At 45.7% G+C, this 282209-nt stretch overlaps 9 protein-coding genes across 12 annotated transcripts; 4 read left to right on the top strand and 5 right to left on the bottom strand.

The window, feature by feature from the left end:
• Positions 1-5580: 5580 nt before the first annotated feature.
• PPP1R3F (protein phosphatase 1 regulatory subunit 3F) lies at positions 5581-44937 on the bottom strand. The gene is made up of 4 exons (XM_033173582.1): positions 43886-44937; positions 23816-23871; positions 19796-19872; positions 5581-7066 (listed from the first exon to the last, which is right to left on the bottom strand). Exons 1-4 carry the CDS (start codon positions 44935-44937, stop codon positions 5963-5965), a joined length of 2289 nt encoding a protein of 762 aa, XP_033029473.1. The 3' UTR covers positions 5581-5962.
• A 33681-nt stretch (positions 44938-78618) lies between these two features.
• On the top strand, positions 78619-89448 carry FOXP3 (forkhead box P3). The gene is made up of 8 exons (XM_033173890.1): positions 78619-78843; positions 82859-82967; positions 83052-83178; positions 83948-84014; positions 84785-84978; positions 85740-85905; positions 86335-86433; positions 89127-89448. The coding sequence occupies exons 1-8, from the start codon at positions 78691-78693 to the stop codon at positions 89388-89390; spliced, it is 1179 nt and encodes a 392-aa protein (XP_033029781.1). The 5' UTR covers positions 78619-78690; the 3' UTR covers positions 89391-89448.
• Positions 89449-89679: 231 nt separating this feature from the next.
• On the bottom strand, positions 89680-113671 carry CCDC22 (coiled-coil domain containing 22). Of its 4 annotated transcripts, none has more exons than XM_033172788.1 (18): positions 113586-113671; positions 110566-110646; positions 108836-109013; positions 105667-105799; positions 105475-105581; positions 104834-104918; positions 100579-100748; positions 98520-98726; positions 98228-98284; positions 96545-96664; positions 96073-96192; positions 95458-95574; positions 95264-95365; positions 94502-94609; positions 91501-91596; positions 91325-91384; positions 91153-91227; positions 89680-90137 (listed from the first exon to the last, which is right to left on the bottom strand). In XM_033172788.1, exons 2-18 carry the CDS (start codon positions 110613-110615, stop codon positions 90024-90026), a joined length of 1899 nt encoding a protein of 632 aa, XP_033028679.1. In that variant the 5' UTR covers positions 110616-110646; positions 113586-113671; the 3' UTR covers positions 89680-90023. The 4 variants fall into 4 exon arrangements, with proteins under 4 accessions (XP_033028679.1, XP_033028678.1, XP_033028680.1 ...); XM_033172787.1 differs by lacking the exon at positions 113586-113671 and adding an exon at positions 113103-113159; XM_033172789.1 differs by lacking the exon at positions 113586-113671 and adding an exon at positions 112613-112691.
• Positions 113672-119222: 5551 nt separating this feature from the next.
• Positions 119223-182017, top strand: CACNA1F (calcium voltage-gated channel subunit alpha1 F). Its single transcript, XM_033173889.1, has 48 exons — positions 119223-119818; positions 120516-120774; positions 120893-120998; positions 122684-122823; positions 126106-126248; positions 127677-127829; positions 129460-129656; positions 129764-129867; positions 132995-133161; positions 135015-135092; positions 136372-136462; positions 139728-139754; positions 141453-141613; positions 143104-143329; positions 143769-143976; positions 147403-147523; positions 148155-148248; positions 148576-148633; positions 151065-151119; positions 152841-152985; positions 154149-154278; positions 154460-154519; positions 155694-155800; positions 156212-156299; positions 156686-156793; positions 157724-157776; positions 158638-158784; positions 160142-160343; positions 160982-161140; positions 162728-162838; positions 164351-164434; positions 164941-164961; positions 167248-167376; positions 167631-167696; positions 168228-168319; positions 168963-169122; positions 170366-170493; positions 171244-171340; positions 171551-171653; positions 172753-172854; positions 173808-173938; positions 174050-174169; positions 176286-176509; positions 176625-176765; positions 177393-177556; positions 179442-179554; positions 179692-179997; positions 181312-182017. The coding sequence occupies exons 1-48, from the start codon at positions 119797-119799 to the stop codon at positions 181624-181626; spliced, it is 6216 nt and encodes a 2071-aa protein (XP_033029780.1). The 5' UTR covers positions 119223-119796; the 3' UTR covers positions 181627-182017.
• A 5541-nt stretch (positions 182018-187558) lies between these two features.
• Positions 187559-215968, top strand: SYP (synaptophysin). The gene is made up of 7 exons (XM_033173940.1): positions 187559-187629; positions 192214-192279; positions 204363-204487; positions 205185-205380; positions 206394-206585; positions 210492-210786; positions 213692-215968. The coding sequence occupies exons 1-6, from the start codon at positions 187612-187614 to the stop codon at positions 210780-210782; spliced, it is 888 nt and encodes a 295-aa protein (XP_033029831.1). The 5' UTR covers positions 187559-187611; the 3' UTR covers positions 210783-210786; positions 213692-215968.
• Positions 215969-220650: 4682 nt separating this feature from the next.
• Positions 220651-227081, bottom strand: TREX2 (three prime repair exonuclease 2). The gene is made up of 2 exons (XM_033173941.1): positions 226997-227081; positions 220651-222145 (listed from the first exon to the last, which is right to left on the bottom strand). Exon 2 carries the CDS (start codon positions 222137-222139, stop codon positions 221462-221464), a length of 678 nt encoding a protein of 225 aa, XP_033029832.1. The 5' UTR covers positions 222140-222145; positions 226997-227081; the 3' UTR covers positions 220651-221461.
• Positions 227082-231087: 4006 nt separating this feature from the next.
• Positions 231088-241103, top strand: EMD (emerin). Its single transcript, XM_033173888.1, has 10 exons — positions 231088-231122; positions 231826-232001; positions 234373-234462; positions 235554-235646; positions 235737-235817; positions 236122-236205; positions 236841-236921; positions 238674-238777; positions 238905-238957; positions 240455-241103. Exons 1-10 carry the CDS (start codon positions 231088-231090, stop codon positions 240708-240710), a joined length of 1053 nt encoding a protein of 350 aa, XP_033029779.1. The 3' UTR covers positions 240711-241103.
• Positions 241104-241324: 221 nt separating this feature from the next.
• Positions 241325-247042, bottom strand: LOC117061198. The gene is made up of 4 exons (XM_033173887.1): positions 246661-247042; positions 245789-245921; positions 241912-242050; positions 241325-241757 (listed from the first exon to the last, which is right to left on the bottom strand). The coding sequence occupies exons 1-4, from the start codon at positions 247040-247042 to the stop codon at positions 241476-241478; spliced, it is 936 nt and encodes a 311-aa protein (XP_033029778.1). The 3' UTR covers positions 241325-241475.
• Positions 247043-250723: 3681 nt separating this feature from the next.
• LOC117060605 (5'-nucleotidase domain-containing protein 2-like) lies at positions 250724-274486 on the bottom strand. Its single transcript, XM_033172991.1, has 14 exons — positions 274450-274486; positions 272173-272357; positions 269515-269589; positions 268118-268173; positions 267560-267653; positions 265698-265826; positions 262529-262589; positions 261749-261851; positions 260723-260824; positions 259639-259720; positions 258662-258748; positions 258382-258522; positions 257760-257824; positions 250724-251772 (listed from the first exon to the last, which is right to left on the bottom strand). Exons 1-14 carry the CDS (start codon positions 274472-274474, stop codon positions 251511-251513), a joined length of 1467 nt encoding a protein of 488 aa, XP_033028882.1. The 5' UTR covers positions 274475-274486; the 3' UTR covers positions 250724-251510.
• Between the last annotated feature and the right edge of the window lie 7723 nt (positions 274487-282209).

Here is a 282209-nt window from a genome sequence, read left to right as displayed (position 1 = left end):
GCAAGCTAACAAAATGAATTTCATTAGGGACAAATGTAAGGTTCTGCACTCAGGCAGGAAGAACCAGATGCACAAATGTAGGATGGGCTTACTAGCAGTGCATGCGAAAATGATCTAGAGGCAGGAGCGTAGCAAGGGGGGCGTAGGGGGTGGACCACCCCATGTTCCATAATGGAGGGGGTGACAAATTATCAAGGAACAATTACTACCCTACTAGGGCGGTTCATAAAAAAACTTTTTTTTTAAAAAAAATGCCTGCTCCAAAGGTTTTATCTTACTATACTAGGGATTATATAGCTATATATGGAATTTCATGTATATCGGCTAGTATCTTGACCCTCCTCCACCAAAATAGCTGTTTACTTGGCTGTTTTCCTATGTCATCAAGGCTGAAATTTCAGTTCAGTGGAGCACTTACTGTTCCCAACCCTAACCCTGTGGAAAGCCATCTAATTATTAATTTGAATTTGAGATTTTTTGAGGAGGTAATTTACTTATTGTTTGATTTTATACCAATGTTATGTATCTGATGTTAGCCACCCTGAGCCCGACTTCAGCCGGAGAGGGCGGGAAATAAATGAAAGTTTATTATTATTATTACTTGTTATTATTCCTTTGTGAGAAAATATGAAATAACATAAAACTATTTTTGCGAGGGGGGGAATCAACGGGGGGCGACAAGAAATTTTCCGCACCGGGTACCACCTGAGCTTTCTACGCCTCTGTCTAGAGGTCTTACTGCACCACAAGCTTAACATGAGACAACAGTGTGATGCAGCAGCAAAAAAAGCTAATGCTATTCTAGGCTGTATCAACAGAAGTATAGTGTCCAAATCAAGGGAAGTAATAGTACCACTCTATTCTGCCTTGGTCAGACCATACCTGGAATACTGTGTCCAATTCTGGGCACTACTATTTAAGAAGGATGTTGACAAACTGGAACGTGTGCAGAGGAGGGCAACAAAGATGATTAAGGGTCTGGAAACAAAGCCTTATGAGGAATGCTTGAGGGAGTTGGGTATGTTTAGCCTGGACAAGAGGAAACTGAGAGGAGATATGATAGCCATTTTCCAATATCTTAAGGGCTGTCACATGGAAGAGAGAGCAAACTTGTCTTCTCCTACTCTGGATAGGACTCAAATCAATGGCTTAAAGTTACAAGAAAGGAGATTGTGACTAAACATTTGGAAAAACTTTATGACAGAGCTGTTTGGCAGTGGAACAGACTCCCACAACCTCTGCTTAAAATCCTCCTTCCTTGGAGGGTTTTAAGCAGAGGTTGGATGGCCACCTGTCATGGATGCTTTAGCTGAGATTCCTGCATTGCAGGGGGTTGGACTAGATGACCCTTGGGTCTTCCAACTCTTAAGATTGTATGATTGTCAGATTTCCACTTGGGAAGCCCAAATTAACCCCTACTCACTGGATGGCCTTGGGCAAGTACTGACGTCTACCTTCAGAGGGTTGTTGTGAGGATGAAATGGGACATGTATGATCACTTGAACACACACAGAAGGAACTGCACCCCTCAATAATTTGAGGCTTGCTTTTCTGTGCTTGTTGTTTCTAACCTGTACATTTCAGGATCCAGAAGAGGTCAATGCCAGTTACAGCTTGTTCACACATTACAGACAAGGCACAAGGGTGCCTATTAATAACAAGTTAACCTGTTTTAATATACACACTTTCCAGGACATTATTGGATATGCATGGTAAAGGTTATCTGAAACTTTATACAGTTCCTGCTGGGTTGATTATTATTAATGCCGTTCAGAGAGCAGAAACTACTGACTCTTGTAAAGTGACAATTTAGTTGGTGAGGGGTTATAGACAGCACATGGGAACTGGCAGAAGCTAAGTGAGGCAGCAGTTCCATGTATGAATGCTGATTCCACACTTTTTTTGATGTTGTTAACACACTCAGACCCAGGTTCCTACTGAGGTAGCAAACCAGCACCTAAGCTGCACATACACCAGACTGCAGGTAAGAACTTTTATAACCAAGCATTTTTTCAAACAAAAATTTAAAAAATCTCTGTACAAGGAAACTGGCATATAAGGAAAAATGTTATTATGTGCTAGTTTTCTATGTGCCTGTTTTAGACAGAGGGGCACTCAAACAGGTAAGCCCTACATCTAACTGAAGTCTAAAATGGAACAACCCAGATGCAGTTCGGAGTAAGAACCTGGCCTAAAAATTGTTTTTAAAAAATGAGGCAGCGTAGCATGCCTTGCACTGTAACATGAGAACTAGCCTTAGATTTCACCTAGACAGTTGCAAGATGTTTTGGTGCCTAATGCAGAAAAATTCAAAGGTACTTCCTCCCTCACTATAAATTAACATGGGACACATTCCACAGGGAAGTTCTCCTGAAGTGATACGCTTCTGTGGAGATCTCCCTGCTGGATTATACACTCTAAGCTCAAATCTGTCTGCCTCCCACTGTACAATCCTCAACTCTGCCCAAAAATCTGCCACCTGAAGCAGCCACCTCACCTTGCCTCATTGCAAGAATGCCTCTGGCTTTACCTAATGCTTCTGCAGATGTGTGGAATGGAAGTGACACATGCATTACAGCCAGGTGGATGGCTCAAAAGACTTCAAATACTGTTGTGAGGTGGAACTGGTGTCTTCAGATATATTTGCATAAGCAATAGGTCTCCAGTAGGGGAAGCAGACATGTTGGCTAAGGCAGAAGAGAAACCAGTGTTGGAAGGACCAGTGGTGGAGCATATGCCTGCGCTGCCCAGGGTGGATGCCCACCCTGAGGGGGGCGTGGCATGGAGCCGCTTTGGTGTCCAGAGCAGTTGGTGTCCTGCAGCCGGGGCGGAGCAAACCGTTCACAGGGGCGGAGCAAGCTGCCCATGCTGGACATTTGGTGCACCACCCGCCTGCAACTCCCAAGCCTCCCCCAAGCTGTCAAAACAAAGGGGGGAGGGGGGAATGCTGCCGGCAAAGTGGCGCAGCTCCCTGCCTCACCCCAATGGCTCAGGGTAGGCTTGGGACTTGCGGGCGGGCGGGCAGCGCGCTAAATGTCACCCCCCTCAGTGAGGGCACTTGGGGTGGACCGTACCCCACCGCCTCCCCTTCCTACACCCCTGGGAAGGACAAAGACCATAACCATGGTACAACTCAACAAAGATATGCACACACACACACACACACACACAGTGCTGTAGCTGTTAGTTACATTCTGAACTTAGCTTCTGTTTGGTGAATACAGATTTTTCCACTGATGACTGTAAAATCAGGACTGGACTCCAATCTCCATTCATGAAGCACAAGCAACATTCCACCTTCCAAAAATACCTACATTCCCTAGATGAGAGTATTTGCCATTGGATGAGAAAGCACGGCCAAGTGTGGATCAGCCGAGGGAAGTGGCCTCAGAACCCACACAAACACCCCCCTCTTCCTCCACAAGGCCTCACAAACTATATCACAGCAGCTGTTGAGAGTACAACATTCAAGAGGAAGTAATGAAGCATGTTTAGCAGCATGAAAGTGGGTTGTCTTTTCATGGCAGGTTCAATGCCAGTGTAGCCTATTGCACATGAAGACAAGTGTTTTCAATCTACTGTTTTGCTGCAGACACATACACGGATATAGAATAATAAATTATTTTCATCTTCAACCCCAAGCACTCTGGACTTGCACTGCTAGTGGTTAATAAATAAACTCTCTATCTTAGGGTCAGTTCTATGGTAGAAAAGGTCAGGATTTCCCACCAGGTACAAAAATAAATAGGGGGCCATTTGTTTAGGGCAGCTTTCCTGTAGTCCTCTAGACTGGACCCTGCTGGTGGCAGAGAAGCACGGGTAGATCCATGAGCAGAAAGGAGTCCTTGAAGCAGAGGCTAAATCAGCAGTCGGGAGGATCTCATTAAGAAACGGGTGTGGCTCAGGCTTGTGGCATGAAGGAAGTGTGGTGGCACCACCTTTTAGACAGGCCATCTGGAATGGCAGCGGCTGAATTCTGCAGGGGTTTGGTGGACAGACCACCGAAAAGGTTACCATCTTCTTTGGAATGGAAAGCATCTTGATGTTTGACTTTTAGACAAAAAGGAACGCCAATTTATGGGAACTGAGGGCTCAATCCAGGTTCACCTGCAGAAACTTCAGTGAAATGAAAAAAAAAAGAATACAAAAGCTTTTCTTAATTTCACTGGCATTTGCACAGGAGAATGTCCTGCTGGACTGTAAGTTAAGCTATTTGGAAAAATAATATTTACAATTTTCCTCCCTCCCAAGAATACAAATATTCCAGGGTTTTTTTGAGCGTAAGGTTGGACATTTTCTTGTGATTTTTAAATGGAAGTAATAAAATTGGTATACTCGGTGCCACAATCTGTCAAGAGTCCAAGCATATATACTTTCTGGAAGAGCCATAAAAACATCCTCTATGGTTCAGTATTAAGGGGGAGTGGGGTAACTTCAACTCAAATATTTTCTTCATATTACTGTATGTTTGTTTTATTTTTAGCCCTTGAAAAAAGCTGTCTAGAAACTGAGGCAGCTAGCTTATTTCTGCTCCATTCACCATTTTCTTTTGTCCCATATGGGTGGCCAATGGCAAGGCTTAAAGGGACATTATTATTATTATTATTATTATTATTATTATTATTATTAATCTTTTCTACTAAAAAGACTCAGAATGGTACTTAACCAATGATTCCTCCAAGATCTAGCCTGCCCAGAAATCTAGTTGCCATACTCTGCAGTATTATGCTCAGAGTAAGTATACACTGGGACGCAGGTGGTGCTGTTGTTTAACCACAGAGCCTAGGGCTTGCCGATCAGAAGGTCGGCGGTTCGAATCCCTGCGACGGGGTGAGCTAGCAGTTTGAAAGCACAAAGTGCAAGTAGATAAATAGGTACCACTCCGGTGGGAAGGTAAACGACGTTTCCGTGCACTGCTCTGGTTGACCAGAAGCAGCTTGGTCATGCTGGCCACATGACCCGGAAGCTGTATGTCAGCTCCCTCGGCCAATAAAGTGAGATGCGCACCGCAACCCCCGAGTCGTCCATGACTGGACCTAATGGTCAGGGGTCCCTTTACCTTTAAGCATACACTGAATTCATTTTTAAAATGATTTAAATAAGAAAAAAAAAACTTACATGGGTAAGTTTAAATTAGACTTTAAAAACGTGAATGCTTGTTCCTTTTTCCAAAAAGCCTAGTTTTATATCTTTTCAGTAAGTCCCCCCCCCACAAAACAAGGAACAAGTTGAAACCTGTTCATAGTGCATCTCTTAAGTTTAAAGGTGCAATTATATACTTTCTCCTGTTAATTAACGGGACTTACTCCTGCAAGGTAAGTATGCTTAGTATTTCAGTCTTTGAAGGCCAAAAATTAAAGTCTGCCAACCCCAACAAGGAAATTTATTTCCAGGGAAGAAAAATGCAATGCTTTCCTCCTGCAAATAGATGCCTCCTGCAAATTCATATCTGACAAAAATGAGAAACATTACCACACAGTAATGGCTCTAGCATTTGACAGACCTTTGGGGAAGGCAGTCTTAGTTGGTCCCTTAATCTTTCAAGTGGCAGGGGTGGGCAACCCAAGAATTTTCTCGTGTTACTTTTGCCCTTCTTGGGAGTTTCATGAAAAGGGAAAACAATATGTTGTGGATATGATAGGCTCTTTGCTACTCATGGGGTGTCCAACCATGTCATCTTTTAGAGCTAGCCCTGGGAATTTTCTCAGGGGTGGTTGTAAATAATGCATTTAAAAATCATCCTCAAATGATTTCACAAAACAAAAAGAAAGAAAAGTGCACTAGACTTTGGAAAATTATAAGCAGCCACAACTAAGACATGCCATGATTTCTCAGGAGGACTTGACTTGCCCTCTCTTTCTCTCAATCAAACCATGGTTGTTCAGAAGAAAACAGGAATGGAGCCAAGTTGCAGACAGTCTTCTTGTGGGCCTTCCAACACCTCATAGAGAGAGATGCCAAACTATGACAACCAGTCCAGGAGGAGGTAAAGCATAATGGCTACGAGGGGCATGCAGCTGCTGAAGACCACAGGCAGGAAGACAAAGAGGCTGAGAAACCGCAGGGAGCGTGTCAATATCTTTTCAAGTTCACTATGAGAACCAGGATTGGCTTCAGGAGGCTTGTGGACATTAAGCCCCTCGCCCAACCAAAGGCTGCCTTGCCCTATCAAGAAGCCCTGACTCTTTTTCTGTCCATGGGCACCAAGAGGGCTGGACAGCAGATCTGTGGGCCGCTGTGGAAGGGGCACTAGTGTCCGGGCTGGGACTACCAGAGGCATCACCATGGCCTCCTGAGTGGCAGGTCGTGAGGTGTTGGGTGACACCATTCTCAAGCTTACAGGAGAGTCAGAATCCTTAGATAAGCCACGTTGGACACTTCCCTCTTCCAGGTGGTTTAGAAAGCAGCCTTCTAGTAGGACAGGTGGACTATCGCGACCTGGTCCTACCAACTCGGATGGTGCCATTGTTGCATACCCTGGCGTGCATCCTTCCTCTTCACTGTCCCTGGAGTCATCACCACGCTGCTTGGCATAGTGCAGCATGATCTCCTCTGCCAGGGAGCTGTTCAGTGCTCTCTCAGGGCCTGTCCAGTTGACTATCAGGTCACGGTCAGTTAGGACACTCTGCCGCAAGGCAATGAGAGATGGTGCAGGGCTGCTACGATTGCCTGAACCTTCCTCAGCCCACTTCTCTCTTCCTCCAAGCTCCTCTGCTCGAAGCCGGCTCAAGTGGGACAGATAAAGCTGCTCCAGCTCCCGGTCTATGGCATCTTCCTCCAAGCGGTAGGGCAACTCTTGGTACCTTCTCAATTGCTCCTCCATGCATTCCTCCATGAAAGAGCCCTCCGTAGTGAGGTCACACTTGCTGAACTCAGGCACATCCCACTGCCCTAAGGGAAGGGTTTCGGTTCCCAGTACCAAGCCCCAGGGCACTTTCAGCTCCTCATGAGATGAGGGATGGACCTTGAAAGCAAGTGCCTGTGGGGAATCGGTGAAATCCACAAGATTGCCTTTAGAAGGTTCCTTCTTTTCTGGGGAGTTGGTGGTGATTGTGAGTTCTGGAATCTAGGCAAAGTGAGGAAGAAGAAAAGATACATAGAGAAAATAGCAGAATGTGAGTTTATATTCAAAGCGATAAACACAACCATTTGTGGAGCTACTGGGAAAAATGGCTAACATCAAGGTTCATCATTATGATTGCAAGGGACTTCTCTTTTTTGCTCATACTAAATGTTAAGAAATGCCACCAGTGTATTACACTTTGCAGCGTAGAACACTTTATGCAAGCAGATGCAGACCAGAAAATGAAAAAGAGCCACCCTGTCTACCCTCCATTTTCAACTCCAGACCAATTGTTCCAACATATATTAATCAAATCTCAAACAGTTCCAGGGCTAGGGACTCCACAAGTACATTTGCTTGGCAAAATGTTTCATGAACATAGGCATAAGATTGGTGAAAATCTTCAAGGTATTTTAGTCTAATGATACAGTTTACACCTAAAAGAGAGTAAAGGCAAAATGTCTGCCAGGAGCCCTGTGGGTCAGGCACTACTTCTGCCACCACAGCTACTCTAAACTATCGGAGCATAGACAACAGTAATTAGGCTGTCTCTGTCCAGAAAGGGGCACAGCAGGGCCACCATTTGAAGCGGATGGAAAGCACTCCGTTCCACTGAGGCCACCTGGGCCTCAAGCAACAGCAATGGATCCAGAAGTATTTTATTTATTTATTAGATTTATATACAGCCCTTCATCAAACGATCTCAGGGCAGTTCACAAAATAAAAATACAAGTTAAAAACAAATAAATAGTTAAAACAAAAACAACAAAACAATAGCTCCCCCCTCAAAAAAAAAAACATTTAAAAGACTGCAGAATATTAATCAGTCAAAGGCTTGGTTGAAGAGGAACATTTTCGCCTGGTGCCTAAAGATATACAATGTTCAGAGGCAGCCCTACGTATACAGAGGGACCCCGGGTTACGTATGCGATCCATTCCGGGTCACGGTACGTAACGCGGGCGTGCATATTGTGAACGCACAAAAAAAACCGGAAGCGTTTGCAACTCAAACGTCCGCAACCCAGGGGGTGCGTAGCCCGGGGTACCACTGTAATGCATTGCAGTAAGATAACCTAGAGGTTAACAAAGCAGGCAATAGAAGTTAAGTCATCCCTGTCCAGATTGGGGCGTAGCTAGGCCACCAGCTGAAGCTGATGGAAGGCACTCTGCACCACTGAGACTACCTGAGCCTCAAGTGATAGCAAAGGATCCAAGAGAACCCCCAAGCTATGTACCTGCTCCTTCAGAGGGAGTGTAACTCCGTCCAGAGCAGGGGATCTCCCATCCATCCAGTCTAGAGAACCTCTTACTAACAGTGCCTTTGTCTTATCTGGATTGAGTTTCAATTTATTGGCTCTCAGTTAAATATACTTGAAGCGTGTAGTGGATGGAGCATATACATTGAACTAGACAAGTTGTCCCCTTCATGGATCACTGCCTTGTCGTGGCGAAGGGGCTTGAATTACTCAGGGAAGCTATGAGCTATGCCGTGCAGGGCCACCCAAGATGGACAGGTCATAGTGGAGAGTTTGGACCAAACGTGATCCACCTGGAGGAGGAACTGGCAACCCACTCCAGTATCCCTGCCAAGAAAACTCCATGGACAAAGACAACAGGCATATAAAAGATATGACGCTGGAAGATGAGCCCCTCAGGTCGGAAGGCGTCCAACATGCTACTGGGGAAGAGCGGAGGACAAGTACAAGTAGATCCAAAGCTGATGAAGCGGCTGGGCCAAAGCCGAAAGCACACTCAGTTGCGGATATGCCTGGAAGCGAAAGGAAAGTCCAATGCTGTAAAGAAAAGTATTGCATAGGAACCTGGAATGTAAGAACCATGAACCTTGGTAAGCTGGATGTGGTCAAAAATGAGATGGCAAGAATAAACATTGACATCCTAGGCATCAGTGAACTAAAATGGACGGGAATGGGCGAATTCAGTTCAGATGACTATCATATCTACTACTGCGGGCAGGAATCCCGTAAAAGAAATGGAGTGGCCCTCATAGTCAACAAAAGAGTGGCGAAAGCTGTACTGGGATGCAATTTCAAAAATGATAGATTGATCTCGATACGAATCCAAGGCAGTCCTTTTAACATCACAGTAATCCAAGTTTATGCACCAACTTCCAGTGCTGAAGAAACTGAAATTGACCAATTCTATGAAGACTTACAACACCTTATAGAAATGACACCAAAGAAGGATGTTCTTCTCATTATAGGGGATTGGAATGCTAAAGTAGGGAGTCAAGAGATAAAAGGAACAACTGGCAAGTTTGGCCTTGGAGTTCAAAATGAAGCAGGGCAAAGGCTAATAGAGTTCTGTCAGGAGAACAAGCTGGTCATCACAAACACTCTTTTCCAACAACACAAGAGACGACTCTACACATGGACATCACCAGATGGGCGACATCGAAATCAGATTGATTATATTCTCTGCAGCCAAAGATGGAGAAGCTCTATACACTCAGCAAAAACAAGACCTGGAGCTGACTGTGGCTCTGATCATCAGCTTCTTATAGCAAAATTCCAGCTTAAACTGAAGAAAGTAGGAAAAACCACTGGGCCAGTAAGATACAATCTAAATCAAATTCCTTATGAATACACAGTTGAAGTGAAAAACAGGTTTAAGGACTTAGATTTGGTGGATAGAGTGCCTGAAGAACTGTGGATGGAGGCTCGTAACATTATACAGGAGGCAGCAACGAAAACCATCCCAATGAAAAAGAAATGCAAGAAAGCAAAGTGGCTGTCCAATGAGGCCTTAAAAATAGCGGGGGAGAGAAGGCAAGCAAAATGTGAGGGAGATAGTGAAAGATACAGGAAATTGAATGCAGATTTCCAAAGAATAGCAAGGAGAGACAAGAGGGCCTTTCTAAACGAGCAATGCAAAGAAATAGAGGAAAATAACAGAATGGGAAAAACCAGAGATCTGTTCAAGAAAATTGGAGATATGAAAGGAACATTTTGTACAAAGATTACCACAATTAAGGACAAAAGTGGAAAGGACCTAACAGAAGCAGAAGACATCAAGAAGAGGTGGCAAGAATACACAGAGGAACTATACCAGAAAGATATAGAGGTCTCATACACCCCAGGTAGTGTGGTTGCTGACCTTGAGCCAGACATCCTGGAGAGTGAAGTCAAATGGGCCTTAGAAAGCCTTGCTAACAACAAGGCCAGTGGAAGTGATGATATTCCAGCTGAACTATTTAAAATCCTAAAAGATGATGCTGTTAAGGTGCTACACTCAATATGCCAACAAGTTTGGAAAACTCAGCAGTGGCCAGAGGATTGGAGAAGATCAGTTTACATCCCAATCCCAAAGAAGGGCAGTGCCAAAGAATGCTCTAACTACCGCACAATTGCACTCATTTCACACGCTAGCAAGGTTATGCTTAAAATTCTACAAGGCAGGCTTAAGCAGTACGTGGACCGAGAACTCCCAGAAGTGCAAGCTGGATTTCGAAGGGGCAGAGGAACCAGAGACCAAATTGCAAACATGCGCTGGATTATGGAGAAAGCTAGAGAGTTCCAGAAAAACATCTACTTCTGCTTCATTGACTACGCAAAAGCATTCGACTGTGTCGACCACAGCAAACTATGGAAAGTTCTTAAAGAAATGGGAGTGCCGGATCACCTCATCTGTCTCCTGAGAAATCTCTATTTGGGACAAGAAGCTACAGTTAGAACTGGATATGGAATAACTGATTGGTTCAAAATTGGGAAAGGAGTACGACAAGGCTGTATATTGTCTCCCTGCTTATTTAACTTATATGCAGAATTCATCATGCGAAAGGCTGGGCTGGATGAATCCCAAACCGGAATTAAGATTGCCGGAAAAAATATCAACAACCTCAGATATGCTGATGATACAACCTTGATGGCAGAAAGTGAGGAGGAATTGAAGAACCTTTTAATGAGGGTGAAAGAGGAAAGCGCAAAATATGGTCTGAAGCTCAACATCAAAAAAACTAAGATCATGGCCACTGGTCCCATCACCTCCTGGCAAATAGAAGGGGAAGAAATGGAGGCAGTGAGAGATTTCACTTTCTTGGGTTCCATGATCACTGCAGATGGTGACAGCAGTCACGAAATTAGAAGACGCCTGCCTCTTGGGAGAAAAGCAATGACAAACCTAGACAGCATCTTAAAAAGCAAAGACATCACCTTGCCAACAAAGGTCCGTATAGTTAAAGCTATGGTTTTCCCAGTAGTAATGTACGGAAGTGAGAGCTGGACCATCAAGAAGGCTGATCGCCGAAGAATTGATGCTTTTGAATTATGGTGCTGGAGGAGACTCTTGAGAGTCCCATGGACTGCAAGAAGATCAAACCTATCCATTCTCAAGGAAATCGGCCCTGAGTGCTCACTAGAAGGACAGATCCTGAAGTTGAGGCTCCAGTACTTTGGCCACCTCATGAGAAGAGAAGACTCCCTGGAAAAGACCCTGATGTTGGGAAAGATGGAGGGCACAAGGAGAAGGGGACGACAAAGGATGAGATGGTTGGACAGTATTCTCGAAGCTACTAACATGAGTTTGGCCAAACTGCGGGAGGCAGTGAATGATAGGCGTGCCTGGCGTGCTCTGGTCCATGGGGTCACGAAGAGTCGGACACGACTGAACGACTGAACAACAACAACAACAAAGACAAGTTGTGGGCCTCCAGATGTTGCTGAACTAGAACTCCAATGATCCCCAGCCAGCATGGGCCAGGGATGGTTTCCCACACCTGGAGCCAGCCACTCAAGTGAAGGACTGTTCGGAGGTATAGAGTGAGACAAGTCCAGGTACATACCACCCTGAGCACTTTGAGTGATAGTACAAGTGTTATTAAACAATATTTGCCACACAAAAAAGAAAAGTGGAGGAGAATGTGGGGAAGGCAAGAGCAGAAATCCTAGGAGACTGAGAAGTCATTGGCCCTACCAACTGGACTATTCCAGAAAAAGTGTGGGACAGGCTGGGTTTCCCATTCCAAGCAGGAAGAGTGTTGCCTTGCAGAGCAGATTTGTGATTTGCTGCAGTTAAGTCCCTCGCTTCCCCTAGTCCATTGTGTTTGATTTACCAAATCACTATTTCTAAAATTTAGGAAGAATATTATTTTTCTTGTTGAGGAATTTTGGTTCTAAAATTGTCAGAAAAAGTTCTAAAGAGTGAGGTATAAATTGTTTGAATGAATGAATTGTACATGGTGGTATGTTAAAAACCATAGTACTTTAATACTAAATATGACATTTAAGTTTTTCTCCTTTTATGAGTATCTCCAAATGCAGAATTTATTGAATTCTCAAAAAAGAAGAAACAACATTTATAGAAACTTCATTCCTTGAAAAAAAATTCAAGGCTGAGGCAAAAATGTGTTTAAAAATCATCCTGCATGGCACTGAGAGGGTGATGGGAGAAATAGTTCATGTATAGAAATGAGCAACACATATGCAATTTAAAATTGAAAGAGGAAGTTTGGAAATTTTTTATTAATACAGGGATCCCAATTGGTGGATGGTTTGAATTAAGAGAGTGCTACAAAAATGGATATTCAGAGCTATTTAACATACTGGACAGTTTTAAATCTCTGTAAAGCAGGTGTAAGAAAATCTTCTGGTTGCTACAAGAACAAGAATTTTGGAAATGCATAAATAAAATTTTGAAAAAGAGAGAAAATGGCTATGAAATTTATGACAGTGGCTTGTTTCAACAAATCATAGGTATTGTCAACCACAGTTTAGTGTTTGGATGTACTGTAATGCTAAACTGTATTGGAAGCAAAAGCTTCCAAACACCCCCTTGTGGCTGCAATGATGGAAGAGAGGGAGGCATGTGGGAGAACAAGGTGCACCAAGGTTTATTCCCAGAATGTTCAACAACGGCTTAGCATAAACAAAATAAAAAATAAAAAAATTCCTTCCAGTAGCACCTTGGAGACCAACGAAGTTTGTTCTTGGTATGAGCTTTCGTGTATCTGAAGAAGTGTGCATGCACATGAAAGCTCATACCTAGAACAAACTTAGTTGGTCTCACATCAGGCCCCCATACTTGGGTTATCCACCCCTGCTGTAAATTATTGTTTTGAGTATCCCTGTGATCTTTTTCATTTATGTTTCAGGTGTGTGTGTGTTCATACAGGTATGTGCCTTCTGTATTTGATAAAAATGATTACACCTATTAAAAATAGTGATCTCGATAATGAGAACCCTTTCTCTTTAAAAAGAACAATTCTATTATATAAAGGGGAACACAGAAGTCACATTAAAGTAAGATTGCCACCCGTCCCTTATAATTACAGGAGTCCCATTTTAGGGGCACAGAGTCCCCTGTCCTCTTTGGCCCCCAATTTGTCCCGTTTTTGAAGTGATAAATATAAAAATTGGGATTTTGGCGCTCACCCAAACCTGCTTGTCTTGCGTTCAACCTAACTTGCTTGCCGCTTAGGAAGTAGAGCCCACTCTCCCCTCCCAAGCTGGTTGACTGACGCTCCAGGCTAGCCAATAGTGGAGCAGCAGCCGTGAGAAAGAGCTTGTTCGTTGCAGGGCAGGCAGGGAGGCAGCGCAGCGCGTTGGTGAAGTTCAGTACTGCAGGGCGTCTGTTTGGCTTAGTTTTGTTTTGCATGCAAGATGAAGCACGTGGCCAAGCATTTGGGGAAGGGGGCTTTCTTTGTTTTGATCCGCTACCTTTTTATTATTAGCGTTTTGTACCAGAAGCAGCAGCTCTGGTTCATGTGAATATGAGTGATCACTTATCAGGTGTCCTCTATTAATCCTGCCAATTAATTGATTTTGGAAGATGCCCCCCCTCACTAAATGCATATTTTATTATGACAACGTCACCTACAATTGTTAGAATTGACTGGGGTTTAAAAAAGAAAACCAGCATTTTTTCCAGCACTTCTTATACCGTGTATTGCAGACCAACCTTGTTACCCCTTATATTACAAATACAGAGGGAGGAAGCAGAAATTGGCACAATCGCTAAAACTTAGTAACTTTCCTCTCTAGGCAAATGCTAAAACTCCAAATGGTGACCTGCTCAGGGAAGCCATTCCTGCCTGTTTAAATAGGCAGCAGGAATGGTTGGCCCAAGACATTTTGCTACCTGAAAAAGAACAGTGGTAGGATTATATCTCTGGGAGAGGAGTAGGGGGTCTCCAGACAAACTAGGATTATTTGGGGGACTCCATGACTGTTAAAGTGGTACTATATAAGAGTGCTTTAAATGATGCTTTAGTTAAAATTCCTGCACTGCAGAGGGTGGACTAAATGACCCTCAGGGTCCCTTCTAACTCTACAATCTATGAATGCCTATAGATAACAGATGAATTCTTTTTAAAATGCCTCAAATATGTGACAAGAAAGGATGTAACTAGTTGTTGGATGAACTTATCTGACTAAGATGCATATGTGTGTGTGTGAATGAATTGGCATTAGCAGCTATATGGAAAGGGATGCTGGAGGCAAAGCTGTTTTAGGAAGAGAAACAGAATTTGTTGCTATCCCACCTCTTCTTTCTTTGGCAGGGTGTATACATTTACCATTCTTTTGACAGGCAGAAATTCATCAGGTAGGGAGGATGTGAGTCATTGATATTAATGTGCATTGCTAATTTAGATCCATAAATTTCATTGGGTCTACTCTGTGAGTATGACCAGCACTGGAAACAACCCATTGTAACGGATGGCTTTGAAGTCATTTCATTCTGCACCAGGTAAAGTAATTTTTAGTCCCTCAATTCCCCCCTCCCATATATTTTGCCCAACCTGTCCCTTATTTTGCCTGACCAAAGGTAGTAACCCTACATTAAAGTGTAGTTCATAGATTTAAAAAAAAAAAAAAAAAAATATTGGATTCACTACCAGAAGCCTATGATGTCAATATCATGCCTTTGTTACAATCCTTGGAGCAATTCTACAATTTTTTAAAGAATAGCCACAATTTTTATGTGCAAGACTAAGGGTGACTATAAATCAATATACAGTGGTACCTCTGGTTGCGGACAGGATCCATTCTGGAGGTCCGGTCAGATCCCAAGGTTTCTGCAACCTGAGGACCACTTCTGCACATGTGCGCGGGGCGAAACCCGGTAAAATACTTCTGGGTTTGCTGCGCATGCATCCCAAAATTTACGTAAAGAGAGGTTCGACTGTATGCTGTTCAGACAAAGGCTTACCCATTGTAAGGGTACTGTTGCTGGAAATTGGTATACTCACCCTAAATAAATTAATTATCTATCTATCTATCTATTTTAGAAGACATCTGAAGGCAGCCCTGTTTAGGGAAGCTTTTAATGTTTAATAGACTATTGCATTTTAATATTTTGTTGGAAGCCACCCAGAGTGGCTGGGGAAACGCAGCCAGATGGGCGGGGTATAAATAAATTATTATTATTATTATTATTATTATTATTATTATTATTATTATTATTATCCATCCATACCCCACCCATCTGGCTGGGTTTCCCCAGCCACTCTGGCCGGCTTCCAACAAAATATTAAAAATACATTAAAACATCAGTCATAAAAAACTTCCCTAAAGAGGGCTGCTTTCAGATGTCTTCTAAAAGTCAGGTAGTTGTTTATTTCCTTGACATCTGATGGAAGGGCATGTAAAAACTACCTAGCCCTCCCTAATTCCTCCACTCCATATAATTGTTCTACAGTACTACCCTTATCTGTTTTCCTGCTCCTGCACTGCTGCTTAATTCCAAATTGTTCAATAATGTTTTGTTTTAAAACAAAATATGAAAGCTGAGCATATATATGCAATATATAAAGATACTATTGATTTGGACAAGTCAGATCAGAATCGGCTGACAGAATTTGGACTTATTTTGCATAGAACAAATTGGTATATGCAGAAGTCATAGGGAACCACAGTGCAACCTTGTTTCCTCTCAGTGAGGAAAGTTCAACATCAGGTTTTCATGGAATTGGATCTTTAATGCAAATGAGGTTGTTGGTAAAAACAATCAAGAGTCTTGTGACATCTTAAAAACAGTGAAATGATTATGTCATACACATTTTCATAGACTAGAGTCTTCATCAGTATAATCCTAAAGCAGCAAACACTTGGTTGGCCGGGGGTGGGGGAGTGGGCAGTATGGCAGGAAGAGAGGGAAGAAAAAACAGAGTGGTCAGAAGGAACAAAATGCATAAAGAATAAATGATAATTGCGTAACAGCAAGGTAGTTCCAGCCACAGATGAAAAGGTAGTGGCAGTGATAATATAATTCTGGCATTCCAGAGCTTGTTTCGTCTGTGGGTGTGTGTATTGTGCAAGAGTTCATTCAAGGATGCTCCTGACTCTAATTTGAGCAGGGATAAGCAGCTGGAAGCCTAGGGGTTCCATCCAGCCCTCACACACTCTCCATGAGGACTATCCTGCCACCCCCACCCCATTTCCATTATTCACTTCAGTTGCTTTTATTTATTTACATTTATTTAAGACATAGGTTTTCAACCTTTTTGAGTCCACGGCTCCCTTGACCAACCACATTCTTTCTGCGGCTCCCCTGTGGAAGCCACTAACACCAAGGTTCGGTTACAGGATACAAGAAAGTGATTTCCCCGTTCCACCCAGCCCCTTTGCGGCACCATTTTTGGTGCGCATGTAAGTGGGAGCATATGTGTTTGCGGGAACCCCAGAAACGCCACGGCTCTGCAAGGCCGAGTTGATGCACTGCACATGGCAGCCCCAGCCTGCCTGCTCTTAAATTAGTGTGCACAAAGGGTGGAGAGGGCAAAACAAGATTAAGATCAGAAGCAGAAATGTTTTGTTATTGCAGGAAAGGAAAGCGAGAAACACACAGTACAGGGCACATATACAGACATGGTCCCTGTCCCCAAAAGCTGGGTGACTGTTAAGGCAGAGGGGGGTTGCCTGAAGGGAGAAGTAGAGAAGAAGGGGGGGAGGGATGTTGGGGGTAGAAGGAGAGAGAAACACAGAAAACACTCCGCACTTTCAGGGTTATTTTTAAATCCCTCCTTATAGAGCACACACACCATCAAGCTACTTTGCTATTTTCTTGCATTTCTCAAGCCTTCCGTGTAAAACTAAGGAACTGTTAGTTACTGAAGCTGGAAGGACTTTTGGTTTTGGATGGGGGAAGACATTTTAAGAAGATAAAAAATCTGTATGTTTTATTTTATGCTGGTTTGTGACCAAAATAAAGTTTGATACTTTGATACTAAGAAGATAGACAGTCATGCAAAAGTGTTTCCCCACTTTTTTGCTACTGTTTTATTTTGGGAAGATAATGGGCTGGAAGTTAAAGCTGCCAGCTCCCCTGAATGTTCCTCAGAAAGAAAGAGAGGAAGACAATGGAGGAAGATATGGGCTGCAAGTTAATGAAAGGATGGCCCCCTGGAGATCCCCTGAATGTTCCTCAAGTCACCCCAGGGTGCCATGGCTCACTGCTTGAAAACCAATAATTTAAAAGCATTTTTTCTCTCACCTTTCTCTGCAAAATACCAAGGCACCTACGGTTCTCTATAATACTAAAACACAAGAGAGCAGTGTAACCACCTAAAACAGAAGCAGCAAGCACATAACAAATACCAGTGGCAACAGACACCAGGCAGTTTAACCTGCCATATTATTAAAGGGCTTCTGAAATACAGGGATCCTTACCAAATGCAAGGTCAAGAGGGAGGAATGCAGGTGGATCTCTCAGGCAAGAGAATCCAAGCCTGTTGGCAGCCACTGAAAAGGTCCTCTCCCCTCAGAGGCCCTGACGACAACCTGACAGGTCATGAGGCAGTCCTTCAAGCACACACTACCAATTTTTTAAAAATAAAACTTACAATGCAGTCTTACACATGTTTACTCAGACATAAGTCCTGATGAATTAAGTGGTATTTATTCTTAGGTAAGTGTGTGCAGAATTGTAACCTTAGACTTGTTTTATTGAACAGAATAGAGCTAAACCTGAAGAAACTGTCCAGCAACAAGTTTAATATTTCAAATACTAAATATATTTTATATATGGCAAAATACTGAAAAATTGATTATTCTAGATATATGTATTTATGTAATTAATACAAATGTAATTTTAAAGAAATCCTAAGTGCCCACACCCCATTTCTTGTAGCATAGAAATATGCCAATTTGCAGGAAATGTTGGCCTGGAACTCCAGAAACAAGGCTAAGGCCACTATGGGCTCCATCAGCAGCCACAGATAAAAAAGGCTGCTAGGTAATTTTTGTATAATTTTAATGTGTTATAAGCTGTTTTGTAGGTCATTTGATTGAAAGGTAGGATATGAAACTTTCAAACAAATAAAATATAAGATAAGATAAAATGTGAGGTAAAAATAGGTATATAAATAAAATATTACATTATGCAAAAGGAAGGTGTGGATTTCAATGAGGACATCAAAAATTCTTAACTGGAGATGTTAGCACTGTCAAAATACAAAGATAACATCAACATGGCATGAGTGGAACAGTAACGGTTACAAGGCAGGGGATAGTGCTCTTTAAGAACTAAGCACCGTACAGTGGACGCTCGGGTCGCGAATGTGATCCGTGCAGGAAGCGCGTAGCTACGCAACCCACAGCGGCCACAACCTGCAGTGCTGTGTCTGCACATGCACGGGTTGCGATTCGGCGCTTCTGTGCATGCGCAAAGCACAATTTAGCGTTTCTGTGCGTGTGCGAGCGCCAAAACCCTAAGGTAACCCGTTCCGGTACTTCTGGATTCAGCTCGGTGTGCAACCCGAAAACGCACAACCTGAATTGTCTGTTACCCGAGGTATGACTATCTGAAGAAGCAGGTTCTTAGGAACATTATAAGAGCTAGCCAAACTGCTCTTCTGCTACAAACCTGCATTTTGTGTTTTTTTTAGGAAGAATTCAACATGTAATTTTTTAACATTGCTATTCTTTGGTTATTGTTTTATTTTATTCAATGTTCTTTTTTTCTTTTGTATTGATGTAATAAAGTAAATAAAAAAATAAAATAAAATAAGGGGGGGGAACCTGCTACAAACTAGCCCATTTCCACCAGGACAGGACCACACTGAGGACTCTTCCAAATTGGACTTCCATCTGCCTTCAGCCTCAACTGCAGATCTCCACATTGGTTATAAAAAAGCATATATTGAATTTAGCATTTACCTCAGTTTTCGAATGTCTCCATTGACAAACATTTCGGAACTCGAATGCCATAGACCTGGAAGTAAATGCTTCGGTTTTCGAACGCACCTCAGAAGTTGAACCAGAAATGTGGCTTTCTTACTGAGTTTTCCGTAATGAGATTTCAATTTTGAGGCTTCTGTTTTGAGTTTTTGGTTTTCGAGCATTTCAGAACTCGAACAGTCTTCTGGAACGGATTACATTCGAAAACCAAGGTACCACTGTATTACTGTGTTTACTGGTTTCAACTCACAACACTGTTGCAGTTATGAATAAGTCATGGAGCTTGTTTCTTACGTTGGCAGATAAGTTTGGACAGAGCAAACTGTAAATGAATCTGAATAACTGGACACAATCTTTAATCAAGAGGAGCGAGTGAAATGGGGCACTCTTCCCCAGGAAGCTCCTCAAAGGCTCAGCACAATGCTAGAACAGGGAGGGGGAACCTGCAACCATCAACATGTAGCCTGACCACAAATTCCACAATCTCTGTCCTTTAGCCATGCTGGCTGAGACTAATGGGAACTGAAGTCCAGCAACAACATCTGGAGGGCCACAGGTTCCACACCCCTGCACTTGAGCAAAGTGATTTGTGACTCCTTACCTGTGTCATTGAGAGTGGGGGCTGCAGAACAGGAAGGTTTAGGGATTCACTGGCCAAGCCTCTATCAGTTTTCTTTTCTGCAGAAAGGAAAGGAAAGGAAAGGGGAGAGGAGAGGAGAGGAAAGGAAAGGGGAGAGGAGAGGAGAGGCAACATTTTTCAGTAATGTGTGCAACTCACAGCCTCAGAACTGCTGGGCACAATCTGGGTATTTCTACACTTCTGGGAGCATAGATTTTGCTCCTGGGCACAGAGTTCAGTTTCTTGACAATCTCATCTTTTATATTTATATATTTTAAAACCCACAAGTTTAAGTATGCAAAGACATACTTAAAAGTATAACAATTTACAGAGGGGTAGCTATGTTAGGGCTCATCCACACAGGAGTTTAATATGGATTTGAAGCTACCTGTGTGTGTGTGTCATCCACGTGATATCTTCCTCATCCAACTGACACCCCCCACTTTTTCCTCATTAAATTTAGATTTTTCCCAATATCGGGCTAATCAGATAAGGGAAGTAAATCCGAAATAAAACTGCATGTTACCCAGCTAAAGCGCACTGTGCAACCAGGTGGTGGCTTTCTGTGTGTATGTAGTGATGTTTCGCAGGGTGCCATATACTGCCACACCTCTTACTCTGATTTTGTTTCCATCAGCCAAAATGAAAAAGGAAGGGTGGGTTTTTAACTGCTCTTTTTCTTAGAACTGCTCTAGGGCAGAACAGCTCCGTTAAAATGAAACTGAAAACAAGCAAGAGCAGCAGCAGCTTGGAGGGCAGGGGATGAGCCACCCCCCTGGCAATGATTATACAGCTTACAATGTTATGACCTATTTTCAATTATTCTGTCTACAAGCTCCTGAGAGAGTGCAGCGCGAGCTGCCCAGCAGCGCCGCGCCGTCCAGCTGCGCGCGGAGCGCGAGCCGGCCGCCCTCGCCTCCCATCCCGGAAGCGCTGGAAGGGCGCACAGAGCCCCGCGCCGCTCCAGCGCCACGCCCCTCACCCCCCGCTCGCCCACCCCCCTCCCAAGGGGCGGCAAGCGCGGGAGGGAGGCGGCGGAGAGGCGGCATGGCGGGTGCGCCGGAGGGATAGCCGCGCCAGGGCGGCAGATCCCCTTAAGACGGCTCTGCTGCATAGGTCATCAAGTGAGGCCCTCTTGTGGGTGCAACACAACCCAAAATTTGTTTAACAAGTACCTGAGGCAGATCTTTTGCTGTGGTAGCCACCAAACTTTGGACTAAGCTCCCCCTGGAAACGAGGGCAGTGCCAGCCACTTGTTCTTTTAAGTACCTCCTTAAGTCATTTTTATTCAACCTGGCTTTTTTAGGGCAGCATTGTTAGAAATTACTCGTGCTGGTTTGAATGTATCCTTATTGTCTGAACTTTGTATTTAATGATTTATTGTACACTGCCATGATATTTTAAAATAGTGAGCAGTTTATAAATTCTTCAAAGATAAATTGGTTCAATGGGCCTTGCACACATGCAATTAATGGGCTAGGCAATAATCTGATTAACATACTGCACTAGAATCTCATTTCTATTTATTTCATGGTGTAGATTTTGGAAATCTGTACCATACCAGAAGGTCTTTGAACACAAATGCAGATAAAAAATGAAATAAAACATTTAAGTAAAACATTTAAATCGGGGACTGCTGTCCTTTTTGGACCAATGGGCACATTCTGAATGTTGAGAAAATGCAATGGGCACTGCTCACAAAATGGCTGCCACAGGGGTCTGGCATAACACAACATGGCTGCCATGAAGAGCATGGCATAACGCAAAATCAGAGGAAGTAGAGTCATTGCTTCTCTCCACATGCGAGCCTAGAAATAGGAAACCTGACATGTTTCCCAGGGGTTCTTCACTCAGATACTATATCATAGCTACTAGCCTCCAGACACTCACTTTGGAGTAGTCCCATCCATGTCCACAGGGCTAGTCTAGTAATAAGATGTTTGAGGGCCACAGCCAACAGTGAATGAAGGATTAAAAATTGCTCTTTAATGAGACAGAATACACAAACCAGAAATTTAAAGGATCGCATGGAGTTCAGAGAAAAAGCTGCTAATGTCATATATTGGATATACAATAAATATCTCTTGTGTATATTAAGCATTTGATTCCTTGGGAATTAGCATAGAGTAGTGGCTACCACAAAGATCCCAAATTCAGCTCTGAGCTTTTTAAGTAGGCTCAAACTGCTATCTTAGTCTGAGCACAGGAGACTCTAGACATCTCCAGCAGTACCTCTGCATGAATTTCCCTACATGAAGTAAGAGTTGTTTAGCAGTGGAACAGACTCCCTCAGGAGGTTGTGGACTCTCCTTCCTTGGAGGTTTTAAAGCAGAGATTGGATGGCCATCTGTTATAGATGTTTTAGTTGAGATTCCTGCATCACAGAGGGTTGGATGTGATGACCCTCAGGGTCCCTTCAAACTCCACAATTCTACGATATTATGAATTCTTGTGATAACATCATGTGTTTTCCCACCTCTACTAGGGCAGCCAATGAATTGAAATGATGATGTCAAGACACTACACAATGATCCTATGCTTCATGGAGACCATTGACACAGGGTTGCCAATTTTGGCAGCAGCCCCATGTCAAGTATAAAATACAGTTCAGCTCTATGGAACCATAATACTGGCACACCTTGTGGGATTTTTGCTCCAAGACAGCATATGTGAAGTGTTCTATTTTATTTTAATTTATTTATATATCCAATATCAGCAACTCTGACAATGCAAAATGCTTTAAATATCCAGAAAGTGGATTGATAAATGCATAACCCCCAGAGAAGTCAGGTTGGAGTGAGTAAAGGAGGGTGGGGAACCACATGTTAATATTAAAGTAACTGAGGAAAACTGAAAGTGTTTGCAAGTGTTTGACAGGTAATTAAGTAATTAACTTGCAGGACTGACCACTTCAGAATATTTATACGATCTGAAGAGTAACCAGAGTAATATTGGGTGGTATTAAACTCAGAGTAGAACCACTGAAATTAATGAGCATGAGTAAGTTAGATCCATTAATTTCTATCAGTCTACTCAGAGTCAAACTTCGTTGAATTATACTGATTATCCACAGCATTTAAAATAATTACAAGCAGGACAGGCTCACTGTTGGCTACAAGTAATGATAGCCAAAAGAGTAACCTCCATCAAGCCCTGCTTGGGAATGCCCCTGTGGTATCTGGACGGCCAGTGTCTAAAAACAATGAATAGATAATGAATGAGAGGGATACCTGGGTCTGACCTAGGCTTCTTCTGTTCATGGCCTGCGTACCACCTGTGGCTTCAAGAGATGAGGATACAATATGAACTGGAGAAGCAACAAGATAACGGTGCTTCGCCTGATCACATCCATCTCCTCCTCTTATGGGCAGGGGCCTTAGCTCAGAGTAAGAACACATGCCATCACTGCAGAAGATCCCAGGTCTGGCATCTCCAGTTAAAAATATATTAGATAGAAGAAAGGGAAAGGACCTGTTTCCAATCAGAGTAGACAGCACTGGGTTAGATGAACCAATAGTGTGACTCAGTACAAGGCAATTTTATATATCCTGTGGTCTAAACCACTGAGCCTCTTGGGCTTGCTGATCAGCAGTTTGAATCCACATGACGGGGTGCGCTCCTGTTGCTCTGTCCCAGCTCCTGCCAACCTAGCAGTTCGAAAGCACACCAGTGGAAGTAGATAAATAGGTACAGCTGTGGTGGGAAGATAAATGGGGTTTCTGTGCGCTCTGGTTTCTGTCACAGTGTCCTGTTGCACCAGAAGCGGTTTAGTCATGCTGGCCACATGACCTGGGAAGTTGTCTGTGGACAAACGCCAGCTCCCTTGGCCTTAAGCGAGATGAGCGCTGCACCCCATAGTCACCTTTGATTGGAATTAACCATCCAGAGATCCTTTACTTTTTACCTTTACCTTTTATCCTATGGAGTTGCACACCCCATTCTCAGCACCATTTTCTGACCAGCTTTAGATTGCCAGACCAGAAACACCCAGGGAAGACCTACCTTCAGTGCAGACTGTCTGAGCTATGTCCTCTATTCGCAGCTCGTTTTCACTTGACCTGTAACAGAGAAAGAAGACAGACAAGTGAGTGCAGTTCTAAGTTACATCCATTGCTAAGTTAGCCCCAAGAACCAGTGGGAACCAACATGATACAAATAATTGCTTTTACTAGAGCAACATTGGTGCTGCAACCTGAGTTCAGTGTAGCTTTAAAAGTTTTCTTGTGAACATAATTTATTGTGAACATACTGGTGGGTAACTTCTGGAACTACCTGTTCAGTAGGGCCAGTTCTGGGGTGAATTCTGTTTAGTTATTTTGCATATCTCTTGTAGGACTGATGCCTAGAAGGGTTGGATTTGGGGGCATTCCCACAACATGTGGAGATAAGTGCCTGTGGAGGTGCAGCTTCTTCAACATTTTGGTGAAGTTCCTGGGCACATTAGTGCCAGTTTCTGCGGTGTTAGGTACCATCTGTAGGTAAGTTTCAGAGTTCTCTTCTTTGGGCTGAGATGAATTTAAAGGGAGGCTTAGACCACATTTCAGTCCATTGAGTGGGGTTAATTTCATAGCCTATGTCATGCTCCCATTGTTCTTTGATTGTGTCAAGGAGGTTTGTGGGGTTTTGGAGCAGTATTTTGTATATTGTGAATACCATTCCTTTGCCGTGTCCTTCTGCTGTCAGGAGGTTTTTGAAGATAGCCAAGGGCCTTGTTGTTGTTCAGTCGTTCAGTCGTGTCTGACTCTTCGTGACCCCATGGACCAGAGCACGCCAGGCACGCCTGTCCTTCACTGCCTCTCGCAGTTTGGCCAAACTCATGTTAGTAGCTTCGAGAACACTGTCCAACCATCTCATCCTCTGTCGTCCCCTTCTCCTTGTGCCCTCCATCTTTCCCAACATCAGGGTCTTTTCTAGGGAGTCTTCTCTTCTCATGAGGTGGCCAAAGTACTGGAGCCTCAACTTCAGGATCTGTCCTTCTAGTGAGCACTCAGGGCTGATTTCTTTGAGAATGGATAGGTTTGATCTTCTTGCTGTCCATGGGACTCTCAAGAGTCTCCTCCAGCACCATAATTCAAAAGCATCAATTCTTCGGCGATCAGCCTTCTTTATGGTCCAGCTCTCACTTCCGTACATTACTACTGGGAAAACCATAGCTTTAACTATACGGACCTTTGTCGGCAAGGTGATGTCTTTGCTTTTTAAGATGCTGTCTAGGTTTGTCATTGCTTTTCTCCCAAGAAGCAGGCGTCTTCTAATTTCGTGACTGCTGTCACCATCTGCAGTGATCATGGAACCCAAGAAAGTGAAATCTCTCACTGCCTCCATTTCTTCCCCTTCTATTTGCCAGGAGGTGATGGGACCAGTGGCCATGATCTTAGTTTTTTTGATGTTGAGCTTCAGACCATATTTTGCGCTCTCCACTTTCACCCTCATTAAAAGGTTCTTTAATTCCTCCTCACTTTCTGCCATCAAGGTAGTATCATCAGCATATGTGAGGTTGTTGATATTTTTTCCGACAATCTTAATTCCGGTTTGGGATTCATCCAGTCCAGCCTTTCGCATGATGAATTCTGCATATAAGTTAAATAAGCAGGGAGACAATATACAGCCTTGTCGTACTCCTTTCCCAATTATGAACCAATCAGTTGTTCCATATCCAGTTCTAACTGTAGCTTCTTGTCCCACATAGAGATTTCTCAGGAGACAAATGAGGTGATCCGGCACTCCCATATCTTTAAGAACTTGCCATAGTTTGCTGTGGTCGACACAGTCAAATGCTTTTGCGTAGTGAATGAAGCAGAAGTAGATGTTTTTCTGGAACTCTCTAGCTTTCTCCATAATCCAGCGCATGTTTGCAATTTGGTCTCTGGTTCCTCTGCCCCTTCGAAATCCAGCTTGCATTTCTGGGAGTTCTCGGTCCACATACTGCTTAAGCCTGCCTTGTAGAATTTTAAGCATAACCTTGCTAGCGTGTGAAATGAGTGCAATTGTGCGGTAGTTGGAGCATTCTTTGGCACTGCCCTTCTTTGGGATTGGGATGTAGACTGATCTTCTCCAATCCTCTGGCCACTGCTGAGTTTTCCAAACTTGCTGGCATATTGAGTGTAGCACCTTAACAGCATCATCTTTTAAAATTTTAAATAGTTCAGCTGGAATATCATAGCCTGTTGTCTTTGTCCATGGAGTTTTCTTGGCAGGGATATTGGAGTGGCTTGCCAGTTCCTCCTCCAGGTGGATCACGTTTGGTCCAAACTCTCCACTATGACCTGTCCATCTTGACCTGTCCATAGCTTCCCTGAGTAATTCAAGCCCCTTCGCCACAACAAGGCAGTGATCCATGAAGGGGAGCCAAGGGCCTAGTGGCTGCTGATTTCACTGCTGGATTGTTTAAGAAGGCGTGTAGTTGGTGGTGTGTTAGCCAGGGTATTTGGGTGTCCCCTAGTTTATCTTGCTTTTCTTGGGTTGGTATGGGTTTGTTGTTTTTGTAGAAGTCTTTTCGACAGTGTAGGCCTTTGGTTTGCCAGGTTTTTATCTGGAGGTTTTGTGCTGTGTGTTGGAATAATGGGTGATGAGCCAGGGGGGTTAGTGGGGCTGGGGAGAGTTTGCTGTGTGAACCTGTTTAATGTTTTTGGGATTTTATTTAGTTAGTTTTGGAGAAATGGGTATGCTGTTGTGGGGGTGTTTTTGACGGTGTCTCTCTCCAAGTAGATCCATTGTTTAGTCTCATCTTCTAGAATATATTGGATTATGTGGCATACTTGGTTGACAATGTATTGTAATATACTGGGGATTCCCCATCCTCCTTCTGAGGAGGGAAGGCGCAGGTATTTGGGGTTTATTCTTGGCTTTTTGTTTGAGAAAATAAACTAGTGTAGTTTCTTCTGCACTTCCAGAGTTGGCTTGGGGGAATCCAGATTGGGATGGTTTGGATTAAGTAGGTTAATTTTGGGAGGGTGATCATTTTGATCATGGCTATTTTTTTCTGAGAGGGTGAAGTTGATGTTGTTCCATTTCCTCAAGTTTTTGTTGATTTGTCACCACAGGATCTTGTAATTGTGGAGATTTAGTTTGTTGAGGTTTCTGGTTATTTGTTCCCCAGGTACCTGAATTTGGTGTGGCAGTTTTATCTTTGTGATGTTAGTGAATTTCTTTTGGATGTGTGGAGGGAGGAGGTGTTGAGGTATTCCCAATTTCCATTTTCTACCTCATATTCCTCTGGCTCACTTTCTTCATCATCCTCTGGTTCATTTTCTTCACCTTGATCAAACATTGATCTGATCATTTTTAACTGTTCAGCCATCAACTGTTTAACAATACCAACAGTCACTGGTTGATCCAAAAGTACCTTTGTCATACAGGATGCTTTTAATGTTCTATTAGCCACTCAATCCACTTTAATGTTTCCCCCTTAAAATCACAGCTGCAGATGCATTATCTCAAAACAGATTCCTTTTTCACGGCTAATGATGGCTGCCTAACTTTCAGTTTCACCAATTGGTGGTAGAGAAGAGTAAATAATTCCTATTGTCCCTTTAAATCTTCCTTATCCACTATAAATCAAGCCTTCCACTTTGCTTTAGTCACATTAACAATTTGATTCCTTTCTATTTTCTCAACAACAGAATAGTACTCACAGATTTTCAAATTGTAGATTTTCCTCAGTAGATTGGGTGTGGGTGGGTGTCTCTCATTACAGTTTCTTTGTCCCAAAGATGTTTTAAAGAGAGAGCCTATGATTCTTTTACCTTACATATAAGGGGATTATGTGACATTTGGGCATGATGGTATTACTCCATCAGGAAGTTTTCAATGTTTGATAGTTTTATTACGTTTTTATGTGTTAGAAGCCACCCAGAGTGGCCAGGGCAATCCAGCCAGATGTGCGTGGTATTAACTACTCCTACTCCTACTACCACTACTACTACTACTCAGCTTGCCATTTTGTTCTAACTCTTGCCCAAGACCCCTTATCTCCAGAGTGGTTTAATAGCCAGACTATGTGTCTGACTATTATCAATCACCATGTAATTATCTTCTGTCTACTGCAGCTAACAGAGAGACAATTGAATCACCATTTTTCTCTCCCAAAAGTCCCATGGGTAAACCATTTCCTACAATATGTAGATTTCCATAAGGCAGCATCATCTGAACCATGTTGAATTGTAATTGCCAATCCCAATTCTGAGCAAAGAGGACACTAGGAACACATGATGACCTAATTAATCATGCAGCAGCTCTAAATGTAAAACCAGTACATGGAGACACATACACACTCATAATCTACATCGAACTGGGCCCTTCCTTTCAGATAGGCCCTTCCTCTCTATCCTTGGGACCAAACTCTAGAAAAACATAATAGCATCAGAACAAAAGCATGCAAATCAACTGTCTGGATGAGGCCTTGTTCAAAGGCCAATAGAAAAGGGAACCTGTCCTCAGCCCTGTGGATATGACCTACATGCAGCACTTAGAACAGCATGGCATAAAATGTCCACATTGGCAATATATTTACCGGTAAAGTGGGTAGACAAGTTCTTCTCTCACTCCCTGCTCTTTCTTTCACTACATTTTTATAAACTGTTTTAACTGTCATTATCAACTGCAAATGAAACTGAAAACCCAGCTGCAGGAACCAAACGAAGTTCTTAGAAAAGTGAAAGCAGAGCCTTAATTCCAACTGGCAGATTTTAATGTCTTCTCCCATATGGTACTCTCTAGTTTCATGCAGGGGCTTGTGGTACAACATGGGGGGAGTGATATGAGCAAACAATCGGATGAAAAGTTGTGTCTTTAGAAGCCAGTTAAGACCTTCAGTGTTTGTCTACCTGCAAGGTGTGGGAGGGGAAGGATTTAAGGGCTCAATTAAACAGCTGTGGCAGTTTCTGCTCATTAAGATCATAAGAGTGGAAATGTGTAAGCAGTCTATGGTTTCATCTGTCTGGGGAAGCAGCAGAACAGGGCCCCAGTTCCTAGAATGTCTCCATAGACAAAGGCAGAAAATTGGAGCATCTCAGGGAACAACTGCAGGTGGAACATCCTTTCCTAGGGGCACACAGGTATAAGACCCAATTCAGTACAGCAGCAGCCTTAGGCGAAGGAGGAGGGGGGGAAATATGATTTATAACCCACCTATCCCCCAAGGAGCTCAAGGTGGCAGTACATAGTTCTCCTCTTCCCCATTTTATCCTTTCAACAACCATGTGAGGTAAGCCAGGTTGAGAGGCAGTGACTGGCCGAAGGTAATTTAGTGAACTTCATGGCAAAGTGGGGATTTGAACCGTGGACTTCCAAAACTTAGTCCAGCACTCTAATGGCTACACCACACTGACTTTCTGTCACCAAATCCCTAGAATATTTAATATCCCTGTAAAGTTTTCCAAACCCATTTTTGTAAAAACTGTTCTTCACCCTCACCTTGCGCGAGCACCAAAACCCGGAAGTAACCTGTTCTGTTACTTCTGGGTTCGGCAGGGTGCGCAACCCGAAATTGCGCAGCTGACGTGTGCTGGCAGCTTCAACGAACCACAGGTGAGTGCAGGGTGAGGACAAAAGTGGACAAACTTCCCCAGGAGCACCACATGTCCCCCACCAGAAGTACTACCCCTTCCCTAACACCCCATACACAGTAAATCCATGGAAATCCTACTTCATTCGGGGTGGGGTGGGGTGGGGAGTGGAATTGAATTCATACTCGCTGGACTGGCTGGCCTGCTTTCAGAAAAATAGGTCTGGTTGAGTTTTGGTGTGCCAGAACCAGTAGATACCTATAATACCTGCTGCACCCGCAAATTCTTACAAAACACTGATTTTCTGGGGTTTGCTAGGGGGTTTTTGCATCATAGGATTCCGTGCACATTCCAATATGCCTTCCTTTGAGATCCTTCAGAGGAACAACAGTCTCTCTCTCTCTCCTGTGCTTATTTTACAGCTGTACCTTGGTTTTCAAACAGCTTAGTTCTCGAACGTTTTGGCTCCCAAACACTGCAAACCCAGAAGTGACTGTTCTGGTTTGTGAACTATTTTGGAAACCAAACGTCTGATGGGGCTTCCACATCTTCCAATTGGCTGCAGGAGTTTCCTGCAGCCAATCAGAAGCCGCGCTTTGGTTTCTGAACGTTTTGGAAGTCAAATGAAGTCAAATGGACTTCTGGAATGGATTCCATTCAACTTTCAAGGTACGACTGTATTTACTTGCCCTGTTTTTATACAGCTTTCGCTGCAAGTTCAAAGTGGTATAAAAATGCTTTGTTTTCATAGAATCATAGAATTGGAAGTTGGAAGAGACCACAAGGGCCATCCAGTCCAACCCCCTGCCAAGCAGGAAACACCATGAAAGCATTCCTGACAGATGGCTGTCAAGCCTCCGCTTAAAGACCTCCAAAGAAGGAGACTCCACCACACTCCTTGGTAGCAAATTCCACTGTCGAACAGCTCTTACTGTCAGGAAGTTCTTCCTAATGTTTAGGTGGAATCTTCTTTCTTGTAGTTTGAATCCATTGCTCCGTGTCCGCTTCTCTGGAGCAGCAGAAAACAACCTTTCTCCCTCCTCTATATGACATCCTTTTATATATTTGAACATGGCTATCATATCACCCCTTAACCTTCTCTTCTCCAGGCTAAACATACCCAGCTCCCTAAGCCGTTCCTCATAAGGCAATGTTTCCAGGCCTTTGACCATTTTCCTGCAGTAAGGTCAGGAGCTGCCTACCAGTCCAGTTTCAGAAGGGATCCAAATAGAACAGCTTGAGAAAAAGAAAAGAAACATGCCATAGTTTGAAGGCAATTATGTGGTACAAGCTCTTCCCACTTGCCAGTTCATTTTTATTTGTTAATAACAGAGCTTGATAAATGCCTTAAGAACTCATGGACTTTGGCTATTGCAGAAAAAAATCACACATAAACTGAATGTTTCCAGGGAGATGGAGGACCCATAATGCTTTTATGTCATCTGGTGGGATTTTATTTTATGTTTCAGACTTAGATGCTGAGCATTCACCATCCACAGCAGCTTGGGAAATATGGATGCCTTGTTTGGACTGGGTTGTCACCATTTCTTTCTCTTATTATTTATTGTTGGTTTGCTTTGTATATAGTATGATGTAATACCCTGCTACTGCACTTTTGAGTTGTTAGTAATGTTAATAAATGTACACAAGCACAAATGCATTGGGAGTCAGAATCATCACATGGTGAGGTGGGTGGGAGAGTACTGTGAAATGAGATAAGCTGGGGCACATTTTGTTTGTTTGTTTACCGTTGAGCTAGGCCTAGTCTAGGGAAGCCCTGCCCTTGTGAGATGTCACCAGGACAAGAAACAACAATTCATCTTGTGAGTTTTAATCAATGAAATCTGCACATAGACAAAACAGTTCTGATAAAATGGGGAAACGTGCACGTATCATAGCAAGCACCATCCCATGTGTGAGAGAGAAGTGATGCTGCAGGTGTCTCTTCTCAGATGGTTTCTGCCACGCGAGGTTTTTTAAATTATTTGCATTAAAAACAATTAACATTATTCCAGAAGTCAGATGCAGTTAATCAGGGGCATGTTGTAATGCAGGGGCATGTAGGGCGGTTGAATTACCTAGGGAGGCACTAAGAGGCAAGGGGTCAGCAAGGGGGGTGACAGAGGTGTAAATGACTATCAGACTTTGAAAAGTTGGTATCAATGGAGTTCATTAAGTTCATCAATTTTGTTGAATTAAGGTAAGATTAATATATAAGATATAACATTTCTTTATTGTCTTGTACAAATACAATGAAATTGGATGCTTTCCCATAAAAAAACACAAAAACAGTACTTGTGCAGCAATTGATAAAGCATAGATGTTGAAAATATCTCTTGAAACAGTCCTTCAGCTGGTGAGTAGCACATTCATGCCAGATTTTAACAGTCCTTGTTATAGCGAGAGCCCGTTTAACTGGATTTTGAATAAGTGTGCAATTAATTGTCATTATCTTTCTATTCTGAATAATGTTTTTATAGGGTAGGGATCACTGGGGATGAGTTTATGGAACCAAAGGAGCAGCGGCCTGAAAACGTTTTAACCGATGGAAAAGTCTTTGGTCAATTAATCGCATCAGCTGATTAAAACAGTTGAAGTTCTTGTTATTATTTTATAATTTACTACATTTATACCTCATTCTTCAACCCTTCAATGCCTTTAGGGCAGCTCAAAAATAATCTAAAACAAAAAAAAACAAAAATAGTAATTGCGACGGACAGCAGAGCCAGGCCAGAGTCTGGTGATGCAGTCCCCTTGAAATTCCACCAGAGGGCTGGAGCCTCTCTCTGATTGGCTACAAAGTCAGCTCGCCACGGGGGGGGGGGAAGCACTTTGGGAGGGAAATAAAAGGGGCAGTTAGATAGGGCTGCATTTGAGATGAGAGTTAGGCAGTGAGATAGGGAGTAGGATAGGTTTTGACTGAGGGAGAACTGGCTCAGATTTGGGCTAACATTCACACTGAGGACAGAGCCTCAGAGCTGAGATAGGGAGACCATGCTGAGGGTCTAGGAAAGGTCCTGGGAGGGCTGAGTCTGAGCCGGGAGAGGTAGAACCTGTGCGAATTCAGGCTCCCTGGGTCTCAGTCTAGCCAGGAGGGGAGAGTTCTCCTCCTAGGTACAGGAGACTCCAAGCCAGTAACAAGGGGGGAGGTAACCCCCTGGGTCTGTTATACCATTTTGGAATACCTCAGGAGTGGGACTGTTAAGTGAGTGGGTACCTGAGGAAAAGTGCCTCTTGCTCATGAAGCAGGGTGTTAATCTGTGAAGGAAGCTGTGTTGTAATAAAAATATTTCATGAAGCCACCCATCATAGCTAAGTAACAGAAAATGATATAAGCATCTTACCACATATTTTAGAAACCTGAACATCTACCTGATTTTTAGCAACTGAAGTTTCAGAAGAGCTGTGCCTATAGTATTGACATCTTTTTACCTCATTTTAGTAATAAGTTAACTTCTACTTGAAGGAATGCATTTCCTGACCCATTTTGTTTCACAAACTTCTCTTTGTTTAATAAAACTTTTCCTGTTTGTTTGATCAACTCCTGCCTGAGACTCTAAATCATTAAGTTTCCCCTCACACAAGTCCCTCATATGATAGCCTGTGGCAAATTGAAAAACTTCGTGTAATTGGCGTACAGTGAGGTGGGTGCACTCTCTTTAAATTGGGGGCAGTAAGCAGGATCTGCTACAATAATAATTAAAACGATTGATAGAAAAAAATTGAAACTCAGAAATATAAGATCGCTTTAGCAACAGGCATAAAGCAGTATTACCTGGCAGCCCAAATTTCTTCTGAAGAGGAATGTCTTTACTATCCCCCTAAGTGCAGAAAACACTGAGTCAAGCAACCCTCTCTAGGAAGTGAAGACTATGTAATGGGCAGCTAAGGCTCTTCTTCTTGCAGATAACAGTCCAACCTTGGATAGAGAAAAGACTTTGTACAGGGTCTTAGGGTAGGAGGAGTTTCATACGAACAAACAAAAAGCCTCACTCACACCAGTGTAGACAAATAACTGTGGCAAATCACTACTTGGGGAATCAAAACCTTTCTGGAGATGACAGAGGAGAAAGGTTGAGGTCAGGAACACAGACAAGGTAAAGAACAAATGTGTCACCTGCCTGTCTGCGAGGATTTCTAGACAGTGAGAGCAGACATGTGTGAGTGGCAGTGATAGGTTAGTAACTTGCGTCTTATCACCCAATGGAAAAAAATAAGTTTGACACAGATTAAATGTTTACATCCCCTTCTCTTCTCAGTCTTCCTCAAATTGGGGGACAAGATTCACAGATTTTGCAAAATACTTACATTTCAACAAACAGATCAAGCACAATCCACCAACCAAGTATGGCAGATTTCCAGGGGTTCATTAGAATTCCTGGTTTTGCAGATCACTTCGAACAGCTTGGGGGGGGGGGGGCAGACCCAGCATCAGGCAAGTTACCACCAATGGCTGATAAACTTGGTAGGTCACAACTTGTGTAGAACTCTCCAGCTGTATCACAGCTCTCGTGTTTTGGAACAGAACTCAGGAATTTAGATGCCCAAACAGTGCTTGCTTTAAGTTACAGGTAGGTAGCCATGTTGGTCTGCCATAGTCAAAACAAAATATAAAATCAAAAAATCCTTCCAGTAGCACCTTAGAGACCAACTAAGTTTGTTCTTGGTATGAGCTTTCGTGTGCATGCACACTTCTGAAGTGTGCATGCACACAAAAGCTCATACCAAGAACAAACTTAGTTGGTCTCTAAGGTGCTAATGGAAGGATTTTTTGATTTTATATTTTGCTTGCTTTAACTTAAAGACCATACTTTCCTCTAGGGGCTGTTATAAAGCCTGAGATAATTCTGTGTGTTGGCCTGTACAGATATTATTTCAGGATGCTTTTTTCCATTCAAGAAAGAAGTATCTTCAACATAAACAATGTAATATGTATATCTGCAACTTTTAGATATTTGCTGCAGCAATTTAGGCCATCTTGAAGGTACATCAGATTTGGAGTTCATGGAAATTGTCAAAGCAGATCCATGGATTTATGACTTGCACATTACCTTTGTTGTAAGAATTTTAAGGTATTTTATTTATATATAATAATTGTTATTAACGTACCAAAACAAATAAGGCCACATGTCTGAAAAATAGCACAGGAAGACAGGCCTCACTCCATTCTGACTCCCAACTGACCAAGTATTTCTTTGTCTCAGGAACAAAAGGGGGGGGGTTGCCCCTCCAGCTACTCAGCAGCCCTCTGCCTGAGTGATAATCTCTGGCATCCTGATACCTGAGTGCCAGCCAAGAGGGTGTGATTAACTTGGCTGGGAAATAGGGAAATGTAAATATCTTTTGTTTCACTTGATGGGTTTTTGGTGGAGGGCAAGAGGAGACATGGGGCAGGGTCCAAGATGCTCAGATCACTGCTACCAGACCCTCCCAATTTGTGATGTAATTCTGATGTATGGAGGGGTGGTCTTGAGCTGGAGGGGGGGCAATTTCAAAAGTCTATATAGGAGCTTGCGCGCCTTTGTTCGAGGTCTTTTGCTTGCAAAACACCCTGCTGCAGCAGTTTCTAATAAAGGGCTATCGCCTTGCTTTGGGAGATTCTGTATCGTCTCTATTTATTCATAAGTGCTCCTGAGAGGAGGGGAGCTCTACTAAGGCTCTCCCCCGGGTTCGTGGACTCCCTTCTGGGGTTGAACCTAATTTTTATAACACATGCCTTCCTATCTTGGACAGCCTCTGCAATCCATGAACTCTCCTACCGGTCAAATGCCAATTTCATTAGCTCTTCTGAGGAAAAGGGGGGGGATGATGATTATTCTTTCTGTTTTCACCATTAACATTTAATTGAGGGGTTCATCATAGGGTGGTGAGGTTGCACCCCATGATGAGAATGACTAAAATGATTTAATTTTTTTAGGGGTACTCATGGAAACACCTTGCATTCAACTGAATCACAGACAGATAACGTCATTGTGAATATATTTTGAAATGGTATTTAAAGAAGATTTTGTCAATTTCCCTTATCCACTCCAGACACAGTCTTCTGAGTCAAGGCTCCTTTGCCATCCAGACACCCTGCAATAAAACTAGAGGACCCTAATCCATGCCCAGAAAACATTTAGGAGGGTTCTTAATTTGAGCTAGATCCCACTACAGTTCTATCCCAGAATGTGCTTTCAACACCAGAACTCAGGTTCAGAGCAGGTAAAGAAAGAATAAAAGTAGCTGGAGTGCATCTGAACATGTGCACAGTGTTTGAAATTCCCCAGGCACCAGGCACGTGTCGCTACTGGCACTGGTCAAATTGCGACCATGTAGAGATCTCTGAATGAAAGGTTGGTGACTAACATCTGACTGGCCTCTCCAGCATTCTTAAGCAGGTAAGTAGAAGAACTTAGTTATTCCATTTATATACCACCTTTTTTCTCCAAGGAGTACATGGTTCACCCAACTCTTAAATTAACCCCTATGACGACCTTGTGAGGTAAGTTAAGAGGCTGTGACTGGCCCAAGGTCACCCAGTGAGCTTCATGACTGAGTAGGGATTTGAACCCTGATCTCCCAAGTCCTAGTCTGTCACTCTAACCACAACACACACTGGCTTCCTAGAGTACTTCTGCTATGGGGCAGTTATATAAATTAAGTAGGTAAATATATATATATATAAGGAAAGCAAAAGGTCACTTAGAGAAGGATCTGAAAAATTTCCTTGAAGCTTGAATTTGTTTTACTCTGCATTGTTTTATTCAGTATTTTAATGTGTTGTAAAAGGCATTGAGAGTTTTTCTTTAAATTATAAAGTGGTACAGAAATGAAAGATAATAACAACAACAGCAGCAGCAACAACAACAACAACAAACAGCATTACAAAAAAAAATGGCACCTAGACATTCCATTGTGGCAACTGTAACCTAGGTTTAAGGCAGAGATTTTCAACCTTTTTGAGTCTATGGCTCCCTTAAGCAACTACATTCTTCCTGCGACAACGCTGAGGGGCTCAGGAGCCCAGTTATGTCACCCATTGCCTGTAGAGCTAGCAGGCTCTCACCCTTTTGGAGTGTTCCCTCAGCCTCCTCTCCTTGAGAGTCCTCTGGGCAGCTACTGCTGCCATCCCTGGTCTCTGAGCTAACCTTCCCCACACCCCAAACAGAGGTGCCGTCTAGAGGCAACAAAGCCAGGGCTGCTGCAATAAACAGCTGTGCAAGTCTTTGGGAGGCAGAGACGCGAGAGGGCATCAGAGGAGGGAGGGGAAGAGGGACAGAGGTCAATGTTGCCTGCAGCACCCTGACCAGTAAGGCACCCCAGGGTGCCATGGCACACTGGTTGAAAACCACTGGTTTAAGGTGTCATTTGGTGATTAGATATCTGACTTTCTAACACTGCATGTGTAGCATATATTTCAGTCACAACTCTAAATGTCTAGGAAGGGGATGGGTAGATGAGGGTGAGTAGGGTTTACTGATCAGTAAAACAGTGTTTTTCAACCACTGTTCCGTGGCACACTAGTGTGCCGCGAGATGTTGCCTGGTGTGCCGTGGGAAAAATTGAAAAATTCAAGAGAATTACTTTATATATAGTCAATATAGGCACAGAGTTAAATTTTTTAACATTTTCTAATGGTGGTGTGCCTCGTGATTTTTTTCATGAAACAAGTGTGCCTTTGCCCAAAAAAGGTTGAAAAACACTGCAGTAAAATATGGCTTCCAGGCATGCTTGAGCCTCAGTAACAATCTCTTAGAAACTAACTGCCACACTCAGGTTAATGTGGGTCTTTGAAACCCTGAATGCTTTACTGGAGAAACCACCACATGTCTCTTGTCATTTAAAGTCTTTACCTTTCTGAAGCATTAAGACCAATTTAGTTAGTAGTTTCACGCATCCCCAAGGGAAAGCAATATTTAAGGGGTTACTGAACTACTTCTGCCTTCCTCAACAGGTGCAGCTGTCTAGAGTGCATCATCAAACACAACTTCCATATGCCCTATAGCCATGTCTGAACTATGTATATAGCACAGAAAGGCAGGAAAAGCTCAGAATTCAGCATCTTCCAAACCTCTGCTTTATTTTTTTAAATCAAGTTTCTAACCCTTACAGCTGCAAATAGAAACCTGAAGCTGTGCTGCCAATGTCTGATGAAGGCTCAAAAGGCATAGGGAGAAATAATATTTACTTGTCAGGGGAAATGACAGTATCCTGCCAAATTATTTTTCTTTCCATGTAGCAGAAGCAGAATAATTTTTGCCAAATAAGCAAATATATGGGAATTCTGTAGAATTTATATGTGTTTCGGAATTCAACTTTGTTTGCTATAGAACGGGGGGTTACCCTGCTGCAGAGTTTTGCTCTTTACATTTTAGTGCAAAGCCCATACAATCATAATGATAAATTCCCAAGCTCTGGGTTTGGGTGCTATGTAACTCAATTGAACATACAGTAATTCCAAGAAAAGGCCCAGAACACCCAACAAAGCAAGTGGGGACTGATAAACTGATCCTTATCTCATCAACAAAATGGGAGGATGTTGAAGAGATTCAGATGCTTACAGAGTTTGGCAGAATTCATGGATGTGTGTGCATTTCTCTCTCTGCCTGCCTTTCTGCACTGCTGTTGTTTGGTCCCTGCCCTTTGCTTGCAATTTTAAGGCATAATCCAACAGAAGCTTTTTCTATCAAAGCCCCACTGAAATGAATGGGAGCTGATCAAAAGCAGTCCCTGCTCATTTCAATGAGGCATGCAAAGGAGCATTTATCATTGGTTTGTCCCCTTCAAAGATAACTGGTACAGTAGTACCTCGTTTCTCGAACATAATCTGTTCTGGAAGACCATTTGAGTCCAAAATGTTTGAAAACCAATGCGCAAAAGGATGCCTGCAAATTCAACTGAGAAAATTGAAAAATACACAGCAGAAGCCGTTCGACTTCTGAGGCGCATTCAAAAACAGAAGCCTCAAAACACACGTATATTTTTCTGTCCTGAGACAAACTCTTAAAAATGAACAAACTTAGTTGGTCTCTGTCAGGAAACCCCCCTCCCCGCTGCTGGAGGGGTCGAGGGAGCGTCTGAGATACAGAGAACCCCCCAAGTTGTTGTCCAGCTCCGAGAGCACGGGAAGCGAGCATTCCGAGCATTCCTCTAGTGGGGAGGGGGGAGCAGAAACAGGAAGGCGGTGTAGAGGCACGGAGAAGATGACACAGCCTCAACACCATGGGAAGAGCTGGGAGCAAGGTCAGGTTCCCACGCTCAGAGGTAGGAGGGAGGAAGGTTGCAGAGGGGGGAGGCAAGGGCTTCGGATTCCGCGCCTCTTTTGCTGGGCGAAAAGCAGGAAGTCGTCATTCCAGGGATCTGCAGAGGACTGAGATGGACGTTTGTTTTTTTCAGTTTCCACTGTACATAGCTGAGCACAATACAGAACTTAGTTTAGAAGTTCTGCGTTTTGGCTTTACTCATGAGCAGCCACTGAACGTCCTAACAGTCTCTAAGGTGCTACTGGAAGGAATTCTTTATTTTGTTTTGTTTTGACTATGGCAGACCAACACGGCTACCTACCTGTGTCTTAAAAATGGTTCTGCTGGTTTTCATTATGCTTTAGTTTTCAACAGGGGGGAAATTATTAGCAAGTGTCCATGACCTCACCAATAAAAGTCTTCTCCATCTACAGAGCAAATCTGAAACGTTGTTACGATTATTTGGGAAACAGGGAGAGGAATAGAATCACAGAATTTTAGAGTTGGAAAGGACCCCAAAGGTCATCTAATCCAATCCCCTGCAATGCAGGAATCTCAGCTAAAGCATCCATGGCAGATGCCCCCCCCCCAACTACTGCTTAAAAACCTCCAAGAAAGGAGAGTCCATGTGAAAGACGAACATAAAAACATGAAAAGTAGATAGCTGTTTGAAGCATGAGGGGAAGGGAAAAGAATCCAGCATTCAACTTAATGGTATATGTGCACTTAAGGTAAGTTACACCCCACTAGCGAAGAGGTTGCTGTGATCATTGTTAAAATGTTATCTGTCTTCACCAAGATTCAGTCTACAATATGAGACACAGAACAGAGCATGGTTCTGTGATCCTTTCCACCCTAGTTGTGAAATATCACCTGAGAAAGCAAGTTACAAATATAATATAACCCTGCAGGTGAAGGGTGGGTGGGGATTTCCGCTGATACCATCTGCTCACTTTATATACTATCACCAGTAGAATCAAGAGACCACAAAGAATACATGCTTCCATCTGAGGCTGCAAATAAAACAAGTTTCCAGCCTTTTGTCTTTACTTCCTCTGCACATGCATCTTTTAATATTCAATTTATATATTTTGATTTTAAAAATTTAGAATTTTGTTTTTTACTTTATTAGAAGAAAAATACTTTTGTAATAATAAAAAGAAAACATCATGAACCCATGCCCTTCATCCATCCGTTGTTGTTTAGTCGTTTAGTCGTGTCCGACTCTTCGTGACCCCATGGACCTGAGCAAGCCAGGCACTCCTGTCTTCCACTGCCTCCCACAGTTTGGTCAGACTCATGTTGGTAGCTTTGAGAACACTGTCCAACCATCTCGTCCTCTGTCATCCCCTTCTCCTTGTGCCCTCCATCTTTCCCAACATCAGGGTCTTTTCCAAGGAGTCTTCTCTTCTCATGAGGTGGCCAAAGTATTGGAGCCTCAGCTTCAGGATCTGTCCTTCCAGTGAGCATTCGGGGCTGATTTCCTTCAGAATGGATAGGTTTGATCTCCTCCAGCACCATCCCACTCCATCCTACTCCTAATAATCTCAACACTCTTTCCCTCCAAGCCAACTACATAAATACCAATGGGATATGCAAAACATCAATCAAGTTGCCAAAGCTTTAAAACGCTTAATAATAGAAGTTAGTCTTTCACTTGGTGCTTTTAAAGTAGTCAAAGTGCTTTGCTACAAATTCTTGCAACAACAAAACTCTCCCTTCCTGTCCTATATGCTTGGACCTGCATCCCAGAACACCTGTATGATGCCTTTTATGTCTCCTACATTCATTCTCAAAATCTATCCTTTCCATGAAGCATTTGGCACAACTCCTTAGTTCGCATGCCCTCTTTAACTCAGTCTGTAACTAAGTCAAAGCATCAATGCTTCCACTTCCCTCCCCTTGTTGTTTCCCCTATGCTGAATTTTAGGTTGAAAACTCCTCAGTGCAGGGGCCCTTATGCTTTGTGAAGTGTCACATAGAATGATAGCACTGAATAAAATGCAGAAATCAATCATTTTCTTCTTCTTCTTAAGCTCCCATGCTTTATGTGGTAACCAAGATCCTGTATTTCTAAATACCACTGTCCTTGGACAAATAATCACTTTTTCTATCCTAAGGCTCAAGATGGATACCACATGTTCATCCTTCTCCATATTTTTAGAAGTAAGTATTATTTAATTATTACCATCACTTTTTAGAAGACATAGCTCAAGGGAACACAAACATTGTGAACCTATTCCCAGGCAAGAAAAAGAATTGCTTGTGCTTTCCCAGGGAACATACAACATATCAAAATGGTTAGACCTCACACATCACAATAACCCTGAACATTTCTGTACTGTTCCCAACGTGCTAATAGGACAATGCGAGGGAGCAAGGAGATGGTTGAAGCCTCTTTGGCCTGAGCCAGCAGCAAAGGGTTTCCACCTCTCTCTAGTTGCAGAATTTCTTCCTCGGTCTCCCCTTCTTCACCATGGGCGTAGCCAGGGGGGAAGCTGCCTCCCCAAATCAATAAAAATAAACAAAAATACTTAACTGAGGTTCTGCCCCCCTAACAAAAGCCTGCCCTGCAACAAAAAATCTGGCTACTCCCATGTGCTTCTCCCCAGCCAGTCACACCCAGTCCCTGCTACCTTGACTTGCTTGTGAGCAGACCTTTAGTCATGAGCAGATAAGTTACTCACAAGGGAATTGTTTTTGGCCCCTGTAGTGGGAGCGTTTTGCTCCCTCTCTTGGCCCACAACTGAGGGAACTGGCTGTCACTTCAATTCTAGAGTTGTTGCTTCCCCAACCCCTTGTGGTTTCCCTATCTGTTTAACCAGCCATCTTCCTCCTCCTCCTGTTATAGCAGGGCCAAATGAAAAAAAATAGGATAGGACTTCTACACTTTCACACTCCTGTGATTTCAGCGGGTATAGCTTGTCATTCAAGGAACATCTGTTGAAATCTCCTCTTCTGTACTACTATTAAAGGTACAAGAGCACTATCTTCTTTCAGCTTGCTACTCTATCCTGCGTCTGAAGGCTTTGGCAAAGTGGAAGTGCCTTCTGAAACACCACAGACCAAATCAATGTTACATAGTAGTAGGAAGTTGTTGTTGTTGTTTTCTTTTGGAGAAACAGAGTGGGTGAGGGGTTGCTTCCAGATTGGAGCCCTTTGGTCCAATTAAATTTTTGATTATTAGCTTAAAAAAGGAATTATGACAAAGGCTACACATCACATTTAATGCAGTGTTATAATATCCTGAAATGGCATTTCCCATGGACAATATTCTTGCACCACATTTGCTCACAAATCTGTTCCAGTCAGCAAAGGTTCTGTCTAACATTAATAAAGTGTCCCATTTGCAAGTCCTGCTTTATTGCTTTCTGTTGATCAACAGGAAGTAATAAAATACAGGAAATGTGTAATTAAATGGACAGTAGTCCTGAAATGCCTCAGTGGTTTTTGCCTGTCTACCACAAACAAAAACCTGAAGTTTTCTGGGTTCTTCATGAAAACTAAGTCAACAAAGGATGGAAATGGAGGGGGAACACAGAACTGTTTATCATTCTGTTTATATACTCAGCAGTGGTGGTGATCACAATGTCTGTCACAGTCTACTTTGTTACAGTACTTAACAAAGTGGGGTAGTGCTGCCTCTGGGTTCTTCTTCAGGTAAGCTGGTTTTCACACAAGCCACTAAAGGCTAAACTTGAAGTTACAGGCATCTCCCCACTTACGCACATTCTACTCATGTGCAACTGTGTATACACATGGTGCCAGGAAATATAAAATAAAATAAATAAATAAAATAAAATAAAAAGAATCACACTAGGAAATGGTAGGAGAGAGCTGGAAAGTCCTTGTGGCTTGCAAGGAGACTCTCCTCGGAGCCCAAAGAGGATGTCAGGGAGGGCGGAGGAAGCCCCAAAGAGACTGGAGCAGCAGCAGGGCTTTGTTTACGCTGCCCAGCCTCCTCACCTAACAGCTGATGTGAGGGGTAGCGCAACAGCAACAGCCACTTTCTTACACATCCTCCAGCCCCTAAATATTTTGGTCTGGATGGGAGAGAGAGCTGGAGAGGAGGAAATCGGCATTTAGAAGCTGCTTCCCACTTTACATGATTTTACTTATGTGTGGGGGGACCTGGAATGTAACCCCCACGTAAGTGGGGTGACACCTGTGCATACACACACCATCATTTCCTACAGTAAAATCCAAGCAATGCCCTCCTGGTATAGTGGTAAAAATATAACTGAAAAGTCACTATCCCTTAATGATACCACATAATCTGTTATGTGAAGCAATTGGCTTCAGCATACCAAATGGCTGATCACCTTAGGTAGCAGATTTTGGGTTATCAGCAAACAATGACATGTGTACAGGGAAGAACAGCTGGGTGGTGATGGTTCATATGAGCCTCCATCTTCAGTCTGAAGTGGTATAACTCAAACATCTAAGCTAGAACAAGGCCTAAAAAACATGGACCAACCAAGATTAATGTGTACAGATTAAGCATCTGTACAGATGACTTTAAACATCTGTATGTTATCTACAAGTGACAAACACCAGTGTGTGCAGCAATCATGCCTGCCACATCTAAGTGCTGAACCGTCTTGAAAAGACTTCGCTTTTCTGTAATCAGTATGCAAAACCAACAGTAACTAGAATACATGTTTGCCTTAAAATAGTTCTCTTCCACATTCTACACATTAACATTAAAATATGAACTCAATTGTGTTTTTAGGGCCATGTGTGAAAATACCCTAAGGCATTATCTGGGAGGGGACAAAACCAAGCTCACACCTTCTCTGACAACTATTTGCACCTCCCCTAGGGATGCCCATATTACACTATAAGAATCATTGATACAAGTGAGAGACACAGAGGAAAAAAGGACCCATTAAAAGCAGTTCAGAGATAGGAGAGCATTTGAGACAAGCCTTAGTGCTTAAACTAATACACCATATGTTTTATGTTTCCTTTTAGCAAAAAAAAACAAACAAAAAAAAAACAACTATAGCTAGTCCCTCTCTTCAATAGGAAATTTGTGACCTAAAAAAGCATCTCCAATTCGCAAATGCTAGAGGTTACTGCACATAGGGTCCAAGCAAACTGGGAAACAATACTGCTGGGCAAGATGTTCTATCCTGAAAGGGGCTGAGCGATTTCTCACAGGGCTAAGGAAGCGAGGAACTTTGGTTCCAACCCCCTCTTTTGAGCAGAGTAGAATCTAGTGGATTCATTAGGGATGTGAGAGCAGAAACCCCCAGGCCATGGATTGGGCACAGGTGTCAACAGCTTTTGGAAATGTGTCATGAAAAGGAAGGGCCACACAAAACACTGAGGGGCATTACCTGATTTTGATTGGCCTCATACAGCTCTTGAGTCTTCGTGATTCGCCCTCTTTGCCAGACCTCTTTGGCACACCCTGGGAAGGTGCAGCCCCCTTCAGTACCACACTGTAGTTCCTGCCGTCATTGTTGGCCCAGTAGACGCCCTCCTCGGTCTGGTACCGCACCACAAAGTCAAGCCGGGCCCCTCCTTCCTCTTCCTCTTCGTCATCCTCATCACCAAATTCCAGGCGGAAAGCAAAGCGGTCAGTCAGGCCCCCATCTGGTGAACCCCCTGGAATATAGAGGGCAGGGTAGTCCCAGTGACTCTGCCACCGGTCTCGGCTGGCCCGCACATGCACAGCCTTGTGATAAGAAACGTTGAGCACACGCACGGTGCCACGCAACACCCGAGGCTCCCCTGGCTCTGGGGGCAGCAACTCCTCCAGCTCCACCTTGGCCTGGCGCAGACGCCCAAGTTTCTCCTCCTCACCTTGCCCCGCCGGTTGCAACACAAAAGATGGCAGAAAGTAGGGGGTAGGAGAGGAGGGTGGCTGAGAAGAGGCCAAGGGTGGCACCACCTCAGGGGGAGATTCAGGTGATGGTGGTGGCCAAGGCTGATAGCGCCGCCAGCGTGCCAGGGGCAGGCCCAGGGCATCAGCGAACAGCACATGTCGGCCTGCAGCATTCTGGGAGGGCTCCTCCATGGTAGCGGTGGTGGTGGCATGCTGTGGGGGCAGCTGCCCTTGGGCATTCTGGGAGAGTGGACCAGCAAGGCCCGGAGGCTTTGGGCAGAGAGGGCCTGGCAAGCAAGGGGGCTGGCGGTGCTCTTGCTGCTGCTGCTGCTGCTCCTCGTCCTCGTCGCCTGAGGAGGAGCTGCTCCCCCCGCCGGCGGTGGGGTGCTGGGGCCTGGGCACCGGGGAGGAGCGGGGCACCAGGGTCCGGGATGGGGGGTCTTCCTCCTCGTCCTCCTCCTCCTCCGCCTCCGCCTCTGCCGCCGCCGCCTCCCGAGCTAGGGGCAAGGCGGGCAGCGGGGGCGGCGGCGCGGGGGAGGAGGCGGCCCCCGCGCGGGCCATGGCGAGCGGCTGAGGGAGGCCGGCGGCGCAGACAGAAGCGGCTGCTATTGCCGAGGCGGCGGCGGCGGCGGCGGCACAGAGGCGGGGGCGGGGCGGCCAGGCGGGCTGCTGTCAGGCGGGCAGAGCGGCGCCGGCGCCAATGGAACGGCGAGGAAGGCCTTGCTCTCCTTCCCTCCCTCAGAAGCTAAGAAGCCGGGGCGCCGGGCGGGCGCAGCAACGAGGCGGAGGTTCCTCTCGCCGAGCGATAACGACAACAACAATAAGCAAGCAAATCAGTAGGAGCGAGGATATCGGGGCGCTGCTGAGGGGGCGCCTGAAGAGAGGAAGCAGGCGGCGCGCCTCTCCTTCGTGCCGCGGCTCCACTCCAGAGCGCGCTAAAGCGGGGAGAAAGGGCGCCTTCTTCCTCCGGCGGACGCTGCTCAGCCTCGCGCCCGCCGGCCCAGAGGAAGGGAAGCCCGAGTGCGCGCGGCGCGGCGGCAGGTGCGCGGAGTCCGCCCGCAGGTCACCCTTGCTGCCCGCCGGCCGAGCTGCCGGTCCCCGCCGCCGGCCGGCCGGCCGGCCGCGAGCTCCTGGGCGCCGCTTTCCCTTCGCTCCGCCACTTTCGCCTTGACGCTGCTAGCGAGCAAATGGCCGCGAAAAGAAGCGACGACCCCCAGTAAACGGGGATGGAGAGCAAGGGGCCGGCAGGGCAGGGCGCGGGTTTCCCGGGCCTCCTTCAGCCCCGGCTCGTAGCGATTTAGAAAGTAAGCAATGGAGATGGTGCCTGGACCGACCCGAAAATGTCCTCAAACATTAAGCTCCGAAACATAGGTTCAGCTGCATCCAGTGTGGCACCTGGCAAGCAGTTTCGTCAGCGCAAGAACTTATCCCCCATAACCGAACGTAGAATCCTAGAGTTGGAAGAGACCACAAGGGCCATCCAGTCCAACCCCCTGCCAAGCAGGAAACACCATCAAAGCATTCCTGACAGGTGGCTGTCAAGCCTCCGCTTAAAGACCTCCAAAGAAGGAGACTCCACCACACTCCTTGGCAGCAAATTCCACTGTCGAACAGCTCTTACTGTCAGGAAGTTCTTCCTAATGTTTAGGTGGAATCTTCTTTCTTGTAGTTTGAATCCATTGCCCCGTGTCCGCTTCTCTGGAGCAGCAGAAAACAACCTTTCTCCCTCCTCCATATGACATCCTTTTATATATTTGAACATGGCTATCATATCACCCCCTAACCTTCGCTTCTCCAAGCTAAACATACCCAGCTCCCTAAGCCGTTCCTCATGGGTTCGGTCAGTCAGTCAGTTACAAATCCACTGAATGGTAGCATTGTCTAGCCCACATTTTACCAGCTTCTTTACAAGAATATCATGGGGCACCTTGTCAAAGGCCTTGCTGAAATCAAGATAGGCTACATCCACAGCGTTCCCTTCGTCTACCAGGCTTGTAATTCTGTAAAAAAATGAGATCAGATTAGTCTGACATGACTTATTTTTCAGAAACCCATGCTGACTTTTAGTGATCACAGCATTCCTTTCTAGGTGCTCACAAACAGTTTGCTTAATGATCTGCTCTAGAATCTTTCCTGGTATTGATGTCAGGCTGACAGGGCGGTAATTGTTTGGGTCCTCTCTTTCCCCCTTTTTGAAAATAGGGACATTTGCCCTCCTCCAGTCTGCTGGGACTTCACCTGAATTCTCAAAGATTACTGCCAGTGGTTCTGAAATCACCTCTGCCAGTTCTTTTAATACTCTTGGATGTAGTTTATCCTGCCCTGGAGACTTGAATACATCTAAACTAGCCTAGAATTCTTGTACTACCTCCTTACTTATTCTGGGCTGTGTTTCACCTGCTGAATCATCTGCTCCATATTCTTCAGGTCGGGCATTGTTTTCTTTTTTGGAGAAGACTGAGGCATAGAAGGCATTGAGGAGTTCTGCCCTTTCTCTGTCCCCTGTTCGCATTTCACCATCTTCTCCTCTAAGTGACCCCACTGTTTCCTTGTTCTTCCTTTTGCTACGGACATACCCATAAAAGCCCCTTTTATTGCTTTTAACCTCTCTAGCAAGCCTGAGTTCATTCTGTGCTTTAGCTTTTCTGACTTTGTCTCTACACATGCTGGCTATTTGTTTGAATTCCTCTCTGGTGGTTTCCCCCTTTTTCCATTTTTTTGTACATATCCCTTTTAAATCTTAACTCAGTTAAAAGTTCTTTAGATAGCAACCCTGGCTTCCTTAGGCACCTTCCATGTTTCTGTCTCATTGGTATTGCCTGAAGTTGTGCTTTTAATATCTCCCTTTTAACAAACTCCCAAACATCATGAGCTCCCTTCCCTTTTAGTATTACTGTCCATGGGATCTCACCCAGCGTTTCCCTAAGTTTTCTGAAGTCGGCTTTCTTAAAGTCTAGAATTTGATTCTTAGTATGCTTGGTTGCTCCTTCCCACTGTATAACAAACTCCAGAAGAGCATGGTCACTCCCACCTAATGATCCTGCCACTTCTACCCCACTAACCAGGTCATCACTATTGGTTAGGACCAGATCTAAAATGGCTGATCCTCTTGTTGCTTCTCCCACTTTCTGGACAATGAAATTGTCTGCAAGACCTGTGAGGAATCTGTTTGACCTTATGCTCTTGGCTGAGTTTGACATCCAACAAATATCAGGATAGTTGAAATCCCCCATTACTATTATCTCACTTCCTTTGAATGCTTGGTCATCTGTTCCAGGAAGGCATCATCTGTGTCCTCAGTTTGGCTTGGGGATCTATAGTAAACTCCCACAATGAGATCACTGTTATTTTTCTCTCCCTTAATTTTGACCCAGATACTCCCAGTTTGGCTTTGAAGTTTTAAATCCTGGATCTCTTCACAGGTATACACATCCCTGACATATAACACCACTCCTCCTCCTTTCCTGTTTGGTCTATTTCTCTGAAATAGATTGTATCCCTCTATTACTACATTCCAATCATGAGACTCATCCCACCAGGTTTCAGTGATGCCTATTATGTCGTATTTACCGGTAGTTTGCTGTGCCAAAAGCTCAAGTTCATCTTGTTTATTTCCCATGCTCTGTGCATTAGTATACAGACATTGAAGACCATTGATCGTTCCCCCTAGTCTCTTATTTAAGGATTTTTTCCTCCCGCCACTAGGTCTGCGTGCTGTTTGCTCCATTTGGTCCTTGACATTTGGATGATCATCTTCAGCACTTGATAGACTCTTACCTTCAGGACCACTGTCTCCCTCCCCCACATAAGTCAGTTTAAAGCCCTCCTGATGAGGTTTTTGAGATTGTTGGCAAAAACATTCCTCCCAACCCTTGTGAGGTGCAGCCCATCACTTGCCAGAAGTCCATCTTCAAGAAACTGCAGACCATGATCTAAAAATCCAAACCGTTGCTGCTTGCACCATTTGCAAAGCCAGTTGTTTACTTCCCCTATTTTTCCCTCTCTCCCTGGGCCACGTCGTTCAACTAGGTCTAGGAGGACAGATGAGATGACAATTTGTGCATTTAATTGCTTCAACTTCCTGCCCAGAGCCTCATAATCACTTTTGATCTTCTGGAGGCTATGGCTTGCAGTGTCTCTTCTCCCCCTGCTCCCCGCAAATCGGTTCCAGGTGTGCCCCAACCCTCTGAAGCAGAATTGGAGGGGCGTGCATGGAGGGGGAGGAAAGGGGGTTAGTTGAATACAACCCATTGTCCACGAATTATCACATTTTTAAACTCAATATGCCCTCCATACATGCATATATTTCTATTGTCGCACAATAGAACAGCCAAAATACTGAATTTTCAGAATTTTGAAAATCTGTACATGGTAGCTAAGGTGTCAGATCCAGTTCCATCCCAACTGTTCATGTGGCAGGTACATTCTAGGATTAGGCACACATTTCTAAAATGACAGCAACCTTGCTTATAGGAATTAAGTAGAATCATAGAATCATAGAGTTGGAAGAGACCACAAGGGCCATCCCGTCCAACCCCCTGCCAAGCAGGAAACAGTACTATGCAATAAATAGGTACTGCTCCGGTGGGAAGGTAAACAGCGTTTCCGTGCACTGCTCTGGTTTCGCCAGAAAGGGCTTAGTGATGCTGGCCACATGACCCAGAAAAACTCTGCAGACAAACATCGGCTCCCTCGGCCAGTAAAGTGAGATGAGCGCCGCAACCCCAGAATCGTTCGCGACTGGACTTAACTGTCAGGGGTCCCTTTACCTTTACTATGCAACAAAAGTATTTTCAAGATGAACAATTAAAAATACATTTGCAGTTATTTACAACAAAAACAACAACTTATTTATACACCTCCCATCTGGCTGGGTTTCCACAGCCACTCTGGGCAGCTCCCAACAGAATATTAAAAACATGATAAAACACCAAACATTAAAAACTTCCCTAAACAGGGCTACCTTCAGATGTCTTCTAAAAGTCAGATAGTTGTTTATTTCCTTGACATCTGATGGGTGGGCATTCCAAGGACGGGAGCCACTACCAAGAAGGCCCTCTGCCTGGTTCCCTGTAAGCTCACTTCTTGCAGGGAGGGAACTGCCAGAAGGCCCTCAGAGCAGGACCTCAGTGTCTGGGCTGAATAATGGGGGTAGAGACGCTCCTTCAGGTATACTGGGCCGAGGCCATTTACGGCCGTTTATTTGGATTCAGAAGGAGAAAAGTAACTCAATTTCAATTCAGCTTTATAATCTTTGTTACTGAAGAGGAAGTAAAAACCCAATAGCCAAAATATTTCATTTATAGGGATTAGCATATTAAATCTTTGGAAATCTTTCTCCTAGCAATAACTAATTCGAGACCAATTCAAAAGTTTGTTTGTTGAAGTATCTTGCAGCCCATATTTTCAACATTATTCTGGGATGGATCTATCTTCTGGGACTAGTACGTCCTCAAAGTATGTAATACTTACAAAAATAACTGTGGGTGGGGAGAGCAAAATCCTTGGAACAACAGAGGTGGAACATTTTAGGGATGTGGCTTCCAGCGCTGGGGCAAGATTCAATGGTGAAGAAAGACCCCAAAATACCAGGACATACACATACCTAGAGATATTTGGGAGCCACTGAATGTTGATAGCTTGATTTCAGAGAGTATTTAAAATAGTTACAAGCACAGACAGAAAATAAATTAAAGCATTGAGGAAGTAGAGGGCATGGAAAGAGGACTAGTAACAATTGATCCAACCACCCAAATCACCAAAACAAAAACCTGTGATCCTTAATGGAGCAGTTTTATTTGCAGGGAGATTAGACAAAATTGATTATTCAAAGAGCATTCATGCATTCTATAAATAATTACAAAGGGCATATGAAACTCCCACCTGGAAACCTATGTCCCCACTGTGGAAGGATGTGTGGATCCAGAATTGGCCTCCACACAGTTACTTACGGACTAACTATTAAAACCGTGTTTATGGAAGACAATCTTACTTGGCTACGAGGGATTGTCAAAGAAGAAGAAGGGAAGATAAAACCAAACAGAACATTTTTGGCAATACCTAGGCACTCTCTTCTTTCTGAGATACAGCCATGTTCTTGTGTGTTCTCCCTCCACCCTTCAAACACCAGACCATGCTAGTGTGTTATTACAGTGGAAAACAGTTTAAAATAACAAGGCCAGAATAGCCAAGCAGAATTGTTTTATCAGAATATATTTAACAGAAAGCAGGTTGCTGCAGACATCTAGTATGTTTAGTGATCATAAGCAAAAAATACACGAGCGAGCTAGCTGTTGGTTGCTATACCCAGCACAGGAAGCTTGTTTAGGTGTGTTATAAACAGCAGCATATATACAAAATCAGAAAGTGAAGTTTATTAATCAAAAACCCAAGATGAGAACATTCCCTAAACACTGTACAGTGGAACCTTGGTTTTCGAATGTCTCGGCTGCCGAACGTTTCGGAAGCCGAACACCGAAAACCCAAAAGTGAATGCTTCCGTTTTCAAACATACTTCAGAAGTTGAACAGCTTCTGCAGCACATTTTTCCATTCTCACCATTCACTTTGCTGACAACACTTTGATTTTCATTTTTCTTACGTTTTGGAAGTCAAATGGACTTCCAGATAAGATCACGTTCGAAAACCAAGGTTCCACTGTATTTTTACAACAACATGTAGAATTTAGGGGCAACTATCAACCTTACAGTCCATACAGCTCCCTTCGCCCATCACAGCAATGGTTTTCAGCGTCAGGGATATTTGAATACTAACTACATTGAAAGCTAATAATTAGATTTCAGATAAGCACCTTTTTCTAACTTAATTTTCTTGATTGAAATGCATATCAAAAGGGAGTGAGCAAGACTTGAAAGGCAATAAAAATAAAAGTGGGGTAACTTCCTCATAAATTATCCAACCTAACATAGACTTTTGACAGTCTGGGTGCTTCATAAGGTTTGCAATCCAATACATCCTTCCTCCCAGATTGATGGAGCCAGTACTCACCATGAAGTTGTTACAGTAAGTGCCACACTTTTAACATTGAGGGGGAAGGAAAGGTGGCGGTACTACACTCCCTTGAGTACCACCAGAAAAAAGCCCTGGATGGAACACATTCAAAAGCACTCTGTGTGGGTCACACCCTGATGCAATGTGTGTTGACTTGGGAATAGGTCCCACTGACTTCAGTGGAATTTGCTCCCAGAAAACTGCATAGGATTGCTGCTGGGGTTGCCAAAGTCCTAACACCTTTTAGATATTCTGTTGTACTCACAATCAGAGTGATTATAGAGTCCTTAAATTCTTCCCCATCACTACCCTTTCAATGCATGCTTATGGATGAAGAGGTGATTCTGTTCTATGTTAATTATGTGGAATCCATGGGTAATAGATAACACAGTTTACAGTTAATAGTTATGTAATCATAGAATCATGGTAGGGACCTCAAGGATCATCTAGTCCAACCCCCTGCAATGCAGGAATCTCAACTAAAGTATCCATGACAGGTGACCATCCACCAGCTCTTGTAGAAGTCTCTTCCAATGTCAAACAGCTCTTACTGTCATAAAGCTTTTCCTGATGTTTAGTCGGAATCTCCTTTCTTGTAACTTGAATCCATTAGTTCAAATCCTACCCTTCAGAGCAGGAGAAAACAAGCTTGCTCCATCCTCCATGTGACAGCCCTGTAAGTAATGAAAGATGCCATTTGTATCTCCTCTCCTCTTTTCCAGGCGAAACATACCCAGCTCCCTCAATCTCAAGCCAGATGTTCCCCCATCTTACATTTGTGCAGTTGGTTCTTCTTGTCTAAGTGCAGAACCTTAAATTTGTCCTTATTTGAATTCATTTTGTTAGTTTTGGCCTAGTTCTCCAATCTGTTAAGATCATCTTGAATCCCAAGTCTTCAGTGGCATTAGCTACCCCTCTGTCAGGAGCTGAAGTTAGGGGCAGCAATAAAACACCTGGTGTCAGTGAAGTTAAAACACTTTATTAAAAGAAACCAAAACAGTGCAGGCCTAGTAATCACAGGAACTCTTCCCAGTAGGTCTAGCCCCAAAGAGGCAGTTGTGAGGACTGAAGGTCCCCGCCTCCCCACCACTCTCTAAGGCTCCTGTCCCAGTTCCTTCCCCAGCAGCCTAAGGCTCTGATGTCTTGTCTCTATTTGCTCCACCCCCTTCATGCCGCTATGGGTTCTGGGAGACCGGGGGGAGGGGAGCTGGTTGCAGCAGTAGGGGGAGACCCCATGGCTTCTTCAGCAGCCTGCCTCATCTCTGTCTCCTGGTCCCACTCCTCTCCTGCCTCTGATTCTGGACTGCTCTCTGCCATAGCCTCTTCCTGCTTATTAAGTGCTCTTCAGCTTCCGAACCTCCTCCCAGTCTGCTCCCTCTTCTCTCTCTGACCACTCATTGTCGTCCCACCACTAATCCCGCAGCTCTGGGCCTTCTTCCCTTGGGGATTCCTCTACTGGCGCCTCCCACCATTCCTCTGGATCCAGCCACTCAGTTTGGTGTAACCTGCAAATTTGATGTGCATCCTCTCAATTCTTTAATCAAAGTAATTTATAAAATGTTGGACAGCAATGGGCCCAGGGTAGAACCCACTTGTTACTTTTTACCAGGACAACAAGGAACCATTAGTTAGCACTCTTTGAGTTTGGTCAACCAGTTACAAATCCACCTAGCAGTTACTTTGTCCAGTCTACATGTTACCAGCTTCTCCACAAGAATATTATGGGGGACTTTGTCAAAAGCCTTACTGAAATCAAGATACACCACCATTCCCCTGTTCCATCAAGCTGATAACTATAAAAAAAGAGAGAGAGAGAGATTTGTCTGGCCTTGCATGACTTGTTTTTGAGAAACCCATGCTGGCTCTTAGTAATCACAGCATCCTTTTCTAAATGCTCATAGACCAACCATTTAATGATCTGTTCTAGGACCTTGGTTGGTATCTATGTCAAGCTGTTGTGTACATTGCCTTGGATGTTGTAAAAATTATGAGAGCTCTGCCTCAAGGGAAGTTTTATTCTCCAATGCTTAATTATGTTTACTGTTTATTGGGATCTGAGTATTGGTACATCTTTATGGTTTATTGTGTGTCTGTGCACCACCTCTTAGTGAACACAGTGGTTAGTAGAGGTTAGAATATTATTTTAGGCAGGGCATTTTTTTCAGCTGGAACTCAGTTTTAGCACCTCAGATGGGCGCCATTGCCATTCTAAGAGAACAAGGTTTTTTGTTTAAAAAGTGGAGAGGTCCCAGTTTCTTGATGTAATGGTAAATTCCAGAGGCTATGCTCACTGGGACAATATGGTTTGAGAATATTACACCAATCCTGGACTGACTACACTGGCTGCCAATTAGCTTCCAGGCCCAATTCAAAGTGCTGGTTTTGACTTATAAAGACTTTCCTTACTAGTTTCCTTACTAAAATGCTGAAAAGATTAGTTTCCTTACTAAAATGCTGAAAAGATTAGTTTCCTTACTAAAATGCTGAAAAGATTAGTTTCCTTACTAAAATGCTGAAAAGATTAACAGGGCCTGCCAACCCAGCTGCCACACCAGTTTCTCATATACTCTCTTGCAGTGCAAGTAGCAGGACGATGTCACTTTCTCAGGCGGGACTGTTAGCAGGAGAGAAAAAAAGAAAACAAGCCCTGGTGAAAGTATGTCAGAGCAAGGGCTGCTTACCTCAGGTGTTTATATTTGTGTGTCTTCAGTGTCAAGAGAGTATATGAGAAATTGACCCATAAAGAAAGAAAAGCTGAAGAATCAAAGCTTTTCCCTCCCCCCACAAAAAAGGATCCCCACCTTTTTCTTAGAGGGGCTGCACCATACAGCTAGGGAGGGACTTGAAGAATGACGTAAGAGGCCACACCAATAAAACGAGGTGGGCTCAGGTGTGGTAGCTCAGAATGCTTCTTCTGTCTGCAAATACCTCCCAAGTAAGCACACTACCTTCAGGACGTGTCAAGAGGATGAGACCACCAAAGTACCCTAAGGTGAGGCGTTGAAAAGTCTGGAGTGTCTCACACTCAACCATTAATTTGGTGTTGAGGAATGGTGGCAGAGGGGAAGCTATTATTTGCTTATTTCTTGGCTGTCCCAGGTGTGATTATGTTGCAAAGGTTGCTCATCCTAGGACTGGACCTAAAAAGCAACACACACACACATTTTGTTGAGACATGATCGTATACGCTTGTGAATAGCTAAGTTTTTTTTTTTAATTTACATTTATTAGTTGCCTAATAATCCAGTCATCTAGGCAACAATCAGCGCTCTTGAGCATGTTCTCTGTATTTACATAATGGACCTGTAGCTATGTAGAATAAGTCTGTAGCCCCTGGGTGTTTCAGATCAGAGGTTGATGGTGTTATCTCTCACATCCGCACACATAGTTTGTTAATGCATTGCACACATCCAGATGTGCATTGTTGTGTAAATTTAATAACTCCTGGAGAAAGCCACATAGGTAATTGCAGGCAGTGCCACAATAAATTTGTATGACTTATATACCAGGCACATACTTAATCCTAGTAGACAAATATCTGCATTTATAATTTGTTCCTGTTTTCACTGTCCTCACACAGACCTAGATCAGTTAAAAAAAAGTTAATTGCAAAAAGAAAAAGGGGAGAAGTAGTGAATACTGTATTTTTAAAATTGTCTCCCCTGTACTTTACCACATAACTTCAGTCACAGATTATTAAAAAAAATATTGCCCTGTACAGTATTTCAAATGTAGGTCAGGGAGTCAAGGGTGGTGCCATAGATGTAGAATCGTTAGCAGTGTTGTCTGTGTGAAAACAACACAAAGATTTGTGGTACCTTAAATACTAGGTTGTTGGCTCCAGATGGGTGTTTACTGTGGGATTGAGGCTCCTCATGCATGCAACTTTTTTGGAATGTCCATAAGACATTATCAAAATGCCAGCCTGTATTTCTTCACATTTTAATCTAGATTTACGCTTTCTGAGGGAAATTTGATAAGTTCCTTTTAAATAAAACCTGCTGCCAATAACTATTTTGCAATATCTCAGTAACCACTTTACAGTATTAAACCCCTGAGTGGAAACACCCTTACAAAATATTACCGGTCATTGTGGTATAACCTCTAGCGGACCAGTCTATTACATCAGATGCATGAAGGACAATCCAGAACTGACAAGCAAATATCCATGGGGTGGGGGTGGCAGGACTCAGGAGGAATCTAGTTTCCAGTGCCGTCAAGACAACAGCTCGCTCACAAACGTTAGTGGAAAGAAAACTTATGAACTGAGTAACCACTTTAGAAAATGGATAATTGAGTCCCTAGTTAAGGCAGAAGTGAAATGGGTTATTAAACTGGCACCCATTCAAACTAGTACTGTATGGGATTCCATGTCTTCCAGAATCTGCAATAGATACGGGGCAACTTTTACTCCAACAGTTACCTAGTTTGTTTGTTTTAATGAAAATCAACATTAGGAAGCTTCTGTTTTGAGCAGAGGAATACAATAAATGGAGAGGGTAATTAACCATGTCCTACTGTGGATTTTAATGCTTAAAGCATTTACATCCCCTCTGCTTCCCTTGCTGCAGCGCTCCAGATGTATAACTACTCTTTTACAAACTCATTTGGAACTCCATTGTGAGGGGGAGGACAGCTGTGTTGATCAGGGAAAAAACAGCCAGACAAGAAAGAGTTAGGCACGGTTCTCTGTCTGCTACTATTACTTTGTTGAAAAATGCAGCCTTCCAGGGCTGATTTTCTTTTTTTTTTTAATTGGTTGGGGTTGCTTGTAATGCAAAGCTTTCAAAGAGTGAACTGGAATTGTAATGACTCCAGAAAATGGTCTGGTTCTCAATGTGTGAATGTGGTTCGTGATGAGGAGGGATAGGGAACTATTGCAAAAATGTATAGTCAAAACGCATGTAAAACTGTGTTTATTAGGAGAAATCCACACTAAAATGCTAATGAATTTTAATGAGGATCTTAAAAAAAAGTAAATTGAGAAGTGAATTTAACATGGGGGGGGATATAAATGGTGGGAACCAAAGCTGTCAGATTATTTCATTTGATCCCTAATGTAAAAGTTAAAACACAAGTCCCAGTTCAGGCAACACACCAAGCCAAATCTTGGCTTAATTTAGTGCAACACTGTTGTGCAAAAAGGACCAGGGAGGTGCAAAGTGGCAGTGAGCTCCTGTCCAGGTGCCTGCATTATCACTTTGGCTTAGCAAAATGTGCCACTTTGGTGTTTAAATGCAAGCTTGCATATGGATGCTAGATTCCTGTGTTTACATGGAGTAAAAACACACAAACTTTTATGGTTATATAGATTTATGCAGTGCTTTTTTTCTTAAAAAATGTTTAGGGGTACTCTCATTTTCCTACTCATGTTGAAATACTGCCCCTCAATGAGGCTAAACATAGATTCACAAAATGATTAGGGGTATGCGTACCCCTGCATGTACCCCCCCCCTGAAAAAAGCACTGGATTTATATATATGATGGTATGGAACTGAACAGTTCTGCTAGTGCAAGGAGTTTCAGTCGCACCGTGGAAATCCCCCTCCCTCTACTTGCTTTGCACACCCCATGCAGGGGGAAGAAGGTGGGGAAGTTCCATTGCGCAGCTAAAACTCCTTTCGCTAGCAGAACTGTTTAGTTGGATAATGCCCAGTATGTTTTTCTATCTGCAATACAGTTTTTGTAATACAGTTATTATATGGCTTTGTTTCATTTCTGCTGTCATAGGACTGTAGTCTGCACTGAGTTCAGCTTTCTCCCTTCTAGTTATATATTTTGTGTGGTCAACATCAGACCCTCCAGGTGTCCCAATTTTCCAGGGACATTCCTGGAATTACAGGAACCGTCCCAGTTTCTGATTTGATCCTGGAATGTCCTGGTTTCCCTTCACTGGAGAAATATTGGAGGGGATTGAATAGGACATCCCTATTTTCATTAGATAAATATTGGAGGGGATGGAATAGGGTGTCCCTATAAAACTAAGATCATGGCCACTGGTCCCATCACCTCCTGGCAAATAGAAGGGGAAGAAATGGAGGCAGTGAGAGATTTTACTTTCTTGGGTTCCATGATCAATGCAGATGGTGACAGCAGTCACGAAATTAAAAGACGCCTGCTTCTTGGGAGAAAAGCAATGACAAACCTAGACAGCATCTTAAAAAGCAGAGACATCACCTTGCCGCCAAAGGTCCGTATAGTTAAAACTATGGTTTTCCCAGTAGTGATGTATGGAAGTGAGAGCTGGACCATAAAGAAGACTGATTGCCGAAGAATTTATGCTTTTGAATTATGGAGACTCTTGAGAGTCCCATGGACTGCAAGAAGATCAAACCTATCCATTCTGAAGGAAATCAGCCCTGAGTGCTCACTGGAAGGACAGATCCTGAAGCTGAGGCTCCAATACTTTGGCCACCTCATGAGAAGAGAAGACTCCCTGGAAAAGACCCTGATGTTGGGAAAGATGGAGGGCACAAGGAGAAGGGGACGACAGAGGATGAGATGGTTGGACAGTGTTCTCAAAGCTACCAACATGAGTCTGACCAAACTGCGGGAGGCAGTGGAAGACAGGAGTGCCTGGTGTGCTCTGGTCCATGGGATCACGAAGAGTCGGACACGACTAAATGACTAAACAACAACGAACAATTTTCATCGGAGTAATGTTGGAGGGGATGGAATAGTGCATGTGACTGTACACTAATAATGTTTTGAAAAGGCATTCCCAACATCTGCCTAAAAAGCAGCCAGAGGAAGCTACTAGGGAACAGGGGTCATTCCAAAGAAACAAGGATAAATAGAACATATGCACTAATGCCAAAGCATGGCCATTTCACATTACATGTACTAGTGGATCTAGTTTCTGCACCATATAAACTATCTGTCCAGATAGAAAAAGAAAGGGCTGTTCACGTTGGAATAATGACGCAAAATATTGGGTAGCAGCTGCATCATACATTTATAGCACGCTCAGTGGTGTAGCATCAGTTGCCAGTGCCCAGGGCAAGGTGCAAAAGGGGTGGGGTGCTGCAGCTCACCTGTAGCACGTCCCCAGGAAGCTCCGCTGGTCAGGCCCAGTAGCTGGCATGCCGCTCACCAAGGCTCACACAGTTGCCTCTGCATCTGTGCCAGGTGCTCCAGTGGCACCCCATGGTGTCTGCAGCTCCCTGCTCCCATACGTGGGCCTTGGCTGATGGCTCTGCAGTAGCCCTGGGGAAGGAGGGGGCCGAGGGGGCTGCTCGGTGCAGCAGTAACCCAGTGTGCATGGTGGCGGCAGCCATGGTGTGAGAAGCGTGTGGCACACCATCCCGAGGCACCGAAGGGGGTGGCCAATAGGGGGTCCTGACTGGCTGCCCACTCTCCACTCACAGCCCATCTGGCCACCCAGGAGAAGTGTGCACTGGACACACCCTGCATTACCAGGCCAGAAAAAGGGAGCCACCTCCCTCCTAGTCTCGTAGCACCTTTGGACCCACTGTGGCCCAGTTGCACCCTTCTGAATGTGTGCTCAGGGGCAGGGCGATGTCTGCTGCTCCCCCCCCCCCGCCCGTAAATGACTTCCCGCAAAGAACATTGAAAGGTGTAGTTTGTTAAGTGTCTCCTAACAACTCTTAGTTCCCCTATACTACATTTCCTGGGATTATTTGAGGGAAGTTGTGACTGTTAAAATGGTATAAGAGTGCTTTAGATATACAGTACGGTGTGAATGTGGCCTCACCCACATGAAAGCAGCACATCTAAACTTAGTGCACAAACCCCACATCCTTTCTGAAAGCTATTCCGTAACACAGATCATCCTCTACAGTAAGAACTAAGAGATGGCAGACAAATACAGTACACATTGCTTCTGTTGAGTTACCCCATGGCCTACTTTATGTATAGGGTTGTCACCTGAGGGGAGGGGGCAGGAAAGAACAGTGTGGCCTGTTCTTGGGGTGCTAACAGCAGCACCTTAAATATAGGTGAACTGCTTCATAGACGTTCTGCTAAAATCTGAATACCAAACTGGTTTTAAAAGCCTAAAATCAGAGGCCACTTCAAAATCTGGCAATTCTGTTAGTGCACTTTAGCTAGCAACTACTAATTAGGGGAGGTTATAGCTCTTTCTTCTTTAAAATGAAGGGTCAAACTGCATGCGGCACTAAATGTATACAGTACTTACAAACCACATATGTTTTTGTTTTGAATAACAGGCATGGGACCCAGATTTTCATTAGGAGCTCAGTGCACCCTTTCCTCTCCTGTTATGGTCTCCAGAATAACCCCCCATGGCTATTAACTTGGGGGGACGACCCCAACTGTAAATGTTGTTCCCTAGTAGGGCACTTGGGGTGGATTTTCATTAGGAACACTGAGGGGAGGAAAAACCTAATCTCCTTATATACCCTCCCTGTGTGTGTGTGCGATCTATCTATATGTAAAATCCTTCAAGCTGCATGTTTGTTTGTTTTTGCCTTTCTCCGTAACCGCTTGACCGATTGGCTTCAAATTTGGACACAACATTCCTTGGACATATGGGAAGGATCTTAGGTACCTAGATTGTAAAAATATAACACCTTTCCCAGGTAAATGTGTGAATTTGTGCAAAAAAGCACCCTCCAGTGGACGTTAAATAGCACAGCACATAACACCCGTTGCCGATCCCTCCTCCCCCCCCCCCACATCACTGCCACCATCCAATCCACAGGCACGCCGCCCGCAAAAGGCAGCCCGCATGCAAAGACGGAGTTTGGCCTTCGTGGCTTTTAGATGCCAGCTGTAGCAGCTATAGAGAGAAGCCGCGCCATAGCCACGCCACCCGGAAACGTCCCGTCCGCCTTTTGGGAGGGCGGACGGATTGGTAGGAAAGCTAAGCCGCCCGCTAACACCGAGATAGCCTGCTGATAGAAGTGGCAGGTACACAGCGAAGCAACGGCACAGTCAGGCCGTCCACCATTTGTGGGTTCGGGCGGCCTAACCTGATACTGTACAAACAAATATACTGCCCTCCAATACACATCAACAACATCAAACCATTACGTACAAACAATTCAAAAAAAGGAATCAGAAAATACAACAATACTGAGTTATATACACAAAAACAATAACGAGCAAGAAAAGAAAACCAAAACAACCTCAACTTCAACGCAAAGACCTTTCTCTTTTATACTGCATCTTCCTTTCCCATTACACTAAATCAGCCACAGCAACGTGTGGCCGGGTCAGCTAGTGCATTTTAAAAACACACACATTCAGACATAGACTGCACACACACTATACAGTACATACATTTAAAGCACATTCGAAGTACATTATTTCCCTCAAAGAATCCTGGGTACTGTAGTTCAACGCTCAGTTACAATTCCCAGCAACCCTTAGCAAACTACCCTGCCCAGAATTCTTGGAGGGAGGAAATGTGCTTCAAATGTGCTCTGGAGGTATATTCTGTATACAAGAGTTTGTAATGAAGCATTGTGTATCACATCTAGTTTGGCCTTTGATATAGGAAGCAACTCAGGAAGGGAACTTTTGAGCAGCAGCCATTATTTCTCAGGACATTTTGAGTACCAGGTGTGTTTCAGATAAGTTTTCTGTCTTCCAGCAACGGCCAAAAACCAGCTTCTTTTGAAGAATCAAATACTGTTTGTGTTTGGACATGTCTCTAACTACAGTAACTTGCCCCTCAGCAATCTTCACTCCACTAGGAGGCAAATGGCTCTGCCTCCACATACTGTATTGAGTCAACTCACCCAAAGTAACAGTTGGGCATACAGTATTCATTACCACACCTGGTGAAGAATGCAAACTAGCACTACTAACTTTCAGAATAAAAATATTTCTCTATGGAGAAGACCATGGGAAGGCAAACTAAGGCCCGGGGGCAGGATGCGGCCTGATCGCCTTCTCAATCTGGCCTGCGGACGGTCCGGGAATCAGCGTGCTTTTACATGAGTAGAATGTGTGCTTTTATTTAAAATGCATCTCTGGGTTGTTTGTGGGGCATAGGAATTCCTTCATCCCCCCCCAAGTATAGTGCAGCCCCCCACAAGGTCTGAGGGACCTTGCTGACCCCTGCTCTAGACCCGAATGAGTCCAGAGGCAAAGCCAGCAGTTTTTGATTGTTCCAGCTGTAGAGCCCAGTAGTTTGGGGGCCCATCTGAGCATAAAATATGTCTGTTCACCTGAGCTTTTTTTTTTAGGACATTGCTGAAAGCAAAACATGGCAGTTAAACCACACAATTAATATATGTAATTTAATCTATATATCGGTAATTACGTACACATTACCATATTTGATATATTTAATGTAACACACAAACAGGTGTACTGCATGCGCTTTACAGAGGCAGGCGCCTCTTTTAGGCCAGACTGGAGCCGCGAGGCGAGCTATCCACGGACAGGGCCACTGGGGCTGGGGCGGCGGCGGCGCCTCCTTCTCCTCGGAGCCGGTGACGGGACGCCCTGCGCCCGCCCTGGGCTGCCCAAGAGGGAAGCAGTGGGGAGCGCGCTGTCGCGGCCGCCCGTGCCTTGAACCCAGCGCTCCTTTCTGCCTCCTCTCCCCCTCCCCCCCCATGCAAATCGCCTTCCCGTTAGCTGGATTCTCGAGGGGGGGTGAAGAGGCTCCCGCAATGCCTGCTATGGGGTGTAGTTTCAGGGGGAAGGAGAACCAGGGAACCCTGTATTATTATTTTTTTCTTTTACGAGAGTGGGCCTTTAAAGCAGGCCAGCTTAATTCCCACTCGTTCCTTGAAGAAACCGACTCTTCTGCTTTGCTGTGGTTTTGGCATCCATGGTTACACCAGGGCCGCTCTACATGCCTTGGAGGACACTACTCTATGACAACCAAAGCGCGGGAAACTGAAGGTGGCTGCAGGACGGTCGAGGCTCTTCGCCACTCGGCCTCAGGCGGACTTTTAGACATGCTCGGCTATTCCCTTCCTCGGCAGGACGTCAGTGCCGTTAGCGGCCGGGTGGCAGGGCGAAATTAGAGGTGCGCGCAACCTTTCCCACTACGGAGGTGCAATGGGGGCAACTCTTCATCTGTGGTATTTCTGCCTGCCATGAGGCGGTTGGCGGTGTTTTAGGGGGGGAAGGGGCAGGTGTGGCGGCTCCGCACGGCCCCCTGCTGAGGGAGAGGCTGAGCTTCTGGCCCCCCGGAGACAGGGAGGGAAGCTTCGCCTTCCTTTGGGATTCTCCCCGCGCTCGGTCCTCCCGGCTGCGCCCCCTCGGAAGCCTCGCTCGAGGGCCGCGGAGTTTTCACTCTCTGGAAATAAAGATGCGCAGCAGGACTGCAGTCTCTTTATTTTAAAACAAACGGGGCTGCAATCTCTTCCCTGTTTACTTGGGAGTAAGCCCCACTGAACTCGATGTATAGGATGATGCCGAAAACGAACTGAGGTTTTTTTTTGGGTGGGGGGGGGAGTCATGATTGTAGCTAAACCTGATTTGAAGGGCTGAGGGCTATTTATTTTTGTGCTATATTTTGTTGTGCAAGTTTTTAAAGATTTTAAACCCCCTCCCCCCAAAAAAAACAACACCACACAACAACACACAAATTATCCCAGATCTTTCATCAGGAGCTGAAAGCTACTTCCTCCTCATTGGGATTCTTACAGGAAATTTAAGGAAACAAACAAACAAACAGTAACACATGCTTTGTATACAAGATATAGCATTTCAGAAACCACAACCTTCCTTCCTGCAGTGTATATGTATGTTCCTATGTTAATTGGGAGTTCCTAGTAACTTTATTATTATTATTATTATTATTATTATTATAATTAATTACATTTTTATGCCACGTTTTCTCCAAAGAAGTTCAAGATGGTGCACCTGGTTCTCCTCCCCATTTTATCTTCACAACAAGCCTGTGAAGTAGGTTAGGCTGAAAGATGGTGAGTGGTCCAAGGTCACCCAGTGAGCTTCATGGCCAAGGGGGGGGGGAGTGTCCAACACTCTAGTCCAGGGGCCAGCAAACTTTTTCAGCAGGGGGCTCGTACACTGTCCCTCATACCTTGTGGGGTGGGGCAGACTAATGAATGAATTCCTATGCCCCACAAATAACCCAGATGCATTTTAAATAAAAGGGCACATTCTACTCATGTAAAAACACACTGATTCCTGGACCGTATGCGAGAGGATTTAGAAGGTGATTGGGCCGGATTCAGCCCTCGGGCCTTAGGTTGCCTACCCATGCTCTAGCCACTATACCACGCTGGCTCTCAATATACAGTCATACCTCAGGTTGCAAACGCTGTGGGTCACGTTTTTTCGGGTTGCGGTCACGCCAAACCTGGAACTACTGGAACGGGTTACTTCCGGGTTTTGGCGCATGCGCAGAAGTGCCAAATCGCGACCCGTGCAAGTGCAGAAGCAGTGTTGTGGGTTGCGAACGTGCTTCCCACACGGATCACATTTGCAACCCGATCATCCACTGTAGTGAAATAAAATTGCCAGCTCATTTGTAAAGTTAAGCAGGGTCTGGTATGGTTTCAAATTGTATAGGGAACTGTGTGTTGAGAATTCCTGCATAGCAGGGAGTGGACTAGATGACCCTAGGGGGTCCCTTCCAACTCAACAATTCTATGATTGTAAGTTTTGTGGGGTCTTTAAAAGACTGGCCAGTGCATAAAATACATTGGGCTAGTGTTGTGAATAAGTGTGTTAAGCTTTTTAATTAACCCCTTTTGAGGCTGCAAATGATTTTTTTGTGTTAGGCAACTGCTCCGTTCAACTCCACACGAGCTGCCCTGTCCACCGTGTGTGTGTGTGTGTGTGTGTGTGTGTGTACAACACTTGCCCTCCCCTGGGCACCAGCAACCCAAGCTATGCCACTGTCAACACAGACATTGAGTCCCTGTCAGGATAAAAAGAGAGAATACTACTACTACTACTACTGATAATAATAATAATTTAGAAGGCTTCTAGCTTCAGCCTAACAAGGTTGTGGGGAATTAAACAAGGATGTTGGGAGTAGTAATAATAATAATTTTTTATTTGTACCCCTCCCTCCCTGGCCGGAGCCGGGCTCAGGGCGGCTAACATTGTAAAACTTAACACAGTATACAAAGTACATAAGAACATAAAAACCTTGGAGGAAAAGGTGGGGTATAAATGCAATGAATAAATAACAAATAAAACAAATAATGAAAAAATCGAGAGAGTACACATAAAAGTCTGAAATGGCAGCAGTGCATTCCTCCTCCAAGGACCAATCCTAAAATATTCCAAAGGCAGCTTAACACCTTAACTTAGCTACAAGGCACACTGGGAATTGTAGTTCTCTCTCCCTGATGAGATTCCTGCAGGGCTGAAGGCAAATGTCCTTTATTCCCTCCCCCCATCATACTGTGGCTGTCAACAGGTGGCAGTTTCATGCTGCACGCCAAACATATGCAGGACTCAGCTGTATCACTGCAAGCATTGCCATGGCGCCTGACACTGGTGAGAGGGGAAAAACAATGAAAAGTGCCAAAGCTTCCCTCACAAGTGTGAATTCGAGTCTTTGCACTCTTGCTGGGAGTTTGCTCCTGGGCCTCAGACTGGCCAATGCTTTCCTTAGCCAATCACAGCTTTCCTTTGCCCATATGGGGGCTGTTGGTTGCCACCCTGGCACAAACCAATTGAGAGACAGGGTTTCCTCCATGGCACCACTGCCACATAGCCTTTCACTTAGATTTGGAGTAGGAACATAGAGATAAAATGGAAGAGAATGGCAGTTGCTGCTAGCGACACTTCATTGGTACTTAGTAAGGGCCACCTAAAAAGGCCTTGAGGGCTACATGTGGTCTGCAAGAGGAGGGGAGGTGTTGGACCATCCCGTTTTAGACTGTTGTTGCCAAATCTGTCAACTTGGGCTGGCTCAAGACATTTTGCTGCCTGAGGCAGAGCAGCATATGGTGCCTCTCTCCCCAAAGTCAAGGTGCATATTTGTACCCACAACTGGTCAAATTATTTCGCACCCAAAGCAGAACATCCCACAACAACCTCTCCTTGGGAGTAAATATAAAAGAATAATACATTACAAAACAAACATCTGCTGACCTTTCTTGACCCACCCAGAATTATATGCCAGAGGCAGCCACCTCACTTTGCCTAATAGTAGAGCTGGCTCTGCAAACAACAATGCCTGAGATATTTTGTGATTGGATTTGATGTTCAGGACAATCTAGCATAAGGGGAGAAAGGAGTAGGGTGGCCATGTGTCTTCCTCAAAAGACAACATTCCTCTGTTTGAAGAGGTCCTCTATCAAAAGAGCTGTCTGGTCAAAGGGCAATTTTAAGATAAATAACTACCCTGTTTCTCCTAAAATAAGACATGGCCATAAAATAAGCCATAGCAGGATTTCTATGCATTTGCGAAATATAAGCCGTTCCCCAAAAATAAGCCATACCCCGAAAATAAGCCATAGTGACGTGGTACCTCCCATTAAAACAGCCTGGAGAGGCGTGGCTATGCAGCGTACCGATGCGACACGGTTAAAATAAGACATCCCCTGAAAATAAGCCATACTGTGTTTTGTTGAGCGAAAAAAAATATAAGACGGTGTCTTATTTTAGGAGAAACACGGTATGGAAAGGGAAGTTGGGGGCCTATCAGCAATTAGCACCTGGACAGCTACAGTGGGGTATATTATATTTCTGCTTAAAAATTAAATTATATCAATTATTTCTAAATTGGAATCTTTGTCCTTTTGATGGGGATACCTTCCCTCTTCTTTGGTTAAGTATATATGGCCACCTTGCAGACAAACTACTGTATTTAAATAAGTACATTAGTAATTGGATTTTATTTCCCCCTGCCTTGGTGGTTTGATGCTGTTGTCAGTGGTGCTGTCAGAACAGGAGTTGCAGTGCCCTGCCCCCGCCCCCCAGGAGCATGAGGTTCAGGATGGCTTTCAAACCTAAGGTGCTGGCTAAGCACAAGTTGAAATACCAGTTAGAATCCTCACTCATAAAACCATTAAGTCCTGAATCTAAAATTGCTTAACTGCACCACTCATGGAACTTTGTCAGAGACAGATGCTTCCTGAAAATAAAGTAAATCACTATTCCTGTTTTGCCTATCAGTGAATACTTTTTAAGCGCTCATGTACACATATGCACATTAAAGTATCAAGCAGTTCACAGTTTGGCAGGTCAAGAGACAGGCAGCTGAGAGGTGGAATTTTGAACCGTTGATACCACATTATAAGTAATACATAATAAAAAATTCTACCATATACTGAACTGAAAGAGCAAAGTTATGTGGGTCAGTGTTATTAGAAATGTTACACAATCAATTGTCCTTTTTATAGTTATATTTCCTCATAATGGTCTAGTGTGATTGCTCCCGTGTATTTGTATAATTTTGTGTGACACGCAATCTCGTGTAACCCATATACCTACATTTCTGTGTCTGTGTTAAGCTAAAGTCAGAGACAGCCTGATGTTCTGTTGCATTTGATTTCTCAAAAGAGGAAAGAAAAAAATGTTCTTGTGCAAAAGGGCAGGTTGACAGACAAAAAGATCGAATTTTTCATAATTTCCATATAGTCAGAGAAGAAAAAGTACCTTAACCCTTGGTGATAAGGAGAGTACATAGAGAAATTGGGCTGTGACAAGGCCTGCCTGTGGCTTCCTCGTGATATAAATACTCGTTTGTTTTTGAGGATTCTTCACTATTTATCCAACTGCTGACCTCATCTGATCGGAAAAGCCCCAGGCGGTAAGTTGATTTGCTTTTCAGAATATTTGAGTTTGAAGGATTTGATAAAACCATTCTTTGCATTAGGAAGGGGGAGATAACCATAAAATGGGATGAATAAAATCGTTGATTATAGTTCAATTTGGGTCAGTCTAGAATTATTAGTCTGTAAGCCGGTGAGATAGAGTCTGATCTCTGATTTGCAGCAGTCACTCTCTGGCTTGAAAATGAGCAAGGCCAGATTCTGTTATTTGTCCTTCTAGCAATGGAGTGGCTGAACGGACTATATTCTGTTCACCTGTCACAGAACTTGAAGTGATGACAGTGTTTTCTACTGAGGTGCATCACTTGGCTCAAGTTACTTTTAATATAAATCACTGGACTCGAGAATAGTAACTTTGCTTCTCCAGGGTACAGAATTTACACACCTTATATTTTTTCAGTGGCACCCCATCCAAATGAACCCGTTTATGTTCTCATTTATCTTTTGTACCTGCTAACACTGGTGCATAGGCTTACAATGTACCTATTGGGGTGGGAGAAATTTAATCACCTGCTGTGCTATTATCCCTAACAGCTTTGTTAGTTTTGAAATACTAACGAATATGGTATTTTAGAGCTAGGAGTTAGTGGTGAATAGCTGGAGAAACAGAATAGATGAAAGGAAGTACTTCTTCACATCACACATAGTTAAGTCAGAGAATTTCCTACTACAATATGTGGTGATGGTCCCCAACTTGAATTACTTTAAAGGGGGATTAGACAAATTCATGGAGGATAAGGTGATCAGTGGCTACTAGCCATGTTGATGATGACTCTATCATCCAGCGCGTATCAGATGCTGGGGACAAACAAAAGAAAAAGCTTTGTAGAGGCATTCAGTTGGTCAGTGCTGAAAACAATAATGATAAATGAAATCAGCTAGCAAGACTGTTACTGTGTATTTTTGAACAAGCTTCTCCACAGATGGCAGTAATGGGCATTTCCATATGTATAAAAGGAGGTGTGCATAGAACGTCCCTCTCTACTGAAGCCACTCGGAAATATTTTGCATGGTGAAAAGCTCAAACATAGAGCTTACTAAAGCCAATTCACATTTGCTTGATTGGGGCAGTTTACTTTGGATTAATCATTTCTTGAGTTGTACAACTTTTTTAGGAGTCTATACCTTTAGGTATTTCTAAATGTATTTATTCCTCCACTAAATGGGAGTTAAAACGCTTGACAAAATGTTGTGACACACAACATCCCATATGGAACTCAATATTAATTATGGTTTCCTAAAATGGTATTATTAAATTGATATTAGTCTGTCTGTCACCTTTTTCAATCTGTTGAGACTTTTAATTGTCTTGCCTATTGCAACTTGAAAGGCTGATCAAAGGCAGTGTGATACACGCATTTTTAATTTACTATTGGTTTTAGATATGAAGGAAGAGAAGTCAAGAAAAAACGGGGGTGGGGTGGGGATTCACTTTCTGATATTGCAGCTCTGGGCGATTTAATATAAATTAGCTACAATTTGAGATGTGATGTAACAGTTCCTGTTGAAAATCTTGGAATATCTCAGTAATTTCTCTTAGTCCTTTGCTGTAACATATTGCACTCAGTATTTTAATTGATCCACGTAGTGTATACATCACATTTATTATATATCACAAATTGCCCTAGAGTAACACTCCCCAACCTGACACCCTTCAGATATTTTGGATTATAGCTTCTATTAGTCTCAACCACGAAGGCTGTTGGACCAGTTCAAGGTCTATTTAGACATGTATTTGTACATGTCCTTGTAGTTGTCCCTACCTCCAGCTGGAAAGTCAATAATGGGGTAGCTAGAGCATTCAAGCAGAGGGGGCATGGATCCTGAATGCCTCAGTTTTACTCTCATACCAAGAGGAGTGAGGGTAGAACTACACTATACGTTACATGCAACAATGTCCAATAAAAATGAATGGCCACTTCTATTAGAGCAAACTGTTGGAGTGGAGAAGATTGTGTTTAATTCTTGCCCAATCCTCTACTTTTTGCTGAAATTCATTTCCACCAAACGCTTACCTGAAAAGAGTTGCAGGTGCTTCCTTGCTTGTGTATGTGGATGGGTGGGTGGTGAGTTCCAGCAGAAAAGTGACAGGTGTGGGGGCGGAGGGTGAAGCACTCTTTTCCCGTTGCTGCTTTTCTTCTACAAATCTCCTCCTGCTGAAATGACTTTGCCGAAAAGATAGGCTTTCAGTGAAGTTTTGTTATACAGTGTATAATGTACACAGTTTTATATACAGTATAACATTGGTTAAGTTCTGACCTTAAGAAGGAAAATAATATGTATGAGGCAGCAATGGGCAATTAATAGATCATGGCCCATCTCTTCCAGACGAGCATTCCCAGCAAAAGTTGCAAAGTCAATAGAACAATTGGATGGTTTTAATTGTAGACTAGAGGGGTTATTGGGGAGGGGGGATATGGTTTCCATCACATATAGAGAGAGATCTTACATCTCTCCCATTATATCTTCTGTCTCTGAATTGAGGGTGACTGCATAGCATCTCAAAGCAAACTCTTTAGGAGTCTTCTAGATCAACCACCCCATATGATATAATAATAGTAAATTCAGGTTTGGCCTTCATTAAATGTAGTTTTTTGCCACTAATATAGAAGTTCAGAATGGCTGATAATTTAGATAAATTTGGTTTGCAGTTTAGATAACTGAATTAACCACCACACATTAGAAGCCAACTGGTTTACTGTGCTTATCTCCTTGCTGATATCCCACATAAACAAAAATGCATCCATAACGAGACACAAGGAGGCAAGTTTGAGACTCAGAAACAACTTATGTTTGAGTAAAATCTCAATGGACATGGAATAACTGGCACTCTTTGATTATAGACTTATAGCCATTAATGTGTGCCTGTTTCCCTCACATACCTATGATTCCCTGAGAAGAGGGCTTGATTGCTATTCTGGGAATTGTAGTTCTGCGAGGGCACTAGGGGTCTCCTAACAATGTTTAGCACCCTTAACAAGCTCATTCCCAGGATTTTTTGGGGAAGTCATGACTGCTTAAAGTGGCATAATATGGCAGATGGGACCTATGTTTTTGGAAAGTGAGGGAGACCTACCCTTTTACTATTCTGTAGCTTAAGAGTTCTTAAAAGAGATGGTTAAAGAAGGTTCAAATGCTTTAGTTCTATGTTAGTTGGCCTTGAGTGCACATTGTATGCTCGAGCTGGAGATTTTTTTTTAGTGGGCCATTGTATTTCTAACTCTCAGTCCACTAACGCTACCATGTGAAGGGAATTTTTAACCTCGCGGAAGCGGTTTGATGCGCGGTTTGACGTATAGGAAAGAACTCAGCATTCGGCACCAATACCATATGACGCACATACTCGGAACAGGTATCAGCAATTTGAAACCCATTGCGGGGTGGCATTTTCCCCCACTTTCTAGGAAATGAACATAGGCAAAGCTTACTGATAACAAGTAAGATGACATCAAAACAGGTTGAGGGAAGGGTGTGGCATCTAGCAGTTAGAGGAAGACTGGAGTGGGGGGGATCTTGGATGGGGGGGCAATTTTTGCACAGGCATGTTTCCCTTTATAACCTGTGTGTGGTATACCAGCCAGAGGACTCTGCTGATGAGCACTATAAATGTTGTAGTAAAAAATAATAATAATAATAATAATAATAATAATAATAATAATAATAATAATAATATTCCACTGATAACTCATGGACATACTAGTGTTGTGCGCGCCACAATCTCTGAGTGCAGTGAGAGACTTTAGGGTTCCAGTGCTTACCTGAGGTTTGGTTTCCTTTAAATTAAGCTCAACAGAAACTACACATACTGTATCTACAACCTGAGCACAGGATGGAAGGGCTCAACGCATTGACACTCCAACAGATCTTGTTTTCCTATTAGGTTTCCATTTCCAGAGGTCCTACAGCTTCAGCCAAACTCTCCCATACATTGGCTCTGGCTATTGTTCTCCTTCCTACAAGATGATGTTGTGGCTGGTCAGGTGACAGGGTGAGGAAAATGCCTACTCCCTTCCTGGAGAACATCATCAACCTACCGGTAGTTGTCTCTATGGTAGCATGGCAACCTTTTTAGTTGAGCAGTGAGGGGTGCTTACCTGAGTCAGCTGGGACGTGGGTGACGCTGTGGGTTAAACCACAGAGCCTAGGGCAGGGGTCAGCAACCTTCGGCTCTCCAGATGTTTCGGACTACAATTCCCATCATCCCTGACCACTGGTCCTGTTAGCTAGGGATCATGGGAGTTGTAGGCCAAAACATCTGGAGAGCCGAAGGTTGCCTATGCCTGGCCTAGGGCTTGCTGATCAGAAGGTCAGCAGTTCTAATCCCCATGATGGGGTGAGCTCCCGTTGCTCAGTCCCCGCTCCTGCCAACCTAGCAGTTTGAAAGCACAAAGTGCAAATAGATAAATAGGTACTGCTCTGGCGGGAAGGTAAACAGTGTTTTCGTGTGCTGCTCTGGTTTGCCAGAAGCGGCTTAGTCATGCTGGCCACATGACCTGGAAGCTGTATCCCGGCTCCCTCAGCCAATAAAGTGAGATGAGCACCGCAACCCCAGAGTCGTCCGCAACTGGACCTAATGGTCAGGGGTACCTTTACCTGAGTCAGCTAGACCATTAACCTAACAAAGAAACTGGGTAGACCAATTCAGTTATTTCTTGAACAGGCCTTCATTTTGTAGCTACAAAACCACTGGCTTGGTTGGGGGCCATGGGCATCATCCAAACCAATCCACCAGTCCTATAGTTTTTTATTGTGTAGTCCTTAGGAAGCATGATATGTAAATGCCGCCTGTCAATAACACTTCCAGATTGGAGCTGGACAAACCAATGCCTCATGCAAATGCCTCATCCAGTTTATCTCTACAGTGCATAAATGTAGTAGGCTGGTTTTGTACACTTCTGTCTGTCATGCCTGCGACCCAAGCAACTGCAGTAGCCCTATGAAGGGATACAGAGATCTCAGACTATGACTTCACAGCACTTCCACAGATTTGTAGCTCCTAGGATTCTTGGAGAGGCAAGCCATGTCTGCTAAACCAGTCTCAAACTTTAAATGCCCTTAGTAAGTGTTCTGCCTAAATAAGGTTAAATGAGTATTTATGGTACAATCAAATCTTGTCCATAGCTGTTGCTGAAAAATCAACTCCAAAATTAAGGTACAGTAGACAACAATAAAAAAAATTGTTTTCAGCTACATGGCAAACAATTCTGTCGTATAAACAGTGGCAACAATGTTCAAATGCCTCCAGTGAAATGGATTTCTTAGTAGCTCTTCAGCTTCAAGTGAGAATATCATTAAGACCCCAAGGACAACACCCTGATACTTACAAATAAAACAAATATTTTAAAAGAGCATGATACTACCCTCCAATATCAATAATTGTTATTTTTCCAAGGGATTGTGATGCAGTTACCCAGATTTGTATATTTGTGTGTGTGTGCATGTTTAATTAAATTGCATTCCTCCTTTATTCCTTATTCCTTATATGTTATTGAATTACATGCTTTTGATTAAATAAATAAAAATATATACTAAAGCATATAAAGTAAAATATATAGCTAAAATAATTAGCTGTGCTGGCAAAAATTTATAGTGCTGCTGGGAGGCATTTAATTTCATATTCTGTGTTGGAAAATTTTAACTGCCAATGATTTTTTTATTTTTTAAATTGTGCTCTATAGTATTGTTGTGTTTTGATGTTTTATATGCTTTGTTTTCTTAAAAAATGGAGCCCCATGTTATGGCCAAGAAAGGCATTAAACAAACATTTCCCATAGTCATCTCTTCAGAGAAGACCCACTGAGCTAAATGGACCAACATTAGTTATGTCTATTGATTTCAATGGGTCTCCCCTCAGTAAGACCAGCATGGGACACAACACCTTTTCAAAAGGATGCACTTTTCCTCAGTGTCTTCAGAAACCTATTCTATTATATTTAGGTGTATGTTTACCTGTACTTGTTTACTTGACAGGTGCTCCTTTCCCCCCAAATCATTTCATTTTACATAAAAAATCAATTCATAGCAACCTCTGCCAGTGCTTGGGGTGGACCAAAGTTGTTGAGCTTTTGTTAGGACAGCCAATTTCAGGCAGTGCCCAAAATGCCCGGCTACCGTCATGCCATCAAGCTCCCCTGCTGCATGGAATTCAACCCCCAGATGCACAGCAGCCACCATGCCGCCCTACAGACCCCCGTGCCACTCTAAGCCCACCCACCTACTCCTGGCTAACTGCTACTGCTTGACGTCGCCCAGGCTTCTGTTGCATTTTGAGGTGTGCTGGTCCTTTTGCAAGCAAACTATGGCCCAGTGGGAAGCTGTTATGTCATCTAGTGATACAGAACAGTTTCTTATGCCCACTACTTTCTTTAGAAAGCACTGCTTGTTGCCAGTGCATCAAATGTGGAAGGTATAGAAGCAAAATATGCATACATACGTATAGACATTTAAGCAAGTGTGTGTGTGAATCTGGGAAACCTAGTGTGCTGCCCCCTAGTGGCCACCCAGTCATAGTAACCACCAAGCAGCAGGTTCTTTGGATGTCAGCAAATGGAGGGCAACATACTCTTAGGCAGCAGAAGCAACCTTTAATAACAATTATAATAATAACCATAGAAACAGAAACGGGTGCTAATATATAAAATATAATTAAAGGATATAAGCAGAGAGACAGATTAACAATACAGAATAAAGTAATAACTCACAAAAACTATAAAGCCAATAATAACTAATATAACATATAATGCTATTAGTATAGGCAATAAGCAAAGATTTTTGGCAAGAGAAATAATAACAGATACAGCCACAGAATAGTTTCAGCTTCACATCTTCCTCAGCCGTTGGAGATCTCTGGTGCTTCAGGCAGGCAGACGGTTCTTACTTACGCTCAAGAGCCTAATCTTCACCCTCTGGAATGGTTCATAGAATCATAGAGTTGGAAGAGACCACAAGGGCCATCCAGTCCAACCCCCTGCCAAGCAGGAAACACCATCAAAGCATTCCTGACAGATGGCTGTCAAGATCTCGTTGAATTGATGGAGTTGGGGCCTTATATAGCATCCTGGAGCAGCTTCCCACAGTTTCTGCAGCAGGTGTTCATGTTGGAATCCCTTTCGCATCCTTTGAAGTCTAAGTATGAGCTGGCTCAGAGGAAAGCCACTCCTTTCTTTTCCATGCCTGCAGCTGCTTTCCTGATCTCGGGGACTATATATGGAAATAGAAGCTAAATTGAAAAACAGGAGCACCATCTACTGGCTGTTTCCCTGGCAATACACCTAGCTGAAGAAGTGTTCCCAGGTATAGGGGTGTTTAAAAGCATGTGCATATGCCTATTTTACTTACTATGTGTTTGCTGAGTAAGGCAAGTTTCCTGCACCACTGATCATTTCTCTGCCATGCTCACTGTCCGTTAGTTATTTGGGAGTTAGATGGCATGGGCATAAAATAGATTGAGATCTACAGGTAAATTTCTGGGTGACTTTGTGTAGTTCCAGTTACAGGTAGGTAGCCGTGTTGGTCTGCCATAGTCAAAACAAAATAAAATAAAAAATTCCTTCCAGTAGCACCTTAGAGACCAACTAAGTTTGTTCTTGGTATGAGCTTTCGTGTGCATGCACACTTGTATCTGAAGAAGTTTGCATGCACACGAAAGCTCATACCAAGACCAAACTTAGTTGGTCTCTAAGGTGCTACTGGAAGGAATTTTTTATTTTATTTTGTTTTGTGTAGTTTGACACACACATCTGACTCCCAGTGGAGTAATCAGGAATGGATTACCATGTGGAAGCTAAGAGCCCTGATGAATCAGGCCAATGGCTCATCTAGTGCTGCATCTAGGTCTTAGAGTGACCAACCAGAGGCCTATGGGAAACTGGCAAGCAGAACAGTTCAACAACACACTCCCCTCTTGCAGTTTACAGCAACCAGTATTGAGGATGATGATGATGATGCCTCCAACAGTAGAGGTGGAGCAAAACTATCATAGCTAGTAGCCACTGATAGCCTTACCCTGCCTGAATTTGTCTAATCTTTTAAATTCATCTAGTTGGTGGCCATCACAGTCTCCTGTGATGGGACGCAGGTGGTGCTGTGGTCTAAACCAAAGAGCCTAGGGCTTGCCGATCAGGTTGGCGGTTCAAATCCCCGTGACAGGGTGAGCTCCCGTTGCTCATTCCCAGCTCCTGCCAACAAGCAGTTTGAAAGCATGTCAAAGTGCAAGTAGATAAATAGGTGGGAAGGTAAATGGCGTTTCCGTGCTCTGCTCTGGTTCACCAGAAGTGGCTTAGTCATGCTGGCCACATGACCCGGAAGCTGTCTGCGGACAAACGCCTGCTCCCTCGGCCAGTAAAGCGAGATGAGCGCCACAAACCCAGAGTCGTTCGCGACTGGACTTAACAGTCAGGGGTACCTTTACCTTTACCTTTTTAAAGTCATCTAGTTGGTGGCCATCACTGTCGCCTGTGGGAATGAGTTCCAAACTATGGAAGATGGACTTCTTTCATCTGTCCTGAATCCCCCAACATTCAACTTCTTTGGATGAATTCCAGTGTTATGAGAGAGGGAGAAAAAGTTTTCTCCATCCATTCTCTCCATGCCATGCATAATTTTATACACAGAAAAGAATCTCCTTGGCACAGAATTCTTTAAATGTATGCTTTTTGCATTAGCTGTTTGGTACTCTCATAAAAAAGCCTGCCTGAAGTCTGTAATCCCTTGCTCTAAGAGACGACTGATGTCTCCTTTATTGTGGCACAGCAGACTCTGGACACTGGCTGCTGGCTGCTGTATGAACCAGGGACTAAGTCATATAACATATGGGCAAAAGTTGTCCTCTTGTGCCACAGACACTATATATGGATCATTTAAACCTCTTGATGAAGCAGGAGAGAAGACAGCTGCAATTCCTCATGGCCATTCCCTTTGCAGTACTGTTGTCCACCCCCTCCCCTCACCTGCAAAAATCCAGGTGTGCCACACTGCAGATATAATGGAGATAGATGTCAGGACTAGGGTTCTGCATTGGCTCTTGCTTTAACAGGGATTTAAAGGCTCATTTCTTCCATCAGTCCTAGCTAAAAGGCAACTATAAGACATAATATCACTTATTGCACCAGGCTGGGTAGAAACCTATACCCCTGCACCTGTGAAAAGCATATGTGGGCAATCTTATCTGTCCTGAGAACAAAATCAAGCTATTCTAAATATACTTATCTGAGAAGTAAGTCCCATTGAACTCAGAAGAGACTCAACTCTTAGCAAACATGTTTACCTGCCAAACTGCTTCAACAAATGACATTTAAATATGCTGGAACATTTCCTTTGGTTTTGCTGCAATTTGAATTTAAAATTTGCCTTGCCCAGAATACTAAACACAGCTGCAATCCTGGGAGTAAACCCCATTGAACTCAGGGAGACTTCTGAGATGACATGGTTTTCCCATTAGTAATGTATGGAAGTGAGAGCTGGACCATAAAGAAGACTGCTCTGGTCCATGGGGTCACGAAGAGTCGGACACGACTGAACGACTGAACAACAACAAGAGCTGTAATTCTGTCTCCCATTTTCTATCCTTATTCACACAAGTGTTGCCTTCCATATTAGAATGTATTCTTCTTAAGTCAATTATGTAATAAACACAACCATATTTATGTCCTTGGTGAAGATATAAAATCTCACCCAATCTCTCCTCAAAAAACCCTTTCCTCATCCCTGGTTGAGAAACTTAGCCTATTACTTTCCCTTGCATTTATCCTATGTGCATCCCAACAGTCTAAACCACTCCTCTCCAGTTGTTACCCTTGCTTCTCCATTCACAGTGCTGTAGTGTAGATTAGAAATTTCTCAGAGAAGGGACCTGTATTTTTCATCTCTCTCTCTCTCTCTCTCTCTCTCTCTCTCTCTCTCTCTCTCACACACACACACACACACACACAGAGAGAGAGAGAGAGAGAGAGAGAGAGAGAGAGAGAGAGAGAGAGTTTTAAATCACTGACCTGAAGTACCTTTTATCAAAAGAAAAATTAAAAAGTGGCAAACCAGGTTTTATTCTGTATATTTCTCTTGAATGGGGGAGGCACCACCGAGATTATAGGCAGAAATTTCTGTTTATGCATTGTTAGTTACAACAATACTCTTTTTTTCAGTAGTCCCTTTGCATTTAGCAGAATTTGGAATCTTTATTATAATTTTAGCAAATTAGGGAAGAAGGGATGGAATAGTGAGGTCCAGCTCCGAGGGCCTTCTGGTGGTTCCCTCACTATGAGAAGCCAAGTTACAGGGAACCAGGCAGAGGGCCTTCTTGGTAGTGGCACCCACCCTGTGGAATGCCTCCCACCAGATGTCAAAGAGAAAAACAACTACCAGACTTTTAGAAGACATCTGAAGGCAGCCCTGTTAAGGGAGGCTTTTAATGTTTAATAGATTATTGCATTTTAATCTTCTGTTGGAAGCTGCCGAGTGGCTGGGGAAACCCAGCCAGATGGGCGGGGTAATAATAATAATAATAATAATAATATCTTGAAACACAACGGGAGCTGGGGAGCTGGTTGTCATACAGAGCACTTTGTGTTCTCTGTGAATAAACTTTACCCACTGAGTACTACACTATTCTGTTTATAAGCTCTCTGTAATCAGTCTCGTTTGGAGGTTTTATAATTTATTTCATTCATATTTATATGCTAGCGTATAATAAAAAATATATCACAGTGGTTTACAACAATATAAAACCATACAGCAATGTTAAAAGAATTTTAAGGTCTTGTTATAAGAAAATACTGCTCCTTTTCCCTTATGGGGTATCCAAGAGCCCGTATAGAGTCCTTAAGTAGGTCCCCTATTGGAAGGTGAAAATAACAGGCCAACCGGAAAATATTGAGAAAAAAGGCAGCTAGTATGCCTGATCTTTATTAACTGTTGCAACAGGGTGCTCACTATCACACGTAGGAGGCAGGAGGGACCCAGAACAATGGTGTGCAAGCCCTTATGGTGTGCAAGACCTTTGACATTGCCCACCCTGAATACGATGCAGTGGTTCAAAACGTTACACTCCAAGAAGATCCTGTTTCTCCCATTGCTGCAGCCTTGGATGCAAAAAGAAATCAAGAATGCTCAGCTTGTTGTGTTTGAGACTGCACTTATATTTTCTCCTGCCCACATCATCCCCAGCTGCAATCCTTAAAACAACTGCTCTCCTTCCAACTCTAAAACTCTACTTGAAAGGCTTTTGTCTTTCTAACTAATTATGAAAAAATAAAAAATTCCTTCCAGTAGCACCTTAGAGACCAACTAAGTTTGTTCTTGGTATACCAAGAACAAACTTTGTTGTTTTTATTTTTTATTTTGTTTTGACTATGGCAGACCAACACGGCTACCTACCTGTAACTGTAACTAATTATGAGTTGAGGGAGAGGCCCCTCCCATTTGCCCTCTGGCACAGAGACACTCACTTTGTCCCACTAGCAACTCATATTTAGTGGGCTATTACCAGGCTGGCTCCTGGCTTGTATTTTAACGTGCTAAATCCAGTGTCTGACACCCAGGAATTAGAAAGGAGTCCAGGAACTCCACAAACTCATAACAATTCCTTTAATGAGAAAATAAATTTCATGAAATGTTATTGCAGGCGTTCCTCATTCCTGATGCCTGGCTCCAAGCCATCCTCCAGTCCACCTCCCCATACTCTACCACAGCCCACTCCAAGAAGAGGTGCCCAGATCCGGCCAACAGTGTTGACTTGTGCTGCACCACGCAAGCAAGAAGTAAGTTGGTGGGGAGTCAACCCCACTCATAGCAAGTGTCAGAGGTTGCCCTGATCAGACAGTTGCCAAGATGTACCTGTTGGGATTTTGGTAAATACACTGTTATAGGCCATTTCAGTCTCTGCCAAGCAGCAGCAAGAGTTTCCAAGGGTTTGGCACTTAACCAGGGTTTGTACTTCATTGGGAAAGATGAGGCACAGCGGAAACTAGTGTCTTTAAGAAATCTGGTATATCCACACACAGCGCTTTTTTTCTAACAAAATGTTTACTCTCTTTTCCTACTCATATTGAAATACTGCTCCTCAATGAGGCCAAACTTAGATTCACAAAATGTTTAGGGGTATGCATACCCCTGCGTCCCCCCAGAAAAAAGCACTGTTCACACATATTTACATGTGAGTTTATGGAGAGAGGGAGTTCAGAGCATTTGCACCCCAAGAGGGGATTGTTCTTCCCAGCAGCGCAGCACTGGACTCGGAGGCATCCTAAGTGCCACCCCCCAACACTCTGACAAATTTGCCACCCTCTCCTCAGCTGGGCGGTGCTGCATGCAAGGTAGCTTTCTCCTGCTGACCGCAGCTCCACCCCCGGAGGGTGCAGAGAGTGGAGAGTTGGCAAATTCTCCCCCAACCCCCAAATCATTTTTATTAGATTTTCCAGTCATAAAAATCACATAATATATTTATAAATATCAATCCATATTAGTCCAAATAAATTGCCGAATTGTTAAAAAAAATGTTATGACTTCCCTTGCTTCAGACAATTAGGATTTTGATCAGCTTCTTAATTCCATCACCTTCCGTAGTCTCGATGTCATCCACCTCCTTTCTGATGTTATCCGTTGTTCTTTCTATTTTCTTTCATGCCACTGAGTGCCCCCCCCCTTTGTTCCGATCCCACATATCAATAGAATGTTGCAGTCCTCTTTTTCTTGTCCTTATCTTCTCGGTGGCTGGATTATTAAGCAAAGTGTCTCTTCTCCTTCTTGTCTGAAGCAAGTCCAAAACATTACCAAATTATTCATTTAAGTTGTGGAACTCAGGAGCAGGAAGAGTAGCATCAGGGAGAGCCAGAATTTCTCTCGGGGGCTATGCGTCCAAGCCCCCCTTTTCCTCCCTCCTCAGAGGTCAGCAGGGTTAATGGCATCGCGGACGAAGCAGCTCTTCCCACAGATCCTGGGAAGATTTCGGGAGGCTGATTTACTCCCATCTCAGCTCCTAATTGCCCCGTGAGATTCGGAAAAGGTGTTATTATCCGCCATCTTCCTTCACTGCCCCTCACCTTGGCTGGGCACGGCCACAAGAGGATACTGCCGAGGCAGCTTTGTTGCGCCCAGCCACAGCTCCACTCCCGGTTCAGGTGTGACCCAGGGGCACAGAGTAGGCCCTCCGCGCCCTGGGCGGCAGTAGCATATGTTCTGCCGCTGCACTCCCTATTCATAGCAATACTGAAACCGTGTGCAGAAAAAAATAATCTATTAAGACTGTTGATTGAAAGGATAAAAACATGGCAAGCAAAGCCGTTATAAGTATAGTTTTATGAACTTTGCCAAAATGGATGCATGAGCACAGACTAGCTCATACCATATCTGGCTTGGACTAACTCAATGTAGAGAAGAAACAGGAAGTAAAAGGAGCGCCTCCATCCCCCTTATTCAGCCCAGACACTGAGGTCCAGCTCCGAGGGTCTTCTGGAAGGAAGCAGGCAGAGGGCCTTCTTGGCCGTGGTGCCCTCGCTGTGGAACGCCCTCCCTTCAGATGTCAAGGAGATAAAGAACTACACAAATTTTAGAAGACATCTGAAGGCAGCCCTGTATCAGGAAGTTTTTGATGTTAGATGTTTTATTATGTTTTTGATGGGTTGGAAGCTGCCCAGAGTGGCTGGGGACACCCAGGCAGATGGGCGGGGTATAAATAAAGATGATGATGATAATCCTCTGCACCAAAAAACAATTTACTTAAAGAAAAAGAATAAGTGAGGAGGAAGAATAGGCTGTCTCTTTGTCTAGCACACCCTACCGGCTTCAGGTACTAATTGCAAGCCTTGTTGCTTAACTCCCAACACTACTACCACCATCTGCTGCCATCTTTATTCTCTCTTGATACTGAGCACAGCCAGCTTAGAGCTGCCCTTTCCTCACAACAGAAGGAAGTATGCTGCAAAGTCCTTCTAGGCAAAGTTGCTCAAGGGCTTCCAAAATGATGGAACCAGCCCTGGCCCCAGTGTTCCAAAATAATTATAAAGTTGCCTGCCCCTTTACAGGTACACGAGCTGTTGATGCCAAGCCAACAGAGAGCCATAACCTCCTGGGACAAACAGAACCACGAACTGACAAACCACGAGGTATCGTCAGGGCCCTGAAATCCTTAGTGTCAAGAAACCAGCATATGATCTGAGGGGCGATTCCGTGTTAGAATTCTAGGCACAATGGCAGGCATGGGGAGCTTGGGGCCCTCCAGATCTTGCTTGACTACAATTCCCTATCATCGCTAGATGTTGGCCAGGCTGGCTGGAGCTGATGAGAATTGCCTTCCAATACCACCCAGAGAGTCACAAGTTCACCTCTGGCCTATGGGATGGTAATATGCGTGTGGTATTTTAAACCTTTCCACTCCACCATCCTTGATAAAATTGACCTTCTACTAATTAAAATAATATACTTAAAGCACAATATTTAATACTCTGAACATGAAAATGTGCGATGCAGGGTTCTCAGGTCATTATTATCCAGGATTAAAAAGTATAAGGACTTTCCAGATTGACCCTGATCTAAAGTCTCAAAACTATATCACTGTGGGCCTGCTGATCTAATTTCTGCAAAACATTTGAAGACGATCTACGATTTTCACTCTTATCCTACATTCCAGAACCAATGTGATACAGGTCTACATCATGATATGAATCTGCAAGTCTTGAAATAAAGAAATAATAAAAATCATATGGAAGCAGGGCCTGGGGGCAAAGCACTTTGAATCCAGAGGTGGAGGCCAGTAGTGTTTGGGGAAGTCTGGGGGCCAACCCAGAGCAACTTTTACCACATCAGCAGACACATCCCAATAACTTTTGTGAGCAAAGCCTAGTACAAAACCCATTCACATACAGGGTACTTAAAAAAAAAAGTAATAATAATAGTGCGACTCATTGAAGGAAACAAACAAATGGCTTTGCCCCTTGCTTTTCTGTCCAGTTGACCCAAATACCGGTAATCTCTTTCTCTCCCTCTCTCTCTAACACAGACAGGTTGCACGTTAGCAACCCAAGCTTTGAAGAGAATGGCTGCCTCTGCGGCTGCCCCGGTTTAACAAATCAGTTTGAGTAGTAACACTTCGCCCTGCTACTTTCCCCCCGCAGAAACCCACAATTTACCTTTAAATTGGACCAAAGAGCAATCAGTTTTTTTCAGAGATTGCCGTTGGGTTTTGATTCTAATAATAATAATAACTTTTATTTATACCCCGTCCTCCCTGGCCGAGACCCGGCTCAAAGTGGCTAACACCAAATACATTAAAAACACAAAATCAAGCGATTAGATTTAAAACACAATTTGAAATCACATTTAAAATCAAAATAAAATTAAGTGGGAACCCACAAATCATAACCGTAGGAGTAAGAATTAAATGTTCACCAGGCCCAGTCACCCGTGCTGGTCCCATATGGGCCGATAGAAAAACCCAAAGAGGCCATTTACATACAGGGTCCCATAGAAAGAAAGAAGGGGGTCAGACTGGGCCAGGACCAAAGGCCCGGCGGAACAGCTCTGTCTTGCAGTCCCTGCGGAAAGATTCTGTGGTAAAGAGCCTGTTTTCTAGAGGAAAGCTGCAGGACAAAAGCAAAACTGCTTGGATCTGTGCCTAGAAAGCACAGGGCAAGTGGAAAAACCACTCTAACCCAGGACAAGCAGAAGTGTGGATGAGCACTAAGATTCATGGAAGTCTTGGGTTATCCCTATATTAAATACTCCAGGAGGATTCACAACTGAGATTTCTGGATTTCATTTGACTCTTATTCTCCTCAGGTCACTCACACGGATGGCAGTGAACTGCCCCTTGTCTTCCTGCCCCTTTCTGGGTCATTACTACCCCAGGGAGCCCATTCAGCAAGTTCAGGCCCTGCCCCACCCCACAGTAAGTAGAGTCAGGGGGAAATATGGCATTTGTGAGTGTGAATATAGCAGCTTCTCTACCTACTCTTGTCTGCCTTTGTTTCAGGGAACAACACTGAGAAACGGGACTGGGCTCAGTTCCCAGCCCCCCCTTCACCCCATCCCAGAGAGAGGTCCCCTGGGAAAAGAACACCTATCGACAACACCCCTTACTTTCACAGCCATGAGGAAAGGTGAGCTGTCCGAATGCCCTGAATACCTCTTTCGAAATCACAAGTTTCTGGTACCAAAAGCATCCCTAGTAGATACCTTAATTTTTTTAAGATGGTAAACAGGTCCTCCCATTGCAGTTTGCTTTATTAAATATATTTATTGATATTTATTCAAATATATACAAAAAAATCATACCCATACCCATTACAAAATATCTCTTTATAATACACTGAAATAAAACAGGATAGCTCAGTTGGTAGAGCATGAGACTCCTAATCTCAGGGCTGTGGGCAAAAGTGGATGCTCCTGCCACACCTCCTGTGGAGTTAATGGAGCCACTAAGTGATGGAAGTAAGAGAACCCCCTCTGCCCACAGCAGCTGCCAAATCAGAGTCCCATCAGCGAAACACAGAACCACACTGTAAACAGGCACCTCTAGGTTGGTTAAAATATTTTGTTTGCCAAGGGGAGAGGGGTATTGGGTATGCCAAGGGGCGTTATGCTTCGATGTAGTACTTTTTGGACCTGTTGAACTCCTGTAGTTTGCATTCTGCAAAGCTCCAGTTATCGGTAGTTTCATTTTCCATTCTTGTTACATAGCAATAAAGGACAGTTATGTTTGAGAGGCCTGCTTCCTTCTGATATGCTTTCCTGTTACCCCAAAACACAAAACCAGGATTTTTGTAGGATGGGCCTGAGACTTTGAGCCAGTCCTTGGAATTGTCCCTGGGAGAAAGCAAGACAGTTGAACCTAGTGGCTGAATGTCTCGGACTTGTTTTCTCTTGCAGTGTCATGTGCAGAATAAGCAGAGAGTGGCTTGTGCAAGAAGAATTGGTGAACAAATTAGCTTTGCAGGTATGGACCAAGTTGGCAGGTGGTGGGATGAGGGAGGGGGATGGACGCTGACACAGTCACTGTGAAGGAAGCCTGCAGAACAGAGAGCTTGCTAGGCATATGGTCTGCCAAGTAGAGCGTCTTATGCAGCCAAAATGGCAACATCCACACACAAGGGAGCAAGATTAGGGATGTACATAAACCTTAACGTCTTAGGGGGAAACCTCTCAAATGACCCAGTTTGGGCTGAGCACATGCTCAGTAGGCATGGTGGGGTGAAGAGGGAGGGGAATGGAATGGAATGGCTGGGAACATGGTCAGGAGCATCCCACCATTTTGTTGTGGGCCCCACTAGTTAGCATTATTTCCCCAAAGCCATGAGTTTTTCCAGAGCTGGTGTGTGTGGAGGTTGCATTTAGGTGAAAAAAGAGCAAGAGGAAAGCAAGATTCTTCTTTAAATGAAGAAAAGGCAAGTGAATAGTAGACAACCGCAGGTTGGGGAGAGAACAATGAAGTCTTCTGAGGAGGCAAAAGCTCTATTTGCTGAATCAGAGAGCTTTCAGCAGGTATGGCCACTGCTGCTTTCTGAAACAACAACAAAGGCAAAACTCACTCTTTAAAAAACAATGAAAAGATTTTCAAGACCCTTTGCACTCTTCCCTTGTTCAGAGGAACTTGCATCTGATTGATAACCTAGGTTAAGTTAAGGGATATGACTAAGTGGGAGGAGGCATGCGTGGTGCATCTAGAAACTGATTGTGCTGTCTTCTCCACCTTCCCCCATGATCTAGCTGGCACAAGAGAAGCAGAAACTGTTAGTCATGCGGGCAAAGTTGGCACCTGCCTTCCCTTCACAGCATCCAGATGCACCAGCGCCAATCACTTCATGCCAGTCTGAAAGGCCAAGGAATGAGTTTGAGGGTTTGGAATGCCACGGAGCCCAGCTCTGTGCAGGTGAGAAGTGTTGGTGGAGAATAGAGGCCAGGTTCCATCCCCTTCACTAAGCTCTAGAAATGGATGGCACATTCCAGCCATTAGATTTCAGGAGTGGGCATGAAATATAAAATTCTGTTGTCTGTTTAGGGTGTGGGGAGGGTTGTCGGAGCCACAACAGGGTTGCAGTGATTGAAAACAATGCCAGTTTCTGAGAAAGGAAATGGGAACAGTCCAGGAGTAATTCTAGCCACACACAGTGGAAACATCAGAGTCCATGCACTGAATTTCACACCATGTTTTACTCTTAGCCATTCGGGCGAGTTAGTTAGCATACCATCTCACCTCTGCTTGGGGAGCGCTCTGTGGGCTAGTAATGTGTATTCCTATTAAAGGGCATGCCCATATTATCAGTCCCTGGTAACATCATATAGAGACCTTGACAATGCTAAGCTTGATTCATGGATGTCCTGGACAGTCAGAATGGAATCATCTGTGCTCTATGGTCCTCCTTGAACAAGAGGACAAGAGCAACATAGGGGTAATATGGCACCAGTTCTATTTTGAAGCTGATTTGAGGCTGGCTTGTTGTCATGCTGCCTCAGTTTGACAGTTAGAAGTGAGTAAGCATCCTAAAACCTGAGCCTCCTGCCATTTAGATGCTGCACCTGAAAGCTTGCTACAAAGAAATGTCCCTGAGCATGAGCAGAGTGCCCTTTCCCACAAGTCACTGCAGTCAGTCTTGACTGCTATAGAGTTAAGGGAACTCACACAGGTTTGAAGTCTGCCATTTAGGAAAGAGTGTCTTGGCTGATTGGCCTCTCAAGCAGATGATTTGGAACCAGAAATCTCCAACAAAGAATTGCTCCTACTAACGCCCCCAGCCTCATTTCTGTCTACAGAGAGAAGCCCCAGCATAGAATATTACTGCCACACTCTCAACCGCCCACCTTTCACGTACGCTGCCCTTATTCGTTGGGTAAGTTATTTAGCAAAAGGTAAATACGAAATCCCATACATATAGGATACAACTATATTTTAAATGCTATGCAGCTTTTTACCAGCTCGCTCAAAACCCCAAAATACTAATCTTGTTTTCCAGATACAGGTACAGTATGATTGAATGTCCTTGCAATAGGCACCATTCTTGCTGCCCCTATATGCTATTGCCTCCCTTCTCTACTTCCTGGCTTCAGCAGCACTATCCTTTGCCCACAAACCTCTTCCTGCTCTGTACCTCTTCCTTCTCTGCACACTGAACCTCCCTCCCTCCCATCACCTTCTACATGCATCCAATTTAGCACAACAATAATGGGAACACAGAAGGCCCTTTTGGTGCTTTTCAAGAAGCAGCTGAGATGCCTTTGCCTCAAAACCAGGCTGTTAACCATAACCATATTACTTGCAGGCCATCTTACAATCTCCTAAGAAGCAGCTCAACCTGAGTGAGATTTATCGCTGGTTTAACAACTTTGGCTACTTCAGGCACAACGTAACTACCTGGAAGGTGAGGGGATCCCATTCTTAAGCTGAGGGCTGAGAGTCAAGTAGCAGCTTCATCCGAAAGAGCAGAAGAGGCAGATTACAGGCGGGAGGATATGGACAGAGCAGGCATGAAATGTCCCTCTTTCTAGATTGAAATATCAACGTCTGAGCGAGTGAGATCAGAACCCCCAAGTTTAAAAATTAATTTTTAAAAATCAAAAGGACTGTGATGTGTACACTTTGCAGAATTGGAAACACAATTTCTTCAGACTAGGGAAGCAGGACAGAAATAAATGGTGACAAATGTGGGACAGCACTTTCTAAGTGCTATTATAATAATGAACAGACTGAAAGAGGTGAGTTTTAAAAGCTTGCCTCAGAAACACACCCCACCCTGTAACACTCAAGATATAATAAAGGTATTTGATTCTGTACTGCCCAAGAAACCATGGGGAAGCTGATGGCTTAGTCCCAAGTACCCTCAGTAGAAAATCTTCAAGTAGACTGATCTTAGTTAGCTGGAACTATGACCCAGTAGCCTGGTTTGCACATAATGCTCAGCCAAGCTATGGCTTTTGTTACAGGTGGGTAGCCGTGCTGGTCTGCCATAGTCGAAACAAAATAGAAAATTCTTTCCAGTAGCACCTTAGAGACCAACTGAGTTTGTTCTTGGTATGAGCTTTCGTGTGCATGCACACTTCTTCAGATACACTTCTTCTTCAGGTATCTGAAGAAGTGTGCATGCACACGAAAGCTCATACCAAGAACAAACTCAGTTGGTCTCTAAGGTGCTACTGGAAAGAATTTTCTATATGGCTTTTGTGTTAATGAGCAAGCTTGCCGGTGCACAGTAATAAAATGGCAGTCTCTTCACTCCTCTTGCTCCGGCCACACTACTTGGAGCAAAGCCTTAGTTTAACTTAGTATTACAGTGGTATCTCGGGTTACAGGCACTTCAGGTTACAGACTCCGCTAACCTAGAAAGAGTACCTCGTGTTAAGAACTTTGCTTCAGGATGAGAACAGAAATTGTGTAGTGGCGGCACGGCGGCAGCAGCAGGAGGCCCAATTAGCTAAAGTGGTACCTCAGGTTAAGAACAGTTTCAGGTTAAGAACAGACCTCCAGAATGAATTAAGTTCTTAACCTGAGGTACCACTGTATGTATACTCAAACCCAGGCTCATTGTTTGTCTCTCTTCAAGCAAACCATGTGCTTATAAACAAGGTTTGTTCTTGGCTTACTGCTCATGGTTGGTTTGGCACAAGACAAGCCACAAGACTGAACTCACCCAGATTGTTATGTCAAACTAAGGCTTGGCAGTGCAGGAGGACAAAAGTGGCTACAGTCTTCTTAATGTGCATCAGCACACTTCCATGTTCACACTAAGCCAGGGGTTCCCAAAGTGTGGCCCATGGACTGAGTTTCATTCAAGTAGCCCACAACATGTCTGTTAAAGACAGGAAATGGCTCGTGTATCCATCAAATAGTCATACTGATTTTTAATTGTATTTCATTGCTTCTCTTATTTTTTATGCTGTTTCAATTTGAATTCCATAGAATTTAAATTGCAATACATAGAATCATACAATCATAGAATTTTAGAGTTGGAAGGGACCCCAAGGGCCATATACTCCACCCTGCTGCAATCTTAACTTGTGGTCCCCCATGCAATTATAAACAATACCGGACCTTGCTTAGCTTTGCAAATGTGCTAGCAGTTTTTATTGCTGCACCACTACAAATAATAATAATAATAATAATAATAATAATAATAATAATAATAATAATTTATTTGTACCCTGCCCATCTGGCTGGGTCTCCCTGGCCACTCTGGGCGGCTTCCAACAAATATTAAAATACATTAGAATATCAGATTAAAAACTTCCCTAAACAGGGCTGCCTTCAGGTATTTTCTAAATGTCAGATAGTTGTTTATCTCTCTGACCCCTGATGGGAAGGAGTTCCACAGGGCAGGCGCCACTACCAAGAAGGCCCTCTGCCTGGTTCCCTGTAGCTTTGCTTCTCACAGTGAGGGAACCGCCAGAAGGCCCTTGGCGCTGGATCTCAGTGCCCGGGCTGAACTGCTCGGAAAAGTACTGGGAGCCAATGTAGATCTCTCAGGACCGGTGTTATGTGGTCCCGGGGGCCACTCCCAGTCACCAGTCTAGCTGCTGCATTCTGGATTACTGTAATTGCAGTTTCCGGGTCACCTTCAAAGGTAGCCCCACGTAGAGTGCATTGCAGTAGTCCAAGTGGGACATATAAAAAATGTTCTTAATAAAAGAAGCAATAAAAACCACAATGTCTTACCATTGTTAAAACAGAAAAGAAATCATTAAGACCCTAAGCAACGCTCAAGCCCTCTATGGGAGGAAAAAGTTTGGGAAGCACCCACTAAGCCACGGCATACATAGCTTAGCATTTGGGGCAAAATGAGGCAGTATAAGATAGCCTGTTTATTTTACTGCATATTCCTGGAATCACAGTGTTTATTGCAGATGAATACATTCCTATTCGTTTGTATAGCAAGTACTTTATAAATTATTAGTTCTAGAATGCCATAGAGCAGGGTTAAGGGGTTGAAGATCCTGCTAAGAGGTTTGAAGGGCACCTGAGGGAGGGAGACTTTGGCAAAGGGACAAGAGTTAAGTTGGGGTAAAGGAGAAGGCGGGTCTAATGGCCAGGGCACCCTACCCATCTTTTCTCAACCAACAGAATGCCATTCGACACAACCTGAGCTTGCACAAGTGCTTTGTGCGTGTGGAGAATGTGAAAGGAGCAGTGTGGACGGTGGACGAGTTTGAGTACCAGAAGAAAAGGAACCAGCGTTACTCCACTTATTCACACCCATATCTGGACAGCCAAGGAGCAGCAGGGTCTTCCGCAACCCAGGAGAGATTGGGCCAGCCAAGAACAGAAAGGCGCATCCACCACAGGCTGGAGTTCTCTCCGCACTTTTTGTTTCCTCAGGGACCATGAGCTGAAGGATCGCAGTTCACACTTTCCCCTGCAGAAGGCCTGGCAGCGAGAGAGTGTGTGTGTGAGCACGCATGCGCATGTCCCCCCCCCCTCAAGCTGGCTTCTTATACCCACCAGCTTTCCTCAGCATGCACACACAACCCACAACTGAGCCTGCTTCCAGACAAGAAGAAAGCAATATTGCAAAAAGATCAAATCCAGAGAGAGGAAGGCAAAAATGGCAACCTATGCAAGCCTCCCCTATAACCCCTCCACCCCCCAATGTTACTGCACACGCAGCCAGCACAAGTACGCTGCAAAAAGAAGAGAGAGATTTTATTGGTTTTTGAGAAGAGACGATAGGTGGTTTGCTTGGAAATAATAAATGGAGGAAACAATTACTCCCCACATCTACTCCAATTTACAATCTATGTCAGAAAAATGGCACTAGGGACCAATCCCACCCTCGGCCTCAAAATGTGCTGCACTTTGGCTTGGTTTTAGGCAACTTACAATGCAGACAGAGCCTGGAAGGAGGAGCCCTGCTCATACTCCCCGTGCCCCGTTCCTTGATAGAGGCACAGCAAAGTCTTGATTTAAAAAGAGGTCAGGTACCACACCAGCCCCCTATAGCTGTGCACTGGTAAGTGGGCTTCACGTCTCTTGGGTACGGCTAAGCAGTGCTGCGTTTTCCTGCTTCATGGCCCGGTAGTCACTGAGAATCCTCTCCAAATTGCTCAGGGTTTTCTTGCTGGTTTCACTCTCAATCTGGGAAAAGAGAGAAATTTTATTTTATGAATGGGTAGCAATGTTCAGAAGGGAGAACTATTGTTTAATGATGGTATCCCAGTTGTACTATGTAAGCAGCCACGTAAGAGTTGCATTCAGAATGGGAGCCTATAAATATTTTAAAATAAATAAAGCAAGTGTTAAGGGCATCTTTAAAAAACCCAACACCACTTATTTCTGCTTGAGTGTTGAACCAAGTTTGCCTGCTAAATCTAGTAATGCTTAAAACAACCCCCCACCCCCCATGCATATCATGTGAATAAGACTGCAGCATTAATCTAGGAAGGAACATCGTGCATGTGGCAGGTGTGATTGACAAGATGCAGGAGGGCTCAGGTTCAACTACCAGGATCATAATTCTATTCCTGCTCATCATGGGAAAGGGGGGGGGGAAGACACAGATTTGGAGGCCACTGAGGTCCCACATCCTGTCCACAGGATATGTTCAGGCACCCACACTTCCTGCTTGCAACCTCAACAACAAGAGTCATGCTTTTTTTGTTAATCTGGAAGTAAAAAAAAAAAATATCTGAGGTGCATGGTGAGTCTACAGAATCACAACAGACAGAGTCCATAATGAGGGCTGAGAATCAAGGGGCAGCCTCATCCGAAAGAGCAGAAGAGGCAGATAATAGGCGGGAGAATATGGACAGAGCAGGCATGAAATGTCCCTCTTTCTAGATTGAAATCTCAATTTCTGAGCAAGTGAGATCAGAACCCCCAAGTTTAAAGATTAATTTTTAAAAATCAAAAGGACTTTGATGTGTACACATGGCAGAATCTGCAAGCTTTCAGCACAGGAGGGGGGGGGGGGCGGCAAGGAAGCAGGAGAGAAAGCATGACTGGAAGCTAGAACAGAGGGACAGAGGGAGTTGTTAAAAGATATTTCCTTGTATCCTAATTTCTGAAACAATTTCCTCCACACAGAAGTTCAGATTACTGCAAGAGAGTAGCAAATGTTTAGTGTTTCCACCCACTTTCTGGCAGGCCTCACCTGCTCCTCTAAGTCCCGGATCTCCCGCAGGATGGTGCCTGTGTCCTCAATAGTCTGAATCAGTTGACTGCAGTTCTAGAGGAGAGGAAGAGTCAGAGTCAGCTGGAAAGGGATGTAGCACTAACTGCCGCTCTATATATATATGAATTAATATATTACTGCTGAAGCTTACTTCGTGCAGTGCTGCCAAATATTTATATGCCTTCCTCACAGCCTCGTCGCGTTTGGCATCCTGCAGAAAGAAAGAATGCAGAAGGGAGGGATGGGAAAGTTAGCAACTGGAAGATCAGCCAAAGCGCTGCTCTCCACCCCACCCCCACCCCCCGAAATCGGGTCCCTTGCCTTCACCTTAAAAACCAACTCATCGGTGACAGCAAAGGTCCGGTCTACCTTCCCAGTGAGGCCATTGATCTCCTTCTGGAGCTCCTTGGTATCTGACAAGATCTTGAGAAGCACAAATAGCAGGCATTAGAAAATGGAGACTATTAATAGGTTGAAAACTCGACTCAGGAACAAATATAACAACAGCGGTAACAACAACAGGCTGTAAACTAACAGCTGGTTCTGTCCTTGGGGTGAGGGATAGTACTTGTGGTCAGCATAGCTGGGCTCCTGCTGGTTGCCTGCATGACAGGATCATCACTGACACAGGGAAATGCTGCTGAGGGCATGATCAGACACAGGCATATCGGCTATGAGAGTTGGCAGGCCCCATGGGATTGCAAGGGTCCCTTGTCCTAGTACCAATTAAAGGCAGTAGTGGCATCCTTTTTAAATCTATAAGGCAGCTTCCATTTATTCAGCAATCTCAGGGGGACTCTGCTTACGGTAGTTTCTCAAGCCCCCATATCTGGCAACCAGCCTGCCCGCTCACCCACTTTTATTTTATTTTAATTACTTTTAATTCATTTCATTTTGTGTACTGCCCTTCATCAAAGGATCACAGGGCAGTTTACAGTTGGGTTTAAATCGGCCTGAGAATGAAGAATAGTAGTGTGAAAGAGGGAATGTGCCCAGCCTGGTTCTTTGCAAATGTGCATTTCTTATATCTATTATCTGCATGAGAGAGAATGTTTGGGTGTAGCTTTTTGTATGTCTGTAAGTTCCTTTCGTACTTACAAAAGAGAATGAAGTGTGTGTATCCATCCATCCAACTTATATACCACCCCTTATACAAAAAAACCAGAGTGCTTTACAAATATCTTTAATACGAAAACACCCACTCAACAGATAAAATTAAAACTTACAGTATATCCAATATAGGACTCTCATTCAAAAGTTCTGGGCAGAAATGAAAAATGTTAACAGATGGATGGAGGCGGAACAGACAGACTTTCTCACATCTGCAGTGCCAGGGGCCTGGTTTTCTTGGGTCTGTCTATGGTAGGTAGGTGGTATATTGCAGAGAGGGGTTATGTGCATGTTAAAGTTGCAGATCCATGCATCTGAAACTTGGAACTGCTGCAAGTATGTAGCAAACCAGGAGCGGGTAGCCCAGTTTTAGCAGCCAAAGGCAGTCATGTGGGGACTGCAGAAACACTCAGCCCATTCTGCTCAGCGCTTCCTATAGCTCTGCTCTTCAAGTGCCGCCCCCTCAGCCATTTTTGACATTGGAGCCTAGCTGAGAAAAGAAGTGCCAGGATAGGAAGGAGCTGAGAGGAGACTACCCAAGGGGGGGGTGGGAGGATTCACCCCCTCACCTTTTTGCTGTTCAAACTCCACCCCCACCCCCTGCATGCCTGGTAAATTGTGGCAGTCCTTCATTTCAACAGATGAATCATCATCATGTAGTTTAACACCAGGGGTGACCAACAGTACACCCTATGTATTTTTTAAAGTCAATTCAAAGAAAAAACAGGTTGAAGATTTATAAAACCTATTAAATTTATCACCATTGGTTTAATGCACTTTCCAACTACATCCAATAGGCATTATTACTGAAGGAGAAAGTGGCGGGGGAAGAGATTATAAAGCAGCTTCCTAATATTCTGATCAGTTAGGCACATGAGCAGTCAAACGTGCAGGAAGTGGGTGCAAAAAACGCTTTACTACTGTGCCAAGAATCCTGCTGTGCAGACCGACTCATTGTGCAATAGCCTCTCCATCAAGGGCAAAGAGAGCAGAGGATGCTACAGTTGTTGCCATACAGAATGCTGTCAGGTACACCACACTTCCAAAGAAATTCTCCCTGAGAAGGCACAACCCCCTGCTTGGAAAGCTACACACTCTTCCCTGGCTGCTCCCCTCTCAGTGTATGTTCTGCATCTTGGTCAAACACTGTCTACTCCACACCCTTCACACCATTTATATAGTGCCAGTGGGAGTTTGTGAGAACCAAAGTGATAGAAAAGGTCTAGAGTGATACATAGTCCAGATTTGTAGAGGGAGACATCCCATGTATTTATCTATGGATTCAGAACAGCAGATGCTCTGCCCTTTGATACTTCTATGGTGAAAGTGCTCTAGGCTTTGCATTGGAAGTTATAAACACAAAATTGGTTCAAAATCAGAAGTGCTAATAAGGGCTACAACAGTGTGTAACTCTAGAGAACCTCATCCCACCTCTGAGGTAGGAACTGGGCAGGAGGAAATGTTTTGTCATTTCCTGTAGCTCACAGTTACAACTAGAAAAGAGCATTTTTCCTCCTAGTGGCAAAAACATAGAAGCTTTATTTTGGAGGCTCTTTTTTTTTTAATGGCTATATTTTATATGCATCACATAGAATCAGAGAATTGTAGAGTTGAGGGTCATCTAGTCCAACCCCCTGCAATGCAGGAATCTTTTGCCCAATGTGGGGCTTGAACCCACGACCCTGAAATTAAGAGTCTCAAGCTCTACTGCAGAGCTTTCCAAATTGTGTTGCGACACATTAGTGTGTCAGCTGCAGTGCGTAGGTGTGTTGTGCAAACAATCTTATGAGGGGTTAGTTTAACCTCCAGTTTGCTACTAAAACTGATACCGTGTTGCAAAATGATGCATGTATAAAAAGTGTATCATCAACATGAAAAAGTTTGGAAGGCTCTGCTCTACCAACAGCTATCTCAGCTTGATGACTCTGAGCTTAAAAGTGTGAAGATCCATCATGGAAAAGTACTGCATTTGAGACAAAACGTGAAAGCTCACTACTCATCACTATTTGCACATTCAAACTAGGTTAGGACAACTTTTTCCTTGACATTAAATGTTATGTACGTGCAAATAATGTCATCACCATTTTTAATATGGAAGGACCCCTGAAATGTTCCCCACCAGCTGTCTGCCATGGGCTCATCACACAGGGCTATCACCTGTGTTTAGTGACGTAAGGCAAGGCTTGAGAAAGAACTTCACAGGTGCCCGTTGTTTTACCTTTGTGATCTCCTCCTTCTGCTTACAAATATTGCCAACAATTTCTAGGATGCGCTGGGTATAGGCAGAGCGAGAGACATCCTTGGGAAGGGATTCTAGCTCCATAAGCTGGAGACAAAAGAGTGGAAAGCAGGAATGGCACTGGGTTACAACAAGCAGACGAATGTGCAAATGGAACAGGGGCTCTTGGAAGAGGCTAAGGAGTTTCTATCCCTGAGCCCCATCCCACTTTGCAGAGGCTCAGTACTCTATTGAGGTGGCAAACTTGTGTCTGGACCAAATGCTCCTCCATTCACACAACAAATCCCTGCACAAAGAAAACTAACATGCAGGGGGGGGGGTGCTAGGCTAGTTCCCTCAAGCATGCTAGTCTTCAATGGGCAGGATTTTGTTTTGTTTTTTTTAACGAGGGAGCGTTCCATAATGTGATGTAGCCTGGACACAGGTCCACCTGCTCAATGAGGCCAGGTTGAATTGTAACTAGTATAGGTTAACAAACTGACTTATGAAACAGACGAGTCCTCTCAGCAGTACTGGTGGTTGTAATAATTTTTATGAGATACTGTCACCCATTCAAAGTTAGCAAATATATCCCAATGACAGAGAAACAGTAAAATGTGGAGTGGGGAAAGGATTCTCATTATTCATTCTCTGTGGAATAATCACTGCACAAGAAGCAATGCACCATAAATCACCTTGTGCATACTGAGCTTTGCCAGGAGCCCTGCACTCCAACCCATCACCCTAAGACACGTCACTAACCAGCTGCTTGTAGAGATCATCCTTGCGCTTCGCTTCATCCGCGACTGATCGGATCCGCTCATGCAGCTCCCTGATCTCTGACAGGCGCTGTGATGATTCCAGCTGCAAAGAGGAGCAGACAAGAGAGTGTCACGGCTGCCCAGGCTGCCTCCCAACCCTTGGAAGGACTCCTCACACCCTTTCGCTTGCATCACCTCCTTGGAGTCATGAAGGGCCTTGAGTTCCCGGAACTCCTGGATCAGAGGCACCCGGTGCTTCTCCCACTGGGCGGCCAGCTGGATGACCCGCTGTGCACTGCTCTCCACCACCACCTGCAGGAGACCAAAAGTGAACCTGAGATTCTAAGCCTCCTGGGCTCTCTCATCTGCTATGTGATGTTGCATGCCATTTTTGGAGATAGCACGTAAGACCACCTACACCCACATGCACCAAACCCCTTCTTCCTTCCCCCACTGCTCCAGTCCTGCCTGGCTTACACTGAGGACATCTGACAAGACGGGTGCACAAGTGGGTGGTGGACAACGGTGCTTAATAAAAAGCTCCCTCCCAGGGTGGATTCAGGATGTTCCTCTGCCCTGCTTCCACTTACAACTACAGCCCCCTCCACCCATGTCCACACCCATCTGTTGCCTCTCCTTTACCAAGCATCCTGCCACTGAACCACCTGTAGGTTTCTAAAACCTTTCTCAATGGTCCCCATGGAAACTCCAGCAAGCACCCCCACCCTCGGCAGCCTCTTCATTCCTGGCTGGTCCACTCCCAAGCAATGGGAAGAGGGGCCTCTGCCCTCCTCTTGCATGGCCCATTACCTGCAGCTTAGCCATGTTGTTCTCTGCATCGGGAAGTAGCTGCACAGCACACCCCTTCACTCGCAGCACCTGGTCCCGCTCTGTCACTCCCAGCTGCCGCTGCCGCACCTCCCCTTCCACCTGAAGAAGAAATGGATCTCCCTCAGGACTGACCCAAGGTGAAGCCCAAACGGGGGAGGGGGCAGGCACCCAAGAACACCGTGGTGTCCTTGCACAGCTCCCACTTGCTTCAGAGGGGCTTCCTCAGGAGATCTGCCCCATGGCTATATTTCTCCCACTCTGCCACCCACAAACTTTTAGGCAGCTCATTCTGGAGACCATGCCCCACCAGGGCCTTGGGAGTCCATCAGCCTTTCCTCTGCTAGAGGTGCTGCAAGTGCCACCAAGAGCCAGAAGGAGGTCCCAGAGGCCCTTTAGCTGGTGGAGCTCAGCCAGACAGTGGTGCTGCCATCCCCCAACTGCTCCTTCTCACCTGTGTGAGAGTCAACCCTAATTTGGCTATCTGGCCTTCAAGCGCCTCAATCTGCTCCATGAGGTGGCCCAGTTCACCTTCCAAAGCTTCCAGTTCTGTTGCCTGACGTTCCCGTAAGTCCTGGGGGGAAAGGGGGTGAGGAGAAGGTAAAGGGGGGGATGCTTGAGGAATCAGAGCTGGAATCCTGTCTTAATAAACCCTGCGTTTATGCAAAAATAGAGCTCAACCCATCTCTTATTACAAGTATAATTTTTTAAAAATTTGAAATTCCTTAACTACCCTTCATCAAAAGTATATGACAGGCTTTTTGGCATATCCAGTTCCCTGTTCCAAAAATTGTCTCTATTCTGGGTGATGATAATGTGTGAATAAAAGATATTCACACAACACACCTACACACAATTAGAAAACACACATGCACAACAAAAGGCATTGAGACAAAACACACACACACACACCATTTTCCCTCCACGTAAAACCACAACAACCCACCACAGAACCCACTCAGGTGGGGAAAAAGGGGGTGACAGGCAAGTTGCCCTCTTGACCCTTCTGTTGTAATGGAGGTGCATGACCCCACAGAAGAAGAAGAAGAAGAAGAAGAAGAAGAAGAAGAAGAAGAAGAAGAAGAAGAGGAGGAGGAGGAGTTTGGATTTGATATCCCGCTTTTCACTACCCGAAGGAGTCTCAAAGCGGCTCACATTCTCCTTTCCCTTCCTCCCCCACAACAAACCCTCTGTGAGGTGAGTGGGGCTGAGAGACTTCAGAGAAGTGTGACTAGCCCAAGGTCACCCAGCAGCTGCATGTGGAGGAACGGAGACGCGAACCCGGTTCCCCAGATTACGAGTCTACCACTCTTAACCACTACACCACACTGGCTCTCCTGTTAATGCCGAAGCAAGTGGCTGGTGGAGGTGAAGATCTTTGCATAGCGGTCAAAGAAGCAGGGCTCTGGGCTCCAAACACCCATCATGAGTCTACCTTGGTTAACAGCTGCATTTTGCTGCAGATCCCCCCCCCCCAAATCCAAATTTGGACAATTTGGATTAAAGTAAAAAGGCACCCCTGCTGACAAGATGTAAAAAAAAGGCTGCAGGATTGATCAGCTGTGGTGTGAAGATCTTAAAGATGTTATTCTTGCAAAGATGAATGTCTGGAAGAAGGGGGCAGACAAATGTTTCAAGTCATTTTATTTGCCAAGGATTTGTAAAGCTGCCGCTCTTCCCAGAGTATCGAAATTATAAGAATTCAAGAAGAGAAGAGAAGATTCTAAGAGTAAATCAGGGTCCTATTATTTTTAAAAGAAGAGAAGATTCAAATAAACTTTGTTGGATGTGTTCACCAAGTTATTTCAACAGCTCCTGCCACCAATTGCAAGCTGCTGACAATGTGTGACATGAGGACTCCCAACACCTGCAATGACTCTTTGCAGCACAATTCAAGACGATGGTAATAAAACCCCAAAGCAACTTAAGACCCAATATACCTAAGAGACCATCACCTCCCATGTGCCCCCTTGCCTGTGTGCACACGAATGCGGTTTTTATTAATTCAAAAAGCAGAATGAGACGGCATAAAGCACGCCCCAATATTTTTTAGCCAAAACCCCCTTCCCCTTTGGGCAAACAGAACTGGCTCTCAGCAGTGCTAGCACCGTAACCAGAGCCCTCCCTTTTGGTTTACCTGTTCTGATGTCCGGGACATTGGCAATGTTTCTACTTGCACCGGTGATTCTGCCTCCTGTTGGGAGACCAAAGAGAGAGTAATCATAGACCATAACCTCTTCCCCTGCATGCTCCACCCCTCCTTGCTTGCTCCCCAACCTACCTCAACAAATGAGATTCTTCAGCTGGTGCTGCTGAATAACTCAAATCACTTTGATTCAAAAAAATGTTGTTGTTGTTGTTGTTGTGTCTTAAGCCCGTCCCCACCATTCTAGGCCAAAATCATATGCCCTCCCCATTCCCCTTCATACCTGCTTATAGGCCAAGTGCTGAGTATGGGTGAAGCGAGAGCCCTTGGCCAGAGCCCCAGCATGCTCACGGCCGGCACCAAAAGCTCCCAGGAGCTGAATCAGGTCATGGGCTGTTCCCTGGTGGGCAGGCCCAGCACGAGGAGATGCCTGCCGGAACTGGTCCAGGAGGCGCCGCTGTAGCCGCTGACGCTTCCATTGGTGGTATTCCTGAGGGAAGGGCAAAGGGAAGTAAGGGGCGGGGTGTGGCAGTGCAGACTGGAGACGGGGTGGGAAGTGGCAAGCAAATAATCTTGGGAACATAAACCACTTCAACTAGGATCAGGGCGAGCGGATTCTATTCCCATCTACCAAGGCCAAACCATAACATCTCTGGTTAGATCCAGACTTTGGAATGCGGATGGTCCTCTCAGAAAACTCAGGCATCCATGAATGCATTCCACACATTTTGAAGAACCTTGTAGAACATGGGTAGGCAAACTAAGGCCTGGGGGCTGGCCACGGCTCAATCACCTTCTCAATCCGGCCTGCAGACGGTCCAGGAATCAGCGTGTTTTTACATGAGTAGAATGTGTCCTTTTATTTAAAATGCATCTCTGGGTTATTTGTGGGGCACAGGAATTCTTTCACCCCCCCCCAAAAAAATATAGTCCAGCCCCCCACAAGGTTTGAGGGACAGTGGACCGGCCCCCTGCTGAAAACGTTTGCTGGCCCCTGTCGTAGAAGGACAATTATCTGAGTGTGCGGTGGAGGCAGGAAGAGATAAGATTGCTACTTCCCTTCTTCTTGTCTGAAGTCAGCGATGGGATCTCTAAAGTTCCCTCAACCTAAGGGAAGCTGACTTCATAGGCCCCATTTCTCCTATTTGGGAGAGCACTCAGAAACCCCTCTTATATAATGACCAGAAATTCCTGGACTAAGAGGAAAAAATATCTAACGTAGGGGACGGGCACACAAGATCTACCAATGCACTTTCTGCAAGTGCTCACCGTTATATATTTTTTCTAAAATGTTTTGCATTCATTTTGATTCATTTGCAATGGAGATGCTGTGAGGGGAGGACTACCAGACTTGCAGCAGTTTCCCTGAGCCTCTTGCTCTGGTGTCTTACTAAAAAGTGGCACTAGTTTTGTATGTCGTATTAGACAGACCTCCCCCCAGAACTCCAGACCTGCTGTAGGCCAACCAAGAAGTAGCACCACCTTCTTGCAATGTAGAAAACCAGGGCTCCACCCATCCCTGTGGCCTTCAGATCATTCCACAAACCACTCTCTTCAGCGCCTCACTGTGGGCATGTTCTGCTGAGTGGAGATGAGTGTTGGGTCAGGCTATTGCAGCTCCTTTGAGGTGTGCTCAAGAGGCAAGCAGGGTAAGCAGGAAGGTGAAAAAATACTCCATCAATAGCTAAATGGTAAAGAGGGAGCATAGCTCCTCCAAGTCCCAAAAGTGTAGAGCAGCAGGACTGGACTGAATTGGAGTGTGTGTACGTATGTGTTGTAGTTCTCCTATTTGCCTACCTATTGCACGCCTACCAGAGCAAGTAAGAAGAGTAACTCACACAACTCACAACTTGTGCTCTACACCACAGATGGGTGTTGTTGGACTCTAACTCCCATCAACCCTAGCCAACATGGCCAATGATCAGGGATGATGGGAGCTGCAGTCCAGACACACCTGGAAGGCCATCCCTGCTCTAAACGGAAGGTACCTTGACTTCTGTAGACAGCTTCTCCTCTCCTCTCAAGAGATGTGGGTGTCAGGGAAGGAACAAAAGACAACCCATACATAATGGAAGAAAGGAAACTCAGGCAAAGGAGCCCACTTCTGATGTGACTTTAGAGTGCTACAACAACAACCATGTAATAGCAAAGAGAATGAGCTGCACACCTGCAGATTCCTGGTTCAGAGGCATTTCTTCCATGAATCACTAAGGTGGTCTTAGGCAAGTCACAGAGGGCACTACCCTTCCTAGAAGGCAGCCAATGCAAACTATCATCGCCATGCTGCTGCCACCAGCCAACGAGTCAGGATAAACAGGCCGAGTGCCACCCATTGTGCCCACCTCCGGAGTCATGCGTGATCCAAGGCCTTGGCTCTTCCACTCGTTCTCCCAGTCTTGGGCTGTGCTCAGCTCAGCCACATTGAGCTCCAACAGGGATGGCAGCAAGGATGCAGGTCGGGACAGCTGGGCTGACACGGGGGGCAGGAACTTGACAAAGAACTCTTTCCTTTCTAGGGAGAAGAGGATGAGGCCAGTTACACGGCCACACACTGGTTAGCCCCAGCCCCTGCTTTGGGGTCAATCAAGTTGAGTCAAAAGTTGGGAGAGCTACTTTCCTCCCCTTTCTTAATCCAGGAGGAGGCCTGCAAGTCCTGCACTCAGCAGCCTGCTCCAGGTTCCTCATTCAGAAATGGTGAATTGCACCAAAAATTATGTGTTTATAGAGAAAGGAATTTACAGGTGTTTCCCCACTTACACGCATTCAACTCACGCATGACCACATATACATGTGGTGCTGGGAAATAATTTTAAAAATCAATTTAAACCACGAAAAGGGCAAAAACAGCCCAAAAAGAGCAAGATACCAGCAGCAGCAAGTGAATCTGCCCCACAGCCAAGCACTTTGGGGGACTGGTCTACTTGCCTTGTTGTTTCCACATAATCCTCCAGTGTTGTCGAAGATTGAGAGCCACCACTGCCACCATTCATGCCAGTCTGCGAAGTGCTGCTGGTTTTTTAAAGGGTTTTTCAAGGGTTCCCAGAGGTTTATAGGGCGTTCACAGGCATTTACACTGTAATCCTATGTGCACTAACTTGGAACTAAGGACCACTGGACTCAGAAGGACTTACTCTCAGGATTCTAGGGATAAAATGTCTTTTGGTTTAGACAGACCCCTAACTGCATCTGTCATTCTAGCCAAGTCAATGTAATCAAATAATTTTTCTTGCCATTCAATTTGTTGGTGCTGTCTCATTTTTCCAATTTTTTGCAATTAGGGTTCTTGCTGCCACTGTTGCGTAACGGAATATTTTCTTGTTTTCCCTAGCGATATCTGAATCTAGGGTTTGTTTAAACATTTTCTTTAGCTCTTCCTATACCATATGCCAGAAGCCCTTAATTTTGCCACAGGTCCACATATGTAGTAGTGTCCCCTCTACTTGGTTGCACCTCCAACACACTTTTGATTTTGTTTTATACATTTTGTATATTTTGCTTGGTGTTAAATACCATCTGTAAAACATCTTTAACATGTTTTCCTTTATTGCCTCGCAAGCTGTGAATCTCCAACAATCCTTCCATAATTTTCCCCATGATAATTGAATAGGTTTACCTATATCTGTAGCCCATTTGATCATTACCTTTTTTACTAATTCATCCTTAACCTCCCATTCCAATAAGATTCCATACATTTTAGAAATTACCTTTGTCTTATTTTGTAATAATTCTTTATCTAAAATTGAAATTTCACTTGCAAAACCGTTTTTTTAATCTGCTTTGAACACCTTATTTAGTTGGCGGTACTGAATCCACCCTGTCAGACGGTGCTTTATTTCCTCATAATTTTTCAATTTCAATTTGTTATCTTTTTCTTCTAATAAATCCTTATATGTGGCCCAGTTCGATTCCATATTTTTCCTTTTCAATGCTATCACCTCTAAGGGTGAGAGCCACCAGGGCATTTTAGGTTCTAATAATTTTTTATATTTTTCTGACTTTCTTATAATATGATTAAGAAATCCTCTGTGGACTTTCACCTGTTCATGTCCTAGGTAGGCATGCCACCCGTAACGGTTGTCGAACCCTTCTAAGTCCAATAAGTCTACATTTTGTAATATCATCCACTCTTTAAACCAGTTTAGACAGGCCAAATCATAATACAAATTTAGATCAGGTAGTTTTTTTATACTGCCAAATAAATCTTGATAAATCTCTTGCCATAATTTAAAGCATCCTACCCCTCCAATAATTGGTATCATTTGAAATAAAAACATCATTTTAGGAAGCACATTCATTTTCACCACTGATATCCTACACAGAATGATAATTTTAGCTTGTTCCAAATCTCCAGACCCCTTTTAATTTCTTTCCAGATTTTTATAATTATCCTTAAATAAGTTGCTATTTTTATTTTTATTTAACTTAAATCCTGCCACTTTCCCAATTTTGAGGATCCTTTCTTTAAAAAAAATTATACGCTTTCCTCCGGGTTTTCCATAGTTAGAATCAGGTTATCTGCAAATCAGGTTATCTTAAGCGATTTCTTCCCCACTGTTATACCATTTATGTCTTGGTCTTTCCTTTTTGTAATCGCTAGAAATTCTAATACCATAATGAATAATAAGGGTGAAAGACGGCAGCCTTGCCTAGTCCCCTTGTTTATCTTAAATTCTGTAATCTCATTATTTAAAATCAATTTGGCTCTCTGATTTCATTATATCGCCTCGATACCCCTGCTGAATTCCCCCCCCCAAGTCCTGTGCTTTCTATAGATTTTTTTCATAAATCTCCAAGAGATGTTGTCAAAGGCTTTTTCAGCATCTACCAGCATCAAGATAGTTTTTTATTATCAGTTCTTGCTTCCAGATATTCTAAGATGTCTATTATATGCAGGGTGGATTTGATTTAAATCACTAGTCAGTTAGGCTCAGGGTGGATTTAAATTTTAAAAATCTGATTTTTAAAATTTAAATCGGATTTTTATTTTTATTTTTGAGCCTTACTGACTAGTGATTTAAATTGCGATTTAAATCAAACTGATTTAAATCAATCCACCCTGATTATATTTCTCATGTTGTTATTCATGTGTCTGCCTGGTAGAAAGCCCACCTGATCCTTATATATTATTTCATTCAATACTCTTTTTAATCTGTTGGCTAGGATATCAGCGAATATTTTATAATCATTATTTAATAATGATATAGGTCTATAATTTTTGATTGACGTCAGGTCCATTCCCTGTTTAGGTATCAGAGTGAAAAATGCTTTCCCCCACGATTTTGGTATTTTTCCTTGTTTTAAAATTCCATTCATGACTGTTTTCATTGGTTCTGACAGTATATCTTCTAATTTCTTATAATACGCCACCAACAGGCTGTCCGTACCTGGAAATTTTCCTGTCTTTGCTTTTGAAATTGATTGTTGCACCTCCATCATAGTTATTGGTAAGTTTAATTGCTTAATTTTTCCACAAGCTATCATTGGAAGTCTGTTCCGTGCTAGGTATTTTTCCATCTCTTCCTGATATAGTTTCCTATAATAGTTTGCAAATTTTTCGCAAATTTCTTTGGGTTCTTCTATTGTTTTTCCTTCCTCTATAAATTTCTCTAATATTACATTGAGTTGGCTAGAATGACAGAGGCAATTAGGGGTCAGACTAAACAAAAATTCCAAAAAGAATGGGGAAAATACAGGTATTAACTTAAAAAGCAGTGCCCTCAAATTAATACCTGGACTTGTTTTGATTAATTTTTACAAAACAAATTATGGTGTAAATGCTTAAAATAGAAAGAAAAGGGGGGGGGGACAAAGTGAGAAGGAAACAGTTTACTAAATATGAAAGTAGAACCGTGCTGAGGATAAAGGAAGTCAACTAGAAGAAAAGAAGAACTGAAATATGGTTATATGTTCATTATTTGTTTCGTATTGGTTTTTGTATTTTTAAGTTTTCTTTTCTTTTTCCTTTTCTTTAGTGTTATGTGTGTTTCTGTTGCAAAATAAAATAAATATGATGAAGAAGAAGAAGAAGAAGAAAACAAATAAATGTTTTTTGGGCTCTGATTTTCAGTTGGCCAGACAGCCATGGGTGGGGAAGCCATTCGCAGAAACCAATACTGGAAATTGGCATGGCATTTCTTTCACAAGTGGCTGGAGAAACCCAGCCAGATGAGTGGGATATAAATAAAATTATTATTATTATTATTATTATCATTATTCACAATCCCACATGTGCACATGCCCTTTCGGTAGCTACTCTAGGATCTCCCCTCGAGAGGCTAAAAAAAGGGCCTCCCCTAATTTGGGAAGACTCTCAGCACTCTGGAAAACCCTTTTCTTTTCAAATGGGATCTGGGGGAAGGGCAGAGACTTGTTGCAAGAAAACAATGCTGTACAAGTCTAGACATATCAAGAGGGATTCTAAGCAGGAACTAAATGGGCCCCAAATTTATGCTCGCTTTGCATACATGATTGCAACCTTACATGGGTGGGAGGGAAATAAACAAACAAATAAATGGAGAATGGGGAAAACCTGCCATCCCATTCCCTCCATTTTACTTATTCCCCCACTCCCACCCAGTGAAAAAGGGCAAAACTCACCTGGGGGCACCTTCCCCAAAAAGGGGTCCGACTCTCGAGGCAGGACCAAGGGTTGAGCTTGGAATCGCTTCAGTAGGCAAGAACCCTAGCAAGGACAGGGAGGGGGAAGAGTCAGAAGTAGCATTCACCCCACTGAAAGATAAGAAACACTGTAAGAGGAAATAGGTTCTGGGTTTACAGGGATGAGGCCTGGAAAGAGAAATATAAAACAGGCGGCAAGGAGTGGGGTTATAAAATGAATTACTTACTCGAGAAGTTTACATACTCAACAAGAAAAATACATCAATATCTTGTTTAAGATATACCAAGGGATGCATAGAAATTTGATTGATTAACATATTTCTGCATGGTTTGTTTAGAAACCAGTATTTGGGTTTCTGCAGATTATGAAAAATCTATCAGCAAGGGGAAAAGCCCCAACAGTGCAGACCAGACACTAGATAGTCATATGAACCCAAAATCCACAATGACCTTTTGCAAAGGTTTCCTGCATTTCTCCACAACATGAGGGCTGGAAAGGCTTTCATTTTTAAGGAAGCCAACAGTCTTAGAAATAAAATTTCAGCAACAGATCTTGCTTATGAAGCCCTGAACCCAAGGAGTGGGACCATTAACCTAGTAAGAGGGGTGAGGAAGCACACCTGTAAGAGCTGCAAGCGGGGGGTACGGCAGGCAGGGGGTACCCAGGGGACAGCCAGTTGCTCCTTGATGGCAGCAGCAATGGCTCTGTGAAGTGTCGTTGATTTGCCTGCAAGGACACAACAGGTTAGAGAAGTTGCCAACACTTGGCCTCCCTGTGCCCGGGACCTGTGTTTGCCCAGTTTCCTCCATACCCACAGGCTGGTTGGCGTCCTCCGAGGCATCGCGTGGGAGCTTCTCTACCAGGAAGAGCAGGAGGCGTCGGATTTCGGGCTCATTGCTGTACAAGAAGGTCTGATAGCCAACTTCCCCTTGATATCCCAGGTCCTACATGACGGAAAGTAACATTCACAGGTAGGTAGCCGTGTTGGTCTATTTAATTGCTCATCTTCTAACATTGAGTATGCAATCAAATGCCAACAATGCCCTTCAGCTCTCTATATTGGACAAACAGGCCAAATCCTACACCAAAGGATAAATGGACATAAATCTGATATCAGGAATCACAAGACAGATAAACCAGTAGGAGAACACTTCAATCTCCCAGGACATTCTATAAAAGATCTCAAAGTAGCTGTCTTAATACAAAGGAATTTCAGAAATAGACTGGAAAGAGAAGTTGCTGAATTGCAACTCATTACCAAACTCAAAACCACGGAGAGACCGGGTCTGAACAAAGACACTGGATTCTTATCTCATTATACACGACAGAGCTATCTTTAGCCATCTCACCCCTTGCTTTTTCCTTTAGGACTTATTGCAGTCGTTAACATTCATCAACAGGTTTTCCACACCCATCAGCCAATCACCCATTCCCAACCCCCTTCTGAGTAATACCCCTCCTCACTCTCTCACTATATATAAGGGTCTGGTGACTTCTATTTCAGTGTATCTGAAGAAGTGTGCATGCACACGAAAGCTCATACCAAGAACAAACTTAATTGGTCTCTAAGGTGCTACTGGAAGGAAGCTGGGTATAGGGCGGTATATAAATTCAATAAATAAATAAAATAAAATAAAAATACCTTTTCACCTGCTTAGCTATTTCAGCAGTTGCCCTGATTATGGTCTTTTGTCCAGCTGACTCTTACAACTTGTTTGTAATGGCTGATTTTGCCATTTTATTCTGGTAGTTTGTGTGTGTGCGCGCGTATACATGTGTATACACACACACACACACACACACACCCTAGCAGATCTTCTAAACAAAATAGCCAGTCTTGTCTAAAAGTTCCTTTCAGCCACCTCGCTCAGCTGCCCATGTTCACTCTTCCTCTGCTTCCTTCTCTGCTCCCCTCCCCCCCCGGTTTCTCCCCCCTCCCCCCTCAGTGCCATCTGACTTTCCCTTCCTCTACTCTTTCCCAACACCCAATGTCCTCTCCTCTCCTCCCCCTGCAACATATCCTATGACCTCAGAGCAACAGCCATAACGGTAACACGGTTTGCAAGGGATGGGGTGAGCACTGTGCGCCTGGAAGTTTATTTTACACATACAAATGAAACAACACCTCTGGGAGAAAGCCAAATGGACTCTTCTCCCTGGCATGCTAGTTATCTATGTACAAGGAGATTTGGCATAAGCACCACCATTTGATACTGTGAAGCAAACTAATTGGCCCGAAGTATTCTCAAGTGGCTTCCTAATATTAATTCTTAGCATTTATGTGGTGCTTTGAAGTATTCAAACACAATTTTTGTTTTAATCCCTACAGCAACCCTGCAAGACAAGCCCGCATTTTCCTCAAGTTTGGGATGCCCAATAATATCCCCCCTTGCTCCATCCTCAAAAGGAAAACCCCACTCAGAGAAGTCATATTGAGGATATTACAGACTTTCTCTACAGAAAGCAGGATGGAGACAGGGGAATACTCTGCATGTCCTTATGCAACAATGCAAACTAGCCATTATTCACTTACTTGTTCACATAACAGAAATGCATTTTTATTTAATAGTAAAAGGAGAGCTGAACCCTTCCCATGCCTTACTTCCCTATAGTCATTTGCTCCAGCTACTTCTCCCTGTTTCCAGCATGGATACCAGAAGTGAGCTGGCAACAGAGAGAAATGGCAGAATCATGAGAAATATGAAAAGAACAGTGTCTACTACTTGTCATGTTTAGTTCTGTCCTTGGATTCTCTGCATTTTGCTGTTGTTGTTGCTGCAAGTTTCTAGCCCTTATGGCTATTAAAAATGTGAATGTTCAAGGCCATCAGATATTTCTACAGCCAAAGGGGATTGAGCTTCTGAGCCTTGTTTAGATCCTGGCCACAAAGATGAGCAAAGGCAGAGTAAATTAAACACAATAGTTAAAAAAAGGCAACTTGCAAATGTAAGAATTATGCAAATTTAGTAAAACACCTCTGCTTTTGTTGTCACAGAATTTGGGTTATTATTCAAGTAAACAGTCTTGCTAGTATTTCTCTAATAACTTTCTCTGTGGTGGACAGGAACAGGAACAGGAATAATTTTATTGGGCAAGTATCAATCATACTTGGAATTTTGCTTCGACTACATTGCAATGTAAAGAAAACATACCTCATACAAACACTATTCCCCTCACAATACAACAGCCCAACAAAGGAATCCCATACCACCAACTGACCTCCCTTCTGCACACAACTACAAATTCAACAGTTTAATGGCACAAGGAAAAAACCTATTCCTGTGCCTAGACGTTTTTGTGTAGAGAGTCCTGTAATGACGTCCGGATGGAAGTAAATCAAACAGGTAATGACCAGGATGCGAAGGGTCTGCGACAATTCTCTCTGCTCTCTTCCTGGCTCGAGCAGCATAAAGTGTCTCTATTGGAGGCAAACTAACACCAATTACCCTCTCTGCAATGCAATTCTTACTGCTTGTTGGAGCCTCTTCTTATCCAGCTTAGAGGCTGTGCCATACCAGGCAGTAATAGAATTACAGAGAACAGTTTCAATGGTAGTGGCACGGGCCATATTTATGTGAGGAGAAAATAATTTAATGTTGCTAAAAAACAAAACAAAAACCTTTTGTCAACTGCACAACTGTTTGCTGTGAACACAAACTAGGTTTCTTGCTTAAGTGCCAGAATTTTCTTTGGATAGGGCAGGAAAACACAACTGGAGGTCATGAACGAGCCACTTCTGGATCCTTTAACAAAAGTGGCCCATATACTTTCCACCATGAGACCTAGAAGCTTGCTTTTCCAAAAATCAAATCTTGAGATTTCCAGCAAACAAAATTCTATACTACAGCAGATTTCTCACAACACCTTCAAGCTCAGAACCCATGGCACTTAATGAGAGACTATCTACCACTGCACAAACTTTCAGAGATGAAGAGCCTGCTTTATTCAATGCATCCACACCCTGGTTTAGTTGTAGTTACCTGGCAAGCTTGTGCTAGGCTCATGCCAATTCGGAAGCGAGCAGACATCCCTGGAGGCAGGACATGGCAGAGGCCGGACCCCACAGAAGGATTGATGACACGAAGACATCGCACAACAGATTCAACTATCAACTCTGTGGTAAACTCTCGGATGCTCTGCACTTCCTCTGGGATATCCCTGGAAGGGGAGAAGGATGCAGGGATTATAGTGCCTACATCTTCCACTCCATGCAGTAAGATGGAAGAACAAGGGAATGGCTTGCCAACTGCCATACTTTTTCGCAATGTGTCCTCTGCTGCTAAGACTCTGCTGCTATTGTACCACCTGTCCAATAAGCAGCTTGTGGAGACATGGGATACAGTCTCCTTGGTTTGAATGTATCTAAACTGGGGTGTTTGTTTGTTTGTTTGTTTGTTTGTAAGTCACTTTGAGTTGCCTTGGGCAAGATAAAACTGACAAAATGTAGTAGTAGTAGTAGTAATAATAACAATAACAATAACAACAACAATTTCCCAGGGCCTTGCACTGCAAGAAGGCAACTGACTACCTGTACTGCCAAGAGCCTCTTCAGAGAAGAGAGTTGGTGTAGCAGTGGTGGCTAAGGCTACAGTCCCATATGCACACACAGGGGAATAAGTCTCCTGGATGACCCCACTCAGCAGTTCCATGTAGATGTTGGGCTCGGAAACTAACTGGCAGGGCCACAATCGGTGCAATAAGCTCAAACTGTCTTGCCCCAGTGAGCAATCCCTTAAGGACTGCCTCTCTACATATGAATCTACCTGGTCCCTTAGATCATCCTCTGAGGCCCTTCTTCGTGTGCCTCCTCCATCAGACGTCTGGAGGGTGGCAACATGAGAACGGACCTTCTCTGCAGTGGCTCCCCATTTGTGGAATGCTCTCCCTAGGGAGGTTTGGCTGCGCCTTCATTATATACCTTTAGGCTCCAGGAGAAAATGTTCCCCATCAACCAGGCCTTTAAAATGCCCTTTTAAATGCATTGTGGGAGGGGGGATTATTGGTTTGTTCTTGTTCTAATTCCAATATGTATTTTGTGGTTTTTATATTGTAATGTTATGCTGTGAACTGCCCTGGGATCTGAGGATGAAGAGTGGTGAACAAATTAAATAAATAATAATACACATGGACATTATTACTGCTGTTCAAAGGGAGTCACAGAGCCACCTAGGAGCTTCTGCAATACCACTGATTAATCCAACCTTGGTCACTAGGCAACTGCCAATTGCTTGCTCCCACGCAGCTCCTAGAAGCCATGAAACACCTAGCTGGAGCCAAAGCATCGGTAAGAAAGCATGATTCCCCAAGCAAAAACAAAGAGCCAATGCAACACAGCAAAAGCCGTAAGTGTTTAAACCCCAATTAATTTCTTGCCTGGCCTAAGAGAAAGCCCTGGCATAAGCTTCTGGGTCTATTAGCTCTCCTGTGGAACCCCATTCCCTGTACCACAGCCTTTGCTTTATTAAAGTTCACAGCAGGAAAAGTATTCTGAATTTCTAGAAACTGACTCCAGCTTTTTAGGCTCCAGGCCTGTGAAATCCCATAGGAGACAGCAACCAGCCACCCTACACCCCTACGTCAAATCCTGCATGAAGGCATGCTTCCACCAAACCCATGATTGCCTATGGACACCACACACCATAGTACCTGACTTCTCACCACACCCACCCACCACTATGAAGATGTACAGGCAGCAGAAAAATGGCCTTACGTCCCAGAGAAGCGAAGGGAATGTATGAGGATCTTGTCCACCTCTTCCATGATGCCAATACATCTATGGATACAGGAAACCCTGTACAAAAGAGGAAACGTTACAACAACCAATAAATAATATGGATGCTTATAGCAGCAGGGCTGAAGCCGGGGTACCTACAAGCAGCAAGTTCCATGAAGCCATTGGGACAAATTCTTCTTCTCCTTTTTCCTCTACAACAGGTTGGAGTATTTAACACACACCCCCCCCCCGTTTCTGCAACTTTACTTGTGAATAAACTCTCAAACTGTAACTTGCCTACAAATATACCCCATACATACCTGCCTGCCCACATGTTTTACTTACTTATTTAAACAATTTGTATGCTGCTTAACTACAATAGTAAAATATTATTAAAATATTAAAATAATATAAAATAGTAAAAGTGGTTTACAATAGTGTGAAAGGGGGTAGGCACAACTGAAACTATTTTCTGCTTTAAAAGACTTCATTGTCCTATTGCCTGGAGGCAATTCTTGCCACAGGCAACCAAGTCCATAATAGAGGTGAAGACCAGAACAAAGTGCAGCTCTCCATATGAAGAGTACTAAGGACATTCCTTACCAAGGGGCCACAGAGTGCCATTTTTTCCCAAGGGTGACAGACAATTTTTTCTGGGAAACTCACCAGCCAGCCAGGAAGGCAATAGCTACCCCTTGAGGTGTGGTTCAGTGATTTGGGATACAGCTAGTTCAGGACAACTAAGTGGGCTTAGAAGAGTTGCAAATGGGGTTATGAAACCTGGTATCCTTTTTTTTATACGTAAAGGAAAAATAAAGTAAAGCTCTTCCACCAGCCTCACAAACCTGTTGTGGAGAACCTGTATGACCTGCCAATGTTTTAAGACCATGTAAAATAACATTTGCCTGGCACCAGCTTCATATAATATAGTTAAAAACCTTTTTTTAAGCTGCTTTGGAACTGCTATTGTTACACTATGTAATGCTTTGTACTGTATTCTCTGTTTTATTGCATTTGTATGTAGACATTTTATGCATTTTTTATAAATTTTAGAAAGGAAAAAAGGAAAGCAACAGGCACTCCTCATTGTTCATCACTAGTACCTGCTATTCAAAGGTATACTGCCTCTGAAGCAGAAAGCTCCTTTTCACTATCATGTCTCATACGCCTCTCTCAAGTTCTAGTGTTCTGAGAGAAGAACCTGGGAGAAGAAGAAACACCTTTCTTGCTACACTGTTCATAATTTCATAAGCCTCTCTCTTGCCTCCTTCTAGTCATATTTTTATTTCTAGACCAGCGTAGATGCCATCACCCTCTTTATCAAGTCTGACCAATACTCCAAGTGTGAACTGTAAAGGAAATTAAGGCCAGGCTGGGATGGTCTCAAATTCCACGAAGGGAGCGAAAGAGAGGAGGATGAAGACAGGTTATCACCAGCTGGGTGTGGGGTGGATGGAGGGAGTCAAATTATAAGGCGATGTGAGAAACACAAATGCCACATCAGAATACTAGCAACCAAGACTGTGGTTTGTGGCAGGATCCTCCTATTTCCAGTGGTTCTGATTTTCTAAGGCAGGGGTAACATCAAATATTGTTGGGTTACAACTCCCATCGTCCCTGACCATTGGCCATACTGGCTGGAGCTGGGAGTCCCACATGTGGAGGTCACCACAATGGGTGCCTGAAGGCATCAGGAGGATGTACAGCAGGCCAGAGTGGGCAATGCCTGGTGACAACTGGTAATGCTGGATTACAGTACAGATGCCCTCATTCTGCGTTTCCCCTTTTGGAGGAGGAGAAGCCTATCAATGGCGACCAGCCACAATTGCTGTTATTCTGCCACCACTGTTGGAGACAATATGCCACTAAATGCCAGTTGCATATGGGCAGAATACTGCTGCACTCTGGTTGTGCAGGCTTCCCGCTGGCCGCTTTGAGAACAGGATACTCGATTAGATGGGCCATTGCCCTGAACCAGCCAGGCTCTTCTTGGGTTCTGCAATATACAGGACTTGGTTTGAGGCACAGCAACTGAAGGGATTACCTGTTTTTGGAACCAAGGTTAGGATCTGGAACACATGGGATAACACAGAGTAAACTGCAACTTCACAACTGTAGCCATGCTGTAGGACACACAGAACGTGTGTCAGGTTGCCAGTAGGCAACAACATAGTAAACCTAGCAATACTGATGCTGCAGGAGAGCTTGTCACCACGGCAGCTTCCACCGCTCCCTCCAGGGCACAGCCACCCACCCAGCTTCTCCTCTGTCAGCTGAGGGGCAAACTACTGAAACTCAGCTGCCTTCCAGAGCACAAGGAAGACACAGATAAGCAACAGGCCTTGGGAAGGTGGCGGGCAGAAGCATGAGAGTCAACAGCTGAGGCAATCTGCTCCGCTCCGCTTGTTATTGCACCCCGGCAATATGTCCATATCCTCAACGCACAACACACCCCGCCGACCCGCGATAAAAGCCATTTAAAATACTGTAAAGTGGTTTGAGAGGATGGATTTCGTCACGTGCACCTTTCCTACCCTTGAACCCGAGAACAGTCTCGCTGGATCAGGCCAAGGCGGGCCCCACAGCGCCCCGTTCTCACAGTGGCCAACCGGGTGCCCATTACGGGAAACCCGAGCCCGAGAGCAGCCGCCGAACCCAGCCCGGCCCTCGCTCCCGTCCCCTCGGCAGCCGGCCTCCGGGAGCGCCGCTGCCTCCCGCTCGGATCAGGCCTTAGCCCGGCGGAGCCGAGCGAGGCCTCGGGGCCGGGCGCCACTGGCAGCCCTCCTCCTTCTGTGAAGCGGCCTGGCGCGGCGAGGGGGCGTCCAGAACGAGCCCTCTCCACTGCGCGCCAGGGGGTGTTTTGCAGCGGGGCTTCCCAGGTGTGGGGCGGCGGCAGGGGCAGCAGCAGGACCCCGGGGGCAGGAGGGAAGAGGCAGCCGGGAGGGACGGAAGCAAGCAAGCCAGCCAGCCAGCGAGAAAGCCAGCAGTCAGGCGGCGGCGGCGGCAGCAGCACTCACCGCTCCCTCTGCTCTCAGCTGGGCCAGGCGCCCTCGGTCACGGGGCCTGCCCTAGGGGAAGGCGGGAAATGTAGTGCAGTGTCTCCCTCCCGCGCAGCATGCTGGGATTTGTGGTCCAGGAGGCTCCTCTCCGCCCCAGCGGCCGAGCCGGTAGAGCAAGTGGAAGAGCAGCGCCATTCTGGCAGGAGGAGTAACTTCTGAGAACGGGTGTTTTTTTGTGTGCGGAGGTGGAAGCGGAAGTGGGAGGGGACCATATGCCCATGGAGAAATGCAAAACAATAGGAGCAGCAACAATAAGGTTATTTTTAAAGGGAATTAAATTAAAGTAATTATTTTTTCTTACAGGTAGGTAGCCGTGTTGGTCTGCCATAGTCAAAACAAAATAAAAAATAAAAAAAATTACTTACTGTAGCATCTTAGAGACCAACTAAGTTTGTTCTTGGTATGAGCTTTCGTGTGCATGCACACTTCTTCAGAAGTATCTCTAAGGTGCTACTGGAAGGAGTTTTTTTTTATTTTCTTGGTTAGGCAGCAGTGAGTGTCCCCATCACACAACAGATAGCAACTAAGAGAGGAGGGTTCCTACTCCTCCTAACACAAGTCTTTATAATTTTGAATTTGAAGTTACATAAATTGCTCAATAAATGCCAGTGTTAATTCATTGTCCATGTATTGTTAGGACCATCTTACAAAATGGCCCAGCAATGTAATCCACTGTTAGCCCTGCAGCCTGGAGGCAGTGCTGGACTGGTTTGGCTTTCCAGAGCAAAATTTCCCCATAAGATAATAGTAGTAATAATAATAATAATAATAATAATAATAATTTATTTATACCCCGCCCATCCGGCAGCCACTCTAACACACTAGCCACGTACTAACTACACAAAACAAAACACCACATGTTGCAGCAGAAGTCAGTTCCCCCAAATTCTAGGTATGGTCTTAAGACCACCATTTTGCTGAAGGTAAGTAGGTTTGGAGCAAATTAGTGCTTGGGTGGGAAGAGTGCATTGGAAGAAAGGTGGGCTATAAATGAATAAAATAATTTCCCCTCTAAGAGTCCCAACCCAAACTCACCCATTCACTGCTTTTCAGCCTAACATCCTTCACAGAGTTGTTGTGAGGATAAAGTTGTGGAGGGGTATAATAGCCATTGGCATGGCGTAACTGTACACACCACCTTGGGGTCCTTGGAGGAAAGGTGGGAGATCAATGTAATAGTAGATAATAAATAATTGAAATAAATGACATTGAATGATTCCTGCTTTAGAAAGAGGGCAAACTCCTCACCTTGCAGTTTGCACAAATATACTAAAACGGCCTTCTCTGTAGTGGCTCCGCAGCGAAGTTTGTCTGGCACCTTCATTATACACCTTTAGGCGCCGGGCAAAAACATTCATTTTTAACCAGGCCTTTGGCTGATCTGATTGACATCCTATGTCATTTTAAAATGTGGCTCTTTTTTGGGGGGGGGGGGATTTGTTGGGTTGTTGTTTTTGTTTTGATTATATATATTGTGGTTTTTATGTTGATCTTGTTTAGTGAACCGCCCCAAGACTTCAGAGTATAGGGCGGTATATAAATTCAATAATAAATAATAATAAATAATGTTTCGTTGTGATGGGGTGTGAAGGGGAAGAGACAAAAAAATCTTCCAAAGTGAACCCAAAACTTAAGACCTTTGAGTGTGCCTATATAATAACTATGGTTCAGCTATACCATGTGGTCTCCAATCCGGCAAGAACAGAGAGCATGCTGGGCATTGTAGTCTTTGTACCCTCCTTAGACACTCCTGCTGATGGGCAGGAGAGGAGGGAGTTGAAGGTGGATAATTGGAGGCAACTGTTTCCTAGCAACAGAAACAGTAGGCCTTAAGCTGAGCCATCTTCAGCACCTGCCTTTTTATGGGTTGTAGCACCAGAATTTTTCAAGGATAAAAACAAAAAACAAATCAAACATCAACTGACGCTAAAAAGATGAATGCACCTTATTACAATGAATTGTTTATACAAATGTAATAAAATAAGCTAATTTTGCCAAGCAATCAACCCAGGCCAAAACAAGCAGCCTGAGAAGCAGAAAGGAAAAAAATAAAAAGACAGAGCGCTCTAAAAAGTCCGTCACAATATTTTACCCCCTGAAGAGAAATATCCAAATGGCACTGGTACCACCAGCCACAACTAATTAACCCAAAGGGCCCAATCCACCCAGACCCTTCCCTTACTCAAGCTCCTAAATGAGAGGAGGAAGCCAAGATGGCCGTAAATGAATGCAGCCACATCACAGACCTTCCACTCTGTAGTGCTTAAGCAGGAGAAATGCTGTGTGTGCCAGGGCAAGGTTGGGGCCCTCCTCTGTCAGTGTCCGGATCCCCAGCTTGCAGTCCAGCTGCTGCCTCAGCTTACTTCATGCTGAGGGACCTTTGTAAAGAGGTAAAACGAGTTAAACCAAAACTCACAGCTCTGTAACTTGAGGAGGAGGGAGTGTACAGGATAACCTTTTAGCCCTCTTCCAAAAGTTTATCAGAAAATGAGTCCTCCAAGGCTACAATCCTCACCCTACTTGCCTGGGAGTAGCCATGATTAGGATTGCAACCTAACATCCCTCCTTTATCACCCATCTGTAATATGGATCCCATTATTAATTTTGCTGCAGTATATGCTTGTAGTTACAAGTTTGGTGGATCAGGAGAATGCTGTGGATATAGTGTTTCTTGATTTGAGTAAGGCTTTTGACAAAGACACCCATGATATTCTGGAGTAGCTAGTAAAATGTGGATCTGGAAAACAAGCCTTATGAAGAATGGTTGAAGGAGCTGGGTATGTTTAGTCTGGAAAAGAGGAGACTGAGAGGAGATATGATAGTCAATTTCCAATATCTCAAGGGCTGTCACATGGAAGATGGAGCAAGCTTGTTTTCACTTGCTCTGGAGAAAGGACTTGAACCAATGGATTCAAGTTACAAGAAAGGAGATTCTGACTAAACACCAGGAAGAAGTTTCTGACAATAAGAGCTATTCAGCAGTGGAATGGACTACTTCAGGAGATTGGATGGCCTTCTGTCATGCATGCTTCAGTTGAGATTCCTGAATTGCAGAAGGTTGGACTAGATGACCATTGGGGTCCTTTCCAACTCTGCATTTCTAATATTCTAGGTCTGTTTTTCCAATTCTCACTATACAATGGCAAGATACAAAGGCTCCTATACTTTTAAATAATAATAATAATAATTAATGTCATAATAATAATTTCATAATAATAATAATTTATGCCCGCCCATCTAGCTTGGTTTCCCCAGCCACTCTGGGCGGCTTCCAACAAAATATTAAAAATACATTAAAACATCAAACATTAAAAACTTCCCTAAACAGGGCTGCCTTCAGATGTCTTCTAAAAGTCAGATAGTTGTTTATTTCCTTGACATCTGATGGGAGGGTGTTCCAAGGACAGGAGCCACTACCGAGAAGGCCCTCTGCCTGGTTCCCTGTAACCTCGCTTCTCGCAGGGAGGGAACTGCCAAAGGCCCTCGGAGCTGGACCTCAGTGTATACTGGGACGAGGCCGTTTAGGGCTTTAAAGGTCAGCACCAACACTTTGAATTGTGCTCAGAAACGTACTGGGAGCCAATGTAGGTCTTTCAGGACCAGTGTTAGTGGTTTCGGGGGCCACTCCCAATCACCAGTCTAGCTGCCGCATTCTGGATTAGTCATAGTTTCCAGGTCACCCCACGTAGAGCGCATCGCAGTAATCCAAGTGAGAGATAACTAGAGCATGCACCACTCTGGCGAGACAGTCTGTGGGCAGGTAGGGTCTCAGCCTGCGTACCAGATGGAGCTGGTTGACAGCTGCCCTGGACACAGAATTGACCTGTGTCTCCATGGACAGCTGTGAGTCCAAAATGACTCCCAGGCTGCGCACCTGGTCCTTCAGGGGCACAGTTACCCCATTCAGGACCAGGGAGTCCTCCATAACTGCCCTCCTCCTGTCCCCCCAAAACAGTACTTCTGTCTTGTCAGGATTCAACGTCAATCTGTTAGCTGCCATCCATCCTCCAACCGCCTCCAGGCACTCACACAGGACATTCACCGCCTTCACTTGCTCTGATTTAAAAGAGAGGTAGAGCTGGGTATCATCCACATACTGATGAACATCCAGCCCACACCCCCTGATGATCTCTCCCAGCGGCTTCATATAGATGTTAAAAAGCATGGGGGAGAGGACAGAACCCTGAGGCACCCCACAAGTGAAAGCCCAGGGGTCTGAATACCCAACCCTCAACACCACTTTCTGGACACAGCCCAGGAGAAAGGAGCGGAACCACTGTATAACAGTGCCCCCAGCTCCCAACCCCTCTAGACGGTCCAGAAGGATGTCATGGTTGATGGTATCAAAGGCCACTGAGAGATCCAGCAGAACTAGGAAACAGCTTTTACCCTTGTCCCTAGCTTGCTGGAGATCATCAACGATCATTATATGAAAGGAGACATTTTATCAAGTGCAAATTGCCACGCATAGCTAATAAAAGCTGCACCTGCTCAAATATTAACTGTAAATAAACTCTCACCCTTTAAATTTTTTATATTTAGTTGTCCTTTCTTCCCCTCTCTTTTCCTCTCACTTTTCTATCTTTCAGTTTCATTCTTTCCATATTATATATATACACACACACACACACACACACACACCAAACAGTCCACCTCAGTTTAGAGTTGGCACGTGTGAGCCATTTGTGAATTTTGACATACCAACCAGAAAGCAATGCTTTACATTTCCTGTCCTGTGCCAGAAGGCAGGAAAACAAAGGTTGTGTATACATTATGGGCTTAATGTCATTCTTTTTCTGAAGCTGGTTTTGGGGAAAACACATCAAAATGCAGTATTTCACATGAAACAATGTGAAACATAAGACAAAACAGACAGGGTCCTTGGCTAACATTGCATCTTCAATGCTTCCCAAACCAGTGTTGAGAGTGCACTCGATCTAGAGTAAATGTATCTCATACATGTATAGTCTGTGCCAATTTTTACATTTGTTTGACTACCTTATCTTCTTTTTCCAAATTTGTTGGCATCAGGCTAAGATTGTTTTCAAGTCATTAAAAAAGCGACCCTATATTATGAAATAACAATAGTAAATTTTAAGATTTTTATTGCCTCACCAATTAATTATGCCACTTGCTGTCCTTTCCATAAGACATTGTACCTCCATACCTTTAAAGCACATTAGAAGTGCATTTTCTCCTCAAAAAATTCTGGGCGCTTTGGTTTGTTAAGGGTTGCTGGGAATTGTAACTCTTTGAGGGGTAAACTACAGTGCCCAGGATTCTTTTAAGGGAAAGGATGTGTTTTGGATGTGTTTTAAAGGTAAAAGTGTTTGTGCAGTAGTGTGCACAGGAGTACAAAAGCTGGATCCGTTCATCCTAGAATGCCCTGAGGTAAGTGAGCAAGGCCCTGCACTGGGAACAAGGCCCTGCACTGGGAACTCAGCATCCCATCCCAAAAAGACATGCAAATGGACTCCTCTGTGCCAGGGTGACTGAGGGTGGAGGTATCAAGCCGGACTGTCTGAAGAAAGAAAGAAAGGAAACTTGCTATTATAAAAGACTTGGTGTTGGTCTGGTTTTGGTCACGGAGAGATCCATCATTTACAAGAGCTCACTTATGCTGCTTTTACACAACACTCAGGTAGGGTATGTTGGACTATGACAAGGCCATTCCCATTTCAGTCACATCTTTCCTACTACCCCTTTCCAGGCCTAGGCTGGCTTGTCTGGCTGGGATGTCCCCAGCTCTCAACAGTCAGTGACCTAACCAGCTGTGTGAGCTCCCTCCTCCCTGCCTCCTGCGCTGCCCTTTAAAGTAGGCAATCTGCCTTAATCCTCAACCGAGAGCGAGGGAACGAAGCAGGGAGAGCGACAGAAAGAGAGAGAGTGTGTGTGAGAGAAGCAGACACGAGCAGGGGCTCAAATTCTTTTCAGAGGGAGCACTGCTGTGGAAAGCAAGGAGTGCATCTACAGGGCTTGGAAGGCTCCCGCCTCTGCCCTCCCATGAGAGCACGTAGGGTTAATTTGGTCCTTCCTCCCCGCCCAGGGAGAAAGGCCAAAAGAATGGGAAGTCCCCCCTTGCAAGGGGAAGAGGTAGTTGGTCTAAAGTGCTAGCATCTTCTGGAGATTTCCTCATCTGCCCTCTCACCCCCTACAACCAGTGAGCAAGATGTCCGAGTGCAACGGAGGACGTGAGTAGATGTAGATGTGTTTAGTTAACAAGGTAGGGGCAAGCTGTTTGGAGGCGGGTAGGAGTCTTACAGTGCAAGCCTAGGCATGTTTACTCAGAAGTAAGTGTTACTAAAGGGAGTTTACTTAGTGCATTTGGGATTGTAGCTTTTAGGGGTGTGTTCAGAGGAATAAGACAGTGGTAAGTAGGGGCTGGTAGAAGACAAATGACCTGGAGTCCAGCTATGGGGGGCATCAGGCAAACTTTTGCATTATAGTGGTTCTCAGTAGTTAAACACAGAGTACAGTTGGTTCTAGGTTAGCAAACGGGTTGAAATAAAGGGTGGGAGGCTTGGACACTGTTTAAGATTGGAACAGCAGCTGGGAAAAACAGAAGTGTATGGCTTTGGTGTTGCAATCAGATTGAGGTGTTTTGATGTACAACTGGGACTGATAATGGAAATGAATGAGTGTGAAGTCTTGAGGCCAAACCATAGGTGCCAGGCAAACATCTGAAGTTTTATTTCAGCCTGAGCTCACAAAGGCCTTAGTCTTGGAAAAGCTTCCAAACAGTGGAACATGCTCTATCATATTTCTATATTAACCAACCTTTTTGTGTTTTTCAGAACCTTATTTCTAATTTGTGCCTTTTCTAAGAAACAGGGCAGTTAGCCTTTAGATCCATCCTTAACTCCCCCTTGCCCTGTTTCCACCTTGCAGCAGCTGGCACTCCCGAGATACCACGCTCGGCGGCTGAGGCTTTTGTGGAGGCAACAGGCCAGGCCCTGGCATGGACACTTGCTGGTGGGGGCTCGGATACACTGGGCTCTACAGGCAGCAGTGCCCAGAAGAAGCGTCTCCAGCACAACAAGCATAAAACCCAGGGGACCAATGTGGTGCACCGTTCACCACGAGCCCTCTTCTGTCTCAGGCTGAACAACCCCATCCGCCGTGCTGCCATCAGCATCGTTGAATGGAAGCATCCTGTTCTTACCAACTGGGAGAAATTGGGGTGGGGGTGGGGAGGCCCTCTTTTTTTACTTGGGGGAGGAAGGGAGAAGAAATTCCTGTTTGTTGCCTTAACTGAATGTTCCCAGACCCTTTGATATCCTCATTCTTATGACCATCTTCGCCAACTGTGTGGCCTTAGGAGTCTATATCCCCTTCCCTGAGGATGACTCGAATGTCTCCAACCACAACTTGGTGAGTGCCTTTCCCAAAGCCTTGGAGGGAAGGGTGGGCAGTGGGGGAGAGAATAGTGCAATGGCAGAGCACATATTCTGCATGCTGAAGGATGCAGTTAAAAGGATTTTGGACAGCTCGAGACCTCAGAAAACTGTTGTCAGATAGTACTGAACTAGATGGGTAGGCCCAAGGTCTGACACAGGAAGACAACATCATGTGAAGCCAGGAATATTGTCTCCAACTTCCGCTTCCTTGATGTAACCCACCACATGACACCTTCCATCTAGAGATACCCCAAATCCTGGATCACACAGCTGCTCCTTATTTTTCTTCACCTTGTAGTCCAGTAAACTCCTTTGCCGTGGCCTCCTCCTTCCTTAATGATTCCACTTTTACATCTTGATTTCTGTCTGAGGCAACACGTTAATGCTAATTAAAACTATTATCTCTTAATAACCATTAATCCACCACCTGACTAGGGGCAGCTGAGGCAACAGGCTGCCCCCTCATCCGCACAGCTTCCCAGATCACTCTGGTGACCGAGGGTCTTGCAGTGATGCCACTGAAGCTCCCCTATAAATTTGAAGTCATCTGCTGATTGCAGCTGGAGTTTGATCTCAGCTTCCCCGGAGTAAATCCAGAATAATCCATTGACTGAAACTGGATGGGGGCCAGTTCCTGATTTCTGTTTCTCCCCTCTAGGGTAAATCCAGAAATGCTTGACACCAGTGAAGTCAGAGACAGAACTTGTTCTCATTTCTCTGCCAGCCATTTTTTAAATAATTCATTTTTTTACAGTTCACACAGTACATTTACTGTACCACTGTGGGAGGGCTTTGTTGTTTACAATGGCAGGACAGAGTCTAGAGATTCTGTTCTCATTGAAGGAGAGGAGAACATTTATTGGTTTAAGGGAAGAAGCAGAAAGTAGTGCTAACTGCATCATGTTTCTGGTTCTCTTACTAGTGCAGTGTTTTTCAACCTTTTTTTGGCAAAGGCACACTTGTTTCATGAAAAAAATCACGAGGCACACCACCATTAGGAAATGTTAAAAAATTTAACTCTGTGCCTATATTGACTATATATAAAGTAATTTTTCAATTTTTCCCACTTCACACCAGGCAACATCTTGCGGCACACTAGTGTGCCGCGGAACAGTGGTTGAAAAACACTGTACTAGTGGGTCTTAGTAAAGATGTGATAGGGATGGCCTATTGATTGGGATTCCTGGGTTATGTGCTATAGCTCCACAAATCTTTTCTTCTCTGTGTTTTTGTGTTTGTTTGTCTTGAATTTTGCATGCTGTGAGTGACAAATGCACGCTCCTGTTTTCTGGGGAGTGTGTGTGCAAGTGGCCACACTTACCGGTATTCCTGTAGCCATGTATATGTGTGATACTCCCAACTCTTTGCTCTCCCTGCTATTTCCTTGCCCACTTTGTAAGCTGCTTGTGTTGGTGTTGTACTGAGATAATGCTAATCCAGAGAATTTTTTGCCCATTTCTCTTGATGGGAATTTCCAGTCTCTGTCTCTAGTGCAACTTTCCAGAACTGGAGCTTTCAAGTGGAGCTCTTTGGGATTGTCCTGACTTTGGAACATGTTACTGGTTTCAAATCCCAATAAAGTGATAGATTGCTTCTCAGGACACAAGCAGGAGAAACTTGGAAGTATAATTTGGGCCTACTGCCCTTCTTCCTCCACAGGAGCAAGTGGAGTATGTTTTTCTCATCATATTTACGGTGGAGACATTCCTCAAGATCCTTGCCTATGGGCTGGTCATGCACCCCAGCGCCTACATCCGCAATGGCTGGAACCTTCTCGATTTTGTCATCGTTGTGGTGGGGTGAGTTTCTTCCGTGGCATAATGTGAGAGTGCAAATCACTTCTGCAGGTTGCCAAACGTCCCAAGTACCGGCATATTTCTCCAATTGGACTGCCTGGCAACAGTGAGGGGATATTTGGGGAAACTGCAGTAGTGCAGCTCTTCTGCAGCATCTTAATGCAAATAAGTCTGTATAGCAAGCAATTATTAACGAAGTTGAGGAATTCTATCCAGGTCCTGAGAAAAGTCCTTGTATCTGTAAAATGTGTGCCAAAGGATGTGTCCTCTCTTACCACTGTGATGGGCAAAGCTGTAATGTCATAATTTTTTCAACCAGTTAAAAGTACAGGAAGCCCTATTTGGGGTCTGTACCTGGCAATGTTAGTAGGTAGGGAGAGGCCCAAGTCTTGTGTTTGAAGGGACTTGAAATAGTCAACTAGCCAGTGCCCATAGCTAAATGCTTATGCCTTGAACATATGAGTAGGACTCTTATTGTAAATAGGCCATGCAGACATGACATCAAATAAAGTAGAAAGGAACGAGCAGAGCAGCACTAAAATGCTGATGAATTTTCATGAGGCCTTTTTAAAAATAAAGCAAACTGATGTTGAAATGTGGAGAGCTGTGCTTAAGCCTAGAAAATGAGAAACTGAAATAGACATTCACCCATCCCTACCTGTGACCTAAGGGGTGGTACCTGGTAGTTCAAAGTGTGGAGCCTGCTAAGAGAGGAATGAGGCCTACTATGGTCTCTGGTCGGGACAAGGGTTGACACTTGGCACTGATGGACATGAGGCAGGGGAAGGACATGGAATTAATTGTAAAAGCTCTCAAGCAAAAGAATCCCTGCACCACACCAAGCTGCCCATTTATGGACGCCACCTGAAATGCCCTCCCCAGATGCCTCTGCTGCCAGAGGTGAAGCAGTTGGTGAACCAGAATGGACATGCTTGGTTGTGGCCCTCAGTTTGGGGAACATCCTCTCCAGAGAGTTCTGACTGGCACCTTCTTTGCTACCTTTTAGGTGCCAGTTGAAAACATTTTTCAATTATTCACCATGTCTTTTTATATAAATTAATTTTATTTCATTATAAATAAAATAAACAAAATGTGCAATTAGCTTGCATATATGACCCAACAGAGATAATGTAGATAACACTACACCATGACTCTTAGATACAGTACATTTAAATTGTCTTATGCTGTTTTATTATAGTTTTAATTGTGTTTTTGTGTGATTGCTAATTACCCTGGAATCAAAAAGTATTGGGTGGTATATATACTTATAAAAATCAATAACACCAATAAAAGAGGACAATAGCCAGACCTCTTAATTCAGTGGGAGGGACCACACTTCACACATAGAAAGATACAGGTTCAGAACCAGCACCTCTGGTTGAAAGGATCAGGTCACAGGTGATTGGGGGGGGGGAACCTTTGCTCAATAACCTAAAGAGCCTGTCTTGCATTGGGCTTGGCAGACCTACTTCAAGGCAGTTTCCTACACCCCCTGCCAGCCTGAGATCCTGCTGTACCTGGAGGTGTCTCTCCATCTGATAAAGATCCTGAAACTTGAGGTCAGCTCCAGAGACATGGCAAATCTGTTAAAAGGCTATGCCATCCCACTTGTTCATTTGCTTACAAATTAACCTATGACTGGTGTGGGGTATCTGTAGCCCTTCCAATATTGCCATGCTTGCTAGGGCTGATTGGAGTTTTAGTTTGGCAACATTTGGAGGGCTGAAGGTCCTCTACACATGGCCCCATGCAATTCAGACTGCAATATGTGCTACATACCAAGCTATAACCCTCAGGTAAGCCTTCTTTGCAGAAGTCCCAAGTAAAAACCCTGCCACCATCCTCAGGCCATCAAGGACATTTTACCACCCAAAATGGCTACACTTCATTATATTAAATGTGCGCCCCAGGACCTATTGCCATGGTGTGTCAGATGCTGGCATGGATCATGAGCCATCTGTTGAGCAGCAGTGTACAGCAGTAGACAGTGTTGGGCATGGACCAGGGAGAGCTGAATTCAGATTTCTTCTCTGCTTAGCGGTAAAGCTCACTGGATAAGCCCAGGCCACTTTCTCACTATTTTGAGGATAAAATGGAAGAACCTTGTATACGATGCCCTGAGGATTCAAGTGTAATTCATCAGATATGTGGAGGCCAGCTATTGTTGCTCAGAGGAGAGCAAAAGGAATTATGCACATACTAAGAAAAAATTTGCCTTTATTATACCCCACATTTTAGAGCCCAGCTCTGGTGTTTTTGGGGGGAAGGCTCAAGCATCTCCCCAGAGGATCCCCAAATCCTTAATTCCCTCTGGGATTAGGTTAAGGGGGGTGATCTTGAAAGGGGATAGTCCACAAGCTTCTTCCACAGAGCACGTTATTAAACTTTGGCTGGCCATTCCAAATTGAGAAAGTAACTGTCTAGGCCTCTTCATGGGACCATTTGAAGGGGCAGGAGCAAGCTTCCAGAAAGTGAAGAAATGGAGCAGGGTTAGCTTGGCCTGCAACATGCAGCGGCATGTGCCAATGGAACAGAAAAACACCAGACAGTTCTAGGTAGGGTTAGTCCCTTTACTAACAGTACGGTGCAGTTCCACAGCTTATAGATTACATGCACTTGCAATATACAGCCCTTCCAGCAGCATACCATCTTCTTTCAGTGTTCCAACACAAGTACATTTATTCTTCAGATTGTGCTGCCTCACTCTCACATGCTTAATTAGTTGCAGGTGCAGATAAATACACCCAAAAGCTAAACAGCACACCTAGCTTAACTCTTTCTTGTCCTTTTTCTTTGCATTCATAAACCCTTAAACATTAACAAACAATGGCGCACACACTTGGATGTTGTGGGGGGGGGGCTGGAGCAGGTAGGAAAAAGATGGCTCCCATGTGGATCTTACAGCCTGAGGATCTGAGTCCTCATCCAATGAAGAACACCGATCTCTAGGATTAGATCAGAGGAGAGACTGACCACCCCCTCCTTAAGGTAGTTTTAAAAAGGATTAAAATATAGGATTGGTCTATCAATGGCTGGCACCTCAACATTGTGTTTTACTTGCTGTAACACACTCTGGGACCATAGAGTGGATATAATGATGATGATAACAATAATTCTCACCAGGGCATGCTTCACACTGTTAGCCCCAGAGAGTGAAGGCAATAAATGGTCCTATGGGCCTAGAAGCTAGTTTGTCATTCTTTTATCTGTGTTTGGGTGGATTCTTCATGGGAAGAAAGGTTCCCTGCCTGTCTCATCATGATCCTGTCTCCCCCCCCCAAACAGTCTCTTCAGTGTCATCCTGGAACAAGTTTCCCACAAGCCTGGAGAGGCTCATCACATGAGTGGGAAGCCGGGTGGGTTTGATGTCAAAGCTCTGAGAGCCTTCCGTGTCCTGAGACCTCTGCGCCTCGTTTCTGGTGTCCCTAGTAAGCATCTTTCTTTTTTATATACAGGGCACCTCCGGACTGGTGTTTAATTGTGGGTGAACTTTCTGCAACATGTTCTTGGCCCAATAATAATACATTGGTAGTGAATTGATTCTGCTTTAGTTTGTTGTGTGATGTCTCCCCAGTGCTGTCCCATTATTGCTATCCAGAGGGGCTATTAGCACAACAAAAGGAGGACAAAAATAAACCAGAACATTTGGGGTATAAAAAGTTAAGGGGTTTCAGCTGGAAGTTACTGGGCATGCACTGACTGGAAATGAAGCCGTATGACCACCCCAAAACTTCTTAACTAGAGGCATGCTCTCGCTAATGGGGCCTCTTGCTGCCGGCACACAATTTCTGTTCTCATCCTGGGGCAAAGTTCTCACTCGAGGTAACTCTTCCAGGTTCGCAGAGTTTGTAACCTGAGGCGTTTGTAACTCAAAGTACCACTGTATTGGTTTTGCTGCTGCTAGCTGCATAGTGGCTGCACTTTGCTTTGCTTTGCCAGAGTAGCTTATTGAGCAGAGAGGTGCTGCACCATGTATTGTTGCAGTGTTCTTGTGATGCCATATCCACACTGCATGGTACACAGTTGCGCTGCTATACCCCAGTGCAATAACAACCATTCACAGCAATTTTGGGGCATATGCTGCATAATGGTTGCCTTATTGCACCTCACTACATGTTGTGGCATTAGCCAGAGTCACTTTATTTTGCCAAAATGTATGCTATCATTCTGCACTAGATCACAGTGCAGTATGGCACTGCAGCTCATGTTTAATCTGCTATAATGCATCACAGGCATTGCACTGCATACAATCAGACCTGCACATCAAGCTTCATGTTGGCTTGCATGCAGACACACAGTATGACCCAGAGCATACCACGTGCACAGAATTGCATGCTGTCTTGCTAGGCAGCACATCGACACATTCCATGTGATTGCCTTATTGCACCTCACTTACAGCCACTCTGCAAGTCTCCTTAAATACATTTCCCACAAACTGCATGCCTGCTGTGCAGGGCCACATTAAAGCACCACTTGCATTTTAGTTCATGCTTCCACATTGTTTTACGTGCTATGCACAGCAGCACACAGCCATATTCACCATGCTCTGCACTGCTGCTAACACATTGCACAATGGATAGCAGGAGTAGCTCCTTCAATGCGGTGTATGAAATTTGACCCAGAGACAAGTCACCTGCAAATGATTTAGCTTCAGGTTCTCTGCAAATGTTCATTGTGCTGTGAAGGAGAATGCCTCCACCTCTTCAGGCTGTATTCTGCTCCTGAGACTGAGCTCTCCACCTGCAGCCATGTGCCCCCGTATACATGGCCACGTGTGATTGCACTGCATGTTGCAGCACTGCTCATCATGCTTCTGCAAAGTTAACACCATGTTCTGAATCCTCTCCACCAACTAGGCCTGCACATTGTCTTGAACTCCATCATGAAAGCCATGGTGCCCCTCCTGCACATTGCGCTGCTTGTCCTTTTCGTCATCATCATCTATGCCATCATTGGCTTGGAGCTCTTTATCGGCCGCATGCACAAGACCTGCTTCATCGTTGGTTCAGGTATGGTTCTGCAAGTGTGGGGGGAGGTATGTAAATCATTCTTGTCTCCAAAAATGTTAAATTTTAGGAAGAGAGACCAATCCAAGTGTGTCCAAATGAACTGTAGGGAATAATCCTACTCCTTCCTTCCAGAATGGGGAATAGCACAGCTGGGATGAATTTCTGTTGAATTCAGTTTTCAGTGTGAGAGCTGCAGTTTTGAAGAATATGAAAGGCTTCTCTTTCAAACATTTTTTCATACCTATTTGCAGCTATCTTTCATCATCTGCAGCTTTGTTGTTGTTGTTGTTGTTGTTGTTGTTGTTGTTGTTGTTGTTGTTATACACTTGAAAGAGCCTTTCATAATGTGATCAGGGACTATGGAGTGAGTTTCATGTGTTACAGGGAAATTGAATGGGAGAGGTTGAGAGACACCCCCCCCCCCCAGCCTTGCCTTGTTGGAGGCAAGAACAGGAAGTCTTTGCTGCACATTATCAAAACCTCTTTCATTTGGGTTCAAAGCTCCATTCACAAGGTGCCTGTTTGGTCAGAGGCTCCAGATCCCTGATGGCAGTTCCTAATGTTGAGAAAAGGAATAACAGCAAAGTTGGCAGAAGGTGCCCGCAACTCCCCGCGGAGCCCCAGACCTCCAACAAAGGAAAACAGGGAAATGTAGTAATTCACTGGTAAATGTATCTATGTACTGGCTCAATGAGAAAGCTTTAGAAATCCATAAGAAATCACTCATTGTATCAGTCTCAGTTCCAATGGCATTTAGGACCAGGGAAATGAGGTATAAGGGTTAGTGAGCCCATCATATTCCCTGAGATGTTCAGTCATGTCTGTCTGCAGGACCTTCACAAGGAGTTTGTACTGTGAAAGACTATATTTGATTGACAGGCGCATTCCTGGATCTCAGGTTCTACCTGTGACCACACATTTTCTGTGACGTATCTATGATGTCTTGATGATGCTTCTGGAAATGTATTATGGGAAACTTTTAAAAACTGATGTAACCATTGTTCGGGGCTTCTGGCTGCTTCGTCTTTGTGGTGGTGGGAAGTCTTGTAGCAATAAAGATCAGGCCTACAGGCCGCTGTTTTGCTTCTATCTCCTGGCTGAAGTCTCTTGCTTGTGACCCCTCACCTGAACCTATGGGAGTCAAGGTTAGGCAGTTGTGGGGTGCTCCAAGGACTCCCTATTACACATGCAACCTCTCTTAGCTCAGTTGGATAGTGTGTGTTGCTGATAACGCCAAGGCCATGGGTTTGATCCCCATACAGGCCACTTGCATATTCCTGCATTGCAGGGGGTTGGACTAGATGACCCTCAGAATTCCTTCCAACTCTACAATTCTGTGATTCTAACCCAAATAGCCAGTTTCATTTTCAGCAACATAAATGCATGACTGGATTTTGAAAGCTGTATATTGATATACTTAAATGCCTAAATATTAAAAGAATATTGAAATATCAAGTGAATTTTTGGTGGGTGGGTGTTTTAGTAGTCGGGGTGGGGGGTGTTGAAAATACAGGGCACATTTTGAGAGATATGCAGATGTTTGTGAAACATAGTTTGGTTCAGCACTAGAATGAACCTGTCACTCTTCTCTCTGTCCACCCCCCCCCCAAAATCTCTGCATCCCTTGCAGACTTGGAGGCTGAGGAGGATCCATCACCTTGTGCCTTCTCTGGTCATGGCCGGGAATGCTTGACGAACAATAGTGAGTGCCGTGGGAAGTGGGAAGGACCCAATGGTGGCATCACCAACTTCGACAACTTCTTTTTTGCCATGCTGACTGTCTTCCAGTGCATCACCATGGAAGGTTGGACCGATGTGCTCTACTGGGTGAGGCACCTTCCTCCACTAGTGTAGGAGGGGGAAGCAGCACTGCCAATGGCTCATACAGCACAGTCCATGTAATTTTCTGCTTATTTTCCCTCCCTCTACTCCAGATGCAGGATGCAATGGGTCACGAGCTGCCCTGGCTCTACTTTGTCAGCCTTGTCATCTTTGGCTCCTTCTTCGTGCTCAATCTGGTTTTGGGTGTGCTGAGTGGGTAAGTTGGATTTGGAGTGAGTATAGCATGTGAATCAGTTTGCCCGTGCATTTATGGGATGCCTTTGGGGACTGCTTCCTGTGCCTACATACATGTGGTAACTGGATAGCTGGATAAATAGATAGCATGTAACCATTGACACAAAATGGTTCCACCAGCATTCAAATAGGGAGATCCAGAATCTTTCAAAGGTAGCATGGGTTGCATTTGTACTTTGCGTGGACAGGCGGAGTCCCCCAAACCCCCGAGCGGATAATGACACACGACAACGTGCTATGGAATTAAAATTGGCCACAAGTTTATTAAGATTCAGATGTAGGGAGACCTTGGCTCAGGCATTGGGCGTTTATCCTTCCCAGCCCCCAGCCGGGGATCTGGGAAACTGCAGAGTTATCCAGAATGTGTGGGGATTGGGCTAGCTCTGGAGAACATATGTTCAAGCAGGTAGCCCACCCCCCGTTTGCCGCCACTGGTGGGGGAGAGCAATGACAACCTCTTGGCGTATGGACAATGCTTCCCCCCAATACCCCTTTAACGGGGAACCCTGTTATCGCCGCCACACTGGGGGCGCAGAATCACCGCCCCCCCCCCCCCCGCATTTAGGAAGATGACTAAAGGATTCCGCCCAAGGCCTGAAACCGCCAAAGTTGTGACGAATTGCTACGGGAAAGGCGAAACCTGCCAATGCAGGGAAATTCCTTTCCGGCCCTTCAACAGCGGCCTTGGCATAGCAGCGCCTGTGGAAAAAAGGTTAACCTGTAAAGTAAGCATTAATTGAAGGAGTGGAGGGTGGGAGAAGCTCTGGAGCCGACTGCTGCTTCTCAGGTAAGCTACACTCTGTATTGTGTGGGCTGGGTAGTCCCTCCCCTTACCTGGCCAATCCCTTGGCAACACCTCCCCCAGGCGGGATTGGACAGTTAACTAGGCAGGCGGAGACCCCAGGTATCCCTTCTGGGGGAGGGTGCAGCCAGCCGAACTACCAGGTGTCGCACAGGAATTCAGGGGGCTGCGCGCGACCACACAAATGTCACCCCCCATTTAATGTGGGGAGCGGTCATTGTAATATCTGTTGAATTGATTTTGCACATTTGCAGTATCAAATGGTTATATTTTAGTGGGAAAGATTCTGCACCGCCACCCACTTCCCACCTCGCAAGTCTAGTAGTAGTGATTCTATATTTGGTTTTTCATGGTAGCATGTGGTTTTACTTGCTTGCATGAATCATGGAATTATTATGATTCATTCATCGGGTGCTTACAGTAACGTTAGCCCCACACGGGGTGTGAGGGATAAACCCTTTCCCATGGGTTCACAGTCAGATAGGAAGAATGAGAGGGTAGGAAGGACATCGAATAAAACCAGAAAATGTATTTATGGTATTGTGTGATGTCTAAATTGACAAACTATTGTTGGGCAAACCAAAATCAGAAAACTTGCTTTGAAGTACTATATTTGCAAGCTGGATTTCGAAGGGGCAGAGGAACTAGAGACCAAATTGCAAACACGCGCTGGATTATGGAGAAAGCTAGAGAGTTCCAGAAAAACATCTACTTCTGCTTCATTGACTACGCAAAAGCATTTCACTGTGTCGACCACAGCAAACTATGGCAAGTTCTTGAAGAAATGGGAGTGCCGGATCACCTCATCTGTCTCCTGAGAAATCTGTATGTGGGACAAGAAGCTACAGTTAGAACTGGATATGGAATAACTGATTGGTTCAAAATTGGGACAAGGCTGTATATTGTCTCCCTGCTTATTTAACTTATATGCAGAATTCATCATGCGAAAGGCTGGACTGGATGAATCCCAAGCCAGAATTAAGATTGCCGGAAGAAATATCAACAACCTCAGATACGCTGATGACACAACCTTGATGGCAGAAACTGAGGAGGAGATTAAAGAACCTTTTAATGAGGGTGAAAGAGGAGAGTGCAAAATATGGTCTGAAGCTCAACATAAAAAAACTGGTCCCATCACCACCTGGCAAATAGAAGGGGAAGAAATGGAGGCAGTGAGAGATTTTACTTTCTTGGGTTCCATGATCACTGCAGATGGTGACAGCAGTCATGAAATTAGAAGACGCCTGCTTCTTGGGAGAAAAGCAATGACAAACCTAGACAGCATCTTAAAAAGCAGAGACATCACCTTGCCGACAAAGGTCCGTATAGTTAAAGCTATGGTTTCCCCAGTAGTGATGTATGGAAGTGAGAGCTGGACCATCAAGAAAGCTGATTGCCGAAGAATTGATGTTTTGAATTATGGTGCTGGAGGAGACTCTTGAGAGTCCCATGGACTGCAAGAAGATCAAACCTATCCATTCTGAAGGAAATCAGCCCTGAGTGCTCACTAGAAGGACAGATCCTGAAGCTGAGGCTCCAATACTTTGGCCACCTCATGAGAAGAGAAGACTCCCTGGAAAAGACCCTGGTGTTGGGAAAGATGGAGGGCACAAGGGGAAGGGGGCGACAGAGGACGAGATGGTTGGACAGTGTTCTCGAAGCTACTAACATGAGTTTGGCCAGACTGCGGAAGGCAGTGGAGGATAGGGGTGCCTGGCGTGCTCTGGTCCATGGGGTCACGAAGAGTCGGACACGACTGAACGACTGAACAACAACAACAACAAAGAGCAGAGCAGTGCAGAATTAGCGTGTCAGGCAAGAATTCAGGCCTGACTCTCGTATGCCATAGCCAGGAGTGCTACAGATTTCAGGAGTGGTTCAGAAGTGCCATAAACTGTCTTAACCCCATGTCACAGGTTGACCATCTGTGGTGTATTTTCTGTTCGCTGTCTGCCTGTGACACTCTGTGGCCTAGCTGAGGTGGCCAGATCTGTGGGTAGCTAGTGTGTGGATGATCCTGACATGGGAGTGAATGTATTATGTGTTTGTGGAGGTGGGTGGGAGCTTGTACTTAATTTCTCATTCCCTGCTCTGACTTTCTGATGTTTTGATTCAGCACTGTGTTTCCCTTAAGCACCCAGAGGGCATTCCGGCTGTGCCAAACACATGACAACCAGCTGGATCAAAGGCTGTGCTACTGGCAGGCGGGCTTTGCACCAGTAGGTGTCTTTCAGCAGATGGCTAAGCTGGCCTGTGTTCGGCTAATTTGACCCATTTCTCCCCACAGAGAATTTTCCAAGGAGCGAGAGAAGGCAAAGGCCCGGGGTGACTTCCAAAAGTTACGGGAGAAGCAGCAGATGGAGGAAGACCTGAAGGGCTATTTGGATTGGATCACGCAGGCCGAAGACATAGAGCCTGATGAGGAAGGGGACGAGGCAGACGAGAAGCACACTCGTAAGGGCTCCGCCTGCCACCCGCTGCCAGCTTCAGAGCCCTGCTTCGCCAGAGAACAGTGCCCTGCTGAAGGAGGGGACAGTTTAGTCAGTGGCCTGGATGCTACCATCTGGGCCTTGTGGCAGCTCTGGGTGAGGGGATTAGAGAGGAATCAATCCAAGCAGCAGCGATGCAAGATTAGTGAGAACCTGAGCAAACTGGCAGCTGGGGAAGGGATCCTTCTTGTGGAGAGGAGGGAGGGGAGTCAGATGCCGTGTACCTACTGGGGCAAGCAGGTGGACTCTGGCAGTTGGAGACACGACTGGATGGCAGGAACAGAACAGAAGGGCAGGCCAGGCCAATCCCTCTGTCTCTTTATTTTTCTCCCCCTGCTACTCCCTCTGCCTTTTGCTGAGAGAAGGGATACAGGGTTGTGCTCTTTCCTTCAGCAATGCCCAGAAGTGGCCAATTAGTAGCATGCTTTTACTTGTGCGTACCCTTCCCCATGGCTATAATTTGCAGCAAGAGAAAATGGAAGAGAGTTCCAAGGGTAAAACCCCTGGCACTGAGTTAATTAGTTCATTGGGACCTCATTAGTTACTTTGGGGTCGCTGAGCAAGTGGTAAGAGCAACTAAGGTCAGCATTGTGAGTAGACAGATATTTATGAGTCTCCTATTCAGCTCATCTGTATTCCCTCCCCAGTCAGCTGAGGACAAATTTGGAGAATCCTGGTCCTTTCACCCATCTGCATCTCTGACTACCCTCTCAGAAATGGAAGCAACATGAGTCCCAGTGTGCTCCAACTAGGGGCTTATCCACACTTACCTTTAGCCCTGCTCTTTCCAGGCACAGGTTTCCTTGTGAAAACCTGCTCTTTAAAGCTGAAGCATGGCAAACAGCAATGCAGGTTTTCAGCAGATTGCCGTTTACTCCAATTCAGCAGGAAAGAGTGGGTTTTCACAGGGAAAGCTCTGGAGCAAGAGAGAGAGAGCTCAGACACAGAGCTTTAAAGCATGGACCTGCTGTAATTAAGGCAAAGTATATATCAGGGCTTTTTTGCCAGAACTCGCAGGAACTTAGGTGGGTGCCTTTGCCATTGTAAGAAGACAAGGCAGGCATTCATGGTGAGTTGCAGCACCTTTTTTCTAGAAAAATAGCACTGGTATGTGTAATGAAAATAATCACAAGTGTTGCCCCTGCTTACCACTGTATTCCGCCTCCTTTGTTGTTTCCTTATGTCTATTTTAGACACAGCTATATAAATAGATAAATGATGAAAAAGTGCTCTAGTGGAAATTTACTTTTTTGGAATTAAAAACGAATGTTACCTTTTCAATCAGCACCATTTTAGTGCCCCGTTTTTCTCTGCTGATCTGTTAGTTAGCACTAAACCACTTTTTAGTAAACTTCTAAGAATTTGTTCAACACTACTTTAAAATAATGTTTTTGATCAGTTTTAACATTTGCACTGAAATATGATGAAAAATAGGGTATCGGGTTGTACCTTCATAAAGGTCCATGGCTGTGTCACACCCACTTGTTTGGATGGCGCTTAGTGGGCTGTACATCCCCAGAGAGCACAGTATCAGCTGATGAAGTGTGGAAAGCGCAAGTCTGCCCCTGTAGCTTTCAGTACTAGGAAGTGCCAATCGGGGGTGGAGGAGCCCCTGCTTCTTTGTTTAATCTTGGCAACTTGACATAAGAAAAAGGAATCTGAAGAGAGCAAGGGAAGCTTGTCCACTTTTCTCCATCGTCTTTGTTATGTAACTCACATCAGTTTGTTATTCTTCGTTCATTTACCCCTTTCCCTAAATTATTTCCTTTCCTATTCATCCCTCCATCCTGTCATTCATCCCTGCCTTGCTTATGGAAGGCGTGACTGTGGCAGACCTGACGGAGAAGAAGAAGAAGAGATGGTTCAGATACAACAGTCACTCCACCGACACCCACAGTAATTTCCTCATTTTCTTCCATAAGTAGCCATGTTTCATTCTCTTTAAGAGCTAAGCAGAAAAATATATATTCAAAACGTATCATGTATTTCTGTCCAATTCCCGACCTATGCTTCATCCACAGCCTACTTTGATTTCATTCATATTTTCTTTTTATTTTACATCCATCTTCATGCTTAAGCTGGAGACAGTTTTTTGTCTTCCAGAAAGTTGAATGCAGTTTGAAAATGCTTAATGTGGTTACACATTTCCTGATTTTTGCCTCTTGGTAAGCAGGTTTTTGAATTGTTTCGAACACCTGCAAAACTTGTTTAATAAAGATGGCAGTATGTGTACACCATTGGAAAAGAAGCCTTTTTCAAACTACCCACTTTTTAAAAAACCATTTTTGTATTCAGCCTTAGAAGTACATTTGGGAACAAAGAAGAAGAAGAAGAATTTATTGTGTTGGGCTGAGCTAATGTTGTGGGATGTTTTGGAGTGCAGTGAATTTTCTGTCTCAGAGACGGACTCCCTCCTCCCTCTGGTCTGCATTATGCTGCTCCCAGTGGACAGCTGTTGGCAGATGTCATTTTGTTTTTCCTATAATTCCCTTGGAATAATGTCACATGATGACATGCATCACTCACAAAGGCCTTATGGAGAAAGCAAAATGGTGGCCCCAGCCAATGGCAACTGGGAATTTCAGCACCACTGTCACTGCAACAGAGATGGTAGCCATGGAAACAAAAGGCAATTTGCTTTATTTCATTAATTAGCGAAAAATTTAACTTTTCAAACTTTCAGCCTACTCTTATGGTGAATGTGACCAACAGCAGCGGAGGAAGCCTATTCGCCGCCTGGGGTGGTGGTGCAGAGGCATCCCCCTGGGGGCGGGGCGTCACAGCGCATGCGTTGTGACACCACGACACGTCAAATGCACTGTGCATGCCTGGAATTTCCGGGCATGCGTAGTGGATCCAGCTGCCGCCGCCGCTGTAAGCCAGTGAGCAAGCGGTGGGTCGGGCAGCCCCGTCTGTAAAGAAGTACAGGTGGGGTGCTGGGCGGCAGGGGAGGGGCCGGGGAGTGTCGCCCCCCTCCCCTGGAGCCGGGGGCGCAGTGCCCCCTCCGCCCCACCCTTCCTACGCCACTGGTGACCAATGTCACATTCATGACTCCAAAGGGAAGTCAGTGTTGTGGTTTTAATGCCAGGCAGTGGGCCAGGATAATTACAAGAAATGGTGCAGTCAGGGCTTTGGGCTGTTTTTGAAAACCTCACTTGCTTTTCTCTCTCCTCAGCCAGTCTCCCTGCCAGTGAAACCACTTCAGTGAATACAGAGAATGTTGGGGAGGAAGAGCATCACCAGAACAATTGCTGCGATGTGTGTTTGTGAGTTTGTGAGTTTCCTTAGTTAAAGGGGGGGCGGAGGGCAGAATGGATTAGTACAGTAATGTTACATTTTCAAAACAAATTTTAAAAAATCCTTCCAGTAGCACCTTAGAGACCAACTAAGTTTGTTATTGTTATTGGTTACTGTGCACACGAAAGCTCATACCAATAACAAACTTAGTTGGTCTCTAAGGTGCTACTGGAAGGATTTTTTTTATTTTTTTCGACTATGGCAGACCAACACGGCCACCTACCTGTAACTAGTTACATTTTCAGTTTCTTTGGATCAGGGTTGACTCACAGGGGAGTTTACAAAAAAAAACAACAACCACACAAAATTACATAACACAGTAACAAACAAAAACAGTACCCCCTCACACACAATTTAAAAGGCCAGAGATTGTCTAATTAGTCAAAGGCCTAGGAGAAGAGGAACGTTTTTGCCTGGTGCCTAAAGATATATAATGATGACACCAGACAAGCCTCCCTGGGGAGAACATTCCACAAATGGGGAGCCACTGCAGAAAAGGCCTGCTCTCATGTTGCCACCCTCTGGATTTTCTGTGGAGGCACACAGAGAAAGGCCTCTGGTGATGATTGCAAGGTCTGGGTCACTTCATATGGGGAGAGATGGTCCTTGAGGTATTGTGGTCCTGAGCTATTTAAGGCTTTGTGGGTAAAAAACAGCACCTTGAATTGACCCCAGAAACTCTCAGTCAGTGCACTCAGGCCAGGATTGGCATTATATGCTCAAATCGTCTTGCCCCAATGAGCAACCTGGCTGTTGAATTCTTCACCAGCTGAAGTTTCTGAACCATCCTCAGAGGCAGCTCCACATATAATGTATTGCAGTAATCTAACCCAGAGGTTACCAGAAGTTAGGCTATCCCTGTCCAGATAGGGGCACTCCTGTTGCTGCTGCCCTCTTCTTCCAGGTCTAGTCTGGGCTCAGTCACCTGGGCAGGTGGTCTTGCATGATGTAAAGTGGGTGGGCTGACAAGCCAGAAGGCAGGTGGGCACTGCTGCTGAGATGCTCTGATGGTTCTCCTCTCTGCCAATGATTGTGTGCTGCTGCAGCACTCTGCTGCCTCCTCTATTTCCATGCTGAATGAAGGAGGCTGAGTACCACAGTGACATCACACACTCCATGTAAAATAGAAGAGATGGAGGAGGGGTGGAGGTAGGCAGCTGAGCACCTGCAGCAGCAGTGGCAGCTAGGCAGCTGAGCGGATTAGCTCAGTGTCCTGAAAACAAGACCATGGGCAAATGTAGAGAGGCTGCAACTTTACCATCCAGATAGCTTTGATTCTAGGTTTAAAATAAGCCTAGAAAGTGCTTCATAGTTTGAACCTGACCTACATTGCTAACCACTTCCTCCTGTTTACCACAGTGTGTTCAGGCAAGAGTGCTTTGTAATGGTGCCCAAATCAGCACTGAAGGGCAGGTCTGTCTTGCCAAGAATGTAGCAGTGGCTGGAACCGGCCTAAGGCGTTTTAGGCCCTTAAGTTAAACATGACACAGTTCCTTTTACCCCTGTGACTTTATATGGCACAATTTATCAGTGCTCTTCAGCAGCTTATATTCATTTTAGTAGGATTTGCACATGAGAAAGTCCAAGTGGATTGGGTCCCATATGTTGCATCTCGCTGGGAGGAATTCAAAATAATGCTAAGCAGATTACTCTGTCAGTGCAAGCATTCCTGCTTGCCTGGTGGAATAATCTGCCCTCTTGTCCCCCTGTACACTGTTCTGGGGGTTATCCTGATATCTGCTGGAGCCAATTTGGCAGGGAGGAGGGAGGGATGGGGGGAGGCGAGGGGAAGAAAAGCAGAAGCCCTTGCAGTGGCTTCCGTTGGCAGGTCTAGTTACCCCCCGCTGTCCCACTCTGTCTCCCTTAACAGCACTCACAATATGCTTTCTTAGGCAACTGCCTCACCTTGCCTCATAGTAGGGGCACCCCTGGCAGCTGAACATGAGAAAATAATTGCTAGGGTAGGGCAGAATAGAGATGGGCAGAGGGGGAGACACAAGTCTATGCATTGTTGGGCTTTCCCAACTCTAACCTCTGTGCACCATGGCTTAACCCAGTGGTTACAAGAAGGTCAGATTTCAGCCCAGATCATAAAACTGAGCAATTGCGGTAAAGATGAGCAAACTTTAGAAGGTGATTCTTCTAGCAACAGTCCTATATTTACTATCTGATAGTAGAAACAGAAAAAGATAGACTATTTTTTAGTTTCAGCTACAGGTAGGTAGCCATGTTGGTCTGCCATAGTCAAAACAAAATAAAAAAATAAAAAATTCCTTCCAGTAGCACCTTTGTTGTTGTTGTTCAGTCGTTCAGTCGTGTCTGACTCTTCGTGACCCCATGGACCAGAGCATGCCAGGCACGCCTATCTTTCACTGCCTCCCGCAGTTTGGCCAAACTCATGCTAGTCGCTTCGAGAACACTGTCCAACCATCTCATCCTCTGTCGTTCCCTTCTGCTTGTGCCCTCCATCTTTCCCAACATCAGGGTCTTTTCTAGGGAGTCTTCTCTTCTCATGAGGTGGCCAAAGTACTGGAGCCTCAACTTCAGGATCTGTCCTTCCAGTGAGCACTCAGGGCTGATTTTTTAAGGATGGATAAGTTTGATCTTTTTGCAGTCCATGGGACTCTCAAGAGTCTCCTCCAGCACCATAATTCAAAAGCATCAATTCTTTGGCGATTAGTCTTCTTTATGGTCCATCTCTCACTTCCATACATTACTACTGGGAAAACCATAGCTTTAACTATACGGACCTTTGTCGGCAAGGTGGTGTCTCTGCTTTTTAAGATGCTGTCTAGGATGCATGCACACGGAAGCTCATACCAAGAACAAACTTAGTTGGTCTCTAAGGTGCTGCTGGAAGGAATTTTTTTATTTTTTTATTTTGTTTTGACTATTTTTTAGTGTTCTTGCCTGCAATCTTTTCTTGGCATGAAGATGCAGTGATGGGAGACATTTTCCATCTGCTTCATTTCTGCCTGTCAGGTTTCAGTTAAAGGTGTAGCACAAAGGCTAGCAAAATAAATCAATAAATAAAATGCTGGGGGTGCCACCTGGCAACCCTAATTTGGGTTTGGGATATCTGTGAAATATGAAATGCTGACAGTGTCTGTGAACCTCCTCTAAGAAAACTGCTGCCCCTGTATCCTTGATCAGTTTGTAATTTCTCAGCTTTCAACTGCAGCTGAGAGAGAGTTGTGTTTAATTTTCTTGTTGAATTTCTCCTGTCTTCCACAGAGGGAAGCTCTCCAAGACAAAATTTGGGTGAGTAGGATGAAAGCTGCCTTCCCAGGGCCGTCTTAAGCTTATCTGGCGCCGTGGTGCAAGGATCCCTCCGGCGCCCCCCACCCCCAGGCGTGGCGGCACGGCATGACGGAGGCAGACAAGGGCAAAGTACAGGGAAGTTAAGAAATGGCATGAGCCACAATGTATTGAGATTCATGTATCTTTGGGCATTAGCCCAAAGGACACCTCCATCTGCACACCCCCATACAGCATAACCCAACAAAGCCCACCCAGCAATCGAGGTTTTCTTAAGGTAGCCTTGGCTTTGGAGCTATTGGCAAAAGTACACCGTGTTCCTTGGGTCTGCACAGCCAGGTGCAACCTAGTGCCAACCGCCTGCCCCCCCCCAATCCTACCCACATTGTTGCGTCCATATAAAGGTACAACAGTGGTGTCAGAAGCCAATGCACTGGTAAAGAAACCGGCAGAAAAAGTAAGAGAAAAAGGAAAGCGGTATTACTGGCAGTTTTCCAGTGGAAGCAGATCACATGGTTTTGATCTCGGGTCCATGGGGGGGGGTCAGCAGTCTGAGGGTACACCTGAGTGAAATAGGTAGCTGGGACTGGGAGAGCTCGCATCTGGGGGTTGCCGAGGTTGGAGACCACCAGTTCTGCAGAAGTGATCACAGGCATGACTCTCTTTTGCTGCTGGGGGGGGGGGGTGTCCAAGAGCAGAGGGGGCCCGTCCAGGGGCAGGAAGCCCAACTTTGGGGATTCTCAACATGGCTGAGCCTTCTCCAAAGGGCCACAAAGCAGAGCTTCAAAAACAAGTGATGGTGGCAATAACTGTTCTTATTTTGAGAGATCCTGAGAGGTAGCTTGGAAAATGTACACTTAGCCATTTAAAAAAAACTGCCAATGGCTTGCTTCCCAGGGGTCAAGCCCCAATGCAACATAAAAAAACAACACAAATCAATCCTTCAAAGAAAAAGAAACCTGGAAGAAACGGCTTGCAATACTGACTTTTGGTATTGGAGGAATGGCTCATGCAGACCCCGATTTCTCTCTTTTCATCAAAGTCTGTTTCCAGAACCTTTCTTTGCTAGGGGAGCGAGCCACAGGGCAGCCAAGCAGGCTCCCCCCCCCCACACTTCCTCCTCCTCCAAACCGATGAATGACCCCAGCTCTCGGCTTCAAAAATAAATAAATAAATAAATGATGCACGCTTAGCGCGGAGAATAATAATAAAAAAGACACACCAACTTTGCACTAGCCCTCTTTCCAAAAACATAAAAGTAAAGTGTTATAAGAATTTATGGGAATATTACCCATTAAAGGGGTCCGATTCCGGGTGGAATCCTGAACCTCAGCAGGATGTTGTTTGTGAACCCCTGCTGCTGTGGGAATAAAAGCCGCCTGACAGGATTTTATGCTGGGGCTGAGCAAGAGCCCCGCTCGCCGGCGGAGGACTCCCTGCGCCCCCAGTGGCAGCTTCGGGCACTGCAGGGCTCTTTCCGAGCTCTGTTCAGCTCGGCTCTTCCCTGGAGTCCCGGTCTACTCGAACGCAGCCCGGACTCCCAACCAGGCGCCCTCCGGAGCTTGGCGCCCTGGCGCTATGCGCCACTTGCGCCACAGGGTAGAGACGGGTCTGTGCCTTCCCCTCTGCCCAGTGCTCTCCTGCTCTCTGGCTCTCATCAGTGATGTCTGTCCCCCCCCCCCAATCCCCCTTCTGCTGCAGCCGCCGAGTGCGACGCATCAACCGTCTCTTCCGGAAGAAATGTCGCCTGGCTGTCAAATCTGTCTCTTTCTACTGGATGGTCCTGATTCTTGTCTTTCTCAACACTCTCACAATTGCCTCTGAGCATTACAACCAGCCTGATTGGCTCACGCAAATCCAAGGTAGGGTTGCAAGACACAGGGAATGTAGACAAGCGCCAGCAAGGGAGCATTGTCCAGGAGTTAGCGCAGAGCAGGGAGAGCCTCTAAGGCCCATCTGCACTATGCATTTAAAGCAGTATCGTGCCACTTTAAGCAGCCAGAGTTCCCTGGGAAAGGGGATTGACTGTTAAACAACTCTGGAAATTGTAGCTCTGCGAGGGAACAGGGGTTGCCTAACAACTCTCCACACTCTTAACAAACTACAGTTCCCAGGATTCTTTGGAGCACCATGACTGTTTAAAGTGGATAATGTATGGTATGGATGTGGCCTAAGAGGGTAGCTTAATGATTGTGGTCAGGACTCAGAAGCAGGAACATGGTTTTGAATTAAATTTTAAAAAACAATTGGCTGAGGTGGGGGTGTTGCTTACCTTCCCCAACTATGGATTTTTGGGGGGAAACAAAATTCAGTTGTTCCACTTCTCTTAAACAAAACCACACACTGGTTTAGAAATTATAGACTGCCATCTACTGTTCTTGTTCTGTAGCAGGAGTGGCCAAACACCATGATCCTCAAGGTGTTGCTGGACTTTTAACTTCCATCATCCATGACCTGACACTGGGCAGCATGTGCTGGCTGGGGGTGGGGGTGGGCAATGGGAGCCCACTGATGCCTCAAGGGGCACCGTTTCTCCATCCCTATTGTAAGGCAATTTTATCTGGCTCTTTCCTGCCCTAACAAACCTTTACCAAGACACGGCAAAAAGTTTGCCCACAGTTCTATTTGCAAGTAAAAGAAAAACATGTCCAAGTCATAAGAAACACAGATATTCAGATATTTTACATTCCTCTCTTTAGATTTATGCGTACCAAGTATGTAATATGTAACTGCATATGTTTGTATCCAATGCATTGCCTGCTCTGAGCACATGTGCTTCATAACTGGAAATCCTAACTGACACCAGATTTGATATGGAGCATGACCACTAACCCATCTGTGTGGATTTCCTACCTCTGGACTGATATCTGGGGAACAAATGAGATGGTCCCAGAGGATATTGAAATTGCCCATACTTGAGCTGATACGCAGGAATTGTTTGGAAATGCATGATATAAATCCTACAGCTGCTTGGTCAGTTTAGTTTGCAGGTTACCAGTTGACCATCCCTGTTTTGAACTTGTAGGCTTGCTGAAAAATACTTGCGCAGCTGATCTCATCCCCATCCATTCCAAAGTGCCTTGTATATGTGAGCTACTCTGTAGAGAAAGATCAACAGGGAAGTGCAGAAGGTGATCAAATGGAGAGCTGAGGAATCTCCATTTACTCCTCTCTGCCCTGCCACTTTCATCCAGCTCAAAATATTTTGAGTCTTCATCATATTATTCCCATTTTGCAGATGGAAACTGTGAAAAAGCATCTGTCCTCCAGTCTGTCTGATACTCGGTGTACTGTGTGGCACATTGGCTGTCCCATATACCTGTTCTTGACCCTCTACCCTTTCTCCCCACAGCTTATGCTAACAAAGTACTGTTATCGCTGTTCACCATGGAGATGCTGTTGAAGATGTACAGCCTGGGACTACAGGCCTATTTTGTCAGCTTCTTCAACCGCTTTGATTGTTTTGTGGTATGTGGTGGAATCCTGGAGACTGTCTTGGTGGAGTTTGAGATCATGCAACCTCTTGGAATCTCTGTGCTTCGCTGTGTCCGCCTCTTACGGATCTTCAAAGTCACCAGGTCAGGTGGTGGTCATAGTCATGGGTGATTGGGTGGCATTGCTTAGGGCTGGGGCATGCACTCGGGGTTAGCTTAATTCAAGGTGGTTGCCTGCTAGAAAATTCAGGTTGATTTACTTATGGCTTGAAGATATATTACTATAGAACCCTAGGCAGGTGGTCAGTATTGCACTTATATTCGCCTCTTCCCTCAGAAGCTAAGATCAATTTACATCTGCTTCCTCTACACCAGGGGAGGGGAGCCTGTTGCCCTGCAAATGTTGTTGGAGTACAGCTCCCATTGTCCCTTGACTATTGGCCATACTAGCAGGGCCTGGTGAGAGTTGGAGGCCAGCGAGGCCAGTTTCCCCATCCTTATTCTAGTGATGCTGGTTCTTACCTGTGAGTCGAGGTGCCCCAAGTCCCTTGACCCATTTATCCATCCCTGGTTTGCTTTCCAGGCACTGGGCCTCGCTGAGCAACCTCGTGGCCTCCTTGCTGAACTCCATGAAGTCCATTGCGTCCTTGCTGCTCTTGCTTTTCCTCTTCATCATCATCTTCTCATTGCTGGGCATGCAGCTTTTTGGGGGCAAGTTCAACTTTGATGAGACCCAGACCAAGCGCAGTACTTTTGACACTTTCCCCCAGGCCTTGCTCACAGTCTTCCAGGTAAAAGCATGCATGTGGTACAAGTGGGGTGGCTGGGACCAGCCTTTGACAAGTTTCGGTGCTTGCTTGGGACTGGACTATGTAAGGGACAAATGGTTGAAGCCCCTTATTTCCCACTTGGATCCCAGCTTCCCCATCCCATTATTATTATTATTATTATTATTAAGAACATTCAAGAGGGAGGGAATGGCAATAGCTGTCAGTGCAGCTTCCCATGACTCATGGGTGGTCTTAGGAGCAGCTCAGGTGTGTCCTTGAAACAGGCTTAAGGAACAGTACAAGGAAGCAGTGTGATCCCTTCAATAGTGGAAGGGTTGTTGACCCTGGTGCACAGAAGAAAAAAGAGTTTAAAGTTCCATAGAATCACATGTTACAGTTTCAATGGGTATCCATTACAGAACGAGAGACCAAACTAGTATGCTCACATTGGCTCTGTGGCCAATTCCATCTAAGGAAGGAGCAGGTGGGTGGGCTGCCCTGCGCCAACCTGAGCTTTTAACCCTATTAACTTCTGCACCTCGGCTCTCTTTTTTCCTGGTTGGGACTCCAAAATGGGAAATAAATCCCACCAGAAGTAAAACAGTTGGGGTGTAGTGGTTTCACAGCAGAAATAAAGAGAGAGAGAGACTATCTTCTCCTTTTAATCTACATTAAGCTTTCAATTCTTGCCCTCAGATCTGGACGCCATAATCACTTCTAAATGAGCTGACCCTAAAATTCTAACAATACAGGCCTTGGTTTACCCCACCCCATCACCACAATTATAATAATATTAATTATACATTTTGTGGGAGAAGCAACACAAAACTGGTCTAGCTTTCTGAGGGTTTTAAGTGTTGATAGGGAAAGAAAGACATGTATGGTGTCATGAATTTAGACTTTGTGTTCTCAGTTTATAATCACAGTCTTTTGGAAGCCCTAGACCAGGGGTCCCCAAACTAAAGCCGGGAATCAGTGTGTTTTTACATGAGTAGACTGTGTCCTTTTATTTAAAATGCATCTCTGGGTTATTTGTGGGGCATAGGAATTCGTTCATATTTTCCCCCCAAAATATAGTCTGCCCCCCCCCCCCAAGGTCTGAGGGACAGTGGACCGGCCCATGGCTGAAAAAGTTTGCTGACCCCTGCCCTAGACTGCCAATTTACCACATGTAGCTGATAAAAGCACTTTAACAAAGTGCATACCTAAAACTGGCAGGTTCAATTTTGGTTTTGTACACAGTAACCAGGTACAAGAGAATATTTGATTTCATCTTGTATTTTTATTACTAAACAAATACTTCTAATAACACATGGATATCAAAATATAAAGCATACCCACTAGGATAAGCAACAATAGTTCTGAAATATTTCTTACCGTATTACAGAGGCTAGGTATTGAGATTTCAGTAGTTGAAAATAGAATACTATATTCTAAGATCCAAGTTCTTATCAGCTCCTTTAGAGTAAGGTGCTGCTAGCCATTTAGGGGCTAGAGAGATTCAGATGGTAGGAAGCTGATATATACAAAGATCGTCTCATGTTTATACTGTTTCTGAATATTTTATTGTTATATTTTAAGCTCACAATCTGAACTATCTCATAGTCCCTAAATATTTCCAAGAATTTAACATACCGTATTTTTTGCTCCATAAGACACACTTTTTTCCTCCTGAAAAGTAAGGGGAAATGTCTGTGCGTCTTATGGAGCGAATGCATGGTCCCTGGAGCCAAATTGCCCAGGGAGGAAAGGCAGATCCTGCTTTTTCTGTTTTAGAAAGAGCTAAAGGCTAACAAGAGGGGAAGAGAGTGTTGAAAGGAACCCGCTCAACAGCTGATTGCAGGAGATCGGGGAGGGAGATAAGGGAGCTAGCTCCCTTCCTGCCCCGCCCAGGCCCCTTGCAGAGTAGGATCCTGGGAAATTGAGGATCCTGGGAAATTGAGTTTTTCAGCCATTTGGGGCTGTTACTTTTCCTCTTGCTTTCTATTACTTGCTGATGCTTACTGGTTTGCTTTCTTCTTGCTTCCTATTACCTACTGGTGCTTATTGGTTTGTACTGGTTTGCTTTCCTCTTGCTTTGTATTACTTGCTGGTGCTTACTGGTCTGTACTGGTTTGTACTGGTGCTTACTGGTTTGTACTGGTTTACTTTCCTCTTGCTTCCTATTACCTGCTGGTGCTTACTGGTCTGTACTGGTTTGTACTGGTGCTTACTGGTCTGTACTGGTTTGTACTGGTGCTTACTGGTTTGTACTGGTTCGCTTTCCTCTTGCTTCCTATTGCTTGCTGGTGCGTACTGGTTTGTACTGGTGCTTACTGGTCTGTACTGGTTTGTACTGGTGCTTACTGGTTTCTACTGGTTTGCGTTCCTCTTGCTTCCTACTGCTTGCTGGTGCGTACTGGTTTGTACTGGTGCTTACTGGTTTGTACTGGTTTGTGTTCCTCTTGCTTCCTATTGCTTGCTGGTGCGTACTGGTTTGTACTGGTGCTTACTGGTCTGTACTGGTTTGTACTGGTGCTTACTGGTTTGTACTGGTTTGCTTTCCTCTTGCTTCCTATTACTTGCTGGTGCGTACTGGCTTCTACTGGTGCTTACTGGTGCTTACTGTTTTGTAAGCAATGCTTTTCCCCCTTTGCAAAAGCTGCACAAATCTGAACTGATCCTTTGCACACAAAAAAGCTGTAAAACTTTGAGCTGGTTCTAAAAAAAACCCATGGGTTTTAGAGGAGGAAAACCAGAAAAATATTTTTTCCCTTGTTTCCTCCTCTAAAAACGAGGTGCGCCCTATGGTCCGAAGCGTCCTATGGAGCGAAAAATACGGTAAGCGATGACTGGTTCGTTCACAGTCATCCTAATTTGCTTGCACAAAATTCACTTGGTGGTTAGACAAAGGGTTCGTCCACACTTCTGTTTATCCCATGCCTAGAAAGCATGAGTCCGAGTGGTTTTCTCCTTGCCCTGCTTCCTTTCCTAAGGAAAACTCACTCTTTAACTCAGAGCAAATGTCAGTCTGGGGAAAACTTAAATTGCTATTTGCTCCAACTGAGCACTAAGAGTGGTTTTTCCCCAGGGGAAAGCAGCAAGACAAGAAAGTATGAACAAGTCTTGGGTCTGGTCTTTATTGAGCACATATTCTGATTTCTTTATGGGATGATTATATGACAATGAGTATTCATCTTGCATTCATCTGGAGTGTCACAAGTTCCCCATCCCCGAAATACCACAAGGAACACTACTGTAGAGTTGAGTGTTGTGCTAATTACATTACTTATTACCTCTAATTGATTTTATTATTGTCTTGTTTTAAATTGCATTGTAATAAATGTATTGGGATAAATGTATTGGCGGCCAGCGTACAAGTACTTTAAATAAGTAGTTAAAAAACAACAACATTTAACTGTGGAACAATCTTAATTATATTTGCTGTTCCCTTTGCTCATGCCACAGATCCTGACAGGGGAGGACTGGAATGCAGTGATGTATGATGGGATCATGGCCTATGGCGGCCCCTATTTCCCAGGTATGCTGGTCTGTGTCTATTTCATCATCCTCTTCATTTGCGGCAACTGTATCCTTGGCGGTGAAGATTAAAGGACCTTAAATCCAAGAGGATTGATGCTAGGCTGCTAGATTGCTGATGAGAAATTGCTGAGTTGGGCCCCCAAATTTAATTCAGGTCCTCACCTTTCCAGACCCTAAAGTTAGAAATCAAGCTGAGCTTCCCATGATTACATTAGGATGGAATAGTGGTTGCTACTGCAGTGGTTAAATAGGGATCGGGTACAGGGCAGGTTGCAGGAGTAAGGGCACTGTGAATCTGTGAATGCTGGGATACATGGTTTGATTGGGCAGCATATATTCTTTTTAAATGCTCATAAAACTGCAGGTGAGGAGCATCATCTAAAAAGAGACATCTCACTTCCCTCACGCACAGGATGAAATGCCTCTCCTAAGATGATGCTGACTAGGATACACTAGTGCATAATCTAACAGCAAATAATAGTATGCTACTTCTTTCAGAACTATTGCTTTTACAGTTTATATAGATTTGATTGCTAGAATGAACAAATAAAACTTGTATGATTAATCTGTTCACATGTCTTTAACTGGGGCACAGCCCTTATCCTGAGGGTGTGTTGGCTCAGGGTGGTTATTACCCCATTGCATCAGGTTACATTTTTCTGAACTTTCAACCCCAGATATTCTGCTCAATGTCTTCTTGGCCATTGCTGTGGACAATCTGGCAGATGGTGACAACATCAATTCCTCCAAGGAGGTGGAACACAAGGAAAAGTGAGAATGTAATCTAAGGGGTGTGGTGTGTGTGTGTGTGTGTGTGTGTGTGGCAGTGGTGGTGGCAGGTTGGAGAAGAGAGTGAACTGACCAAATGTTGTTCAGTTTCTAGCTTTGTTTTTATTTGTATTGTTTTTAAATTGCTCATTGTAAGGCTTCCTTCTGATGATTTTGTTCTGAAAGAAAGGGCACATTTAAAGAAGCCCGCCTCCCACTTGGGTCCTCCTCCCCCTGTTTTAGATTGCAGATCCAAAGCAGAGTCTAGATTTCCCTTTCTATCCTTTTCTATAACTCTCATCTTTCCCCCTCTTTCCTGCCGCAATTCAGAGAGGCACCAGCAGAGGGGGAGCAGAGCAATGAGAAAGAAGAAGAGAAAAATGTGAAGGTGAGAACTGAAACCCTGACCTTCCTTTCTGACCTTGTCGTTTCTAGAGATGGAAGTAGTCCTCCCACAGATCAGTAGGCAGCAATTCCACATGAGTGACAGATATATAACTTTTTGTTCATTATCACTCTCTAAGGCAGCTTTTGCCAACCCGATGTCCTCCTGAGGTTTTGGTCTACAACTTCCATCAGCCTAAGCCAGCTGATTTCTGTGTGTCTTTATGGCCCAGTTCACTAACAGAATGATCCAAATTCTGCCCAGGGGGGCAGATCATCCACTGCACTTGAAGCCCTGCTGGCTGCTGCTGGCCAGTGGCATGGCCAAATCTAAAACAGAAAACGCCCAGCACCTCCTCCCCTGTCCAGTACAAGCCAGAATGGATTCTGCATGGTGCTGGCCAGGGCAGAAGGGGTTTTGTTTCAGATTTTGCTGTGCCACAGGTATAGCCACTGGTAGCCTGCTAAGACCCATTTGGAGCATTTCCACTATCTACCACTGGTGGAAGCTTCCTACCCTACTGAATACCAAAAGTCGCCACCTGCAGAAGGTCATTGGCACTTTAACCTAACCCTGTCTAGCAGCATGGACCAGATATAATGATTGCACTGTAAAGAAACACAGCCTGTTTCTGGCTGTGCCTCTTCAGACTTCAAGCAAAGACTTGCAAGACTGAACACCCCTTCATGCAACCCCCCACCACACACAAAGCTATTATGGCCCCCTATCCTCCACCCAAATACAGGCTTTGTCCAGGTACATGAAGCTCCACCCCCACCCCCACCTCTGGGGCTCATGGCAGCTTCAGTGAAGTGGGGTCAGATCCAAAAATGGCACAGGGGAATGATAAACACCCAACACTTCACCTCTTATGATATCTGGAGCCATTGCTGTGGCTGCTTTTAAGGGGGGTGGGGGACAAAAAAAGGCCTGGAGATTTAATTATGGCATTTGCATCATGTCTCCTTCAGCCTCTGAGAGAGTGCCCTCTTCTGCCTATTTCTGGTAAGCACAGGCCTCAACCAGGTGTGCATGTGTGAACTGGCTTGCTAGCTTTTAGTCACATGGTGGAGAGCTGTAGTTGCTCAACAGGTTGCATGGAGGTAACTTGCCATGTTCCCTCTTAAAGGGCTGAAGTAAATGAGGCAGTGCAGCCATGTTTGCGCTCACACATCTGTTCTGTTTGAATCAAAAGCAGGAACTGGGAGGTCTAATTTTTACAACAAAAGGACCATGAAGGTGAGTTAGGCTCAGCACACTGTTCTCTCAGCACTGTTCTGATGGTAAAAGTGTGATGGGCTGAGGAGAAAAGATATGGTAGGAATGGAATGGGAAAGAAGAGAATTCACCTCCTCTCATCCACACATCTATTTTAATATAAGAACTGGAGTTGCTTAGACTGCCCCCCCCCCCCAGCCTGCTTTAGACATGGATGGAGTAGAAGAAGAAGAAGGAGAAGAAGAAGAAGAAGTGTGTTTTTCCTGTCGTATCTTTTGTGGCTGACTCCTCATCTTTATTGCTTGGTGATAAAACAGACTCTGCAGGTTATAGAAGACCAGGGCCTCTTTCTTTTTTCGCCGGCATATCATTGGTAAAATAATAGTGCAATAGTGGTGGATTTATACTGAACCGCACATCCTTCTGCTTTATTTGTTATTCTGGCATGTTTCCCCAGTGTTACTGTATTATTACTGTTTAGAGAGGCACTCTTGCCCCATAGCACAACAAAAGTGGCACAAAATAAATCCTAGAGCATTTATGGTACGAAAAATTACAGGATTTCAGCAGGATGCTACTGAAGCTGGCTAGAAATGAAGCAGTGCGTCTGCCCCAAAGCTTCTGCAGGCACAGGCAGGATTAAAAGTAGGATTGAGTACAACTGCTCTGAAACCATCATGAACACAGATTGTCATGGATCCACAATAAAAAGATCTGGAAGTGCCCCTAGCAGGAAAAAATGCATGCTGAATTGAGCTGCATGTTGCGTGCACCCACATGTACGAGGCAGAAGTGCTTGCCATGCCCTTCTCTGTGCAGGCCCTCATGCAAACACAACAGTCACTTGTGCAATGGGCGACAGCCTGGAAACTTTTGAGAAGGATCTCTCTCTTTCATTCAGATCTCACCCCTCACCCCCATTACACACGCAAACACACACATGTCTAAGGCAGCCTCGCGCTTGAAGCCTCCTGAGGAAGTGCCCACCCCCCACTTCTAGGGTGGTGGCAGTCTGCCCAAGTCCAGGGTGGTGAAGTTCCCTGCCTTAGTCCTGAAGGTCATGAAGGCTGAATTGGACACTCCTCTCTCCTCACTCTATCTGTAGCCATAGCCAGCAAATACTACAGAAACTGTTGTATTAAGTCCAGTCTCTCCTCCTCTGCCCTCCATCCCACTCAAATGTGCGTTGGTGATGCCCAGTCTGCTTTCTCCTCAGGTGGAATGTGGGGAGGAAGAGGAGGAGGAAGTAGAGGAAGGCAGTGAAGAAGCAGGTGAGGAAAGAAATGTTGTGTATGGTACTATGAGAATCATGAGGATTGTTACCTTACTGAGACAAAAAGGCTATTTATTTATTTTTACACATGAGACCTAAAGCACCTCTTGACTGCAGCCTGGTTTGTAATTGAATGTAAAACTTACAATTGACCAGACTGCTTATTCTGCCTCTCCTCCTCCGAGCTTTTCTCTTCCACGTAAACAGCTATCAGGCATCAACATAAATTGCCTTTGAGCTCCTATGGGATATTTAAGCCTTAAGTATGAAAGGCAGCTACTGTATTGCAGGAAACCAGGAAGAGGATCAATGGCAGGATGAGTTCAGACTCTAAGCTTGGAGAACTGGGCCTAAACTAACACAATGAATTTCAATAGGGACAAAGGTAAGGTCCTTCACTTAGGCAGGAAGAACCAGCTGCAAAAATATAAGATAAGGAACACCGAGCTTGCCAGTAGGGCATGTGAAAAGGACCTTGGGGTCTTAGAGGACCACAAGCTGAACATGAGTCAACAGTGTGATGCAACAGCAAAAAAGCTAATGCTATTCTAGGCTGCATCAACAGAAGTATAATGTTCAAGGGAAGTAATAGTACCACTCTATTCTGCCCTGGTCAGAGCACACCTAGAGCCCTGGGCGTCACAATTTAAGGAGGATATTGACAAGCTGGAACGTGTGCAGAGGAGGACAAGCAAGATGATTAAGGGTCTGGGAACCAAGCCTTATGAGGAATGGTTGTGGGAGTTGGAGATATTTAGCCTGGACAAGAGGAGACTGATCTTCAAATATCAAAAGGGCTGTTGAATGGAGGATGGAGCAAGCTTGCTTTCACCTGCACCAGAGGGAACCAAAGGCTTTATGGTACAAGAAAGGAGATTCTGAAACAACATCAGGAATAACTTTCTGGTGTAAGAGCCTTTTGACAGTGAAACGGGATCCCTTGGAAGGTAGCGGATTCTCCTTCCCTGGTGATTTTAAAACAGAAGTTGTATGGCCATCTGTCTGGGGTGCTTTAGTTGAGATTCCTGCATTGAAGGGGTCGGACTAGATAACCTTCAGAGTCCTTTCCAACTCCGAAATTCTGTGGTTCTTTGCAGCCTCTTTCTCTCCTGCTGCAGCTCACTTTTTCCATTAGGCTTTGCATAGCCTATTGGTCCTCCTTCCACCGGGTTGTCGAACGTAATCCGTTCCAGAAGACCACTTGACTTCCGAAACGTTCGACAACTGAAAGCGAAAGTCTCAATACAATAGGGAAATTCAAAACAGAAGCCACGTAGCATGTTTGGCTTCCAAAAATTGTTCAAAAACTGAAGCAGTTACTTCCAGGTTTTCGGTGTTTGGGAGCTAAAACTTTCCAAAACGGAGGCGTTCAGTAACCAAAGTTTGACTGTACTATATAATTATCAGATCAGTTCATAATGGATAGACATTGTTCTCTCCCCCTCCCTCCCTCCCTCCCTCCCTCCCTCTCTCTCTCTCTCTCTCTCTCTCTCACACACACACACACACACACACTGCTGTAATGAATATGGCTCCAGAGGAATCTTTAAACCAAATGTGGAGAACCTTTGGCCTTCTAGATGTTGCTGAACTACAATTCCCATTGCCCCAGGCCATTGACTATGCTTGTTGAGGCCCATGGGAGTTGTAGTTCAGCTTCAGATGAGGGCCAAAGGTTCCTCAGTCCTTGCTTAATCCTACACCATGCCTTGTTTTCAGGTGAGGAGGAAGAGGAAGAAGAGGCAGAAGGAGATCAGCACAGCTTGGCAGAGTCTCACCTAGACAAACTGGAGGAAACCCCCACAGAGAAGGTGTTACCAATTCCTGATGGAAGTTCCTTCTTCTGTCTTAGCAAGACAAATCCGTGAGTACAGAAAGGCATGAACCAAGAAGGAAGAAGGTGGGGCTGGCTTTCTCTTTCAGTGGAATGTGACCTCAGTTTGGTCATAATTCTGCAAGAGTTGTAGGGTAAGGTCCAGGATTTTCCTCTTCTGGTGCCAGGGCTGTGCGGGTGTCAGACCTGCAGTCACTTGGAAAGGTGAAGGTGCAGCCTACTTTAGGTCAAGACCCAGAACATCAAACAAAGGTCTCATACAGGTCCATAGTTACGGCAGGCCAACATGAAGGTCCAGAACAATGAACAGCCATCAGAAGGACTTGATGCAAGGTAGTCTGCATGGCTGTTTTAGCAGTAGATTTTTCACACTGAAAAACCAAGTTCTGTAAGGGCAGCCTGGCTCCTGTTGTCCCCCACAGATTGCCTGGCCTGGCTGGATTGATGAGCTGCAGTAATCCTCTTTGGACATTATCTGGGTGGCACTGCAGCATGCCAAATACCAGGCCAACAGGTTCCTCAATCTGCAAACAACCTGCAAGGTGGCAGGGTCCCTGTGGCCAGAGTCCCTGGTGTGAGTGCCCTAATAAACTACATGTAGAAGCATATTTATGCTACTAATTTATATATCCATTTAACTGTTGTGTCTTCCACCCCAAAGAATCCTCGAAACTAGGTTTGGCAAGGGATTTCTGGTGCTGTCTGGGTTCCTGGGGCAGAGGGAATGACTAACCAGTGTACGACTATGGTAAAAATTCCCAGAGATCCTGGTTTCATTGTGGTCCCACTTTGGGGACCCATTGGTTGAGAGCATTAGGGGGCAATTGGAGCCACTGCCTGGCTATGCTTGGGCAGACCCAGAACTGCCAGGGTTCATGCTGGTGTTGGAGTTTCCGCCTTCTTCCTAGATATCTAAACCCAAGGTCAAGGGAATAGGCAAATCCCAAGGTCAATCTTTGCTTGACTTCAGAGATTTTGCTGTTGGCTTTTCTCCCCATGACAGTCCAGCCCACTTCCAAGGCACCACCCAGGCTCTTCCCTCTAATCTTGCCCACCTCTGCCAGGATCACCTTTTAGCTCCCCATATCCACCTCCTGATTCACAGGGGAGTCTGCATGTGCCTCAGGAAACTTGGCTGGTCCTATTGTGTGCTGCTGGCTCACCATGGTGGTCGCCTTTCTTTCTCTCGCCAGGCTTCGTGTTGGGTGCCACAAACTGATCCATCACCACATTTTCACCAATCTCATCCTTGTCTTCATCATCCTCAGCAGCATCTCCCTGGCAGCAGAGGACCCTATCCGAGCACACTCCTTCCGCAACAATGTAAGCCATGCCACATAGAAAGGTGGTTGGGTAGAATGGAAGAGAGAGGGCCAGAGGCAGAAGAGTGTCTCACCCTCTGCTCCTTTCTTTCTTTCTTTCTCTCTCACTCACTCTGCTCTTATTTCCTCATTTTTTCGTTCTCTTTCTCCCCTCCCTCCTGTTCCCCCCTCTCATTACACAGATTCTGGGATACTTTGATTATGCCTTCACTTCTATCTTCACTGTTGAGATCCTACTTAAGGTACCAGAAGATGAGGAAGGGGAGAGTAGCCAGCCCTCAGTGCATGCCCCAGTGGCCAAGTCTCCAGGGTTGCCCACACCTGCATGTGGGCCAAGTCTGCAGGGTGGCACCAAACAACCAGATCTTAGCTGCTTCTGCTAGTGCCCTCATAGCCCTCATGGCTGGCAATCAGGGTTGGGGTTGGGGTGGAGAAGGGGGTCAGCAACTTCAGAATGAGCTCCAAGTCATTGGGGAGTAGAGGAGTGGGAGAGAAGATGTGGCTTCCAGCAACAAGGAGGGAAGGGTCAGGGCTGCACTTCTCAGCTCCTGTGTAGAGGGCTTTGACTCTTACTACCCACCATGAATTTAGCTCCAACACAGCTATGGACTGTGCATAACAGCGATGGGCATAAGGAGACCAAGATCTTTGGTAGACTGCAGACCACCTCATGCCTGCTGGTTGCTGCGGTTCTTGCAAAGAAGGCTGGTCTTGATCGACATTGTTAAGCATGAGTCACATAACTAAGGGTCACATGACTCAGCTGAGTTATTCCTTAGCTGTTAAAGAGATCCTGAAGATGCAGCTCCGTGGAAGAGCATCTTCTCTTCACACAGAGCACCCCAGGTTCAATGCTCAGCATCTCCAGGTAAGCCTGGGAATGCCTCCTTCCTGAAACCCCGGAGAACTGCTGCCAGTCAGTGCAGACACAGTGCTGAGCTAGAGGGACCCAAGAGTCCAGCTTCCGGGGCCAGCTTCTTCTCCGGCTGCCAGGGAAAGAGGCCCTGGGTCCTCCCGAAGTGTGTGTGGCACTTGGGGTGCTTGGCGCTTGCTGTGCTCAACACTCGTTGTAGACTGCACAATGTCGGCAGAGCCGGGGCCTCTTTTCCTGGCAGGTGCAGCAGCAGCAGAAGGAGAAGGAGAAGGAGAAGCATGCACTCGGGATGTTTGGTGCTTGGTGCATGTGTGTGACATCACACCCAGGTGTGACACCAGCCCCCTCCCCAATCTGCCTCTTTAAGTTAGCACATCTGCTCTTGAATATAAAAGGACTGAACCTGGGTGGGGGGGAGGCAGGGTCATTTGGTTGCAGCAGGGCACCTGGGGACCTAATCTCCAAGCTTCTGGGTTCCAGCCACAGTTTTGAGAAAGAGGAATTGGGTGGGGCCAGGGTGCTTAGCATGTCTCTGTCCTTAGATGACCGCTTACGGCGCCTTCCTGCACAAAGGCTCCTTCTGTCGGAACTGGTTCAATCTCCTTGATCTGCTGGTTGTCAGTGTCTCACTCATCTCCTTTGGCATCCAGTAAGTCTGAGCGGGGAATGGTCAAGATACTTTGGGAGTAGGCCCCCAAAAGAAGAAGAAGAAAAGGATTGTGCTGGCCTGGTCCGGGATGAAAGGGCAATGTTGCGTAGTGATACACCACCAGCTGGGATGGCTGTCTTCTGCTTCCAGCCTCTGAAATGCCACTTGCTGGGATTCACAAGCAGGGAGAGGGCTGTTGTGCTCAGGTCCTGCTTCCAGGCTTCTTGGAGGCATTTGGTTAGGCACTGTGAGAACAGGATGGTGGACTGCATTGGGCCCTTGGCCTGATCCAGCAGGGCTCTTCTTATTAAATTCTTAGGAGCTATTTTATAAGAAATGAAAAGAAGGTGTAAGCAGCTTGGTTTTTAAACCCCACACTCTCCCACACCTCCCTTCCTCTTTCCACCTCAGCTCCAGTGCCATCTCTGTGGTGAAGATCTTGCGAGTGCTGAGGGTGCTGCGCCCTCTCCGAGCCATCAACCGGGCCAAGGGGCTGAAGGTGAGGGACGTCTTCAAGGGCAGGTGGTGGCTCTACAATATGGAGCTGGAAGGACGTTCCACAGCATGGGGGCTATGAAGTGATGCACCTGTGTTCCCCACCCCACTCAGGGTTGGCCCATCCATGAGGCAGGGCGAGGCAACTGCCTCAAGGTGGTAGGATCCACAGGGGCAGTGGATCCCAAGGTAGACCTTTATTCCCCCTTCTTCCTGATGTCAATCTTCACTCCCTGCTTCTTCCCTGGTGGGAGCAGGGCACCATTTTGTGGTTCACCTCATGTGCCAAAATGTCTCGCACCAGCCCTGACACCCGTAGGTTCACCCTGTTGAGAACGGGAAAGTTCCCTACTGGCCGTCTCACACCCCTTGTGCCTCCCTGTCTGACAGCACGTGGTTCAGTGTGTGTTTGTGGCCATCCGCACCATTGGGAACATCATGATAGTCACCACCCTGCTGCAGTTCATGTTTGCTTGCATCGGTGTTCAGCTCTTCAAGGTAAGCAGTGCTAATTTATTTGGGGTGGTTTGGATTAAATGAGTGAGTGCAAGATGTGTATATGTGCTTGGATCAAGGACATGTTGAGTGTGGGCGTGTTTCTTTGGGGCTTGCACCCAAAACACTTCCAAATACCATCACCTTAGCAACCAATCCTGTACCTCATCATAGACACCAGTTGGGTGGCTTATTTGTTTCAGCTGTAGGTCATCACGGGGGGGGGGGGGGGACTCAGCTCAAAGAGAAAGAAAGAAAATACATGTGCAAGGCACAGCCATAGAAGTTAAATGGGTAAACATAGTCATATTAATCATATAATGATATATGGTAAATCATCTGTGTTGCAAATTATTGCTCTTGTTGTTCAGCTAGTTGATTGGTAGCTTACCTGAGCACACACTGCCATATTTGATGAAGGTGGACAGTGAGCAAGAGAGGGAAAGAGAGACCGAGAGAAAGACGGAGAAGTGTGGAGATATTGTAAAGGAAAAGCAATGTGAAAAGAGCAACTAGACATAATGCCCGACAAAGGACTGTTGTGAACCTTTCTCTGCTAAGCTTAGGCAGGCCCTTCCCCACCTCCCACCTCCACTTTGCCAGCATGATCCCAATGACTTAGGGTGGGGAAGTAAGTACACGATATGATGAGGTTGAGGCAGTTTTACAGGGAGAAGGACACTGACACTGACCTGACACTGACCTGGGTTGAGCATAACATCTTGCTCTACCCTAAGATGAAAAGTTGAGAGAAGTGGGTAAAGGTAGGCCCTGACTGCTCCACCCTGTGTCAGGCTAGTGTACTGTTTCCTCCATGCCCAGGGCCATGGGGGGGGCAGCACACAGGGTAGGAAGATAAGAATTTCCCCAGGATGGATACCTTCCTGCCCCACCAGTGCCCGATCTCCATTCTCCTGCCACTTCTGTCTCCAGGGCAAGTTCTACAGCTGCACAGATGAGGCCAAGCACACTCCGTATGAATGCAAGTAAGTGTCAGAGCAGAGCGTCCAGTTACCTTCCCCAACCAAGTTCCCCAGGTGGCATTTTAGCCTCATACCAAGAAAACCAACCAAGATGTCTAGCAAACCCACAGATCAAACGGGGGACTGTTGTTAACATTGCTGCCTCCAGCTGTCTGGCCCTGATTTTTCTGGTCTTTTTCTTTTTTCCTCACTCCTGGACAGATCTCAACTGCCGTACATTAGTATGGCAAAATGCTGCAGCAATGTAATGGATTCCCGTGTATGGCTGAACTGAGATGAAAGCTAGGTGGCCTAGCATCGTGTAATGGCCAGTGAATTATGGGTTGTTTGTGGGTGTCTGTGAGGCCCAAGCAAGACATCACATGGGAGATACAGTAATAATAACATACATCCTTCCTTCCCCTCTCCTGTTTCTTTTGCTGAAAACTAACCTCTGAGTCTGTGATTGTGACCCTAAGAGTAACAGGGGGAAGGTGCTCCTTGACCCTTTCCTTTCCTGTTGTCTTTCTGCTTCCCCCCCCCCCCCCGGGGGAAGATAATTTTGAAGAAATAAATGGCAAAAAGGCAAAAATCCCTGCTATTCTTCCACTCAGAACAGTTAATAAATAGAGGAAGAAAAGAGAAAGGTGGGAGACTATTAGCATCTCGTTTGGCCCTAAGATAGCACAGAGGGGCCTGAGAGGCAGAAAGGAGGGTGGCTGGGTAGCTTTGCAGTTAAAGGAATTGTGGTTTTTGCAGTTGGAAATTGTGTTAGGGTTAGGCTCTGGGATTTGGTCTGCCCATCTAAGTTCAATGACTCCCAGCTGCAGCCCATACTGACAGCTCCTTCTTCTCCTTCTTCCTTTCCTCCTCCTCTGCACACAGGGGCACATTCATTGTCTACAAGGATGGAGATGTGGCCCACCCAATGGTGCGGGAGCGTGCCTGGCTCAACAGTGACTTCAACTTTGACAATGTTTTGTCGGGCATGATGGCCCTCTTCACTGTCTCTACTTTTGAAGGCTGGCCAGCGTGAGTTACTCTACTGGGGATTGTGTATAACTGTGTGTTTGTGATGATTCTCACCATTCCCATAATTCTCTTACACGTCACTCTGTAAAACAAAAATGCAGACATGATAAAGCGTGACACAGCTCTGTTTTGCCACATGCAAGGTGTTCTGTTGTTAGCTTTCTACCCGTTGTCTTCTGCCATAAAAAGAAGAAGCTTGTGTGACTTATCGAAGACTGGAAAGGAAATCCAACCATCTTTCCACGGCTCTTCCTACGTCTGCCTTCTGAATCATCTCCCACACTTTTGCAGTCTATAAAAAATGCCTGACTGGATTAGACCAATAATTGGCATCAATTTCTGGGACTCCTTGGGCAACTTGGTCAAGTACTAGGAGGGAAGGATCTACCAGAGGCAAGTGGCAAAGTCCAAAGCAGGAAAAGGCTGGCATTCCAAGAGGGGCAGCTGGGGAGCAGGGAGGGCAGGGAACAGGAACTTCACATTTGTGGAGGAGTTGCTCAGACTGAGCTGGTTCCTAGCATGAGGCTTTGTTGAGTTCGGCGGAGCCTCTGTCTCTTGAACAGGACTTGAGTCAACTGGGGAAGCTTGAATTGGTGCCTTGGTGGGAGTTCTGAGGAATACAGCTCTGCTTGCAGCTACTTTGGCAGGAAGACTCAGTGGCATGGGAAGTAAGATGTAGGAGCCTGACTGCTGCAAGGGCTCCTTTGAGACACACTCACACCCTTAGCACTTTACATGAACAGAGGAAATGTATCCTGCACTGCTACAAGGAACTCTGGGGTGTGCTTTAACAGATCATAGGGCTTAGGTGTGCTGTCACTGCCTATCCACACCCCATGTCAAGTCACAGCCAAGATGGCGATGTTGATCTTGGTCAGTGGAGCTCCTTTATGGGTGTTGGCCCTGGTAATTTGGGTGCCAGGTAATTTGAATTGTGCTTGAAAACGTACTGGGAACCAATGCAGATCCATTAAGACCAGTGTTTTATTGTCCTGGAGGCCGCTCCCAGTGGAACCACTGCATAACAGTGCCCCTAACTCCCAACTCCTCTAGACGGTCCAGAAGGATGTAATGGTCAATGGTGTCAAAAGGCCGCTGAGAGATCCAGCAGAAGCAGGAAACAGCTTTCACCTCTGTCCCTAGCCTGCTGGAGATCATCGGCCAGCACAACCAAGGCAGTTTCAGTTCCATGATGAGGCCTGAATCCTGATTGGAAGGGATCCAAATGGTATCCAAATTTGGATCCAAATGGGATCCAAATTCTGTCCGCAGAATGGCAGTTCATGCTTTTTATGGGAAGTCTGTCTCTCCTCTTCACTGTCATGCTCTCTGTTCATAGTTGCCTTCTCTTCACCAGGCTGCTTTACAAGGCTATTGATGCCAATGCAGAAAACGAGGGGCCCATCTACAACTACCGGGTGGAGATCTCCATCTTCTTCATTGTCTACATCATCATCATTGCCTTCTTCATGATGAACATTTTTGTGGGTTTCGTCATCATCACCTTCCGGGCTCAGGGAGAACAGGAATACAAGAACTGTGAGCTGGACAAGAACCAGGTATCTCTTTCTCCTCACTTCATGCTCTGCTGGTGCAAATCACCATTCCCACTTATTCCCAACTGCACTGCCATCATGACCAACCCATCCTCATTGTTCTGCTGCCTCATTAACTTCAGCAGTCAATTACTTCACATCTGTGCAGTTCTGATGGAGCTTTTCAAATTGTGGCTTTTTCCTTCTGTCTCTCCCCCACCAGTGACTGTCCCACAATTCCTTGTACTGAATAAAGCAGGGGCAGGGAACATTTTCTGTTGAGGGCTGAATTTCCTTGGCGGGGGGGGGGGGGTATAATCTTTCCCCCTCCCATCTCTGTCCCTCCCCTTCCTCCCCACCTAGTAGTCTACAAGGGGAAGGACAGGTTGCTCTTGCCAGAGGTCTAAACTGATTGCCTGCAGAGGCCTATGGTGCTAGTATCTATTGCTCATGCAGCAAGGCTACTAGTCTCCTTGTGGCCTTAAATCTACCTATATCAAGTGCCAACTTGGGGCTCCAGGAGGTCTTTGAATAAGACCTCCCTAACACGCCTGGGATTTGGAGAGCTTTCAAAGATACCTTGAAGTGGTGGTGATGTTTATGGGGCAGTTAGTGCAGGGTTGTTCATTGTTTTCCAGCTAAAACTCTTCTCCTTTCCACAGCGGCAGTGCGTGGAATATGCCCTGAAGGCCCAGCCGTTACGGCGCTACATCCCCAAGAACAAATATCAGTATAAATTCTGGTACATGGTCAACTCCACCGGTTTTGAATACATCATGTTTGTGCTCATCATGCTTAACACCATTGCTCTGGCTGTGCAGGTGAGAGTGAGCAGGTAACAATGAGAAGGGCAGTGTGGGTATGTGAGGGGGAGATGGAAGGCAGATGAGGCCAAAGAGACAGGACATTTGTCCTTCACTTGCTTGTCCTGTTCATGTCTAAAGCTATAGAATCTACACAACAAAAAGAGCATGTGGGAAAATGAAACTGAACCCTCTTCCCTTCCTTAGTTCCCTATGCTCCGTTGCCTCAGCCTGGCTCACAATATTGGAAACTGAGTGGGATTGAAGCACAGTGAGAGAAGATCAGGAGAGAAGAGGCACACAGGTTCCATCACCTTCAAGCTCCTTTTGTTTTTAAAAGAAAGAATTAGGCCTAACCACCTCACAACCCCCACTTTCAAACATCAGTGGAGCAGACACATGAGTCAACAAGCAAGGCAGCCCCTGCCATGTCTAGTTTGATTCTTAGTGAGAAAGGTGTGAGATGACAGGCACACAGTTCAGAATGTAAAGAGAAGTTGGAGAGACCAAGAAGCCCACTTGGTAGAATAGGGCACACTTTGCTGTGGGAGAAGTCTGTGTTGTGGGGAAGGGAATTTATGCTTAAACAACCCATACACAGGGTAATATTTTGTCTATTGTATAGAGAGGCCTATTGTACATGCATATTTTGATACTTGTATCAATTTTTTTTTCAAAAAACAACACACCAATGTCTTTATTTTAAATAGAGAGAGAAAAGGACTGAGGTGTTGGAGTACCAAGGCTTGTAGTGATGGCAGGAATCAGGACTTTGTCATGAGTACAAAGGGAATGTGATGCACAATGGCCATGTTCAATGGCTGTGAGATGCCAGGGCAGAGAAACGCTGACTCTGGGGGAGATGTTCATGTGAACAGCTATTTTTGGTATTAAAGGAGACCATCCAGAAGAGCAGTGCTATTTTTCTAGAAAAGGAGATGCCAGAACTCACCTTGAACACCTCCCTCATTTTCTTAGAATGGCAATGGTGCCCACCTGAGAGGTGCTGGAACTGAGTTCTTTCAAGTTCCAGCTGGAAAAAAGCCTTGCAGAAGAGTGAATATGAGCCAGTGGGACCTGAAGGTAGATCAGGATTCCCCTCACGCCTCCTGCTTTCTCAAAATACCTAAGACCAGTGAAGTGCATGGCATACTTCTACTTTGGGATTTTGACCCCCAAAGGCAAGCATACTTAAAGGAGACAGGCAATCTGAAGCTGAGGCAATATTCACTCCAAAGGGAACAACCCTTGAGTGGAAGGTAGGAAGCTGGAGATGACAGGGAGAAGGCAGGAAAAGTCCAGGTCACACCTAGCAACAAGGTAGAAAGGATGGATACAAGACAGAGTCCATGGTAGAAACTTGCTGAAAGGTGTGTTCACAGACAGTGTGCCATGGCTGATCAGTAAATCAGGACCAGTGGAAGGGCCTCTGGCTGCCAACCAACAAATGTGTGGTGTGGTAGATAGGAGCCCCAAAGAGCCTGGGAATGCTGGGTGGGTTTTGAGCCCAAGGTTGCAAGGCACCAAATCACAACAGCTCCCAGCTTGAGGACCACAAGATCCCCAAGGTGCTCCTCATGCTTTGTGCATTTTCTCCTTTTCCAGCACTATGAACAGTCCCAGCCCTTCAACTATGTCATGGACCTGCTCAACATGGTCTTCACAGGCCTCTTCACTGTCGAGATGGTGCTGAAGATCATTGCCTTCAAGCCCAAGGTTTGGGAGCTGGGGGGTTCTACTCAAAAGATACTTTGCTTAGAGCAGAGGTGGGCAGCTCCCAGATTTTGCAGAGCTACAGCATCCATCAAACCTTTATAATTGGCCATGCTGGCTGGAGCTCAACAATACCTGGAGAGTCACAGGTCCTCCACCCCTGGCTTAGAGTCTCATCACAAACAACCATATGTTTTCAAGTTAATTCTGGAGCTTGGCAGGAATCTTGGCATTGTGCCAGTATTCACAAGTTTCCAGCTGAGTTATAATAATCCCACAGGGTCTGAGCCTTTTAGTTTCAATCTCCTGCATTAATAATGATCATTTGCTCCAACAACTAGTGTGACATGCAATTCTGATTCCAGGATTTTGTGGGGTATCAGGCAAGGCACTCTCAAGGTGGCCCCTTATCCTTGAAGAGACAGGATGTGCAATCCAAGAATTCCCTCCCATTGCCTCCTATGCTCTTTGGTGCCTGTAGAAAGTGAGAAGGGAAGCCAGTGGCCATTTATCAGTTTTCAGGCCCCAGCAAATGCCTGACCTTACCAATCTTTGGATCGAGGCACTGGCAAGAGAGGTTTCAGAGTAATTGAAGCCTTCTCTGTGAAAATGGCCTTTCTTGGTAGAAATCTACATCAGGGATTTATTGTATCTGCAGAGAGCATCTTTGCATGAAATCCTGAAGCATATAAAAATATTGCAAAAGGAGCCTTCTGCATTTCAAGGTAACACTTCCAAGGAGTCTGAAAAAAATGTATGATGAATGTCTTTAGATACATAGTCCAACTCACACCAAAGGCTCAGAGTGGGTAAGAACGCAAACCAGGATAAGGTTTCATGTTCATTTCACTCCCTCCTCACCCTCCACCTGTTTCCAACTTATTCCTGAGCTCCAAAGGCCAGCCCAAGCAGGTAGGTCTTGCAGCATTTCCCAGAGGTGTTCACACTTGGAAATCAGTGAGTGGGAGAAAGCCAACCATAAATCAGGCTTTTCACTCTGCCTTAGACATTTGAACAGACATTTTCCCCTTTGTTATACTTAGAAACAGAAAGCAGTTTTTACAGGACTTCAGATTATATTTTTATCTCTTAAGACAGATTTTCTAGTCCCAGAAGTATTTAAGAAAGAACCCACAAGGGGTTCTTCCGTAGATGTCAGCTCCCCCACTTGCCTGCTCATTCTATCCTGCAGCCAAGCCCCCAGGTGCAGACAGCAGAGATCAAAGGATTTGAGGTTCCTCCCATTCAGCCACTCTTATCTTCCAGAGTGATTAATAGTCAGACCATCTGACTGACTGTCACCATGGAATTACTTTCTATCAGTGGAACTGAGAGAGGACAGAAGTTTCTCCTCAGGGTCCCTTCCAACTCTTCAATTCAATGATTTTATGATTCTGTATAATGCTAGAAACCATAGGAAAAAGAAGTGCATGTGGGTCTAGCTCTGGCTGCTTTCCCACAAGAATCTATGCAGGATTTGTTCCAGAGTGGCCTTTTCTCTCTCTTTCCCCGCAGCACTACTTCTGTGATGCATGGAACACCTTTGATGCTCTGATCGTGGTCGGGAGTGTAGTTGACATCGCCGTCACTGAAGTCAGCGTGAGTCATCCCCAACATGAAATGTGCCCTGTAAAACAACCTCAGCTTTTTTCTTCTGCTGGGAAATGTTAGCACGCCTGCAGCAAGGCTGCTGAAAGGGTTTGGATGTGTTGCAGCATCGCACATGTACGGAATGAATACCCTGAATACTTGTATCTTGTTGACAGCGTAACTCAAACATAGTACCCTGAGGTCTGGAAATCTGCTTTTAAACAAAGAGACAAAATTTTGTGCTAGATCCCAGCTTAAGTTTCTAATTTTGTGTATGCATAATGCAAGAAACCAAACTGATTAGATGGTTTAAAAGCAAAGCATCTTTTGGAGTTCATTTATTCATTCACATTTATAATTGCCCGTCTCTTTGCCTTTTGTCTATCCATCTATGTATCCATTCTGCTATTTCTCACTTTCTCACCTGTTCTCTGCCATGCCGCTGCCTCCCATTGGATGTTATGAACCCTCGTTTCGTCTTTGCCATCATCATTCTCTTCATTATCCTGCTTTAGAATGGCGGTCATGTTGGAGAGGTATTGCACACGTATTTAATCTCAAGAAAGTTTGGAAAGGGGTGGTAGAAGGGCTAGCTGTGTCAGTGCTAAGTGTATGCAACAAACAGGTTCATAAGAGACCCGGTATGGTGTAGTGATTGTCAGACTAGGACTGGTGAGGGCCAGGTTCAAATTCCTACTCGGCCATGAAGCTGGGTGGCATACTCTCAGCCTAATCTACCTCACAGGTTTGTTGTGAGGATAAAATGGAGAGAGACACCACATATGGTGCCTTGGAGGAAAGGCAGGATATCATGTAATAAATTAAGTGTTTGCAGATGGTGTAAGCTTGGGGGGTAACAAGCAGTCTTGTGGTGGCAGGGTCAGATATTGAGAGTAACTCTGGATGTCGTGCGGGTTGCAAGTGATAATTTAAGGGTCTCCAAACTCAGGCAACTGTGTACAGATGCTGTGTGTGTTTGTGTGTGTGTGTCTATAGCTGTGAGTGTGTTATCTTTGAGGAATTGCACATATGATTCACCAGGTGTTGACAGCTGCTGTGTTGCCAGACCTAATGCCCGTCAAGGTGGGGGAAGGCAAAATTGCATAATTACAAAGCAAAATTGCATAATAATCAGCACAAGGAGCAGCAAAGGCAGCCAGTCTGCCCCAACTCTGCTTTCATAGGGAGTCAGGGACTAGTATCAATTGGTTCGTTCTGACTTTTGGCATCAGGGGGCTTTATTTGCAGGCGTGCTTGGTCTTTTGTAATCTTACTCTTTGGCTAGTGCTGGTTGGTGATGCACAGGCTGAGCCCTCCCTCACCTGACACCCCTCAACTACTGTGGACCAGGATCCTCCTGACACACTGTGCCTACCCTTGGATGTGTGAACATGCATCTGGCATGAGGTTTTTGGCCTGATGTGTGCAAGCATTGACAGGGTTCATGTGATGGAACTTTATCCAGTTAGTCCCTGAGTGGTGGGCTGCCTGGATTTGGGGCCTTTGCTTCACCTTCTTTCGTGCTGAATCCAACCCCACTGCTGCCACTTTCACAAGCATGCACTTCCTTCCGTCACCCACAGCTGCAGAAGGATGCTCAACAAAGGAGAGTAGCACAGTTGCCTGGCAAAAACACAACCCTCTTCCCCTTGATCCTGGGCCAGGGGCAAAGCAGGCAGCGCTGAACCTGGGAGACGTTGTAGGAGGCCTTCCCATCAGATTGCTCTACCTTCAGGGTAGATCATAGAATCATAGAATCATAGAATCATAGAGTTGGAAGAGACCACAAGGGCCATCCAGTCCAACCCCCTGCCAAGCAGGAAACACCATCAAAGCATTCCTGACAGATGGCTGTCAAGCCTCTGCTTAAAGACCTCCAAAGAAGGAGACTCCACCACACTCCTTGGCAGCAAATTCCACTAAAAGGGCTTTTTGTTTCCTTTGTCTTATGTATAGGATGGCCCTGTGGTTGTGTGAATATGGGTGGCCAAGATACATATGTATTGCCTAAGACAGCTATGTGGAGCCTTCCTGTACAGAGGCAGTGTTCCTCCTGGCAGCAGGTGCTTTGGACAGACAGCAGGGGGAGACTATCCAGGCTCTGCTTATGAACTCCCACAGGCTGCTGCTGAGCACTGCTGCAAGTGGATTGCTGGGGAAATGACCAGACCTGAGCCAGAAAGATCTTCCATACATGGGTGGGTTCAGTTCAGGAGTGAGGAACTTCAGGCTCAAGTGCTAAGCATGCCCCTCCAGACCTCTCCTGGCCATGGCCCCTGCCCACAAGCAACACCCCCCCCCCCCCCTGGCCTTGCTTTGCACCACAAGCGTTTTTGCCTGTCTGGAATGTGTCCTTGAGCTCTGATCATGCCTCTTGCTGGTCTGGATGGAGGGTAGAAAGGCATGCCTAAGTGTGAGCAGAAACTAATCTACTGTACGAAAGCAAAATTTACATTTGTTGCCTTCCCAATTTTGCTCTTGGTACAGCCGCCAGCATGCAGCCCCTGGAAGGTTGCCTAGAACAGAATGTGGCCCTCGTCTTGAAAAAGGCTCCCTGTCACTGCTTCTGCATCTGCTGTTCACCACGTTGCGTGTAGCATGTCTATACATCATACAGGAGTGGTGGGGAACCTGTGGCCCTCCAGATGTTGCAGCCCTCCAGCTTCTATCATCCCTGCGCTGTAGCCATGAGGACCAGGGTTGCTGGGAGTGGAGTCTGTCAATATCTGGAGGGCCACGATCCCTCATGTCTGACTTGCATGGAGTTCTTTGTTGTCCTCATGAGGGTTCTGCCAACCTGGCTTCTCTCTCTGCCTCCACAGAGCTCCGAGGACAGCTCTCGCATCTCCATCACCTTCTTCCGCCTCTTCCGTGTCATGCGCCTGGTCAAGTTGCTCAGCAAAGGAGAGGGCATCCGCACCCTGCTCTGGACCTTCATCAAATCCTTCCAGGTCAGCGGGATTTCCTGGGATGTGGCCTTTCCCTCCCACAGTAGATCAAAGCATGCAGTGCTCCATCCAACACATAGGGAGGAGAAGAGCATGCATGCTAGAGAAATGCTGAGTGTGTGCATGCTCATGAGCACAAACAGAAGCATCCTTCATAGGCTGTGCTGCGTACTGGGCTAACCAGGAACGTTTGAGCCTGGTAGCTGGCTGGGTGGGTCCAGTACTCCCAATTCACTCTGTGTTTGTTCAACCTCCAGGCTTTGCCATACGTTGCCCTTCTTATTGCCATGATCTTCTTCATCTATGCAGTCATCGGTATGCAGGTGAGCAGACAGAACCTCCCCTACTGCTCTCCAAGCTTGCCGAGAACCAAATTAATTCATGCCACCATTTGTGTGCTATGAGTGGGCTTTGCTAGAACTGTGTGCCTTTATTGTGCAAGGGGCTTTGGGTGCATCGTGTGTGTGTGTGTGCATGCTTTAAGAAAAGGGACACCCGGCAGACTTACTTATACATGCACACACACGTGTGCATGCCTGCTATTCCAACCGGAGTACTGCATAGGACTCTGTAGCATGCAGGCTGAATGAGTGATGACTGTGGGAAACATTAAGTGGGCTTTTGCTTATCACCACATACAGGAAGGCCTTGGACCTGGTCCAGTGCTGTAAGCACCATCCTGCTTCCTGTCATAGTTCTAGCTGTGTGGTGCTGGTGCAGTTTCATTCTCCACTCTTTTATAGGAGAGGAGCGCGTAATGGTTTGTATTCCAGTTTGCTTGACGGAGATTCTGCAGCTGGAATCTGCGCATGACTCCTTGGCATGGCTCTGAGAGTGCTTTCCTTGTCTTTCAGACCTTTGGCAAAGTGGCCATGCAGGACGGTACGCCAATCAACCGCAACAACAACTTCCAGACCTTCCCGCAGGCGGTGCTGCTGCTCTTCAGGTGCCTCTTTGCCTCCACCTTGTCAGGCTCAGTTCCCCACCCCCACCCCCACGCCACTGTTCTGCTGCCTGCCTCTCCAAGGAGCAGTGCCTGTTTCTCCTTCCCTCTGTATTCTTGAGAGGATGGCTATGCTGAGTGAGGGTCCCTAGCAATCCTGGGGCTCTCCCCCCCCCTCCACCTTGCCTTTAGCTCAGTTCAGCAAAAATCAGAAATAGAAACTGAAAGGCTGTTACCTCAGGACGGGAGGTCCAGATTAGGCACAGGATGCTGGACTAAAGTGACCCTTCATCTGACCCAGCAGTGCCCTTCCCATGTTCCCAAAGTTAAGGATGTTCGTTGTGGCTGGTTTGCTTTTTTAATACCACAAAATAACAACAGTAATGTTGTCAGCACAGATCAAACACAAACCCTTTTTTTTAACAAAGCAAAAGTATTTCTGCATTTAACAACTTAAGCCCATTTTAAGACCTTCTGTTGGTCCCTCAGTGTGTGGAACCAGTGAGCTGACTGGAAGACACAGGAGCCCCTGAGGAGCCCATCTTCCTAAGTGCCCCCCCCCCGCAGCAAAGCTTCTGCCCCTTGGTCCTTAGCCCCAGTTGGTGGCCTCCACCATGTTCTTTACACCTCTCTCCCCCCCCTCCAGGTGTGCAACAGGGGAAGCCTGGCAGGAGATCATGCTGGCCAGTTTGCCTGGCAAGCGCTGTGACCCTGAGTCTGACTATGAGCCTGGCGAGGAGTTCACTTGTGGCAGCAACTTTGCCATTGTCTACTTCATCAGCTTCTTCATGCTCTGCGCCTTCTTGGTGAGACTCTGCAGCAGACTTCCCTCTGCTCTCATCCCCCTCAGCCAGTTCCAGAAAAACACATGCCCAGTCCTGCTTTGCAAAGCCAGACTCCCAGTTGCAGCGAACATTTGAAAGCCCTTGTTTGCACCAGGCAGGGGGACTGCGGGGGGCCATTTCCCAGCCTTGCTCCCTGACAGCCAAAGTAGGCATTGCATAGGGAATGGGCAGAATATTTTTGGGTTTCCTTTAACGGAGAGCTCCTGCTCTCCATTAAAGCTTAACCCTTTCCCTCCCTGCCATTTGTCCTCTCAAAATTCTCCTCCTCATCCATTGGTTGCTTTCTTATCTGTCCTTGCCCAGAGATCTTAAAATGTTTCTGCTACAGCTCTGCTTAGCCAATGTACAAGAGAACGACAGTAGGATCAGCAAAGTGCCTCAGAGTGCGCCTTACACCTTTTGGTTGTATCCCTGTACCAGCACTAAATCTTATGCAGATGGTCTATGCCAGATTTAACCCATTTTTTCACCTCTGCCTCTAGCTGCCACTGGGCATTCCCATGCCATGCTTAATTGCTAACACTATGGCTCATCATAACCATCTTCTGACACGAAGGTTTTCCTTGCCAATCCTAAACATGTGAATTGAAGGAAATGGGCTTTGCCCATGCTCTCATGCACTCTCCTCATAAGAACAGAAGAATCTGCTGGATCAGGCAAATGGCCCCTCTAGCTCAGCATTAGCAGATGCCTGTGGGAAACCAGGGAGCAGAACATGAGCATGAGAGAAGCCGTCTCACCTCCCGTGGTTTCAGAAGCATTGCCATCTCCAGTTATGGAGGCAGAGCATGGCCACATTGGCCTTTGATAGCCCTCTCCTCTGTGAATTTGTCTAATCCTCTTTTAAAGCCATTCCATCCATGGGAAGGGAGTCCCATAGTCTGACTGTCTGGAGAAGGACTTTCATTTATCTGTCCTGAACATGGTGCTAATTGTGCACATTCCAACATTGAGTCAAAGCCCTGAAAGCAGTTTCCATAAGAGTTTATGAGCTATGGTTCATGGAAAGCTACATGATATACACCCTTCCAATGGTGGCTGCAACTCGAAAGACACTTCCTTGGGAGTAATCCCCAGTGATCTTAATGTGACTTGATATTCAGAGGAACAGGCTGTTTGCCTCTGAGGTCTTGCTCTCTCTCCTTGCCTCTCGTGGGCTCTTTGGCTGCATTCACTGGCCTTCACTCCATTTCACCTCTCCTAGATCATCAACCTCTTCGTTGCTGTCATCATGGATAATTTTGACTATCTGACCCGGGACTGGTCCATTCTGGGTCCCCACCATCTTGATGAATTCAAGAGGATCTGGTCAGAGTACGATCCAGCTGCCAAGTAAGAGACATGTCTTTTTTCTGCATTTACAGCAACTACTTACATGGAAATGCAATGGAATGTTCCAATCATCCAGAAATTCTGGAACTTTCCACTAGGAGCAGCAGAGAGAGGTTTTGTCCTTCTCCTGGTTTATAGCTCCATTGGCAGAGGTCCCGTGATACAATATCCTGAAATCCCAGGCAATAAGAGGGGTGTTATTTTAACATCTTTGCCGGTGTAATTGTGTGCCACAAGGGGCACCTGTCACTTCCTGACCCAGAGGAGCAGAGCTGGGGGAGAGCCATGGTTCTGCTTCACATAGTTCACATCAGGAACAGGGGTCTTTTCTAGGCCATGGCTAGTCTGCCACCACTCATAGTCCCATTGAGGGAAGCAGCACCCCACCTATCCCACAGCTCCCTATCACCCACTTGAGGTGCCAGTGTGGTGCAGTGGTTAGAGTGTTGGACTAGGACTTGGGAGACTAGGGTTCAAATCCCCATTTGGCCCTGAAACTCACTGGGTGACTTTGGAGTCAGTCACAGTTGCTGTGGGGATTAAATGAGAAAGGGGAGAACCATGTGCACCACCTTGAGCTCCTTGGAGAAAAGAGTAGAATATAAATGCAATAAATAACAGAAGCACGGAATTCTAGAGTTGGAAGGGACCCTAAGGATCATGTAGTTCAACCCCCTGCAATGCAGGAATATGCAGCTGTCCCATACAGGGATCAAACCTGCAACTAATAAATAAGTTCTCTTCCTCCAGGGGCCGCATCAAGCACCTTGATGTAGTGACTCTACTACGTCGGATACAGCCCCCCCTGGGCTTTGGGAAACTCTGCCCCCACCGAGTAGCTTGCAAGGTAATCTCAAGGGGCCCACCTGAGTGTGACTCCTGGGTTCTCACTTCCTAGGAGAACATAGTGGCTGGGTTCTAGCACCAGGGCCTATCAGTCCTCATGGGTTCCCTTGGAGGACTATGAAGGGAATGAGGTGGGTGGGGCTACCGTAGAGAGGTAGCTGGAGAGGACAAGTGACAAGGATTCTTGCTTTTAATTCATTTGTCTCTGCAGAGGCTGGTGGCTATGAACATGCCCCTGAACTCAGATGGAACTGTCACCTTCAATGCCACTCTCTTTGCCTTGGTGCGCACATCCCTCAAGATCAAAACAGAAGGTGAGGTACAAGATGGTTCTCATGGCACTTGTCCTCAGTATATGCAGAATCATTACTAGCTGATGGGAAAGAACATTTTATACTGTCTGGGAATGATGTTTTTTCTCCAATCACGTAACTGGATTTATGCAAATCCACTTGCCCAGTTGCTAGTAGCAACTGCAACTCCCATCTTATGCCACACACCTAGCCGAAATACTCCTTCCCTGGAAATCCACAGAAGAGAAAGTGGAAAGTTGGAAACTTCTCTCCTTCCCTGCTAGGCTTTTGCAGGATTGTGGAAAGAAATACCTTGAAAGGATCAATGGTGGCCACAAATATTGCAGGCTATTCAGCCAAGCCAAACTCTGCAGACCCCATACCCCAAATTCAAGGCTAAGCCCCAGCATTAAAAATACGATCTGGTCCCAAGCTTCACTCCTCCTTCCCCACCTCCTGCAGCTGTCCTTTGGGTCAGACCAGAAGGCCTTGCTTCAGCCACCTCCAGTTCCCCTGCCCCACCTTCACCCCACTCTGCTTTGGCTTGGACCCCCACCCACCCTATGCGCACCTCTTTGTTCACAAGTCACCCCCAGTGGTGACCCTGGGCATATAGACAACAAAATACAAAAAACATTTAAAAAGGCACAAGAATGCAGCAAGAAACACAACTGATTAGAACCCCCTGCTCCACAGAACAGCTGCCTAACCACAGAAGCAGGCAATAGGGGTGATCTGTGGGGGGCATGTGTCACCTCCCCCCCCCAGCCATATGTATAGATGGCGGATGGAGAGAATCATGTAAGCAGGACTAATTCAGTGAAACAGCCATTGCAAGGACTTGGGCTTGAGCTGCAGGGCCCCGAGGAGTCACAGGCAAATCCCAGAGTGCACTGTGAGGGCAAGGATTGGTGCCAAGGCATTACTGTAGCCCCCTAGTGCAGGAATCTAGAAGAGGGGTTTTGTTCAGATCCACCCCACAAACCTAAAGCACATTTAAAGGATTTGGGGAACGGTAGCTCTGTTGGGTGTAAACTATACTTCCCAGGTTTGTTTTTCGTGGGGGAGCCATGTGCTTTAAATGTGTGGTGTGGTCCTCATTCTCCCCCTACTCTTGTAGGAGACCTGGATGTGGCAAATAAGGAGCTTCGTGCTGTAATCAAGAAGATCTGGAAGCGGACCAAGCCCAAAATCCTGGATGAAGTCATCCCTCCACCAGAAGGTCAGTGCCCCCTTGTCCTAGCAACTGGACTCTGTCCCATCCCCACTGCCCAGAGATAAAAAGTGAACCAAGCGCTCTTGGCTTTCCATCCAGAACCTACTCTTGAGTCCCATTTTCACTGGGTGCTGGTTTGCTCTCAGGGCTGGTCCAAGCACTGAGGTAATCTCTAGGTTGCTTAGGGCATTGTTGTGTAGCAACCGGAGGTGGCATCTGCTTTACCTTCTGAGTGCCACCTTGGCAAGTTCAACAAAGGATAAAGAAAGGAAACTTGAAAGACATGATTCTGCAGTGATACTAGGGATTCCGGCAGCAAAGCGCAAGGAGTTCAGTGGACCTAGGGGACTGGGAGAGCATTGTAGCTTGGCAAGCATCCTGGGGAGTATTGAGTGTTTGCAGAGCACCAAGTAAGGGATCTACAGCAGGCACCTGGCAAAACCACACCATGCTTTAACATGTCCTCTTCACATGCCTCCGGAGTGTCAAGAGAAATGGGGAAGTCGGAGGCTGTGTTGGCTTTCAACAACCATGGACCTTGGAGCAGTTGCCAGCTTTGCCCACTGCCAGCCCTGTTTATGAAGGATCTTGCATATATGAAGAATTTTGCATTAACAACAACAACAACAATTAATAATTAATGATTTATACCCAGCCCATCTGGCTGTGTTTCCCCAGCCACTCTGGGGGGGAAATAAAGTCATATTGTATTTGGTGCAAGATGGAGATCATTTGGTGCAACATGTTAATCTGTTACAGAGGAAAGAAAGCAGAGGCTCCTGTGGCACCTTCAAGATTGCAACCATAAATTAAGGTTGTACTTTTTAAGATGCCATAAGACACTGTGACCTTTAAAAACCAGCCCACCTATTCCATGGAGCTTTTTGGAAGTACAGATGTTCCAAAAAAACAAGCCAAAGATTCCTAACAAGCGTGCACTTAATGTCTTCTCTTGGCAGAGGAGGAGGTCACTGTTGGAAAGTTCTATGCCACATTCCTGATCCAGGATTACTTCCGTAAATTCCGTAAGCGGAAGGAGAAAGGAATGCTTGGTCCAGATGGGTCCCCAAGCAACTCTACCGCCTTGCAGGTGAGTATCCTTGTTTTGCTGTGCGCCTCTTAGCTGGTCTAATGAACAGAGAATGCAACATGGATACGAGGCTGGCTGATCCTGCTGCTTTGGTGCTTCTCTCCCATTCAGGCTGGGTTGAAAAGTTTACAAGATCTGGGGCCTGAGATCCGCCGGGCCATGTCCTGTGACCTGGAAGAAGGGGAGGAAGCTGAGGAAACTGTGTGTGAGGAGGAAACCGTGACCTATAAGGTGAGCCTTTGGTCTAGTTTTCTCTGAGTGAGTTAACCTACATCTGGAGTGCACCACTTTGGACTGAACATATGGAAGAATCATATGACTGAATGCTGCTCCATATCAAAACATTCCCTGCACCTAGAAAACACATGTTAGGAAGAATGATAAAGTAGAATTCTTCTTTTTCTACCTCTTGGGATTTCTTTTTTTAACAGAGCAGAATTCAATCATGGGAGCTCCCATGGTATAGCCCAAATATAGGTTCATCACCTCAGTGATGCCTCCTCTTTGCCTGTTAATTGAGCAGGGGAGAAAAGCAGACAGAGTATTGATTATTATGGACTACTACCATAGGGATAACTGTTAACTGGGAAACACTGGCCAGCAAGCACTCCAATTGGAGGACAGCCTTTTCTAAACGTATCATTGACTATGAAGAAGTATGAACTTAGGGTGAAAAGGAGAAATGAGCTAAGAGGAAGGCATGCTTGGCAAACCCTCGCTGTGATCAACTCCTGCCCAGAAACCTATGTCCCCACTGTGGAAGGACGTGTGGATCCAGAATTGGTCTCCACTTACAGACTCACTGTTAAGACCGTTTTCATGGAAGACAATCATCCTTGGCTACCAGTGATGGCCAAAGAAGAAGATTACCACAGGGCCAAAAACATTGTCCACTGGAATTCTGAAGGGACATTTCACTCCACGTTCACAGTAGTTATTATCAAATCTCAGGTTGGGAAATAATTTTCTAGAGGTGGAGCACATGGAGCAGCTCAGTGAGGAAGGCAGTGGAATAATAACCACCAGGGGCCTCCTTGCCAGTTGCCGGGAAATCTATAGAAGAGGTAGATGAAGTTAGACAAAGCCTAGACAATGTGAGAAATCCATGGCCTTCCAGACCTTGATGGAGTGCATCTCCCATTACTCTTGTTTCTTAGGTCCTACTGGCTGCTTTAACTCAAGGCAGTGCATAGTCTCTTATTTCCTCTTGGTTTTAATTTTGTTTGCTACCACCCTCCATTCAAACTAAAGGTTGCCAAATTAATATTTATATAAACTTCCAGAACTGTATTCCATTCAAAGTTATTATGATAGAGTGTCATGGTATATCTAATTAGCAGATTTGAAAATAATTTACAGAATCGTTTTACATAAAAAGTGATGGAGAGCAAATTCTTTTGAAAGGTAAATCCTGGTTTCTGCTCTTTCAACTACCTTCCCAGAAAGCTTAGTGTGGAATGCCAAATTGGAAATGTTTCCACTAACCAGTTCTTCGCTGCTTCTCCACGCCCCTTGTTCTGTTCCCAAATTGGAAAAGGCTGCAACTGAATCGCTGAGAGAGCAGATGTGTGTACAATATGTTGTTCCAAATTCCAGAAGAGAAGAAATTACAAAGGTTGTGAGAGATTTGGAGGAAGGAAATAAGAATTCTTTCTGCAAAGTCGTAAAGTGCTCATGGCTTGTCAAGACCGATTCCAGAATCTCAGGCACTTTTGTGCCAGCAGAAACCTGTGACCTCCCCAGCACTTCCACATGCAGGCGCAATGGTATTGAAAGCATGATTGCGTATAATTGCAGCAATAGCATCGTGAGAACAAATCATGATGAATGCTCAATAAAAAAAGATGTCTGGAAAGGCGCAGAGGTAGGAAAATACTAGGGTTGCTGATAGCCCAAATTCCCATTATAAATGGGAAGCTGCCTCTGGCTGGGGTAGCCAGAGAACATTAGCCTTGTTCTCAGCATGGCATCTCTCTGGCATCCCTATATCGGGGGTGGAGATTTGCACTGGAAGTCATAAAGAAAAGCCAGTTCAACTTCATATTAGAACTGCAAGTAAGGGTGGTCCAGGCAGAGTAGTGAAGGGGAGGGCAGAGGAGCCTCAGCAGGGAAGGAGAACTGGCAGAATGCAAATCTGAGGAAGAAAGAATATGCATAAGTGGTCAGGAGCTCGAGAGATGAAGGAGATCAAAGTTCACACATTCATATTTGAAATAAGCAGCCAGATTTTGTGCTGCAGCCCTTCAGTGCTCCTGTAATGTGTGAAGTGATCCGAGGGCAGCAGCAATGGACTATTCAGAAGCACTGTTGGTTTTTATGACATGCCCAGGCTTCTCTCTTCCCACAGAGCTCCGAGGCGTTGTGTGGCAGTGCGCATGACCACCACGTCTCAGCTGCTTCACCAGACGGGGAGAACAAGACTCTGATGAATGGCCTTGTGGGCTCCCGGCACCCCTCAAGCGTCAGCCTCTCCCACATGACTAATGGACCAACCCACTATGAGGAGAATGTCGGGGGCAATGATGAACCTGCTGAACTGCCCAACATCCCCACCCGGCGCAGGATGAGCAGGTGCTGGCCAGGATGAGGCCTTGGGCTTGCAGGGGAAGGAAGGGTGTGGTGTGGCTGAGTGGGGAGCCAGGAGCCAGGATTCCAGAGTTCCTTACAGCCCTCTGTACCTCTTCAGGCGGAGCTCTGATGGCAGCGGCATCCCACCTACAGTGCATGAAGAAGCCACACACACCGAAGACTACAGGGAGGACACCTCAGTTGAGCAGGGATACTATAGCCGGGAAGAGGACTCTGAGAGCCTGGCCTCCCGTGACAGGTAAGAGCCGGGTCCTGAGACAGAACAGAGCAACTTTGGACATGGCCCTGGCAAGTTTTGCAAGTTGCCATAACAAAATCAACTGCTTCCCTGTAGTCCAGTTCCACATTGTTCCAGTTAACATCTCAGTGGAGGAATAATCTGGCACCTTCTGCTGCAATCCTGCTCCTTCATGCAGAAGTCAAATAGTAAAGAATCACATAATTTCCTCCATCCGCGGAGGAATCCAGACCCAATGTGGCCACTGAGGGACAGCATAGACATTGATGTATTTATGATATATGGCCCTCATTGTTGAAGGGCCACAGTATGTGGATAGTGATTGTGGCAAATCTCGACACCAGGAATAAATTCCTCACGGTGCAAACTGAGAGTGGAACAGCCTGCCTCGGATGGTAGTGGAGGACTCTTCATTTGAGGTTTTCTTGACCACCTGTCATAGTGGATTTCCTGAACTGGCAGGGGGTTGGATTTGATGGCCTTTTCAGATCCCTTCCAGGCCTTTGCTTCCTTAGGGCCAGCATGCTCGCTCCACGTTGAGGCTGCAAAGAACGAGGATTCCAAGGCCATTAGGAATGAAGGCTGTTCTGTCGTTCACCTGATTTGTGTGCTTTCTCCCCTATGCAGACAGCCCTGTCTTCACACTCCTCAGCCCCATCGTCGTCGTTGGGACAGCAGCTATGGTGGCTCTTTGCCCCTCCCCTCCCGGCGCACCAACAATGGGATGGTTAATGGCATGCTGGACGGGAGGCAACCCAAGCGCAGGCGCCTCCTGCCTCCCACACCCACAGGTCAGGATGACAAGGAACTTGGGTTACCTGGGCAAGTGACTCTGGGAGTGAGTAAATGTGTGAGGGCAGGATTGCGTGGCTCCCATGGGTCATAAAGACACCCGCTTTTTAAATATATGCTGCAGAGTCAAGCAGAAAAGCTTTTCATAGACAGTACTTCTTCAGACTTTAGTTCAAACTTTGGTACAAAGTTCTCCTGGGAGTGGGCAGGTAGCTTCTTGCAGATAGAAAGCTAGCAGGGAGAAGCCTTCTGTCAGAATGCAGTTATTTTATGCACAGTGGGTTTTCTTCATGAGAGGAGCATTTAAACATGCTTTTAAACAAGTTACATGCTTGATGGATCAGGGGAATGCTGTGGAAATAGAGTAAGGCTTTTGATAAAGTCCCTCATTATATTATTGCAAGGAATCTGGTAAAATGGGGGCTGCCCAAGGTAACTGTTAGCTGAATTTGTAGCTGGTTGACTGACCAATGCTCACTAGTGGTTCCTCAGGGTGCTGCAGGATTCGCCTTGGCACTCGTCCGTTTTGGCTCCCGAACTCCGCAAACCGCAAAGTGAGTGTTCCGGTTTGCGAATGTTCCTTGGAAGCCGAATGTCCGATGGGGCTTCTGCAGCTTCTGATTGGCTGCAGGACCTTCCTGCCTTGGAAGCCGCACCTTGGTTTCCGAATGCTTTGGAGGTCGAACGGGCTTCCGGAACGGATTCCGTTTGACTTCCAAGGTACCACTGTATATATGTAGAGAGAGAGAGAGTATTGCATGACACCCCAATCGCCAAGCAGTGTGAGATTCCAGGGGTTCTCAGCACTTACCCAGGGTTCGATTTATTTGGAATGAGGGGCAGCAGAGATATATGGTTTATTTACGCATCTATGACCTGAGCCTGCGATGGAGGGACTCACATCATACAGCCCAGAAGTCTTGCTTCTCTCATAGCCACAGCTTTGGATGCAAACAGAAACCAAGCATGTCTGTCCCTCTCTGGCTTCTGGCTTCTTCCAGCCCATGGGTAGGCAAACTAAAGCCCAGGGGCTGGATCCGGCCCAATCGCCTTCTAAATCTGACCCACGGATGGTCTGGGAATCAGCTTGTTTTTTACACGAGTAGAACGTGTCCTTTTATTTAAAATGCATCTCTGGGCTATTTGTGGGGCATAGGAATTCATTCACCCCCCCCCCTCCCCAAAAAATATAGTCCGGCCCCCCACAAGGTCTGAGGGACAGTGGACCGGCACCCTGCTGAAAAAGTTTGCTGACCCCTGTTCTAGCCAGATCTCACAACTCTTTTCCCTTCTCACTACCACTACCAGACAGGTGAGGGAGCAGGGTGGGGGTGGGGGGGCTCTTGCACGGAGCAGGTTCCTTTCTTATACTAATGACTCATGCTTAGGTGGCCATTGCAAAGAACCTGGCCTTGCTATTCCTTGCTGGATCCAGGAATTGGAAGACTCAGCAATATGGCCTACCCGCCCCCGCCCCCCACAACTGACACTACCTCCCTCCAACAAGAAGACATTTCCCCCCAGATATACAAACAAACAACAGGCCTTTTGAACCACTATAGAGTTATTATCTCTGCTGTGTGTTTTTGTTTTTTGTTTGCTTTGCTGTCCTTTCTTCTGTATGTTGTTGTGGCATGAGAGTTTATGTTTCCTGGTGTTTATTTGTTTTTTAAAAACCTTTTTACAAACATTGTGAGCCCCTCTGAAAACACTGGTGTGTAATACATATACACATGATACATATAAATGTATTAGATGAACAAACAGTTTGGTGGTCGGTGGGTTCAGCCAAACGTGCTGGTATGGCAGAGGGCAGCCACCCCACACTTGTGGCCTCTTATACCTTCTCTGGCCTTCCTTTCCCCACCACGCTACTTTTGATAGGCCGCAAACCAGCCTTCAGCATCCAGTGCTTGCAGCGTCAAGGCAGCTGTGACGACATCCCCATCCCAGGCACCTACCACCAGAATGCACCACCATGCCGAGCACGTGCACAGGTAATTCTTGCACAGGGTGTGTGTGTGTGTGTGTGTGTGACAGAGAGAGAGAGAGAGAGACTTGGTATGTTGTTCTGTTCTACTGTTGAGGCCACCCCTTCCACTGGCCATCTCACCAGTTCTCTCCTCTGTACCAGGGCTATGGCAGCTATGACTCGTGGCACAATGACAGCCACTCCTCAACAGCATCCTCACAGTCATGGGCCACACCACCTAAACGGGGCCGGTTGCTCTATGCCCCACTAATCCTGGTGGAGGAGGATGGGTTGCCAGGGCACGGCTGGGAGAAGAACAGCAACAGCCTTCCGCCCATGTCGCGAGCGCGCTGGTACATGAATGAGCCTGAGCTGCCCTACCGCTCTTATGGCCAGCTGCGTGTGCCCGGCCCACTCAAGCACAGCTACAGTGACAAGCCTGGCAGTGCCGACAGCCTGGTGGAGGCGGTGAGTACAAGGCGGACTTCTCTGTCTCTGGGATGCAGCTCTTTGGGACCCACCTTCCACTGCCCCCTCATCCCTCCTGCAAGAATAGTTTTTGTCATCCTGATTGGGATGGGTGTGGGTGAATCAGTGTTTCTCAAACTTGGGCCCCCAGCTGTTGTTGGACTACAACTCTCATCTGACCACTGATCCTACTAGCTCTGGGTGATGGGAGTTGGGGACCCAAGTTTGCGAAACACTGGTATGTATTTAAATCTTTTTGTTTCCCCTTGGTTACTTAGCCTCATGCAAGTGTGCCTACAACCACACATAAATACAATGTGTGTTTGTGTGTGTGGGGGGGGGGGTGTTGTGCCTTCCCTCCAGCTTGTGAACCTTTCTTCCTTAATGATATCAGCAGCCCCAATATGGAAAGCTCCTCTGGTTTAGTCCTCTGGTATGCTGCTTAGGGCGGAAGAGATTTTATCGCTAGGAGGGTTGTATGCGTGCTACACTGAAAATTATTTCAAATTACATGCCAAATAAAGCCAGATTTTGCAGCCTAAAACCAAAACTGCACATCAGCTGGTGTGCATCCTTATTATGCAGAGTTCATTCTGGTTCTACCAGCAATGGCAGAATGAGAAAGACCCAGTGCCTCACTCCCGGGCTGCCTTCTAAGGCTGTACTGGGCACAGCGTTACAAGTTTTTTTAGCACATCCCCAACACTGTGCAGGCTAAAACCAGGCATTTGCTTTTAGCAGAAATATGTGATTCTCAAATTACTGGATTCAATATCCATTCTAGTGTTTAGCTTGTGGTATTAAATGTTGGAGGATGGGGAAATGAGCAACAGTTTCACCTATGAAATCCACTGGCTCTTTGGGCCCCTCACCTATGGAACCCACTGGCTCTATTAAGACAGCATGCCAAGCCATGAATTGTGTTATCCATAGTTTACAATCCAAACCATGGTTTGAACTTCCAAAAATACAACAGGCTGCCCATGGTTGTTTATTTGGTTTCATAAGTGTGCTCCCACTTCCATGGTGCAGCAGACTCTTGAGGCAGAGTGATAACCATAACTAGGGTTTGTCAGTTCAGGAATCATCCCAAGCCATAGTGAGCACAAACCATGGTTTTCAAGGCCACTTCAAACCATGATTTCTATTTCCAGTTTGCCAGCTGACTGAAAGCTAGTTTACAACTTTAGACAACATAGGTAAGCTTACTTAGCCATGATTTGGTGTGATGTCCAAACTGAGCTACTGACTTGGTTGGTGAGGGTGTGCTGCATAACTTTGACTAACAGACCCCTTTCATCTTTCTTCTTCTAGGTGCTCATCTCTGAGGGTCTAGGCCTTTATGCACGGGACCCAAAGTTTGTGGCCTTCACCAAGCGGGAGATTGCTGATGCCTGCCACATGACCATTGATGAGATGGAGAGTGCTGCCACAGACCTGCTGAGTCGCAAGCTCCCTGGTAGCGAAAGCAGCAGCCGAGGTCCTGGTGGTGGTCACGCCTTGTACAGCAGCGACGGGGAGCACAGTGGGGCTGGGAGCCTAGGTCCTGTTTACAGCGATGAGGAGCCCTTCCACTCCCGTGAGGAAGAGGACTTGGGTGACGAGATGGCCTGCGTCACTTCTTATTGACCAGGAAGTGCCCCCTGGCGGGGCACAGGAGTAGAATTGCTGCAGCAAGATACCTAGCACTCTGCAACCTTTATAGTCTACAGTAAAGGCATAGGCTTGCCCAAAGCTGTGCTATGGTGGGAGTGACTGCGGAAAAGAGAGGCCAAAGGATGGGAGACAAAATGCTGCCCTCCCATTGGCTGATACAAAAACAGCCACTAGAAACGTTGTCCTACTACTTTCCTGGTTTAGGCAGTCTGCTCCTTGCTGCTCCTTTTCCAGGCTTTTGACTCCTTCCCAGTGGTCCAGAAAGGGAAAGGGAGATGTGGATTTCTTCCTCTGAGCAAGGATTGTGGATTTTGAAGAGGTTGGGGGGGGCGGGGTTCCAAGGTGATTAGACAATGTCTTTTTCTATCAGAAGCAATAAAAAGATGCTTTGAAAGCTGCTGCCGCCTCTTTATATATATATTATTTTATTCTGAGAAGACTATGTGATGCACACGAAAAGAAGAAGATAAGAGAGGCATCACATCATGTATAGGGTTGCTCCCCTATTTATACCCATATTATTCAGCCATAGTATCATATCCAACATGGAGGCTGGCCTTGTGACCAGTGGCTGCTGTCATTTCATCCCATTGTGTCTTTCCACAGAAGTCCGTGCACTGATGGTGGTTGCCAGTCCTGTTCCTTACCAGCTATGTACATAATAAATCATAGTTGCTGCCTCTTATGCTGGACAGAAAGCCGGGGGTGGGGGACAATTGAAAAAGTAAGGTGTTCTTCTCCCTGAGCTTCCCACTTTTCCTTTTCTTTAACCTCCACCAACTCTTTGTAGAATAAGGTGTTTCATAAATGGGATCAAAATTTAATCCAGTATACTTTACAGGGCCTTTGTTTTGTACTCATATATATGGAGAGCAGGGAGGGTCCACCACCCACCATCCACCTGAATGGATAATTGAACAGGACACATTAGTGGTTTTCAGTTATATGGCTAAAGGTTGGACAGAATGCCTTCCATGAGTCACCTACCAATACAGACCGATGTTCAGTGGACTGACCACCACCACCAACCCCCACAAGGAAATCACACAATTCCCCTTAGCAGTGCCCCCCCCTAAACTGCTTTCCTAGACAACAATCCTTCCATCAGCTCCATATGCAGTGCAGCCAGTTTGGGTTTCATGCCAATTTCTTAATAAGACTAGCTATAATAACAAAGGTGCACATTTACTCATAAGATCCCATCCAAAAGGCAGAAGATGTGAAGCAGGACCACTTTTCTCAATGTAAGACTGCCTGGAAATCTGAGATTGCTGACATCAAAACTCCCAGAGTCAAAGAATTACTTTGAACGCATATATTTGTATATAGCCAGCCTTGGCTGCTGCCTCTATAGGACCCCGCTGGGTTTTATTAAACTTGCATAACTCTTCCTAGAAATGTCTGAGGCAAAGACACCTTTGTGTCTAATTGCTCCACAATGGACTAAATTGGGCATCTGTGTAATAGTACAGGTGCCTCCAAAAGGAAAAGCTATCTGCTAAGTCCCATTTCCCTTTGAAGTTCTTTCTGATACGCAGAAAGAGGATGCATTGGACAAAACCCTGAAAGCTCACGTCACCAGAATTATGGAAAGTGTTGCACAGTGGCTGGCAGAAGTAGTTTGCTGTGCCACTTTATTCATCAGTATTCCTATTATTTATTTATTTTATCCTACCCTTCCTCCAAAGGAGCTCTGTGTAATATGCATGATTTCTCCCTGTTCCCCTGGCACATCTCCATGCTAACGGATTGGAGCAACCACATCCCCCTGCTCAAGTTGTGTAGCTGAGAGTTGTAGTCCAAAACATCTGGAGGGTGCCAGGTTGGCAAAGGCTAGTGTAGAATAAATAGACATCCCCTGCTCAATGAAGTTAACTAATGGAAGCAAACAAATAGGAAATAATAAAAAAAATAATAAATAATTTGTTATTTATACCCCAGCCACTCTGGGCAGCTTCCAACAAAATATTAAAAATACATTAAAACATCAGTCATTAAAAACTTCCCTAAACAGATGTCTTCTGAAAGTCAGATAGTTATTTCCTTGACATCTGATGGGAGGGCGTTCCACAGGACAGGTGCCACTACTGAGAAGGCCCTTTGCCTGGTTCCCTGTAACCTCGCTTCTCGCAGTGAGGGAACCGCCAGAAGGCCCTCATCGTTGGACCTCAAAGTGAACAAATAATGAAGACATAAAATCCTGTTTCTCCTCTTTATAAGGTTTGTTTCTTTTTCTGTTGTTGTTATCACTCCTCATAAAGTTACAGCCATTATTACTGCTCAAAGTATATTCATAAATGCAGACTGAAGAGTAGCAGTCTGGCTTATGGGCTGCCACATAGATGGTGGAGCAAATTGTTCTCTTTTGCTCCAGCATGGAAGCCCCACACCAACAACTTCAAATGGCAAGAAAGGGAACTTTGCCTGACAGTACAAGCTGTTCAACAATGAAACAGACTCCTGGTTTGGAGGGCTACATATCAAGTATGCTCTAGCGTTGGATTTCCTGCATTATCAAGGTGTCTGGATTACATTACTTCTGAGTACTCTTCCAACCCTACAGTTCTCCTCTGGGCAAAGGTAAAGGTAAAGGGACCTCTGACCAACTCTGGGGTTGCGGTGCACATCTCGTGTTACTGGCCGAGGGAGCCGGTGTACAGCTTCCGGGTCATGTGGCCAGCATGACTAAGCCACTTCTGGCGAACCAGAGCAGTGCACAGAAATGCCATTTACCTTCCCGCTGGAGCGGTACCTATTTATCTACTTGCACTTTGACGTGCTTTCGAACTGCTGGGTGGGCAGGAGCAGGGACCGAGCAGCGGGAGCTCACCCTGTCGCGGGAATTTGAACTGCCAACCTTCTGATCAGCAAGCCCTAGGCTCTGTGGTTTATCCCACAGTGCCAGATGATGCAGCCATGTTGAGATAATGTTCTCCAGCTGGTCCTGATGCAACATTTACTTGGCAATAAGAGTTTCTTCATGGATCAAAAGATCCCAGAATTTAGAGAGCCAATTCTCCATTCCATTGGCTGTTTCAGCTCTCTCAAAATCTGATGTTCTGTCCCAGGCAGGGGTCAGGTTTGTATCCTAAGTGGTGGGTGGGTGTGCTAAGCATAAACTCCAGAGAAACAAGGTCACGTGGCTGGTGCCTGTTCAGGATTTCATAACAAAGTCTGGTCAAATAGAGGTCAAGTTCTAGCAGGGCAAGGTCAAAAGAGCTGAAGTCAGATCCCAAAGAGCAAGATCAGGTGAAACAAGAGGCCAGAACCAGTTCCAATGTCATTCAAGCAAAGCAGAGAGCATGTTCAGGTTAGCAAAGTCAGGTAAAGTAGAGGGCAAGGTCCACCTAAACTAACAAGCAAAGCAGGTAGCACCCTGGATAGCTCCAAATGGAATCTGCCGGGGGAAGTCAGACAAGAAAGGTTTGAAAGTTGCTTCAGCAACCACCAAGACCAGACTGAACCTTAAATAGAATTGCAGCTCCCTCTAGGCAGCTAGAACAGCCTCCTCAACCTGGTGTCTTCCAGGTGCTTTGGTCTACAACTCCCATCAGCCCCAGACAGCATGTTCTCCAGGGTTTATGGGAGTTGTAGTCCAACAACCTCTGGAGGGTGTTGGGGAAAGCTGAGCTGGAGGAATGAATGAAGTGGATCCAATCTATTTTTGGAGCCATCTGGCTCCATTGCTGTTGGGGGAACCAGGTTTCTACTATGGCCTCTGATTTGGAGTCCTTGATGTCTATAAAGGAATGTGACCTCTTTGGGACACAGAGGTGCTGACATCACAGACTTCTCTGGTATTGGAACTCCTGAGAAGATGAGAGCATTGAAAGTTGGTTTTGAGGGCAAATCTCCTGGCCCATGGCATCTTCCCCTGAGGGTATAGAACCAGAACCCTGGGTCACACCACCTTGCACTGAAAATTGCCTGCTTGGTTGCAAATTACAAAGATATTAGCATGATGGCTATGCTTCCAATATAAATGAAGAAGCGCTCTTTTAGGAGAACCTGGTAGGGAGCTTCTGTGTTGATAGGATCTTTATTGAATAACTGTAGGAGTACATCTCTGGAAGCTTTTCAGCAGGGACTGAGTCACCAAGTTTGTGCATAAATACCTGTTTCCCCATGACCTCACACTTACCTTTCCTCTGCTCTTTCTAGGCATGGTCTGTGATTTAAAGCTCCACGTCCAAGTTTTCTCTTTTTCTCTTTTGCTCTAGAGCTTTCCTCTTGGAAAAACCCGCTTTAAAGCTAAATCTTAGCAAACAGGAATCTGCGGAAAACCTGAATTGATGTTTGCTCTGATCCAGCTTTAAAGAGTGGGCTTTTGTGGAGAAAGCTAAGGGTAGAAACAAAAGACAATGCTTGGACACAGAGTGCTAAAGTGCAGGCCTGGGCTTGGAAAGAGCAAGGCAAAGGTAAGTGGGGCTAATGTAGATAATATTTCCCTTGGGTAGGAAGAATATTCACGATCTGGATATTATTTTAAGCAAACTTTCTATAATATTTATTAATTCAGAATGGCATTGCTAGGCCTTGAGTTCAGATGCTATTGAGACTTCTATAATGGTTATCCCTTATTCCGAGGGCAGGCAAGCTGCAAACCTCAGTCTAATTTAATTCACTTCACTTCCCTCACCTCAATTTCAAATGCCCTCTCAGACTCAGACACACATGGGTGTAGCCAAGGGGGGCACTTGCCCCCCATTCAATAAAAATAAATACAAATCTGAGGTTTCCCCCCCCCCAACAGAAATCCTGGCTATGCCCATTCAGACACAAGCAATCAGGTCAGCACTCTGGCCATTGTGAAGGGTGGGAAGAGAGAGAAGCGGGGGGGAGCAGAAAGGGTCTCAAATGTGATGATCCTCTTCCACCCACTGCTGGCTTCCTCATCACCTGGAGGCAGCATGTGGCTCCTGGCAGATTCCCTGCAAGGGAATATGGCCCTTGACCAAACAAAAAGGTCAGCCACACCACTGCACACTGCAAGTCTGACCATGTCTCTTCACTTCTCTCATCTTTTGTACAATGGGGGTTACTCCCAGGTAAGTGGAGTTAAGATTGCAGCCTCAGAGTGAGTATCAGCTGTGCCCTTCTTTGGGACAGAATTGGAAGTTACAAGTGAAGCAGCTTCTAGGCTTGCCATATTTTAGTCTAGCAAATCGTGGACCACTGTGCAGCTCACATCAGTGAAGCAAAATGGCATGAAGGGGCCTGTGTAACCACAGTGCCATCCTGGGCATGTCACCATATGACTGGAATATAGGCAACCAATGCCTAACAGTCATTGTTGCCCTGTTATTTCCTACACAGCACTGATGGCGCAACAGACAGAATGAATGTATGGCATTTCCATACACCCTGCAAAATTTCTCCAAGCTGGCAAAAATACCTAGAAAACAAATACATTGTGTGATACAGCATAGTTGTCTTTTTATAATTTTTATAAGCAGCCAGTCCATTTTGCAGAGAAAATGAACCTAAGTAGTCGAAACTGAACCGAACAGAGCAGCTTTCCCCGTTGACCTTCCTTCGCAAAGTCCCTCCATTGCCGCACTTGGGACTGTATGTGTCTCGGGGCACAGACCTGCTTCTTGGTCGCCGCTGCGTTCTACATATTGATGGGTATACATCAAGCACAACGAGGGTCCTGCTCCTTATGGACACGGGCCCCGACAGACAGACACCCCTTTAAAAAAGAAGAAAGGGGGGGCATCTCTCCACCCCGCCAACCTCCATTTCCCACGGCCCTTCTCCCTTTGCCCACGAAGGACATGGCTCCGGCTCAGCTTCACACGCTTGCCACTTTGACGTCAGCCTCCGGCTCTTCCAGCCTCCCCCCCCCCCCGCCGCCGCCGCCACTCAGCCCCTCGCCCCGCCCTCCGCGGCTCTTCACCCCCGCCCGACCCAACCTCCCCGGCGCTCTGCTGCGTCGCGCTCGCCTTCCCCGCAAAGATGGAAGTCGTCAACCAGGTGAGGCGCGCCGACCTGCAGCCCCGCGAGCAGCTCCCCGCCGCCCCCCCGGACCCCTCCGGCTCGGCTGGCTCGGATGCTGTGAAATCCGTGCGGCGCGGAGGGCAGGAGCCCCTTGACGGGGGGGGGCGATTTGCAGCAAATTGCAGCGGGGGAGGCTGCGGAGCAATTGCTGCAGTGAAGCCGGCGGGCGGGGGGCGGAGGCGCCGGGGGGGGGGGCTGAAACGAAAATGCCCTCGAAAGAGCGGGAGTCCCCCCCCCCTCCCCGCCCCGCTTCTTCCTCTGCAATGGCTTCGCAGAGGGAGCTGCAATAACGTCGGTGCAGCGAGGCGACGAGATGCTGCCGTCTGTCATTGCAGCAGATTGAGGGGGGGGGATCTGGAAAATGGCTGGGCGATGCGGTAGAGCTACGCCCGGGTGGACGGCGCTTGGGGAGCCGAAGGATGCGGGGGGGGGAGAGAGCGGCGAGCCCGGGATGGTCTCCGTTGCAGTAAACAGGGGCGGGGAGGGCGATCGCTGCCCCCGCACGCATGATCCGCCGCCGGCAGAAAGCGGGGGGGGGGGGTTGAGGGAGAGCTATGCGGGCCGCAGCAAGTGTACCCTGCGCGGGGGGGGGGTGAGGCAGACGGGCAGGTGGGGTGGGCAAGGGCTGGGGGGCACGTGGAGTTGTTTTGCAACAGAAGTGTGGGGGGGGGGGGAGTGCAGCTGCTTCCCGTCCAGGTTAGGGGTGAGCAGGCAAGGTGTGGGGTGCGGGCGGCCTTTCTCGGCGGGGAGGCTTCGGGCAGAAGGGCCCCCCTCTCCGGCTGCTGCAGCAGCAGATGGTGTTCGAGAAGCATCAATATGGCTGCAGAAGAACCTCAAGGCGCAGCGGGTGGGGGCAGCGAGGGATACTGGCGAGGGAACGGGGGGGGGCTCTTATGTCTTATTTTTCCAGGATCTATGGCAGGACGAGGTGGGAGGCGGCTGTCGGGCAATAAAGAAGGTTGGAGGGTGCAATCTGGCCGTCCCATGCTGGCAAGGAGGATATGCCGGGGAGGGGCGTCTTCTCACGACTCTTCCCCAGAGCAACTGCAGTCAGATGCATGGGGGGGGGATTTTGCATAGGATGGGGGTTTCGCTTTGGAGCTGCGGGGGTTGCTGCTCACTCACTTGGGCAGCTGGCCTGGGGGGGGGGGAAGTGCAGTGATGTATAAGTTGAGCACAGGAAGGGGCACCCAGAAATTAGGTTGGACTTTTGGTTTTACAGTGGGGCTTCTAGTCAAGGGGTCAGAGGGGTCGGGGATGTCTGGTGGTGGGCATTTGCAGAACTGCTTACCTTAATTGGGTTTGGTAAGGAGAGAGTCCAGAAATGGGGAGTTGCTGGGGGGGGGGGGAGTTGAGATGTCAGTTTGTGTTGTGTTGGGAGAGGCTGCGATCCCGAAGAGGGTGTGGGCAGTTTCTTTGCATTCAGACTCTCACAGCTCAGTCTTGTGCACATTTTACCCAGAAGTAAGTTCCACTGCATTTTGGAGGGTTTACTCCCTTATATGGGTGCTTAGGATCACAGCCCCACTCTCTCTTTTCTCACTTAGAAATTTCACACAGCAGAGGAAATAGAGAACCCATCTCCATAAACCTCCAAAGTCAGTGAATCATAGCTGTTCCTTGGGGTTAGGGCAGCATCTGGTAGATAGAATGTAGCTAAATTTGGTACTGTTGGTCTTGTTTTGTCTTTTAAACATGTGTTAATGTTTGTGTGCTTTAAGGTGTTGTGATTTCGGATCTGGAACTGCTAGGTGTGTGTTTGCTTGCCAAGCTGGCCCAGCTAGAGAGGCAAAAGTATGCAGCCCTTTAATGAGTGCCCAGGAGCATCTGACTCCACTGTGTTGACGCCTTGGGATGGGGAACTGTTAGCTGCCCTTCTGACGAGATCCACTTTCTCAGTGGAGCATTATAAATGTAAAGCAGGGGTGCTAAAGGAGGTTACTGGTGATGGTGCCAAGGATGGGTTGTTTTGAATGTCTTTTTAGGGTTAGGGATGATTTTCTGCAGATGCAGAGTTGTGTGCTGGGTCATGAGCTGGGTGTTAATTGCTCATGGGCAAGAGAGTTTTTTGCTCTGTTTTGCAAGGAGAAAATATAGACTGGTTGGAGGACAGTTTGGGTCTTGGGCGATGTGCGTAGGCAGTGTTGTCGCATTGCCTCTGAGTGTGCAAATCAGGGATACGTGTGTCATAACTAGAATGGAGCTCGCCAACTGTGAACCAGTATATAAGCATGAGAGATGATGCATGGTGAGACTATGGGATGCACAGACTTTGAAGTTAGTGGGGATGTTTTTGTGGGTAGAGACTGAGAAGCGGTTTATGGTTTATGTGGGTGATGCTACTGTTGTAGTTGGTTTTACTTTCACCTCCCTCCACTGGAGTGTGGAGATCATAGAACGTAATGGAGAACGGGTGTTGCTATTTTGGATGGATATTGTTTCAGTCTATTCCAGAACAGATAAACTCTCAAGGTGGCTTAAAAGTAAATCACTATCCCTTCAGCTCTGATCTGTGATATGGGGACAATAACACTGGCCTACCTTACATAGTTGTTGTAAGCATTACTTTGATAAAATGCGTGAACACATGGAAATGCTAAGTATTATTTCAGTAGATGGGGAATTGCTTCCTTGAGAAGGGCAGAGTGTTTTGTGTTTTGCAAGGTAGGAGAGACTGACCTCTCTTACAAGTTGTTTTTATTATGGGTGTACTGCAGGAATAATTGCACCAAGAGAAATGTCAGGGTAGAGGATGCGTCTTATTTGCTTTTTGTTGTCTTTGAATGGAAATAGTTCTCTGTGGCAGCCTTCCCCAACCTGGTGCCCTCCAACTGTTTTGGCTCTGCTGGCATAGTGCTTGGAATGTGGTTGCCTCAGTTATGGTGGTCTTAGAATCAAATTACTAGTTCCTTGAGGGCATGTGTGGAATAAGGTCAGGAGATAGCCAGAAGAAAATCTAGCCAAGTCAGGGGATAACCCTGAAGCATACCAGTGCAAGTAGATGCGGTGGGAAAGTAAACAGCGTTTCCGTGCATTTGTCACGGTGTTCCGTTGCACCAGTAGCTGTTTAGTCATGCTGGCCACATGACCCAGAAAGCTGTCTGTGGACAAACGCAGGCTCCCTCAGCCTGAAAGTGAGATGAGCGCCACACCCCATAGTCAAATTTGACTGGACTTAACCATCCAGGGATCCTTTACCTTTTACCTAACCCAGGAGGAAGATGGTGGATCATTGGGTGGAATGTGATAGATAGGATCAAAGCCAATCAACCCAGAGATTGAGCTTGGATATTACTGGCTTTTTAAACACCAGAACTGGTGCTTACCTGACAAAATCCAGCTTCACTGGTCAGGCAAATAAAAGGCTAACAGGTTAGCAACCAAAGTCATTTTGGTAAGAAAATAATGTTGTCTTTGAGTCCAAAAGTGAGAGGTTATATGTGATATGGTTAAGATGTGGTGCATTAGGGAAGTGCTGTGTTATATATTGGTGGTAAGAATGACTGAATATTCAAGACTTCTTTATTCCACAGGCTTTTAAATTGGATTCTTTATTTTACAGTCATAGCACATTTTTGTTCCATTGTATTCCGTATCCTGTATACTGCTTAGAGGCAACTATAATTAAGTGATAAATAAATTGTCAAAATAAATAAACATAAGGTGCAAAGGTTTGGTTTTAGAGCACATAAGAGGAGCTCACCTTCTTATCTCTCCTCATGAGTCACTGGTTAGAAGGGGGCAGGCCTAGAGCAGAGACTCAAACAGAGACATGAAAGGGAGTTTCATCTGAGAGCCGGTAAATGTGCTGCATCTCTGTGATTTGGGAAAGGTTAAATGCTTCAGTTCAAACTGTGCAGAGGTGGGATAAAACCATTTGCCCCCTCCTACTGGTGGAGGTTAGTTGGAAAGCCAGTGGAGTTAAGAGGCAGCCTCTTTGGTGGCTTGGTATTTTGGGCTCAAAGCAGGCTCAGGGCCATTTTGTTTTTATTACCTCCCCTTCTTTTATGCTGCCGATTATGCAGTGAAGGCCAGGACTTCTGGGATATGGGTAGTGCCATGATTCAGGCATGATTCCAACTTAGCTGAATTCCTGCCGTTCTGTGTCCAATTCCCAGTGGGGTTCCAGGAACAAATTCCTTTTTGTATGTCACTTCTGTGAATAAATTGATTATTGTTTGGAGAATGTTTGTGATAGATCAGCCTTCACCAGCCTGGTGTGCTCCAGATGTTTTGAATTGGCTCCACAGTTGCACTCAGATCCTTTTTGGGATTCTCCCAGCATAGCCAGATAGCCTGTGACCCTGGAGGGCTCATTGAAGTAGACAGGACTTCATTCAGGATAAGGCAGCATCCTATAGAGCTCAGTGGGAGAGCATTTGCATCAAGGCCCCAGCATTTCCAGATGAGGCTGGGAATGTCCTCTGCCAGAAATTCTGGTGGTCAGAGTAGACAGTGATGACATAGGTAGGACACCATAGAAGGAAGCTTCCCAGGTCCCTATGCTGTTCCTACAAGGCAGAAGCTTCTAAACCAAACTTGTCCTTTCTCTCTTCGCAGCTGGTGGCCGTCGGGCAGTTCCGGATCTTCAAGGAGCCTCTAGGCTTTGTAAAGTTGCTAGAATGGGTGAGTCCAAGTCCTCTACTTAGACACCTTCTGTGAGCCAAAGACAGGCAGGGAAAGAAGCTGCCCATTCTGTTCCTCCCATTCTTTGCTGGATTCATCATCATTATCATAATTTTATTTGTATGCCACCTTTCCGTAGTTAAAACCATGCTCAAGGTTGTTTACATCATGAAAAGATTTACATAATTACAAACACAACAAAAGGAGCTATAAACAATAAATGAAACACAACCAAAAGTGCACAACCAAATTGCACAATTTCCACATCAGTTGTAATATCTAAAAATAAAGGTATGAAAAACTAATATCCATAAGAGCAAATTCTCCCACTTTTTTACTATCTGTCAGTCTTTAGGTTGGTTGTCCCAGCAGGATAGAGCTGCTTAATGCAGAGTGCTTTGAAGTATGGAACAAGGACCCCATCTTGCTTTACCCCAGCCCACCCTGCTCTGTCCCAGCAGTAAGAGCAACAGAAGGAACTTGTGGTGCCTTGACATCACGTGGGGACAGAAGGATAGATAGCAGTAGGCTTCCTCTCCACATTTCAGAGGTAAACTACATTGCTGGCAGGCTGCTGCTACAGGTCCAGCTATCCTTAACAGCACAGGAGCAGGCCAGGCTCTTGTTTTCCTGCTCAGCTGGCATTCCCACATGCCACAGTCACTGTGGCTGTAGCAATCTGGCAGGAGGCATGGAAAAAGTGGAGGGCTGCATCCTGGTAATGATGGTGGTTTTGATGTAAGGACAGGGTGCATCTGTTCAAGTGGTGTCACAAGAGGCACACACCTTGGGCTCAGATAGGAAAGTGTCAAAGAACAACACTGTGCTAGGGGAGGAATGGAAACCCAAGCAGCTCATTTCACATGGTGGAGAACAGATTGTAAGGCTTGAGGGGGGGAAACATTTACCTTGTTCCTTGGCCTTTTCATCTCAAGTAGAATTAATGTTGGAACCAGCCACAAGATAAAATGGTGTTCTGTCACTTCCTCTGCAGCAGCCAGGTTCTATAATAAAGCTTCTGCAGAGCCATTAAGCAGGACATTCCACACCAGGGGTGGGGACCTCAGGCCTAGTGGCCAGGCCTGTCCGTTTGGGCTCTAGGACTTTCCCAAGGCCACTGCCCCTGAGGACACCCCCTCCACTGGCCCTCCACTCTGCTCCTCCAGTTCTCATGCCTCCCTGGACTGTGTCTGTGGACTGTAAGGATGCCTTTTGCTTGCCTGGATAGAGAGATGTAAGAAAACTGTGATGGTACTATACTAAACTGTGATGGACTGTACTGAAGAGTCACATTCATTGCCCCGCTCACCACAGATGTGCATCCCCTCGCCCCGCCCCAGCTTGCCTATGGGGGAATGTGCCACCAAGCTGAAAAAAAGCTTTCAACTTCTCTTCTTTATAGAATCATAGAGTTGGAGGAGACCACAAGGGCCATCCAGTCCAACCCCCTGCCAAGCAGGAAACACCATCAAAGCATTCCTGACAGGTGGCTGTGATATGATACAATGAATGTCCAAAATTTGACTGCTGATACTCACATGTGTCAAGAGTTCCAGACAGATTTTGCAGGTGTCCAAAAGCTCAAGATTAAAATGTGATTGTTGGAACCCATTGATATATGTGCTTAAAAAAGAAAAGGAAAAAAAGACACACTTCGGCCTGGTTTGGAACATCATTGTCACCTGAACTCCCCATTCAGTTGTCCTCTCCTCTCCATTGTGCAAGCAGTGATCTGAGATGAGCCTGTGGCCTCCCCCATGTGTTAGGGACTGGGTGTCTGCAGGGGAGAGCCTGCTGTACTCAAGTAGGCTCCCAGCACAATTTATTAAAACCCTGATCTTTCTGGGTTCTAGATCATGCAGAGAAACTAATTGAGTTCAGCCCCCAACATATGGGGGACTGCGGGAATGGAGATGTGCAGGAGTGGGCAATGGATACATCCTGCCCTGCTCTATGCCAAGGGAATTACAGGGCTGTAGGAAACCCAGCACATAGTTTAGTGCAATCTCTGGTCCAAATTTCTGAAACAAAAATGTCTCCTTCATGCAGGGAGGGAAGCGCTACACAGCTTTTACCTACCCTACTTTAATATTTGGGAAGGACATCTGGGGCTGCTCCTTAAAATCATGCTTGCTTTACTGCAGGAAAAAGAGCTTTCCTAGGCAAGGCTGGTTCACTTAAATGCAATGCATTCAAGGAGGCAAATGAGATCATGGCACTATCTATGCATCTCAGAGGTGGGGAATCTTTGGTGTCCAGGTGTCATTGAACTCCCCAGTCAACATGTCCCCTGGTCTGGGATGTGGGAGTCCAGCAACAACTGGAGGTCTATATTTGCAACAAGCAGGTTTGACAGGTCCTTATCCCTGCAACACTGACGTCTGAGCCAGTATTTGATTCATCAGTTTACACATCTGTCGTTTGGGTTGCAAAGCTGGGAGAAAGATGGGCTCGCCTTGCAACTTGAGAGGTTGTTGTGAGCTCTGCTTTCACACTGCCTCTGTCTTCACCCTGAGACTCCCATCTCTTATGGAAGCTGCCCACCTTCACCTTCAGAATGTCAAGTATTCCTAAAGCTTTTCATAACTAGTGGCATATCTAGACTGCCTTCTTGGCTATGTGGATTTGAATAAATCCAGATTCTGGAGAAATACTTGGTCCTTTCCCCAATAAAAGATGGAGAGGGTTTTTTTTTTTAAAATTCATTCTTACACACATGTCCTGGAACATTTGCAGACAACAAGCACAATAACTATTTTAAACAATATCAATATTTGAAGAAATATAGTCTCTTATCCACTGTGTGTGTGTAAAGAGAGAGAGAGAGAGAGATGGTGCTAACCTGCATTCTTAGGATTACTGAAAACAGATTTATTCATTTACTTATTTTTGCTGTTGGCACATACCTGTCATGTTGTTTTCCAAACAATAGTAATTACAACAGAACAATGAAACATGCAGTACCTTTTGTGCAGTTCCTGTTCATTTGTACAAAATGAATTTCTGGTAGGTTTTGCCCTCTGTACAGCATTTATTTATTACATTTATATGCCTCAATTTATCCGAGGAGCTCAAGGCGCTGCAGGTGGTTCTCCACACTCACACCCCCAGTTTAATCCCCACAACAACCCTGTGAGGGAGTTAGTGAAGAGTGACTGGCCAAGGCTACCCAGTGAGATTCATGGCTGAGGGGGGATTTGAAGCTGTGTTTTCCCAACTGTGGCCTGATAAGCAGAATGACCATCAGTAACCAACAGCAAAGTATCATTAATGTAGAAACAAATGCCTGAAAGAACAACCTTTCAAAAAGCTGGGAGGAGCTGGAGCGTTTTGGTGTACGAGATGGAAAATCCAGGTGCTCCTCCCTAATTGACAGAGGACACAATCCTCTGGGAAATAACCTTGTCTGCCTGAAAGGAAGGGGAGCTGTGCAAGAGCATAGCAACAGGTCTTGTGCAGGATAATTTCCTGATGGATGGCACCTGTGAAGGGTCCATTCTGTCTGTGTGTCTCTCTGCCATTCCAATTCCACTTGCTGGCTCCTCACACCATTGCTGCTCTGGTCCGGTTTCCTGGTTTTTTTTGTTTTGTTTTGCTGGTGTTAATCTGCAATGGCATAGCAGCTCTTTTGCCTCGTCAGATCATCTTGTTTGCCATGCAGAGGAGACCAGAGAATCAGGCTTCAAGCATGCTGTGGATTAACTAATCTGCCTTAAAATAGACCCAAGCAGTATCTATTAGCAGTAATTCTGATCCAGGAGCCCTAACCATGAGACCAGAACTGGTGGTAGACTAATTACATTAAGGTGAAAATACATATGTAATTTTATCTGGAATGTCTTCTTAGCTACAACAAAAGGGGTTCGAACCCCTCCTGTAGTACAGTATTTGCAACTGTGGTGCAAAAACCAGCAATTTTAGATGCCAAGGAGCAGAATCAGGAGTAATATCAGATATTTCCCCCACTATGCTTAGAGTAATCTTAGAGCTCAACACAACTGCAATTCATAGCCACATCTGATACAGATCTGATAAAGCTAAGCATTACCTTGGTTTACAGCCTCATGGTCACAGTTTGTTAAATAGGTAAGCCACTGAAAATGGAGACAACAGAAATTGCTTTTAAGGCTTAGTCAGAACAATCGACAAAATAATGAAATAATGCTACAAGCCGCAAATAATGGCCGTGGCTGAGGCATGTGGATCCTGTAGCCTCTCTGGGTCTCCTTGCATTGCAAGTCTCACCAGCCTTAGCCAGATGGCCAGTCATGTGGGGGGGGGGGGTGGAGTTGTGGGCCCCCAACAGCTGGAGGACCACAGGTTCCCCAGGCCTCTCCCTCACAGATAAAGGCAAAATATAATGTTTAGGTTGTTATATTGTTAATTAATTAACTAAATTTGTATACCACCCTGTACCTGTAGATCTCAGGGTGGTTCGCAACACAAAACTACAATGTGAAAAAGACAAAAGACATAATAAAAATAAGAACAGAAACAAATAATCCCCCCTTCTGACAACACATTTAAAAGGACATTGGCTGTCACTCAGCCAACAGTGTGGTTGAAGAGGAACGTTTTCTCCTGGGGCCTAAATATCTATAATGAAAGTGCCAGCCAAACCTCCCTGGGGAGAGGATTCCACAAACAGGGAGCCACTGCCGAAAAGGCCTGTTCTTGTGTTACCACTCTGCTGACCTCATGTGGAGGAGGCACATGAAAAAGGGCTTCAGAGGATGATCTCAGGGTTTATATGGAGAGAGGAGGTCATTGTGGTATAACTTGAGGTTGTTCAAATTAAACAAACATGCACAAAGAATCAAGAGTGCAAAAGTCCAGAAAAAAGATCCCTCAGTTTCCCTAATTTTCAGAGAACAAAGGAGGAAGCAAGGAACATCAGAAGAGGCTCCTGGATTAGGCCAATGCCCCACCTAGTCCAGCATCTGGCCAACCAGATGCCTGTGCAAAGCCCCCAAACAGGACCTGAGCACAAGAGCCTTCTGCCTTCCTGCCCTTCCCAGCAGCGGGTATTCAGAGGCATTAAGCCTCTGACAGTGGAAGTGGAACATGGCCGCTGTGCCTACTAGCCCTTGACAACCTTGTCCTCCATGAATTTGTCTATAAGAAGAATGTAAGACGAGCCAGGGAAGGGTGCTTGCACCCACCAAACACCCACCAAGCACGACAGAAGGAGACAAAGGAACTCCATAGCACTACTGTGTGATGAGAAGCATATAGGGCCACAGGTTTCCGCTTCCTCTTCCAAAGAGCCACAGGAAGGAGAGTCCACTGTCTCCTGGGGAATTCTGCTCTGCTGTCAAACAGCTCTTACTGTTAGAAAGTTCTTCCTGATATTAAAGTTACTGGTTCGAGTCCTATCCTTCAGAGGAGGAGAAAACAAGCTTGCTGCATGTGACAGCCCTTGAGATATTTGAAGACGGCCATCATATCTCCTCTCAGTCTCCTCTTTTCCAGGCTAAACATACCCAACTCCTTCAATCATTCCTCATAAAGCTTGACTTCGAGACCCTTGATCATCTTAGTTGCCCTCCTCTGCATACATTCCAGCTTGTCAACAAGCTTTCTTAATTGTGGTGCCCAGAACTGGACACAGTATTCCAGGTATGGTCTGAACGCAATGATACTATTACTTCCCTTGATTGAGACACTAAAGTTCTGTGGATACATCCTAGAACAGGCATAGGCAAACTTGGCCCTCCAGATGTTTTGGGACTACAACTCCCATCATCCCTAGCTAACAGGACCAGTGGTCAGGGATGATGGGAGTTGTAGTCCCAAAACATCTGGAGGGCCAAGTTTGCCTATGCCTGGCCTAGAATATCATTAGCTTTTTTTGCTGCTGCATCACACTGTTGCCTCATGTTAAGCTTGTGGTGCAGTAAGACCTCCAGATCCTTTTTGCATGCATTGCTAGTAAGCCCATCCTATACAGTGGTGCCTCGCAAGACGAAATTAATTCATTGCGCGAGTGCTATCGTATAGCGGAAATTTTGTTTTTTGAAGCACGGTCGGAGGAAGCGCGGCTTTAGGGGGGGGAACCCTTTCATTTTCATTTTGCGAGTCGCGGCCATAGGAAACTTCGCCTTGCGAAGCACCCTTTCGCTAGCGAATGCCTTTCGTCTAGCAAGTTATTCATCTAGCAAGTTATTCGTCTAGCGAGGTACCACTGTATTTGTGCATCTGGTTCTTCCTGCCTAAGTACAGAACCTTACATTTGTCCCTAATGAAATTCATTTTGTTAGCTTGTGTCCAGTTCTCCCATCCAGTGCTGTCAAGTATCCTGTTTTCCCCGGGAATCTCCCTTATTTCAAGCAGTTTCCCGCTGCTATCCCTTATTTTTCATATCCCTTTAATTTCCCGTTTTTTCAAAGGAAGCAGCTCCTCTCCCCACCCCCCTGCTGGCCAGAGACTGGGAAGACCTTGCCTCCTTGCAGCCTCAAAGCAAGCGGGAGCCATTTCCCGCGCTTATAGGCGTCGTAGCCCACGGGCAGCGTTTCCAAAATACAGTAAGCCTACTGCGCGCGTTCACACCAGTGCCGCCCACTTTTGCTTCTGGCTCCGCCCACCACTGCCATGTGACTGTCCCCGGGATAGGTGAGGCTGCTGATCCCTTATTTTCAAATCCGAAACTTGACAACTATGCTCCCATCTTTTAAGGTCAATTTGAATTCTGATTCTCTCCTCTGCGGCATTAGCTACAGTTTGTTGTCATCTGCAAATTTGAGGAGCATTCTCTCAATTCCTTCATCAAAGTTGTTTATAAAGACATTGAACAACATTGGGCCCAGGACAGAACCCTGCGGCACCCCACTGGTCACTTTTTCCCAAGATGATGAGGAACCATTAAGAGTACTCTCTGGGTTTGGTCAATCAACCAGCTACAAATTCTCCTAACAACTACCTCATTCAACCCACATTTTACCAGCTTCTTTGCAATGATATATACCTGTATAAGTAAACCCTCAAACTCTGGTGTGGCATCCTTTGGGATCCTGCCACAGTCAGCATTTCTCCTGATGCTTGTTTTCAAATAAATTACAACTGTGCTGGACTTTGGCAGAAAGCAGTAGGATATGGTGCTGGTGGTTGGGAAACTCAGCTAACCCCACTTCTTGTCATTCCTGCAGCAGAAAGAGAAGTGTATAGCAATCTGAGCATTAACCACAACAGTGCTTGGAGACCTCCTGGGCTTTTGATACTCCACTATTTCAGGCCTTTTGCCCCATCTGCACTATGCATTTAAGGCAGTATTATGCCACTTTAAGTAGTAATGGCTTCCCCCAAAGAGTCATGGGAACTGTTGTTTGTTTAGGTTGCTGTGAATTGTTAAGAGTTGCCTATTCCTCCTACAGAATTACAATTTCCAGAGTTCACCGGGAAGAGAAATTGATACTGTAGTTAAGTTGCTCTGAAATTTGTAGTTCTGTGAGGGGAAAGGGTGTCTTCTAACAGTGCTCAGCATCCTTCATAAACTACAATCCCCAGGATTCTTTGGGGGGAAGCCACAGCTATTTAAAGTGGCATGATACTGCCTCATATCTCATTAGGATCTGGAGCAATTCTAGGCCTCCCTCACTGGCAAAATCTGCAGCTGCCCATGTTTCCCCTGCCAAGTAGTGCTTTGGCACTTCACCCAGAAGAACTTGGGCAACGGCAACGGTGAGCCCTCCTTTGTGTTGCAACCTGGAGCACACCTAGACACTTTCCCTGGTTGGTTCTTTCACAGATGCATGCAACTCTTGCCACAGAGGCTTTAGATAAATCCTAAATCCCTTTATCTTTCAGGTCCACCGCAATTCTTAATCCATCTTTTCTTGTGTGCTATGCAGTAAGAGAGGCACATCTGCATGGAGATTTTGATAGGGTTTGTCAGTACCTTTAATGCCCTTGCAATTCCTTTAGGGCACATGAAGAGAAAGCACAGCTTTTGCAGTGGCCTCAAGCACCTTCCCAGTGGTTTTTTTTTTTTTTTTTACCAGAGAAGCAAATCTACTAAGGCTGCATAAGGGTGTCCTCCATTGTAATGCTTGTCATACTATTTAGGATTGATGTATGTCACACTTTCTGGACAAAGGTTTCCAACAGTCCTGCAAACTTACTGTATGAGAAGCTCAACATGCACATCGTCATGTAAATGGGCCCAGGATGTTTGGCCACTCCAATCAGCTGTAGTGAACAGTCCTCACCATGTTGTAAAGAGTACAGGAGTGCAATGCTCATATTGCACACTGTTTCACTGGCACCTTTATAAATGTTGTCACCCCAAGAAACAAGCTCAGGTTGCTTGTGCAGTTCAGCCAATCCTTCCACTGCACTCCACCTAACCTGGAAGCTGGTTTCATATCCAGGTGCACCAAAAGCTCCCTAACACTGTGAGCATGAACAGGTGTGCTATTGTTACTCCTTCCATTTTGGTCAGCCATGGCTGAAACATTACCGCTCTGCTCATCCTCCTCTGGAGCCATCCTACCCAATCTCCCCCTCTTTTACTCATTTATCCTATATATACTAATAGCAAAGTCTTCAAAGATGGATCCTTATGTAGCCAATATAGCACCATCCACACAAGAGGTAGGTATCTGTAGGTTTCAGGGAACCCCAGGATTTGCCGAAACAAAATGTTAGGTGGAAAAAGCCCTAAGGGGGCAGTAGAAACCCAAAATAGCTCAAAGGGACCTGAACATGTTCCACAGGCACAGAATGCCAGCTGACTCTGTTTGGAGGGCAAGGTGGGGAGGGGATAGAAATTGGAGTATCCTGAAAGGAGGCCTTCCTGGCTGGTTGGCATCCTGAACAGCAACAGTCAATATGTTGCCAGCCCCATTTGTTCACTGTAATTGCTTCTTTATAAACCACTAAATTAGAATGATGTTTAAGCTCCTCGCTATAAAATTCACAATGACATACTTTAAAGGAAGGAAAGAAAGAAACCAGTTTCATCAGCGATCAAAGCAAAGCATGCACTTAAAACCCCGGGTATCTCCTTCCTCCCTGAAGCGTTCTTCTTCTGCACTCTGTACTGAGCACAGGAATGGCGACACAAACTCTACGGGTGGCAGACGGCAAAGTGGGTCAGGTGCTGGGTTAATATCTGGTCCCTGCTCAGCCACTGGAAGGAGGAGATTAAAGGGAGGGGGAAGAAGACTCCCCTCCCCTCCTCTTTATATCTCTCATTTTATACTGAGCTCACGCTCAACTCTAAAAATACCTACGATTGCACAGTGAGTTTCTCAGCTGATCCGGGATGACCGTGAACCAAAAGCCTCCCCGCCCCCAGGCTGGGATTACTGCTCAGAGCACCAGAAGGTTGCAGCAGCAGCCACAGCTGGAAAAGAACCATCTGTCTGTTTGCTCCCTAGGGCACCTCCTGCTGGCCTAAGAAAAGCCAGTAGCCCAAGAAAGTCTTGCGTTCCTCTCCACATGGGCTAGCCCTGCCTCCACAGGAGAGGAGGTGACTGATGCTCAACTCTGTGACATTATGATTCCAGCAAGAGGGCCTTTCATGAGAAAGGAGTGTTTGGCTGTGAGAAGGGAACGTCTTCTAAAATCGTACATGCAGATGTGTGCATACATTGTGTGTCAAGAGCCAAGGCACATAAAATGGCACACGGTGGTATGCCTTAGTGCTCAACTCAAATAAACGTCAGAGAAGAATGATTAAGGTATCCTTCATTTAAAAAAAAACAAAACCCTGGAGGCTTTCCTCCTGGGGATACTAGGCCCAAACATACCTAAAAAGGCAAGGGAAATAGTATTGTATGCCACAGTAGCTGCAAGAATATTAATCGCTACAAATTGGAAAGGAGAAAAAATTCCAACTAAACTGGAGTGGCAAAGTAAACTGCTGGAATACGCCGAGTTGGCAAAAATGACAGAGAAACTGGGAGGTCATACTGATCAAACATTTATTTAAAAATGGGACATGTACAAAAAATACCTTAAGGACTATTGTAATAATATGATGTCAGTGTCGAGCCTCAAATGACTTCTGTGGTATGATGGATAATTATAAGAGAATATATTACTGATGAAAATTAACGAAAGAAAATGAAAACAAACAGTGCGCTAGATAGATTAAGTGGTAGATGCACGATGGGGTGATGGGAAGTGGTTAAAAATGCAAGAAGAACTTATTGCGATATGATGTAACAAATATTACCATTTTCTTTTCTTTTTTTCTGGATAAACCTTTTGTTCGTTGTTTCCTTTTAATTTCAATAAAGCATTAATAAAAACAACAACAAATAAACGTCAGAGAAACTTGGATGTGCTCCAGATATTAAGTGCCGCCTCATTCCTTTTTAAGGCCTAGTTCTCACAGAGATGGTTAATCTGAAACTGGGCTGTACATCAAAGGCAGGAAACTTTTGGCCCTACAGGTGTTGCTGGACTACAACTCCCATCATTCTTGAGTATCTTATTTACATATTTATTGCATTTATATCCCACCTTTCCTCCAAGGAGCTCAAGGTGGCATCCATAGTTCTGCTCCCCCGTGTTTTATCCTCACAAAAGCACTCTGAGGTAGGTCAAGTGGAGAGTGAGTGACTGGCTCAAGGTCGCCCAGTGAGCTTTGTGGCTGAGTGGAGATTTGAACCCTGGTCTCTGAGATCCTAGACCAACACTCTAACCAACAACACCTTTCCCATCCCTGCTGTACAGTGTCAGCACACATGGCATACACAAAAATCCCTTCCACATAGAAAACTAGCATGTCAGCAGAAGGGGGTTCTAATGTTGCAAAGTTAGGAAAATAAAGCTTAGACAAGATTGGGTCTCACTGAATACTGTACCGTCAAACCTCAGTTGTCAAATGCAATCCATTCTGGAAGCCTGTTCAGCTTCCGAAATGTTCTACAACTGAGGCGTGGCTTTCGATTGGTTGCAGCAGCTTCCTGCACTCAAGCAGAAGCTGCGTCGGACATTCAGCTTCCAAAAAATCTTCAAAAACTGAAGCATTTATTTCCAGGTTTTTGGCGTTTGGGAGCTGAAATGTTCCAAATGGAGGCGTTTGAGAGCCAAGGTTTGACTGTCCTGCCACTCCACCTAGACCATCTCTGTTTCTGAGTGCTTAGAATATGCCTACATCAAAGGCATATACTAAGTGGTTCAGTATTTATTCCCTTTAAAGAGGGTGAAGCAACTGTGTTCCTGTGATGGCGGAGTGAGGTAGCGTTGGGATTCTCTAACAGACTTTTCAGCACCCTCTGAGCTATAATTCCCAGGAGATTTTGGGAGAAGCTGTGAAAGAAAGGTGGTTATAAATCATCTATGTCGCAGCAGCTGACACATATTTTCTCCCTTTAATAGCTAGAAATGAAAACTCATATTCATCTGTTCACATCAGAACCAAAGTTAATCTTTCCTCACTCTTTCCCCCATTCTTAAACCACCCTGTTGACGTTTATAATATGCACATTTATGCACTAACACCCGCTGCCATATTTCCCATAGCCACCGCTTTGTTGCTGGAAACTTCCAGTAACTAGCGATGATCTTAAGTGCTGCAAGCTACAATTTTACAATCTTGTTTCCTTTGTATAACAGCCTACACTTTCTCCAATAAAATAACAAGTGTTTCCAAAGGGAGTTCTCGTTGCATTTTTAAACTCTTTTATAACTCCTTCCCAGAAATGCAGATTACTTATACATGACCACCAAGTAGGTTTGAAATATATGCCATTTCTTACCACACCGTCAACGTTTTGCTTGTGCAGTGCCATACTTTTTTTTTTTTAACCATGAAACCATTGGGCCTCTGTGAGAACATTTCTAGGCCTCTTTTCTGCAGCTCATCTTCCTGTCTCACGCACCACTAGTTGTCTTTCTACACGGAATGATACCATGCGTATGTAAGTTGTAACATGAAGTGATGCTAAATGGTGGTAAACTATGGCATTAAGACACAGGGATTTATGCTTTTGTAGAAACTATACTGGGAAGTCAAGCAGGAGCCTTTGTTGATCAGAATCCATGTAGAAGATCAACAAGTTGTGGTGAAATGGCCCAGGATCCTCTGAGCACTCACTTTCTCTGCCTCTCTCCCTCTCTCTCTCTCTCTCCAGTTCTTTTCCATCTTTGCATTTGCAACATGTGGCAGCTACAGTGGAGAATTCCGCCTGAGTGTTGAATGTGCGAACAAGACTGAGAGCGATCTTGATATAAAGGTGGAGTTTGCCTACCCCTTCCGGTGAGTTGAATCCTCAGCTGCGATTATTTATAACCCGCTCTTTCATAAAATATAACAAAGCAGCTTATAGCATATAAAATACAATTTATTAGGTTTTTTAATTTCCATTTATAACCACTTACTGTCCAAAAGATCTCAGAGTGGTTTACAGTAGATAAATTCATATGCTTATATATACTGTAGCCAATAAGCACAATGAAACCATGTCAGATGAGTCACATTACAAAATATATAAGCCGTGTCCATATACATAAAGGTAATATAAAAACAGAAAAAATCAGAGCATGTCACAATATCAAATTTCCATCTATACAACGTAAATCACTCACCATCCAGAGCTGCTGTCAGTCAGTGGTCTGGTTTGGTATAAGGTATATTCAAGCACCCCTCCCCTAAATCATTCATAACTGCACAATCCTCCTCTAACTCAAAATTCAGCTTCTCTTGGCACCAGATGTGTGTTGCTTTGGTGCAGAATTCAAACAGCAACAGCCCCGGGTATGTACAGCTCTGACGGAAGGTGGTGGACTCTCCTTCCTTGGAGGTTTTTAAGCAGAGGTGGGATGGCCATCTGTCAGGGGTGCTTTAGTGGAGATCCCTGCATTGCAGGGGGTTGGACTAGATGGCACTTGGGGTCCCTTCCAGCTCTCCAGTTCTGTGATGCTATGATGACTCTCACTCTTTTTCTCCTTCCCAGGCTCCACCAGGTGTATTTTGAAGCTCCTACTTGTAAAGGGAACAAGGATAAAGTTTTCTTGATTGGAGATTGCTCCTCCTCTGCTGAATTCTTTGTCACCATTGCTGTCTTCGCCTTCCTCTACTCCCTTGCCGTTATTGTAGTCTACGTATTTATGCAGGACAAGTACAGGGAGAACAACAAGGGACCCATGATTGTGAGTGCCCAAACTCCAGGGTGTGACGCAGCATAGACATTTGGCTGAATGCAGGGACAGGATGGGCCATTTAGGCAACTGCCCCAAACCCTGACACTTCCTAGCAACCAGAAGCAGACGTCACAGCAGCTGAAGGGTGCTGTGGGTAGGTGGCACATTAGGAAAGCCTGTTGCCAGGGCCACCTCTACCCATTAGACCAATGGCCATTAGCAGTGTCTAACTCAGTACCGTCAAAGAGTAGTGGCAACATTATGAGATAGTTATATTCTGAGTGGGTGGTAAAGTGGGCGAGGTGCTTGATTTTCTGCCTTATATGCTGCAACATCAGGGCCATAAAACGTGGTATAGGGATGGAGGGAATAAGGCAGGGTTTCTAAAGTATTTGGGCTACAGGAAGAAACAAGGACTGGAGTTCTGAATATTGATGTGCAGCTGAACTTTGACTTTACGACTTTAGGATGCTGGTGACCCACCAAGCTGGGTGCAGCCAGCAGTGATGCATGGGGGGCTTAGCGGGGGCTTGACAAACCATTTGTGTTTGTTGTGCTAGCTACCTGGGGCTTTAGAAACAGTGGCTTGACTGTGGCCAGCTGGATAGTTTACTGCACACCAGAAATTCTATGTGTGTTTCCACCAATTCTGAACAGACCGGAAGGTCCTGGGAGGAAGTGTGAAGCGGGAGGCCCAAAGCAGCTAAGGAGCTTTGCAGCAGGAGCTGGGTCTGGGTTAGGGGATCTGGACAAGTGGGGGGAGCTCCATATTTAGCCCAAGCTGAGTGAGACACATCCAAATGGGCAAGTTGCGCCAGCGCAGTGGTTTCACAGTGGGCCCCAGTGACTCCACCTCTTCCTGGATTTTCTTGGGACACTGGGTAGTGTCTTTGGTCCAGGGTCTGAGCACCAATGGGTCCTAACAATCCACTGGTAGCCACTTGCTTCTCCTAGAGGAACCCACCTCATCCTTTGGGCAACCATAGTTGTAACCTCTTGCCCTCCCTCACCCCCCACTGCAGGATTTCATCGTCACGGCTGTTTTCACCTTCATGTGGTTGGTGAGCTCCTGTGCTTGGGCCAAGGGCCTTTCAGATGTCAAGGAGGCCACTGACCCTGACAATGTGATTGAAGGCATGGCTGTGTGCCGGAGTGAAGGCAACAAGTGCAATGAGCTGCGGGAGCCCGTCACCTCCGGCCTCAACACCTCTGTGGTTAGTCCTCCAAGCACCTACTCTGCTTGCTTGCTTGCTTAAATGTTTTATATACCGGTAACCCTTGACTACTAAAATCTCTAAGCAGTCTGCAAAGATACAACCAAAAAACAAGTTAAAACTGTAAAATGGAACCTCGGTTAGAATATCAGCTGGAGTTTTAGAAAGTCTTCAGTAGGTGCCAGCAGTTCAGTAGGGAGGTGATCTATCTGACTTCAAGGGTTTATGGAAGGGAGTTCCATAAGACTGGTCCCACAATACTGAACGCATGGCCTCAGGTTGATCTAAGTCAGGGGTCCCCAAACTAAGGCCCGAGGGCCGGATGCGGCCCAATTGCCTTCTAAATCCAGCCCACAGACGGTCCGGGAATCAACGTGTTTTTACATGAGTAGAATGTGTCCTTTTATTTAAAATGCACCTCTGGATTATTTGTGGGGCATAGAAATTTGTTCATATTTTTTTCAAAATATAGTCCGGCCCCCCACAAGGTCTGAGGGACAGTGGACCGGCCCCCTGCTGAAAAAGTTTGCTGACCCCTGATCGAAGTCATGGGGGACTATTAACCGTGATTCCCCTGAGGATCTCAGTGCCTGAGCCTAAGGGCATCCAGGGCAGACTCTTGAGCCCTGGAATCAAGTAGCATGGAGTGCTGCTGAGCCGTATGAAGGGCAACCTATGTATATTTGTACCCCGGCCTCTGAGAAGGCATCTTATAGCCTGTGCTTTCAGTACTGGTTCCAGATTTTGGAGAGCCCTTGGGTGAAACACGCTCTTTCAGTGAGTCAGACGCCACACTAATGCTATTGCTGTTGCTACTCGCTGCTTGCTTGCTTGCCAGGCAGATTGGTGCCCCTCCCCTTCACCACCACTGTTGTCTGGGCTGGACCGAAAGGGGGGGGGGGTTGAGCAGGTGAGGCGGTGGCAGGAGAGAAGGAGCAGGTCCAGGGGCCTCATGTCAGTTGTTCAGTATGGACCTCTGCCAATGCTCAGCCATGCCAACCCTAGATGCCCGTTTTGGGTGCTTTTGAGCATTCAACTGCTGTAAAGGTGTCTTAGATGTTTTGTGGTGGTGGTGGTGGTGGTGTGTGTGTGTGTGTGTGATATTCATGTGTATATATGTAGTTATGTATTTTGTAGGGTGGCCAATCATTCATACTGTTATGTTTCCTCAAAGTAAATCTGCACAGGACACTGCATCTTTAATTTGGTTTAATTGCTAAATTAATCCATTTGAATAATCATTGAGGCCCATTTTAATCACTGGCAACAACTTTTAATCAGTGGGACTGAGAGTTATTTAATTTGGGCGTGTTTTGCTGGTGCTCATGTTACAGTAAGAAGAGAATAACAATAATCTGTGCCTGCAGTAATATGTGGGTATGTGTGTTTGCCAATTATTGATTGATGTTCTTTATCCACCTGTCAATAAATATTCTCTGGGAGACTTACAACAAAATGATATTAAAAATATGATATACAAAGAATTATAAAGAACAACAAAAATAAATTACAGCAAGAAATAAGAGGAAAAGATGTTTGCTTGCTGGACAGAATTGCTTTTGTTCATTTATATACATATTGCATATTTACCGTATTTTTCGCTCCATAGAACGCACCGGACCATAGGGCGCACCTCATTTTTAGAGGAGGAAACAATGAAAAAAAAAAATATTTTTCTGGTTTTCCTCCTCTAAAAGCCCTTTTTTGTTTTTTTTTTTGTTTTTTTTTTTTAGGATCAGCTAAAAGTTTTGCAGCTTTTTTGCAAAGGGAAAAGCCCTGGCTTTTTTGAGGATCAGCTAAAAGTTTTGCAGCTGTTTTTGCAAAGGCAAAAGGCTTTTTTTAGGATCAGCTAAACGTTTTGCAGCTTTTTTTGCAAAGGGAAAAAGCCCTGGGTTTTTTTCCCCGAGGATCAGCTAGGTTTTGCAGCTTTTTTTGCAAAGGGGGAAAAGCAAAGCTCCTTTTGCAAAGGGGGAAAAGCAGAGAGGAAAAGCCCCATTTTTATGAGGTTTAACTCACATTTCTGAAAAATCTTAAGGAAAGGGAGCCATTTCTACAGTTTCCAGACAGATAATCTAATCAGCCAGTCACATGTCTTGGGGAAACAAACAACCTCCCTCTGCAGCACTTTCAGCAAAGGAGGGCGGGGCTGAAAGGGAGCCGGGACTCTTATCTCTCTCCCGATCTCTTGCTGATCAGCTGCTGAGCGGGGTCCTTTCAACACTCCCTTTTCTCTTTGTAAAATAAAAAGCATGATCCTCTTTTGGCCCCTGGGCAATTCAGCTCCAGGGACCACCATTCGCTCCATAAGACGCACAGGCATTTCACCTTACTTTTTAGGAGGAAAAAAGTGCGTCTTATGGAGCAAAAAATACGGTACTCAAATGTAGATCCCACTGAGTTCAATGTGGCAAAGGAACCCAAGCAGACTTGAAGAAATACAGCCTTAAAAGAGAAGCTTGGAACATTCTCTAATCTTATTTTATAATCTGCAGAGATGATGGCACAGCTGCTAGCTTTCAGAAGGGTAGCTGTGATAGGGGGAACTGGCAGGTGGCAGTGCTCTTGAAGGTGAAGTCCCTAGTTTCCCAGGGTTGCTAGAACAGATCTCTCCCTCTCCGGACTGGCTGATGTAGCCAGTAGGGTGGAGGGGAGGTAATATTTGACTCCAGAGCAGTGACTAAGGGGGGAAAGGAAGACCCTCATCTTACATCCTTATCAGAATGCTTCAAGAAGCAATGGCTGAGTCTCTGTTGCCCCAGTAAGGCTAGGAGTCTTCTGCCTCACCTCATCAGTTATGTTGACCAAAGTAAAGCCCAAGTGATTCTTCAGATGAGATATAATCTGGTATATGTGTTTATATAAATCAACCTTCAGTTTGCAGCGGCAAAAATGAGTGAATGATGGGAGGCCTGAGATATAATTTTTGCGAATGTGGCTGTTGGTGGGAGTCCTTCCAAGGGAGCAGCACTGCAGCAGCCCTTTAGCTGATCTACTTGTGGCTAATCACCTATGAATAAATGAGCTGCAATGTTGATGAAATATTGGAGCAAATGATAATCTTCAAATTGTTGCAGGGAAACCTTTGGGAGTTTCCAGGGAGAAGGTCCTAATAAAGGACAATCTTCCCTGGGGGGCACCTGCCCACTAGCACCCCTCTTCCCCTGCAAACAGGGAGCATCAGCTGAGTATTGGATGTGACCCAGGGGCCGGGGGAGGCACACACAGTTAATGTGGTTGTCTTCTTAAAACAAAACAATGCTCTAAGAAGCTCTAGGGTTCCTCCAGAGTCTCTTCAGGGAGAAGACTGGAAAGACAGCAAACAGATAAAACATCTGGTTTCAGGTTCAATCCCCAGCATCTCCAGGTTAAGTTGGGAAAGACTCCTGACTGAAACCCTGGAGAACTGCTGCCAGTCAGCGCAGGAAATACTAGATGGGCTAAGATCCTAAGGGCTCAACCAGACTAACCCGATCTTTATCACTGAATTGGAGCAAATGTCAGTTGGGTTTTCTGCAGATTGACCTTTGCTCCAATTCAGTGGTAAAGAGCAGGTTTTCTTGGGGAAAGTGGCAGAGCAAATGGGAAACTGCTTAGACCTGTGCTTTCCAGGCATGGGAGAAGTGGAAATGGGGACATGCCCTAACTCTTTAGTAAAGCAGCTGAAGGAGGAGTAGCACACGAGATGTCCCTCTCTTCCCTTTCCAAATCTGCCATTCCTCCCAGATGTCTCCAGCCTACCACCTGAGGCGACTAATGGGCAGCCCAGCCCTGCATGCTTGTGTATACACACACACAAACACACCCCACTTCCAGACAAGGCTTCTCAAATGGCAGGGAACTGGGACTGCTGAGGAAGACTCTGCAATTAATTGTCCTTTCTCCACCCTGTCTTCATTTTCTCCCCAGGTTTTTGGCTTCCTGAACTTGGTGCTTTGGCTGGGGAACATGTGGTTCGTGTTTAAAGAGACGGGCTGGAGCACCCCCTTCGTCAAGTACCCACCTGCCCAGGAGAAGCCGCCAGCACCTGAGGCCTTTGGCGATGCCTACAACCAAGCGCCAGGCTATGGGCAGCAAGACACGTATGGGCAGCAGGGTGGCTACCAGCCTGATTACAGCCAGCAGGGCTATGGGCAGCAGGGAGAGTATGGGCAGCAAGGCGTCCAAGGCGGGCCCACTTCCTTCGCAAACCAGATGTAGGCGGGTGAGTTGTGCTGCTGGCTGGCTGGGCAGGGAGGCGGGGTGGAAGAGTCCTCTTCTCTCGCCCTTGAATAAGGAGGCTGTGCAAGCAACATGTTAAAAATATTACTCTGCAGGAAAAACGGAGTCCTGCAGTTGAGACCCATGTTCCGCAAATTAAGCACATTTGTGTCATTTATTATGGTTTTGCTCATCATGGAGGAGGAACAAGGAGCTATGCTGGGGACTGAAGCATCACTCCTTGACCACTTCAACCTGATCATCACACACCAATTTTATGAAGGGGACAGTTTGCAAGTCAGCCTGTAGTTCTCATACGCAGTTCTGACACCCTTTAAGACATGAACAACCCCCAGAATGTGGCACCCCAAAAGCCATTGTGCTGATGAGTGCACAGGCACAGGTGCCAGCTGAATAGGAATTGTGTGTGTGTGTGCGCGCGATTATAGGGGGAGGAAACCCAAAAGGCAATTTGCATCAGGTCAATACATCCATGCCCCCTTTGTAATGTGAACAACTCCATGCAAATCTGGCTAGAAACACAACCAGATGAAATGACCTCACTGCGTTTCAAGCTACTAATGTGAACATACCCATATTCGAATGCTTCCCCACATCCAAAGCCATTTTCCCATGCCAAAATAAAAAAGCTGTTATGCTTTGTGAAATAACATGGCATTTGGTAACGAATGTGGTGTTATTTGGCAGCTCGCTGATATTTGTATATTATAGCAGTGTAGACCCTAATACACAGTTGTGCCTGAGGCTGAAAGGTGTGGAATCTAGAGGAGAATAACATTCTACACACCTGGACTGTGAGCATCTAATTCAGGTGAAGGGAACCTTTGGTCTTACAATGTTGCTGAACTACAACTCCCATCAGCCCCAGCAAGCATAGCCAGGGATGATGGGAGTTGTAGTTTAGAAACATGTAGAGGGCCAAACATTCCCCTCACCTGATCTGGATTGCTGACATAGTGAAATGAGAGCCTTTTGGATACTATTGAATGGGTAATCAGCTTTGTTGGCCTGTGTGTGGAATTTGTTAGTCTGTAGGTCTCTAGGCACATTTGCCCCAGATATCAGGTTCAGATTTGAACTCCACCATGGACTACAGAAGCAGCTGACTGCTGCTAGGACTCCTTCCCCTCGGCTGGTCTTAATGGCCAGAAGCCCCCTCTGCCTTAGCATGTCTCCTTCCGTGAGGAGTCGTCCTCAGCTCTTGGTGCACAGAAGAGAAGGCAGCTTCCTCAGCCTGGCCACGTACCTCTGAGAGTCAAGGCGTTCTCAAACTGCTCTACAACACACCCTCATCTGAATCAATAAGCAAAGAGTCCTTTGTCAGGATATAAATGAAAGCAAGGCTTTGTCCTTTGCATGCAACGGTAAAGAACAATGTCAAGCTTCCTTTGTGCAAATTTATATTATGCCTTTGGGTCAAAAAATTAATAGCAGCGCTCCTACCCACCCCAAATCAAATTGGGACTGTGGTACTTAGGGAGTGAGGGATTAAATTCCTTTCCTGATTAAGCTCCCCCCCCCCTGCTACACACCCAAGCTGCAATTTGCACCATGCCTTAGATGTTTTGCTCTGCTGACAAACAGCAACTGAGAGAAATGAATTGTTTTAATATGTAAAATATCATACATGTGTTTTATGAGTTGGTGGGGGAGTGATTTTAATTGGTAAAATTGTGTATGCCATGGTTCCAGCCAGGAAGAAAAACCCTTATAATCAGAAATAAGAGAAAATTGGCTGCGTGTCAGTTTTCTTTGTTAACAAATACCAAATTGCACCAGATAATTGAGCTAAGACACTCTTCAGAAGAGCTGTGGTAGGGGAAAAGGTTTGTTGGCTCAGCACTCATGCAAGTAGTCTGATGAAGTTTGGGCAACTGAGTCTGATACTGCTCTCCAGCAATGGGAGTTTATTTTATTTATTTATTTATTTATTTTAAAACAGCTGAGCTTCTTGTCAATGGAAGCTGGCCCATATCTGAAATCCACTTAGTAGAGTTTCATGTCTTAAAATGCATTTTGTATACAACTTCCCAGCGTGGAAATAAAACTTTGCCCCGTAAGCATTCAGACTCAGGAAGCCTATAAATTTCCGGCCAGGGCTGGCACCGTTTGAGGGGACCTTCCAGGCTCTTGCCCTAAGCAAGCTGGCCAGGGAGCGGGAGGCAGAGCTGTCAACCCTCCCTGCTGTTTCCCAATGCCATAATAAGGGAATTTCCTGCAAAAAGGGGGAACGGTTGACAGCTATGGCGGGAGGGTGGGTGGCACTGCAAGAAGGGCAGCCCAGCGCTGGAAAGAGAAGTACTGGGCGAAGCAGCTGCAGCAGATGCCGCCATCTTACCTGCCCCAGAATTCACCTGTGGCCCTACCCAGGGCTGGCTTGCCCATGAGACAAGGTGAGGCAGATGCTTCAGGCAGCAGGATCCACAGGGGGGGAGCAGATCTGGCCTCCCTATGGGGGAGGCCCAGAAACAGGGGAAATAAGCTACATCAACATAAATTAAGTCAATAGCAGTGGTGTGCCCTCCTGGGCCTCAGCGTTTGCCCTATCCTGCCAGGCCTGTGAGGAAGACCATCATTGCTTGGCACCCCTCGGCCTCTTGGGTCTGGGCTGTGTGGTGGTCTTCCAAGGCCAAGAGAGGTAGGGGTGATGATGCCATGGCTGGGGACAACTCTCCCCCCCCCAAGCAGCTGAGCCAGAAAGAGCCCTTCCCTCCACCCCCAGGGCCATTGGAGAGACACTTCAGAGATATGTTCCAGTTCTGTTCAGATGCTCCTGGAGGGGGTTTTGTGTGCGAGTGTCGCTTCTGTCACAGGAAAGCTTCCCTTTTTTTCTGTGTTCATCTACTTTCTCTCCCTCTCTCTCTTTCTCTCTCTCTCTCTCCCCACAGGTCCCTACCCCCAGCAGTAGGAGGCGTTGTGTGGAGGAAGCTACCATCCTGTCCCTGCCCCCCATGTCCCCTTGTGCAGGGGAAAGGGGGGGCCGGTGGGTGCTTGCACTGGGAGGGGGCTGGTGGGGTGTCATCCCTCCCCCTCCCAAATGAATGTAGATGTTTGTGCTGTTTATATATATATATATTATATATATGAGAGAAACTACAACTAGAGATAGACCGCCCCCTCTCCCATTGCCTCGTGCGCACACACTCTGCCCGATCTCATTTCCCATCCCTGGGACAGCTCCGTGACTTTACATGGCTCCCTCCCTTTTTACCCCTGCCATCTCGGCTCCAGACCCCCAAACCTCCCAGCTACTCCTAGCTCTCCAGTCTCCTCTCTAACTTGCCCCCCCGCCATTCCCTTTGAACCCCACCCACCCAATGTTGTGGAAAGCATGGCATGACTCTCACTTCTCTCTTGACACTTCGCCCCCAACGTGTGGCAAATGCTCCTCCATCTCCCCTCCGCATGCCCCCCATGAACACCAGCTGGTCATGGGGGAGGGGTTTGAGATTGGAGGCGATTCAGTTGCCATCTTCAGTGTCTGAATGCCAGGCAGATTTGGGGTTTATTAAGGGGTTTGGGGTTCAATATTATATTCAGCGCTTTAATTAAGGTTTTTAACACTCACTTCTCCATTCCCAGCCCCTCTTCCCAAAAGTTTAAGGGTCAGGATAGAGGGCAACCAAAATATTGGGGGAAATTGTCTCCTGCTTCTCCTCCCTGTTGGTCTGTATTGGGGATGTGGGGTGTTAAAAGGAGGATGATCATAACGGGGGAACCCGCAGCACTGTGGTGTTTGTTACGGTTTGGAGGTTGTGTGTGCACGTACGTAATCTCTGCAGAAGGGTTTATTCTGGAGGGGAGACAAAAGGCAAAATGTGGGGTGAGAGTATCATTCCCACTGAGTTGTATTTCTGGGGGTTACATTCCCCCCCCCCCAATACCAGTATGTATGCCATGATCACCAGTGAAGCTTGGGGCCCACAGCTCAGGGCGGGGGGAGGACCAAGGGGGGAGACTCTGTTATACATCCTTTTTCCTTTCCCCCTCTCTTTCCTTCTCCTTCTAAGGTTGCATATTCAAGATACTTGAAAGTGGAGCCATCTGGATCCCTTTTTTTCAACTCATTGTACTCCCAGTCAGGGTGATTCAAGTGTCCCCCCACGACCTTGGTTCTGAGGCCATTGTGAGAAGCATGTGGGGTTTCTGTCAGGCAAACAGCCCAACAGGAATTGCACAGGACGTACAGATTGTATGAACTGACACCTCCACACAGAACCTGTATGTAGAGCTGCCATGCTACTTCTGAGCATCTGTTGTGGCTCAGAAATGTCTAGGTCCAACGGGGAACCCAGGCAGCCTGTGCCTCTGCACAATTTCCACAGGGTACTGAACCCATTGATGGTTCTACATACTCACAATTTATTATTATTATTATTATTATTATTATTATTATTATTATTTATTACTACACTGCCCTTCATACACAGAAAGGAGGCCTACGGTTAATATGGGGATTTTGCTGCACCATGACAGTTGAGAGGAAGTGTTGTAGTTATTCTTGATTAATTCACATAGAATTTGTAGGGTGTAATCTTGTGGTTGTGGTTTCAGGTCGTAACCTTTAGCAGTTAGCTGGAAGTTGGTTCCATCTGGGTTTACTTCCAAGTAAATTTGTTTAGGATCGGGATAATATTAATCTCCCCCCACCCCACCTCTTCCCTCCTTCCCCCCCGTCTCCAGTTCATTTCATTGTCTGATTTATCCTTCTCCCAATCTTCTTTTTCACCTCTTGCTTTTTCTCATCTTTATGGTTCTCTTCCTATGGCCCTATTCTTTTTCCTGGCCTATCCCAAAATTCCTGCTCCTGTACTCTTAATCTGCAGCCTGCGGCCTCCAAACCAACCTATTTTCCATAGCAGCCAAAGCATCCCCCTCCCCATCTCCCCCTCCCAACATTCCCAGAGGCACTCTGACTATATATTACTCAGTGTCTGTGTATCTGATCGTGCCGTAATTGTGCGTTTCAGTTTGTCCGGCTCTTTGCCCCGGTCGATATCGTGATTTTTTCTTCCATCTTTAAATGACAAAAATACCAACGACAACAGCAGCAAAATGACCGGAAAAATATGCATTAATCCCCCAAATCTGCCCCCTCACCCAAAAGGTATAGAGAAAAAATGGATAAAAACCAAATAAAAAGGGAACGAAAATGTATTAAAAAAATAAGTATTTGAAGTGTCCTTATTTTGTCTTGTTCTTACCATGTTTTATATCTGTCTCCTAAACTCATATATAAGAATGAACTAAAATGGATGTAACCACCTATCTCCTGCAGACCTGTCCCCTCATGCCCTTCTCCAAGGTTGTGCACCTGCTCAGGTAATGGATGCATTAGCAAATAATGCATTTGCATTTGTTATTTGGGAGCCCTATGCCTCCCAAAACCCTCCTAGTGAGATGAAATTGCCATACCTCTTAGAGAAAGCCAAAGCCCCTTTCTTAGCACTCCTCTGTCTCCGATTCACCCAGTCACTTCAGGTCAGTGTGAGGACTCGTCCACACTTCTGCCTATCTTATGCCTGCAAAGCAAAGCACGGAGCTGAGTGGTTTTGCCATTGCCCCACCACTCTCGGAAAGCTGCTCTTTAGCGCTAAATCGGAGCAAACATCAATCTGGAGAAAACCCAGTTGACACTTGCTTCCATTCAGCAGTAAAGATCAGATTTCCTCGGGTGGTGGGGGAGAAAGATGGGGGACAAGGGCAAGTCTGAATGAGCCCTGCTACTCAGCAGTTTAGAATATTATCTGCACATCGTAGCTTTCAGAAGGGTGTTTATGGTTGAACTGGTGCTGCTCACAGCATCCACATGATACTATCAGCAATGAAATTGCAGTCTTAACTTTTTAAAACATTTAATCTCCCCCTCCTTTTTTACACTTAATATAAGTAAAAATAACTCAGTATGCATCTGTAGTCACCTCTGGTGTTAGAAGCAGGTTAGTGCAAAATATATTTTTTTTGGTCATGTGGGTGGTAAAATTTTGGTTGGTGGCCTCCATTGCCACACCCTTCCCCTGCGCTAGCCATGTCCTCCTGGGATCCAGTCAGAAGCTGGGGTGGCTTCTGTAATGCTATGCTGTCCTGTTTAAAGCACGATAATTGAGAGGTATAGCACTACAGTCTTTACCTTGACAAGGTTACTGTGAAGATAGATCACAAGGATTCATCCCCATTTATGTAAATACAAGCTTGCATACTTCTGTAAGGTGTCAGGTAGGGGCTGCTGAGAAACAGAAGGAACACCCTTTGCAGGCCTTTGCTGAAGTCATGCTTTACAGAAGTGATTTTGAGGAAACGGTTCCCAGGGTTTCTTAATGTTTCCTCACAGCAGTGCTTCTGAGCTACACCCATGTGATTCAAATAGTCATGTGCAGGAAAATCCCATATTGTATCACGCCCAAAAATAAATAAATCCTTTCCTGACTGACTGATTTGTCCATTAAGCCCTGTTTGCTAAGGGCTGGGAGGAGGCTTTGCTGTAAGGCACTAACAATGCCATCGGCTGTCCTTCCAGAAAAGTTAGCCACTTTGAAACAGCATTTAAGTTTACAATCTGGAACTCTGAGGTCATTTTGTTCTTCTTGCTTAGGTGTTTGTAAAAAGTATTTCAGGGAACCCCGAACCCTTGAGTTTCTCAGCAGCTTATTGGGGGTTTTCAGCGATACAAACAGAAATGCCAGCAAGCACCCCTAAATTATAGCTGACTATTCCTTCTTGTTTTCACTTGCAATAAACAAACCAAAAGATGGTTGGAGGCCTCATTATTGCCATTCAAGGGGTCAGGGGCAACAATGGTATCCATTGGGGCGGGGTCAGCACCCTGAGTAGACAAAATATGCATCCAGAGGTGCCTGGAACAATTGTGCAAGACACTGTGATCCTTTGGCTGATGTGCAAGGTTCTTCAGCATTGGGGTACATGAACAGGGCTGGCCGAGGTATATTGCTGGCTGATGCAGAGCAACAAATGTCCCTCCTCCAGACACAGAGTAGCCAGTGCCAGTCAAGTTTATTTGGGGACTGCAGATGGAGAATTGCAAACCTCACTTTGCCTAACAGTAGAGCTGGTGCTGTGGAAAGGCTTTCTGAAAGTACAAGGTGAAACATCACTCTTCCAACCTGAGTTCACAAGATAAGAAACAGTAAAAGTACAGAGGCAAGAAAGAATCCAGCACTTCCGCCAAGGAGTGGAAATGCTTCTTTTCCACATTTTGTCTTTCCACTGGGGATCACTGAGGGAGCTTCGTGATTGATTGGGGATTTGAACCCAGGACTCACCAGGCCTATTCCAACACTCTAGCCCTGCTATACACCGACTCTTTTGGTGATTTTGTCTTGGTATCACAAGTGTGAGAATTTCATGTATTTAAACATGAAGCTTGTTGGGCGAAGGAAATCAGGCTGAAAATGTGACTGCATTATATGCTCCCCCCCCCCCAGGACTCAAAAACCTCTCCCTTCCTTCCCCATTAAAAACTGTTGAGTCAGAATGTGAGGTGCCAGACACACACTCCTGCCATTTTAATCTGGAAATTGAGAGCTGATAAAGCACTAACTGTCAGTGCACTAATTTAGGGTAGAGAACAAATGGGCCTCTAGGTACACTTTTTGGGACTACATCTCCCATCATGCCTCCTTATTGGCTATGCTGGTTGGGGCTAATGGTGATCAAAGACTGCCCTAATGAACGAGAAGTAGTAAAATGCCATCTGCGACTGATAGATTTTGTAAGTACCTGCATTAAAAACAGTTTTTTTAAAAATCTGCTCCATCAGGCACTATTTTAATCTACCTGATTAACTGACTAAATGTTGTACCTTACACCTCTGGCCTTGGCATTTGACACTGCAAAACAAAGCAGAAGACTAACAGTAATTTTAAAAAGAGCTTTTATTGGGCATTGCAACAGAATAAATGAGAGGCACACACAAGAAATCAGGCCACTAATACAGGCAACAGGCTTGCAGAATAAACAGGAAGTATATCCTAGGAGGAACCCACAATTATTTATGTAATTCACTGCCCATAAGATGTTGCAATGGTGAGCAGCAGCAGATCAGGCCAATCAAAGCATGATTCAAGAGAGACCAATATAAGGTTCTGCACTTAGGCAGGAAGACAGCCATCTGCAAACACTCCTGAACATGGAATGCATCTTGTGGTAATGATGAGAGCATAGCAGCTAATAGACTGAGCTGTGAACGAAGTCCCCAGTTCAAAACTTACCTCACCACAATCTATTAGTGTCTATGCAAAACTAAGTTCATTGAGTTCAACAGACTTACTCCCAGGTAAGTGGGTATAGGGTGGCATTTGCCAGTGGTAAGCCCCTTTCAATCTGCCCCACCCATATTCTGCAATTCATTGATAATATTTTTGATGCATTCATTCATTGTTAAATTAATTGTATATAGCCAAAGCCTTCACACACAGGGCAAATGCAAGGCATTCCTCTAAAATCACAAAACAAAAGTCTATAAAAGACTACAGCATAGAAGCTTAAAATTTTAAATTGAAATGCATTAATATAACTAGCAAAGCTTAGCTGCCAGAGCAAATTTGGCTACAGATACGCAATTTGTAGAGTGTTTAACTATCACTTCTGGGGGGTATCAATCTGAAAACCAATAAAAATAGGAGATAAAAATTCTCTGGGCACCGTATATAAAGGGTGAATCACAAATGGTGCAAGACATCCTCAACCTGATTGCATCCATAAATGCATTTCCATGCCATCTGAGGTATTCCAAGGTATCTCCCCCCTCCCCTAAGGATGCTGAGGGCATCTGCTGAAACCGAAGCTCAACAAAGGCCCTGTGCAATTGTGGGAAAGTCAGCATCTCAAGGAAGTGAGGCCTTGAATGGTTGTCCTTAATTTGAGAGTCCCAAAGCGATCGTGGGTGCTCTGGCTTGCTTGGCGTCATGGTCAAATATCCAATTTCTAAGTTCACGTGAACTAAGGGATAAATATTTCCCCTCTTGGAGATTTCAAACCCTAAGCTTGTCTTGACACTTTTGTACCCAACCACCTGCCCTTAGCTGCTCCAACCAGCTGAGTTTGGTGAGAATATGGTCCTGAAAGGCATCAAGTCTATGCCAGTAGCTAAGATAGGCTGGACCAATTCTGGCCGCTATTGAGGGGAGACCCAACTCAGCTCTAAGATGAGCCAATAGAGTCCCAGGAGGAAGCCCCAATATCTGCCTCATAAATTTATTTTGTTGGACTTCCCATTCAGATTTGACACTAGTTCATCAAATTTCAGCCCCGTAAAGCATTTGTGTGCATTGATAATAATAGAGATCACCTTTACAGAGGACAGTGATTAACAATGTATTTGGGAAATTAACACTCTAAAATGCTAAGTATGATTACTGTCATGAGACATGAGTTCATTATGGCAATTCATATGTAACTTGGTATGTTCTGAATGTTAATCATAATACTTAAATAGCTGCTTTATAAATGATTAATGATGGGACACCTAAATTATATCCTACTTCCATATAACCTCAGGGAAAATAAAACTCCTTGGCATATGTTGTCTTTCTGTAGGTAAGGAGGGACAATGCAAAAACCTCACAATTGTTTATAATGTAGAGCTGTAGAAAGATAACCATACATGCACATTTCAAATATAATTCTCCCCATCACCTTTTCACCAAATTTAGTGAATAGACTTTTTACTTCAGTAAATACAGTGGAACCTCAGGTTACATACCATCCTCCTTACAAATGCTTTGGGTTGCGAACTTTGCCCCAGGATGCGAGCGGAAGTCGTGCGCCAGCAGCGCAGCAGCAGCGGGAGACACCATTAGCAAAAGCACACCTCAGGTTAAGAACGGTTTCCAGTTATGAATGGACCTCTGGAACAGATTAAGTTCATAACCGGAGGTATCACTGTAGACATATGGGAGAAGGTTGTGCCTCATCCCCCCCCCAAATAAAAGTGAATTCCCCTACAAAAAGTTTGGATAAATTATTCTTGTTAATTCATTTTATCACATTCATAACCCTTGTTTCCTTGGCAGTACAATCAGAGGCATGTCTGCTCAGAAAACCCCATAGTGTGTGTATGAGACTACAGCCTCAGAGTTCAGAGCATCATACATGGGCTTCCAAGCAGTATCCCACCCAGGCACTGATCAGACCCCAACCCTGCCTAATGTTATCAACGTGGCTGCATCAAAGTATCTTTAGACCAGGGACAGGAAACCTGTGTCCCTCACTCCACCCCGATGTTGCTGGACCACAAATTTCTATCATCCCTGTTGGCCATGCTGGATGGAAATTATGGAGTCCAAAGGTTGGCCACCCCTGCAGTAGAACATGTCTGGAGTAGGGAGAACATGTCCTGGGGAATCCTTCTATCTGAAACAGGGAAGCATCATTGCTAAATTATACTACCAAATATCTATTTAGTACCTTTCATCCTTACAACACTCCTTTGCCATACCCTCCAACATTTCTCCAATGAAAACAGGGACATCTTAAGAAAAAGCAGGACATTCCAGGATCAAATCAGAAACCAGGATGGCTTCTCCAAACCCCTAAGCTATTTCAAAGCAGTTACAAAAGTGTACAGGACAACACTTCAAGGTTTGATTCTGTGTGTATGTGCACTTGTGGGGAAAGAGGTCATGTCATCTTTCTTGCTATTAGTTCCTGCTTCTGCTTAGGCTGAGGGAGTACATAGGCCGAATCTCCCCCCAGCTATGCGCATTACGAGCTGCCCATGTCATTAGCTCAGGGGCTCTGGCAAGGAACACTTGTAGAAGAGTGAGCACATCACCTTCAGCTGAGTGGGCCCCATTAGGCCCACGTCCATAGAAACGTTCGAACAGTGCCCCAAGCCGGTAGCTCATGCCAGGAGATCTTTCTAGCTCCTTCAAGGCTGGCAGTGTGTCCAGGCAGCCGGTGCTCAGGGGCAGGTCAGTGTCCACTCGCCACAGTTCTGCACGAAGCAGGGGGAAGTCAAAGCCAAGGCCATTGTGGGCCACCAAGCAGATTGGGCCTGTTTGCCGCTGCAGAAACCCTTTTAGGATCTCCACCACACCGCTGTTGAAACCTGCTTTGCAATTCTCCTCCAGGTTTTGGTTGCTCAGTCCAGTAATCCTCTCTGCTTCAAGGGTGAAGGGCTTCTGGGGATCAACGCAGAGAGTGAGCTTGTCTATGATGCGGGGTAGCTGGGGCGTGGCTAGCAGGTGAGGGCGCTGGAGTGAACGGCGGTGCACTGCAAAGAGGCAGAGCTCAGCCAAGCGAGGCTGGTCAAGGGGCAAGCCGGTGGTTTCAAGATCGAGGAAGACAAATGTCTGGAAGTCCTGCAGAACTGCCATGGTTGGCTGGCACAGAGGAAAAGAACATTAGAATCTTTACATACGCAAGCAGGGATTAAATCCACAGCACTGGGTCATAATGAAAAGCAATAACATGAGCGCAGTTCTCCTCTACATGTGGAGAGAGTAGACAGAGATTCAGCTCACACAAATGCCACAGCAGTCTCAGCTGCAGAAGAGAAAAGCCACTGCCAAACCTCAGAAGTAACTCATCTCTTCACCAGGGGTAACAGCTCCACCCAGGCTTGCATGCATAACACTTCCATGCACAGTTCATCAGTCCTCCCACACCAGCAGTGAACAGACTGATACAGGAGAAATTACAGCCTAAATACAAAAGTAAAGGTAAAAGGACCAGTCGCGGATGACTCTGGGGTTGCAGTGCTCATCTCGCTTTACTGGCCGAGGGAGCTGGCGTACAGCTTCCGGGTCATGTGGCCAGCATGACTAAGCCACTTCTGGCGAGCCAGAGCAGCGCATGGAAACAGTGTTTACCTTCCCACCGGAGCGGTACCTATTTATCTACTTGCACTTTGACGTGCTTTAGAACTGCTAGGTGGGCAGGAGCTGGGACCGAGCAACGGGAGCTCACCCCGTCGCGGGGATTCGAACCGCTGACTTTCTGATCGGCAAGCCCTAGACTCTGTGGTTTAACCCACAGCACCACCCGCATCCCCAAAATACAAAAATACAATAGAATAAATCGTCAATAAAAATATAAAACAGCAACAACCCAGATACACCACAAATTGAGCACAAATTGAATTTGTACTCCCACCACAAAACAACTCTCCACACCCGAGGTTTCTCCCTGGAAACAGCTGCAAAAGCAGCAAAGTTCTAACAATTGCTCTCCAGGGCAAGACTAGCTGGCTTCACCTCCTGGCTTCTCAATGGGCAGCAGTACACCTGGTGCAGGAACAAAAGCAGCAGAGTGGCCAGGGAGGCTGAAGTTGGTTGAAGGCAGGGGCGTCGTAGGGTGGGGGCGGGGGGGGGCGGGCCGCCCCTCGTACCGCCCCTAGGTGGGCGTAACATTTTGGCGCGTGGGGGTGACTTGCGACGGCCCCTCCCACCACTCCCACGCGCCGCCGCTCCCTCCGTCACCCCGGGAGCAGCAGCGCTGCACGGACGGGGTGCTCGCTCGGCCGAGCGAGCACCCCGTTCCTGCAGCGCTGCTCCTCCCGGGGTGACCGGTGGGGAGTGGTGGGAGGGGCCGCCGCAAGTCACCCCCACGCACCGCTGCTCGCTCCGTCACCGTGGGAGCAGCAGCGGCGCACAGTGTGTGCGGTGCTGCTGCTCCCGGGGCGACGGAACGAACGGCGGCACGTGGGGTGACAAGCGGCGGCCCCTCCCATCACTCCCCACGCGCCGCCGCGCCGCTCCCTGCCTGCTGTGCTCAGGGAGCGGAGCCCGGGGCGAAAGGACAGGGGCAGGCCCGCTGGCCCAACCCCTCTCCTTTCCCCGGGACGGCTCCGCTCACGGAGCGCAGTGGGAGAGGGGCGGGCCAACTGGCCCGCGCGGAGGCGTTGTTCCGTGCGCATGCGTCATGACGTCATGCGCACGGAGCAACGCCCCGCCCCCATGGGTGCCACTGGGCTTGCCGCCCCCAGCAGCCCGGTGGCTAGCGACGCCCCTGGTTGAAGGTGCCATTTGAAGGAGCAAATCCTTGGTATGTTGACACTTTGTGGGCAGAGGTGGGGGGGGGCATTCTGTCACTATGGATAAGCTTCTAAATTCACCAAAAAGGACTGACAATGGGATGAGGAAGAATGCCCCTCTGCGTACTACCTCTGGCCACCCCGGTCACAAAATCAGACTGAGGCATGAGCATACCCAAGGTGAGGCAGATGGACAGTAAATCAATAAAAATTCTTATAACTGAGGTTCTGCCCCACCCTAACATAAATCCTGGCTACGCCCATGGACTGAGGCATAGTAAATTAAGTGTCTCTGCACCCTGCGTCAGCAAGAAGGCGTACCTAAAACTGTACCCCAGTCATTTTGCTGCCTTGAGCGCAACAGCATAACGTATGTAAGAAATACCCTTAAGTGCAAGGAAATTAAAAGGACCCAAGTAGAGAATGGAGGCTTCTGCCCAGTGCCCTGGAGGTTCTGCTGTAACAAACATTAGGTGGGATAAGCTCACAATTTACTACAGTTTAGATTGGGGGAAGTTTGTTGTGGTCCAACAAGAGGCCCTCTGCCGTCTTCATTCACTTTACTGTTGCTATGGATCTCCTGCCCTAATGCCACGATGACAACACATTTAATTTAATTATTATTTTAGCCAATCCTTCCATAGGTAGCTCAGTGCTATGCCAAAATGTTTGTGAATACCCAATGTGTCAATTTTATTATTTTTAACTGCAAGTTCCCAGCTATAATCGTGTGATGCAAAATTTTTGTGTCTCCTGCCTCCAAAATGTGTCCTTAAAAATTATATATACCGGTAATTGTGTCAGATCTACTTTTATTTCCCAGGCTATACTCATTTTGGCATGTAGCCTCTGCAGGGTTGGCCATGGGACAATGCACCCTCTGTCCCACAAAGATTAGTAACCCAAAGTATAGATTGTGTAGGTAGCACAGCCCACCCTGGCCAAAGGCAGCACCAAGTCCAAATGACAGTTATCTGCTCAAATCCACGGTTTGGGTTGTATGCATGCCTTTCCCACCTTGGCCCGTGATATATAGAAAGAAAGGACTATAAATTAAAAAAAAAAAAAACTTCCCCAACCCCATGGATGTTTCACTCATGCTGTTTCACAATAAAGGCAGCCATCTGCTCTGCAGAAGAGGAAGGAAAGGACCAGATAAACTACTACAGACAAATTGTAGTAGATCACAGTCCACACCCTACTAGGAAGAGGTCAGAGTCCACCCCCCCCCCAGTCTCTCTTTCCTTCTCAACAACCACAGAGAAGGAAGAAGTTGCATCTGACGGAATTCTCCCTTCTCTGAAACTCCTAAAGATACAGGATGCATTTTGCAACTCAGTCTACAGGCATGTGAACAGTGGGGACCAGACCAATGTGGGCTCAGTTTTCCATCCACAAAGTGGGAATAATATTGATCTAAGTTGCAGTGTTGCATACAAGGAAAACATATTATATCCTACCCTGCACTACCGCTGGAGCTGTAATAATGGATAGTGTGAGATGTTCCAGTCACTTCCCCATGTTTCACAGTAAAAAAACAGGAATCCTGGATGTCCCTGAAAGCCTCATGCTCTCTCCACTGCTCCTCTCAAGATCTTTCCAAATAATCCAAGATTTCAGTGTTCCAGCAGGACACCCCATCATTTAAGCCTCCCTCTTAACAAAACTATCCCCCCCCCCGAAAGGGGCAGGCTTTGGTGGGGGGGGCAGAACCTCAATTAATTGAGTACTTTGAATGCTTTAAAATGATTTCCGTGTATTTGGGGGGGGGACTGCCCCCTGCCCCCCCCCAGCTATGCCCATTCCCAGAGCGATGGACAGGAGCCCTGGACCACAGGCTTCTCTCTCTCTCTCTCTCTCTCTCTCAGCAATCTATAATCTCATAAAGGGTTTCTGGAGCCACAGTGCAAAGCTTTCTGAAAAGTGTCGTTCTCATCTGGCCATGGAAAATAGCTCCATTCAATCTTAGTTCGAAAGGCATGCATGAATGAAACAGCAGGAAGCATAATGTGCGAATGAGGCATGGAAGCATGTAGAATGCTCTTCTTGTCACATGCACACACAACATCACAGAACTAGAGAGTTAACTCAAAAGGGCAACTCAGTGATGAAGGGAGTGCAGCATGTTCCAGAAGACAAGTGGCTGGTGCTTTACAAAACATAAGCAGAAGGATACAACAGGAGAGGCTGAGCCTAGAGTCACAACAAACTGCTAAACTTCTGCAAAGTTTGCTTTGAGAAGACCCATTGATATTAATGGGCCAGCACTAATCATGTCCCTTAATGTCAATGGGTCTACTCATAGTATGGCTTTATGTTGGATACACTATGCCAGGGATGTCCAAAGTCTGTTTCAGGGGCCTAATCCAGCTCGCTGGTCAGTTTAATCCGGCCCCTGTGGCTGTTTATTTCCTGGGGTAAAATCCTGAAAAAAGCTCAACAACTTCAATTCTAAAAATAAAAATAAACAAATCAACAACTTTGGTTGGCCCTCTGGTTGGCCCTTCACTTCATCAAATCCGGCCCTCTTTGAAAAAAGTTTGGACACCACTGCACTATCCAATCTATTTACCGGTATCTTTTGGTTTTATAAGCTGTTTCTAAGTGACCTTTCAAGACAATAGCATTTCCAAGGCAACTTACATTGATACAGTAACAAGTATACGATTTCATGAAATTCAAAGTCTAAAACATACAATTAAGTTGGTTGACAGGGGTTTCAGGATCAACAGCTATGCGAGCTAAATGGAGCCCCCATGGTCTGGGGCAGTATACCTTTGAATACTGTGCTAAGTAGCGGGGCAAAGAACAAGGGAAGGTCTTCAATGTCAGGCTCTACTTTGGGAGCGTCCACACCCAGAGACGCCAGGCTGGGCGCCACCGCAAAGCAGGAAGGCTGAACGACGACGGGCTTCGGTCCAGGAAAGCGATTTACAGTACATGCTATAACCCCCAATGCACGCATACTCGGGAGTAAACACAGGAAATCATTGGGACGCGCTTCCAGAGGGAAAAAAGCAAAACAAAATCGGGTGGCAAATCGCACCCCTCCAGAATTAAAAAAAAACCCAAAGAACAGAACCATGTGATTTTCCTCTCAGCAATTCATTTCCTCCACCACCTCAAGAGAAGGAGAAGGAGAAGGAGAAAACTCCCGGGGACCCGTCCCCCGTCCCCCCGTTTGCCAAGTAAAACTCACCGGATGATTTACAGCTCACGGACTCCCCAACAAAAGTAGCAATGACTTCGGGCTGCGCGCGGCAGGCTTTTAAAAGCGGACTGCGGGGAAATCGAAACCAACAAGCCCGGGCAAGCCTTGCAATCCCGCCTCCGGACGTGACGGCGCGGGGGGGGGAGCAAAAGCGGTAGCTACACCCCCCCCCCGGGGCCTTTAAAGTTCATCCATCAGTTAAGCAGCGAATGGATGGGAGCTATTCGATTGGCTGCAAACCCCTCTTTGCCCTCTAGAGGGCGCATGCGTAAAAGAGCCGCTTATCTAGAGTCCCTAACATGGGCAGATGGGTCACGGAATCGGATTTATTATCATTATTATCATTAAACATATTTATTTATTTATTTATGCCCCTTCTTTTCCCCTGAGGGGTTTTTAAGCAAAAGTTTTCAAAGTGGTTTACATTTAGCAGCAGCAGCCATGCACTCAGACCTGAAACAGTAGAACCTTACCTTGGCTTGAGATACACATATTTTTAGGAGGCACCCTAGTTTTGAGATTTTATGTTGTTTTAAATTGTTGTTAATGTTGTATTTAAAATTGTTATAACATGTCCTGGGACCTCAGGTTGAATGGCAGGTAAACAACAGAAAATAAATGAAATTACTGGATGGATAGGAAAAAGCTTACCTGCTACCTAAAGCTTGTGCACCAGATGTGTAGCCCTGGGGATAGCATCCCGTTTTTTGGAGCAACCAACATTCCCCCAGGTGTGGCCCAGGCAGAAATGGTCATTAACACAAAAAGTGCCAGGGAGTATGGTCAGTGTTGAGGGATGATGATGAATTGGAGTCCCCCCACAACTGTCCCCCACAGGTTCCCCACCTCTGCTCTGAGTTACAGAAGACATTTCTCTTCATATCCAAGAGACTGTCTTCTTCTCTGTGCCCCCCTAAATGAGAAATACTAATATATAATAATACTAATATATAATAATAATAATAATAATAATAATAATAATAATAATAATAATAATTTATACCCCGCCCATCTGGGCTCTAGTTGTCACTTTCTCCCTCTGGATGCTGCTCTTTTGCACCTTAAGGGTTGTGACCAGCTTGGCACTATGTAAGGCATCATGCTTGAAATCAGAATAAATAATAGCTACTGTATTAAGCTTTGCATTTGAGAAAATTTGAGTCTTATTTTTCCATATGGCAGAAGTTATGCAAGAATTTCTGGTGGTGGTGAAGTTCTGCCCTGTGCGTAGTGAAAGGGTGCCAATTTTATTTTTCACCTCAGGCACAGCTGGTTCTTCCTGCCTATGTGCAGAACCTGCTATTTGTCCCTGTTGAAATTCATTGTGTTTGTTTGGGCCCAGTTCCCCAATCTGTTAAGATCATCTTGAATCCTGATTCTGTCTTCTGTGGTATTAGCTACCCCTTCCAGTTTGGTGTCATCTGCACATTTGAGAACCATCCCCTCAATTTCTTCATCCAAGCTGGAATGTGTGAAGAGGAGGGTGACCAAGATGTTCAAGGGTCTAGAAACCAAGCCTTATGAGGAATGGTTGAGGGAGTTGGGTATGTTTAGCCTGGGCAAGAGGAAACTGAGAGGAGATATGATAGCCAATTAGCCATCTTCCAATATCTAAAGGGCTGTCACATGGAGTTGGATGGCCATCTGTCATGGATGCTTTAGTTGAGATTTCTGCATTGCAAGGGGGTTGGACTAGATGATGCTTGGAGGTCCTTTCCAACTCTATGATTCTATGAAATGCCGCATTTGCTTCTATACCACACACAAGATCCTTCCCTTCCCTTTTTTTTTTTGAGTCATTAAACTTGGATAAAACTCAGAAACTCTTCGCATGAGCAATAATCCAGGAATCAATTCCAATAAAGAACTATGTAATTATTATTTTGTGTGTATGCCTGTGCACACCCACATCCACCTAGTCAACAAGAGGCTTAGAGTGATAGAGATAGAGACCGGTGGCTGCCGGACAGCATTTTCTGAAGAGGAGCCTTCCTGAGTCATCAGGCTGCTCAGCTGAATGCTGCTGCTGCTAACATTTAAAGATTTGGAAACCCTAGAAATACAAAGATAATGTATGAACAAATGAATGGTGGTGCCTTTTCGTGATCAGAAACCGCCAAAGGGTTCCATTTCCTCAGCTACATAGAGCTCAACTTTAGATCCTTTTTTCTTTATTTTCTTTTACCTTATTTTCAGTCCCTCGCCATGACTAAGACTGCCCTCCTCCAGGAACCTCTGGGAAACAGAAACAAGAAGTATCCCAGAAGAACAGAAACGAAAGTGCTGACAAGGTTCTCAGAAAACGGGTTGCAAAAATCCTTTCCTTGGGAAACAGAAACTGTATAGTAGCAGAACAAGACCCACGGCTCCAACTTAATTTAACATTTAGAGCAGTGTTTTTCAACCACTGTTCCGCGGCACACGAGATGTTGCCTGGTGTGCCGTGGGAAAAAATTGTTTATTTGATTCCTATTCAAGAGAATTACTTTATATATAGTCAACAGAGTTAATTTTTTTAACATTTTCTAATGGTGGTGTGCCTCGTGATTTTTTTCATGAAACAAGTGTGCCTTTGCCCAAAAAAGGTTGAAAAACACTGATTTAGAGTACAGAAGTCCTTCAATATAGCCAAATTTCACATAATGGTGCAGACAATGAAGTCTGTATTCAAAGTATAAATAATTAAATCCCACCATGTGCCATAGAATGGGTTTTCCATGCCCTTGGGGAGTTGCAACTTATGTGTCGTTTTTTTCTGCAATAGTCCACATATTTTGGTACTGTAGCGATATTTGCAAATTCTGTAACGTTTTCCGTTTCTATGCAGTGGAGATCAGCCTGCAGCCAGCATCCAAGTCAAAAGTTCTTTTGACCAAAAGTTTGACATGCGCCTGTCCATAGGTTTAACGAAGAGAGCGGTGGAGATATGCAGACAGAACATTTTAGCATATTAGATATTTCTCTCTCTATGGTAGTCCAATCTATAATAAATAAATGGCGTTCCCAAATTGTGACCCTCGGGACACTTCCGTCATAAATGACAAAATGACAGAAATATGAGGTTTTTTTAAAAAAACAAAACAAAAACCCAGGGCTCACAAAACACCTGTGGCGTTCCGCACCCACTGCAGCCCCTTCCTACACCTCTGCCTTCAGATGTCTTCTAAAAGTCAGATAGTTGTTTATTTCCTTGACATCTGATGGGAGGGCGTTCCACGGGGTGGGCGCCACCACCGAAAATGCCCTCTGGCTGATTCCCTGTAAACTCGCTTCTCGCAGGGAGGTAACCGCCCGAAGGCCCTTGGAGCTGGACCTCAGTGGGTGAGGGTAAAGGTACCCCTGACCATTAGGTCCAGTCACGGACAATTCTGGGGTTGCGGTGCTCATCTCGCTTTACTGGCCTAGGGAGCTGGCGTACAGCTTCCGGGTCATGTGGCCAGCATGACTAAGCCGCTTCTGGCGAACCAGAGCAGCGCAAGGAAACACCATTTACCTATTTATCTACTTGCACTTGACGTGCTTTCAAACTGCTAGGTTGGCAGGAGCAGGGACCGAGCAATGGGAGCTCAACCCATCGTGGGGATTCGAACCCAGCGGCGGAGGAAGCCTCTTTGCTGTCCGGGGCGGCGGTGCAGAGGCACCCCCCTGGGGGCGGGGCACGACGCGTGCATCGTGACGTCATGACACATGCGTCGTGACGTCACAACACAAGTGGATGGCCCCTGAAAGGGGGAAGCAAAGCGGCTCCCTACGCGCCTGACACTTCTTCAGATATACTATAGAAGGGGACAAGGCTAGGATGCCCCCCCATCACTGCTTCAATCCTATATCAGTCCTAAGAGGTGTTGGTGCAGAGGATAAGGGATAATTCTGACATAAAGGGGATATGGATGGGCCAACGGAATTATAAGATAAAAGCCTTTGCAGGTGATGTGGTGTTTTCTGTAGAAGAACCATTGTACCTAAGTTATTGGAGGAAATAAGGAAATAAGGAGAAGTTGCAGGTCTTAAAAGAAATAAAACTAAAACTATGGTTTTTAGTGAAAAATATGGATGCACAGGCAAAAAAAGATTGGCCGATGGCCAGGGGGCTGACAACTGAGAAAAAGGTGAAGTATCTGGAAATATGGTTAACAGCGAGAAACTCCAATATATTTCAAGATAATAATCATGACATGGAAAGATATAAGAAAAAATATTGAGTTATGGGGAAGAATGAAACTCTCTCTAATGGGCAGAATTTTGGTTATAGAAATGAATATTTTGCCTAAAATGCTATTTTTATTTCAAACCGCTCCAATAGGAGGCATAACAAGATGCTTCAACGAATGGCAAATATATATTTCTAGGTTTGTCTGGCAAGGGAAGTAACCGATTATTCAATACAAAATTTTAATAGCTATAAAGTAAAGAGGTGGATTTTCGTTGCCAGACGTACGGCTGTATGATGAGGCGGCTTGTCTCCCCTTCTCCCCCAAACTGCGCTGCACTGAATCAGGCCGGAGTCCAGCTTGCCACCCGGTTTGCCAGGCGCTGCTGCCCGCCTATGCCAAGGCAAAGAGAGACTCCCCAGCCTGCCTCCCCATTTCAAGATCCCCGGGACGCCCGGCTTCGTGCGCCCCACTGCATACAAGCTCGGGCTCCCCGCCTGTCCTACTTAGCCGGGGCGCGGCGGCGGGTTCAGCTCCTGAGGAAAGGGCCCGCCGTGGAGGGCGGCGAGGGCCGGGAGGCGGCGGGCGGGCGGGCGGGCCTGCCTCCCCTTTGTTTGGCCGACAGCTGCAATGCTGCTGCGCGAGCTCGCGGAGCCCATAAGGCAGGCTGGAAAGCAGCCCAAGTGAAAGGGCGCGCGAAGGAGGCCCGCCCCGGAGCCGGGCGGGGTCCGAGGAGCAGGACGACGAGGCGGGGGCGCGTCGAGGCGAGATCCCGCCTGAGTCACTTGGCGATGGTGCCGAGCCCAGCGCGCTCGTAGCAGCAGCAGCAGCAGCAGCAGCAGGTAGGGCGCGGCTTCCCCGCTTCTCCTTCCTCGCCTTCTGCCGCTGACCTCCCAGCGCCGTCTTTCCCTCCGGCGGGTCCCCCCTCGCCGCTCCCCACCCGCCAAGCGCCCTTCGGCCTTCCGTAGCCGGGTTCCGCGGCTGCCCGGGCGGGCAGGCGAGGCCTTTCTCCCGAGGAGGCTCGCTCCCCGCTGCCTGTCGCCAGGCGGGAGCGCTGCGGGCGAAGCGCGGAGAGCGAGGGACACCGAGACCGAGCCGCGGCCGGGGGCCAGAGCAGCCGGGACCCGTCGGAGGGAGCGCGAGAGAGTCTAGGGGTGAAGGATTGGCAGCGCCAAGGCCAAGCGGGGCCTCTCGGTCGCTCGCTGCCTTTCGGGCTGCGCCGGGCAAGCCGAGCCGCCCGGGATGGAGCACGTGTGCCGCGGCGGGTGCTGCGCTCTTTCCCTGCTCCGAGTGCTCCTTGCTACGGAGCGGGGCGTTGCGGCCGCCGCCCGCCTGCTCCCGAGCTGCGTCGCCCGAGGCCGTTTCGCCGTCGGTTTGCCCGTCTCAGCCCCGCGGCCCCGCGGCCTTGACTTTGGGAAACTTGGCCGCGGTCGCTTGCCGCTCCCCCCTCGGCCTTGGGCTCCGGGCACTGCTCGGGACTGGAGCCCCGCCAGCGATACCCAAGTTCCCAGGCCCTTTGGCGGCGCAGAGCTGCGGGCGCCTCGCCTTCGCGTCCCCCAGCTTTGCCTTGCTGCCATTCTTGAGAAACACCTGGCACCTGGCACCTGCCCGCCTCCAGCCTCTTCCTGCTGAACTGCTTCCCCCATTCCGTGGCGCCTTTCAATACAGGGCGAACATGTGCAGTTGGGAAGAGTTAAGAATATTGCCTGCATGTAGCTCATTCTGCTTCAAATTTATGTAGTCTGGATTGATAGGGCAATCTAGACTACTTTTAGTAATTTTTTAAAGTAACTTTTAGTATTTGTAAAATTTCCACAATTATGTATAAAATCAAACACCCAGGTGGCCAGGTGGAAATAGGCTTATGGGGCATAGGTCTCCTTTTCTGCCTGGAGAGATGGACAAGGGGCCAGGTGACACATCCACCCATCCAGTACCAGGCAAACAGGAGAATCGAATCTGGCATCCACTTCCACATACTTTTAATTTTTGCAGAAACATTTAGGGGGGGAAATGTTTTTATATGTTTCTATAGCATTTAAAATTAGCAGGGCTTAAAAATGTGTGTGGGTGTTTGTATATGTACACGTGTGTGTGTGTGTGTGTGAAATCTAAATCTGGATATTTTCCCAGGTCAGTGTTTTTTTTAGAAAAATAATAATTGAAAGTCACATATTCAGTTATTAAAGCCATCTGGATGTGCCTTAAATGTATTCTATCTGCGGCCAATTCTACAAGAGCAGGAGTCCCCTTTCTCACCACCTGGTGAGTAGTTGGGAAATTACATGCCCTTTCTATAGACTTTTGACAACTATGTTTATTTGCAAGGTCAATAAACTGCTTTTGCTCCAAATCACATTGCCCTGCCCTGCTCAGCCCATTAGCAATCAATCACTTGTAAGTGTTAAGAGCTCTTGCTGAGGCAATGCTGCCTTTGGGCCCTGTCCCACCTCTCCTGGGACAGTGGAGGAAAAAAGCACTTACCGGTAACTTATTGGAAAACAATGAAAGTAGGGACACAGGTGGCGCTGTGGGTTAAACCACAGGGCCTAGGGCTTGCCGATCAGAAGTCACTGCTCCTGCCCACCTAGCAGTTCGAAAGCACGTCAAAATGCAAGTAGATAAATAGGTACCGCTCCGGCCGGAAGGTAAACGGCGTTTCCGTGCGCTGCTCTGGTTCGCCAGAAGCGGCTTTGTCATGCTGGCCACATGACCTGGAAGCTGTACGCTGGCTCCCTCGGCCAATAAAGCGAGATGGGCGCCGCAACCCCAGAGTCAGACACGACTGGACCTAATGGTCAGGGGTCCCTTTACCTTTAAACAATGAAAAATTAAGTCCCATTGAGTTCCATGGAAGTTAATTCTCTGTGAACTGTGTTTATGATTGCAGACTATTTTTGTTTTCCTGCCTTAGTTCATTCTTATATAGTTGGTTTTGTGAGTGTCTGACTTTGTTTTGCCCACTTAACTGTGGTGAAATCACCCCCAGTTATGAAATGGTTCTTTGTGTGTAACCTGTCACAATCTCATTTGTTACCAGCTCGCATTTTGTTTCAAGGTCAATTGTTTTAATTGCTGGTGTAGTCTGTGAGATTTTTCAGGTTTTAAAAATATATTTATATCTATTTATTTCCTCTTAAAATCATGGCATGAGGAGTACTGTATGTAACTGTCTTCCTTCATGCTCCCCCAACCCCATTCTGTGTTTTCTAGGTAGCACCATGGAGAAGTATGAAGGTTTGACAGATAAAGAGCTTATCGCCCGTTTGAAGAAATACAGCATCCCACATGGGCCTCTTGTTGGTATGGACTCTAGCACTACACCTGTCTCTCTCAGGGGAATGAAATAGATTTGCAATTGGAGCTTAGAAAGGGAAAGCTCAGTAAGCCAGGCCTACAGCTTACATACAAAGTGTAAAGGGGGGAATCTGTTAGAGTGGACAGATGTAAAAGAGAATTGGATTGAGCAGACAAGACCAATAAGGGGTCCGATGGTCAAGAAGGTAGATTCTGCATGTGCTGTTGTGGGAAATGAGGGACAAATGCCAGGGCTGGTCCACCTGGGAAAGTAGCTCATCTAGGAGAAGGAAATCTCTGATCTTAAACCTCCGCTGCCTTGCGGGATATCTTCAGGAGAAGAAAAGGCTAAAGAGTAAATCCTAAACCAATCTGGAGTAGAGTCCCTAAGACGGTTGGACGGCACCTTGTACTCCTCCTTCCGGCAACTCCTGCAGTCAAGCTAGTGCCAAACATATTGTTCTGCTTTCCTTTGGACTGGGCAGGTTTGCACCCCAGGTTTGCTGCTAACACACACATTGTCTTCACCCCACCCCCCTTTTAGGCACACTCCATTGTCTCTTGAGATAGATGCCAACAAGGGGAGGGGTTTTCAGAAGGTGTGACTTGCATGATGAGCTTTACATACTGAAATTCCCTCTTGTACACTGAATTTATAATGATGCAGTAGCCCACTCTTCTTTTGGATCAGGCCACCCAGGGCTTTTTTTCAGCTGGAACCTCAGTTGCAGCACCTCTCAGGTGGGCGCCATTGCCATTATCAGAGAACAAGGTTCCAACACCTTTTTTTCTAGAAAAATAACACTGATGCCACCCAAAAGCCCGCCTTCTACATAGCAGAAGGGAAGATGGACCCTTCCTGTCACACATCATCCTGTCCAGCTCTTAATTCTGAGTATGGCTAGGTTTGAGAGAGAGGTGTCTGAAGGAATGGAGCATACGATGGGGAGAATTCACCGTGTCCTCCTTTTAGAAATCAATAATCAGCAGCCCGTGCTTTCAAGGGGACTGAGAAAATCAGCCACAAAGGACAAATGCGGGAGCAGTAAACCTTTGTCATCCAGGAGTTAACCTCCAGCTTGGATTCTATCCTTCAGGATCAACCCGGAAACTTTATGAAAAGAAAGTCTATGAATACGAGACTGAGCGGACACACCGTCCTTCACCTGGAAAAGGATCACTGTCCACAGGTGAGAATAATTGGGGAAAAACAGGGACAGGTACCCCTGTCAAACACGTGTCTTAATGCCCATCCTTCCCATGTGTTTTTACACACGTAGAGCCATCCATCAGCGAAAGCTACATCCGAGAGACCTTTGTGAGTCCTCAGAGCAGGCCAAACCTCAGCTATGGGCGAGAAGGTGAGACTTTTAAGAAATAACTCCTGAATTCCCAGTAAAACAGAAAGCCAGTTTGTAGGAAGGAATATAACTGATAACTGATAATTAAGGGACCATTTGAGCATCAATCTAGGAGAGATATGGGGAGCAAAAAGGGTAGCTTTGTCAGGTTGGAATATCATCACTAAGAGGGGCATCTCTAAGAGGAGATAAGCGCAGGGCAGCTTAGCCTGGGTGTGTTGTCAGTTTTCTAGTACTTTTGGGGAACAAAGGACAACTGCTGCTACCAAACCAAACTCTCTCCAATTCATTTTGCCCCTCCCAGCTCTTGGCTCTACAAGGACTTCCGTAACAGAAAAGTATGACTCTCCAAGTTCCAAGGAATACTATTCCGAGTATATAAATGAAGGTATGGGGTTCCACTGTTCTCCACATTCAAGTCTTGCTTTTTGAAAATACAGTCATTAAAATTGATAAGCCAAGCGGTTTATATTTTCTCAGCTTGGCTTCAGTATCTCATTCTGAAAACAAGGGGCTCATATGTAGACGAAGATTAGCCATTTATTTCATTTCATAAAATTTATATACTACTTGATTGTAAAAAAAAGCCTCTCAAAGCGGTTTAACAAAGTGAAATCCTATTAAAATTAACTTTAAGCTAGTCTAGGATCTCTTGACCCAATGATTTGTTGGTGGGACAAAGTGCAACTAAGTATCGGTGAATTTAGGTGAGCAGTTTTGATTTTGCAGTGTTCCGACTGTCTTGGTATCAGAGTTAGCTATGACAAGGGAGGCATGCCCTGTCAAAATCAATATTCTGCACCTCAAACAGATTAATCTACAATCCATATAATGTAAGTGCAGAAATACAGTGTGCTGAAGCCTATTCTGTTCAGCTGTGTTGCTTCCTGTCTTCAACTCTCCCCATTAACATTTCCCAACAGCCACTAGGCCTAGAAATCTCATTTTTAACAAAACCATGAAGTCTAATAGGAGAGGAAAACCCTTTTGTTAAATATCTTCCCCTACCCTGTCCTTCCCTAGGTCCCAGTCCCACCAGATCCTACCTGAGTGAAAAGTACCGTTTGCCTCGCCATGAAGGACGCTCCACATACGCAACTGAAGGTAGGAAAGAATGGGGGCGAGAGAAAGTTTGGGTCCATGTAGAATCAGAGCTGAAGCATAGGAATGGGGAACCCTCTTGGCCCTGTCAGGCCAGATCCTTATCTGCCCCCTTCTCCCACACACCAACCATGACAGGTGGGTGGGACAACCCAGCTGTCAGTCAGTTAAGAGCATTTGCCATTGGATGACTAAACAGACGGGCAGTGGGGAGAGGAGCACAGCACTTCCCAAATATCCCATAATGGTTGGGTGCTTGGGAAGTGGCTTTGCCAGTGCTATGGGGCTCACTTTCTGCAGGGCTTGGCTACACCAGTAGTCTCCAACTTTTTCAGAGACCCAGGATCCACTTTTACCAGAAGGCTACATCACCTAGTGGGCTTGAACTCAGTCCATCAGCTGATACTATACTTAGCACTACACTCCAGCTTGGGAAGGGGGGGGGGGCGGCTTTTTCAGGCTGCAGGCCACATTCCCTAACCGCCTGCTAGTGGTGGTGAAGGCCAATGCAAAAGTGGGTGCAACCAGCACCTGACACTCCCCAGCAATTAGGCTTGATTTTTTTTAAAGGTTTTTAATTGCTGGCAGGGAAGACTGCTGCTTCCCTTTCCAGCTGCAGTTCCCATGAAGATCACAGAAATCTCTTTGAAGATTCCCCACCTTCATTGCAGCAATTAATCTTGAATCCGGCTGTCCTCCACTTGAAGATCTTTTTCCAAGCCTAATTGCTGCATGGAGTTTGACCAAATGGCAGGTTGCAGCACATAGGGAGGGTTAATCCTTCCTGGCTGTGATACACCTGTTAAGGAATTGAGCTTTACTGTCCTGAACTGTCTGTGTATCATATGGGAGTGTATACTTTTGCTTCTCAGGCCCTAAACATCAAGAAAAAGGGATCTGTCACTGCTGATGTGATGAACTGCACATTGCTCATTTGAGGGTTGGAGATTTGAAAATACCAGAGTTCTGAAACATGTAAAGGGAAGGGTCTGTGATTAAAATGGGGAGCTTCTAAAAACAGATGGAACCAGGAGGGTGTTCAAATCAGGGAGGTCACACATGATATACAAAAGTTTGCTGAGCCTGGTAGGAAGGAGCAAAGGCCTCTTTGGGAAGAAGAAATGGGATTGCTGGGGATACAGGCAACGCAAGAGAAAAGGCTGCAACCCATAAATAGGGATTCTCCTGAGAGCCTGGTGAGTTTTAGGGTCTGAATAGGTTAGGGATAGAGGGTTTGGGTTTGCTCCAAAGGGAATATTTTTAGTTTCTCTAATTTGGGGGCATTGCATTTCTTTCTTGGTGATATTTGCACATTCTAAATTCAATATATCTCCATTTTAGTAAATTTATCTCTGGTTTCATAAGCCCGTGTGGTCTCAGCTTAATGTAAACACCTTGATGCCTATAGCAATAACTTCCACTTCCTAAGGATGCAACAGAGAGACCCCAGGGAACTTAAGGAGACTGTTTGATAAGGGGCAGCCTGGCAAATAATCTCTTATCTGGTGGCAACAAGAACCTCAAATGGGAGAAGGGTGGGTGCAAGCAGAGGGGGTACATTCTCTGTTGTGACCTGGTCTCCCTTCCCCAGGTAGCACAGCACTCAGAGAGCTGGGGTGTGGCTATCACAACCCCCCCCCCTGGAAAAATGCTGTTGCACTATTGGCTGGGGAGACGCCCTGGGCCAGCCCTTCCCCATCCCTACTGTTCCCTATTCCATCTAATGGCTTTGTTGTCTTCTTTTACCCCCTCCAGACTGGGATGCCAATTCTTCTGAGGCGTCCACATCTTCCTACCAGAGTTACGTGTCATCGTTGACCAGTGGGGCACGTCCAGAGGCACCGAGTGCCCGCAAACCAGTAGGTTGTTCCTCACCTTTGTGGCAAGAACGAGGAAGCTACCCATGCTGGGCTTACACCCAACTCACCCAGGGAAGGGTCCCTTCATAGCTGCCCTGTGCTGATGGGCACCTGTCTATCTTTTCAGATTGCAGAGCCGTATCCCTACAATTCTAGCCAAAAGGATGTCCCATCTGTGAGGTAAGCAGGGATAAAGCTGAGGCATCTGCAGGTAACAATATTCCTGGCAGAGCTGGTAGTGGAGCGAGTTGCTTGGCCCCTTGCTGAGGCAGACGTGGCCCATGCTGGATGGATGCTCAGTCTCAAGATTCCCCCCCCCCTTCCTGGGGCTGGCACCACCTTCTAGCCAGGAGGTGGCTTTCCTAAAGGTTTAGGGCTCAGGCTTATTCTCAGGCTACTAAGGGGTTCTGGAACCTAAATTGGCTCTAGACATAAAACTAGGGGTGGTCACAGGACTGGCTAAATGTAGTGCTACCAAGTGCCTAAAGGTGAGCCTGCCACCTCAGGCAGTGGATGCTGAGCCCTGTAATTGTCGTCATCAGCATGAGAGTTGGGAGGGATCTTGAAGGCCATTCAGCCTAATCCCGGGCTCAGTGCAGGATCTGCAATGCCAGAAGCAACTACAGCCATTGCTGACAGGTGGCCAACTAGCCCCTGGCCACCTCCAGTGAAGGAAAGGCCACTGGCTTTTGGTGTACCCCATTCCATGGTTAAACAGCACTTTCCATTAGGAATTTTCTCTTGATGTTTAGACCAAAATCTGCTTGCTTTCCATTTCTACCCATTGGTTCTAATCCTGTCTTCTGGAGCGACTGAGAACTAGTTATATAATGCTAATAGAAGTTTAGCATCTGTATGGTGCTTTCCGGAGTTTCAAAACATTTTGCACATAAATTTCTTCTGTAGCCCTTACAACAGCTCTGTAGCCAGAATGATTGTGGCCATATCACAGGGGATGGGTGGGGAGAAGGGAAAAAGGCTTGCTTTGTGGCAGACATGAGATTAGAACGAGGGATTTCTAGATTCATTGCCCAGGTGATAGAGCCACTGTGCCACACCAGTTCTCAGCAGGAAGGGCCTTTGCAGAACAATTCTCTAGGGTGTTCTCTTGTATGAGCTCCACTGAAACAAACTGGAGCTGGGGAATAGCATTACTGTGCCCTGAAGCACTTCTTAATTTCACTGAGACTTAATCCATGGATAGTGCCTCATATTAATTAGTGATAAGGAAGTTTCGATTTTGACAGTTGCCCAAATCTGTCATTGCACAATGGTTTGCTGAAACACTCTTGTCTGTTTTGCCAATGCCACAGCTAGGAAGAACAGCACTTGCTAATGCTTTCCAGTTCAACCTAGCCCTGGGGTGGCCTCTTGCATTCGCTATAGAAGGCTCCCCCTCTGGCTGGGTACAAGGAAGGGCAGATGTGTAGAAGGAGCAGAAAGGAGACATGCCCAGTCTTGTGGCTAGAATTGCCAGCCACTTGCAAATGTGCAAGAGAGAGGGGTCATTGGCAGACATGGGGTGGTGGCCATTGCCCTTTGGAAAGTTGACGTATGTGGTGGGTACCATTAGGGAGACTTTAATTTATAAAGGATGCAGGGTGGGTGGGGCTCATGCTAGGCCCTAGTGGAAGGTGGCAGGAATGATCTCTCTCTACTCTGCAATTGCCTTTTCAGGGACAGCAGTTCCTACCAAAGCATCTTCTACCGGAAATCACCTGGCTTGTCCACTCTGGGGGTGGAGCCACGCCGTGCCATCCATCCCGAGCGCCAGGCCCAAGCAGCAGAAGGGGCCACAGGGACAAAACGTTACCTGCCCCTGTGGCCCCAGCTCTTCTTCTTTGTGTTGCTGGCTGGCTTCTTGGCCTTCATCTACTTTGTCCTTCAGGGCGGTGCTGACGACAACCCTTTTGTGAAGTTTCTTCAGCAGTGAGGCCTCAGCTACAGGGACACATTGTACACTGAGGCTGTTTCCTCAAAAAGAGCCTGGGATATCTCTGTAGGGCTGTCACTAAGTGCCTTCTTGTTTGTAACCACCAAGTGGAGGGTAGTATAGAGGGGCTGAAAGATGGAGGTATCCTTTCAACCTCCCCAAATCATGGCAGCTCCCCACCTCCCTTGTCAAACTTCAGCTAGCTTAATCTGGAGTATTTTTAATCTGCTATTTTTGTAACTTGTGCTTTATTAATCGGGCATGGGTGGCTATTTCACACGAGCGGGAAAGAGAAATGAGGGGATAAATGTAGCTTATCAATAGCTTTTTCTTTAAAAAGGTGTGCAAACATGAAATATCCAATAAACCCCATGATGGGTGTTTTTTTTTTTTAAAGATTGTGTCTTTCATTTTTATCTCTATGTGGACAATCACTAATTTGCCTTTTCCATTGTCACTGCTGCTGCTTATTCCCCCCTTCCCTCAGATCAGGTAGCAGGTCACTCTCTAAAACTGCAGGCAACAAGAAGTGAGACTTTCTGTTTAAGAGGGCTTTTATTTTCTGACTGATAAGTGGGGTGGAGAAGTGGGATCCTGATCAGAGCAATCCCTTTCCCTTTGAGGTTATTCCAGCTCTTGGGTGCAGTATAGGCCCATCCATTTAGGACAAAGGCTGCTGTGGTGTTGCCTCTCCAGCTCTAGAGCAGAAGGGAGCCATAATGTGCCTGGTCATATTAGTGACAAGTGTGGTGGGAGGCAGGAAGCTCATGTATTGGCAAGGGGAGCTGAGGAGAGACTAGAGCCCTTTAGGGAACCCTGAAGCTGTGGGGCTGGAGGCTTGGGGACCACAGATGAGCGTGTGGCTGAGATCCTGAAGGGCTGCCTATTGGTGAGATGAGAGCGCAGGAAGGGGCTGGATATTTGGGAAGGGGCTGCACACAGAGAAGGGGGATCTCGTGGATAGTGTGTCCTTCGTAGGTTTTCCCGGACCTGGATGAACTCTGGTTGATTCCCCACCGTATCACCTGTTTCTTCCTGTTGCTGGTTCTGTAGACAAAACAAACAAAAAAACTGTTTCTCTGAGGTGCTTCCGAGTGAACCATAGAGAAGACACACACCATGGCAGCTGCTGGCAAGTGGCTTTTCAGGAGACGCAGGGAGCCACATCAAGACAGCCACAGTCACGCTCGCTGGGTGTTACCTGTTCCCGCCTTTGCTGCCAGCGCAGCAGCTCTTGCTCAAGGGACGACTGCTCCACGCCACTTTCCACCCCATCCCGGCGCCGGTTCCGGTGCTCCAGCACCTGCAGCAGCTCTGGCTTAGACCGAAGGCTCAGGCCTCTGAGAGGAGGGAAATCAAAACAATACAGCAGTAAATTGCCCCTTCCCACCCTCAGCAGCTCATTCCCTAATGTCTGTGACAACCACCTGCCAACCTGCTTTGCCTTCACTGAGCCAAGTAACAAATTCAGGGCTTAAGCCAGTGCTACTGATTTAGAAGCGTGTAAGACAACTTCAGCCGTCTTAAGGATCCCTGTAAAGCTAACACAGGGTTTTGTGTTAATATTCCTAATCTACTCTCCACAACATTGGCCTGGAGTTGTTGCATTACTCTGGGCAACTCAGTAAATTACAAAATACAAGTGTAACCCACACAGTTCTGGTGGGAAAGCCAAAGCAGCAACAGTTTGGCATGGTAAAACTATAGTATTTTATTTACAAACTGACTGTTCTCCCATTTTTAACGGTGTGAGTACACAACACCTTCAGAAGCAGCCCAGCTCCCTTTGCCTAAAGGTAGAGAGGAACAAGGATTTTAGATTTTCAGCTGCTTAGGCATTGATATTGGGCTTCTGTCTCAATGAAACTACAATTTCCAGGTTTCTTTGAAAGTCCAAAGGATAGTGTGATTTTTGTGCTTAAACCCTTGCCCGGTAGCCACAGGCAACAAGGCATCTCATTATAGGTGAGCAAGTAGATTTGAGTTTGCCCTTCAGTACACACACACAGAGATTTTGGGGAAATATGGTGTGTTGGAATTCTTAGAAATAAACACTATCATGTGAGCACTACTGCAACCTAAATATACTAAATATCCAACTTGGACTCTTCTCTTTAAGCCTTTCTGACCATGGGATCTCACCCAGTAGCTCCTTAAATTTATTAAAAGCACCCTTTTTAAAGTCCAGAGTGCCTGTCCAACTATGCTCTGGACTTTAAGAAGGCTGATTTCAAAAATGGGAGTTTCTTAAAGGTGAAATATTGAAGACATAACGGCAGATAAGTCTTAACAATAAAGAAAAGTGAGAGGCACCCAAAGAAACCTGTGGGACTGCTTAAGGAGCTTAGAGGTGAGCTGAGGTTTAAGAAGGGAAGAAAGGGGAAACCACAAAGGCGGCTGCAGGGAGAAGGACAGGCAGGACAAACCTCAGAATGAGTTCAGGCTTGCAAGAGAGGTTAAAGATATCAAAAAGGTTTCTTCAGCTGTGCTCAAAGCAAGTGGAAGAGCAAGCAAGCAACAGGTCCTCTGCATGGAGGAGTGCTATTGGGGTCAGAGGCGTAACGTGTACATCAGGCAAAATTGAATATAAAAGTTGTTTATTAGGATAAATTCACACTAAAATGTTGAAGAAATTTCATGGGGATTTATTTTGTTTTATTTTACTTGAAAATTTCTGAAGACATGTGGCTAACTGAACGTAAGGTTAGAAAAATGCAAGACCAGAAATTGACCGATTCGTCCATCTCCCTCACTGCCTGCCCCCAATCGCTTTGAGGAGCAATTTCCCCATTATCAGAGTTGGCTTGAGGGGAGTGGTGGGCTTTGCTCCCCTCGCCCCACCCCGGCTGCAGACACATGCAAAGCTGCCCTGTCCTGGCCCCAGAAGTAGGCCAGGGAGCGTGGCCAGGAAATGCAGCTCCCGGGTGAAGCTGGGCTTGGCTGGAGGCCGGCAGAGGAAGGAAAGGTGACACCTGCCAGCCTCACGGGCTGGGGATGCGAATCAGGTTACAAAGAGAATCCTGAGCAGAAGGATGGCGATCATTCAGGTAGGTGGGTGGAAGAGAATAGTGTCACGGTTATCTCCAGCTTGGCAGTGGGCATGAATTCTGCAGCAAGAGTGGGGCAGAGCATTCAGAGCGAGGCCAAATGCTGGCATCATTATCAGGGACGGTGGTGCAGGGGTTAAAATGTCTCTCTGTGTGTAGACACAATATTTTCTCTGTGTCCATTTCCACTTAGTTCTCTCACATAAACACAATCATGAGAGAATGTGAGAGGAATTATGTAGACGTATGTATATAATTATTTACTCATATTTACACTATTCACACACAGGGTAACAACTAACAAATATTTCCGCAATGCTGTTGATTCTTGCCTCTGCTAAACTTCTTCCCATCCTACCAGAATTACTTACACAAAGAAAAAGGCAGAAATGTAAAAGCAAATAGAAGAACCAGAACCTAGTAATGGATGTGCATTTGAGCATCAGTAAGATAGCAGGGAAAATAAACATTAGACTCTCCATAATTCTTTGGTTACTGAGTCAGGCTGCAATTCTATACACACTTATCAGAGAGAATAGCCCCTTTGAACTCAATGGGGCTTAACTTCTGGGCAGACTGGTATAGGATTTTCCTTTTAAGCTAGTATTTTTATTTTATTTTTAAATCCAGATACCCTAAAATAATATGTGGGGGAATCAGCCCTTTTTACATTCCATGCAGCCATCCATTAATTGCTAGATGGAGTAAAATAGTTTTCGCTGGCATTAGAATCCTAAAATTGTAGAGTTGGAAGGGACCCTGGGGCTCATCTAGTCCAGCCCCTTGGAATGCAGGAATCTTTTGCCCAATGTGGAGCTCGAACCCACAACCCTGAGATTTAAAGTCTCATGCTCTACCAACATGCTTGAGTGGAACCTGTTCTGCTGTGTTACTGAGCAGCTCAAGAGGACCCTCAAAAAGTGGGTAAATATTTGGAAAAACTGAGGACTATGGTCCATCATACTAAGGCCCTCTAGCACTTATGGTTTGAGTCTGTTCCCACCCCACCACCCAATTCTGTCACATAAAGAAAACAGCCTGCTTCTAGGGTGTTACACCTCCAACATTATTTAAATAAAGTCCACTTGGATATTGTTTATTGCTACAATAAACCACCCACCACTTCTCCTTTAACTTTACATGGTGGGAGAGAAGCTGTCACCTAAATAAATAATAAATATGCAAATTTGCTTGGAATGGACTAACACTTTGTTACGGCCATTACCCCATGAGCTGCAAGCCCAAAATTGGGTACACTCTCCTCATTCCTAGAAAAATACAATTTTTTATGTTTCTCTCAAAATGGGAAACATGAATATGCACAAACTGTTACAGTAGTTTCACATTAGGCAAGGAGGTGAAGTATCATTATTTGAGTTAATACCTCACACATTTCTCTCACGGACAGATAAACTAGGGTGAGAGTTGTGAAGCTTCATGATACTTTTTCTCACAGGTTTACTGATACATAGGAAATATTACTCATAACAAAGGCCAGCACTTCAGCCCAGAATAAACTAGGAAAGTCTTATTGTACGTGTATAACTCTGCTTGCAGAATGCTGTCCAAATTTACTTTTATTTATTTTTAAAGTCATGAAATGGCATAGAGAAACGGGAGTGGGGGAGGCACTGGTGTTGCCCATCACTAACAGCCACAGGTGCACCCGACACCTCCACAAAGTGCGTCCAGATGGCAATAAAAACCACACCATTGCAATAGGCAGACCAGCAGCAGTGGAGGCAGGGAAGGGGAGGAGAGAGCAATTTTCTGAGCAACAAGATACTGCATTTGAAGTGCTGGAAAATGGATTTCCTTGATAAAGGATCTCTGGCTTCCTCTCAACAAGCTGTACATTTAATGTTGCAAGAAAGAAACACAGTCACCTGGAAAGGCCTTAAGAGGGATTGGAATAAAGCTGAAAGAACCCAGAGGTGTGGGTTGTTCTGCCCAGCAACTAGCACAGACCCACTGGAAAGACACTCAAGAAACACGAAAGAGCGATAGCAGGCCGGGAGCTTCTAGCCATACTTGCGATGGGTGAACAATAACTCTCGATGCAGCTGCTGCTGGTTCCGAGGGCCTTTGGCAGGGCTTGTGGCCCGTGAAGAGGTGGCAGGCTGGCCCTCAGCACCCTTGGGTGTGGTTTCTGAACGTGCAGCAGCTGGAAGGAGCAGAGAAGAAGAGGATTAATACCTCGCGGTTGGAGGGGGAGGCTGGCTGCAACTCCTTCTGGAAAGGGGCATGATTCCTCCACCTGCTCAAGGGGCACTCACCAGAGATCACTGGATCCCATGTGAAATCCTATTGAGGGAGAGGAAATGGGGGTCAGTGCACAGGAGTTGGAGAAGAAATGGTGTGAGGCAGGATTAGGGTAACTTTGCCCCATCCTCAAATTCCTTTCCCAACCTTCAGCCACGTTGGTTTTAGATTAGGGCTTGTCAATTCAATTCAATATTTTAAGGTGATTAATCCTCTGTCCTTTCACCCACCAATCTCTCAATTGTGGTGTCTTTTTGAATAGCCAGAAAGGAAGGACATGCTTGTTCTTTCATTTCCTATTTCAGCAGCGCACACCAGAAACATTAAAAAAAAAGTGTCTTTAGCAATCACCAACTAACAGATCTGGAGAGGGGTGATTGCGGCTTGTTCCTCCCAGGAAAGTTGAAGATAGTTTCAAATAAAAGGAACAGGCCCATCCTACTTTCACTTCTGCTAAATGAGTTTTTCCATTTCCCCCCAAGGAAGTCCCACGAACTTCAATGGGCTCAGGATGCGCAGCTTCCGTGCGGACGCTGCGGGTTCGTTTCGCCACCAAGTCGGGCGGCGGAGCTGCTCTCTCTCGCCCCGGCGCGGCTCAAGGTCCCCGGCGCCACCAGCCCAGGCTTTCCGCCGCCCCTCACCTGCTGCTTCCAGGCGCCGGATCCAGTTGCCCGCGGTGTCCCGCTGCCAGGTCACGCCGCCGAGCCCTCTCCGCCCCGGCCGGGGCGCGGGCAGCTCTCCGGCTCCCGCCACCTCCCCGGCCCGGAGGCCGCGTGGCCCAGCGGCCGCCATCCGCGCCGGAGGAGACAAGCGCGAGCGGCGAATTCCGGGTCCCGCAGCGCGCCGCTTGCTTCCCGGCCGGCCGGTTGGCCGGTCCGCCCCTGCCTCCGCCTGCGCGCGCCCGCGGAGCGCCCAGGCGGCGAGGGAAACTGGATCTCGCGCTCGCGGCCGCCGCGCCCACACTCCGTCCCTCGCCCCCCTCGACGACTCCAGGCCCAAGGGGCCAGCGCAACGTCGCCCCATTCAGGGACAGGGGCAGGTCTGGAGGAGCGACCTGGGGGCGAGACCCAGGCAGCCGGCGAGGAAACCCCATCCCACCTCCCAAGCCCGAGCGCGGCCTTTCCGCCAGGCGCTGCTCCCGCGCACGTTTCTCCCCCGCTTGAGCCAGGCAGGCAGCAGGTTTGCGCAGAGACCTCGGCCAGGGCGAGCAGAAGGCTACTGAAGTTGCAAAGGAGCTCGAAGGACTACCGGACTTTGAGACAGAACAAATGAGACTGGAAAAACCAATGGAAACAAAGAACTAATAAAATGAGCTTCAGTAATCACAAATGTAAGGTTCTATAATTACTCAGGAATAAGCAGCTGAACCAATATAATATGAGGGACACCTGGCTTGCCTGAAGTGGGCCTACATGTCAAAAGGATCTAGGAGTCTTAGTGGACCACAAACTGAACATGAGTCAGTTACAGGTGGGTAGCTGTGTTGGTCTGGCATAGTCAAAACAAAATAAAAAAATTCTTTCCAGTAGCACCTTAGAGACCAACTAAGTTTGTTCTTGGTATGAGCTTTCGTATGCATGCACACTTCTTCAGATACACACTGAGTCAAGTGATGCAACAGCAAAAAAGCTAATGCTATTCTAGGCTGTATCCAAGTCTAGTGTCCAGGGGAATCCTGTGTGCAGTTTTGGGCACCACAATTTAAGGAGGATATTGACAAGCTGGAATGTGTGCAGAGGAGGGCAACCAAGATGATCAAGTCTGGAAACCAAGCCTTATGAGGAATGGTTGAAGGAGCTGGGTATGTTTAGTCTGGAAAAGAGGAGATATGATAGCCAATTTCCAATATCTCAAGGGCTTTCACATGGAAGATGGAGCAAGCTTGTTTTATCTTGCTCTGGAGAAATGACTTGAACCAATGGATTCAAGTTACAAGAAACGATATTCCAACTACAGTGGTACCTCGGGTTAAGTACTTAATTCATTCCGGAGGTCCGTTCTTAACCTGAAACTGTTCTTAACCTGAAGCACCACTTTAGCTAATGGGACCTCCTGCTGCCGCTGCACCGCCAGAGCACAATTTCTGTTCTTAACTTGAAGCGTTATTTCTGGGTTAGCGGAGTTTGTAACCTGAAGCGTACTTAACCCGAGGTACCACTGTAAGCACCAGGAATAACTTTTGGGTGGTAAAAGCTGTTTAACAGTGGAATGGATTCCCTTGGGAGGTGCTGGATTCTTCTTTTAAGCAGAGGTTAGATCTTGGATGGCCCCGTTATGTATGATCTAGTTGAGATTCCTGCATTGCAGGGGGTGGGACTAGATGCTGAATATGTGCTGTGAACTTATAGCAATACCTCAAAGACTTCAAAAGTCTGTCACAAGGAGTACTTCTCCTCATATCATAAGCTCCTGAATTAATGTTCCTGTTGTCTTATCTTAAGGTTCCCTTTCACACAAGACACCTGATTTTGAAAATTGAAGTTAGCAGTTTTTTTGGGTGGGTGCAAGTAGTCTTGCCTGGACCACAAAATAGCCTTGCACTGGCAGAGAGACCATGAACTCTGAGAGCCTATTACAACCAGGAGAAACAGTTGTGGGTTTTCAGAGGCAAATTTTAACATTTGCTCCCCAGCTTCAATCTCCAGGGCAGATCAGTCCCTCCCCAAGAATTAGACTGCAAAAAAGCTTTCTACTGGAGCCAATCCAGGGTCTATGTCAAACCTTTAGGTCTGCAGCTAGCCTTAATTTCAGTTGGGGATGGGAGGGGGGGGCACTGCAGGTGCCGGGGACAGCCTACAATCAATTTATTTGTAGGACTTCCTATGCATGTAGACAGAGCAGACTTTATTTTGCAAAAAAAATATTGGCAGAAAGAAATATGAAAGCCTCCATGTGTATTTTTTTTTGGGGGGGGGGGAATTCAACCTTTATTCCTGAAGTCTATGGTGCAAGGAATGATAGGGTTGAGAGGAGAGAAGCCACAAGTTTGTCCAGGGCTCTCAGCAAGAGACACTTGGGGCTTAATAGCTTACAGTGCATGGCCAAGCAGACTTACTCAGGAGCCCATCTTCATTCCGTGGGACCTCTTCCTGTGTGCACGTGCAGGATTGCTGCCTGTTTAAGCTTCATTGTTTATCAAGGCCAGTTATTCTTACTGCTGTTTTCGGTAAAATGGGTGCTTACTCCCTTGGCTTTTAGAAGGGAAAGAAAATTATAAAGCACTTTGCTAACTATTCTAGAGACCTGCAGCAAGAGATCCCAGAGTCAAATCAAGTACAGTGGTACCTTGGGTTAAGTATATTTCAGGTTAAGTACTCTGCTTACGAACAGAAATCGTGCTCTGGCGACGCAGCAGCAGCAGCAGGTCCCATTAGCTAAAGTGGTGCTTCAGGTTAAGAATGGACCTCCGGAACGAATTAAGTACTTAACCCGAGGTACCACTGTATCTTAAAGAACAGCACCCCACCCTGCAATGCAAGTACTGTAAGTTAAACGGAAGCTCTGGGGCTATGGGAAAGGATGTAGCAATAGTTCCATTTTAGGAGAATGCAGAGGGAATTTGGCCTGTCACCTTCCATTCCCTCCCAAGTGGCTGCCCATGGAACAATTGGCTGAACAAGGCTGTAGCTCTGTGTGCATAAAACAGCTGAAGGCAGCACAGTTCTTCTATGTTGGGCACATTGCACTAAGTAACATTCCAGACATCACTCCCCACTGTGCAAGCTTCCCACACAGCTTATTATGTGGCCATGAGGTGGCAGCACAATAACACTGGATCATGGGCCAGCAAACTTTTTCAGCAGGGGTCCAGTCCACTGTCCCTCAGACCTTGTGGAGGGCCGGACTATATTTTTTTTTGGGGGGGGGGGAAATGAACGAATTCCTATGCCCCACAAATAACCCAGAGATACATTTTAAATAAAAGGACACATTCTACTCATGTAAAAACATGCTGATTTCCGGATCATCCACGGGCTGGATTGAGAAGGCGATTGGGCTGGATCCAGCCCCCTGGGCCTTAAGTTTGCCTACCCATGTACTGGACTCTGCAAACCACAGCTGCTGCCTTTAGAAAGTGCGTTTCTAGTCCAGAGGTCAGCAAACTTACCGCACCTTGGGCTGGTGTCTCCAGCGCTGATTACCCGGAGGGCAGGGGAGCACGCACCCATACATGTGCGCACACGCTATTTCCGGCGCACTTCTGGGTCGGAGGAGCACCGGAAATAGCTTGTGCGCATGTAAGAGCAGGCGGCTGGGGTCACCGGGGGCCAGATAAATGAGTCCCTCGAGCCGTATTTGGCCCTTGGGCCATAGTTTGGAGACCTCTGTTCTAGTCCTTCAAGTTAAATTTTAAGAATGTGTGGGAAATGCTTATTAAGACCAAGGGTGTGAACAGCATTTCCTGTTAGTCAAGGGCAGAGTTTCAGAGTTCTGCATTGACCCTCCTCATATTTAGCAGAAGAGTAAGAAATCTTAATGTACACTTTGCTTAATTTACATAGGAAGTGAATGGAAGATCTACTGTGAAAATGATTTTTTTTAAAGTGAGGAATATACACACTCCATCCAACCCAAAACCACTCCTCATCACAGGCAAATGGTTCAGAAAAGATGAAACAAAGTAGAAGAGGGAAAGTTTGGGAGCCAAAACCCCACCTCTGATCCTGCACCCCCCCCTTTTCTGACAAATAAACCTACCAGGAACAGGTTTCACACTGAACTTTATTAAAGGTACAAAATTTGACTTACGAGCTACAAACACCTACCCTCCCATTAGCACCTCCTGTCCCCTTGCCAAGAGACAGGATACTTCCCTCCCAGCCCCTCCCCACAGTACCCCATACCTTCCATGGATGCCAGCAAAAATCACCCTCACAAAAACCCAGCAGTGGGGAAAAGGTAAACCTCAAACACTTCAGAACACCTGTCGCTCAGACCAGTCCTGCAAGGGTTGGGGACTGAGTAGTTTTGTGAGTTGGAGCAAAAATAACATTTCACCCCCACCCCCACGCAGATGCTGAGTGAGTTTGCCTGTGAAATGCATCCACCCCAGGGCAGGGCAGAGAGGAATGCAAGACCATTCCGAGGTGCTCCACCAGCAGACAAGCAATAGACAGGCTTCCAAGCTTCCTAGAGCACGTGCAGGAAGAAGGCAAACCAAAACTCTGCTGTTGGGCTCCTGGCCAATTTTGAGATAGGCCCAAGAACCTACTTGGCTGCTGGGAATCCTGCAAAGAATTCTGGACTAGTTGGACCTTGGTCTCAGCCAGCAAGGCACTTCTGACACCTGCAGGCAAGGCTGGATACTGAAGACCACTTGGCAAAGAAGAATTAGGCCTTAACAATTAAGACATTCCTATAAAGCACTCATGCTTTGTAAATTTGGACAAATAACCTGCAGGGACTCTAATTCAAGAAGTCAGCCCTCACTGCTGCACTTGTGGGTCTGGAGCAGAGTCGTAAGCCTCTGCAGCTTTGCCTGCGCAGGTCCCTAGCGGATATGAGCCATCTCTTCCAAAAAGGGAGTCTTCATGCAGCCAGTGCACAGCTGATCCATCCAGAGGGGAGCCTCATGCTGCAGGGGAGTGCGCCTTGGGTAAAAGGTGTAGTTGAGGTCATAGTTGAGCAAGCAGCTGAGCGAGGCCATGTAGACGTCCGAGAAGCGGCACAGGCGGCGTGAGAAATAGGTGGGGTTGTGGCAGGTGCGAAAGATGCTGCCAAACTGAGGATTGAAGAGGTTTTTGGTGAGAGCCCTGCAGCAAGTTTGGGGGGGACACAGAGACGAGAAAGAGAAAGAGTTATTAGACAACAGCATACAAAATTAAATCTTTGGCTTCCTAGGTTCTGTACCTAGCAAGGTGATCAGGTCAACTGCAACAGGACAATATGTTTTCATGGAAACTGCAGCATGCAGTGCTAGCTGAAGAATGCACCTCTCCAAGAATCTCAGCTTTCTGTTGGGTAGAATTTTGGTCATAAAAATGAACGTGTTACCGAAAAAGTTATTTTTATTTCAAATTGCCCCAATAATTAATAACCTAAGCTGTTTTAAAGAAGGATATTTCTTGGCAGAAGGATATTTCTAGATTTATCTGGCAGGGGAAGAAACCAAGAAGTAAATATAAGATATTGATTGATACTTGGGAAAAATGATCTGCATTTATATTACAAAGCAGCATGCCTGTGTTGGTTAAAAGAATGGATAGAGTTAGAGAACACTCAGTTGCTCAATTTGGAGGGGTATGGTGTTAAATTTGATTGGCATGCATGTCTATGGTATGGCAAAGCAAGAATACATAAGAATTTTATGAATTATGGAATTAGGAGAAATATCTATAGAGTCTGGGAAAAATATAAAAACCTGCTACAAAGGAAAACTTTGACCCATCAAAGCAACTGCAGTGAAAAAGCTTAATATTGAAAAAGATGGCCAACATATAGAGAATTACTGGACTTTACAGATACTAGTGTAAGCCTGAAGAAGATGGAAGAAGTCGGCAACAAGTGACAGATTGGTTGCAATACTGTCAAGTGAATGAAACATTTAAAGTCAATTAAAAATATGGTTTCATGGAACATACCTCAGAAAGAGCTGATAGAAAATAATGATTTCTAAAATGTATGTTATTACAAGAATGAGACACAGGTTGAAATGGTGAAATTGGCAATGTTTAGTTGGGCAGGAGATGTGGGCCACAATATAGTTAGATTTGTGTGAAAGGCTGTGGAAAACAGGACTGAAATTTACAACCTGCTATGCTCTTAAGAAAAACTATTTTCTTAAATGGAGTTCCCCCCTCTTTTTTCCTTTTCTTTTTTCCCCTTTTGTATTTGTTGTATTTTTGTGTAACTGTGCAATTTTTAAGATGAATAAAGTTTAATTAAAAAAAAGAAAGAAAAAGAAAAAAAACTATTTGAAAATGATTTATAGATGGTACCTGACGCCAAACAGATTAGCAAAAATGTCTAAGTCAGAGTTGGGTAAATGTTGGAAGTGTAAAGTTATGGATGGGACTTTCAATCATATGTGGTGGAGCTGTAGAGCTGCCAAAGAATATTGGGCAATGATATATAATGAATTGAAAAAATATTTTGGAAGACCTTTCCAAAGAGAGCTGAGGCATTTCTTTTAGGTATAGTGAGAGCTGAGGTAACAAGTAAATAAGTTAGTCTGTTTATGTATGCTACTACAGTGGTGAGAATTTTATATGCAGAAAGATGGAGATAGTACCCACAAAGGAGGAACGGCAGACAAAATTAATGGAATATGCAGAATTAACAAGTTTAACCAGCAAAATTAGAGAGCAAGAAGAGAAAGGTTTTAGAGGAATGGAAACCATTTATAGACTAAAATTTCACTGTAAAAAGGTTAGAACCTTAGCTGGTCTGGAATAAGCTCAGCAGTTAAAATTTATAAGGAGAGAAATTAGAATGTTTAATGGGTTAAGAAAAATAGAATATATAACAGGAATGGGTAGTTTGAGGGAGCCATGGAAGGATGGATGGGAAACTGGTAGTGGCAGCAGCGGGGGAGGTTGCGATGGCTAGCCAGAAGCCGGAGAGTCAGCAGCAGCAGGGCGAGCTGGATTTAGGACCCTGGCAGGCCTGATCCGGCCCGTGGGCCATAAATTGAAGACCCTGGGTTAGGGCAATTAATAGCAGCTCATGGCATCTATAGATGCAAGTAGGGGAGTCATTGGAGAGCTATCCAGTTGCATAGCCCAGACCATTGTTTTCTATAGAAATGAAATCCAAGCCCACAAGATGAGACAGAACCCAGTAGCTGCAAAAGCCTCAATTTGTAAATTCTTTCATGGAATTTTCACAGAAAGAGTATTTACCCATATGTATCTATCCAAAGAGGGACCTGGGTGGTGCTGTGGGTTAAACCACAGAGCCTAAGGCTTGCCGATCAGAAGGTCAGCGGTTCGAATCCTCGCGATGGGGTGAGCTCCTGTTGCTTGGTCCTAGCTCCTGCCCACCTAGCAGTTCGAAAGCATGTCAAAGTGCAAGTAGATAAATAGGTACTGCTCTGGCGGGAAGGTAAACAGCGTTTCCATGTGCTGCTCTGGTTCACCAGAAGCGGCTTAGTCATGCTGGCCACATGACCCGGAAGCTGTACGCCAGCTCCCTCGGCCATTAACGTGAGATGAGCGCCGCAAACCCAGAGTCGGATGCGACTGGACCTAATGGTGAGGGGTCCCTTTACCTTTACCTATCTATCCAAAAGGAAAGGTTGTTCAGGCTGCTCAACATGACTATTAGCATTGGGAGGGGGCAGGAGGGAATGAAGGGGCTGTGAAGAGCTCAAAAAGTGAGCAAGTGTAAAGGAATGCATACTGGGACAACACACACATTTGTGATCTGACCAAGAAAGAGTTCTTGGAGCGATGGGAGTCAGCTCAATAAAAATGTCGACCAGGTGTGCAGCAGTGGTGTAAAAAGTGAATTTTGTGCTAGGGATCAAAACGAGAGACATCACAAATAAGACTGCCACCGGGAGGACTTTCTACAGATGTCTGGAGTGGCTGCACTTGGAATACTGCAAAGAGTTCTGCTTGCTGCACCTCAGAGGAAGGCAGTGCAGAGCTGTGAAAGGTACAGAAAAGAGTAAACAAAATCAACTCTCCTATACGAAAGAGTTACAACGTTTGGGGCATCTCAGTTTAGGGGAAAAAGCAAGTAAGAGAAAAGACATGCTGCAATTTATTAAATTATGCATTAGAAGGAGAAAACAGAGAGAAAAATGTTCCCCCTTCTATCCAGGGTCACTGAAAGAAATGGAATGTTAGGAGATTCAGGAAAGACAAAAAGAAGCACTAATATTTCAGAACAAATAGTTCAAGCCATGGAATCTGATACAACAAGATGTGGTTGTGACTGTCAACTTAGGTGTCTTTAAAAGACAAATTCACAGAGGAAGACTATCCAGGGTTACTAGTCACGGGAGGCCCTGTTGGTGGTATTGCTGTTGGGTGCTGTCTAACTTGACAGCTGTGCTAACATGCAAAAGGACCTTCTTGACATCTGTTCCCTGTTTATGAAATGTCCTCTCTGGTGAGATGCAACTGGTTTCCCTCACTCTGGGGGAATTTAGAAAGATTCCTATCCACCCTGGTATTTTATGGCTAGTACACATTGACCCTGGCAACCTTGAAATTAGCAGGACTTTATTGTTTTCAAATGATTTTTTTAAAGCACTCAGATCCCCAGACTAGATGGGTGGGAGATTGCCTGCTCTTGATGGGGTTGAGCTCCCTCTGAAGGAGCAGGCATGTAGCCTGGGGGTACTGCCATATCCTTAGTTGTTGCTTGAGGCTCTGATGGCCTCGGTGGCACAGAGTGCCTTCTATCAGCTTCAGCTGGTGGCCCAGCTGCACCCCTATCTGGACAGGGATAGTCCAACTTCTGTTGTCTATGCTCTGGTAACATCTAGACTGGATTAAAGCAATGTGTTGTATGTAGTGCTGCCTCTGAAGACAGTTTGGAAGCTTCAGCTTGTGCAAAATTTGGTGGCCAGGTTGCTCACCAGAACAAGACAGATTGAGCATATTACACGCATCCTGGCCTGACTGCGCTGGTTGCCAATTAGTTTCTGGTCCCAATTCAAAGTGCTGGTTTTGACCTATAAAGCTTTAAATGGTTCAGGATCGTAATACGTCAAGGACCGCTTCTCCCCATATAAACCGTCCCAGACTGACTCTGCGTTCATCATCTGACGCCCTTCTTCGTGTTCCTCCTCCATGTGAGGTCCAAAGGATGGCAACACGAGAACGAGCCTTTTCGGCAGTGGCTCTGTTTGTGGGATGCTCTCCCCAGGGAGGTTCATCTGGTGCCTTCATTGTGTATCTTTAGGTGTCAGGCAAAAATGTTCAACCTCTTCAACCAGGCCTTGGACTGATTAATATTCTACAGCCTTTTAAATGTGTTTGTGTGAAAGTGGGGTTATTGCTTTGTTGTTTTGGTTTATTTACTTGTGTTTTATCTATTCTGTGAACCACCCTGAGATATTTTGATGAGGGGCAGTATATAAATTTAATAAATAAAATAATAAATAAATAAAATATTGTTCAGCAGGTTTCTTGCCTTCCACCTCTCTTTGGAGGAAGGGCAGGATAGAAATTCAATAAATAAGGAACATAGTCACAGTAGCCTCTATACCACCTACATGACAGAGCCAAAATGCTTCAGAGTACCATTTGCTAGGGGGCTGCTGCATTCATATTTTGTGGTCTTCACAGACAGGCATCTGGTTGGCCACTATGAGAAAGGACATCTTACACTTTCACACTATGTTTCAAGTTTTAAACTGATGCCTGATTACACAAGGCCCAGCATGTCCTTCCCTGTGTCCTTCTAGTTCTCCCATGGAATGCTGTTGTGTTTACCCAGCAAATAAGAGGTTACATATGGCTTCCTGAAAGCAGAGGCCCTGCAAAGGAGGGGACCACCTCACAGAGACCAAACTGCACTGCTGGGGAAACTCTTCCATGCCACATTCTCATAAACAGCTATTACTTCTATTTAATTAAATGCTAAATTCAGCTCAGTTCAACTTCTCTCGCCAAGAGTCAGCTGAAAACCACCACTGGAGTGTTCAGAGGTCACTGGAAATCCTCTTGAAATTGCTGTGCATGTAGGATCCATACCCACAATAAATGGATTGTAACAACAACAACAACAACAACAACAACATGTGCTCTGCCCATCTGACTGGGTTGCCACAGCCACTCAGGGTGGCTTCCTACAAATTATAAAACCACAGTAAAACATCAAACATTAAAAACTTTCCTATACTTTACAGGGTTGCCTTCAGATGACTTCTATCAATCAGATAATTATTTATCTCCTAGATATCTGATGGAAGAGAATTCAAGAGGGAGCAGGAGCAGATTCCCATTCTTAATCTGTTTAGCTGGAGGGGCCTCTTTAACTTTTTCCTACTAATCACTACCTACAGACACAATATTATTTGCCTTTCTTCCAAATGGGCACACCTTCAGAGAGGGAAAATTCTGATTTATGTAGACCCACCATTAGTTTGTAGAGGCGGCTCTCCACTTCAAAGTGTTTACAAATTCAAAAATAGAGCATGGGGTAGAGAAGAATGCAAATACAGTAGTTACAATTACCTGGGCTTTGTTTCAACAGGGAAACCTAGTTCCCAATGAAATAAATGAGAGTGAACTTGTCATGAAGCTGATCTGCTGAAGTCAATGGGACCATAGTTCAGCTACCTCAGTCCAGATTCAACACCTTGTGTACAAGTATAATGAGGCTAAAGGGGTGTGGAAGTCATGAATTTAGGACAACAGAGGGGAGATCCAGATGAGTATGGAATTTTCTGTGGGACAGAATAATCTGATGAGGAGCTAGAATTCAGAAGGAAAAGCAACTACTAGTAGATCAGCCTTGTATTACATATTTTGTTGTTGTACATTGTATTTTTGTTTTGCATTGTAACCTACTTTGAGTATTATTTTAACAGGAAAAACGGGGTATAAATTGTAAACTCATCTCCTCTATTCAAGCATACAAAGAAGATATGACCCTGCAAGTTGACATTAATAGTACAGACTGAAAAAGCAAATCACCACATGTACCCCCAGTTCCCCAAAACAGCCATGGCTAGTTGTCCTGGATAAAACTCTGATTTGCCACAGACACTCAGGCAGGTGGCTATTTGTAACCCTGGATCCAGCACACTGAAGCCCATGGGAAGGCAGAGATAAAACGCTACCTGAGCTCTTGCCGCTCCTTCATCCAGTCCTGGAACACCTGCTGAGCTTCTGGATCCTTGAACATCTTTTGGAGAAACAAACCAAGTGGTTAGACATGCATTTGATGATCCCACCCCATCCTGTCTTAAAACTCACTAAACCAACTTCTGCAGAAGAAATCTGCCTGTTTACCTACCGGTACTGATTAATGTCCACAGCCCATAAGCTAGCTAGAATGTCATTTCTTCTATATTAACTGGTCTTTAGAATCTTATTGATTCTATAACCAATGGATTGATTCTATAACCAATGGCTTCAAGTTACAAGAAAGGAGATTCCGACTAAACATCAGGAAAAACTTTCTGACAGAAGAGCTGTTTGGCAGTGGAAGGGACTCTCTCAGAAGGTGGTGGACTCTCCTTCCTTGGAGGTTTGCAAGCACAGGTTGGATGGCCACCTGCCAAGTATGCTTTAGTTGAGATTGCAGGGGGTTTGGCCTAGTTGACCTTCTAACTCTAGAATTCTAGGATTCTTGCTATACTATTTTAGGATCCTTTGCCATCTCTCAAGAGCAACCTGCCATAAAGAGCTCTGTGCCCTTTCCCCATTCCATTCTCAGCCACCAAGCGGACTCTCCCCTACCTGCATGCGCTCCAGCAAGCCGGTCAAGGCCTGCAGCCAGGTGAGTGCTTGTGAGTACTGTTCTGTGTTCACCATTTTGGTCTCTGTTTCCAGTTCGGGAACTATGGCCCCTGTTCGCCAGCCATGGCGCAGCATCAGGTCCTGTGGGGAGGAAGAAGGAAGGCATAGGGAAGTCCAAAGCAACTTCACCCACCCTCCCCTCCCTTCAACTCAGTCAGGTCACAGCTCCCACAGGCCACACTCCATTCCTGCCCCAGAGAAAAAGGCCCAAAGATCTCACCGCCAGGTCACTGTAGAGATGATCTCCGAAGTACAGAACTTTGGATCCGCGCCAGCCTGTAAGCTGCAGGAAGTCAACGAGGTTGCCCTATTTTTTTATTTTTTGACAGTGGAATGAGAAAGGTGCATTAAAATCACCAGACAGGTGATGTCAGTTAAAGGAGTTCTATAAATACAGGAACAAAATGGCTACACAATTTTTACATTAATATAGGATGAGGTTAAACATAAGGGGCTGAATTTGGAGCTAGAATTGACAAAAGATATGGAATTACTTGCTGGTATGGAGAAGGCAGCCTGGTGCCAACCTCCAGAAACAGAGAGCACTGGGCAAGAAGCCCTCAGTGGGCTTGTCTCCTCTCCCTTGCTTGCCCACTGTGCCATGGTGAGGGTGAGCCCAGACTAGGCCATGTCCTCACCTCCACATAGAGAAAGAGAGAGAGAGAGAGAGAGCACAAATTAGCAAAGGGTGGCTGTTAAAAGCTCAACACCATTCCCCACTCCTTCCTCCCAGCCTACTTGAAACTGTAGGGCAGGGAGAGGCAACTCTGTGATCTTCCAGGTGCTGCTAGACTACAATTCCCATCATCTTTGATCAGTGGACATACCGGCTGAGGTTGATGGGAGTTGTGGTTCAATAGCATCTGAAGGGCCACACAGGCTCCTATCATAGGGTGGAACTGGATTAGACCTGCGAGAGAGGAGATTACTTCCCTCACCCCTTAGGTATCTGATTTGACATCCCTCCAAAGCTGCCTCAAGAATATCCAAGTGGAGAAAAGACAAAGTAAGTGTGTGTGTGTGTGTGTGTGTGTGTGTGTGTGTGTGTGTGTGTGTGTGTTCAGAAGATGATATACTGAAGGACTGACATGCCCAAGTTACAAGCATGGAAAGATCTGGTATATTAATTCCATTCTTCCAGAAGACAGACAATCCCACCACCATGACATTTTTATCGTCCACAATCCATTTCCTCACCTGCTTATATACCTGCCCCTTCTCCAGCTTAGTTATTTTGTCCCACTGCAGATCCCCGTTAGCATCCAGGCGCCGGAAAGGTCTGAGGAGAGAAGCAAGTGGTGGGTGATGGGGGTGCCAACAAGACCCTCTGCTCTTCCAGAGCTGGGAGGGCAAAAGGACAGCATGAGCACCTGGCCTCCAAACCCACAAAATCATTCTCACTTGCCCACCGTCATACTGTTTCTGTGGGGAACCTCACATAAGATTCTGTAGATGTTTTCTGCAAACTCTTGTGTGAAGTGGCTCTTGGTTGGAGCCAAGGAAAACCAGAAGCCTTGACTTTGTATTGCATTTTGACAATATTATAAAAAGTGCAATTTAAGACGCACCTCCTTAAAGACTTGTTTGAATTATTTTATTTATTTAACAGAAATATATGTACCTCTTGATTTTACAAAACCTCCATGTGGTTTTATTGCAGTTTAAATATCAGTAAGACACAAAAAGGGAAGGAGAAGAAAGTATACAAGATATAGGAAAGAAGGGGAAGAACGACAGGAAGTGAAAACAGAATATTCAGAAGTCATGTATAATTCACAAAGCACCCCTATCTTCATAAAAGCAGACAATCATTTTTGCCCCAAGCCAGTGTAAATGTGTAGCCTCTGCCCCCCCTTATTTTTTCTGTCTCACAGAAAAGCAAGCAGAGAAATATTCAGAGCAATCAAGCAAGTCAGTAGTAAGTCACTTTAAAGAACAAAGAAAGAAAGACAGACAGAAAGAAAGAAAACGAAAGAAAATGGTGCAGATGGGAGGATAGCAGGATTTCAAATTTACAAAGAACGCCCCTACCAAATGAATATTTGGGCCTCTGCAAAGTGGCCAGAGGCAACCTACCAGGTTCTTAAGGCTCAAGTGTCCATGCTGACTGGTATAATCTATAAGACAGTGCATGTGTGGGAGGGCCAGCACCGCTTCCCAGACTTCAGGCTGCGCGCTCTGCCCCCCAACCGCCCAAGGTGGATGCACTAGAACTCATCGCTCAATGTGGCATACAGGATCTGGAACCCACAGCAGGAGCTTTAGAGAGGGCCACACTTACTTGACACAATCATTGAAGAAATGAGGCTTGTCTGCCTGGACTATGACCACGTCAAAGAAGTCCCGCCAGTCTTTGCCAACCATGTACCGCATCCCTTTATTGCTGGAAAAGAGGAAAAAGGCACATCAGGAACAGGAGAGGGGATGTCACCAGTAGCAGACAGCAAGGGGAGCTTCCATGGGCTCTTGCAACAGAGACCAAGGAAGCCTGAGAAGGGCAGGAGATATTCCAGCAGAAGAATCGGCAGAGTGCAGGTGCTAATAATAATAATAATAATAATAATAATAATAATAATAATAATAATAATTTATTTTATTTGTATCCTGCTCTCCCTGGCCAAAGCCAGGCTCAGAGCGGCTACAATTCACTCCTTTCTCACAGCCCACAGTAGGCGCTCCCTGTTCATCTTCCTCCTTTATTCTCTTATCTACCATGAGGATGTCAAATTAGTGTAAGCTGTCTGCCTTAGCCGGCTAGAGGTGTAACACTTTAGGTCAAACCTGAAAAAATCTTCAAATAGCTCAAGGGCCAGCACAGAGAAGATGGAGCAAGCTTAGTTTCTCCTGCTCCAGGGGGAAGGACCCAAACCAATGGCTTCAAGTTACAAGAAAGGAGATTCTGACCAAACAAGAAGAACTTTCTGATAGTAAAAACAAAATCGAAAATTCTTTCTAGTAGCACCTTAGAGACCAACTGAGTTTGTTCCTGGTATGAGCTTTCTGATAGTAAGAGCTGCTTGATAGGCTCTCCTTCATTGGAAGTGTTTAAGCAGAGGTTGGATGGCCACCTGTCATGGATGCTTTAGCTATGATTCCTACACCCTCAGGCTCCCTTCCAACTCTACAATTCTATGAAAATGCAGGGAGCCGTTGATGCAGGAGAGCCCTAGAGATTCCAAAAGATTGGTTCAATGTCAGCATTTAAGCAGGGTTTAAATGAAGTCTATTGTAGATCTAGCGTTTTGGACCAGGACAAAGTAGGACCCAGCCTGCTTCTAGCTTGCAGCCCTGGCATGTTCAGACTCACACAAAGCTGAAAGGGCTGTTGGTGATGAGGAAGAGTTTCTTGCCACACTTGGCCAGGCGGTGCAGCACGGCGTACGTCTCATCTCCACGCAGGATGTACTTCTCTGCAGAGGGAAGATGGGCATTAAAAACTTCTCCATGCAGACAGAACCAAGAGACAAACTGAAACGAGGTTCACTGGCTGGGAAGGAGCAGTGCTGGCAGGATTATTGTTCTCGTTTTCTGACATAGGCTGGGCTTTGTGTATATGCCTACCATGTGGAAGTGAACAAAAAGCACACAATGTGGCACAATTCAACTTCCTCCCCCCCCCTTAAAGCAAGTTTCTGTTGCTTGTTGCTGTACAGATGCACATGAAAGCACCTGGCCAACCCCTCTCTGATTTCTGAGACTAAGGGCTTCTCCTGTGACTGTAGAATTTACCTTTCTTGGTGTGGAATGTGCTTGGTCCAGGCACAGAGAATGTACAGACTAAGAGACTTCAGCCAGGCCTGATCTTTGGCTTTCCCTTCCCTTAAGCAGTCCACTGCTTGGTTCACTTGCTTAAGCCTCTGTACCATTCTGCTAAATCACTTCATGCAGAAAAACAGCCCATTGTGGAACATTTCACTTCTGACACACTAGGCTAGCCAACCAGCGTGTTTTGTTCTACAGCTTAGCTAGTGGGTGTACACTCTTCCCTTAGGAAAGGCAGCAGGTCTGGAAAGGCCTTTAGCATCCCTTGCAGCCCTCTGCTTGTGTGGCTGCCCTGCCTTCAGCCCCTTGGCAGATGGATACTCACCCAGATCCTGCATAATCCACTTGTACATAAAGCCTTTAATATGGACATCCCGGATGGCATCCTATTGAAAAACGTTTTTTTTAAAAAAAAAATTAAAAAAACACCTCAGAAATACACAAACAAGTTTAACAATGTGCACACTGGTGTAGCTCCCCCTGATCTGCATTTCCAATGCTTCACCAACACCATGAAAGTTGCTTTCAAGAGATGGTGCTTTGGGAAGGAAGGCTATACAGCTCCCTTGCTCTGCACCCCTTCCAAGCTGGCTTCTGGGCTAAAGGGGACCCCACTTGCCCCTCTATCACAAGCTAGGTTACCTAGTTGGGTGGGGAGGCACTGCAAACTTTAGCAAACTGTCCCCAGCCTCCCACAAATCACTTGCCTCTGTCGCTCCATTGCTTTACACCAGGCATGTCCAACTCCCAAGAGACTGTGATCTACTCCCAGTATTAAAAAAAAACTGACAGTGATCTACCCATTGTCATTGGAGGGAGGAGGAGCGTGCGTGTGTGGGGTGGGTGGATTGCCCAGAGTTGTTGAGCTTTTTGGGGGGAGGATTGCACAGAGTTTTTTAGCTTTCCCTCTGTAACTTTTTGTACACGATAAGGATCCTGCAATCTACCAGGATCAGCCAGGGATCTACCAGTAGATCTACTGGTTGGACATCCCTGCTTTACATATTCCGATGTCAAAACCAGTTTAGAGATCCATGTCTGGATCACTTGCTTTAAAAAGAAAAAAAAGTAACAGTAACAAGAATCCAGCTGGGACTCCACCACTGTAGGAAGAGGGTTAACCCTTTCCTTTTCGGCCGATGTGGGTGGAGGGAGAACAGGGACAGTGATACTTGTTTGTTTTCCTCCACAGGGCAAATAGCAGCTTCAGTGTGTTTGTGTGTGTGTGGGGGGGTGCTTTTACAAGGGGGAAACCTCTCCGTTTGAACCCAAGGGTGTTTTTACCTGCTTAAATAAATGCAGCAGACTTTGCTACAGTGACAACTAGCTTGGTCCTTGCCTGTTTCTGCCTTTCTTCCTCTTTCAAACATAGAGAAATTCCCAGCTACTTTCAAAAAAAGTGGTGTGCACACAGTGGTTTAAAATGGTTTCTAACCACTCCACTTTTGGCACTGACAACATCCCATTGGCAGCTTGCACTCTAAAATGGATGCTGCAGGAAGGGTTTTTGTTTTGTTTTGTTTTTTACATTTGTGGTGACATTTTGCTGCATGCCATCTATCACCACACCCCTGCCTGACGACACTCCTCAGTGGTCTTTTAAAAAAATAAATCTGTTTTTTGTGGAAATCTGGCATAACAGAAAAGTTGTATCCAAAAATTTTTGGGCTGCCTCCATAGGAAAATGAATACATGTGTGCATACTGCATACCCACAATTGGTCTCAGGTTTCTGGAACTTAGGGAAAGTGGGGCAGTACTGAGAGGAGGGGACAATAAGACACAGTGTGAATACATCCCATCAACTACTAGCCACTAGTGTGGACAGGAAATAATGTGACAGTACTTTCCATTGTTCATGTGGATAGGTGTGCACACAAGAACGTATGGGGGAACTGGATCTGTGCCTTAACAGCCTGGTATGTATCTAGCCAAAGAAAGCCGCTAGGATTCCTTAGCTGGGAGTCATGATAATTGTTTTAAAACACACTCACAAATGTGGTACAGGTACAGAACTGGAAGGGACCAGAAGGTCTTGAGCCCTTGAGCATCCATATATAATCCACATCACAAGTAGGCAGGAGGAGGAAGGACAAGCCACAGGAATTGCTTGGAGAACCATATGGCTCAAAACAAGCAGAACCCATGCTCGCTTCGGCAGCATATATACTAAAACAAGCAGAACCCCAAACTCCATTCAAGAAGGCCAAGCAAATCAGAGAGCCAGTCTGACCCAGAAGGAAAGTCTCAAGACTTGTGCATTCCAAGATCCTGCACAGTCTGAGGAAGAAAAACCTGTAACCCTGAAGGTGTCATGACATACTAGAACAGGCTTCCTCAACCTCGGCCCTCCAGATGTTTTGAGATTACAATTCCCATCATCCCTGACCACTGGTCCTGCTAGCTAGGGATCATGGGAGTTGTAGGCCAAAAACATCTGGAGGGCTGAGGTTGAGGAAGCCTGGACTAGAAGCTATGAGGGGAGGGTGCTCAGTTGTGGCATCTTGGCAAAGCTCTCTGCCCCCTTTTGCATGATCAGCCAGTGAAAAATAATGCAACAAATGTGCAAATGTGACTTGATTTCTGTAATTTAGGCAAGCTGAAGAATTCTGCTTTTGGGTGCAGATTTCTGAGATACCTGAAATATCTTTCTCATATGAACAAATAGAATACAAGCATGAGAACCCACTAAGCATGTCCCTATTTTCAGGTGGAATTCAATCAGATACAGGCAAATTCACATTCCTGGATGAGGCTTGTAGAATTCCACAATTATCATTGATTGGGAGGTCTTGTGCAGCAATCCTGCTCCCCCCCCCCAAGATCAAACTTCTTGTGATAAGCAAAGTGATGGACAAATGCACTGGAAAGTGTGGGGTAACACTGTGTCATCTAAGCTCCCCACAAACCAATCAGAAATTTGGCTTGCCAATGAGCATTTGCCATCTAATCTTCCTGCAAACAAATTGGAATGAACGCTCAATAAAGAGGTCTCTTGGGAGAGTCAAAGGGGCCTACGTGCATCGAGGCAGCAATGGAGCAATGTTATTTATGACAATGCCTGTTCTGACCTCTTGCCCTGGATCAAGGAGACAGATGTCTCAAGTTTCCAAAGATACAACTAAGGAGGAGACTTGCCTTTTCAAAACACAGGCAAAGGAGGAGAAAGAGGCCCACGCAGTGTGCCTTCAGGCAGCTGGGCTCCTTGATAAGCCTCCCTGGCAGCTAAGCAGGCAGCCCCTCCCCAACTCTCTCCTTGGTTCAGGACAGCCTGTTCTGCTGTGGCAAGATACGTCACTCCCTTCCACAACAAAGTAGTAAAAAAGAAAGAACTGAACAGAGCCCCTGAGAGCACTCAAGTAAACCACAGAGAACACAAAGTCCCCCCCCAAAAAAAGACACCTAGCAAGCAACAATCCTCCCGCCAATTCTCAACACAGAAGCCTACATCTCATCACTCAGCAACAATATGCAGGAGAGTGGAGGGAAACACACCGTTACGTCTTTGTAGAGATGGATGGGATCGTAATCAATGTTGTTGGTGATGAAGAAGTCATTGGCTACGGCCAGGAGGGTCATTTCAGGGAGAGAGAAGATGTCCATAAACTGCTTTATGGCTGGACCCTGGGAAGACCAAGGGAGGGAAGGATTGAACAGCAACTCTCAATCAGAACTGCCTGCACTCTTCCACCCATTTCTTGCTAGGGCAAGAACTGTAAGTGTCCAGCTTTGCAGAATTCCTGGTTCGTCCAGTCCAGCTACACATCAGAGCCCTACATTCACCAACCACCTTCAAATCCACAATTAAGTGAGAGTGAGCATATTTACTTCTGCTTCCAACATTTGATTTATCAGATACATAGATCCAGACTGGAGAGAAATGGGGAAGGCAAGAGACATCAAGATTAGATATAGGCAGTTAGGAGGTACAGAGCACCCTCCATGAGCAGGGGAAAGAAAGGGGCTGCCGTGAGACTATTTCGCCTGGAAGTTCTTGCCTACCCACACTGGATTCTGAGTGTCAAACAACACACTATGTTAAATGCGTAGTTTCATGTTCATTCATTCATTTAAACAACATAAAATAGCACCTATGGAATGTTCCAATCAGGACCAGGACGGTGGTACCTTAGAAAGTGAAAGGGGTGCATGGAGGGTGGGAGGAGGCGGCCATTGGTTTGGTTTGTTCTTGTTTTTATTATTTCTTTTGTGTTTTTATCTTCTATTCTTATGCTGTGAACTGTCCTTAGATCTTTGAATGAAGGGTGGCGTACAAGCTTTTTAAATAAAATAAAGTAACTATTTCCTCTCATGTTGAGCCAAAAACACACAAATTGGGGACGAGGTTAGATTCATCAGAAAGGTGCAAAAAGGCAAGGCATGTTCTGTTTTAAGAGATGGCCTCAGCTGTATTGAGGAAAGGCTTTGGTTGTACCCTGGATGGCTTTGCGGAGAGATCCGGCTATCTGCACTGTAAGAGCAGAGCTCAGGTGTTCCTTCAGCAACAGTCATCCTCAGACTGAGCCTTAACAGGAGCTGCAGCTGTATCTCAGTTGCTGGCTCTGCGCCCATCAAGTGAAAAACTGGACACAAAAGTTGAGCTCTTTTTTGGGGGGGGGGCAAAGTTGTTAAACTATTTTTAATGAAATTCACCAAAACTGACACTTCTGACATGGGCTGCCACACACCTGGATTTTCCCGGACGTTCAGCGATTTCCACCCAGACACTGTTTACAAGGGCTGAATACCAGACGTATGGCAACCCTATTTAAAGGGGCCAAGCCTGCTTTATCTGCCATTGACTTGGGGAGTGGGATGGCGCTTGAGTCCTCTGAGTCAGGGCAACATCACACCTTCGGCTAGAGGTAGTGGCACAACAGGCTCACACCTCTTCAACAATTAACTTCTGGTTAGTTATGTACATCTAGGACTGGCTCCAAGGGCAATGTCGGTACTGGCATGTGGGGTGCTCTGCCAACATGACAAAAACTTCACTATGGATGCCCCTTTTCAAAGAAGACCACCTCATCCTTACTCCAGCATCTCAGATTGCCAGTATTCCCTGCAAAAAACTCCTGAGACAATGCAATGCCCTACCAAATACCTGGTAGGGAAACCATGGGAATATGGGGAGGTCCAGCCTAGGAAGTAGATGCAACTGCAGGCCGACTAAGCTCCCTTTAATAACTTGGTGGACCCTGGATAGCAGAGATACATAGGAAGGCAAATAAAAGGAGCTACAATCTGCTGGCACCTGTTCCCCTCTTGCCACATCTCAGCCAGGAACAGAAACTGAGCAATGAGAGACACTGGCCAATAGCCTTCAAACCAACTCCAGGGCTAGCAAGGGAACCGACCTTTCCATAGAAGCCACTAGCCTGGTGGAGGGGGATATGAAGGGTACCGTCATACATCGCCAGCACCTCATCATCTGGAACAGGTTTCAAGCCCCTGGAGAATGCCAAAAAGGAGAAAGGTTTAGGAGCTTGGAAGTGTCGCCAGGAGAGCATCATTTAGCAGCTGCATGTGAGTAATGTGGCTACAAAGTTATGAATTCCAGTTTGACTGGTGCAGACATAATGCTGTCTCCTTACAAACTAGTTTGCAAATTTTGAGCCAGAGCAAGGGATGGATGCTCCTTCCCCTCTTCCTTGCTTGGTTTGACTTAACCATGGTTTAATATTCCATGTGCACCACCATGGCTAACACAAATTTAACCAGTTTTCAAAGGAGATTCCTTTGGGACTGCTTCCCAACTTGCAAATTCTATTTTCTGGGAGTCAGGGTTATATCTTAGGCATGACCACACAGAAGAATTTTAAAAATTAGGTCTAGGAACAGCCTCAATTCCAATATCTCAGCTATGAAATTCTTCTCCATCTCAGCCATTGGGGGCCAATGTGAGCAACACTTACCGGTAAACGGTGCCCAACTGAATGTAATGAAAGGCATCTATCTTCATGAGCAAGCCCTGTATGGCAGACAGAAGAGAAATGTGGAGTCAGCACACAGGAAACCTATATTGAAAATCAGTTCATGAAATTTATTTATTGAATCTGTTTAACACCCTTCATCTGAAGATCACAGGGCAGTTCACCACATAAAAATACAAAATATAAACAAAATACATAATAAAAACAAGAGCAATAACAAAAAGGACACAGAACAGCGTGGTCCAATGCATGGCCAAAGGGCTCCATGTGGCCCCCAAAGCCTTTTATGGTGGCCCTTTACAACATTTGATGCCCCATCCCTTGCACTGCCTTCCCAAAGCTGGATAAGCAAGGCACTGGGCTTTGGGAAGTAGGTGTGAGGGCATTGACAGGGTCCTAGAGTCCTCTTGCCTTCTTCCCAAAGCCTAGTTAGAGCTTTTCCAACTTTGGGAAGGAGGTGTGAGGGCTCTAGGACCCCGCCAGAGCCAAGTCCCTTCATCCCAAAGCAGGGCTGGGTGTGTGAGTCAAATCTTGGCGATCCCACCCCCCCCCCATGAGACAAGGCAGTGTGCAGTCCACTTGGTATGAGAAGCTGGACCGCCCTGATCAGCCAAAGCCAAATGACTACCGGTAGTTAAAAGAGAAATGTTTTTGCCTGGCACCTAAAGATATGTAATGAAGGTACCAGGTGAGCCTCCCTGTGGAGAGCATCCCACAAGTGGGGAGCCATCACAGAAAAGGACCCTCTGGACCTCACATGGAGAATGCACACAAAGAAGGGCCTCAGATGATGACTGCAGGGTCTGAGTAGGTTCATATGGGGGCAGGCAGTCCTTGAGGTATTGTGGTCCTGAGCCATTTAAGTCTTTATAGGTCTAAACCAGCACTTTGAATTGGGCCCAGAAACTAATTGGCAGCATGTGCAGTTGGGCCAGGATTAGTGTAATATGTTCAAACCGTCTTGCCCTGGTGAGCAACCTGGCCACCAAATTCTGCACCAGCTGAAGCTTCCGAACCGTCTTCAGAGGCAGCCCTATGTATAACGCATTGCCTGCCCACATTAGTGCTACATGGATGACCACAACGGGGGGGGGGGGGATAAACTCTTCCCTTGGCTTACAATTAACCCCCTGCTGGAAGTGACCCTTATTTGCACAGGTGACAAGTAATAATACTTAGCATTTATATAAGAAGACTTTTAAAATGTTCCAAGTTGATTACACTACTGCATTAGGCCATTGCAGTTTGGCTAAAAACACCTGGTGACTTCATGGCTAAAGTGAGATTTGACACATGCACACACAGCTCTGCTCTTCCGGCCTCTGCTGTCCTGCCAAAGCCACAACTGGAACAGGGCAAGCCACCTGTCTCTGTCTCACCTTGGCAATGTCGTAGTGTAAGCCCCGGATGGCAAAGTTCGGCCAATATTCATACTTCAGGATGCCCTTTGGATACTGATGGGACAGAACAAAACAAAACATACAATTTGCAATATAGACTGGAAAGAGAAGTTGCTGAGTTGCAACTCATTACCAAACTCAAAACCATAGAGAGACCTGGTCTGAACAAAGACATTGGATTCTTATCTCATTATACATGACAAAGCTATCTTTAGCCATCTCACCCCTTGCTTTTTCCTTTAGGACTAATTGCAGTCGTTAACAGTCATCAACAGGTTTTCCACACCTATCATCCAATCACCCATTCCCACCACCCTTCTGAGTAATACCCCTCCCCACTCTCTCACTATATATAAGGGCCTGGTGACTTCTGTTTCAGTGTATCTGAAGAAGTGTGCATGCACACGAAAGCTCATACCAAGAACAAACTTAGCTGGTCTCTAAGGTGCTACTGGAAGGATTTTTATTTTTATTTTTTATTTTGTTTCAATTTGCAAGGTGGTCAATCAGTTTAAAAAGCATTTCAAGTGTCATTTGGAAGTGGATTTCAAATATAATACTTTTTCTCAATGAAGTCAATGCAGGGAATTGCTTGGAGCCATGCTATTCATATTTATCAGCTACAATTGGGATCCTAGCAGCAAGCACAGAGAGCAGGGACAAGGAACCTCTGTGGCCCTCCAGATGTTGATGGACTTTAGCTCCCATCAGCCCCAATCCATTGGCCATGCTGCTTTCTGGGGATGATGGGAGTTGAGAGTCCAACAACATCTGGAGGCCCATATAGGTTCCCAAGCAGATGCACATTCTGCCCATTAAGAGGCAAAGGAGGCATGAAAGGATCAGCCCTCTTGGTCTGTCTGCCCTGTTCACATAGAAGACAAGAGGGAAAGCTAACTTTTTAGCACTTGAATGAGGAGTGCTAAACCCTTTCCTTTCCCCACTGCTTCAAGTGTCTTTTCCAGCCTGGGCCACTTTGGATAACTGAGCTGCCAGAAAAGTGCCTGCAGGGAGGTAAAGACAGCAGAGGGTTCAGCTTCGTTCACCTGAATGCTCCTTTTGATGCAAAAACCAAACACATACAGTTTACACAGAACAGGACAAGCATACAAACACACACGGCTGCCTCCTCCTCTCATGTCTCGCTTGGCCTAAGGCTGGGCTGCGGAACCTTTCTAGCTCCACTGGTCAGATCCTGGCCTTGGCTGCCAACCACCTGGTGTCACCATGATAGCAAGTGCCTTTGACTTCAAGGTACAGTACAAGAGTCCTGCGTTGTGCTTTAAAATGCCTGCAGCTCCAGTTTTACTGCCCACCAGCTGATGGGTGGTAGAGCCACAGCCTTCTTTCTGCAGACATCCGGTATGTGAGGAAGTTCCACACAGGGAGCACTTGCGCAGCCAATCCAGCGCTGCTCAGCTGATGGGCGGTTTATCCGAAGCCTGATTTCCCTTGCCAATACACATGTGAACATGGTTTACCGTATTTTTCGCTCCATAAGATGCACTTTTTTCTCCTAAAAAGTAAGGGGAAATACCTGTGCGTCTTATGGAGCGAATGGTGGTCCCTGGAGCTGAATTGCCCAGGGACCAAAAGCAGATATGCTTTTTCTTTTTACAAAGAGAAAAGGGGGTGTTGAAAGGACCCCGCTCAGCAGCTGATCAGCAAGAGATAAGAGTCCCGGCTCCCTTTCAGCCCCGCCCTCCTTTGTTGAATGTGCTGCAGAGGGAGGTTGTTTGTTTCCCCAGGACATTTGACTGGCTGATTAGATTATCTGTCTACAAACAGTAGAAATGGCTCCCTTTCCTTAAGATTTTTTCAGAAATGTGAGTTAAACCCCATAAAAATGGGGCTTTTCCGCTTTGCTTTTCCCCCTTTGCAAAAGGAGCTTTGCTTTCCCCCCTTTGCAAAATAAGCTGCAAAACCTTTAGCTGATCCTAAAAAAAAACCGAAAAACAAAACAAAACAGGGCTTTTCCCTTTGCAAAAAAAGCTGCAAAACCTTTAGCTGATCCTAAAAAAAAACCCAAAAACAAAACAAAACAGGGCTTTCCCTTTTGCAAAAAAGCTGCAAAACCTTTAGCTGATCCTTAAAAAAGGCCTTTTGCCTTTGCAAAAACAGCTGCAAAACCTTTAGCTGATCCTAAAAAAAACAAAACCCAGGGCTTTCCCCTTGGCAAAAAAGCTGCAAAACCTTTAGCTGATCCTTTAAAAAAAGGCCTTTTGCCTTTGCAAAAACAGCTGCAAAACTTTTAGCTGATCCTCAAAAAAAAACAACAACAACAAAACCAGGGCTTTTAGAGGAAGAAAACCAGAAAAATATTTTTTTTCTTGTTTCCTCCTCTAAAAATGAGGTGTGCCCTATGATCCGGTGCGTCCTATGGAGCGAAAATACGGTAAGTGTACACATGATGTCAGGTGTGGGGGCAGGTGGGCAAGGTTTGGGGAAAACGGGCTCATGGGCCAAGCAGGTACCCTTGTTGGGCCAGCTTTGGCTTGTGGACCACAGGCTCCCCACCCCCACCCAAAGGTTTCCAAACCTTCAGTCACCACCATTTGTCCAAGCCAAGGACCCTCCAATTCTGCCAATTACTTTTCTCATGTTCTAGTCAGCAGGACACGCAAGCTCCAGAGATACCTTATACTGCTCCACAAGGATGTCCCGAGCAGTGTTGTAGATGCAAGAGTGGAGAGCAGGTGAGTATAACGCCAGTGTGTAGTCATAGTCAAATCCATAAACTTCGATAGTACTCAGGGAAATCTCATTGTTGGAGTAGATTGTTGAAGGGTTCAGAAGATTGCAGACCCCTGGGGGAAGCAAATCTGGAGGAAGATGGAAGCACAAGCAATTACCGCACACTTCCAAATGGATACCTCTTACGGTCAAAAGTAGGGGTCCCCAACACATCAGAAATGTTGGCTTCCTGAGATTGCGTGCTACGCTATAATGACTTGACACCAGCAAAGCTCCAGAGCAAAGGAGCTCGCTCTGCTGCACAGCATTACATGCACACACATCACCACTGATTTCTATACATTTCTCTCCATTCGACAACCTATACTGCACTCCCAGTGCCATAATAAGGCAAGGAAATCCCATTTTTTGAAACAGAGATTCACCAAAAATAGCCAAATATATGGTTTTATTTAGTTGCAAAAGATAATAAAATTGTGATCCAGGGATGGAGGGGAGGGCAAAGATTAAATCCCCCATAACAGCCTTTGCCACCCCTTCACTCTTCCAGATTAGTTCTTCTCTAAGCGCTATTATGCCTTCACATTTGTGGATCTTGGCCATTCTTAACTAGAACGTCTGCTTTGCATGCAGGTCCCAGGCTTGATCCCCAGTAGCATGTCCTGGCAGGGCTGGGCAGAGCCCTGTGTGAAATCCAGGATAGCCCCTGCCTGTCCACATGGACGATCCTGAGCCAGAGGGACCAAGGGATCAAGGGTCAGACGCAGTAGAAGGCAAGGAGGAGCTTGAACAAGTGGCAGAACTGGTTCACAGCCAAAATATAAAGCAGACAGTTGCCCACACAGCTCCCAAGCTTATAAGAATACACTTTGCTGCGTGAAACACGTAGCACTTGTGCAACAGCAGACACCCTGCATTAGTTAACCCTGTCAAGTGCAAGCAGGCACACTAATGAAGAATTTGCCTTATGCCAAGTGATGAGTCAGCTCATCTCGGAGCACGGAATACACGTTGCCTTCTGTCACCCCCCTCCTTAAACTGGTTGAGCTGGAAATAAAAATCACTGTATTCAGCAAATGCTGAAATGGGTAAGATTATTTGTGGTCAACAGGCAAAGCACAGAGGGAACTGCTGGGTCAGACAGCCTGGTGGGGTCAAATAAACTTTGTGGGTAGTGATGCCACAGTTCAAGAAACTGGCAGTGCCCAGGAATGAAGGAAGCAAACTGTTAAGCTTTGTAATGCATATTTTTGTGAGGTGCAGAGGAATGGCAGTGGGAGGGGAAGAAGAGAGGAGAGACGTGGCAATTTTTGTAGCATTTAGGAGAAAGTCAGGAATTAAGAGCAGGAGTCTGATCACTTTGTGCATCCAAGTTCATCCTTATTACAAAACTGGATTAAATACCGTTAATGTTACACTAAATATACAAAAGCACACTATTTTACTCTGGTTTACTTTGAAGCTAACATCATCTCTACAAGGTTTGTTAGAATCTTCAACTCCGCAGATGAACATGTATAAAACGGGTGAGAATAGGAAGTCGTCTTAAGCTAAGTTGAGGCATATATGGTCTCTACAACGACTCTCCAAGGATTCAGGCTTGGGTCTTTCCCTGTCCCTATCTAAAGATGCTGGGGAACAGCAATGGTGGTAATGTAATGCTGGTATTGTCATACCAGGAAATTACATTAGCTTCTAATTGTTTATCACAAGTTTTAACATAAATTGCACAATTAAGTCCACTCGCCAGCCCATGCCTCCTCCCGATCTCTGTAATATTGATAAAAATCCTGACCACAGAAAAGAGGAAGAAAATAGAAGGGGCACAGCAGCAATCCCTGGCTGCAACTAGAACAGATTGATTAAATCGTGTTAAGGAGTAACTAATCTATGTTTAGTGGTGCATAAGGGGGGGCACTCTAAAATTGCACTGTTCTCCCCTGCCCCAGCAAGCTTGCTAGCTAGATGCATACTTTTGGCTGGTCCCTGACAAGGACTGTGAGAACGCCCCCGATACCTGGAGTTCATAAGGAGAATCCAAAAAGAATGCATCGTATTTTTGAGAAATCAGGATCTCCTTCTTTGGACTGGGGGTGATTAGTTACTACCATGTTCAGATGAATCATCAGTTCCAGTCAGCCTTTTAAGTGCCCCCACCACCTGTAATAATCAGGCAGATTTAAAAATAATAATACTTTTTTAAAATATGAAAATATTTACAAAAATCAAGGGGGGCAGGCATCATTTTAGAAGAGGCTTCTCTCCCACACAGGAAGCAATGGCTCTTCCAGATTCATGGTGCATAATCCATAAAACAAAGAAAGGCTGGCACTTTCTTCCAAAGGTTTTACCTTTTTTTTTTGCATGCAAATTTAAATCAATTAAAACTACTGTGATAAAACAACTACAATTCTTTAAAATTCACTGTGTTTGGTGTTCTTGCTGCAGAAGACTCCCGTGGCACCTTAAAGACTTCACAGATACACGCCACAGTAAATGTTAGCCTTTCCCTATTGTTTCAGCCTTCGTGTTGATCTTGCTCACTTCTTCCCACCCTCCAAAGCCCTGTCTGAAAAACCAGACACAAAGCAGACCCTTCTCCCGCTTTCCCTGCCCGGACATGCCTCCAAAACAAAGGGGAGGGGATCCCACGACCCAGCTTGAATGGCAACAGAAAGCATGAAGGCTCCGGAGCAGATTCATCACAACATAAGCAGCAAAAGAGATGCGCGGGTCCTCACTTAAAAATGAGTGACTAAATTGTGTCATGAACCGGATTACCTTGGGGACGGCAAAAAGGTACCACAGGAAGGGAACTGCTACAAAGTATATGGAAAGGGAAAAGAAACTGGGAGACTGGAGAGGCAGGCGGAGAAAGAATTTCGACGCGCACAAGCAGGGCGGCGCGGGGGATCCACAGCCTGGACAATGCAAAGCAGAACCTGGGGGCGGAGGTATAACCGCTAAGAAGGCCTCCAAGTAGAGAAGCTGCCCCAGCAAACGGGGGTCCTGCGGGAGGAGAGAAGGGAGAGACGCAAAAGGGGGCGGCAGCAACACCAAGGGGCAGGGAGCTAGGACGTCGCCGCGCGTCCTCCTCCCCGAGATGCGGGCTCTCCCGGGAGGAGGCGGGCGCGGACTCCCCAACTGCCCAACCGAAGCCCCTCCGGCGCCGCGGCTCACCATGCACCAGCCGCTTCAGCTCTCCGTAGCGCTCCCACAGGAAGGTCCGCCGGTCCGGCCCGGGAGCCGGCGCGCTGCCGGCCAAAGCTCGCGCGGCCGCCTCTTCGTCGGCGCTGGGGGCTACAGCGGCGCCCCGCCGTGCTTGCGGCTGCCTGCTCCCATACGGAGGCCTGGGCTGGGGGCTCTGCGCCGCGGTGACGGCCGCGGGCGCCTCCGTCGCGAAGCGGCTGCAGGGGGAAAGCGAAGCGGCCGCCCGACGCAGCAGCCAGCCAGCGCATCCCACGGCGGCTCCAGCCATGGCGCGAGAAGTGTGTGGTGCCGCGACCGAAGGACGCGGAGCCGAGGCGCCCAAGAGGGCGGGCGGCAAGAGGCGGCTCCGCCCCGGCAGGGGAGGGCCTGGCCGGTTGCTCGCTGGCAGCTCACCCGACTCACTCGCGTGCCCTTGGAAGAAAAAGGTGGCCTATAAATTAAGGTTACCAGATTTTTTTCCAATGAATCCGAGGACACAATGAATGAATGAATGTTGAGGACATTGATGCTGCAGCGACGGCGGTGGCAGAGGGGAGGCCGCTGCCTTGACCTCAAGCAGTTCCCCCTTCCTCCGAGCATTCTGTCGCCTTTCTCCATGAGCCTGGGCAGCCCCCGAGTTGTTGGTTCTTCAGTGGTGGTGGTGGGGAAGCGGTGTGCGGTGGGTCAGGCATGGAAGGCGGGCAGGGGGCAGAGATCTCTCGGGCAGCGCGATGCCTCCCTTCCCATTGGAGCAGCCCCAATCCCATTCTACTTGCGTGCAAGCGGGAGGGGGCAGGGAGGCTTCCCGTTGCCTAACTCACAGATCCCTGGCCCGCTCCTGCTTGCACGCAAGTAGGCATTGGGAGGCTGATCCGATAGGCAGCATGAAGCCTCCCTTCACAGCTTAGTTGCTGGGGTCAGGGAAGGTGGGGGCAGCCCGGAAGCTGCATCTTCTCAAGCCCCTGCACCACCATCATATGGGGACTTCTGAGCAGCTCCTGAAGCCAGCCAGGGACATCTGGTAACCCTACTATAAATGTAATAAATACAACTATCTGTCATCCTGCAGATCCCCACGCCACAGGGTAAGGTAGAAGTGGCAGCTGTGGTGAGATGTCATTGGATCTCCCCCCCCCCCCCCGTTTCTCCAGCAGCAGCAGGGGTGGGCAGGGCACCCGTGAGGAAGCCACACTACGTGATTCTGCCGCTTGAGGCACCACCTCATTGGTGGGCTGGTCCTGAAAACCTTATTTAGGATTGCAGCCTTACAGCCCGCAGCCCATCTGTGTGTGTACAGGGAAGTATTTCGTGGGGCCTACTTCAAGATAAGAGAGTGGACTGGCAACTAAAATGTGTATGGCTGTGCACACACTATACTTTTAAAGCACATTCAAGGAACTCTTGGCACTGTGGTTTACCCCCTCACAGTTAACAGTTCTTAGCAACCCTTAACAAACTACAGCACCCAGAATTATTTGAGGCAAAGGTTGTGCTTTGCATGCTTTTTATGGTATATTGTTTGCAATAACCCCCTTCACACATCCGTTGCATGAAGGGAAGTCCGACCTAGAACCGGGCTAAAGGCATGCCACTGGCTCTATCTCTGACATCCATACACTATGCATTGACATCAACCAGGAAAAGCCTACAGGTATGGGCTTCCCCGCACATTCTGGAACTATACACTTAATAATAATGCATCTTTTTAAACAAAAAAATCCATGTGTTCCAGGGCTAGAAAGCAGTAAGCACAATCGCAGTATTGGGAGAAACAAAAGTTGGCAGCTGATAGATCAGACATAGAAAAAGGCTAGAAGGAATGAAACAGTATCCTAGAACAGATAATTAAGCAGTCTGGGAGCACTTAGAAATGGAGGCTGTGATGGGTTTCTCTAAAGCAAGTCATGCCAAACGAATCTCATTTCTTTGAGAAGTTACAAGCTTGATGAATCAGGAATGCTGTGGATGTAGCATACCGGTATATTGATTTCAGTAAGGCTTTTGACAAACTCCCCCATGATATTCTTGCAGAGAAGCTGGTAAAATGGTCTGGATGAGGCAACTGTTAGGTAGATTTGTTCCAGTTACAGGTGGGTAGCCGTGTTGGTCTGCCATAGTCAAAACAAAATCGAAAATTCTTTCTAGTAGCACCTTAGAGACCAACTGAGTTTGTTCCTGGTATGAGCTTTCGTGTGCATGCAGGGGGTTGGACTAGATGACCCTCTATTTATATAGAATGATAGAATTATAATCTCCATTGCAGGAAGTCATTTTATCTGCCTGCACTTTATACCAACTACAGCTGATGGGATTCAATTGTAATACCAGCTTTCTCTTTCTTTAGGCTTTCCCCCATTGTCTTTTTTCCTTTCTGCCTTTGTTCTTTTTTGGACTAGGTAGCTGTTTTATATCAGTGTATTATTAAAGAGTAATACATGGGTATGTATTATTGTGTATCTTTGAGTATCAATAAATTCTAAAAACCAGCAGATGCAGGTCATACAATTAAACTCACTCCCCACTTTCAATTTATTTGTGTGTGTGTGTGAGAGAGAGAGAGAGAGACATCCTCTTCATCCAAGTGGCAGACCAAACTTTCCCCCCATTAAATTTAGATTTTCCCAATCAACAGGTCATCCAGTAAGGGAATATCATATATAAAAATGAATGGTCCCTGACTGTGGGTGTACTGAAGCGCATTGCTGGCACTTTCCCCCCACGTGGTAAAATGTCACTAAGCACTATCTCTCACTGTACCCCCTACTTCTATTTTGTTTCCATCAACCCAGAGGAAAGAATGCAGCCTGCCCTTTTCCACTGGTTGCTGTTGAAGGCATGTCCATAATATTTTAGTTTTTAATTAGTTCTTTCTGCAGAAGCTCTTGCACAAAACAGCCGTATTAAATATAAGTAAAAAATGCTCTTGCACATACAGGAGTCAGGAAAGGAAAAAGCTGAGAAAAGGAAGTATCAGCCTTGCACATAAACAATCCTTGGCTGGAGTGGAACAGCACAAATATTTTAGACTCCTCTTTTATGCACAAATCTGAAATATTGAAAACACTTTTCTTTCAAAGGTTGGCGTTTGGCTGTAGTGGAAAAGTTAACTGAAAAAAGTAGACATTTGTGGGGAGTCAACCTGAAAAGTATTAGCTTGAGTCAACAGTGTGATGCAGCAGCAAGAAAAACAAATGGCTAGAAGTGACATTAGCTAGCTTTCAGCACCAGGGGAAAGTATTTGTTTTCTACCAGACCTTTTGAAAGGCAGCATTGGCCACAGTAGTAGAGGTGACTGATGGAGGGCAAGTATATGCTGAACTTTATATTATGATCAGCTGTCTTGGGATTGTTCTATTGGTATGTGTATATATATATTTATGTATGTATATGTATGTCTTGGGATAGATTTATGGCAAATTGGGTACTGATGAGGGAGCACTACTATGGTGAACCTCTCCATGCTGGAAACCTAACAGAAGTATGATCTAGTTACAGGTGGGTAGCCGTGTTGGTCTGCCATAGTCGAAACAAAATAGAAAATTCTTTCCAGTAGCACCTTAGAGACCAACTGAGTTTGTTCTTGGTATGAGCTTTCGTGTGCATGCATACTTCTTCAGATACTACACTGAAACAGAGGTCACCAGATCCTTAAATATAGTGAGGGAGTGGGGAGGGGTATTACTCAGAAGGGTGGTGGGAATGGGTGATCAGCTGATAGGTGTGGAAAACCTGTTGACGACTCTTAACGTCTCAACAGTATGATCTGTTTTACACACTAGGTGTCTCACTCCAGTGTACAAAGGAAGAATGCTTCTTCTGCACAACAACATTTATGACTCAGCTTCTCTTCCTCCCTCTTTGTAGAACACTCCCACACCCTTAGCCCAGAGGATGAAGGGCTGAGACCCATTTGACACAAAGCACAGCAACAAAAACCAGCTTTGCTCTAAGTACCTGAGCAGGGGGTGGTGGTTAGCCAAGCCTCCAAGCTTTTATCTGTTACTAGAACACTATACACCTACTTTCCATTTTTGCCAGAAGGGGGCATCAACCACCTACAGATCTGACCTCTTGACACTGCTTCCTCGTCTTCAAGCTGTGGTCAATTTGCTTTTTGTTTAAATGCACAGAGGCCCAAACAGACACACACACCCCGTGCCTGGCACAATCTATTTGACGCACAAAGTACTTTTTGAAAGCTATGCAAGCAAGCCAGATGGGCTACAGTCTTCTTGGCTGAACTCATGGACACGGTTTCCCCTGCACAGAGAAAGCCATCTCCACCCAGCCATGATGCCTTCACAGCAAGATTCTAAAAAAACAACATCCTGAGTGAGAAGCACCATAGAAAAAGAAGTTGCATTACTTTGTAGCATGGTGGCAACAAAAGCTTGGGTAAAGGAATTGAGTTAAGGACAGGGTCTGCCCCAATAGGTCTAGCAATGTTTGTCATCCTTTAGATGTCAATTCGGTAAAAAGACAAAAGTGGAAGCAAAGTATTATACAACCACCAAAACCAGGATGTTATTTACTAAACAGAAAAGTGTAACCAAGGATAGCAGAATGGTTAGAGAAGCTGTAAGGATATGTAAGGTGAAACTCAAAAAATTAGAATATTGTGGAAAAGTTCATTTATTTCAGTAATTCAACTTAAAAGATGAAACTAATATATGAGATAGACTCATGACATGCAAAGCGAGATATGTCAAGCCTTTATTTGTTATAATTGTGATGATTATGGCATACAGCTGATGAAAACCCCAAATTCACAATCTCAGAAAATTAGAATATTAAATGAAATCAACAAAACAAGGATTGCAAATAGAACAATATTGGACCTCTGAAAAGTAGAAGCATGCATATGTACTCAGTACTTGGTTTGGGCCCCTTTTGCATCAATTACTGCTGCAATGCAGCGTGGCATGGATGCTATCAGCCTGTGGCACTGCTGAGGTGTTATGGAAGACCAGGATGCTTCAATAGCGGCCTTCAGCTCTTCTGCATTGCTCAGTCTCATGTCTCTCATCTTTCTCTTGGCAATGCCCCATAGATTCTCTATGCGGTTCAGGTCAGGCGAGTTTGCTGGCCAATCAAACACAGTAATCCCATGGGCATTGAACCAGGTTTTGGTACTTTTGGCAGTGTGGGCAGGTGCCAAGTCCTGCTGGAAAATGAAGTCAGCATCCCCATAAAGCTTATCTGCAGAAGGAGGCATGAAGTGCTCCAAAATCTCCTGGTAGACGGCTGCGTTGACCCTGGACTTAATGAAGCACAGTGGACCAACACCAGCAGATGACATGGCTCCCCAAATCAACACAGACCATGGAAACCTCACACAGGACTTCAAGCATCTGGCACTGTGTGCCTCCCCATTCTTCCTCCAGACTCTGGGTCCTTGGTTTCCAAATGAGATGCAAAAGTTGCTCTCATTAGAGAAGAGGGCTTGGGACCACTGAGCAACAGACCAGTTCTTTTTTTTCTTTAGCTCAGGTAAGACACTTCTGACATTGTTTCTTGATCAGGAGTGGCTTGACAAGAGGAATATGACATTTGAAGCCCATCTCCAGGATCCGTCTGTGTGGTGGATGCACTAACTCCAGCCTCAGTCCACTCCTTGTGAAAGTCCCCAACACGTTTGAATGGTCTTTTCCTGACAATCCTCTCCAGGCTGCAGTCATCCCTGCTGCTTGTGCACCTTTTTCTTCTACACTTTCCCCTTCCGCATAACTTTCCATTAATGTGCTTTGATACAGCACTTTGGAAACATCCCAACTTCTTCTGCAATTACCTTTTGAGGCTTTCCCTCCTTATGGAGGGTCTCAAAGATGGTTTTCTGCACAACTGTCAGGTCAGCAGCCTTTCCCATGATTGTGATTCTACTGAACCAGACTGAGAGACCATTTAAAGGCTCAGGAACCCTTTGCAGATGTTATGGATTGAGTACTGCACCTCTTTCACAATATTCTAATTTTCTAAGATTGTCAATTTGGGGTTTTCATCAGCTGTACGCCATAATCATCACAATTATAACAAATAAAGGCTTGACATATCTCGCTTTGCATGTCATGAGCCTATCTCATATATTAGTTTCACCTTTTAAGTTAAATTACTGAAATAAATGATTTTTTCCATGATATTCTAATTTTTCGAGTTTCACCTGTAGGTAAAAAGTAAAGGTAAAGAACCCCTTGACAGTTAAGTCCAGTCAAAGGCAACTATGGGGTTGCAGCACTCATCTCGCTGGTCGAGGGAGCCGGTGTTTGTCCACAGACAGTTTTCCAGGTCATGTGGCCAGCATGATTAAACCACTACTGGTGCACGGAGGACCGTGACGAGTGCCAGAACACACAAAAACACCGTTTACCTTCCTTCTGCAGTAGTATCTACTTGCACTGGCATGCTTTCGAACGCTAGGTTGGCAGGAGCTGGGACAGAGCAACAGGAGCTCACCCTGTTGCGGGGATTCAAATCGCCGACCTTCCAATCAGCAAGCCCAAGAAGCTCAGTGGTTTAGACCACACTGCCACCCACGTCATATGTGGATATGAAGATCACTAAGTGGGAGTGGGTGGCATTCATGTTTTATTCTAGCTTGATCCTTTAAAATAAAAAAACTTAACTTAGTCATGTTCATTAATTTAAATGGGTCCCCTCTGAACAAAATGTAGTTAAATATTGTCCAAAGCTTATGGAATTTAGAAGGCAAACGGACAATATATTTAAAAACATGGCTTCCATTTGGGCCAGAGATTGGAACCTGTAGCCCTTCAGGATTCCCATCCTCCCTGACC

Source organism: Lacerta agilis, chromosome 16, assembly GCF_009819535.1.
Source record: "Lacerta agilis isolate rLacAgi1 chromosome 16, rLacAgi1.pri, whole genome shotgun sequence".
In the NCBI taxonomy this organism is placed as follows: domain Eukaryota; kingdom Metazoa; phylum Chordata; class Lepidosauria; order Squamata; family Lacertidae; genus Lacerta; species Lacerta agilis.
Note: the sequence above shows the minus strand (reverse complement) of the source record. Positions and strands in the feature narration are given on the sequence as shown.

Bases quoted from the DNA above. Each gene is read 5' to 3' on its own strand.
- PPP1R3F (XM_033173582.1), bottom strand. From the start codon at position 44,937: ATGGCCCGCGCGGGGGCCGCCTCCTCCCCCGCGCCGCCGCCCCCGCTG. The intron at 23,872-43,885 runs GTAATGCCCCTC...TCTCTGTTACAG, and splicing joins ATGAGGCCAATCAAAATCAG to GTCAAGTGAAAACGAGCTGC. The intron at 19,873-23,815 runs GTAGGTCTTCCC...TCCTTTCTGCAG, and splicing joins TCAGACAGTCTGCACTGAAG to AAAAGAAAACTGATAGAGGC.
- FOXP3 (XM_033173890.1), top strand. From the start codon at position 78,691: ATGAAATGTTATTGCAGGCGTTCCTCATTCCTGATGCCTGGCTCCAAG. The intron at 84,015-84,784 runs GTATGGACCAAG...CCCATGATCTAG, and splicing joins TGAACAAATTAGCTTTGCAG to CTGGCACAAGAGAAGCAGAA. The intron at 85,906-86,334 runs GTAAGTTATTTA...TATTACTTGCAG, and splicing joins ACGCTGCCCTTATTCGTTGG to GCCATCTTACAATCTCCTAA.
- CCDC22 (XM_033172788.1), bottom strand. From the start codon at position 110,615: ATGGAAGAGGTGGACAAGATCCTCATACATTCCCTTCGCTTCTCTGGG. The intron at 104,919-105,474 runs GTGTGCTTCCTC...TGTCCTTGCTAG, and splicing joins CCCGCTTGCAGCTCTTACAG to GGTTCTTGCCTACTGAAGCG. The intron at 94,610-95,263 runs GTTAGTGACGTG...TTTTGTCTCCAG, and splicing joins ATGATCTCTACAAGCAGCTG to CTTATGGAGCTAGAATCCCT.
- CACNA1F (XM_033173889.1), top strand. From the start codon at position 119,797: ATGTCCGAGTGCAACGGAGGAC. The intron at 156,794-157,723 runs GTAAGCAGTGCT...TTCTGTCTCCAG, and splicing joins TCGGTGTTCAGCTCTTCAAG to GGCAAGTTCTACAGCTGCAC. The intron at 164,962-167,247 runs GTATTGCACACG...CTGCCTCCACAG, and splicing joins ATGGCGGTCATGTTGGAGAG to AGCTCCGAGGACAGCTCTCG.
- SYP (XM_033173940.1), top strand. The intron at 192,280-204,362 runs GTGAGTCCAAGT...CTCTCTCTCCAG, and splicing joins TTGTAAAGTTGCTAGAATGG to TTCTTTTCCATCTTTGCATT. The intron at 205,381-206,393 runs GTGAGTGCCCAA...CCCCCACTGCAG, and splicing joins ACAACAAGGGACCCATGATT to GATTTCATCGTCACGGCTGT.
- TREX2 (XM_033173941.1), bottom strand. From the start codon at position 222,139: ATGGCAGTTCTGCAGGACTTCCAGACATTTGTCTTCCTCGATCTTGAA.
- EMD (XM_033173888.1), top strand. From the start codon at position 231,088: ATGGCCAGGGGGCTGACAACTGAGAAAAAGGTGAA. The intron at 235,647-235,736 runs GTGAGAATAATT...TTACACACGTAG, and splicing joins AAAAGGATCACTGTCCACAG to AGCCATCCATCAGCGAAAGC. The intron at 236,922-238,673 runs GTAGGAAAGAAT...TACCCCCTCCAG, and splicing joins CTCCACATACGCAACTGAAG to ACTGGGATGCCAATTCTTCT.
- LOC117061198 (XM_033173887.1), bottom strand. From the start codon at position 247,042: ATGGGGCGACGTTGCGCTGGCCCCTTGGGCCTGGAGTCGTCGAGGGGG. The intron at 245,922-246,660 runs GTGAGGGGCGGC...TGCTCCTTCCAG, and splicing joins CCGGCGCCTGGAAGCAGCAG to CTGCTGCACGTTCAGAAACC. The intron at 241,758-241,911 runs GTAACACCCAGC...TTTTGTCTACAG, and splicing joins GGCAGCAAAGGCGGGAACAG to AACCAGCAACAGGAAGAAAC.
- LOC117060605 (XM_033172991.1), bottom strand. From the start codon at position 274,474: ATGATGCCTGCCCCCCTTGATTTTT. The intron at 265,827-267,559 runs GTCGGTTCCCTT...TGGTCTTCCCAG, and splicing joins CTAGTGGCTTCTATGGAAAG to GGTCCAGCCATAAAGCAGTT. The intron at 261,852-262,528 runs GTGAGTATCCAT...TTCCCTCTGCAG, and splicing joins GTGGATTATGCAGGATCTGG to AGAAGTACATCCTGCGTGGA.